At 38.3% G+C, this 288358-nt stretch overlaps 1 protein-coding gene across 1 annotated transcript; it reads right to left on the reverse strand.

Moving 5' to 3' along the window:
• Positions 1–73417: 73417 nt before the first annotated feature.
• Positions 73418–223773, reverse strand: LOC149225603 (uncharacterized). The gene is made up of 6 exons (XM_089377191.1): positions 223478–223773; positions 176267–176313; positions 128889–129412; positions 124728–124857; positions 115579–115755; positions 73418–74029 (listed from the first exon to the last, which is right to left on the reverse strand). Exons 1-6 carry the CDS (start codon positions 223647–223649, stop codon positions 73862–73864), a joined length of 1218 nt encoding a protein of 405 aa, XP_089233317.1. The 5' UTR covers positions 223650–223773; the 3' UTR covers positions 73418–73861.
• Positions 223774–288358: the final 64585 nt, after the last annotated feature.

The raw sequence follows: 288358 nt of genomic DNA on the forward strand, positions 1-288358 counted from the left end.
GATATTCTTATGTTGGTTGTTGCCACATGGAAGTTCTCTACATTTCTCTAAAATTTAATTTATTAATCTTATTTTAATTCACCTTCCTTTTCTCTTAATTAGGTTTAACTAGTTTAGGATTAATTTTTATCCTTACATTTATGTCCCTCTTTCCCCTTTTTACCTAATTAAACTACATAATCTACCTAATATTTCCAACATGGGGAGGGTAGAGTTTTTTAGATAAAATATTTTATTTCTTCCCATGATCCTCTTAACCCAAGTTTCATTCTTGATTTAATTACCTTGGTTTCTAACATCATTTACCCTTGATGTAAATTTACCTAGTTTTCATTTCTTGATTATATTTATTAATTTATTTATTTTTAATGATTCCAAGGGTGCCAAGTTTGGTCGTGCCCTTCAAGAACTTCCCTTGAAGTTCCAAGGGTGCCATGCCTAACAATTTATTTGTGATGCCAAGGGTGCCAAGTTTGGTTGTGCCCTTCAAGAACTTCCCTTGAAGTTCCAAGGGTGCCATGCCTAACAATTTATTTGTGATGCCAAGGGTGCCAAGTTGGTCGTGCCCTTCAAGAAATTCCCTTGAAGTTCCAAGGGTGCCATGCTAGTTGCCCTTCAAGCATTCAGTGGCTACGAGGGGAAAGTATAGGTGCAACAACAGAGACCACTATAATCTCTTATGTTGCCTGCTATAGTGAGACTAATGGTGTCGGGGATCAAGGAATCCGCCTTGATGCACGCCCCCCGGTAAAATCCTCATGAGCGAACCAACTTTAGGACCTGCCCTCATGACATCGTGATCTTCAAGGCGAAGGTGTTTCAACCTTTCTAGCCCAAGTCACGGTGGGAGTGCTAGTGGGTGAGATCAGGGACACTGTCCCACCCCTCCCATGCAGTTCCATCCAATTGTACAACCCCATCACCCATATGTGAGTCATTCAGCCAAGCAACTAATCTGTGCCTGCAACCATTAACATATCATCAGAATATAGATAAACATATATAGTAGGTTTCAAAATCGACTTAGAATTTCAAAGATAAAATAATATAAATTTTCATCAAACTAGGTGTCGTCAACTCGTCATGTGCGAGTGCCTCTGGTGGTTTCCTACCATAGTCAATAATAATTAGTAACAAGGTTTCTCAGTGTTAGTTATTGTCATAATAACATTATTACCATCACCTAGTCATTCACATCATTGTTCATTGTGAACCAGAACTAATGCAAGTAGGTAACATAGGGGAGACATCCATCATGGCTATCATCATCATAACATCAATGGAAGCATACATATCCATCAAAGCTATCAACATCATAATATCAAATAAATAATAAACATAACCATTTATGCCACAATCATCATAATATCAATAGAGAACATGCATAACCATTAATGCCATCTTCATCATAATATCAATAAAGATCATACATAAACATCACAACCACTAATATCACAACCAATAAATAGAATCAGGTGTCCGGATCCTCAACCTGAGGTCCTCAAATAATAAAGTGTGGGCCTTAGGGTTAAATAAATGTTAATCTCATATCATTGTTAGTCAACTAGAATGGGGCACTACAGGGACTCTAATTGTCCCATTGGACCTTAACTTGGTCCACCAACCGTCATCTAAGCTACAAAGTTCGTTGGTCTAGTATGCGAACTGGTGCGGCCATCACTGTTCCCTCATTCGAAACTTGCAAATGACCAAAGTCAATAACATGCGAAGGATCTAAAATATAATGACGCAAAACAGAAACATGAAACACATCATGCATACACACTAAAGATGGAGGTAAGGCAAGCCTATATGCCACCGACCCTTTCTTTTCTAAGATTTCAAAAGGTCCCACAAACTGTGGAGACAATTTTTCTCCCTTTCCAAATCTTATAGAGATTTTTTGGGGCCTTACTCTTAGGAACACCCTATCTCCCACTTCATAACTTCGGTCTACCCGATGAGCATCAACATAGCTCTTTTGTCGATCTTGTGCTTCTTTTAGCCTCCCCCAATCATAGTCATTTGTTCTTCCATCTCTTGCACCACTTCTGGTCCTATTAATACTCGATCCTCTAGTCGGTCCCAACTGAGAGGTGTTCTACAAGGTCTTCCGTATAAGAACTCAAATGGCGCCATCTTGATGGAACTTTGATAACTATTATTGTAAGAAAATTCCATGAGGGGTAAAAACTCCTCCCATCTCTTTTGTTGGTCCATCACATACATCTGAAGCATGTCTTTGAGGATTTGATTAGTCCTCTCTATCTGCCCATCTGTCTCAGGGTGATAAGCAGTGCTGAAGTTCAACTGGGTTCCCAAAGATTCTTGGAAACTGGTCCAAAACCTTCCTGTAAACACTGCTCCCCTATCAGATATGATCTTCCTAGGCACTCCATGCAATCTCATAATCTCATTAATAAAAACTTTGGCTATTTCTGGTGCCTTATATGTAGTCTTAACTGGTATGAAATGGGCGCTCTTGGTCAACGTGTCCACCACTACAAATATGGAATCATGTCTTCTTGAGGTCATTGGTAGTCCCACAATGAAGTCCATTGATATAACTTCCCATTTAGATTTTGGTATCTCATGGGGTTGCAATAATCCTGCTGGATGTCTGTGTTCAGCTTTTACTCGTTGACACTCTAAGCATCTTGCTACCAAGTTTACGATGTCCTTCTTCATCCCTTTCCAAAAGAAGAGTGGTTTCAGGTCCACACTCATCTTCTTAACACCAGGGTGTGCCATGTATACTGTGTGATGTGCTTCATTCAAGATTAACTGGCATATATATTCATTCGGTGGTACATATATCCTTCCCCGAAATCGTAGTAGCCCATCATTATCAAGGGAGTATTCTTCATATTTTGGGACCCCCAATTCATCCTCCCTCAAAAATTTTCTAACCTCCTGATACCAGGTGTCTTTAAATTGTAAATCAAGCAGTTTCTCCATCAAATTTGTCTTTAAGGGAATCACTGAAAATATCTGAGGTCTCCTACTTAAATCATCAACCACCCTATTTACCGTTCCTTTTATGTAAGTGATATCAAAATGATATTCGCTAATTAGCTCAGACCATTGTCTTTGTCTTTCATTTAAGTGGTCTTGAGTGAATATGTGTTATAGCCCACAATGGTCAGTCCTAAGATCAAACTTCCTTCCTAGAAGGTAGTGTCTCCAAATCTTTAGTGCATAAACAATTGTTTCCATTTCTAGATCATGGGTTGCATAGTTTTCTTCATGGGTTCTAAGTTTCCTTGATGCATAAGCTATTATTCTTCCTTCTTGCATCAACACACAACCCAACCCTTCCTTGGAGGCATCTGTGCAAACCAAAAATTCTTGTTCCATATCCGACACCTTAAAAATTGGTGCTGTCGTTAATAACACCTTTAACCTTTGGAATGCCTCTTCACATTTTTCAGTCCAAATGAATTTCTTGTTCTTTCTTTGGAGCTTGGTAATGGGGTTTGCTATCTTCAAAAACCCTTTGACAAATCTACGATAATACCCTGCCATGCCCATGAAACTTCGTATTTCATGAACATTGGTTGGTGTTGGTCATTCCATGATGGCCTCGATATTTACCGGGTCTACTGCGATACCATCCCCAGAGATAATGTGCCCAAGATAATGAATCTTGGTTTGGTAAAAGGAACACTTTGACAACTTCTCGTATAATTGGTTTTCTCTAAGACATTGTAGAACTATCCTCAAGTGTTTGTCATGCTCTTTTGGGATCTTTGAGTAGATCAAAATGTCATCGATAAAGACTTGTACTAACTTGTCTAAGTAATCCTGAAATATTTCGTTCGTCAAACTCATGAAAACACCCGGGGCATTTGTCAGTCCAAAGTGTAAAACTACAAATTCATAATGCCCAAATATTGTCTTAAAGGCTGTCTTCAGGATATCTTCTTCCTTGATACTCAACTGATGATATCTCGACCTTAGATCTATCTTTGAAAACACAGTCACCCCCCTCATTTGATCAAACAAGTCACCTATCCTTGGCAGAGGGTATTGATTTTTATTGTTACTTTACTCAACTGACGGTAGTCAATGCACAGTCACCAAGACCCATCCTTCTTTTTAACGAAAATCACAGGGGCTCCCCACGGAGATATGCTAGGTTGTATGAACCCCAAGTCCTACAGTTCCTTTAATTGGATCTGCAATTCCTTTAGCTCTAGAGCTGAAATACGATAGGGTGCCTTTGCAATAGGCTCAGTGCCTGGTTTAAGGTCGATGGTGAAATCAATTTCCCTTTTTGGGGGTACCCCGAGTAGTTCTTCGGGAAATACATCCTCAAATTCAACAAGAAATGGATGTTTATCAAGGTTTTCAAAATCACCCTTATCATTTAGAGCTAACACCGAGAACATTTGACATCCCTTTCGCCTATATTTCATTAGTTGTATGGAGGAGATGAACCTCAAGGACACCCCTTGGTTCTTTCCCCTTAATGATTTTCTTTGGCTGTCATCGTCTGTGAAATGTAGAATCTTGTCTTTGCAGTCTAGGAGTGCCTCATGTCGTTCCAACCAATCCATTCCTATAACTATGTCATAGAATCCTAAAATTGTAGAGTACAAGGATACCTTGGTCTTACATACACCCAGGTCCACCTCACAATCCTTTACCATCCTTCCTACATTTCTTTTCATACCACATGCCATTTCTACATGTCTAAATTCATATTGTGCAATTGCTTTATGTTTAATCCTTGATAATGCATTTAGAGAAATAAAGGAATCAGTAGCTCCTGGATCTATTAAAATGATAAAACTCATACCATCAATATTACCCGAGGTTTCCAACATAGTGGACTGGTGTTCGACCTGGTGATTGTTCACCACTACATGGATGCGATGAGACTTCCCCAGATCCCCCACCATAGTTGCATTCTTAGTTGAGTTGGTATTGCCTGTATTTTGAGGGAAATCCCTCTCATAGTGAGGACCTCCACAAGTATGACACCCCCTCTTACGAGCTTGGATCCTACTACCAACTGAACTGGGAGTTGGCCTGGAAATCTGCTGGAAAAATCCAGACTGTTGGGATCGGTGCTGAGGTGGTGTGACTTGGTGCTGTCACATAGGATGGTACTGTTGTGGTTGATGAGTTTGTTGAGGTACCCTGTGCAGATGCTGAGCTGGATGCCTATATGGTGTTCTTTGATTTCCTGCTAACCACTTTTGATGATTGAGCACAGGACCCCCTTGCAAATTTCTATGTTCCATACTGTTTCCACTTGGTACTCCTGATCCTATGGGCCTTGTTGACTTACTAGGTCCATTGGTCATGATCTCCTCCTCTGTAATGATTTCTTGTTGAACTGCCTCGTGTAAGGTGCGAGGCACTAAGATTCTAACCTTGGACCGAATGTTAACATTTAGTCCATACAAAAATTTGTTCACCTTGAGCTTTTTTGTGTTTAAGTGAGGGGCATAACGGAGTAATTCCATGAAACGAGCCTCATACTCTGGTAGTGAGCGACTCCCTTGCTTTAATGCATTGAATTCATTTAGTTGCCTCTCAAGGAACTCCTCTGACATGTAACGTTCTCTAATTTTTTCTTCAAATAGTTCCCAAGTTACTTCTGATATATCCATCCCCAATTGGGTTAATAATGTCTTCCACCAAAGTAGTGTGTTTCCCTTTAGCTGGAATATACCCATCTTGGCCTTCATATTTGAGGTGTAATCTCTTAGGGTAAAGCACATAGCCATGTTTTCTAACCATGCCTCTACAAATTGACCATATGTGGACCCCCAAAATGATGGAAATTTGACCTTTTCCAAATCTCGACGTACATCATTTCTTGTAGTCTTTTGAGGTGCTTCGTTTTGTATGACAGGTCCTCCATGATCTCGTTCCAAATGATTTACTAATGCCTCAGACATGTGTTGGAATGATCTCATTAAGTTCAATACTTCTCCAACTGGTCTCTGTTTCGGTGTTGTGATGTTTTCCTCATCATTGGGTGGGGAGTTAGGAGTAGGTTGTTGTGGTGGTACCATGTTGCGCCCTTTAGTTTCCCCACTTCTTCTTGTACCTCTTCTAACCATGGTTTACCAATGAATCCTGCCACAATTTAACACGTTTTTTTTCTTATAAGATAAAAATAAATAAATAAATAAAAATCAACTAAAAATCATAACCAACGTGGGTGGTTCTATAATTTATTGTTATGTTTATATACTTCTAAAGGAACAATCTATGCATTTAAAAATTCTTGATTATATAATTCGCCTATCAATTTCAAACATTCCAATAAGATTTAATCAAGGATACCATCAATCTACTCAACTAGTATGCTTAGATCACATCATGCCATGTAAAACTTAGATCAACAAACACAATTAAATTAACATTTAAAACTTAAATTAAATTTAAAACTTTTATATATAATCATTAACATTAACACATACATATATCATCACAAATTAACATATAATTTATTATGATATTAAAATGTAACATAACTTACACTCTATGAAATAAATCCAAATACTACATCCCCTATAATGATGTGTACCAAGCGAGCTATATATAAAGTATCATAGTACCTAATAACTAATATTTCACAACAGATGGGAATTTTGCAATCTATTGTATCTAACGTCGAAAAACAAACCAGAACATAATTGTGAGAGAGAATACCAAGTTCAATTTCCCTGTTGAAAATGCCCATCATTAAATTCGCGCAATCTCCCATCTGATATTTACTTTTTCAAAGGTTCTCAAAACACTATAAATGATAATGATGATATAAATACTACCAGCATGTTTACAGTTTTTATTAAATATTAAAATGCCTTTGCCCTCACTAGGTTTAGATTTCAAATCCTTTGAAGTCCGTTGGAGGAATAAAAGCTTTGCCCTTTGTTACGAATCGATTGAATTTGTGAATGCATGTACTGAGATCTGTAGGAATCTAAGTAATCATGGAAGTCGATTCGAAGGCTCATCCGTTTCTTTCGTACATTCTATCTTTGAGGCCTCTGCGACAGCCATTGATGTTGGCCTCCAAACCCTCATCTTCGAACGCCATTGAAGTGGATCTGGAAGCCAATGAGCAGCATGGCGAGGCTCTGGTTAGAGAGATGCCTAAGCTTCTGCAGCCGGAGCTCATGGCTAAAATGATCGGTGTTGTTTTCGATGTTGTGCAGACCAGATCCATTCTACAGTCCCTTGGAGATCGACCAGATCACGAGGCTGTGGACGAAGCCCGTTGACGTGTTGCAGAGATCAAGTGCAATCTTTCTAGGCGATTGGAAGAAATTGCCATGGAGGATTAGATGATTTTTATAAGAGAAAAACAATTTCTCTATGGCCTGCGGCTATCTCATAAATCTGCCAGAGAGAAAGAGCCTTCAATGAATATATTAATGTGCCACAAAATTAAAAAAAAAACTTGTGAAACCTTGAGTATGAAGCTAGAGCAACCTTGTGGCGTTTGCAGCCCTCAAAAATTTTGAGCCCAGAAAGTAGACGGCTATGAAAAATGTAGAATTTCCTCTTTCAAATTCTTTTGAAATTTGCTTGAGTCTATCTTTAGAAATTATGTTTCAAAGGGTCAATTCTTTCGCCCAGAAAATGATGGGGAAACCGACAAAGAAGAAAAATCTCATCTTCACAGCTATCCTCCAAACCCTCACGGCTATACCTTGAAACCCTTCAAGAAAATCGATTTTGTGATGGTTGAGTTAGACGACTCCCTTAACAATCCAACGTGCAAACGGAAGGAAGGAAAAAAATTACCCTAAAACCCTTAACAATCCTATAGAGATCACCTTTCTAGTTCCACTTAAAATCAAATTCAAAGTCAAAGTCAAAACCTTAATCATTCAAGAATACAAGGAGGACCCTTTGTCCACTGAATCTTCTCTGTCTTTTGATCCAAGCTGGAATCGAGGTTTTGCGAGAAACAAGAGAATTGTTTACTGTGGGACCTGCTTAACGACTTTCTCTGTTTTTGTTGCTGATTAACTGAAGATAAGAACGAAGGGAACTTGAGCCCAATATGCTTGGATGGATTACTGTAATACGTAGACTAAGATAGTGTTAGAGTCGGTCTAGTAGCCCTCCATCAGCGATCAAAGCTCTTTGCATTTGCATACGTAGGTGTCTCATCAGTGTCATTCTTTGCATTCCGTTAGGCATGCCATAACCCTGATGGAGGAGCTGGTGTCTTTCTCCCCCTCTTGGCACTGCTGGATCAACTTGTTTCAGTCATTAAAATTTGTCATGGTTACTTGTTTATTGTCTTGAGATCAAATTTTTAGGTCTAGGGTTTTGGGTCAAGTTTGTCTTCAAGGTCATGTTTCTGAAAGTCAATAGGTGCCCAGCAAGCCAGAGGGATGATTTTTAAAGTATTTTTTCCAAAGATTCTATCTTGTACAGTTAATTTTCACTTTGGATTTAAAAACCCTATTTTTAAAGCCAAAGTCATTTCTCAAAAATTTTGTAAATTTTGTAAAAATTCAAAATGATTCAAAGGACAGCATGTAACCCTGGCTCCCTTGCCAAGATCCCTTAGATGCTACCCCTGAAAAAAATTATCAAAGAAAAGCATCAAATCAGTCAATTTCAGGACAAAAGGAAACCAAAAAGTCAAGTTTATAAAGTGTCAAGGAAAAACATTATAAAGTGGGTTTGGGCATGAAATTAATTCAAATAAGGTTACAAAAGTCCCAATCTCCCTCCATCGAGCCTCATTGTGCATCTAAATCCCAAGTTTAATTGTGCATCTAAGTGATTGCAAGAGAGATTGGGCGAAATTTTTGAGCTGGACAGGCGCGCGACCCGTTGAACCAGGCGCGCGACCCGTTGAGCGCCCTCCGCCAGTGCAAAATTATAACAGGCGCGACCCGTCAGAGGCGCGCGACCCGTTGGGTGAGGCGCGCGACCCGTCAGCGCCCTCTTTGTAAAACCGCCTGCAAATTCACCAAGGAGCCACAAATCACCAAACTTCGTAAGCATTTTAATCAGCAGCTTATAAAGCAGAAACAACAGTACATTTCAGCCATTTTGCTCCTAAAACAATGTCAGAAACCGAAACCAGTTATGAGCAAAGTGATGACCATGCATCAGCTTCAGAGTTTGAGGAACAAAGGAGGCCTCACAAGGGTGGAAAGGGCGGTCATCATAAGAGAGAGGAGCCCACCTCTTTGACCAATTTGCAGGCTTGTCCAATGGCAGTATCATGTTTTCGTTATATGTCTTGTTATGAGTTTTGCGAGAGGATCTCTCAGATTCAACATCACAGGGAGTTGGCTCGCTTATTTGTTTTGCATTTGCATGATGGACATGTGAACCTTGCTGGGGTGGATTTTACATTGACACCCGAGATGATTGCTCAAGCCACAGGGATACCGAATGTCGGAGAGGTGTGGAACAAGCGCAGGATGTTGGACAGTGTTCAGTTTGAGCCTTTCATTAGACCTGCATTCATGAGACATTTGACGGGTGTATTTCCCTTCAGATTTTTGAGGAGTGAGTTTGCTCCCATGATGAGGCTTATCATGCTCTTTTTCACCTGTGAGGGCAGATTTTCACAGATATATTCGTACCATATTCGCCTATTGATGCATTTCACACGGGTACGGATGATGAACATCCCTGTTTTCATGTGCTAGAACATTGAGAGGATGGTGCCCTTGATGCAGAGGAAGAGCCCAGCACAGCAGTATAGGAGCCTCTATCATTACGGTTTGATTCAGCTTGTGGTCAGACATCAGTTGGCTCAGCAAGGCATCACATGGGAGGAGTTCATCTCTCGTGAGTTCTTTACAGCACCACCACCACATCCGGAGATTGTTCATGAGGAGGGAGGACCATCACAGCAGCATGATATCCCCGGGACTAGCCATGTCAGCTCTCCTCCGCTTGTCACTTATCAGAGAGGCCAAAGGGCCTTATTTGCAGCAGCTCGGCGAGTATTTTCTCCACACCAGGTGGAAGGGGTCTCGCCTTCTTCATCAGCTTAGCGAGTATTATCTCCACAGCAGGTGGAAGGGGCCTCGCTTTCTTCAGCAGCACAAGCAGCACAGAGGGGCAAGTAGCCCAAGATTGATGAGGGGCCATCAGGTGTTCCAGATATAGAGCTTATTGATCTTGATGTCAGTTCTCCTAGCCAAGAGTCAAAGGAGATCATTCAGCACCTTAGAGCTGAAAATGATGCATTACAGAAGAGATTAGAAGGGGCACAATGGATAATCTCATATCTAGAGCAGCGCAACAAGCAGTTGGAGGATGAGCAAACTCTTGATGAGTTATGGAGGATTCATAGTGACCGCATCTTGAATCGAAGAAGACCCGGTGATTTAGTGCCAGTTGAGCGAGAGTCTATGCTTATCTGGCTCAATGCTCATTTAGAGAGGTTGTTGGCTAAGGCCAACCAAGATAAAAAATTGCTTAGAATCATGAAGAACCATTATTGGGCACGGATGCACGTGTACAAGGCAAAGATGAAGGTGCTCCAAAGGCGGTTGGTCAAAGCACAAAAACGGAGAAAAAGGCCTGATCCTCTCCACATTTTGGCCGAGGCTTCCTTGAAGGAGCATGGCACTAAATAGTTCAGCCCCAGCACAAATTCCAAGAAATTTTGAGCATTTTGGGTGATTTTTGGTTTTTAAAGCAAAAAACAGGTTTTTCCGCTTGACGGGTCTCACCCCCCGCGCGACCCTTTCACTTGGCAACTCTATTTTCAAAAAACTCAGCATTTCTGGATTTGGCATGAGAATTTACACATGCTCACCCATTTCCAAGAGATTTTATGAAGTTTTGGGCCTCCTGAAAGTCAAAAAACAAGCAAAAAATGACTTTCTGCCACATTTTTGACACATAGAAAGCAGTCTTGGGAGATTGCAATTTTGAAGGGGCAAATGACAACCAAATTCAGAAATTCCAGTTGGGTTGGAAAGTAGACTCACAGAACTTTCCAACAAGCCTACTCTTGCCTCATTTGGACACCTGGAAGTGCCCCAAAAGTGCTCTCAAAGGCGCGCGACCCATCAGGCAAATTTCATAATTTTTCACTTACAGCTCATGGATTCGCCCAGCTATTACTAGTTTTGACTTTTGATGGGGGTTTTCACCCTCTTTGATGTAATTTATGTATTTTCATGTTGATGTGACACTTATTTACCTATTCTAGAAGATTCATTCATGAAATAGCTTGTATTTAATGAATGAATTGGTTTCCTAGCTTATAGAGGCAAGTTGTTTTGATTGCCTAGTTTTCAGTGCTTAGTTTAGAAGTGGTTGAAACAGCTCCTAGGATAGTGAGCTCGACCCCTAGAGGCAGGGAAAGATGTTAGATGATCTATATTATGTACTTTCTTGCTCATTTTCATGGTTGGACTCTTGAGGGAGAAGCTCTTATTGTATTATTCACTGTATCTCTGCAATTTTTGGCAAAGGAAGACCAGGGTTTTGCAGTCCTTTTTGGGATTCTTGTGGTCACATGTATTGATGGTGTGTTTCTCTTTGTACTTGTAAGTGTGTTATGTGAATCATTTCCTTACTTTTCCTTCTGCACATTAGGCAAATGAAGTGTTAAAGTAGAACTCATGACTGTCATGCTCTGCTTTTAATTTTGCTTAATATCAATGTTTTCGACTGTTTAAAGGGAATTCAAGGTTATTGCTTGCTCTCTTTAACTCCTCACCGGTCATTCTCATCCATCCATCTCTATTAAAGGCATCAATACTGTTTCCTACCTCGCCCCAAAGAACCCCCTGCAAAAACTGTGTCCAATCCCCGCACCTGAAATTGTCATTCCCCAATTTTCCACCAAAAACCTAAAAATCCCAAATCAAACCTCTTGATCAGGTTACTAGCCTAAAATCAGTGTTTCCCTATTGGTTATCTCGCCCATTGAAGATCTTTATTGAGATAGACCGGAGAGAGCCCTCTCCTGCCCCGTAGGGCTAGCTACGAGGCTAAGTGGTTTGATGTTGCCTTGAGGTTTACCTTTCTCAGCCTGAGGTGAAATTTCAAGCGCTAACACACTGGCGACCATACTAAGGAGAACAACTTGTTTGTTGATTTATGTGTTTGCTTCATAAGTCTTAGACGGAGCCTGAAGTTACGCCAGGTAGCCTTCGAAACACTTTTGCTTTGCATAAGCGGAAGTAGATAAATGTTGCTTCAGTCAATCTCCGTGAGCTTGTGAATACATCACTTCAATTGCACTTTACCCCAGTATATTTGTAAACTCTAAACTTTTGGATGATTAGTTAAGAGTTTTCACAGGCTGATTAGTTATTTGTTCCTTGATTTCCAAACTGGCTTCCAATTCTGGTCGTTTATTCAAATCTCATTCATGTCCAGCTATTTTTGAGTATCTTGAAGACCTTGATTTTGACGAGAGTTTTGAGTTGTCTTTGTTCAAAACTAAATCTGAAAGTGCACTTGATTCTCTAGTTCCTAACCCTGATTTCGCAGCTGCTCTTGAAATTGAAAAACACAATAAATTGATTGACAATTTCATCTTAAGATCTCTTCAGTCAGATATTCACGCTACAAATCTTGCTGAGTTCGTTGAAACTATATCTGGTCATATTGGATCTACTATCACGGCGCATGAGCAGTCCAATCCTCCTTTTATTTCTGTTTCTCCCATAATTACTTATCCCCCATCTACAGTTGGTTCGCCTTCTACATCCCATACCACTTCTCCTCCTCATACTCCTCATACTCCTCATACTACAGCTACACTCACTCCACCCGCTACTCCTAGACCCAATCTACCTAAAGCAATGGCTGCCCGGTTTGCCCCACTTGCTCTTCCCCAAAATCTTCATGATATGCCAGCCGATTATCAAAGTAAAATCCCTATGTTTGATGGCACTCCACAAAGTATTTCTGCTCAGCAACATATTGACAAAATGACCACTTTATTTGATCTATATGAGATAGATGAAGAAGATGTTACCATGCGATTGTTCGTGCAAACATTTGAAGGAGAAGTTAGAAAGTGGTTCAGAGGGTTGACAGCTAGAAGCATTCCCACCTTGGAAGCACTTCAGAACCAGTTTTTAGATCGATGGGAAATCAGAAAGGATCCGCTTCAGATTAATGCCGAATACAACAACCTCAAGCGTAATCCGGGTGAGTCCGTTCAAGATTACATAATCAGATTTAATACAGTTTACAACGCTATTCCCGATGATTTGAGACCGTCAAGAAAATCAGCACTTCTCAAGTTTCCGGATGGTTTTGATCCAGAGATGGCTTATTCATTGCGAGATAGAGATCCTCCTACCTTGGAGGATATGCAGAAAATTGCTGTCAGTGTTGAGGCAAACTTAAATGATAAAAGGGCAAGAATGAAGGCCGAAAAGCGAGTCACAATCAAAGAGGAAGCATCCACCTCAAATCAGCTTCTTCGTGATGTTGAACAGATAAAGAGGGCACTTGAAAATGTTCGTCTTGACAAGCCGGAACCGCAGATCCGTAATCCTAATTTCCGAGGTGCACAACAACAACAATATAGAATCAAGCAGCGTGAAACAAAGGCACAAGAGGCAGCAGTTCAGCAGCAAATGAAACCTCCTTTTCAGCAGAATTTTGTTAGCCAAGAATCAGAGGATGAAGGTGATACGGTGGGAGAGGAGAATCACTTCTTCACTCCTGATGATCTGCCCACTTATGTTACAGAAGAAGATGAGTTGGTAAGTCACTCCATCATCCCTCAGGATGAACATTATATCTTGTCAAATGATGCAGCACTTGAAGAAGAATCCGAAGAGTATCAAAGAGGATATTTGCATGCTTTATCAGCCCAGCAGGGTCAGCAAAGACAATTGAGAAACCGAGCTGTTCCCATAAATCCCATTCAGAAAAGGAAAGATACTTCAGCAAAGAATGATTCGGCTTCCCCACACACAACAGGAAAAGACATAGTTGGTCCTTCAACAAGTCAATCATCATCAGCAGCCAAGATAGATCAGCAATCAAATACACCAAGAGATAAAGTTGAAAAGAGAGACAATCCGGTCAAAGAAAGTGAGAAGGTTTCAGCTTTCAGTTTGGAGAATGAGATTGCAAAGTTGAAGGTGTCTATTCCCTTGACGGAAATCATGAAGAACAGCACTTACCGAGGCCAGATTTCCAAGATGCTGAATTTTGATCCAATGCTAGACACGGTAAATGTACAAGATGATCAGCCAGAGCTGATTTTTGGGCCTGCTTTAAATGGTGAGTCTCCCGAGAGTGATGTCCCTCCGTTTTATATCAGTTTGTGATTACATGAGTATGTGCTACACAATGCCATGTTTGATTCGGGAGCTTCACATAATTTGATACCCAAAGCGATTATGGAGAAGCTGGGACTTGACATCACAAGGAAGTATCATGATTTGTATTCGTTTGATTCCAGCCGGGTGAAATGTATTGGTTTGATCAAGGACTTGGTGGTGAGTCTAGATCAAATCCCAGCAAAGAATGTTTTGATGGACGTGGTGGTGGCGGATATTCCTCCGCGATTTGGCATGTTGCTTTCGAGGTCATGGGGAACCAAGCTCAAAGGTACACTTCAGCTCGATTTTTCCTATGCTACAATTCCCGTTTTTGGTCAGATGAGGAAGTTGTATCGGGAACAAAAGATGAAATACATGATCACTAGTAAGGAAAAGCCCGTCAATCATCCTGTAAATTATATACAAACAGATTTAGAATCTTTTGTTTTGTTTGCGGATAATTTCAATGAGATATATAGTCAGTTAGTTCAAGCAGAAGATATACCAGATATTACAGAGAATTTTAGAGAAGTTTTGAGAAAGGAAAGTGAAGAAAGGTCTGCTGTCATAAAGCCAACAGCTGAAACAAATGGGCAGCAAACAGAGAATGCATCAACATCGCATTTTCAGCACTTAGAAGACGATGAGGATGGTCTTTGGACCATGGATTTTGATGGTGCGGTGGGCAGCGATGGTGCTGGTATAGGTGTGTGGATTCGAAGCCCATTTTCTGTAGGAATTTTCAGGGTAAGTTCCACAGAAAGAATACCAAAAGGACACCGCTCACAACCAGATCTCAAATCAATACACCAGTATTTTTGACGTGGTTAAAACCCTCAGAGTGCAAGGAGGGAAACAGTCCACGGCCTGTCCCAACGTGGGTACTACAGGCAATTTATTAATCAAAGAATGAAAATTTACATAAGCTTCTCTCATGCACGGATTACCCGAACAATGACCCTCCATGCGCTTTAAATAGAACTCATGGACCAATCGGGTGTCAAGCCACGGATCAAGTGTCGGTAATACCGAGGTGAGAGTGAACCGTCGGATCACTACATATCGTGACCGTCGGATTGTAAGTTACAAAATGTACAACGGTAAAGAAACACACTTTACCTAACTCTAACCTAACTCTATACTAGACCAAGTTGAACTTAACTATATCCTATGTGTCGGAATATCCTAACATCCCCCCTTAAGAACAACTTGGGATAGGATTGAAGGATTTACAAATATGACACAATAGGAGAAGGAAGGAGGCACTAGAGCCTATCCCCCCTTAGTGACAACTTCCTGAACTCCAAGCATATATCGAAGTTTAGTGAACTTCGCCTCTGTGAGAGCCTTTGTGAAGATGTCTGCAACCTGATCATCTGTTGGACAATATTGCACTTCAAGAACATGGTCATGAATGAGCTTTCTGATGAAGTGCATGTGTAGTTCAATGTGTTTGCTGCGCTGATGCTGGACTGGATCTTTGCATAGCTGAATGGCACTTTGATTATCACACCAAAGTGTGGTTGGATGCTGCTGCTCAAAGCCAAACTCTGATAGGATCTGACGAAGCCACAAGGCTTCCTTACTAGCTTCCACGGCACCACGATACTCTGCTTCTGCTGACGAAAGAGAAATGGCAGCCTGTTTCTTACAAGCCCATGTAATAGGTCCTGAACCAAGAGTGAAGACATAACCGGCAGTAGACTTCCGATCATCAGGGTCACCAGCCCAATCAGAATCAGTGAAACCAACTAACAGAGGAGCTGCTTTGGCACTGTAATGAATCCCAAACTGTACTGTACCTCGAACATAACGAAGTATTCTTTTAGCTGCTTTCCAATGACTTTCACGGGGGTTTTGCATAAAACGAGCAACAAGGCCAACAACAAAGGAAAGATCAGGACGAGTATGGGTTAAATACAAGAGTTTTCCGACAAGTTGACGGTATAAGGTAGCATCAACTTCAGGAGAAGTACAAGAGACTGAAAGTTTGACTCCAGACTGAAAGGGAGAAGGGGCTGGCTTACAGTCTTCCATGTGAAAATGACGAAGAATATCACAAGCATACTTGGACTGGGAAAGGAAAATACCCTCTTGGGATTGCAAGACTTGAAGACCGAGAAAATAGTGTAAGTGTCCTAAGTCTGTCATTTCAAATTTCTTTTTAAGGCTGGACTTCACATGGTTTATAAGGTTGGGATCACTACCAGTAAGAATAAGATCATCAACATAAAGAACAAGGATGATAAGAGAGTTGCCCACTTTCTTGGTGTAGACAGTATTGTCAGAATGACACCTAGAAAAGCCAGATTCTAAAAGAAAGCTATCCATTTTGGCATACCAAGCCCGAGGAGCTTGCTTGAGGCCATAAAGGGATTTCTTAAGTCGACAAACAAGGCTGGAGTCTGTTTGTATGAAGCCAATGGGTTGTTCCATATAGATTTCTTCCTGCAAGTCCCCATGCAAGAAGGCAGATTTAACATCCATCTGATGGACTTCCCATTTTAAAGAGGCAGCAAGGGAAAGAACAAGGCGGATAGAGTTCATTTTGGCAACAGGAGAAAGGTTTCAGTGTAGTCAATGCCTTCAACCTGTGAAAAGCCCTTAGCAACAAGACGAGCTTTATGTTTATCAACTTTCCCATCTGGTCCATACTTGGTTCTGTAAACCCATTTACATCTAACAAGTTTGCGTCCCTTTGGTAGAGGAACAAGATCCCATGTATCATTTGTCATCAATGAATGATATTCTTCATTCATAGCTGCTTCCCAATGTGGATGGCCTGAAGCTTCTGCAAAAGTGTCAGGATCATGATTTACTGGAGCTTGAGCCAGTAAAGAAGAGGCTCTTTCAAACTGAGAACGTGTACGTCGCTGATCTGTAGGATCACCGGCAAGATCACCTGCTGCATCCCGAGTAGCACGGACCCATCTTGGAAGTTGAGGATCCTGAGAAGGTGGGGGAGGATTATCATCCTCGCTTTCATCATCTGAAGAAGAAATGTTTTCAAAGATAGAAGAGATAGGAAGAGGTGGCACATCCGCCGGACTAGGCTCGCAGGCCGATTTATTTTCATCAAATTTTACATCTCTTCTAATGATAACATTTTTGGACTTAAATGGAATAAGTCTATAACCTTTTACATCTTCAGAATATCCAACAAAAGTACATTTCTCACTCTTAGGTTCTAAAGCTTTATGCTTTTCATCTGGAATATGGGCCCATGCTTCACTTCCAAACACACGAAAGTGACTTACATCTGGTTTAATGGAACTCCAAGCTTCTTCTGGAGTGATATTCTCTAGAACCTTAGTAGGAGTGCGATTGATTATATAATTTGCACAATTAATTGCTTCGGCCCAAAAACTAAGACTGAGTCCTTTAGATTGCAGCATACAATTAGCCATTTCCTTTAAGGTGCGATTTTCCTTTCAGCTACACCATTTTGTTGTGGAGTGTATGGAACAGTATGTTGCATTTGAATTCCATTTTCGGTGCAAAAGTTGATGAATGTGTTTTTAACATATTCTCCACCATTATCAGTTCTTAGCTTAAGAATTTGATGTCCAGATTGTTTTTCAACAAATGCTTTGAAGGCCAAAAAAGTGGTAAATACTTCGCTCTTGAGTTTTAAGAAGTATACCCAAGTGCGTCTGGAGAAATCATCAATGAAAGTTAAGAAGTACTTGCAGCCAGAGAATGAAGCAACAGGAAGAGGACCACATAAATCACTGTGCACAAGCTGTAAAGGGGCTGAGGCGTGCCAAGAGGCACGTTTGTCAAAACTGTCCCGATGATGTTTTCCGAGTACACATCCGGAACAAACACCATCTCTGCAAGATACCATAGGAAGACCTGTCACCATATTTTCTTTACATAGATGCTGAAGGGAGCGATAGTTTAAGTGACCAAATCGCTCATGCCAAAGTTTGCTCACTTCATCATTATGAGCAACAAATACTGAGGGAAGATTGGATGACCCAAAGTTGTGAAACTTATACAACCTTTTGGAATCATCAGCAAGACCAGTAGCTAGAATCTGTTTAGGATCTTTTAGATCCTTGATTACAACATCATGAGGTGAAAATTCAACAATTTTACCTTCACCTGAATGAGTTATCTGATAGACAGATAGAAGGTTGCAGGATAAGGTTGGAACACATAATACATCATTAAACTGACCATTGTCTAGATGAACAGTTCCAGTCCCTACAACATTAAGAGATCTATCATCACCAATATATATATTTTTGGTGTTACAATCATTTAAAGAAGAAAACATGGCTTGGTTTTTGGCCATGTGACAAGAGGCTCCAGAATCAATGAGCCACTCATGAGAATGAGAAGAAGAAGAAGATACATTTAATGCATAACCAGACTGAGATGATTGACAATGACATGCAGAAAGTGCCATTCCGGAAGTTGAAGTTGAAGTAGGCTCCACATGGATGTTATGTTTCTTCATTGCGGCTTCCAAGGCTTCCATCTTCTTAAAGCATTTAGATTCTAAGTGGCCATCTCGATTACAAAAGTTACAATGTCTATCAGTCTTCTTCCATTTGTTTTTATTGGTCTTATCATTTTGCTGAAATGATCTTTCATTTTGAGGCTGAAATGGTTTAGGACCATTCTTTTGAGGATATGACTTCTTAGGATTCTTTGAATTTGGTTGCTGCTGGGCGGCTAACGCTTTCGTGGAAGAGTTTCCAAGATTAAGAAGACCAAGGTGTAAGAGTTTTTCTTGTTCTCTTATTAAGGAATCACAAAAGGAGTCAAAGGAAGGGGCTTGTAGTCTTGTCCTTGACAAATGAAAGCTTCTCTTGTAGAATGGAAAGTGGAAACAAATACAGAGTAGGCTGGTCCCAACTTAGTAAGGATGGAATAAATAAGGTTACCATCTTCTTTCTTAACTTTAACACCTTCCAAGAGATATCTAAGGTTCTTGAATTTGGACAAGAAATCTTCAATGCAAGAAAAATTATTAGGATCCAAAGTAAGCAGCTCATTTTCAAGTTGATGGGCTCTAATTTCATTTTTAATCCCAAAAACTTTAGCAAGTTTTTCTAATGCTTCATGAGGAGTCTCAAGTTCCGCAATGTGGAATCTAAGATCAGGAGAAATAGACATCCCTATCAAACCACGTGCTTGATCTTGTCTATTTTCCCATTTTGCCGCCTTGTCTTCATCTTTTGGTTTCTTCTCTTGGTCTGTGGCTATTCTGAAGAGACCTTTACTTCTAAGTAAATCTTCCATGTAGGCTACCCATTGGAAGTAGTTAGTGCTGTCAAGAATGACTTGGCATGGACTTTCCATTTTAAAAAAACTGAAGCTGAAGATGCTGAAAGTAAGTGTTCCAATGGATAGATCTCGAAAAAATAGGCGGTTTTAAAAAAAACGGCTCTGAAAAAGGCTTCCGGATGAAGAAGTTATGGCTTTTTGAAAAAAAATTGTTGAAGTTGCCGGCAAAGTGCGCGAATGTGCGGGAATGAAAAAATCCGCCCCACAAAATGGAGACTTGAACCCAAGACCTCTACTCTCTTAAAATAGCTTTGAACCAATTGATCTATACAAAAAATTTGAGAGAGAGAGAGAGAGAGAGAGAGAGAGGGGGGGGGGGGGGGGGCCTCGGTTTGCGTGCTTGCCTTGAGAAAGCTCTTTTTCCCTACAAAACACAAAACACAAAACCCAACACGAATATGCAAAGAAAAACGAACCTTGCGGCTCGAAGTTAGCTTTAGCCAAAAAACTAGAAATTTAAAAAAAAATCTCAAAGTTAGCTTTAGCCGAAAAACTAAATATTTTTCTCAATGTTTCTGATTTTCCGAGATCACACTAAGGTGCAGGGAAAAGAGCATACGCATGAGAAAAATCCTTCCTTTCTGTTTCTGATTTGCCCAGATCGCACAGAGTCGCAGGGCAAAGAGCATACGCAGAAATGAAAGGTATAGATCCGGTTAAAAAAAAAAGGCTAAATAAACTGAGACCGAAATAAGCAGAGAGAAAATAACAGTAAACTGCAAAAAAAACACTGTATACCTCCCGATCTGAAAAATGACGCAGCTAGGGCTACCGGAAACCTTTTCGCGTGAAACGAAAGGGGTTCCTCACTGGAACAGATGCTCCGAACGCAACAGAGCAGTCCTCTCGGCCCGAAAGCAGTCAGAAACAACAGATCTAGGAAACGACAGCCGCATGCAGTTCTACCGGCTTCAGATTTGGATCACCAACGGACGCGGCCCTCAAATAGCTCTGATACCATGTAGGAATTTACAGGGTAAGTTCCACAGAAAGAATACCAAAAGGACACCGCTCACAACCAGATCTCAAATCAATACACCAGTATTTTTGACGTGGTTAAAACCCTCAGAGTGCAAGGAGGGAAACAGTCCACGGCCTGTCCCAACGTGGGTACTACAGGCAATTTATTAATCAAAGAATGAAAATTTACATAAGCTTCTCTCATGCACGGATTACCCGAACAATGACCCTCCATGCGCTTTAAATAGAACTCATGGACCAATCGGGTGTCAAGCCACGGATCAAGTGTCCGTAATACCGAGGTGAGAGTGAACCGTCGGATCACTACATATCGTGACCGTCGGATTGTAAGTTACAAAATGTACAACGGTAAAGAAACACACTTTACCTAACTCTAACCTAACTCTATACTAGACCAAGTTGAACTTAACTATATCCTATGTGTCGGAATATCCTAACATTTTCAGTCCAAAACCAAGTTCCAAGTAAGGTAAGGGTATGTTCATATAAATTGGCTTTTGATTGTTCAAATAATGAGGCGGAATACGAGGCTCTTATTGCTGGTCTGAAAATCCTTCGGAAGTTGAAGGCAAAGAAGATAGCGGTATATGGCGACTCCGAGTTGGTTATAAAGCAAGTGAAAGGTGAATTTCAGGCCAAACATCCTCGTATGCGAGCATATCGGAATGTTGTCCTAGATATCTTAAAAATGTTTTCAGAACATACTTTGACATGTGTGCCTCGGATTCAAAATGGTGTTGCGGATGCATTGGCTAAGGCAGCAAGTAATCTAAAAATACCCATGAATTCTAGTAATAAGTTTGAGATATATGTGAAGCATCGTCCTACAGTTCCAGATAATCAAAGGTGTTAGCAAGTTTTCCAAGATGACGAAGAGATCAAAGATTTTCTGCAAATTGAGGGTAATTTCAAAGACATCTCCATAGACACAGAAGCTGAAGGAGTAAATCAGATGGATGTGTTGCAGCTCAAGGACAATTACATTCCTAAAGGATTAATTCCTTTGGAAGAATTGTTCGATCAAGATGATGTGGCCCGCAAACCAACTTTGAGGCCAACGGAAGAAGGTGTCGAAGATGTGAATCTCGGGACAGCCGAAAATCCAAAGATGGTGAAGCTCTCGAAAGCATTGTTGCCCAAGGTAAAGAAAGAATATATCAGATTGTTGTCTTCGTTTTCTAATGTTTTTGCATGGGACTATTCAGATTTGAAAACTTATGACACAAGTATCATTCAACATACCATTCCCATAAAGCCAAATCAAAAGCCTTTCCAACAAAAGTTGAGAAGAATTAATCCTAAGTTGCTGCCATTGATCGAGAAGGAAGTCAACAGGTTATATAAGTCTGGAATCATAGTGCCAATCCGATTTTCTGATTGGATTTCCAACTTGGTGCCCGTGAGAAAGAAGACCGGCGAGATTCGCTTGTGTATAGACTTCAGAAATCTGAATAAGGTGTCACTAAAGGACAATTATCCGCTGCCCAAAATGGATCATATATTGCAGCGGGTAGTTGGGGCATCAAGGATGTCATTGCTTGATGGTTATTCCGGGTATAATCAGATTTTGGTACATGAAGATGACCGAGACAAGACAACATTCACTACTTCATGGGGGACATTTCATTATGCCAAGATGCCGTTTGGATTGAAGAACGCAGGCGCCACATTTCAGCGGGCAATGGACATGGCCTTTGCTAATGAGAAAGATGTATTTTTGGTCGTTTATCTTGATGATTTGACTGTGTTTTCTAAATCTGATGAAGAGCATTTGTTTCATTTGACTAAGGTGTTCCAAAAGTGCAGAAAGTATGGTATCTCGTTGAATCCGAAGAAGATCCTTTTCGCTATGAGCGAAGGCAAGCTGCTGGGTCATATTATTTCTAAAGATGGCATTCGTATAGATCCTGCATGGGTGGAAGCAATTCAACAATTAGAGCAGCCCCGAAGCAAGAAGGAGATTCAGTCCTTCAATGGCAAATTGAATTTTCTGCGTCGCTTTATTCCCAATCTTGCCGAACATCTTAGAGAAATAACCAACATGCTCAAAAAGGACAGCGAGCTCAAATGGACCGAAGAGGCGGTAAAGTCTTTCAACTTGGTAAATTTAATCTTATCTTCAGCCCCAACTTTGATCAGCCCGGGTTATACACAAGATTTTATTTTATTTTCATTTGCTTCTGAGCATACGTTGGCAGCCGTGTTGATGCAAAAGAGAGATGGAGTTGAGAAGCCCATAGCTTTTTTCAGCCGTATCATAAGGGACGGAGCGCTGAATTATAATATCATTGAAAAGCAAGCATTGGCACTGGTAAAAGCTTTGAAAGATTTCCAGGTGTACATACTAAATTCTCATATTTTGGCATATGTTCCCAACGCAGCTGTTAAGGATGTCTTGGTACAAGCAGAACCGGAAGGAAGAAGGGGTAAGTGGATCGCTGCACTATTAGAGTATGATGTGGAAATTAAGCCTACAAAGTTGATCAAGGGTCAAGGTCTTGCTAAGATGATGGCTGAAACAAATCTTCATGTCCTTGACATCAATTTGATTGCTGCCTTATTCGATGAAGATGAAGAAAATTCAGCTCTATAGGTATCAGATATCTTTGTTTCCTCTCCTTGGTATGCTGATATTGTATATGTGCTTCAAAATTTGTCTTCACCCCCTGGGATGCCTAGAAACAAAGCTAGAACATTGAAGTTAAAGGCTGCCAAATTTTGTATCATCAAATCTGCACTTTATTGGAAAGACCCCGGTGGCATATTGCTGAATTGTTTAGTCGAAGAAGAAGCTAAGACAGCAGTAGAGGATTTTCATAAAGGTGACTGTGGGGGTCACTTGTTTTGGAAGACCACGGCCAATAAGATCTTAAGAGCTGGTTTCTATTGGCCTTCTTTATTTTCTGATGTATATAAAGCAGTTAAGAGTTGTCATGAATGTCAAATTTTTCAAGGAAAGCAGAAATTACAGCCGTTACCTCTCAAGCCCATTGAAATCAGCGCACCATTTCAGCAATGGGGCTTGGATTTTATTGGCGAAATCCACCCAGCATCTTCCGGGCAGCATCGATGGATCTTGACCGCCACAGATTACTTCACGAAGTGGATTGAAGCCATTCCCACCCGACAGGCCACGGATTCGGTAATTATTTCTTTTCTTGAGAATAACATATTGTCACGTTTCGGCTGTCCACACAAGTTGATTACAGACAATGCAGCAGCATTTAAATCGAAGAAAATGGTTGATTTTTGTTACAAATATAATATCAGCTTGGGGCATTCGACCGCCTACCATCCGCAAGGAAATGGGCTAGCCGAATCTTCGAACAAATCTCTAGTAAACATCATAAAGAAATTGCTGGAAATCAATAAGAAGAGCTGGCACAAAAAGTTAGTAAATGCATTATGGGCTGATCGGGTAAGTCAAAAGAAGTCAATTGGTATGTCACCCTTTGAACTGGTTTATGGGACAGATGCAGTGTTTCCTACTTCTCTTAGTATTCCGGTAGCAAAGTTGCTTCAAGAAGCTGGTGGTGAGGAGGATCCTATGCAACGGCGGATTAGTCAAATGATTCATTTACAGTAGACACGAGAGGAGGTTCTTCAAAATTCCCTTAAGTTGCAGGAGCGCATAAAGAAAATTTATGACAAAAAAGCAAAGCCGGATGATTTTTAGATAGATGATGTTGTTCTGAGATGGGATGCCCGAAATGAAGACAAAGGGAAACATGGAAAATTCGACAACTTGTGGAAAGGTCCCTACAAAATTGCAGCATACCGTGGTCCAAATGCCTTTCTTCTCAAAGAAATGAATGGTGATGATTGTCTCGGTGGGTCAGTGAATGGCCGGCTGCTCAAAAGGTATCATGCTTGAGCATTTTCTGCTCTAATCACTCTCATTGTAATTACCATTTTCCTTTCATTCTGCAGCAAGTGTGAACTGATCTTTCATCTTTAGTCTGGGGCCCGCGGTGAAGGCTATAATTCTGAAGATGTTGATTAGTTAGTGTGAGTTTTTTCCAGTTGTTTTAAATCAGTCTATTTTCTGCACAAAGTGAGTCTGTTTGTGTCAAAGTTTGCTCAAATTTCAGTCAATTGTCAAAGTCAATAAAGTTGTCCAAATTTGGGTCACAGGTGTAAATAATGACTCCATTGCCCAATGATGATAAAGCACTGGTCTGCTCTCCCAGAGGTCTAAGGTTCTTGGTACCTCCAAATAGCGGAGCTACCATCCCTATTGGAGCCAATGTTAGAGTCGGTCTAGTAGCCCTCCATCAGCGATCAAAGCTCTTTGCATTTGCATAAGTAGGTGTCTCATCAGTGTCATTCTTTGCATTCCGTTAGGCATGCCATAACCCTGATGGAGGAGCTGGTGTCTTTGTCCCCCTCTTGGCACTGCTGGATCAGCTTGTTTCAGTCATTAAACTTTGTCATGGTTACTTGTTTATTGTCTTGAGATCAAATTTTTAGGTCTAGGGTTTTGGTCAAGTTTGTCTTCAAGGTCATGTTTCTGAAAGTCAATAGGTGCCCAGCAAGCCAGAGGGATGATTTTTAAAGTATTTTTTCCAAAGATTCTATCTTGTACAGTTAATTTTCACTTTGGATTTAAAAACCCTGTTTTTAAAGCCAAAGTCATTTCTCAAAAATTTTGTAAATTTTGTAAAAATTCAAAATGATTCAAAGGACAGCATGTAACCCTGGCTCCCTTGCCAAGATCCCTCAGATGCTACCCCTGCAAAAAAATTATCAAAGAAAAGCATCAAATCAGTCAATTTCAGGACAAAAGGAAACCAAAAAGTCAAGTTTATAAAGTGTCAAGGAAAAACATTATAAAGTGGGTTTGGGCATGAAATTAATTCAAATAAGGTTATAAAAGTCCCAATCTCCCTCCATCGAGCCTCATTGTGCATCTAAATCCCAAGTTTAATTGTGCATCTAAGTGATTGCAAGAGAGATTGGGCGAAATTTGTGAGCTGGACAGGCGCGCGACCCGTCAGTGGCGCGCGACCCGTTGAACCAGGCGCGCGACCCGTCAGTGGCGCGCGACCCGTTGAGCGCCCTCCGCCAGTGCAAAATTATAACGGGCGCGACCCGTCAAAGGCGCGCGACCCGTCAGCGCCCTCTTTGTAAAACCGCCTGCAAATTCACCAAGGAGCCACAAATTGCCAAACTTCGTAAGCATTTTAATCAACAGTTTATAAAGCAGAAACAACAGTACATTTCAGCCATTTTGCTCCTAAAACAATGTCAGAAACCGAAACCAGTTATGAGCAAAGTGATGACCATGCATCAGCTTCAGAGTTTGAGGAACAGAGGAGGCCTCACAAGGGTGGAAAGGGCGGTCATCATAGGAGAGAGGAGCCCACCTCTTTGACCAATTTGCAGGCTTGTCCAATGGCAGTATCATGTTTCCGTTATATGTCTTGTTATGAGTTTTGCGAGAGGATCTCTCAGATTCAGCATCACAGGGAGTTGGCTCGCTTATTTGTTTTGCATTTGCATGATGGACATGTGAACCTTGCTGGGGTGGATTTTACATTGACACCCGAGATGATTGCTCAAGCCACAGGGATACCGAATGTTGGAGAGGTGTGGAACAAGCGCAGGATGTTGGACAGTGTTCAGTTTGAGCCTTTCATTAGACCTGCATTCATGAGACATTTGACGGGTGTATTTCCCTTCAGATTTTTGAGGAGTGAGTTTGCTCCCATGATGAGGCTTATCATGCTCTTTTTCACCTGTGAGGGCAGATTTTCACAGATATATTCGTACCATATTCGCCTATTGATGCATTTCACACGGGTACGGATGATGAACATCCCTGTTTTCATGTGCCAGAACATTGAGAGGATGGTGCCCTTGATGCAGAGGAAGAGCCCAACACAGCAGTATAGGAGCCTCTATCATTACGGTTTGATTCAGCTTGTGGTCAGACATCAGTTGGCTCAGCAGGGCATCACATGGGAGGAGTTCATCTCTCGTGAGTTCTTTACAGCACCACCACCACATCCGGAGATTGTTCATGAGGAGGGAGGACCATCACAGCAGCATGATATCCCCGGGACTAGCCATGTCAGCTCTCCTCTGCTTGTCACTTATCAGAGAGGCCAAAGGGCCTTATTTGCAGCAGCTCGGCAAGTATTTTCTCCACACCAGGTGGAAGGGGTCTCGCCTTCTTCATCAGCTCAGCGAGTGTTATCTCCACAGCAGGTGGAAGGGGCCTCGCTTTCTTTAGCAGCACAGGCAGCACAGAGGGGCAAGCAGCCCAAGATTGATGAGGGGCCATCAGGTGTTCCAGATATAGAGCTTATTGATCTTGATGTCAGTTCTCCTAGCCAAGAGTCAAAGGAGATCATTCAGCACCTTAGAGCTGAAAATGATGCATTACAGAAGAGATTAGAAGGGGCACAATGGACAATCTCATATCTAGAGCAGCGCAACAAGCAGTTGGAGGATGAGCAAACTCTTGATGAGTTATGGAGGATTCGTAGTGACCGCATCTTGAATCGAAGAAGACCCAGTGATTTAGTGCTAGTTGAGCGAGAGGCTATGCTTATCTGGCTCAATGCTCATTTAGAGAGGCTGTTGGCTAAGGCCAACCAAGATAAAAAATTGCTTAGAATCATGAAGAACCATTATTGGGCACGGATGCACGTGTACAAGGTAAAGATGAAGGTGCTCCAAAGGCGGTTGGTCAAAGTACAAAAACGGAGAAAAAGGCCTGATCCTCTCCACATTTTGGCCGAGGCTTCCTTGAAGGAGCATGGCACTAAATAGTTCAGCCCCAGCACAAATTTCAAGAAATTTTGAGCATTTTGGGTGATTTTTGGTTTTTAAAGCAAAAAACAGGTTTTTCCGCTTGACGGGTCTCACCCCCCGCGCGACCCTTTCACTTGGCAACTCTATTTTCAAAAAACTCAACATTTCTGGATTTGGCATGAAAAGTTACACATGCTCACCCATTGCCAAGAGATTTTATGAAGTTTTGGGCCTCCTGAAAGTCAAAAAACAAGCAAAAAATGACTTTCTGCCACATTTTTGACACACAGAAAGTAGTCTTGGGAGATTGCAATTTTGGAGGGGCAAATGACAACCAAATTCAGAAATTCCAGTTGGGTTGGAAAGTAGACTCATAGACCTTTACAACAAGCCTACTCTTGCTTCATTTGGACACCTAGAAGTGCCCCAAAAGTTCTCTCAAAGGCACGCGACCCGTTAGGATTTGGCGCGCGACCCATCTGGCAAATTTCATAATTTTTCACTTACAGCTCATGGATTCGCCCAGCTATTACTAGTTTTGACTTTTGATGGGGTTTTTCACCATATTTGATGTAATTTATGTATTTTCATGTTGATGTGACACTTATTTACCTATTCTAGAAGATTCATTCATGAAATAGCTTGTATTTAATGAATGAATTGGTTTCCTAGCTTATAGAGGCAAGTTGTTTTGATTGCCTAGTTTTCAGTGCTTAGTTTAGAAGTGGTTGAAACAGCTCCTAGGATAGTGAGCTCGACCCCTAGAGGCAGGGAAAGATGTTAGATGATCTATATTATGTACTTTCTTGCTCATTTTCATGGTTGGACTCTTGAGGGAGAAGCTCTTATTGTATTATTCACTGTATCTCTGCAATTTTTGGCAAAGGAAGACCAGGGTTTTGCAGTCCTTTTTGGGATTCTTGTGGTCACATGTATTGATGGTGTGTTTCTCTTTGTACTTGTAAGTGTGTTATGTGAATCATTTCCTTACTTTTCCTTCTGCACATTAGGCAAATGAAGTGTTAAAGTAGAACTCATGACTGTCATGCTCTGCTTTTAAGTTTGCTTAATATCAATGTTTTCGACTGTTTAAAGGGAATTCAAGGTTATTGCTTGCTCTCTTTAACTCCTCACCGGTCATTCTCATCCATCCATCTCTATTAAAGGCATCAATAATGTTTCCTACCTCGCCCCAAAGAACCCCCTGCAAAAACTGTGTCCAATCCCCGCACCTGAAATTGTCATTCCCCAATTTTCCACCAAAAACCTAAAAATCCCAAATCAAACCTCTTGATCAGGTTACTAGCCTAAAATCAATGTTTCCCTATTGGTTATCTCGCCCATTGAAGATCTTTATCGAGATAGACCGGAGAGAGCCCTCTCCTGCCCCGTAGGGCTAGCTACGAGGCTAAGTGGTTTGATGTTGCCTTGAGGTTTACCTTTCTCAGCCTGAGGTGAAATTTCAAGCGCTAACAGATAGGACACAAAGTGTTTATGAAATTTGATCATGAGTTGTAAGGTTAAGTTGATATATATTTTGATTCCAAGCTTGAAATGTCAAATATAATGTTTTTTTTTTCATGGAAAAATAATACGCATTACTCGGAAGTTCAAATAATCACAGAAAAATATATAAGCATACAGAAGAATGTAATTCCAAATAGACATAAGTTAAAAGAAGCAGTTTTATGGCTTTTAAATCTAAGTTTTTCTGTTTAAATTTTATTCTTACCATTTTTTTAAAGAAGTTTTGGAAGTTTAGTCAGTTTGAAAGGTTTGGAACTTGAGCCAGATCCTGCCAAACCTGGTAACAATGCCTCAAACACGAAGAAACAATTTTACCAAAATGGAGCTAGTATAATGGTTGCTGGGGTAGCAACTGCCAAACAAAATCAAGTGGAAGTGTAAACGTATTTGTGCTTTTGAACAATAAAACGATATAAAGATAAATCTAAAATCAAACGCTTTTATGTGTAAAATAAAATAAAGCATTGGAATCACTTCTCTTATCTGGTGAAGGCTATGGTTGAAGGAATGAGATATGATGAGTAAAATTTATTGTATAAACATTGGAAATGTGTTTCTTGTATCACGATGATGGTATTAGATTCAAATATTAAATTTTCTTCCTGAGTACACAATGGCAATATTGATTTGAACAACATTTCTATAAAATTTTGGAGAGCAATAATATGGATCGGTGGTGGAATCCGAGGATTTGCTTTTCACAAGTTTGGAAAACTTCTTGTTTGATTGTACTTTAAAAGCCCCAGTTTGCATCAAGTATTTTGAAATAGGTGTTTTCAGTTAGTCATGCGGTGGCTCTTTATGAATTTGGTTTTCTGGTTTGGATGGCTACGTAATACTATTTATTCACAGGGTGAAATAAGTGAATCAGTAACGGGTTCTGCTAGTTTCCCTGATTAACAACTGAAACTTAGCATTGTTTTTCCTTACAATTCAGAGTTTCTAATTTGTTTACATTTTTTTCAAAGTTAATGTGGTCTGAGTGGTTTCTTTTAACTTCTTGAATCCCTATGCCACTTCGTCAGACATTCATATTGTACTAGACTTGTTCTTATATTCAAATCAAATATATGAAATACGTTTAGGCATGCATTGGTGTTTTTAGTTTTTTTCCCGGACTTGTGTTAAACTAAAAAATATTAGTTGGATTTCTGTTTATAATTATTTGCATTTTACTCTTATAACTTTAGGGTAGAATGTAGTAGATATTTAACAAAACTAGCCATGCATGCATGGGCCCATAGATATCAAGGGTTCAACATAGCTCTGATACCAAGTGTAGGGACCAACCCGATATATATATATATATATATATATATATATATATATATATATATATATATATATTTATTTATTTATTTTATTTAAAAAAATAAAAAAATAGCATTTGGAACTCAAAATTGATTGAGCATTATATAAAACTTTTCTGAATTTCACTTCATTGAACATATCATCAAATTTACATATTATTAAATAAAACCATAATGAAGTCATACAAAAGAATATTATAACAACATAGGTATCGTTCACCAGGCGACGAGATTCAAACTTGACTTGCCATTATTTTCCCTCCCTTGTTGTCGGTCGCCTCCAAGTGTGAATGTCAACGTGCTTAGTCCGAATGCAATGACCCACCGGTTGACCTCATAGCCTACCCTTTGGGTACTCTCCTTCCCCGCGGATCCCCGAGTTGCAATTGGGTTGTACAATAGAGGAATATATTAGCTGGTAGAGGAGAGCACTCTTTGGCTCAAGAGTCCCCTCTCTGAAGTCCCTACCTCACCAAACTCACTATAGCTCGTAGTCACTACTTTGACATAGTCTCATCCATCCAACAATAGGGTAAAAAAATCCCCTTCTCTGATGGCCTGCCCGTTCTTTTATAGGAGTCCTCATAGGTGACACTTGGAATTTCATGTATAATTAATTATTTTTGTTAATCTAATAGTTTGATTTTCACCCACCCATGTGTCACTCTCTCATCAAAGGTCTCAAAAATTATTTACTTAACTTTTAATTTAAAACTAATATTTTTCCTCACCTCAACAATATTCCTATTTCTTCTCCTAGTTGTCTCTTGATCCCCCTTTTTACTCCTTAATTTGTGTTCATTACTAAATTCAATTGATAAGTCAAGATTTGATCCTCTATCTACTCCCTAATTTAACTCAAGTTATCTCTCAGATATATATTCTTATGTTGGTTGATGCCACATGGAGGTTCTCTAAATTTCTTTAAAATTTAATTTATTAATCTTATTTTAATTCATTATCCTCTTCTCTTAATTATGTTTAACTATTTTAGGATTAATATTTATCCTTACATTTATGTTCATCTTTCCCCTTTTTACCTAATTAAACTACATTATCTATCTAATATTTTCCAACATGGGAAAGGTAGAGTTTTTAAGGTAAAATAATTTATTTCTTCCTATGATCCTCTTAACCCAAGTTTTATTCTTAATTTAATTACCTCGGTTTCTAACATCATTTACCCTTGATGTGAATTTACCTGGTTTTCATATATTGATTATATTTATTTATTTATTTATTTTTAATGATTCCAAGGGTGCCAAGTTTGGTCGTGCCCTTCAAGAACTTCTCTTGAAGTTCCAAGGGTGTCACGCCTAACAATTTATTTGTGATGCCAAGGGTGCCAAGTTGGTCATGCCCTTCAAGAAAATCCCTTGAAGTTCCAAGGGTGCCACGCCACTTGCCCTTCAAGTATTCAGTGGCTACAAGGGGAAAGTATAGGTGCAATGACATTGACCACTATTATCTCTTATGTTTCCTGCTATAGTGAGACTAATGGTGTCGGAGATCAATGAATCCACCTTGATGCACACCCCCGATAAAATCCTCATGAGTGACCCAACTTTGGGACCTGCCCTCATGGCATCATGATCTTCAAGGCGAAGGTGTTTCAACCTTTCCAGCCCAAGTCACAATGAGAGTGATAGTGGGTGAGATCAAGGACACTGCCCCACCCCTCCCATGTAGTTCCATCCAATTGTACAACCCCATCGCCCATATTGAGTCATTCGGCCAAGCAAACTAATTTGTGCCTACAACCACTAACATATCATCAGAATATAGATAAACATATATAGCAGGTTTCAAAATTGACTTAGAATTTCAAAGATAAAATAATATAAATTTTCACCAAACGAGGTGTCCTCAAGTCGTCATATGCGAGTGCCTCTAGTGGTTTCCCGCCATAATCAATAATCATCAGTAACAAGGCTTCTTAGTGTTAGTCATTGTCATAATAACATCATCAACATCACCTAGTCATTCACATCATTGTTCATTGTGAACCCGAACTAATGCAACTAGGTAACATAGGAGACACATCCATCATGGCTATAATCATCATAACATCAATGGAAACATACATACCCATCAAACCTATCAACATCATAACATCAATAGAAAACATACCTATCCATCAAAGCTATCATCATAATGATATAAATAGAGAGCATACATATCCTTTACTGCTATCATCATCATAAATTCAATAGAGACCAAACATAACCATTTATGCTACAATCATCATAATATCAATAGAGAACATGCATAACCATTAATGCTACAATCATCATAATACCAATAGAGAACATGCATAACCATTAATGCTATATTCATCATAATATCAATGGATAACATACATAAACATCACAACCACTAATAATAGAGTCATGTGTCTGGATCCTCAACCTGAGGTCCTCAAAGAATAAAGTGTGGGCCTTAGGGCTAAATAAATGTTAATGTCATATCACTATCAGTCGACTAGAGCAGGGCACTACACAATTCAAATCAATATGAAGGTAGTGAAAGGAAGCGACTAGAGGATAGGTACTATACCATACACATCAATGGAAAACCTGTGAATGGATGTGTTTCTACAAGGGCAGAGGTGGAAAGGAATGCTTTTGAGAGTTGCGGAAAAAATGATGGGCAAAGGAACAATCTGGCAGAGGAGTTATACTAAGCAACAATGTCTAAACTTGGCTTTGATACCATGTTAGGCTAGGTGAAGTAACTCCCAAACTTGGATACTCTTACATTAATGATAATAGAATTATATAACATAGAAGAATGACCTTTGGGATTCATCTTCGGAGTTAGGTTCCTATTCTAACTGTTCATATTTCCCTTTATTGACATATTTACAATTTATTCACCTAATCCTTGAGGATTGGGTGTCTAACATATTGAACAACCAAAAGAATTTCAATTGTCAAAAAATGAAGATCGTGTATGTAGACTGAAGAAAATACTCTATGGACTAAAGCAAGCTCCCAAAGTTTGGTATTAAAGACTTGAAAAAACACTTACAACAAGGTTTCACAAAAGGAGATGCAAACATGAATCTTTACATCAAAACATAAAATATAAATCTGTTAATCATTGTGGTATATGTGGATGATATCAGTTTTGGAAGTAATGCTTATAGAATGAGCAAAAAAATTGCAGAATAAATGCAAAAAGAATTTGAGATGTTCATGCTTGGAGAATTATCATTCTTTCTAGGTTTGCAAATCTTTCGATCCAACAAAGACATATACATTTCTAGGAACAAATACATCAAAGAGATGTTAAAGAAATTCAGAATGGAAGATTGTATACTTGTCAGTACACCCATGATTATAGGATATAAATTAAGGAAATATGATGAATCCCCATAAGCAAATCAAACATTGCACAAGTAAAAAATTGGCAACCTACTATTGTGAAAACATCAAGGCCAAACATAATTCAAGCAATAGTAAACAAAGTTACCAACTTAATGAGAACTATACCAACTTATCAAGTTCTCGTTTTTTTAGAGGTTGCATCAAATCATGATTTTCATGCCAATTTTGAAAAGTGTTGATGCAACATCAACTTTTTTTTGGAGAAACATATTTTTGACACTTCAAATTTTCTTATGTATTAAGTTTTGACATTTTGTTTTTAAATGTTGGTGATTTTCATGCTAATCTTGAAAAGTGTTGATGCAACATCAACATTTTTTTGGGGACATATTTTTGACATTTTAATTTTTTTTATGTATTAAGTATGAACATTTTATTTTAAATGTTGATGATTTTCATGTTGATTTTGAAAAGCATTGATGCAACATCAACTTTTTTTTTGGCATATTTTTGACACTTTAAATTTTCTTATGTCTTAAGTATGCACAATTTTTTTAAATGTTGGTTATTTAACCATTTTTCAAGTTTTCTTCTTCTTCTTCTTTTCTTCCTAAGATGTTTTTTTTTTAAGTGTTTTTCAAGTTTGTGCTTTTTGTTTTTCTTTGCAATATATTTTTGTAATGTAATTTTCATTTTTTTGCAAAGTTAAAATAAAATAATTAAATTAGTATTTTAAAATTAGAATTTTTATGTATTTATGTGTCGTTAATTAATACTTCAATACACATAAAACGATTGTCACTTATATAATAATAATTTTAAACACTTGACAAAAAAATGCACATTCTCCATAATGATATAATTAAAAAATACACATTTTTGAACATTTTCCCTAAAAATGACATGTCAAATGAAATATTTTTATGGAAAAATTTGAACGGAAAAAGTTGAAAAAAAAGTAAACTTTATAAAAAATATTGTTCTTTTTTCAAAAATAATGATTCACATAAAATTTTAAATAAAAATAACAAAAAAAAGCATTTTATTTTGTTTTTTAATTCAACGGTTTTCTATTAAATCAGGATATAGATACATTGTGGGAGACTCCTCATACAAGCAAAAGTGGCCTCACTCTGACCTGATTTGTTGGCCTTTGAGTACATACAAAATAAAAATGAGATTATTTGGAGAAAACTAGTTCACTTTCTATGTATAGCCCACTAGGCATAAAATCTATAAAAAAACTGTAAAAATACTACTTCCATAATTACATTTGTTCTACATTGGGGTCATTAGCCTCAGTACCTCTTTCAGCTGGACGGTTGAAGGCATCGTGAATGTGGGACTCCATATGAGCCATTCTTGCCTCGAATCCATCCATACGAGCTTGTAGCCATTGCTAGTTCCTATGAAGGGATGCCCCACGATCGAGAATGCGCCCTGGTTATGTAAGGTGTCTGTAGAGAAACTAGCCAGGTCGACATGGTCCACTTATTGCATTTGTGTAAGCGAGTCTAATGAATGTTGGAGAAGATGAATTTGAGCCTCAATAGAGTCTAAGGGGGTTGACAGGTCCACACGTCTAGGCAGATCTCTGCAAGGGGCTATAAGCTCTCGTTTCTCCTCTTTGTTTCCTTTGCCCTGATGGCCACCTCCCTGTCATGGACAACCTCATTGATGAAGCATCATGAAGGTGTCATCAACCCAACAAGACAAGCTAAGAAGGTCTCATGCCTTGACAAACAACTCAAGCTCTACTCTGCCACCACCATCCAACCCCTGAAGGGGGGATGACAGACTGAGAACCTTCCAAATCTTCCCATTTCCACAAATAATTCGCTCTAGGGTCCTAAATGATGGGCACATTGCAAATTCTCGGTGCTCTATGGGCTTCAATGTCCGTTGTTTCAATGGGATGAGTCTCCCCTCCACCAGAGAACTAGGTAATGGTTCCGAGGAGACTATCCACAACAAACGCAATTACCCCTGCAATTCCTATACTCATCTCCTGGCTCACCAAATTTGTTGTCGTTCCCATGAACCTTATAAATATATCAAGCATCACATCAAGAAGGTTCCCCGTGCTTCTTTCAAACACCCACCTGCTATCCCCCGCTCACATTATAATCGTCGCATGTGGGGAGAGTAATACTCCTTGTCCTTTGATCGTTCTCGGGACTCACCCCGATCGGGGAAAATAAAAACAACTTTAACCAAAAAAAATAACAAAATAAAAATAATTTGTTTAAGATAATTAAAAAACTAATAAAAATTAAAAAAAACCAAATAAAAAATATTTCAAAAAAATTTAAAAACATTTAAAACAAAAATTTGAAAAAACAAATTGGAAAAAAAAAAAAATCACTATAAACCAGTTAACATAAAAATTTATTTTGATGCGGATACAGCCCAATAACTCACGACCTTGAAAATCTCAGTTGGCCTCTCGACCACCCCCACCCCTTCCAACGGCTGCCCTCGGTTAGCCAAGGTGACTGGTGGATTGGTTGCCCTCTCCCCTCTCATGGGGGAGCAAGACGATAACCCTGGGGCTCTTTCTTTTAAAAACATGGTAACCGGTCGCCCACCGGATCAAGATTCCTTCTTCACTAAGTTGGATTCTAGCACAGCCTTCCACTCTTCCAGACCAGACCCTGCAGTTAGGGCTAAGAGGCTGGAGAAAGGAAAAAACTCTGAGATTCATTCGGCCAAAGGCACCACCTCTGCTATTCCTCCAGAAAGGGAAGCTCTCATCAAAGAGGCTTAGGGGCAACAAGAAAGAATGAAACCAAGAAGTAACTGCAACCCAAAAGCCAAAAATATTTTGGAGTTCGAAATCCAAGACCCAGGGGTAGCTGTTTACAGAGATTATATGCAAGAACACACAGTAATCTGCAAATTCATGGGCATCTGGCCCACAAAAAAAGCCCTGAACTGGTGGATCCAAGACAAATGGAAACCAAAGGGGGAAATCAGACTTCAACTAGGTTCAAAGGGGTTTTTTACAGTGATTTTTGACCTCTTAGAAGATAGAGATAGGATATTTGAAGGAGGTCCCTACTTCTTTAACTCAATAGGACTGTACATGAGATTATGGAAATAAAAATTCACTCCTGAAAAAGAGGATTTTACAAGGGTCCTGGTCTATGTGCCCCTCTACTCCTTGCCAACAGACTATTGGGCTCCTTCAGTCCTCAAAGGCATTGGAGACCAACTGGGAGAATACATAAAAATGTCGGAAGGCACACGAAGTAGACACTATGTCTCCTATGCCAGAATATGTGTATATTGATGTCTCCGGAGCCCTCCCAGAAGCCATAAAACTAATTTTTAGGGATGAAGTCTGGCTCCAAAGCATAGATTATGAACACATCCCCTTCCGGTGTAGGAAGTGCCATGAGCATGGACACCTCTTCAGGGATTGTCCGCAAAACAAAATGCCTCAAAACACTGAGCAAGCCAGCAAGAAAAAGGATAGCGAGGGCTTTACCAGAGCAAACACAAGAAATAAATACAACAAGAAAAACAATACAAAGAAGGAACAACAACACATAGCCAACCAAAATCAATTTGAGGTTCTGAATAATCTGCAAGGACAGACATTACCGAGCAACCTAACAGAGGACGAGGCAAGAGAAGACAGGAAAACCACAGCAAACCAGGAACAAGAGGACAGAGGCTCGGGTCACAACAATAAGGAAGATGAGAACTCACAGGAAGACATAGAAATGGAATAGATATTGATAGAAGAAACCCCAGAGGAAAGTGCCATAGAAGAAGCACTGGAAGGAGTAGACCTCGTATCAATAGCAAAGGAATGGAAGACAAATGGACTAGCGACAATCCCAGAAGATCAACTCCAGAAAATAGAAGGAGCCTATCTCCTCCAAGAGGAACTAAATCACAGCTCAGATCATCCACCATCTAAAAGCAATGCAACCAAAGGTATCCTGGCAAACATAACAACGGGAAAGTATAGTCCAAAAGGCCCAAGCCATAAAAGGGGAAGAAAAACCACCAACCAACTTCTTCAAGAACTGGGAGCAAGACTCATCAACGAAGGAAATGTAAAGTTCCTAGCCCTAACCCCCAATATTTACCAATGAATTACATCGCATGGAATATTAGAGGACTTAATGGTTCAGGTAAGAAAGAATCATGAAAAATAGAATCCTTGTTGATAAACCTGATATCCTCCTCATTCAAGAAACTAAAATGGAGTTAGCTCACCTTCCTCTCCTAGAAAAAAATGCTTCAAAAACTACAACTACATAGCCAATTCTACCATTGGATCGACATAAGGAATATTGACCACGTGGAAAACCTCGATGTACGATCTCATCTCCTCTATTGCAACTCATCACTCCATCACCACTGTCTTGAGAATCATAGGTTCCAATGAGAGCATCTGTGTCACAAATATCTATGCCCCCACAAAGTCGTTGATCGTATCAAGATGCTTCAAAGTATTTCCAATCTGTTGGAATCCATCCATCTACCTTTTAAAATCCTTGCAGGGGACTTCAACATGATAACCAATCTCGGGGAAAAGAAGGGAGGAATAAGAAAACTTGATAGGGATTCAGAAGCCTTTCTATCCACCATAGAAAGCCTCAGTCTCATAGATATCCCTACAAGTAATGACACCTATACTTGGAATAATAGAAGAGGGGAAGAAAGACAAATAGCTTCTAGGCTAGATCAATTCCTCCTCTTAGAAGAAGTCTATCTCACCTCCTGGGAAACGAAGGCTAGAATTCTCCCTCAATATGGTTCTGATCATTGGCTGATTTCCCTGAAGCTTCATATCTCACCTGGCCCAAACAACAAACCTTTCAGATTCAAATCTTTTTGGTTGGAGCACCCAGACTTCTTGGACAAGATGAGAGAATGGTGGAGCAACTTGAGGCCAACCACCAGAAATAAGATGTACATATTTCAACAGAAATTGAAAACCATCAAAGAGGAAATCAAAAAATGGAATAGGGAAACCTTTGGCAACATAATCACCAACAAAAGGAACATGGAGCATAAAATGGAACTCCTCCAACAACAAAACATCAATGAGGGTATCACAGATCAAAGAAAACAAGAAGAGCTCAAGCTACAACAGAGTTGGGAGGAAAGGACATTACAAGAAGAGAAACTCTGGCATAAAAAATCCAGAATAAATTGGCTAAAGTGTGGGGAGAGAAACACTGCTTTCTTCCATCGAACGATGATCCAACACAAAAGGAATAACAAAATACTAGCACTAAAGAACAGAGAAGGAAACCTTATCCATTCTCATGAGGAAATGGAAGAGGAATTAAATCAGTACTTCAGAACTCTCCTCACAGAGCCAAGGAATGATTGGGTAGGGGACATTAAAAAAATCACCAACCACATTCCTTCGATCCTCACTAAGGAACACAACAAAATGCTTCTGAGAAAGGTTTCACTGCAAGAGGTGGAAGAGGTAGTCATGACTATGCCCACTGGGAAAGCGTGAGGCCTGGATGGGTTCACCATTGACTTCTATAAAGCTTGCTAGGCTATGTTAAAAAATGAGGTTCATGCCCTGGTGGAGGAATCTAGAATCCAAAAATCTGTCCTAAAAGCCCTCAATGCCACCTTTCTCACTTTAATTCCTAAAGGAGACAACACAGACTCCCTGGATAAATTTCATCCCATAGCCCTCTGCAATGTCATATATAAGATTATCTCTAAAGTTTTGGCTAACAAATTAAAAATTATCCTGCCTCTCTTGATTTCCCAACACCAAACCGACTATGTGGAAGGAAGGAAAATTATGGATAGCATAATCCTTTCCATGAATTAATCCACTCTCTCAAAGTCCAAAGAAAACCTGGTATGATGATTCAATTGGACATGTCCAAAGCTTTCAACAAAATCAGTTGGGCCTACATGAGAGAGGTCCTGGTAGCTTTTGGGTTTCACAAAGATTGTATAAAATGGATAATGATGATGATCTCAGGGGATTTTTTCTCGATTCTCCTGAATGGCTCCCCCTCTCAGCCCTTCAATCCCTCCAGAGGCATCCAACAGGGGGATCCGATCTCTCCTTTTCTTTTTGTCATAATGGAAGAAGGGCTCAGTCGATCCATCACCATTGCCTCTTCTTCCAAGGCCCTTTCTGGCCTTAAGCTTTACACCTCCGCTCCTCCCTCCACGCACCAAAAATTTGTGGATGACACTCTACTCATGGGTCTCCCTATAGCAAAAGAAGCCTTATCCTTCAAGGCCATTCTCTCTGACTTCTTTGTAGTCTCTGGCACTTCCATCAATCAAGAAAAATCCAAGTTGTTCTTCTTCAATACCCCTTCGGCTATTCAAGGAAACATTGCTAGAATCCTAGAATTTCAAAGAAGCAATCTCCCCTCTAGATACCTCGGTGTTCCCCTCACTGACAAACCCTTGGCTCGCTCTACTTGGGAAGCTTTGATAATCAAGATGCAAAAAAGGCTAGCCAATTGGACCTTCAGATCACTAAATATGGCAGGTCACCTCGTGCTAGTGAAATCGGTATTACAGGAAATTCCTCACTATTTGTATTCGGCCTTGGCTGCCCCTAAAGCGATCTCCAACACAATCAGAAATCTGCAAAGGAACTTTCTATGGAGAGGCTCAGAAAAGAAACAGAAGTGGGCTTTGGTTACTTGGGAAAAAATGTGTAAACCCAAAAAAGATGGAGGCCTTGGACTCAGGGACCCTGAGATCTTAGGAAAAGCCTTGGGAGCTAAAACTTTGTGGTATTGGATAGTTAATCCAAACTCCCCCTGGGGTACCCTATGGAAGGCAAAATATTCCCCCACCCACTCATAAGAACAAATCATTAGGCTCAATGGGAGCATAAAGGGATCAGTTATTTGGAATCAGGCGTGGGAAAATAGAGCAATCATCCACAAACACAGTTTCTAGGAGGTGGGAAATGGGGACAAGGCCCTTTTTTGGGAAGATGCCTGGCAACAAAGGCCAGACCTTGATAAGGAACAATTTAAATAGATCAAGAACGAAATGCAAAACAGGGGCAAAAGTAGGGTTAGTCATTATTGGAAACCCAACACTGGAAGTGATAGGTGGAGAGAATGGCTAGATGAGAACGAGTGGGAACCCCCAATCAACCCTCAGGTTTGGCAGGAGCTCTCGAGTGAACTCCAAAAAAGACAAATACTTTACGACACCTCAGAGGACAAGATAAGATGGGGAAAAAAACCTGGCTGGGCACTTCAATTTAAAGGAAGCTTATAGATATATTTCTCTCCATGACCATCTTCAACCAGAACAAAAATGGAAATCTTTGTGGGAAAGGAAACACTGGCAAAAAATCTCCATCTTTCTATGGCTCATAATGCATAGGAAAATTCTCACTTGGGATAATCTTAGAAAAAGGGATTCATTGGACCCTCTAGATGCAACCTATGTCAGCTAAATGAAGAAACAACAAATCATTTGATGAATGAATGCCCCTACGCGAACAAGCTCTGGAATTGGGTGTTTCTGGTCTTCATAGCCACAGATCGGGATCCCTCCTCAATTCTTAACACCATTGAAAATTGGAGATCCTCTCTCTCCCCAAACCCCCTTGTTAACAGGGCTTGGAACCTCGCTCCAGGAATCATATGTTGGGCACTTTGGAAGGAAAGAAATGCCAAAATCTTCAGAGGAACCTCTCATCAAGAGGAAATCACCCTCTCTATTGTTAAGAAAACAATTCGAGAATCCATGGCTTCCTCCATTCTGCATGGTCCCATCGAACCTCCCAGCTGTTTGGACTTGAGCATTCTAACCCTGTTAGATCTTCATCACACTCCTGCCCCCATTGCCTCCACCATCTCTAGAAATAGAGGACCTGCTGTCCCTTGGTCTCCTCCGTAGACGAGAACCCTTCAACTCAACTACGATGGTGCACTAAAAGGCTTTTGTGGGGTCTTTAGAATTGATCAGGGGGAAATTATAAGGATTTATGAGGGAAACATCAACATCTCTACCAATAATGCAGATGAACTTCTCGCTCTAGAACACGAGATCGCCATTGCAAAACATTACAATTTGAGGCCTCTGATCATAGAAGGAGATTCAACCTTGGCGATGCAGGCAAGCAGGAAACTTCAGCAGGGTATGGACGTTGCCAAGGTGTCTGACAACTGGAGACTAAATAAAATCCTACAAAGAATTAAAAACAATATAAAAAGCATGGAGGAGCTTCACTTCCAGGTTGTTAGACGAGAGGGAAACAAGCTGGCGGACAAGCTAGCAAACGAGGGCAAGATGGGTAACTACCGATTACGGTCAAGGTCTTGGTAGGACCTGGAGTACAGTGATCTCCGTCAGCAATGTGAAGTCATAAATGAAAAGGATAATAGGAAAAACGGGCATTAATTGTTCGAATATCTCCTATCGCTTCAATGATGGAGAAAGACGTTCGAAAGCCTGCAGTTTTGAGGATTATCTGCCCCGTGCCACACTCCTTTTGAAAGCAGTGCCAACCAAACCTTCTGCGGATCTGATCTCTTGCACGGATGCTGTCCTTTTTTCCTATCAGTCTTGCGAGGTACCTTCCCCACCACCTAACTCTAGTACCTCACACGATCCACCTTCATTCCCCTCTACTGATCTTCCCCCCCCTCCCGCCCCCTCGAGGATCTCCTGCCCCTAGTAATCCCCCCCCCTCACCCTCCCCTCCCCGTCATCTTCCTTGCTACGGTGCCTTGTCTTTCCTGCTCCCCCACCACTGCAAGCTCATTGTCTACCTCTTCCCCTCTCATGGCACCCACATGATGTTCCAATCCGGCCCCCAGTCAGGGGTGCGACCATGGTCGTGAATCATCGCACCGGAACACCTTAGGCCCTCCTCCCACTACTCGCGCAAAGTCTTCTGCTAGGCGCGTGGCTCTTAATTTCTCTGTCACTGTGAACCCTGAAACCCATGAAAGAATAGCGAATTTAGAGGCTCAAGCCAGAGCTCTAAGAAGAGGAGTTTCCTCGGAAGTAACAACTGACTTCGCATGGATCCCAGACCCCACTCTCTCAAGAGCAAGGGAAAATATCTATATGCGTACCATTGATCTTTGGTGGCAAATGAAGACTATCCTCGGCCTGGCTATGCAGGAGTAGGCAAAGCATTCAAAGGTGGTGGAGGACAAGATTGATAACCTTACCAACAAATTCGTGGTTTACGTGGAGTCTGTCCACCACTGCCGATTTGTCACAAGAGACTCTCCACACTACACTATTTTAAAGAAATGGGTTACTACAAAAATGCATTCCCCTGCTGACGGCTCCCCTAGTGTGAAGAAAGAAGTCGCCAGTGCTTCCTCTAGCCGCCCGACAGCAATGGCGCCACAGGAAGGCAATACCCAGGAACAACCAATTAGCCTGGAAGATGATCTGGTCATCGCCAACCCCTAATGCGCATGACAAGCTCCTTTTTGTCTCTTATCCCCTTCAAGTTCGTGGTCGCTGCAAAGAAAGCGGCAACAATTTCGGCACAGAAAATAAAGGCCTTGGGAACAAACAGTTTATGTTCATCTCAATATTCTGGTTTCTTTTTGGAGTCAACCTCAGTTTTGATTTCTGAAAGTTTTCTCGGTTCTAATTATTGTAAATCTCACAGAAAACAGAGCTTCCTTTTTGTTAAGCTTCACTATAATTCTGTCAATATGGCTGCCAGTTTGGCCAAGGTCGTTGGCTCTTGTGTTGGAGCGCAGTCTCGCACAATCCATTTATTTTAAATACCGCCACTATACAATAATACAATACATCTTTATGAGAGATTTTTCGGCGTAAATCACATGATATTTCATTTGTCGACGCGTTTCGAACCAACCAGTGTGGTTCATCGTCAGGACAAGTTGAAGAATCAGATCCAACATTGCATGTTAAATAGTCCCAACAGAACCTCCAACGGCTATAATCCTAGACCAGGCAACGACTATATTGACTAACGGCTAAATATGACTGGGGGACAGTTAGACGGACCAGGGGTATAAAAATAAGTTAATTTCATAGCTAGTTAGTTATATTATTATTAAACTAAAAGTCAAAGGGACAAATAATTATCCTAGGGGTTTTAAATATAAATAATAAATTAGTTTTAAAAGATTATTAAGTAGATAGTTAGTTATAAAAAGTATTAACTAATTAATAAAAAGACAAATATTAGAATAAGTCAAGTGTTAGAAAAAATAAGATTTTAAATATTCATATTTAATTAATTGTCACATTAACCTAGAGGTATTTAGTTGAATTTAACTAAATACCTCTAGGTTAATGTGACAATTAATTAAATATGAATATTTAAAATCTTATTTTTTCTAACACTTGACTTATTCTAATATTTGTCTTTTTATTAATTAGTTAATACTTTTTATAACTAACTATCTACTTAATAATCTTTTAAAATTAATTTATTATTTATATTTAAAACCCCTAGGATAATTATTTGTCCCTTTGACTTTTAGTTTAATAATAATATAACTAACTAGCTATGAAATTAACTTATTTTTATACCCCTGGTCCGTCTAACTGTCCCCCAGTCATATTTAGTCGTTAGTCAATATAGTCGTTGCCTGGTCTAGGATTATAGCCGTTGGAGGTTCTGCTGGGACTATTTAACATGCAATGCTGGATCTGATTCTTCAACTTGTCTTGATGATGAACCACACTGGTTGGTTCGAAACACGTCGACAAATGAAATATCATGTGATTTACGCCAAAAAATCTCTCATAAATTTGATATGGATCACAGAAGCCTCAATTCAACAATACATCTTATTTACCAAAAAGACATTAAAATTTATTTTAAAAAGATGAAACACGAAAAATAAAAATAAAAATCTAAAAAAATTAAGCAATTATAAAAACTTAAAAAAATTATAACAAAACTTTCAAAAAATTAAAAAAAAATTAAAAATGTTCTTAAAATATAAAAAAGAACACATTAGAAAAGAAAAAATAAATAAAAAAACATAATAAAAAAATAAAAATAAAAAACAAAAAACAAATTAAAAAATAAACAATAAAAAAGATATTACACAACTTTTTAGAAAATATATATATATTTTTAAAATTTTTATATGTTTGAATTTTTCACTTTATGGACTATTTTTTGTTAATTTTTTATGCTCGAATGTTTTTGTTGATTTTTTTTAAATAATTTATTTATTTAATGTTTGAATTTTTTTTATTTTATTTTGATCTTTTGGCCGTGTTTAGTTTATAAGTTTTTTTTAATGTTTTAATTAATTAATTTTATTTTATTTTTAATTTTTAATTTGATTTTTAATTTTTGTTGTTGTTGTTGTAGGGTTGTGTTGATGCTTGACTAGTAACGCGACCCTAATATGTGTCAATTTGATAATTGATTTTTAGATTTTCGTTAGAATAGATCGTGTCCACCCCCACTGTATGTCAATTTGAAGGTTGATTTTTAAGTTTCCATTGCAATGTGTCAAGTCCGTCCCCATTGTGTGTTAATTTGATGGTTTATTTTTATGTTTTCATTGTAATGTGTCAAGTTGTCTTAGACTAAGTCTTTAAAATAGCTTTCCTGGATCCAGGTGCTCGCATGAATGAGGCCACGTGCTCCCAAGAAAAATGACAGTGCTCTCCACTTGGCAACAACCATCCTCTAGGTGGTTTCAATGGCCATTAAATTCCTTAGCGATAAGGATTGTCCTCGCATGCCCATCCCTCCACTTCACCTGTCATCCCTGAGCGTATATCTCTTTGCAATATGAACTCCCTGCACTTCATTCCTTTGGTAATTTTACTCAGATCTTTGTCTCTCAGGTTGGTTAATCTCCCTTCCCCGACCTCTGCTTCTTCAGAGCTTCACTCCACGTCCTCAACTTCCTGCAACTTCGTTATGAATAATGAAAGAGGTCTGGGGCACCGAGCGAGCAGGGGGAGGGGAAGAGCCCCCTCCCCCCACTACCTTCAACAACAACATTTCTGCGACCCTGTTTGACTATGGTATCCGTCCCCATATCCCTCCCCGCTTCAGACGTCAAGTGCTTGAATCCGAGGAGGCTGAGACGAGTCGTGGCCAACCCACGCTCTGGGCTCTCCGTAACCTCCTAGCTCGCCAGCTCAAGGAAAGGGAGAAGGAAAAGTCGAGAGCCATTGGTTGGATTGCAGATTTTTCGCAAAGTTTTCAACTTATCATAACCATGCCTCCTCCTCCCTCAAAAGGTTTGCCAGAGACTTGAGTATTAACTTCCCTCCGAATGTGTCTTCCCCCCCTCCCTTGCTCCCTCGCCTTTGAATTCTCCTCCTGTAGGCTTGACCTCTCCCCCAATTATCTTAGTCCTTGCTCGTCATCCCTCTCCCATCCGCAAATATGTTGACCATGCTCCTCCTCCCATTGTGACTGTTCCCCCCTCCTCCCCTCCTTGTCCCGACCCCTACAACTGCTACATTCTCGACAAGTTGCTAGGAAAAACATGTAACACTCAGGTGCAGTGCAACTCCAGTGCGACTCTTCCACAGGTTGGCGTTAACCCTTCAAGCTCTATGGTTCATCTCAGGTCAGTCAATCTTGGCCATTTGGTTCCTTTGGTTTGGTTTGCGGGCATATGGCTTAGTGCCACTAGAATCATAGTATGGAATTTTTCTTCTTGAGAATCCTTCTCAATTTTGTAAGCATGACTTCTATCTCTAGTTTCCCCTCCCAGGGGTAGAGAATTTTTTGTGACTTCTTCTCTGGTTTCCCCGCTCAGGGGAAGAGTATTCTAATGGGCGAGAGGCACAATTCCACATGTTCTCAAGTATGTACACTTTGTATTTTCCATTGTTAATATAATGTAAATACATGTGCTTTTATATATATATATATATATATATATATATATATATATATATTTTAAAAGAGATATACTTTTAGCATTTAAAAAAAATACCCTTGGTGTAATGACTCTTTGATTTAGCTATTCATTTTAAAGGTTTTTTTAGTCATGATTTTTGTTTTTGAAATATGTCAAACATTTAAAGTTTTTACAATCATGATATTTGGTTTTAAGTCTCATGGTTGAAAAATGTTGAAATTTTAAGATTTTTGGAGTCGAGATATTTTATCTTTAATGCAATGCTTGAAAATGTCAAACTTTTAAGGTTTTCTGGAGTCATGATATTTATCTTTAATGTCATGGTTGAAAATTGTTGAAAAATTCAGGTTTTTTTGTAGTTTTGATATTTTATCTTTAACATTATCGTAAAAAACTAGTGGAATTTTAAGGTTTCTTGGAGTCATAATTTTTTTTTAATGCCTTTGCTAAAAAATATTGGAATTTTAACAAAAACAAGTTTTGATGCAACATCAACACTTTTTGATTTCGTGGTGTTTTTTCATGTTTATTGCACAAAATTTTTAGTTTTTAATGCCATTATTAAAAAAAAATTACGATTTTATATCGGGAAAAAATAAAAAAGAAGTCTTGATGTTGGTGTTGATGCGATATCAACACTTATAATTTTCGGGGTGTTTTTTCATGTTTATTGCACATTGGTTTTTGGCTAGAGTTCTCATTAAGTTGGTAACTTAGTTAGGACTGGTAGGAAGATTTCAATCTACACCAAAGGAGACAAGTGCAACAAATAAATATTTACACATCTAAATGACACATTAGCCTTTGGCTTGTGACATTCAAGAAGTAAAGACTTCACTTTAACAACATATACCAATGCAAATTGGGTAGGAAGTATTGATGACAAGAAAAGTACGAGTGGAGGAGCATTATTTCTAGGCAATTGTCTAGTATAATGATTGAGTAAGAAGCAAACTTCAATATCTCTATCCATAATAGAAGCTAAATATAGTGCAACAACAGTGTGTTTCACACAAGTTCTCTATCTGAAGCGAACATTGAAGGATATCAAGGTAGAATATGATCAACAATTTTCAATATTCTATGACAACACAAGTGCAATCAACATTTCAAATAATTTCGTTGTGTACTCAAAGATGAAACATATTCCCATCAAGTACCACTTCCTAAGAGAACAAGTGGCCAAACAAAGTGTCAAGCTAAAATACATTGCCACCAAGGAACAAGTTGCATATATTTTTACCAAATCCTTTCCAAGAGAAACATTTGAATATCTCATACAAAAGCTGAGAGTGATATCCCTCTCATCTTTTTAGTAAAACAAAGTGTAAGCCTAGGGGGAGAAGTTATAGACAGAGGAAGAATTGCATATACAAAGAGAGTTGCAGGTAGAGGGAGTACTATAATATTGTTGTAAAATTGACTAAGGGTTGCCATTAATGACAAAACGGGAGATTGTTGGAAATAGTGTTGTCATTGATGTAAACGACAAGGGGAGACCACTGATGTCCAAATAAAGATTGCATGATGGAGATTGCGCAAATATTGTTTTTGAAGCTTTGATGCTCAGTGTGAATACCCAATCTTTGAAGGCCTTTTTACTCTAAAGACCTAGGTCAAATGGGAGCATAAGATATATATGGTTGAAAAGCTTATTTCGAGACCTTTCCAAGGGTATATGACACTCCCTATAACTACATATGAATGAGGAGATGTGAGGGATTTTGTTAGGTCAGCCTAGTTAGAAAGTACAAGTCAACTCAACCATTTTTTACAAGTTGGCCCAATAAGTGAACACAAAAACACTATAAATTAAGGATAGATGAGTGCATTTGAAGAGTATCCAAGCAAGAAGATTAAGTAAAAGTGTGCAAAAGAGATCCAACGTTTGCAAGAGAAGCTAAGGAGTATTCTTCGGGCTTAAAGGTGCACAAGAGCAGTCTAAGGAGTTTTATTGGAGTGCTAAGGGTGTGCTATGAAAGACTAAGGTCTAAAATGCGGTGAAATGCACTATGGGATTGTGATGATATGAAATGCGTTGTTTAGGGGTTGTGTTGTTGTGAAGTGCACTAGTTTGGGGTTATATTTTAGGGAATGGTACTATAAGGTTTGCTATAGCATGAAGGCTAAATATGGTTGGGGTTTGAAGCTATGTGTAGGGTATGAAGCAAGGAGAGGCATTAGAGCATGGCAATTAAGGGTATGACACGACTGTGAAATGCATAAGTATGAAGCATACAAGTGAAGTCAGAGGTACTCTGTGTATGAAGACCTTACGTTGGTGCCTATACAAGTCTTGCTAAATTGGTGCTTAGCCAAGGATATTGGTGTCTCTAGTAGATTTGTGCCTAAACAATATCTTGTTGAGTTGGTGCTCAACTAAGGAGATTGGTGTCTCTAGTAGGTTGGTACTTACAAGCCTTGTAATAGGAGGCTAGTGCCTATAGACATTTATAAATATAAGCTTTTATAGTTTTCTCTTGCAAGGGTTCCTACGTTGAACTCTATGTACTATGATTTGAGTTTACATGCATTTAATGTTTTGAAGTTAATGAATGATTAATGAATGCTCATTTAAAATTAAAAATATGGATCTCATATTGATTCACCCCTCACCCCCCTTCTCAGTATAAGCATAAGTTCAACACAAGGAACCATTCCACAAGTTAAATTTAAGAATCATTACACTCTTGTTTTCCCACTAACTTGTTGGTCAAACGACCATTATCTTGGCAATTTTTCTATGATATATTGCAAATTTACAAGCTAGAATAGTAGGGACGAAGACTAGGGACACCCCTCTGAGGTCGATAAGCACCAACCCAAACATGGAGCGAGATTTTCTTAGTGACACTTAGGGCAAATTCTCCTATTTGTTCGTCATTTACTATTGACTCTCAAAGGTCATATTATTCATAAGGAGTGCAGAAATTAGTGCTATAATTCCTATAAGTCCATAGAAGAAAGATGAGCTATATGAATCAATGTAATGTACGAGTTATGTCATTTTGCATGGTCAATAATGTTGTTAAGACACCACTAAACTATATTATAACTTTTTGTTATGTTACCTATGATTTCCAAGGTTATCACTTGTGTCTACTGTGAATAGATGTTGTGGTTCATTGCATGTGTACATTCATAATTCAAATTCAATATATTCTCTCGTACACTATGGATTTTCATGCCTTAAAGCATCAAATACCTATTTCGAGTGGGAATGTGACTCATTTTCCTTCCCAAGGATGGCATTTTTTACTCATCTCTCCAAGAGCAATACATCACATTATAGTTATGACAACCATCTTATTCTTTTGAATAATGGAATTATATTTTGAGTACTTTTATGGTATTTCTATTGTATTAGGTATATTATGTTGTAATATCCATAAATGTTCTATTTGGGGCATAACACAAAGAAAGTGAGAACACCCTTAACAAATATCATCACAAAAATGAATTTGATGCCAAAGATAGAGAAATGGAATAAATGATGCTGGAGCATAGGCTCTCAAGTTTCCAACTTATCGATTAGGACCTAGGGGTCTTAGTATTTACCAAGGGAGTGGGTTCCCTAATTTTGCAACTTTTTAAATTATTAAAGAATGAGTCATAGATCTATAAGTTTGTATAAATTAGATTGATAAATTGTAATCAGATATGTCCAAATAAATCTCGAAATCTTGGGTGAGTTGGAGACATTCTAGGGATAGATCTTAGCAAGATCTTAAATCAGTTTGGTAAGATTGTAGGATCTAAGGAGATAGATTAGGATCTAAAACAAATTACATTTATTCTATATTTTGTATATAGTCATTGTAAGCCTAAGGGCATTGGGTGTGGCCAAATGAATGTAAATCCGGCCAAGAGAGAAACTGAGCCCATGAGTGATAGAGGTCTACTAGAGAACCATTACAATTCCCTGTAAATACTCAATTGGAAGTTTAATAGAATTTGGGTTGTTCTGTGTTCTGATTCTCCGCCTGCATAAATACATTGTCTATTATGTAAATTGAAAGGGTGTCCCTGTGTCTCTCGAGTGAAATTTATGTGTGGCTCAAAAATTGTGTTGAGTTCTTGCTAGACTTGGAAGGCCAAGAAAGTTCACAAGAACGAGAAATAGAAACAAGATAAGTCTCGAAACGCATGAGAGTGAAACAAGCATAACTACTACTAGGAAATAGAACCCCCGAGAGTGAGAGAGAATAAAGATCATATTCTGAAAGGAACTGGAAGGAAGATTATTTGTCAACAACGTGAGTTGCGATCAAAGTTCACTTTTGATGAGATGAAGTCATTGACAAAGGGTTGAAATCTGTTTGGTGAGGGTTGCACAGGTGAAGCAATGCCATAATCAAGACTTCAAAAACAAGATCGAAGTGGAGGAGACTATTCACATTGCTCAGTCGAATGTCGGGATGTTGGACGTTGGTTGTAGAATGAGTCAGGCTGAAGTAAGTGTGGATAAACCTAAATAAGAGGATTGCCTACATAACCATGTTTTGGTTCTCCTACGACGAAGGATGTTTGAGGCAGATCAAGCCGAGGGGTCGACCTCTTCGCATCAATACATGCCTTTGAACCTACCCATTCCAAAATGTAGTTTCTAGTGAAATGAAGGTCTAAGCAAGAACATACCATATTATGTTTTCATGAAGGGTGAAATTGTTGTTTTTCCATAGTACTGGAATCTAGGTTATGGTCTTAGAATTACTGACACTACCAATCCAATGTACCACAACAAACTAATTTGCACAACGAAATATAAGCAACAATAAATCAACACGTGCACAACATATAAATAACTTTTTACAATTTTAACAACCCAACTTCGTTATATTAACAAACTGTAATACAATTGTCTAGGGCTCCCGTACCGGAGATAATGGCCCTCGTACATCCACTGATACAAAACAACAATTGGGACTTGGTGTCAACAACTATGACAACCAAACTGTCCAAACAAAATACACTCACCTTCTGGCTGATGTAGCATGCTCTCTCAACTCCTCTTGGTCATATCCTGAACACATATGTCTAGTCCTTCAGCTTTCGATATGCAACAACACTTCTCTGCCTCTATCAATGTACCAACTCCTTTAGGTCATTGAACACAACTCCAATCTTCCCTCTAGTTGACCATTCGTCTATCAATGCATCAACACATAAGGTCTTCTTTCGAGTTGTTCACAACTCCATTTGTGAAAAAATATCAACTTCCCATTACTGCTCCTCAGCTCCTTTGGGACTTCTTTCCGACTAGCTATTCTTTAACCCTTCAAGGGCACAACCCTCAGGGACTTCCTCCCACTAATGCCTTCTTGTGTCGCCCAATGAAGACACACTTAGGGCATGGAGGGTTACCCATTTTAGCTATAGATGTCCTTCTCTTACAAGCAATCTAGGGTTGATGCAATCTACTCTCCTTGAGCTCCTTCCTTTGTCCTTCAAGGATCAGTGCTGAGCTCATAGAATTCTACCTCTCCTAGCAACTCATTAGTCTTTTAATGTCTGCACTTAGGGCTTGGGACAAGTCACTACAACCCTACTACAAACTGTTATTTTGACTGTCCCAACCTCTATCCTAAACTAGGACCTCATCCTCTAGTAAAACATAACACCAAGAGAACAAACATACCTTTACAATTTATTGTCCTTCTTTCCCTGGAGTTTTGTCCTTCTTCTACAATCTTGGCCCTTTGGTTAAGGCTAACTATAACGACTGTTATAACCCTTCTCCTCAGCCATCTATGCCAGCAAGGTCAGTGACTTCCCTTCCTTCAACAGGACAATCCTTGTGCTAGTCATAAAGACACCTCCCAACCCACTCTTATACCTTCTCGACCCTCAAGAAAGATGCTACAACAACTCGAATCCTAACAAAGTGACTCGACCTATTTTCAAGATAATACACCACAAAACCAACCCCCAAACAGGCACAAAACCATCGTCCTCCTACGCTGGCAATTTCTACACCAACTCGACCTAATCAATCAAGGAAAACAAACCCAAACAAACCTCCTTTTCCACCTTCGCTAGACCTCTTATCCCTGCCGCTACCTCAGAAGTATTATTGTGATGTTTCACACTTGGATGCTAAACAAATATCCTTGACTCCCTCTGATTTATAAGCTTCTTAGGGCAGATGATTAACTCTTTCAAGAGGGTCCTTTAACTAAACGTGACTTGAACCTTGTCGCCTTTTTACCCACATAAACACACAAAAAATTATTTCTCCATTTCTACAAGGCATCTCACGGTGCTTGAAGTTGCTCCTAGCTCCTTTTAGGATCCTCTTTCATCTGCATGTGCCAAGTCATCATTTCCATACATGAATTCACACCCACAAGCTTGGGTGCAAAGCCCACACGCTTGGGTTCTTAGCCCACAAGTCCATTTGTGGTGCCAATTCCTCCAAAACCTTCTAGCCTAGGGTTTGGAGTACCTCCTAAGCTACACATATCAACATAAACCAATTAAAACATGAGCATATGGGTGATAGCTGCTTAATGGTTGTAAATGGAGTACGACAAAATCATGATCAAAGAAAAGAACATCCATTACTAAGTGTACACAATGTTTGCGGAACACAACTCAACAACATGGTTGGATTGGTGTGTCACATGACAAACATACAATAGTATAGAAAGGTGGTCCTTTTTTATTTGGGAAATGAAGGTGTTTAATGAGAGGAAACGTTTGATATTATAAACAATTATTAAGGGTAATAATATATTTTCCGTAATCATGAAAGCTTATTGCAGCAAACTATTTATGATTTGTAAGAGGCATTCCCAATGTACAACTTAGTCTAGTTTTTACAGATAAACAGAAAATAATATCACAATATTAATGATGTTGAATATAGCGTGTAGCTAACTTAAAACCATAGTCAATTGCTTGCCTATTAAGCATCTAAGCAAATAAATGCTCAATATGGGTGGTTTTCTAGGTTACTTGTACCTCTAGCATTGGAGTGATCCCAATATGATGGAGCATTAACTATCAGTTCTAAAAGAGATGCAAGTGCTATTTCATTGATGACATGACATACCCATACCACCTACCTAAAAAACTAGCAAGCATTGTGATTCATCACCTAAGCACTTTGATTTTCACATGAACATCTTGTATTATATTTTTATGGGATTCTTGTATTGTGAAACGTTGAATTTGTGTCAAGAGGGAGATAAAATCTATGGAATATTATTTTTCTGTGAAGATGAGGTGGACCACTTGTTGAAGAAAGTGTAACTAGGTTTGGTATTTACAAATGTAATTTTGATCTTTATACTTGTCAAGAAAAGGAAACATTATTGTTGTAAATTATAAGAAAGAGTTTCTTGCTCATTCCATAGGCCTAAGAAAGTCAAAGAGTCAAATACATCTAAAGAGCTCTTCTCGAGCACAAACTTAAAATGTATACAAGCCTAGAACAACCCTCCAAGACAAGCACGAAGAAGTTTGCCTGCAAAACGATGAAGAAATCAGTTAAGTCGGTCTTGAAATATATATTTAAGAATAGTCATGTCAGCTCAGTTAAAGTGACATATCTATTCATGAACTCAAGTTAGCTTACCCATAGGACAAACAACTACATATACCCAATAGGGTATGCACAAAAGAAAAAGGACATAACTCAGATTTCTCTTCGATTCTTCGTGGGTACAACTACATGATCTTGGACTATCAAAAGACAATTACAGTAAGAATGATTTCACAATCTCAGAAGGCATCAAGCTCTTCGGATGGATGACATAAAAACAATCTGAATGACTTCATCGTAACTAAGTCTTGGTAAGCACAACAAAGTGTATTATCTCGACATACAATCTCGGTGGATACTCTGTCTCGGTGAAGGAAGAGAATAACTGTCTCGACATGTTAGAAAATTATATATTACTGAGCAATGGAACACATAAAATATTGTAGAAATATAAACAAAGAAAACACATAAAACAAGAGAGACACAGATATACGTGGTTCACCCAGTTTGGGGTACGTCCATGGAGAAACAGCCAGTCCTCATTTTATTATATTATCCAACAAACTGAAGAGATACAACCTACAACAGATTCGTTGTAACACCCTCTTCGCTCTCAATCTCCTCTCTCTTCCTCACTCAGAATACATATATAGATAGATGCAAGACAATTCCCTCATATATAGTGAGGGGTTGCCTTCTAGGGCAAAAGACCCTAAATTAAACATAACTTCTACCGTCAGATCATTCGCCTAATGAACGGCCCAGATTGACTAGAAATTACTAGACTTTTACAAGGTAATTTTACATCTATTTTTAGCTTCGGGGGCACTGCCCCCGGACCCCCCAGCTGGGGGGGATTTACCCCCCCGACCCCCACGAGGGGGACAAGCCCCCTCGTGTGGAGGGGTGTACAATCTTCCTGGGGTATACATCCAGCTGAAAACTTTGAATACCGAATATAATCAAGCTTCACACCCAACACGGCATTCTTGTGATCACAGTTTCAACGCAATTACAATCTTAGCATTACCTCTGAGTCAACGCATAACTGATATATTTTCTCTCTTTCCATAATTACAGTCTTGGATTAATTATGATCACAATGTATTCGTTATGATGTAACTTAACTATGATACTCTGTCTTGACGTAATAAACAATCACATCATACCTATAACAACGAAGATCTCAATGCATGAAGGAAACATAGCCAGAGACTTGACATATATATAACAAGGTTACACTCTGTATCAACAAGCATTCTGGATGATGGCGATCATAATTTCAGTCATGATCCTCAGGTCATAAACTTAACAAAGATCTTGATAAAGAAGAAGTAATGGCCTTGGTACTACAACAATAATGGCAATCTCAATAATGCAGTAAAGTTGACTTTAGTGTTGCAATAGTAATGATGATCTCACAGGTAGAAGAGGATTAGTGTCTTGGTCTTGGAGTGGCCTTGCAGGTCAAGGATTGTGGTCTTGATATTCGTTAATCGGAATCACTCTAAGAAGAATTTTGTGCAGGTTTTCCTCTCCAAGAGGGAGAGGTTTTGGCCCTTGCAACATGCCAACACCTCGCGTTCTTGTCTCTTTGATTTTGGTAGCTATTTGATGAACTAAGAAGATAAACTCTAATAATAACAAGTGAAGACTATGAAAAAAAGTTAAAAACACCTCACAAATAGTTATCAAGAAAAGAAGAATCTCATTAACTATAATTGCCCTATATTCTTCAACATGGTTTCAGAGCTATGGTTACAGTGAAAGAAAGGGCAGAAAAGAGACATTCTGAGGATCAAGTTTCTAACAAGGCATCAAATCAAGTTGAAGGACATCAAGATCCACGTTAAAGAAACACAGTGCTAGTCCAGTCTCAAGGCAGTCATGAGGATGTGGTGTCAATAAAAAGAATGCCACTGAAAAATTCATAAATGAGGAAAATGCCACTTCAAAGACATCACCTTGACTTAAGTCATAACACGACAACAATCTTAGAACTCTCCTCCTCTAATATACCACGATTTTGATAATGCTTCAGTCTCAGCCCACGATGATGCTCCGTCTCGACCTATGGTGATGCTACAGTCTCCACCTAACCTACCATAGTAAGCAAGGCCTCACCGATTCGATGTCATCACAGTTAGATGAAATGATCCTCTAAAGATCTTAAGTAACCAAGTAAGTATTAAAGTAAACAAGTCAAAGGTATGTATGAATCTCTAAGAGTAGCTAGTTTAATTTATATCAATTAGATAGTCCATGTGATTCATAGAAAGTTTAGATATGAAATAAATTAAATTGATCCTATATATTCTAGAAGAGATCTAACTTGAAAAATGAAGGCATATTCTCAGTACCATAGTTTTGCTTGAAAGCATATATTGCAGGCCACTATTAAGGACTTGCTAAAATATTAAGGAGTATGAAGGAAGGCATCACAAAGGTTTGTCAAAAGTCACATGTATGTCTATTATAAAGTTTTTGTTATTCTCTTTGTCAAATCCTATCTACACTACTAACGCTCATCTTGTTTAGATCTCTTGAATCATAAAATATTCTTGCTTGAGGTAATTCATCATCCAATGAATCTATCACCCTATTCATCTCTAAATTGTTTGAATGAAAAGAACCTTGAAAGGTTCTTTGGAAACCCTAACCTAAGGGCATATTAATAAGATGTCAATCACTAAACCTTATTAAGAATATTAATGATAAAAATTGCTACACTGATTGACATAAATTGATGATGTGTGAAACCCTAAACCTAATTAGGGCTATCAATGAAGAAATTCATATACTGGTTGATTTATTGATAATGTCATGATCATGGAAGCTCTAACCTATTAAGGTTGAAATCTTGAACCATTGAAGTTTTGATGGAATAAGGATTTGCTTTGACAATGAATCAAAACCCTAAGTTTTGGTTAGGTCTACAAGCAAGATCCATGCCATGAAAAGTCCCAGGAATGAAATCCTAGGTACATGTTTTTTCCTAGCTTAGTCTTGGTCAATGCATTGTCTAACTATATAATGTGTCTATACACGATGACTATATCCTAGAAATATGTGTTGATCAAATTTTCTAAAGATTATGGGATCTAGAGTTTGATATTCAAGCCCTAGTCAAAGTTTGAAAATTCTAGGATGACGAGTGAAATCTAAGGTTTGTAACTAAATCCTAGTAATGATTAAATTCACTAGTATGTGTATTCATCTGAACCTATAGATTGTGTTGATAATTTATAGATGGTAAATCTAGGGTTTACCTCAAACTCTAGTAAGAAACTCCTTATATGCTCATAATTGATTGAAAATCTATGGTTTACATCAAACCCTAGTAGAAGCAATTCATGTTGATAAAATCTAGGGTTTACCAAAAAACTCTAGTAGATAGTCTATCATATGGTTTCTCAAGTTATCTAATCATGATTGAATTGTTGATATGACTTAGGGTTTGTATCAAACCTGGTCTAGATGATTGAAGTAATTAAGAGTGTAATCTCTTGCTGATTATGAAAATTATAAATGCTTCCGCTACTATAAAGTTTTTGTTATGACCAATTCGTGCTTCTACAGAATTGGTTTGTACTTGTTGTCTAAGTGGTGCAGGTACATCATATTGGTAAAGAAGCTAGTAAAAGAAGTTGACATGATCAACATGAGATCAAGGAAGCTGCTGGAAGAAGCCTATATGACCTAAAGGTAAAATGAGGTATGTATGCTTGTATTTTATAATGTCGTATGGTTGCAAGTAACATGGATCACTACTTCTATCTTAAGAAGCATGATCAAGAGAAAAAGTATCTCCTCCTTTGAAAAGATGCAGAAAATCATAAGTCACACTATATGAAATCAAGATAATATATTCTCATATAAAGTATGAGGTGGTTGACTACGATTACAAGAACTTTGATTAGTAAACCTTGAGAATGGAATGAGAGAGGAAGGAAGAGATTGTGAACAATGCAGCCATGATGAAGGCAATCAACATCCAAAAGATCAAGAAGACTTGACTAAAAAATCTCCTAGAAAGATATGAAGATTCTGGTGGAAAAGATGTAGACCCTTGACAATGGATATCTTTGGGAGATGTGTCAACACGAATGTAGGATGCTGATACCTACAGGAAGATGTCATGATGAAGAGCCGCCTAGTAAGGTATGATTTGATTTAATGATATATTTGATTTCTTGAAAAATATCTGGATAAGTTCATGCAGGGCTACAGACAAGTACAACTAGCATTCATGTGATGAATGAAAGAAGCATGATGAGAAAAAAGTAGTCATATGATGAAGGTTCTAGATATGAAGAAGGCCACTTTCCATGAAGAAAGGAATGACATGTTGAACTAAGAACGAAAGTGATTGATGACTATTGCCCTACAAGAAAGAAGCTCAACTAACTTTCATGACATCAAGGAGAAAAGTTGATCAAGCAACTGAAGAACCCATGAAGAAGAATTTGATGATGTATAGAAGAGTCCCTAGCTAAGAGGGAGCTCTGACAGGTCTCTGATCAAGAGGGAGATTGGATTAGATCACCTCTGATTAAAAAGGAGTGAAAATTGTGTTTTTCTATTTCATGTGTCATGCACTATACCAGAACTAACAATCATAAGCCTAAGTGAAGGCCATGAATGGAAATGTAGACACATGATAGACACAACATTCTTGTCTTCATTTTAGAAGAAAGAATGGAGGATTGGGTAATCATCTGGCATCTGATACTCTTTGAAGATGTGTAGGGCATCCAAGATAAGAGTGGGAAAGAGGACTGATATTCTTTGAGGTTTGGGAACCCAAGACAAGAATAGTCCTAGAAGGTCATACTCAGTGAACATCCGGATGGGTATGAACCTTGAGAGACGATGACTAAGGTGTCTATAAGTCATTGGTCTCGCCAACATTGTGCTATGACCTTATGAGAGTTAGAGATGGTAGTCAAGTGTAGTGCCCCACTCTAGTTGACTGACAGTGATATGACATTAACATTTATTTAGCCCTAAGGTCCACACATTATTCTTTGAGGACCTCAGGTTGAGGATCCGGACACATGACTCTATTATTAGTGGTTGTGATGTTTATGTATGTTATCCATTGATATTATGATGATTGTAGCATTAATGGTTATGCATGTTCCCTATTGATATTATGATGATTGTAGCATAAATGGTTATGTTTGGTTTCTATTGAATTTATGATGATGATGGTAGTAAAGGATATGTACGCTCTCTATTGATATCATTATGATGATGGCTTTTATGGATATGTATGTTTCCATTGATGTTATGATGATGATAGCCATGATGGATGTGTCCCCTATGTTACCTACTTGCATTAGTTCTGGTTCACAATGAAGAATGATGCGAATGACTAGGTGATGTTGATGATGCTATTATAACAATGATGAACACCAATTTATGTTATTTTATCTTTGAAATTCTAAGTCAATTTTGAAACCCGCTATATATGTTTATCTGTATTATGATGATATGTCAATGGTTGCAGGCACATATTTGTTGCTTGACCGAATGACTCACATATGGATGATGGGGTTGTACAATTGGATGGAACTACATGGGAGGGGTGGGGCATTGTCCCTAATCTCACCCATTAGCACTCCCGCTGTGACTTGGCCTGGAAAGGTTGAAACACCTTTGCCTTGAAGATCACGATGTCATGAGGGCAGGTCCCAAAGTTGGGTCGCTCATGAGGACTTTACCGAGGGGTGCGCATCAAGGTAGATTCCTTGATTCCCGACACCATTAGTCTCACTATAGCAGGCAACATAAGAGATGATAGTGGTCTATGTCGTTGCACTTATACTTTCCCCTCGTAGCCATTGAATGTTTGAAGGGCAAGTGGTTTGGCACACTTAGAACTTCAAGGGAATTTCTTGAAGGGCACAACCAACTTGGCACCCTTGGCATCACAAATAAATTGTTAGGCGTGGTACCCTTGGAACTTCAAGGGAATTTCTTGAAGGGCACGACCAACTTGGCACACTTGGCATTACAAATAAATTGTTAGGCGTGACACCCTTAGAACTTCAAGGGAAGTTCTTGAAGGGCACGACCAAACTTGGCACCCTTGGAATCATTAAAAATAAATAAATTAATAAATATAATCAAGATATGAAAACCAGGTAAATTCACATCAAGGGTAAATGATATTAGAAACCGAGGCAATTAAATCAAGAATAAAACTTGGGTTAAGAGGATCATAGGAAGAAATAAAATAGTTTACCTTAAAAACTCTACCTTTCCCATGTTGGAAAATATTAGGTAGATAATGTAGTTTAATTAGGTAAAAAGGGAAAAGAGGAACATAATTGTAATGATAAATATTAATCCTAAAATAGTTAAACCTAATAAAGAGAAGATTATGGTGAATTAAAATAAATTAATAAATTAAATTTTAGAGAAATTTAGAGAACCTCCATGTGGCAACAACCAACATAAGAATATCCATCTAAGAGATAAATTGAGTTAAATTAGGGAGTAGATAGGGGATCAAATCTTGACTTATCAATTGACTTTAGTAATGAACACAAATTAAAGAGTAAAAAGGGGGATCAAGAGACAACTAGGAGGAGAAATAAGAATCTTGTTGAGGTGAGGAGAAATATTAATTTTAAATTAAAATTTAAGTAAATACTTTTGGAGACCCTTGATGAGAGAGTGACATATGGGTGGGTGAATAGTCAAACTATTGAATTAAGAAAAATAATTAATTATGCATGAAATGCCAAGTGTCACCTATGAAGACTCCTACAAAAAAAGGGGTAGGCCATGGGAGAAAAGACTTTTCTTTACCCTACGGTTGGATGGATGAGACTATGTCAGAGTAGTGACTATGAGCTATAGTGAGTTTGGTGTGGTAGAGGACTTTAGAGAGGGGACTCTTGAGCCAAAGAGTGCTCTCCTCTACCAGCTAATACATTCTGTTGTTGTATAACCCCATTACAGCTCGGGGGTTCGCAGGGAAGGAGAGTATCCAAGGAGTAGGCTGAGAGGTTAACTGGTGGGTCATTGCATTCAAATTAAGCACATCGATATTCACACTTGGAGGTGACCGACAACAAAGGAAGGCAAATAACAAGAAGTCAAGTTTGAATCTCGTCTCCTGGTGAACGGTACCTATGTTGTTATAATATTTTTTTATATGATTTCATTATGGTTTTAGTTAATAATATGTAAATTTGATGATATGTTCAATGAAGTAAAATTCAGAAAAGTTTTATATAATGTTCAATGCTTTTGAGTTCCCAATGTTATTTTCTTATGGTTGTATTTTTAGTTTGTTTTAATATATATATATATATAGGTTGGTCCCTACACTTGGTATCAGAGCCAAGTTAAACCCTTGAGACCTATGGGCCCATCCATGCATGACTAGTTTTGGTTAAATATCTACTACATTCTACCTTAAAATTGTGTATGGTGACCTTTCAAGGCTCTTAGTTGTCTGTTAGATGCAAATCTCATAGCTGTACAACAGAATTAGTCAAGCCAACACCAATATGTCTTCCATGCACAATAATTTATTATGACCAACATCCTAACTATGCTCAATTTCCAACATAACTCATTATAATTTTGTGGATAATTATAAAAAGATTTCAACACCTAAAAAAAATATCATAGGTGGTGAGGTTTATAGGGCCAGTGATAAGAACTATACCGAACTGGCATTAAATTTGAGAAACATGTTCAGGAAATGCAGAGTAAGAGGATTCCGTCAAAATAGACAGACAACCTTATAAATTCATTTATCCGACAGAATGGACTGGGCTATATGCACTTAACATGGATTTCCAATGCCGAACAAACTGTAAGTCAATGGAATTAAAACTCCCAAATATATATTAATGAAAAGCATATCACAACTTCTCCTTCAAACAATGAAAATGGGTTTATCTGTAATAAGCAGAAGAAGGTGCCCAACAGCCAGAAACTTCCTTCTGTTGTCATTCAATCCCGCGTCAATGTCAAGTTTATCGATGCTCGACATTAATTCATCTTCAATCACCCGAAAGCCTTATTTTGCGGAAGAGGGTTTAAGGTTTATCATGTGCAGAGGGTTTGAAAATAGAAATATAATGACTTCATGTAGTCAGTTCCCCTCAAAAGCTTACAGGTCTGAAGATGGAGGTGAAAAGGATTTTGTAAAAGCAACGAGAAACGTGATGATGAGGTTTAATAAGGTGATGCCAATGATATTACAACGACATTACTGCTCGTCTCCTGCGCACTGCAAAGAGATAAAGTCAGGCTCTCGTAGATTGACAACAGACGATATTGCCAATCACGGGTGGCACATGCTTGATGAAAGAGAGAGTGATTGGCGAAGCCATGCTGCGGTTGTAGCTCAATCAATTCAGCTCATTAAAAAAAATGGAAGAAGGTTATCTCCAGGCTGGAGCAGTTGAGTATTGAACTTAATAGGCCAGATTTATGGGATGATCCACATAAGGCTAGGCGACTTAGCCGTGAACATGGTTCACTAACAGGAAAAATAAAAGTTGTCAATGAAATGGAAGCTGAACTCATTAAGCACGTGGATATGATGGAGCTTGAGCATGAAGAAAATGATTCAGAATTGGAAGCAGAAACAACCAGAGACTTGCTAGATATGCAGAAGCTTGAAAAGGAGAAAGAGATTGCAATGTTGTTGTCTGCAGAGCATGATTCATGTTCTTGCTATTTAGAGATTCAAGCAAGAGCTGGGGGAACAGAGAGTATGGATTGGGCAGCTATGGTTTTGCGTATATACAAACTGTGGGCTTAGCGTTGTGGATTCAAAGTCAACTTTATAAAATAGAACCATAATTTGACACAATTTTCATGAACTAAAACGAACGCTGGAGAACAACTAAAATTCGAACGTTGGTTCGACCTCAAATTATTTCTACTTCGCTGCTCTTATTTGCTTAGATCCAAGGCCATTTTTATAACTCTGTGACGTCTATTGTAACACCACTTCCATTTAACTGCCTGTCATTATTAACTGGATGAAATTCTCGGAGATAACTACCCGCATGCATGAGTTAAGATGAGTTATTAGTTTGAGTTGTTTAAAAAATTAAATTCAGCTGTCAGTAATGTGTGTTATATGTCAATAAATATAGGATAACCATTGAATATATACCAAATGATATATCGATGCCACTCTTCAAAAAAGTACGATGCTAAAGATTATAAGTGATATCTTGCTGCATAGAACAGAAAGCGAGCCATATACAAACCACTGAAATTAGAACTGAACAAGAGTACAAATGAAAGATCTGAGCTCCAGGACATCTGAACCCCAACCAACACAAATGATATAGCGTGCCAAAAATTTTGCAAGCTTCAGGTGTATGATCGAGCCACAAAAATGACGAAAACAGAACCAATAGACATATTGTGAATCTTACAGCAATCGAACCACAGTTTAGATAAAACAACACCACATCATGTATTGGTGCCATTGAGCGAAATGCGATTTTTGTGAAGCTCTCGTGAGCTAGAAGCATAGTTTGAACTTTGTGGAATGTTGTGAAGGCATTCGAGAGCGTATAACAAAGATACACGCTAATGACTAAAGTTCTAATATATATGACTAAGTTGAAAACGTATCTAACTTTAAAGTTAATAAAATTTACAAAATTAAAAGTAATATCACATAGACTTACGCTTTGAACTAAAATCTATGGAAATAAAATAATATGACGACTATGAGATTGACCGAAATTAAAAAAAATTAAAACATGCGAGTGACGCAATCTCAGACACATTTCATGAAAATTGAGACCTGTATCTATTACTGGTCTAAATATCAGTGCCCACAGTATTACTGGTTTTCTTTGGGTTCAGTGGGGTAATCTCGAATTATTCACCATCAGAGATTGCATAGGCAATTAGGAATTTGAGAAAGCTCCATAGAGTTGGAGTTTGACATACTCGTAGCAGCACCCTAAATATTCTGAAGTATCCACTGTCATAGCCTAATGTTGTGAAGGTATTCTAGAGCATGAAACCACTGTTCCATGCAATAGTCGTGGAACCACATGTAATTGTTGTGGGTAAATTAATAATAATAATAATTTTATTTTTATGTGCAAAAAGATTTTGTTCACTGACCCAATTGTGAAGAGCCGCTAAGTTTACAAGCATATTTTTTTTTCTCCTCTGCACTAACTATATTATGATGAGAGCCTCCCTGTATAGGAAGAGAAGTTGCGTTAGTGAGGAGCTGCTTGCACTCATTAATTTTTCTTTTGTGTAATTGTCGCTGCATTGCAATGCTGAGAAACCAAATCTATGTTGAAATTTGAATATGCAGAATTCATTAACATTTGCAGACTTGCGCGCTGTGTGGAGTGCTGTAAAGCCACCGCCTTTGACTTTCTTTATGGTTGAGACTGCATTTGATCAACGACATCCAATGCAACGTTTACATAAACTGCAACATTTACATACACTGACATACGTGAGGAGCCATAAACCCATTTATAGAGTATAATGCGCACATTTTTTTTTATAGCGTTAAAAAGAATTCATGGACATCCATGAATTTTGTTTTTTCCACTAAGTGAAAGTTCACGGGACATTTGAATGAGAATAAAGTGAATTTATGAAGTTTAATCTTTATGAATTTTACATTCTCCATGAGATATTATATTAGTGAATCTTTATGAATGGGAGAGAATTAGTGGGAAATGCAGGTAGGAGAGATAATTAGTGAGGAGAAATCAAAGAATGAATATTTTTAATTGAATTTGTATTTAATTTTTAAGTTGAGGGCACAGTTTATCAAATTATATATATATATATATATACTTTGTAAAAAAACATTGGTAATAAAGTTATACTTTGTAAAAAAAAATTGGTAATAAAGTTGAAAAGGGAGGATGAGAAGAATTAATTATTTTCATTGATGATTAATTCATATTTAAGAAGAATATGGTTGTAATTGAGCGTTTGTTGCACCATGTTTATAACCTCATTTTAATAAAAATGATATTTTGTGGTGGGGGTTGAGTCTCAATTTTTGGGACATTTGGTTTTTGTCCTGGGTTGAAGCGGGACACATTGTGTTCATTTTTCACTTTCTCTCTCTAATTCTCTAATTTTCTCTTACTCTCCTCATGGCGACAAGCATTATTGTATTGCCTAAACTTGTTGGCACAAACTATTTTTATTGGATAAAATATATGCAACTTATATTCATCACCAAATATTTATGAGAACTTGTAACTGATGGATACACTATGCCTTCTCCTGATGAATTCAAAGCATTAAGTGATGATGAAAATAAATCTCTTAAGGAACTTATTAAGAAAGATAATGAAGCACTTTCACTTATAGGAAGCACTCTTGAAGAATACATATTTCCAAGAATCAATGGTGCAATATCATCTAAAGAAGCATGAGATATCTTTAAAAACACATATGAAGGTGTTGTTGTAGCTAAACTGCAAACATTAAGGAGGAATTTTGAAAATGCCCATATGCAAAGTAATGAATCCATTCTTGATTACATCACAAAAATGCAAGATCTTGTTAATCATATGAGGTCATTAGGTGAAAATGTTCCAGAAAGAAGGCTAATTGAGAAGATTTTAAGAAGTGTTCTACCTAAGTTTCAGATGGTCACTACCAATATTATGGTCTCCAAAGATTTAAAAACCATGAAAATTGATGAATTAAGTGGATTCTTGTTAACTGTTGAAAAAAAATAAACCATCTGATCAAGTAGAACATGCATTTTTGCAAAGCATAGAGGAAGAGGAAGGAGTAGGGGTCCATATCATAATCAGAATCAAAATAGAAATCGACAAAATTCACAAGGAAATACATCTCCTTCGAGAGGTAGAGGAAGGAATCCAAGTCAATTTAGAGGAAGAGGCAGAGATGGATCTCGCGGAAGAGGACAAGGAAGAGATGGAGGCAGAAATGGACGAAGAGGTGGAGAACCACAGTGTTATTATTGCAAAAATTTGGCCATCTTGAAAGAGATTGTTATGCAAAAATGCAAGATATGGAGCGAAAAGGTGCTAATATAGTTGTTGAAGAAACTAGGAATGAGAAGTTATTCATCTCAAGTTTGATGGCACATAGTGAAAAAAGTGAAGCATGCTATATTGATTCGGGATGTTCATCTCATATGACATCTCAAGAGGAGTTGTGTATTGATGCAAGAAATAAGAGTAATAACTTATGCATCAAGGAAACTTAGAACCCACAAAGAAAACTATGCAACCCATGATCTAGAAATGGCAACAATTGTTTATGCACTAAAGATTTGGAGACACTACCTTCTAGGAAGGAAGTTTGATCTTAACAGTGATCATTGTGGGCTACAACGCATACTCACTCAAGACCACTTAAATGCAAGACATAGACGATGGTCTGAGCTAATTAGTGAATATGATTTGGATATCACTTGCATAAAAGGAACGATAAATAGGGTGGCTGATGCTTTAAGTAGGAGGCCTCTGATATTTTTAGTGATTCCCTTAAAGACAAATTTGAAGGAGAAACTGCTTGATTTACAATTTAAAGACACTTGGTACCAGGGGGTTAGAAAAAGTTTGAGCGAAGATGAAATGAGGATCCCAAAATATGAAGAATGCTCCCTTGATGGACTACTACGATTTCGAAGAAGGATATATGTACCACCAAATGAATATATACACCAATTAATCTTGAATAAAGCACATCACGCAGTATACATGGCACACCCTGGTGTTAAAAAGATGAGTGTGGACTTGAAACCACTCTTCTTTTGGAAAGGGATGAAGAAGGACATCATGAACCTAGTAGCAAGATGCTTAGAGTGTCAACAACTAAACACTAAACACAGACATCTAGCATGATTATTGCAACCCCATGAGATACCAAAATCTAAATGGGAAGTTATATCAATGGACTTCATTGTGTGACTACCAATGACCTCAAGAAGACATGATTCCATATTTGTAGTGGTGGACACGTTGACCAAGAGCGTCCATTTCATACCAATTAAGACTACATATAAGGCACTAGAAATAGCCAGAGTTTTTATTGATGAACTTATGAGATTGCATGGAGTGCCTAGGAAGATCATATCTGATAGGGGAGCAGTGTTTACAAAAGATTTTGGACCAGTTTCCAAGAAGCCTTGGGAACCCAGTTGAACTTCAGCACTGCTTATCATCCTGAAACAAATGGGCAGACAGAGATGACTAATCAAATCCTCGAAGACATGCTTTAGATGTATGTGATGGACCAACAAAAGAGATGGGAGGAGTTTTTACCCCTCGTGGAATATGCTTACAATAATAGTTATCAGCGTTCCATCAAGATGGGACCATTTAAGTTCTTATACGAAAGACCTTGCAGAACACCTCTCAGTTGGGACCGACTAGAAGACCGAGTATCAATGGGATTAGAAGTGGTGCAAGAGATGGAAGAACAAATGACTATGATTAAGAGGCTAAATGAAGCACAAAAGAGCTATGTTGATACTCATCGGATAGACCGAGTTATGAAGTGGGAGATAGGGTGTTTCTGAGAGTAAGGCCCAGAAAAAAAAGAAGCTCTATAAGATTTGGAAAAGAGAAAAATTGTCTCCATGATTTGTGGGACCTTTTGAAATCTTAGAAAAGAAAGCGCTGGTGGCATATAGGCTTGCCTTACCTCCATCTTTAGCGCGTATGCATGATGTGTTTCATGTTTATGTTTTGCGTCATTATATTTCAGATCCTTCGCATGTTATTGACTTTAGTCATTTGTAGGTTTCGGACGAGGGAACAATGATGGCCGAAGCAGTTTGCACACTGGACCAGCGAACTTTGCAGCTTAGACGACAGTTAGTGGACCAGGTTAAGGTCCAGTGAGACAATTATAGTCCCATTTCAGCTACTTGGCAGGACGCTGAGGAGATGCGTCACTGTTTTCCTTACCTATTCCAAGGACTTCGAGATGAAGTCTATTATTAAGAAGGGGTGTATGTAGTGCCCCGCTCTAGTTGACTGACAGTGATATGACATTAACATTTATTTAACCCTAAGGCCCACACATTATTCTTTGAGGACCTCAGGTTGAGGATCCGGACACGACTCTATTATTAGTGGTTGCGATGTTTATGTATGTTATCCATTGATATCATGATGATTGTAGCATTAATGGTTATGCATGTTCCCTATTGATATTATGATGATTGTAGCGTAAATGGTTATGTTTAGTTTCTATTGAATTTATGATGATAATGGCAGTGAATGATATGTACGCTCTTTATTGATATCATTATGATGATAGCTTTGATGGATATGTATGTTTCCATTGATGTTATGATGATGATAACCATGATGGATGTGTCCATTATGTTACCTACTTGCATTAGTTCTGGTTCACAATGAACAATGATGCGAATGACTATGTGACATTGATGATGCTATTATAACAATGACTAACACCGAGAAACCTTGTTACTGATGATTGAGTATGGCAGGAAGCAACCAAAGGCACTCGCATATGACAAGTTGACGACATCTGGTTTGATGAAAATTTATGTTATTTTATCTTTGAAATTCTATGTCAATGTTGAAACCTGCTATATATGTTTATCTGTATTTTGATGATATGTCGGTGGTTGCAGGCACATATTTGTTGCTTGACCGAATGACTCACATATGGGTGATGGGGTTGTACAATTGGATGGAACTACATGGAAGAGGTGAGGCAGTGTCCCTAATCTCACCCACTAGCACTCCCGTTGTGACTTGGGTTGGAAAGGTTGAAACACCTTCGCCTTGAAGATCATGTCATGAAGGCAGGTCCCAAAGTTGGGTCGTTCAAGAGGATTTTACCGGGGGTGTGCATCAAGGTAGATTTATTGATCCCCGACACCATTAGTCTCACCATAGCAAGCAACATAAGAGATGATAGTGGTCTATGTCGTTGCACCTATACTTTTCCCTCATAGCCACTGAATGCTTGAAGGGCAAGTGGCGTGGCACCCTTGGAACTTTAAGGGGATTTCTTGAAGGGCACAACCAACTTGGCACCCTTGGCATCACAAATAAATTGTTAGGTGTGGCACACTTGGAACTTCAAGGGAATTTCTTGAAGGGCGCGACTAACTTGGCACCCTTGGCATCACAAATAAATTGTTACTTGTGACACCCTTGGAACTTCAAGGAAAGTTGTTGAAGGGCACGATCAAACTTTGCACCCTTGAAATCATTAAAAATAAATAAATTAATAAATATAATCAAGATATGAAAACCAAGTAAATTCACATCAAGAGTAAATGATGTTAAAAACCAAGGTAATTAAATCAAGAATAAAACTTGGGTTAAGAGGATCATAGGAAGAAATAAAATATTTTACCTTAAAAACTCTACCTTTCCCATATTGGAAAATATTAGGTACATAATGTAGTCTAATTAGGTAAAAAGGAAAAAGAAGGACATAAATGTAATGATAAATATTAATCCTAAAATAGTTAAACCTAATTAAGAGAAGATGATGGTGAATTAAAATAAAATTAATAAATTAAATTTTAGAGAAATTTAGAGAACCTCCATGTGGCAACAACCAACATAAGAATATTCATCTAAGAGATAACTTGAGTTAAATTAGGGAGTAGATAGGAGATCAAATCTTGACTTATCAATTGACTTTAGTAATGAACACAAATTAAAGAGTAAAAAGGGGATCAAGAAACAACTAGGAGGAGAAATAAGAATTTTGTTGAGGTGAGGAAAAATATTAGTTTTAAATTAAAATTTAAGTAAATAATTTTAGAGACCCTTAATGAGAGAGTGACACATGGGTGGGTGAATAATCAAACTATTGAATTATCAAAAATAATTAATTATGCATGAAATGCCAAGTGTCACCTATGAGGACTCCTATAAAAGGAGGGGTAGGCCATGGGAGAAGGGACTTTTCTTTACCCTACGGTTGGATGGATGAGACTATGTCAAAGTAGTGACTATGAATTATAGTGAGTTTGGTGTGGTAGAGGATTTTAGAGAGGGGACTCTTGAGCCAAAGAGTTCTCTCATCTACTAGCTAATACATTCTCCTGTTGTACAAACCCATTGCAGCTCAGGGGTCCGCGGTGAAAGAGAGTACCCAAGGAGTAGGCTAGGAGGTCAACCGGTGGGTCATTACATTCAGATTAAGCATGTCGACATTCACACTTAGAGGCGACCGACAACAAAGGAGGACAAATAGTGTCAAGTCAAGTTCGAATCTCGTCTCCTCATGAATGGTACCTATGTTGTTATAATATTTTTTTGTATGACTTCATTATGGTTTTAGTTAATAATATGTAAATTTGATGATATGTTCAATGAAGTGCAATTCAGAAAAGTTTTATATAATGTTCAATATTTTTGAGTTCCCAATGATATTTTCTTATGGTTCTATTTTTAGTTTGTTATATATATATATATATATATATATATAGGGTTGGTCCCTACATCAAGGCCTTTCTATAAACAATGTTGGTTACTACGATGCGATACATATGGGTTACTAATCCGATTCTTCTTATGGGTTACTAATACCAAGTACTATTATAAATACCTCCCTGGTTAAGAGGGAGTGTTGAAGAAAGTGTAACTAGATTCGGTATTTACAAATGTAATTTTGATCTTTGTACTTGTCAAGAAATAGAAACATTATCGTTGTAAATTATAAAAATGAGTTTCTTGCTCATTCCATAGGTATAGGAAGTCAAAGAGTCAAAGACATCTAAAGAGCTCTTCTTGAGCACATATGTAAAATGTATACAAGCCTAGAACAACCCTCCAAGACAAGCACAATCCTCCAAGACAAGCACGAAGAAGCCTACTTGCAAAACGATGAAGAAATCAGTTAAGTCAGTCTCAAAATATATATTGAAGAATAGTCATGTTGGTTCAATGAAAGTGACATATCTATTCATGAATTAAAGTCGGCTTACCCATAGGACAGACCACTACATATACCCAATGGGGTTTGTGCAAAAGAAAAAGGACATAACTCGGATTTCTTTAAGATTCTTTGTGGGTAGATCTACAGGATCTCGGACTATTAAAAGACAATTACAGTGAGAATGATTTCACAATCTCAGAAGGCATCAAGCTCTTCAGATGGATGACATAAAGATAATCTCAATGACTTCATCGTAACTAAGTCTCGGTAAGCACAACAAAGTGTAGTATCTCGGCATACAATCTCGGTGGATACTCTGTCTCGGTGAAGGAAGAGAATACATTGTCTCGGCATTCCTGTGATCACAGTTTCAATGCAATTACAATCTCAACATTATCTCTGAGTCAACGCATAACTGATATAGTTTCTCTCTCGACATAATTACAGTCTTGGATTACTTATGATCACAATGTATTTGTTATGATGTAACTCAACTATGATACTCTGTCTCGACGTAATAAACAGTCACAACATACCTATAACAATGAAGATCTCAATACATGAAGGAAACATAGCCAGAGACTCGGCATATATATAACAAGGTTACACTCTGTATCAACAAGCATTCTGGATAATGGTGATCATAATTTTAGTGATGATCCTTAGGTCATAATCTTAACAAACATCTCGATAAAGAAGAAGTAATGGCCTTGGTACTACAATAATGTCAATCTCAGTAATGCAGTAAAGTTGACTTCAGTGTTGCAACAGTAATGATGATCTCACAGCTAGAAGAGGATTGGTGTCTTGGTCTTCGAGTGGCCTGGTAGGTCAAGGATTGTGGTCTTGGTATTCATCAATTGGAATCACTCTAAGAAGAATTTTGTGCGGGTTTTCCTCTCTAATAGTGAGAGGTTTTGGCCCTGGCAACATGCCAACACCTCGTGTTCTTGTCTCTTTGTTTTTGGTAGCTATTTGATGAACTAAGAAGACACACTCTAATAATAACAAGTGAAGACTATGAAGAAAAGTTAAAAACACCTCACAAATAGTTATCAAGCTAAGAAGAATCTCACTAGCTATAACTACCCTAGATTTTTCAACACCACCAACACTAAATAACATGTATGTTAGAAGTTTTTAATATTGGCATCACTTTATATTTTAAGTAACTTGCTATCAATATAATATTAAATGTTATTGTTAAATATTAACCAATTATATTACTTTAATTATATAGAAATTTAAATTTAAAGTACAAAGTATCATTGTGAGCTTAATAATGAACAGTTTTATTCATTTTCCTATCCCCCTTTTTTTTTAAATACAAAAATAAATAACATATTTTCTTTCCCTCCAAAATTTATGAGTGTAAATACAATAAATTATTACAGAGATCCCCAAATAATCCTCAATATTAGCATTTGAATAAGTTTATCACCTATGAATTTCTACTACATGACCCTGTACGTTGGCCTCTCTCAATATGTAAATGAATGGCATATTGAACTTCTGTATTTAATTGTGCAAAATTTAACAAAAGAGCCTCTCCTATATGAATGCTGCATTGCACAATGGAAAATACAACAAAATGTATCGTTTGATGTTGAAATAGTGAGACTACTAGGACTGAAGACTTAGCTCAGTGCATATTACTTAAATTTTTTCTTTGGCAGGTTCATATATCATCTTTTGAAGGTGGATGTAGGACATATTTCTTACCTTTCTTTTCTTTTGGCATGTTTGTATATCATCTTTTAAAGGTGGATATTCTGACTTACTTAGGCATTGAAACAAGGCCATTGAGTGTTTTGAGTGCTTAGCAGTTCAACTTAGGCTTCAGCTATTAAACAATCTGAGTCTGCTTCTTTGTGCTAAATTCAGTCAGATCTGGTCAAACTTGCCATGGCTCAATGAGTTTGCCCAGTTCATAAGATTTTGAAACTTTGACAGTTTTGATTTCTTTTCTAGAGCTTTTCCCAAGTCTGAATCATGCTCTTACTCTTTCCCAATACCGAGTCATAACTTTCAACTACGCCTGGAGGCAGAGGAAACAATATAGACTAATAAAAATTGACAGGTAAATGCACAGCTGCAGTCTTCTACAATATAGTACCATGAATAACAAAGAATTCCTGTGTTACTCCAATGAAAATATCAACAGCCAAAAGAAGATCCAATTACTATAAGGAAATGTATATACTCTTCACAAAGTTGGCAAATCTGTCTCACCTCAGTTTATGTAGAGAGTGTAAATGAGAAATTGAAGATTCAACAATGTGGGGATACAGAATCACCATTGAAGCCTATTTTAAGTTGCCAAAAAATTGTACTGATATTGTTTCTCAGAACATTGTAATGAATAGTGTTACTAACGTGCAAGGTTTGGTAAGCGCTTGATAACAGATTAATATGATTACCCGAAAAATATAGAAATTGCTTTCCAAATTGCTAATATGGATTGAGCTGCATATATAGTCTGAGAATAAATATTTTCATTTTTTGACTTGCTTTTATGCCAAATAAATTGATGAAATGCCCTTCAAGTAGAGTACTTGCAAATGATATTTTGTATCGTGCTAATACTATAATAACACTCTACTCTGGCTGAAGTAATTAGCATCTAAATATCCAAAATGCTGATTTGGTGAGGTACTAGCCTAAAGTATGCATTATTGTCATTTCTATCGATTCTGTTGAACCATGCAGATACGCTTTATGACAACCAGTTTACACCTCTTCGTGTCAAAAGCTTCTAGATTGCTGACTATAAAATTTCCATTGTCAATTACTGCACCTTGAGGTTAGATGAAAGAAACCACTTCCCTATCAACTAAGGTTCAGTCCCAAGGGATGGATTCAGGTTGATTTCTTCCCATGTTCTTACATTCAGAAACAATTTCGAAGTCTTGAGAAGTGGTATTATACTTCCTGCTAGACACAAGAGGTCAAAGCTCTGATTCTGTATGAGTTCTAACTTCTGAAAAGTGTTTACGGCGAAACTAATAATATAAAACATAGACTTGGGTCTCAAACCAAAATAATTATTGATGATTTTACACATCCTAGGAACCATTCTACAGAAAAACAATAATATTTCTTCCCAGGATGAGAAAAGTACATGGAGGACAAAAGTGTTGGGAGTGTTTGAGCCAAGAAATGGGTCTAGCCGAATATCATAACCTTTTCACTGTTCTGGAAGTTGTTTCTTTTTGTTGGCTGTTGAATCTGAAACAAATGGTTTGACACAAAGACGTGGCTTTGCATTGACAAGTTCACCAGGAAGAACTGATATAGCAGCCACGCACGAACCATGTATTCCAGCAAGAGGTAGAACTTCAACAAGCACTGCCATCTGCAAAGTTGATGCCAACAACCCTTGGATTAATTATTAGTCAAGACTCTAGCAAACACACAAGAACATAATAGCATATATCAAGCACACCCAGTTAATAACAGTCCATAAAACAGCATGCCTCCCAGGTTTACCTCAGCTATTTCTATACTAGAGTACATAGGGAACTCTAGATGCCAATTACTTGTGCACAACTCAAATGGCATTAGAAGAAAAGAATATTGAGAGTAACTTTAATACAAAATTTCAGATCGGCTTTTCATAATAACAGCCGAACTGATTAACGTGGAATGAGTTCAAAGATATCCAGTTACCACTTTGATCATACACCCCAACCAATTAGGATGAATGAATTCATGAGAAGTCAAGGCGGCCAAGCAAAGAATACTTCAATTAGTCAGTCACAGTCTGGCTGAATTTATAAGTAAACATGCAATGGAAATGGACTTTGAAGGCTTCATATTTGGTAATCCATCACAATATTTGCATCGAGGTATATAATCCAGGGGGTCTAAATTTATAAATCACGCAAGCTTATAAACAGGCTGAAATTTAAGCTTAGCTACCACAATCAAATTTGGCACATCGTTATATCTCAAATTGAAAAAAAAAATCATCAATCAAGTACAAGGATCCAATATTATTAGGTCGTTGTTTTTCTCAGCCATGAATAACAAAATTCAAACACTTCCTTCCTCATAAAATTAGTCCTTCCTGTCTAATGGGACACCAAACATTTGAGCTGGAATACTCGTCTAGTTTTATAGGACCATAATAAACTTTCCACCTTCCCATCTTTGAACAACAGATTATTTTGCAGCCAATAAATATCGTTCTATGGAACCTTTTATAGGACATCCCGATTGGACCACTGACGAGCTATAAGTGTCAAATGACAAAATCAAGGTTGTTGAATGTTGGATACACCAAAAATAAAGAGGCAAGACTAATAAAAATGATATAGAGCAAGCTAAAAAAACATTTGTGTGCACATTGCTTAAATAAATAGAACAGAAACAGAAACAATACTTTCAAGAACAAACAGAATGACATTATGTTCTTCTTTCTTTTCTTTTGTTGTTTCGTGGAAAATCAGCGTAGGTCCACCCAAAGGGACCACCCCTCGGCCAAACTAATCAGAGCCTAACCCCAAGGGCATCGAGGAGAATTGAACCCATGACATCCCAATGGCGAGGTGCTTTAGCAACAGGACCTTGACCAATTGAGCTAACCCTTAGGGCTAATGAATTATGTTCTTGTTCAACATAACAGTTTATTTAAATTATGCATGGGTGATCAACAAAGCTGGAGGCATGGAGCACAGACACAATGATTCCTCCACTTGACATGAAAATACAGTTTTAGTTCTTCTATGCAATGGATGGGGAAACCATCGTTCACCGAATTATAATTGTGACTTTATACTAAGGACTTCATAATAACGACCTCCAACGTAACTCACAATCCATATAGTAATCACAACTCGATAAAGAATAATTTATCAATCAAATAGATTTCATGAAAAAATATAGTTAGTGACAAACTTTGTTAGTTTTTATATATACACGAATATATGAAATTTTCAAGCCCTAGTGACTAATGCCCTTATGATCTCGATCAAACAAGTAGATCGCTGAATTTAATCAATGCTGAGATTAAAGTTCAGACCATGGCATTAATCACACAATAGCTAGAAATTAAATAGAGAAAGCATAAAACAGTTCCACACATACACAGGCAATTACTCCAAATCAGTTTTTCATTCATTTGAAAAAACTTACAAGGAAGCCTACACACACTGCCCACAATAACAGCACTGCACAGACATGAAATAACACCCTGAACTGAGCTCTTACACCCTGTTGGAAAAAAACAAGAGGAGAAAATGTTGTGCTGTCTGCAGGGGAACTTCTGACATGTTCGAATGACTATATGGACCTGTCTGTATGACTATATGGAACTGTTCCATGCAACTGTGCAGAACTGTCAGACACCTGTACTAACTGCTGCCCACTGCCAAGATTCACCTCTGCCTGAATGCCCGCTCTCTTTTTCTCCTCCAGTCACTCAACTGCTCATGTGTGTTGAATGCCTCTACTTTGACATGTCTTTATACTTTTAGCTGGGAATCTATTTTAAGATTACTCATAGTCTAAGTCATGCATGAGATACACTTTTAGACTCAACTGCTAAATAACAGATTTTCACTTTTTTTTACAAAAGTGAATTACAAAATAGAATTACTTTTCAAAAAATATCTCGAACAACTTCTCACATGTTCACTGAACCTGTGCGGAAGTTTCTATCCAAGCTATATTTTTCACAAGAGCATAGACAGGAATGCACATAAGAATGAGAGAGAATAGATTAATTCATAATGGAGATATGCAGTGTTTCATTACATAGAGGAGACTAAGTAGTTATGTAACTCACGAATGGCTAATCTTTTAATGACAACATTTATTAACAAATAATTAGATCACTTTATTATAGAGTCTCTAACTAAGCATTTATTAAATATGTAAAATATGGTTATGTCCTAATTATGACCATTGTGACAACCCCTTTGGGCAAATTCCTCTCTTACATACATTGTAAATATGTCATGTATTTTGATTATAAATTAAAAGGCCTGCAACTTGGGATACGGATTCCAGAGTTTGAGGAAGGAGATTGCTTGGGATATGAAGGATGCTTGACTGTTCCATGACAGCCATTGAAGGCTGGTAGGTGTGTGATTAAATCGACTGGTTATGCCATTAATCCAGCTGAAGAAGAAGGACAAGGAGCCATGCCTGCCTTGGGTAAATCAACAAGGCAGAGAGGCAGTGATGGGCTGCATTGGCAGCAGGGAGATTTGAAGACAACCACGCAAGACAGAACCACTGTAGCCGAGAAGGAAGGGGCGACAGGAAGGTCTGCCCACGCAACCAAAAACAGTTGCAGCCATGTAATGGAGTAGACAATCACACTTAATGTGTGGGCAGGTAGACAAACATTCTCCTAGACGACACTCCACGCACGACAAGGGAGGAAAAGTTAAAACATTTGCAAAGAAAGCATTCTGACGTAGCGATGAGAGATTGTCTTGAATACAGGGAGAGAACAGCAGACAAGTCAGAGGAGTATCACTGAGAAAGCAGTAGGAAGAAAAAGGAGTCAAAAGCACCCAGGAAGAAAATGGCAGAGGTATGACTGCGCTACAGAGAAGAGAAAGCAAAACGCAGGAGGAAAGGAGCAGAATGCTCTGTGTGGCTACCAAAAGGCAATGGTGGGAGTAATCATTCGGTTGAGCATTAGGAGGTAGTAAGGATATCTCTCAAGGGAGGGCAATAGTCTCTGGATTCGTTGTAAGACTAGAGAGGGTGGAGATGGTTTCCTTAGATTCCCTTGACAGCTTGGGTGGTTGTTTGTTACTTGGATTCATGGTCAGGAGAGAGTCCCTTAGCCCCCCTCTGCTTGTTTATGGTTTTACAGTGGGTTTTGGATTCCCGAGATTGGGTGGAGCCACTGTGTGAAAGAATTGTTGAAAGTGGAGGTGATAAGCGCCTGGATTCCCTCATTCGGTGTGGGTGGAGGTGAGCCTCTGGATTTCTCTGCTTCATACTGTAATGGTGTAGACATAGTTATTATTTAAGTAGTTGAAGGGTGGAGGTGGTGGACATCTGGATTCCCTTATGAGATGTTGTCTGCGAAGTAGTCGGAGGGTGGAGGCGGTGGACCTCTGGATTTCCCTTGTGAGATATTGTCTGCAGGAAGCAGCTGGTGGGTGGAGGTGGATGGTCCTCTAGAGTCCTTGTTTCAGTTGGCAGAATTGGTTAATCCCTTAAGCTCTCATCCTCAAGCTCTAGAATTTGGATTGGGGGTGACTATTGCAAGAAAGCTTTGGCTGCATTGTGTCTATGGTTGGATGGAGAGTTGAAGTGCCAATCTCAATTGCCTGGTTCAGTTTATCAAAGATAAATGTCTGCTTACAATTCTCATGTTCTGAATGCTTTATGCTTGTTTAATGTGATGATTTATCATGGTTTGTAATGCTGAGGAATGAGGTATTCCTGTTTGAATGAATATTGTTGTTTTTAAAGGCATGGATATGGAATGGTCTAGATTCCTATGTTAAATTGAGTATAATCCTAGTCTAAATGGCTTGTATGCAAGGAATGTGTGAACCTTGTCAGTTTTTGAATCAGAACTATAGTCTGAATGCCTGAACATTGAAGAGATGGGTAAATCTCTGTAATGAATATACCCTGTTAAAAGAAATGCTAGTAGGTTTTGTTTCTAATCTGTAAGCCGGGAAGGCCAAAGGTTTTGCACAGGGTAATGTGTTGATTTTCCCTAACAAATCATAGGGAAAATGAATTCCTGTATGATGCCAAATTATGTGCAATGGATGAGGAATGGTTCATTTATGGAGGACTAATGTATCCCTGTTCACTTAGGGTTCATGCGTTGATCATATATGTTGGCACATAGCTGTTAATTGGCTAAATTAATGGCCAGGGATGTGAATCTGGCATGAAAAATGTATTGCAGGTGTTTTGAGTATCTTTATAGGACTGGGCTTATTGCTGCGTTCATTCGGGGCTTGGAATTTGGCTTAAGGTATGTGTATGGTGAGATGAGCACATCACTGTTAATTAAATATATAAATAAATTGGAAATGAATTAGCTATTTGGCCCTGATTTAAATCCTGTAAGCTCAGGAGGAAATGTTATATACGTGCGTGTGTGTGTGTGCATCTATGTGGCCAAGTTCGACCTGTGTTTAGTTTATACATATATAGACATATGGACAAGACTAGTTGGACTTTGATTAAAAGCTCAAAAGAGATAGCTTAGAGTTTATATATATATATATGAACATGCATGTACAATGGTCTTTTGGTCACGGTCAAGTCTTGAAGAAGCTCAAGAGCAATAGCCATTCAAAAGAGACAGCATAGAGTTTATATATATATGTGTGTGTGTGTGTGTGTGAACATGCATGTATAATGATGTTCTGGTCATGGTCGGGTCTTGGCGAAGCTCAGGGAGGATAGCTTGGAAGGGTTGGCTTATGCCCTTGTATGCTAAAGGCTATGCATCAGAGGTTTAGGCAAAAGCCTGTACAAGCGCATTAATAGTCACTAAGCTCGTGGGGCTAGAATCTTTGTCTGGAGTTTAGGACTTCAGAAGGAATGGCTTAACCCCTTTGATCCTGTGACAAGATGCAGTGATCAAATGCTTAGGAGAAATCTGGGCCATCAAGACTCAATGGGAAAGCGCTCATGGCTATTGGATGGACCCTAGAAGAAACTTTCTTGGAAGTTCCAAGAGGAGGCACGATCTGATCCCTTCAAGATCTATTTGCCAGGATGGTGTGGCAGTGGGGCCGGTTGGACACCCAGTATGAAGCGACGGAGAAAAACCTCAAATTCCTTGTGACATGAAAAACACACGTACAAGGGGTTGGAACTTGCAGTGGGACCCACAGTTATGTAGTGTGATGAAGGATGACATCACCCCGACGCTTAGGATCGGTGACATCACCTCGAAACCCTGGATCTCGAAGATTTCAAGTGGAGGTCATAGTAGAATGCCCAAGATTTGATTCTCGGGATAAATGGCATGTGGGCTCGTTCAATGGGGACGAGTGCCATGTGGTATGAACGCTTTAGTTTACTATTCAAGGAGGAGGCTAAGATTTAGTGCCAGAAGTATATTGCAATTTTCCATGTAGCCCGAAGGGCCGTCCCTAACTATTTTAGCAGATAACAACATTGTAACCCGCTAGGATTATATTCATGGGGTGACGTGGCCATAGAGGGCCCGCACTCGCATACAACGAATATATAATATACATTATGTCATTGTTTGGGCCATGTGAGCTGTGGAGCAGGGTTCTTGTGAGCATGGAAGGTCATGGGTGGGTCGACAACTGTCACTTGGCATGAGGTGGCGTATGACTTGAGTAGCCACATGGGAATTGTTACCGCTCAAACTAGCAGGAGTCCTAGGAGGGGATCCTATAGAGAAACTACTAGGTCAAGGGGCAACAATGGAGCGATAGCCCATTGTCACCTCCGCTAAGGCTCCCTCCTCTTTACAGACTTTCACCTATGGGAGGAGACCCGGTATGAGGAATCATGATTATGAATAGGTCAATGAAAATATGGAGGGTGATTCCCAAGGCCCATTCATAGGAGAGACTCAATAATATGGTTTTCTTGCTTAAAAAGCAAGGTGATAGGCTCTCTAGGAAAGGCTAGGAGGATTCTTGAGGCTAGGGTTTGGGAGTATATCTTGTCAAGAGGTTTCCTAGACCCGAAAATCCTTGCGGAGAATTGGTCTTTATGTGATCTTTGTGGAATTACAGTTGCAAAGCTGTAGGACCACACATGACCAAGTGGACCCAGAATTAGGTCAAGGATGTGGATTTGACTAACCAAGTAGAGGCTTGCCCTAATTATGGAAGAGAAAAGGACCAAAGGACAAATCTTCTTTCGATAATTGAATGCAACGGTCCAAATGAGGACACTAGCCAAGGAAACCTAGGGCAAGAAATGATCCTTGCGCTAGGGCTTGCTATATCTCAAGATCCCACTGTCAAAATTTCTTGAAATTTGGAGGGCCTCTAGAGAAAACCCTAGAATAGTTATGGACAAGAGATCGAACTTTCTTGATGGGTACAATGGGAGAAAAATGATGCCTGAGGTGACCTATGGAGGCTAGGCCTAGAAAGAGATGGAGACAAAGAAACTTTATCGCTTGAAAAGGATTTACCCAATCAAGGAGGCCTTCAAGCAATTTCGCATGGCATTAGGGCATGAGAGCAACTACTTGAGGTCTTTATACTTCGATATGCAATAATTTATGACTTATCGAGATGCATTCAACAACAATAATCTCTAGGGATATTCACCCATTCATACATGGCCCATGCAATGATGCAACACGACAAAAGATCAAAATTTCCACAATTTCACATAGAAAAACTGTAAATTTTAGACTTATATAGCGAAAATCCCAACAACATTTCATGTGACAAAGTAAATAACAAGAATAACCATGAAAAAGATCACTTACATGTACAAATTAGTATATCCAATCATCAGATAATACCAATAATGAAACTCCAAGATCAAGGACATAGATCCAAACATCGAAATTCATCCATGTAATCCAAACTCGTCCTCCAAAAGGGAATGCAAAATTCTCAAGTAGCTACTAAATCCCAATCCAAGTGACGATGAGAGAATGAATCACCTCTCATCCTAAGTCACCTGACACGGGGATTCGGGACACGTAGGATTCGGGATTCGTGGTGTCGGATTCGGGACACGCTGACCCCCCGGAACAGGACACGTTAGGACACGTTATATATTATTTTATTAAAAAATATATATATATAATATATATTTAAAAAAAAAAAAAAATATATATATATATATATATATATATTAAAAATTAGATATTATCATATTTCTTACACAAATTTTAATTAATGATACCAATTTATTGATTTCAAACATAGATCTTCATCTATAGCTATTAGCAGGCATAGTACATACAAAATTCAAATAAATGTCAGTGGTACTGGTCACATAAATGATAAATCTATTAAAAATTTAAATCATGACTCATAATTCATAACTGAAAGACAACTTACAACTACAAGATAGTAAGATAAACACACTGACAACTGTAGTTTTCTCATTAAGTCATCAAATCAAAATGTGTTACATAGGTAGTGTTGGTGCAATGCCAATGGCAAATAGAAATAGAAAATATAAAAAAACTACAGGTATACAAGCCTCAAGGCATCAATCAGCATTAGAACCAGCATCACTGTCCCCATCATCATGGTCCCCACTGCTCTCCTCTACATCCTCCTCCTCCCCTGTATCCATAGTCGCCTTTGCATCTGCTGGTATGGAGGCTGACCCCTCTAAGTCATCAAATCTAACAGGCTCTAGCACTGGATCATTGAGATCCATGTTGGCCAATGCCAACTCAACAATGGTGTCCAGACCCATATCATCAGGAACAGTGTTACTTGGGAGCGGGAGCGAAAGCGGGGAGCGGGAGCGAAAACGGGAGCGGGAGAGACATATTCAGAAGCTCTTGGTTTGGTGCTCTTGATTAAATACGAGTTCCATACCCTAATACATGACAAAATTCAATGGAAACATTGCAATCCCCCAATCCTAAAATCCTGAAAAACTGATAAGTCTGCTGGATTTTGAATGAAATCTAAAATTCTACTTTCTCCATATGAAATCCAATGAGGCCGGAACCACTCTCAAACATCCCGAGTCATTTCATGGTAATGTTAAAAATTTAAGTAAAAGGATGAAAATGAAGATTAAGGAGAATGTCACTTTTACTTTAAGAATTTAACATTACCATGAATAGCATATCAATACTAGGGCCTAGACTTGATTATGAAGCTGCCAAAATGCTCTACTCCTTGCTGCAACAGCACAAATCACTTACCAAATGAAAATATTAATGAGCAAACACGCCCTTTTCATACCCGCGCTGAGCTTAGCGAGTCCTGGAAACCGGACACGTGTCCTAAAATCGCGACACGCCCCTGAAAATCGCGACACGCCCTCGGACACGACGTGTCCGAAACGGACATGACGTGTCCTGTGATTTGGACACGAATCCGGACCGAATCGTGTCGGATTCGCCGGATTCGGGATTCGCAGGGGGTTTAGGACGAATCCGGTTTCCTAGCTCTCATCTATTTATACAATCTCTAATGAGTTTGATTTGCCTAATTTGACCTACTTGGGCCCCAAATAATAAAATAATGTGCAATAATAACATCCCTTGGTGACAAGCCCACCAAGATAGCTCAATAACATAAGAATAAGACTCTCAAGAGGGTAGAATGATCAATAAAATGAGTTGTTGGGCCTTTGAGGAGGCCTAATGAAGTCCAAAGTGTGCCATGATGTGAGAATGGACCTCAAACATAGTGGACAAGGGGTTGGCCCCTTGTTTTCCAAGCAAATCCCTGTGGTGCTCCCAAATGGGTGTGGGGGCACAAGGACATCCCCATGGGTTTCTAAGCGGATCGAAAATGCTTGTAAACCATCCATAAGGGCCAGGATGATGACATAAGCTCTCCCTTTGTCTCTTGCAGCATGACACATCCTCATCTGGACCCTGGAACATCTTCCAAGTGTATGGTGCAAGTGTGGAGCCGACTAGGCATGGTGAACCAAGTGCATCACCCTCATCCAAAGTGTGGAGCACAAGCAATCAATGAGTGGTGCAGGGGATCCATGAAGTACTTCCTGCTATTATGGAGGCCCATGGCTCTCAACGCTCACCCTACAAGTGCCAATGTGGCCCTCTGGAGGGCTAGAGCCTAGGACCCCATATAAGAGACCAAAGCCAAATGGAGACCCACCTGTAATTCTGAATAAGATCCAATGCATCCCCTTGCCCTCTAATACAACAAATCATTAGAATAATCAAGTAAAAGAGCTTACAAGTCATGGAATCAATGGGGCACTTCATGGTGGCATGCCCTTCCAGAGTGGGCTTTGACATGTACAAGTGTCTCCAAGCTCAATAAGGGGGTTAATCAAGGACACTATTAGGTGGTTTCAACCTTTAAAGGGGGTGACATGTTGGAGCGTATTAACTCAATTTCGATAATTAACATAATACACACCAGTGTTGTGAACATCTCGATAACATCCCTATTTTATCTCGAAATCACGATTTTTTGGCCTAGCTAATATTTGCTTATTTTTAAAGATATTTTAATGGTATCTTAACTTTGCCGATTTTTACTAATATTTTCCCGATTTTTACAATTTTTTGGTTTTCCGGACCCTTGCCGATTTTATCCCGATGCCAATGTTCGCAACATTGATACACACACACACAGTAAAAAGCCATGAACAGTTAAAAGATTTCTCTGCTTGATAATTCCTTGTGATATACTTTTACTTCTAGCTTATAGTCTTTTCTTGGTTATGTTATTATTGTGTTATTTTCATCAAGACAATTACCAATATGCACAATAAAAGACAGGTGACACAGTATATAGGCTTGTCAGCCAGGGCCAAAACCTCTCACCTCTTAAAAGGAAAACCCGATCAAAATTCTTCTTCTAGATCTTCAATTCATGAGTACCAAGACCATGACAAAGACCCTTGACTCTAGTATCCTCCCAAGAACCTTGTCAGTAACCTTGATGCTCTGTCTCTTCCCTTTCTTGACTTCTTCTTGATCTCGAGCTGCTCTCCTCGACTCCTAGAGAAACTCTGTTAATTTTAGGTATGTTTTATGCTTAGAGCAATTTATTTCAATTTTCACAGTTAGCTCAATATCTTTTCCAGATTAGCAATCACATCAGCATTAAAGAAAACTACAGATAAAACATAAACATAAGTCGTAGAAGACACGCCAAGACAAGAGGACACAAGAATATCCTGTATGGTGGACAATAAGCTCTTGTTAATGCCTCATATCTAGGGCACTCATTCTCAGTAATCCCAACCCTCACAAACTTCTCCTAAGATGGGCTAATTCGTGTCTGCAAACCGCAAGAAAGAAATGATAGGGTTCACAATCTTTATGGTAAGATCCAGCCTCTCCCACCAACCATCATCAACATTGGGTCCTTTACCTTTTTTGAAGAAACCTGATCCGTCTTTCTCCAAAAAGACCAAAGATCTTAAATAACCATGGCCCCAAGAGCAACCTTCACCTCCTTCAACCTCTTAAGAATGATGAATGAGGAAGCAAACTGAGTATCTACAATTTCAACAATAATAGATGTGTGTGTACTCATTATATATTGTGAGGGCATTGGTATAGTTTTGTACAAAATTTCGGATATGGCGTGCATCCTCAGTAAGATTGCCAACCCATGTCACATCTAAAGCAATCGATTTACGTGCTAAATTCAAGGAATGAACAATGCATGGTGTCAAAAATGCTTGTGGATATTTAGCTTCTACAATCATGCCAACAACTTTGCAAACAAGTGCATTACCTGTGATGATTTTCACACAACATTCAACACCTACATAATCAATAAATTTAACAAACAACTCACCTAGATATTGTGCATCCTTGTAATTTCCAAGAGCACCCATTGCTTTCAAGAAGACCAATCCATTTTGAGAATATACCATGAAATTGATGAGAGGATGGCTTGTTGCATCCGTCCATCCATTCAGAAACAATACTGACACCAGATGAGATCCATGATAATTTAATAAGTTGTAGAATTTTATCCGCCTCCTTCCTTGCCTTAACCAACATTGTGGTTCTAAGATTCTCTAAACTTGGAGGCACATACCTAGTTGGAACCACATTAACTAGATTTCAACACATCTCAACAAACAAAGATGATCATGCAACATTAAAAGAAATGAAGTGGAGATAGAAAAAGGATGCAATTGTAAGATCAACCTCATCTCGCTTCTCACGCAGATAAATCTTGTCCATTGCACCATAAGTTTAGGCTACCCTCTTTCTTGTTAGCTGAATTTCAACCCCTCTCCCTATTTAAAAATGTAACTAGGTCCAGTCTTCGTATTTATATTTGAGTCAAAGAATGGAAAAGAAATTTTTAATATTATTACAATGACTTGTTAAGGCATGGATTTCATGCTTGGGTCATCATTTTATAGGTCAAAGTCCCCATTGAGGACTTTTGGGTTTTATATTGAGTCATTAGAGTCATTGTCCATTTAATGAGACCCTTCTTGGGTTTTTGAATCATGTAAAAAGAATTACTATTGAGTCAAAAATGTAATTTGTCACCTCCACACCAAGTCAACCCTTGCCTGATGAAGTCGGCCTACAAGAGGACAATTCGACCCACAGTAGAGGCTTATATACAAAGAGCAGTTCGATCTATTTGGATATCAACTCAACAAGCTCGATACACATCAATGAAGTGCAGAAGGAGTGTGAAGTTCAAGGAGAAGAAGGAAGGATTACAAGTCGAAGTTTCTAGATTATCTCTCTCTATCTTTTATGCAAAGTTATTGGGCTATTTGTTGGATTTAAGTTATACTGTTGGGAAGATCAAAGTTCTAGATTTTGTTGGGTTGAAATTCCACTGCTAGGAAGGTCGAAATTATGGATTTTCCTGGGTCAAAGTGCTACTACTACAGGGTCGAAGATCTAGATCGAAGTTGCTAGAAGGAAGGGTTGACTTGGTGGTTGGGGGAAGTTTGTATCTAGGTTGAATCAATGTTGCACGAAGCGGGGACGTTTTTTGGAAGCGGGGACGCGGAAGCGTCATTTTCCAAAAATCTAGGAAGCAAAGCGTCCGCGGAAGCGTCTGCTATATATATATATATATATTGCATTTATATTCAAAACAAACATCCCAAATAGCAAATTAATTGTAGAAGACATGAAAACATGCATATTTTTGCATAAATCAAGATAGATATGGCATCCATGATTCCATTGTAGTTACTAGTATGTACAACAATCATCTATATTCTAGCTATTACAAACATACATCAAATTTTTAAGCATATTATAAAACATAAAACATAGAGCATATTATGATTTATCTAGCAAGTGAGCAACTGTCAACATTTGTCATGTCCAAAATTCAAATAATAATGTTTACAAAATATGTCACTTGGTCACCGCCAAGACAAAAAAGGTTCAAAATTCAAATTCACAAGCCTACAAGTCTAATGAGTAATCTATGACAAAAAGTAGTAGATTGTGAATATATCTACTAATCTCTCCTCCTTCCACCACGAAGAGAACGTGGCCGCGGGCCTCCACGTGGTGGCAATGAAGAAGATGGTGCCCGTGGAAGTTGTGGCATTGAAACTGATGAAGAAGAACCCCCTGTTGTTGATGTTGAACCATGGAACCTAGGAACCAAGGAACCAGATGGGGGTGGGGGTGGCATATCAACACGATCATCATCATCCTGGAATCGCTCAAAAAATTCATGCAAAAAAAAAACACTAGTTAACAAAAAAATTAAAAACATGAATTAGAGAAATGCTTTATAAGGAAAAATTGGAAAATTCATACCACAATGGACATACCTGGATAAGAGCATCCTCTAATTGCTCTAATCGCGACACTCCATCCTCCAAATTGGGCTCCTCTAGATTCTTGTCCCAAATCAACAGGTCTTTATTAGAATTTGCATCTTCACAGTAATGGGACAACAATCGCAAGTTGTAATGAACATAAACCAAGCTCTCTGCCCGGTCTAAACTCAACCTGTTCCTTTTAACACTGTGGATGAAAGAATAAGAGCTCCAACACCTCTCTGCAGAAGAAGTGTTTACCACCTGTGATAGCACCCGCAATGCCAAAGCCTGTAGAAGTGGAGTACCCCCTCCATGCATGTTCCACCACTCAAGAGAAGAAAAAGTCTCTCAATCTTTAATTACATGCATGCTCCCAAATGGACCAGTGTTAAGCGTATAGTTGCTCACCTGTCTCCGTACCAATGCAGCCTCCTCATCAGGGATTAATTTACTCAATGCAGCCATATATTTTATGTGAACCTCTTGATCTTGGTGTGGTTTTCTACTGCTTCCCCCCCCCCAGGTGGTGGTGTTGAAAGCCATGATGGATGATAGTATTTAGGTGTCAAAACATATGCTAATGCATGCAATGGAACATTTAGCATATCCCATCGGTTTTCCACCTCTACACGAATATAATTGTACAAGGTGGTATCTCTAGGCTCAACAATGTCTTTAATCTGCCCCAACATGCTATCCATTTGCTCATACACCTCCCCAATTACTGGTCGATCTGAATCTGCAAACTTGATCATGGAATAAATTGGTTTGGTGAATTGCAAAACATATTTAACCTGTGCCCAAAAGTAACTATCAAGAACAGTGTCCTTGACTGCATTAGCACCATCTACACCAGATTAGTTAAAGCTTGTCTCACCTTCACTAGCCGCCTAAAGGTGAGGTAATAACTAGCAAATCTTTTCTTTGCAATTTTAAGCAACTGCAACTTGGAGTAAGTGACATAGAAGTAGTTTACCCTTGTATGCCCTGTGATGAATTTAATGAGTTGCTTCCCTCTCCTGTAAATCTCAGTAATCCACCCACATTCTTTGTCCTTCACAATATCATGCATCAAAAGGTTCAATGTGTGAACCAGGCACCCAGACCAAAAGATGTGTGGATGAGTACGCTCAATAATTTTTCCTGTTGCCTTACAATTTGCTGCATTATCTGTGATCACTTGAACCACATTATTCGTACCAACATCTTTGATTGATTGCAATAGGAGATTTGCAATGTTTTGTGCAGATGCACTGATCAAGGAGGAGTCATGACATGTAATAAATACTGCACCACTAGAAGAAACACCAAGAAAATTTATCAAATGTTGGTTTCTAATATTTGTCCACCCATCTGATACAATGGATACCCCAGAATCTATCCACTCATTTGTAAAACGTGTCAAAGCTCTTTGAACCTTAGCTTTTTCTCTTTCTAATAACACTGTTCTAGCTTTCTCATAGTTGGGGGCCTTGTATCCTTTTGGGGCTTCATTGAGGGCCTTTACCATTTCATGCCAATAGGGAGAGCGAAGCACATTGAATGGTACACCGCAAGCACAAAGAAAACGGATTATCTTTCCATCCACATAATCCCTCCCAGCAACATTAAGGAAATCCCCTATTGTTCTTCTACCTCCAGAGCTTGCAGAAATACCATGAGGAGATGAGCAGCGACCAAATTTAGAGGTTGCACTTGATTCAGAATGAGTTTTTTGTTTCTTGTTTTTTTGTTGTGCAGCCATCTCTATTTGGATGTATTTTCTTCTTTGTTCAGTTGAAATGTTTGGGCAAACTTGTACCCCCACATGACCCTTTTTTTCATCACTGTCTAGCGCCCCACAAAGATACCTCCTCAAACAGTTATATGAACCACAATATGGTTTTCCTCCATGACAACCATGAGGGCACACAAATTTTTAAGATCCACCACCCTTTCCCCCATCAAGTTTGGTCACATAGTTCCACAAGGGTGTTGATGTAGCTTTCCCATCTTGTGTTTCAGTGTCCCCTTCAGGTTCATCCCCTTCCTCTTCAAACCCTTCCTCCTCATCATACATTGGGTGACTCATATTGGGACCATTGTCCTCTTGTGTTTCTTCCCTTCTATTCCTATTCCCCTTTGCCATCATTAAAACCAAGGGTGGAATGATACATAGAAGCCAAAAGAACACCATCTTGGAATATGGATATAGGTGGTGGACAACCTGTAAGTAAAGAAGCAAGTAGAAACAATGGGAAAGAGTAGGAGAGAGAGGAGAAAAATACAAAAAAATAAGGGAGTTTGGGGTTTGAACTTACCTCTTTAGCTCTTGTAGATGAAGTCCTCCAAGCTCTTGCTCCAAGCTCCTCCTCCTTCTCCTAGCTCCTCCTCCTTCACTCCTCCAAGCTCTCCTCTCTTCTCCTCTCCTCTCTTCTCTTCTCCAACGCTCATAAACTCAAAGTGAGAAAATGAGGAATAAATGGGGGCTTTATTCTCTTCATTCCTCACCTTAACCTCACTCTAACCTCACCCTAACCCACCCCCTTTATGCTAAGTTAACATAAATTAAAAAAAAAAAAATATATATATATATATATATATATATATATATATATAGATATATTTTGCCTTACGCGCAGCCTCTTCCGGAAGCATACGCTTCCTCCTCCGAAGCGCCACGCTTCCGAGGCCGAAAGCGTCGTACGAAGCACACTTCGGAGGCCTGGAAGCGACGCTTTCGTACCACGCTTCCAAATTTTCAAGAAGCGGCAAAAAAACAGGAAGCGGCCAAGCTTCCTAGGTGCTTCCGTACAGGACGCGCTTCAGGGCTTGGAACCGGGGGGGGGGGGGGGGGCACTTCCGTACAGGACGCGCTTCAGGGCTTGGAACCGGGGGGGGGGCTTCGTGCAACATTGGGTTGAATAGTCTTGGATTATCTCGTCTTAACTATTGAATAAAGAAGTTTGAAATTTGGGTTTTCCCTTAGATGAGGGTTTTGCCCTAGCAAAGTGCCTACATGTTGTGTCTCTTGATGTAATTGCTTGATGAAAGATAATATAATAAAAAAGTAAAAGAAGCCAACATAATTCACAAGTAATCATCAAGAAAGAGAAATCAAACCCTAATTTTGCTAGCATTGATTTCTCAACATGGTATCAGGGGTAAGGTCAAGGAAGATTGGAGATCACTCTATTGGCTTGAAAGAAAGGACTACTCCCTCTATGATAAGATACTTGAAAATGGGATTCAATATTGCAGGAAGCTGGATCAAAAGAATCATCTACAACTTGTTCAATAAGGTCAAAAGAAAATGGTTTTTGGTTGCACTCACAGGTTCACTCAATGATGACAATGCATGGATTATTGATAGTGGAGCATCAAGACACATGATAGGAGATAGCATACAACTTCACACTCTATCAAAGGAACAATCTTCTCATGCAATGGAATTGGGAAACAACAAAAGCTATTTTGTTAAAGGCCTGAGATCAACTTCTTTGAAGTTGGACACTGGAACAAAGCTACATCTCAACAATATACTCTATGTTCTAGGTTTGAAAAAGAATCTACTTTCAATTTCTTGCTTAGAAGATAAAGGTGACAAAATTGCTTTTGTAGATGAAAAAGTTTTGGCTTGGGGGAAAGACTCAAGTATTGATAAAGCAGGGTTATTGGAATACGTGAAGGAGGTTTTGATAAAGTCATAACACCATCTCCTCAAGCCCTAGTTCACATGGAAATCAATCCCATTGAACAATGGCATAGAAGATATAGATGTTTACATTATAAGGTTATTCCCTCTCTCAATAAATTCGTAAATAGCATTCCTAATATCAAAGAAGATCATGAAGGAATATGCAAGGGATGTGCCTTGGGAAAGAATACAAGGAACCCATTTACAAGCAGTGAAATAAGGTCTAAAGAAATATTGGATCTCATTCATTCATATGTGTGTGGGCCTATGTCTGAAAAATCACTTGGAGGTCACCTTATTATGTCACCTCCATTGATGATCACTCTAAAAAGACATGGCCCTATCTACACAAATCAAAGGATGAAGTATTTGAAAAATTCAAGGAATTTAGGTCTGAAGTAGAGACCTTAACCGAAAGAAGAATAAAGACTTTGAGATCTGATAATAGTGGAGAATACACTTCAAAAGAAAAAATTGCATATTGCAAAGAAGCAGGAATTAAGAAGGAGCTTATTGTTCCCTACAATCCCGAATAGAATGGAGTTGCAGAAAGGACATATAGAACACTTGAAGAATGTATACGAACATTGATTTTTGATCAAGAAATACCAAAAATTCTATGGGGAGAAGCAACTATGACCATTGTATATATACAAAATAAAAGACCTCATAGAATCCTCGATAATATGACACCCAAAGAAGCATTCATAAGAAGGAAGCCATGTGTGGACCATCTTCGAATCTTTGGATGTTCCACCTATATCCACGTTCCAAAGTGTAGTATACCTAAGGGGGATAGTATGGGGTAGAGAGGGAGGTACCCAAGGGAATAATGTAATAATGGGATGGGCCATAGTTATAAGGTAAGCCCGTGGTATTAAATATATGGTATTGAGAGAACCATGGTAATGACCCATGGTATTGTATGTATGAAGCCTATATAGAGGCTAGAGACTCCCCATTGAGAGATGTCAAAGAATATTGTATAGACAAGCATATGGCTTGTGGAGTGTTCTCCTTCCATAAGGAGTGATTTTATGGTGTTACCCTACCTTAAGGGTTTTGATCAACAAAGAAGCATTTCTATATTTTGTGTTTGTTTAAAGTTATGGGTATATTGGTATCATTTCATATATTGCAGGTCAAATATATTACATGTGATATCAAAGCACTTTCTTGGGCCAAGCGAAGATTTTTTTTTTGCAGGAACTTTTTGGAGTGGCAAGTTTGCATATCAGATTTGTAACTTCTAGTGCAAAATTTGAAGAAACAAATTGCAGATCCAGATTATTTACGAAAAAATACCCAATTTTAAATAAAAAAAATCAGTCGAATCGGAGTCCGAATGAGGGAGATATCATTGATTTAAAAATTAGTTGTGTTGCAGAATTTTTTGACGAAAATTCGTGGACGGCGGATCTCCAGTTAATTTTTGTCATTTTTGTGGGGATTTTTGATTAACTAATTGCAGATCTGAGATCCTCTTGAAAAATTACCCAATTTCAAAAAAAAAGAAACAGTCGAATCGGAGTCCAAATGAGGGAGATATCTCTGATTTAAAATCAGCTCTTTTTTCAAAAAAAATTGTGACGGCGGAATAGTTGCAACGCGAATCTGAAATTCTAGAGTGCCTAGATCGAGATTTTTATCACATGGGAAGATGCAGAATGATTGTTCCATTTCCAAAAACAGGTCATAATAAAGATTCTGAGCAATATTGACCGCACTATGGCCATTTTAAATTTTCACCAAGTAAGTAACTTTTTTCAAAACCCTCTTCACGCCTTCTCGCAAGAAATATTTTACAGGGAAAGATAATGGCCCTACTATTGAAGAATTCATAGAAAAAGAAAAGTCATTATGGCCAAAACATTGGAAAGGTTTAGTATGACTTAGTATAAAAGAAGAGATTTCCATATGGTGGAACTCACTTGATTGCAAGTAGTGGTCCAAACTTTCGGATAAAGAATTTGAAAAACTCCTTTTGAACAAATGGTCTCATGCTAGAAAACAGGGGAATGAGACATGTAAGGAGTTATTTTCTACTAGTATCTCCTTATTACAAGTTCATGGATGTATTTAGAAGGAGAAGATCATTGTGTCCATAATAAGCAAAATTTTATAAATGTTAATTTGGCAAAAAGATTGCAAATCCCAACTAAACAAATGGAGCACACACATGGTAATAATGAGTAGGTGCAAGTTTATAAAGATTTGAAGATTTCTATGGATAAGCATGTATTGCATTCTGATTTCCATGCTTCAGCTATGGCTAATGTGGATGTTGTTTTGGGATATCCTTGGATGGAATTTGTTGGTACTATCAATATTAATGTGCAAAAGAAATTCCTGAAGCTCTGGTATAAAAAGAAGAAAATTACATTACAGGATATTTCCATCAATAAACAGGTAGAGTCCAAAGAGGCTGAAGCAGAAAATGTTACGGGCACTAATATATCAGATGAGGAATCCGTGGTTGAAGTAATATTGGAAGATAGGCAACAACAGCAGGCGCCACATGTACCAGATACCAATTAGGCTCCATTAGGTGGCGAATTAAGGAAAGATACACAGTTGGTTAAAACTTCAGTATATCACCACCCACATCACCCTGCAAGAAAACAACCAACACAATGGCAACAAATTAGCCACAATGACAACAACCCCCTACATGACAAATAGAGAGGGGCAGCGATCCACCCACAACACATCAACACAAAAGAGACGCTAGGGTCAACTTCCATCTCAAGTGAGCGAGGCACCAGCTAGATCGAGGGTTCACCTTTCTCTTGGATGGCTAGATGCACGTGCATGATACTAATGGACTACTCTTTTGAGAACTTATTATTTGTGTTCTTCTTATGTTTCGGAGACGAAACATGTTTAAGGAGGGTGGAATGTAGTATACCTAGAAGGGATAGTATGGGGTACAGAAGGAGGTACCCAAGGGAATAATGTAATAATAGGATGGGCCATAGTTATAAGGTAAGCCCATGCTATTAGATACATGGTATTGTATGTACGAGGCCTATATAGAGGTTAGAGACTCCCCATTGAGAGATGCCAATGAATATTGTATGGGCAAGCATATGGCTTGTGGAGTGTTCTCCTTCCTTAAAGAGTGATTGTATGGTGCTACCCTACCTCAAAGGTTTGATTAATACAAAGAAGCATTTCTATATTTTGTGTTTGTTTACAGTTATTGGGTATATTGGTATCATTTCATATATTGCAGGTCAGATATATTAAATGTGGTATCGGAGCACTTTCTTGGACCTTGTAATGGATCTGACTCAGAAATATATGAGAATACAAATATATCCAAGAAATAACAAAATAGAAATAAATAGAAATGCTTCTTTATTGATTTTTACAATCACTCCTTAAAGAAAGAGAACACTCCACAAGCCATATGCTTGTCCATACAATATTCATTGACATCTCTCAATGGGGAGTCTTTAGCCTCTATATAGGCCTCATACATACAATACCTTGAGTCATTACCATGGTTATTTCAATACCATATATCTAATACCACGGGCTTACCTTATAACTATGGCCCATCCCATTATTACATTATTCTCTTGGGTACCTCCCTCTGTACCCCATACTATCCCCCCTAGGTATACTACACAAACAACAAACAAAAAAAGCTGGATTCGACAAGCATTAAAGGGATTTTCGTCGGCTACAGTCTTTCTTCAAAGGGATATATAATCTACGTCAAGGAAGGAAGACATATTGAAGTAAGCAGGGACATTATATTTGGTGAAAATCATGCCTACAAAAGATCTAAAGATATTCCTATTGATTTCGATGATGAAGACATACCACTATTCGAAGAAGAAGAGCATCACGACAATCCTACTACAAATCAAGAAGAAGAAGAAGGACCAAGTGAGCCTATTCAACTTGTGATCATACCCGACACAAGGAAGAGGCCAAATTGGTTAAAAGCTACTCTTGAAGATGTCGAAGGACATGGAGCTGCGAAAGGAACTTTTAGAGAAAGAAAAAGACCAAAAAGATATTATGGATATGCTACATACATGACAAAACTAATAGAAGTTGAACCAACTACATTTGAGGAAGTTGCTCATCAAGAAGTACAGAAGAAGGCTATGCAGGAAGAATATCAATCCATCATGAAGAATGGGGTTTGGGAAATCGTTCCTAGACCAAGTGACAAATTGGTTGTCACTTCTAAATGGATCTACAAGATCAAACATGTTGTTGATGGAAGCATAGACAAGTACAAAATTAGATTTTTTGCAAAGGGTTTCTCTCAAAAGGAAGGCATAGACTATGAAGAAACCTTTGCACCTATCGCAAGATATACTACTATAAGATCTTTGGTTTCGTTGGCTGCAACAATGGGATGGAATATCCATCAAATGGATGTAAATAACACATTTCTGAAGGGAACCATCGATGAAAAAGTATACATTGAACAAACTGAAAGCTTTGAAATAAATGGCAAAGACATTCATGTTTGTAGACTCAAGAAGGGCCTATATGTTTGAAACTTTGAAGCAAGCTCCTAGGGAATGGTATGCAACAATGGATGCATACATTCTAAGAATCGGGTTTGTCAAAAGTTTTGTTGATCCAAATCTCTTTATCAAGGTTGTGGATAATGAGCGAGTCATTATTCTACTATATGTGGATGATCTATTTATCACAGGTGTAGAGCAAAGGATACAGGAATGCAAGAAGACGTTGGCTGCCGAATTTGAGATGAAGGATCTGGGACTGATGCATTATTACCTAGGTCTGGAAGTATGGAAAAAACCTGGGGAGATATATCTGGGGCAAGGAAAGTATATAATTAAGTTGTTGCAGAAATTCGGTATGATGGATTCCAAGCCCATGACTACTCCCATGATCACCAATCTCAAGAAGTTGGGAAGCTCTAACTCAAGTCTCGTAGATCCTACCACCTATCGAAAGTTCATGGGTTCTCTAATGTATCTGGTAAACACTAGACCAAATATATGTTTTGTTGTGAAAATACTTCGTCAATTTCAATTGGAGCCTCGTCATGATCATTGGAAAACTGTCAAGCATATATTAAGATATCTACGTCGTATTATACGTCACTTCCTAAAGTAATAGCAAGGAAGTCAAGCTAACAGGTTTTACAGATTCTGATTGGGGTGGCAGTGAGACTAATGGAAGAAGCACTAATGGTGGATGTTTTAGTTCGGATCTGAGATGATTTCATGGATGAGTAGAAAGCAAGATCCTGTTGCTTTGAGTAGTGTTGAAGCTGAGTATGTGGCTGCATGTGAAGTAGGAAAGGAGGTTGTATGGTTGAGGAAACATCTATCAGATTGTTTGAGAAAACTCTAAGTCCTACTGTGATAAATTGTAATAATAAAGCAGCATTAAGATGTCTTAACAGCCTGTGTTCCATGCAAGGATCAAGCATATCAACAATAAGTACCACTATATTAGAAGTTTGGTACAATATGGGATCGTGAAGCTATAGTATGTCCCAACCGACGAACAGGGAACTGATGTGTTAACAAAGTCTCTTCCTAATAAGAAGTTTGAATATTTGATAAGCATGCTTGGTTTGGTTGATATCACACATCTCGTTAACGATAAGTGTTTGGAAGAGATTTGAGGAGGCATCTTCTGTGATACGAAATGCCTGGGAGGACATTTGGTCGGCATATGTGTTGATGTCTATTTCCTGAAGTAGGGAGGGTGGCGTTGGTCATAGAGCTCTGACCTTGCATTACGCACCTAGTTCCTTGGGTTGAAGGTTAGCAAGTAAGCCTAATGGTATCTAGAGAAACTGAAAGCTTTAGTCCATCTTAGTCGCACTTGGATAGATTAACCTTATTAGGAATCTAGTTTGTGGCACCATGTGTGCCTAAGTTCTTCGTAGTTCTTGTGTTTTCAGATCTTCCTTGTACTTGTATATACATGTGTAAATTATGAATACCTCCATAGTTAAGAGGGAGTGTTGAAGAATGTAACTAGGTACAGTCTTCATATTTATATTTGAGTCAAAGAATGAAAAAAAAATTATTATTATTATAATGACTTATTCAATCATGGGTTTCATGCTTGGGTCATCATCATTTTATAGGTCAGAGTCCCCATTGAGGACTTCTAGGTTTTATATTGAGTCATTGTTCATTTAATGAGACCCTTCTTCGACTTTTGAATCATGTAAAAAGAATTATTATTCAGTCAAAAATGTAATTTGTCATCTCCACACCGAGTCGACCCATGCCTGATGAAGTCAGCCTAAAAGAGGACAATTCCGACCACGGAAGAGGCTATATACACAAGAGCAATTTGATCTATTTGGACATCAACTCAACAAGTTTGATACACATCAAGGAAGTGCAGAAAAAGTGTGAAGTTCAAGGAGAAGAAGGAATGATTACAAGTCGAAGTTTCTAGGCTATTTCTCTTTATCTTTTATTCGAAGTTCTGGAATTTGTTGGGTCAAAATTTTGTTGCTAGGAAGGTCGAAATTCTGGATTCATTGGGTCGAAGTACTGCTACTACAAGGTCGAAGATCTAAATCGAAGTTGCTGGAAGGAAGGGCAGACTTGGTGGTTGGGAGAAGTCTGTGTCTAGGTTGAAGAGTCTTGGATTATCTCATCTTAACCACTGAAGGAAGAAGGTTACCATTTTATCTCCAGTGTAGTTGTCCCTTTAAAACTTTAGTTAAGATTTAAATTTTGTTAAGATCTACATGGTAAATTTTAAGTGAATCTGTGATGTGTTTAAATTTTCAATCGTCGCAAAAGAAACTCTTTAATTTCTAATTTATGAGGAATGATGTGAAGATGCATAGATGAGGTTCAAATAGTAAGTTTTTAGATTGGTGATTACTCAGTGAGGTATGCAAGCCAAAAGGCCCCTCTGGTCCACCTATGAATCCCTCAGTCGTATGTTAAGCTCTGTCATAGAACTCTTACTTGCATGCTCAGCCCTACAAACCTTAGTCACACACTCATCTTGGTTCAGCTTTGCTAATGTCCAAACACTAAACACAAGGCAACTCCAGCAAGATGTGAACACTAAATAGTGAAAATGCACAACAAGCTCAACTCCAATGGAATACCTTATGGACAAAGACAGAAAAACTAAAAAAAAACAAGTTGCACACTTTTAATAATTGATTTTCATGGGACACATGTCCTCAAATCGAAACAAGTTAGGGCAAGTTTTCGCCATGGCCGAAACATGTGTCACAATTTTAGGACACGATAAAAATCATATTTGACACATTTTATGCCATGTTTCGTGTCCAGCATGTGCAATACGAAAAATGAGACCTTGAGGGACATGTCCTGTGACTTAGGTCTCAACGAGATGAACACAACGATGTCATCCGTTTTAGGTTTTGAGGAAGTTGAAAGAGGTCAAAAAATTTAGACCCCAATTTCATAACGAGACATTGGATTTTGGGTTAGTTAAAGTAACTGCCTCTGCTACCCTTATTTGGGTCCAGGGATAGTAGGGGTTATGTTACAACCATCATATCTAACACCATACCATAATGGTCATATTGCATAAAATTGCTTGTTCTAAAACAAAAACAAAAACTTTGGATGATCAATATGTTTGCAGCATGTTATTGCAAAATCTAGCTCCTTAGTGCAAAGCCTTTCACAAGCTGCGAAGATTAGTGGAACATGAAATGTTACCACTATAACTTAAGCAACAACTTCCCTCTATTTACACAAGGGAGGCTTTCATGCCAGCTTCAAGGGCTTATAAAGAAAGAGGAAATCAAGTCTAAAAACACCTATGTAACTACTCAAAATACCACCAATGAGACATAATATTTAAGGTACAGATAAGGTAGTTAATCAATGCAAGTTTCAGAATTGAATGGATGAGGATCTAGATCAACTTAGAAGGCTTAGCAAGTCAATATATGAAGAGAGGATCCCCAAACACTGCAAAAGAAGAAAAAACTATTGGCTGTTCTAAAACTCATAAGAAAGTAAATTACAGCATGAGAACAAGTTAAGGTAGCAGCAATAAATCAGCCCATGAACAGATGATTATCAATTAAAATTGGGGCTTAACAATGGATTAAACTAGAGCTTAGTTAATTAGCTCAGTCTGAAATTCAATATACATATAACAGGCCAAAGAAACATGACATCTAGCCCTGGAAGGGCTGTTAAATAAATCAGCAAGGTAATATATGTTAACAAGACCATTTTTTATCCAAGTAAATGCATCATTATCAAAATGTCTAGCTAATCTATGGCTGAAAACTTATGTAAAGTTGTTACAAAGCCTAATTTAACCCTATAACAATAAAAAGATATAAAGTTGGTTTTATGATGGACTATTTGGGAGAAAACTAGTGCCTACTATTTTTTTGGTGGGGCATATGAGGTCAACTAAGGACACCCTTGAAGAGATGCAAGTGGATCTACAATGATCACTAGGGTTGCCCGGTACAAACCCTAGAAGATCCATCTAGTACTCCTAAGAGCTTCAAGATGAATTCAAGGGCAGATTCTCCACTAGAAATCTTCTTACAGTTTAAAAGAAAGGACCTATCCAAGAACAATATCAAGAGAGTGCACCTTCACCACTAGAAAAGTACGATTACTCTTAATGATCATTCATAAACAAATCCAACAAGCAATGTTACCAAGCAGATCTAATCTCAACCGTCAATCACTTTCGAGATTAGAGTTGTGGATTCAGTCAATGCCTCAAACTTATAAAAGGAAGGCTAGGCTAAGAGAGAGTACATATTAAGTGAGCACAAGACATTGAGAGAAGGACATCTCAATGATTAGGCAGAGAAGGACTTCCATTCAAGGGTGCCATGTTTGAGGAAGGTGCAAGGGGCAACAAGGCAGATCCAAATCAGCCAAGAAGGATTTGATCAACTAGATCTGATGCAAGTTCTTGTTGTATGTATTTTCCTTAATGGGCTATTATCCCAAGAAAGGAACCCTTGTAGGTTTTGAGTTATAATGAAGAACCGATTTGAAGGGCAGAAATATGTGTGCATGTGATTGTGTGATTGGTGTATTTAATTTGCTTCCACTGGTTATTTTGTTTATATTCAAACTCTAGCCATCTTATTATTCAGTATCTGCATAATTTGTTACGAAGTAATTAACCAGGTGCTAGAATTAGAAATTAACATGGTATTGGAGCCGAAACTTTCAAAATTGATCTTCAAATGATTTTACATAGGCTAGATTCATACAGGTGTTGCAAGGGCCAAGTTTAATCACAACTATGGGAGTCAGCTAGGAAAATTTTGGTTGTACGCGTCCATACAAGTTTTCTTATAGATGATGTGGGAGGAGGGTCGCAACTAGAATAAAATAGTCCACTGAAAGTGACACAGTTGAGACAAAGTTGAGGAATTAAAAAAATGAAAAAAACAGAGAGACAAGGTGAGTCCATGAGTGGCCAATAGAGTTGTTAGTCACCTAGATAGTCGAAAGAGTTGTCGAGATGCTACAAGTGGGAATTGTTGGCAGGAGTCAGCGACAATAGACAAAAGACCATGTATAGTTGCCAGCAGAGGGTCGAGTTGGAAGTCAAGGGAGACAGTCTGTAGGTCGATAGTGGGGTCGGAGAATGGACAAAAGGCAGACGGATCGTGGGGCGAGAAGAAGTGGCCAACAACAAAGCTAGCCACCAACAATAGGGATTGTCAACTACAACGAGTGATGTTTGGGCCGCTAGTGACCAACAATGTCATCGAAGTCGCCATAGGGTGTCAAGCCTTGCAACCAACAGGGAAAATACAGGCCTCACAAGACAATACTTAGTGGTCAACAGGTCCAACTGCCAGTTGAGTAAGCCACTAAGATGTCATTACAGGTTAAAACCACCAAAGGAAAACGTATGGTAGGCACAAGAGATAAAGGGTGCCATGTAGGTAACAGGCCAACAACCACCAGTCACCATTGTCGAATGAATGTATGCAATTTTAACATCCACCAAACTAAAAATAGCCTATGGGACCACCAGCCTCTATGATTTTTCCTTTTGCAATTCAATCCTTCTCTTATTCAAATTGATGATGAGCTATCCCATCCTTCTAACAGTCCCCTTGCTGAAAAGAAAATGCCAGGAAATTGTTGCTAACATATTGCCATAACTGTCTGTGATGTCCCTGAAAGCATCACATTTGAAAATGAAATGTTTTTCCGATTCCATTGCCCTAGAAGTGCAAAACTACACACTTGTTCTTCCCACGCTTCTTTAGGACTTTGCTACCGTCTTGTTTCACACTGAAGTTGATGCAAGTTAGTTCTTAGTTGACCAATAAGAATCTTTGATCTTCCTGGAATGTGAGCTCCAATGTTAGAATGTTAGAAATGCTAAACAACCACGGGGGCCATAGAAAGTAGCCCCTGCATAAGTGTAACAACCTGGCTGCAAAGTTGACTTCGCAAAGTGGGGATAGGACATGGTTACACCTGTCATAGGTGAGGAGAAGGTCAAGTCAGTGAAGCATGACCCTTATAAGACCCTCAAGGCTCGCACGTCTTAATGTGTCATATGTCAAAATGGTCCTAAGCATACAACCCACACCTAAGACCCTTACTCGAGTTGACTTGCATAAGAACCACCGTGACCCATTGACTCACATAAGACTCGTATCAAACTTGCACGGACACATACAAGGTTCGTCCCTAGCAACAAATTTTGATTATTATTATTATTATTATTATTATTTTGAGATCAGATGGAGGGAAAGGGAAAATGGAGGGAAGGAAATGATTTATAAGCAACTCCCTCCCTCTCATTTCTCATTCACTTGTCATTTGGCTCATTTCTAATTCTCATTCACTGAGTGTTGAGTCTTCACTGAAGGAGCTGAGTGACTGCTTTGGATAGTGAAGGAGCTCTTGCATGAGGCTTCACAGACCCAACTTCATTACAACCAAGTAGGTTTCATGAAACTTGATTGTTTGTTTCAAATTTTATTTTATTTTCATTTGAGCCTTGAGGCTTTGTGGCTAAGTTTCTCAACCACACATGGGCCCTATGTGTGGCTGAGTTTCTCAACCACACACGGGCCCTATGTGTCACTGAGAAACTTAGCCACAGGGCTTGCGGGCAGAGAAACATAAATTAAAAAATTTAGATTCTCAAAGTTTAAATTTAGAGGTAAATTTGAAATTATAATTTTATATTTTTTTCTTTCAAATACCATGCCACCAAAGGGCAGTAGAAAGCCTCGTGCTTCAGCATGGACACCTGACTCATTCCCGGTAATGACCACCATGTCAAGTGCAGTTATTGTAATGCCACAATGTATGTGAGCATTAATAGGCTAAAATACCATCTAGCTAGAATTCCTGGGAATGGTATTGTATGTTGTGATCATTTCCCTCCAAAAGTCATTGTTGAAATGGTATCTACTTTGGAAGCGATTAAAGAAAAAATTTCTAAGAGGGCAAGAAGGAAGGTTGAGGTTCCTGGGATAGGTAGTTCTCAAATTGAACCACCAAATCAAAGTGCAGGTAACTCCTCTTCAAGTGTTGTGGCAAACAAGAGTATAACCTCTATTTTCTTCCCTCGTCGTACAACTCTAAGATCTCAACCAACCTTGGAGAGTTTTAATGAAAAGAAGAGAAAGGATGAAGATATGTCAGTGATGACGTTTTGGTACCATAATAATCTTTCATTCAACTATGCAAAGCCTTATTTTTATCAACCCATGGTGGATGCACATTGCAGGTGTTGGCCCTAGATACAAAGCCCCATCTTATAATGCACTTAGGGGGAATGAACTAGATGAGGAGCTCAAGTGTGTTAAGGCACAATTGGAGAGCATTAAAATCTCATGGAAGTTTACATGTTGCATAATTATCTCTGATGGCTGGATAGATTAGAGGGGTAGAACAATAATAAATTTTGTTGTAGCTTGCCCTAAAGGAACCATGTTCCTAAGATCCATTGATGCATCTGCACATGTAAAGGATGCACATTTGATTTTTACATTGTTGGCTGATGTTGTGGAGGAAGTTGGGGTTACAAATGTTGTCGCAGTAATCACAAACAACGCAACAAATTATGTGGCAGTTGGTACGTTTCTTTCTGCCAAATATCACACCATTTTTTGGACTCTGTGCGTTGCCCATTGCATAGACTTGGTACTAGAGGACATTGGGAAGTTGGAGTCCATGCAAGATGTTGCACAAGAGTGTAAACAAATTACCAGGTATATTTATAACTATGCTTGGGTGTTGAACCTTATGAGGAAATTCACAGAGGGTGAGCTTAGTCACCCAACTATCACACAATTTGCTACAAATTTTCTTTCCCTCCAAAGCGTTTTGTATGAGTACCAAGCTTTGAAAAGAATATTTTGTAGCTAGCAATAAATATTTTGGAAAGATAGTACAAAACCAAAAGCATTGACAATGAAAGAATTTGTCCTAAGTGATAGTTTGTGGGAGAAAGTCACTAAGATTATCAACTTCACTGAGCCCTTTATGCAAGTCTTGAGATTGATAGATGGAGAGAAACCTGCAATGCGATATATTTATGAGAGCATGGTCAAGGCCAAAGAGGCCATCAAGAATTTTTGCAAGGGAGATGAATCTAAATATCTCCCTTTATGGCAAATTATTGATTCCAGGTGGGACAAGCAACTACATTCACCATTGCATGTAGCGGGAGCATATCTCAATCCGAGCTTATTCTATAATGAGGGGTCTAACATTCAAAGATTCCTGAGGTGATGAGAGGTGTCATTATATGCATTGAGAAGATGTTCCTAGATCAAGATATTCAGGACAAAATAAACATGCAACGAGATATGTACAAGAAAGCATCTGGCATGTTTGGATTGAGCGCAAGCCAACGTCTCAAGGACAAGAAAATGCCATGTAAGTGCAAATTGTGAGAACTTAGCTTGTAATTTTGCTAATTATTTTTTATATGTTTAGCGTTGCAAACTGATAATCTTTGTTGTTATTTTACAACTCATTGGTGGATAGATTGTGGCTTTGAGGCACCATAATTACAAGAATTTGACATCAAATTTATGAATCAACCCTGCATCATTTCTGCCTGTGAGCATAATTGGTCGGTATTTGAGCACATCCACAACAAAAAGAGAAAGAGGTTAGAGTAGTTGGTTTTCATTTGTTAGAAAATCAGAAAGGCTAAAAGATTTCCTTTATATTGATAATTACTTGTGATATTCTTTTGTTTCATATGCTCTTCTTTTATCTTTAGTTCATCAAGAAATTACCAAAACAATAACACAAAGATCACAGACACCAGATGTAGGCGGATAGCCCAGGCAAAACCCCTATCTAGGGGAAAATCTAGTCAACAACTCTTCCTTAATTATTTCACGAGATGATCCAAGACTCCTTGACCTCGACTCAGACTTCCTCCAACAACAAGGTCAACCCTTTCCTTCTTCTACAGATGATAACCTTCTTGTAACAACTTCAACCTAGATGCCACAACAAAACTTCGACTCTGCAAAACTTCAACCCAGAAGTAGCCCAGCGAAACTTCAAACCAACAGTAGCCCAACAAAATCCTCGACCCAGCAAATAGCCCAACAAAATCTTCAATAAGAAATTCGACTTGCCAACAAATCTCCTCCTCTTCTTGGAATTTTGCACTTATTCTGCCTCCTTCTCTTGGATATCGAACTTGTGTGAGATGTCTTTCCAAATGAATTCGAACTGCTTGTACATATACCCTTTTCGGGAGGTCGAATTATCTTCATGTAGGCCGACTTGGTGTGGAGGTGACAAATGACTTATTTTACTCAATATTAATTATTTTTACATGATTCAAAAGCCCAAGAAGGGTCTCTTTAAATGGACAATGACTCTAATGACTCAAGACAAAACCTAGAAGTCCTCAATGGGGACTTTGACCTAAAACATGATGACCCAAGCATGAAACCCATGCTTTAAAAATTCATAATAATAATAATAATAATTTCTTTTCTTTCTTTTGATAAATACATTTCATTATGACTCATATACAGTTATGAAGACCGAACCTAGTTACATTCTTCAACACTCCCTCTTAACTAGGGAGGCATTCATACATACATATACAAGTACATGGAAGATCTCAAAACACATGAACCATGGAGAGTTTAGGCACTTATGGTGCCACTGACCAAACTCTGACCAGGGAAATCTATCCGCGTGGGACTAAGATGGACTAAAGCTTTCAGCATCTCTAGGTACCATTAGGTTTACTTGCTAACCATCAACCCAGGGAATTAGGTGTGTAATGCAAGGTCAAAGCTCTATGACCAATGCCACCCTCCCTACTACTTCGAGAACTAGACATCAACACATATGTCGATCAAATGTCCTCCCAGGCATTTACACACAATGCCTTAACGCATCAAATCTCTCTAACCTCAAGCATGCTTTTTCAAAAACTTCGAGAGATTTACCTGAACAATCACAACCCCAAGTATTAACAGCGTTTCAAATGCTCATGAGTAAACACAAACCTTTGGGGTCTTCAGACATCTTGATGTTGCTTCACAATTTATAGTAGGACTTAGAGATTTCCCAAACAAGTATTGACAAAGGTTTCCTCAATCATTCAGCTTCCTTTTCTACTTCACATGCAACAACCAAATCCTTCTTTCCTTCTTTCAGCAACACCTCAATATGCATTCTCCAATTTCTTCAGGGTATCCATCATGACTATAATATGCCCTCCCTCTCAACTTGGGAGATATCCTTCCTTTTATTTTGACTCCCTTTTAACCTAGGTAGATTAACTTCTTTCTATGACTTCAAAGAATCTTTCATGGCTTCCATCCTTCTCATCATCATTCATATAACTTCCTTCACCATGCTTATCAACCAGATCAACTTTACGAAGGAACATCTTCATCATCTTGAAGATTATGTACCTGCACAACTTAGACAGCAAGTACAACCAAATACATATATAGAGACACGATCTTAACTATATTAGAATCACACAATAATGGAAGCATCAGACTTCAAACATCAAATACCAAAACTTAGTTATGTTCATAATCAGCAAGAGACACATACTTCTATACTTCAACTTCTTGCTCGGTTTAGGTTATAACCCCTAGATCACATCAGTAACTCAATCAAGATATCAATCTCATTATATCTAGGGCCTTAATATTTCTTTGAGGGATATGACATAATCTACTACAATATATTGCAAACCCTAGAAGCAATTCAAACAAGTATAGTTCTACAATGCATCCAACAACTTTAGAATTCATATGTTAGACTTCTACTAGGATTTAATGCAAACCTTAGATTCCATCTTCGAGAAACTAAGCCTTAGATGTCAACAATTAAAACTAATTACAACACAATCAAAGATATCAACTAAATGACCAACTTCTATTAGGGTTTGTTGCAAACCCTAGATTTTATCATCATCGTGGAAATAATATCATCTCATCATATCCTAGAATATCAAACTTCTATTAGGGCTTAGTTACAACCCCTAGACTTTGCACACTATAAGCATCAACAATTTGCTTAGCACATATATCAACGATTTCATAATCATGCACAAGCATATCAATATCCATTCATTAAGCCCAAGACACAAATATCAATACATTTAAAGTCAGACATATAACAATCTTGATTAGGCTAGGGTTTTGATTAGACAGACAAACATACACCTAGGGTTTCATTCCTAGGAGCTTACTCTTGATACATAAGGGTTTTACTCATAAACCCTAATTTACCAAAACCTCAAGGTCTAGGAACACTTTACCATCCAACCCTAAATGACTGGGGTTTCCATATTAAAACCTTCAAATATGGCATTACCAACAAAAACCCAAACATCGAAAGAATAGTTGTTTCTATAGACTAGGGTTTACCTATTAGCATTGACATACCCTTAGGTTAGGGTTTTATAGGGAACCTATTAGGGTTCCACAAACATAATGATTTTAATGAGGGTAGATTTGATCTAATGATTAATCTCCCAAACAAGAATCTCTATGACTCAAAGGTCCTAGACATAACAATTATTAGTAATGTAAAGCAAATTTATTAGAATGAATGCTTGTACCTTTGTCTTGAAGAGAACACAGCGTAGGATATAAGACATAACTTTGAGTTGCTTTCTAGACCAACCTTATAGGACATCAATTCCAGTGCTTTGTCTTGTGAGATTTTCTTCATAGCCCTAGAGCGTATCAGCGAGCTTTTCCTAAACAAGGAAAATATAAAAAGAAATGTTATTAGCATCTAGTGTAAACACATCTAGATAAAAAAAAGGAAAAACCAAATATGAAAGATAATGTAAGGAGTAAGATACTTATCTTTGGAAAATGGTGAGGGCTCCCTCTTTATCCAATCTCGAGGGATAACTATAACTTTAACAAAACAATTCAACAATGTTTTTCCAAAGCATGTTAAACCTATAAGTACTAAAAATCAAAGCATAAAGGAAAATAATTCAAAACTTTATAGTGGAAGGATAGGGTTCCTAAGAGTACCTAACAAATAAGTCTTTGACTTCGGATTCTTTCTTCTTGTTCTTCTTTGGCGGTCCTTCACCAACAACATTTGCATATTCCCTTTCTCTCTTCTTATTTATTGGATTCTCAAGACAATCGCTTCCATACTGACCCATCTTGTGATAATTGTAGCATTCGATTTTGGATATGTCTATCTTCCTTCTAGGCCCTTTAGACTTCTTGAAGTTTCCTTTATTCTTGTGATGAGCGGAATAGGCATTTGAAACTTTCTCCTCTTCATTCTCTTTGTTTCTCACTAATGAAATTTTGAATTCTTCTTGACTGCATGCATTCCATAGCTGTTTGAATGTAGGAGTTTCCTTCCAACTATTAACACCTAATGAAAAAGCACTCCAAGATGTTGGTAATCCTAGAAGTGTAGTGATTACAAGTTCCTTTCCAGGTAATATCTCATCGAATGTCTGGAGTTCATCTTTGATTCTAGCTATTCTCACAAAGAGGGATGCCACAGTGTCTTCCTTTGTCATCTTTATAGATCATATTTCATTCTTACGACTTGCAATTAGACCAAGATTCTTGATTGTAAATAATTTGATACATACCTTGAGCAGAATCTATGTTGGATTTATATGGGATGAGATTATTCTTTATTCCATCCACCATTAGTGTCATGGCTAATATTTTTGATTCTCTGAACTTTGTCTCTTCCGCATCACTTGACTCATTTGTAGGCTTCTTTACTTTTCCTTTGACTAGCTCCAAGACTTTATTCTTTTTGAGGATGAGGTTTATCCTCTTCTTCGATGCCCTGTAGTTGGATGCTCCTTATTTGTTTTCTCCCTTCATTGAGTTAGACATTGTACCTGAAGATGGTAGACTTGACTTCTTATATGACCCTGATTCAAACTTCTTAAAACTCCTTATTCTCCTCTTAATAGATCTTCAAGTTGCCTTTTCCTTCCTTCTTCACCTTAGCTTTAATACCATCTTAGAAAATCAGAGAGGCAGAAAGATTTTCTTCATATTGATAATTACTTGTGATATCTCATGTTTTCTTATGTTCTTCCTTTATCTTTAGTTCATCAAGCAATTACCAAAACAATAACACAAAGATCATAGACACCAGATGTAGGCAGACAATCAGGGAAAAAAACCCTATCTAAGGGAAAACATTTCTTTTATTTCTTTTGATAAATACATTTCATTATGACTCAAATAAAATTATGAAGACCGAACCTAGTCACATTCTTCAACATCATCTACTACAACCTTTGAATGCTCATAAAACAACTGTAGCCAAAGGATCTAGATCCAATTTTATTGGATCGTATTGATTTAGAGTCTGATTGGGTTGTGGAGGAGTCCCCTGATTTGAGTTGGCTTGATGAAGAGACTAAGGATCTCTCTAGTTTGCCATCTCAAATGGAAACTCCAAATACACCTGCCTCACAGTTGCTTCAGCCTTCCGATGTTGGCACTAGCTCCTCGAGGGCTTATTCTAGGCGTAGTTGTGCATGAGACTCAAGATTGTTATGAGACTATGACTTATCATTTATGACATATGTATTTCAATTTTGAACTTGCTGCCATTTTTTATTTTGATTATGAAATCATGATTCCTTTTCTTATTCACTATCTAAATGTTTTTCTTACAAAAATCGAATATGTCATGTTGTACTATCATAGCTATGAGATGATGTTATGAATTATTGCATATATTGTGGTTTTATAACTTATAAGGATTGGAAATGTCATTAGTTTCCTTTTTGTGCTTGAAATTTACCATATTTTAAGTTTTGCCAATATTTTTCAAAGCCTTATACGAGTCTTGTACAGGTCATTCCCGATTCTTATATGAGTCATTGAGTCAATAGCTAGACGAGTCTTGTACAGGTCATTCCCGATTCTTATATGAGTCATTGAGTCAATAGCTAGACGAGTCTTGTATGAGTATGAGTCATGCAACACTAGGTCGAGCAGCCGTGGGTACACTCAAACCATGGAAGAGTACCAACAAGACACTACCAAATAGCTCTTGTAGACATAGTTGAATAGTGGCCTAAAGGAAGATAGTTGTCAAGGCAAGGAGCAAGGGAATAAAAGGAAGATTCGTTGCCATGATACAACGGGCCTGCAGAAAATAGTAACTTAGTCATTGATAGCATGAAGGTTTAAAGGGTGGGTCGTAGTTGCGATAAGCAAAAAAAAAAGCAGAAAGGTGATTACATATGGGTATGTGGCATGCACAGTAGTTGCGCAAGAGTGACCTAGTTGTTGTAGTAGTGTGGTGGCAAAGCAAGGTAGGAAGGACAATACCGAATTTGCCAGTGTGATTGGCAAAGGTAATCCTTCAGAGAGAAAAAGGGAGACCATACCAATCAGGATTAATTTTGTGAGTGTTTTAAAGGACCAAAGCACGGATCCACAAGAGACCTTAGCGGTTTATAAACCAACATTTACTTTTGTGGGTGATAGGACTTAGCATTATTAGATCTAGAGATGGTAGCAACAATTCTTAGATCCGAGGACCAATTGGATGGAGCATCAAATTTCCTGCCTTGGAAGGCAAGGGTTACTTTGTTGTTGAAGGAGAATACCTTTGGAAGATTTTGTATAAGGAGATCCAATTGACAATAGATCAAGCACAATTAACGACCCATGAAAAGGAGGACATTAACGCTCAGTGTTTCGTCATGGATGTCATGAAGGATCAACTCATACCTTACTTGGCAGGGAGGAAAACAACCAGGGAGATGTTCATAGCTCTAGTGGACCTATTCCAAAACAACAACATGAACAAGAAGAAGATCTTGAGAAACAAGCTTAGATCCATCTAGATGCCAAAGTCTAATAATATTACCAATTACTTCATGAGGATCACCAAGTCACAGGATCAACTTGCAACCACTGGAGAGAAAGTGGAGGATGTAGAACTTGTGAATGTGGCACTGAATGGTTTTCCCAATTTATGGGAACCATTTGTCAAAGGAATCTGCCCCCAAGAGAAACTTACCAATTGGGAGAGGCTTTGAGAAGAGTGCATCTAGAAAGAGACTAAGGCCAACAAGCAGGAATATAAGAGAACCTAGCCTTGCTCGGTATGGCCGAGAGTCACAAAGGAAAGGGTTCCAAAGGTAATAGTGAGTGGCAACTTCTCAGACGGGTAAGAAGGAGGACTTGAGCAAGATCAAGTGCTTAAATTGCCACAAGAGTGGACCCTGTTACCCGCCACCTGTGGGCGACACCGATAGGATAAATTTTTCTCCTAGACGGTTCTAAGCCCGTAGCCAACAACCACCAGATAGCCCACTGAGCCATTATCTTTGCCACCTGATCTAGACATTATGCACCCTCGCTCATCTGTCATGATTGTATGTTTGAAGATGGATCTTCCAACCCCGAAGGTATGGCCTTCATTATGTGGCTGGGTATTTTTGCTTGCTTGGCATGGACACTTCTGGGCATGGATTAGTGGGGGGATTCGACGAAAAGGATCGGCTTGGTTTGTACTCGTCCCCTTGTCCTACTTGTTGGTTAACCTTGTATCCTAGTCTCATGGGATCTCCTTTATTGGCCACTAGCATTAGGAGCGACACTACATGGTAAATCCCAATTTTGGTTGCATAGTTCCGCTTCCCGATGCCACATACATCACTCCCCTCCGCTCATTATAACCCCTTTTCACATGTTTCCCATCCAAGTCCACATTTGTCCATCAGGTCAAGGAGTTAGCCAAGAAATATTTTGTGCATCCAACCGAAGAAGAAGAAGGATGAAGAAAGACGAATCATCTCAAGCATATCTCTCTCTCTCTCTTTGACTTCGCATGTGTGACTTTCTGGGCATCTTCTGGGTAGCAAATCGAACTTCTAAGCAGCAGGGCCAAAATTTTGGGTAGCAAGGCCGAGTCTCTGGGTAGATTCTGGGAGACCAAAATTTGGCCTAGGCAGATTAGACAAGGCCAAAGTTCCTAGGCTTGACTAGAGGGTTGTTTGACTAGGTTTGACCATCAAGATGACTAGCGGAATTAGGTGTATTTCTAGTTGAACTGAAGAATTTCTTTAAGGAAAAGGTTGTTCGTTTTCCCCCAAGTGGGTTTTCCTAGGATAAATCTTTCGTTGTCTTTGAGCATTGTGATCTTTACTATTCTTATGCATTTATGGTTGAATTTTTGCAGTGCAATTGCTTAATAATCAACTGCAATTGTTAAAAGAATATCTACATCATTAGAAGTAATTATCATTATTTCATAAATTAGTGCTTGTATCTATTGCACTTGAAAAATCAACATGGTATCAGAGCTTTGGTCAAGAAATGGACATTGAGATCACTCTTGAAGAAACTTTAGTAAAGGATCATTGTTGAAGGCCTACATCTACAATTGAATTGTCTATCTATGATCATGGGTTCTCTATGAAGTCAAATAACAAGTTGGAAGGAGCTACAAATTTCAGGGCTTGGAAAAAAAGGATTGACCTCACGCTTGCAAAGAATGATGTCTTGGATATTGTGAAAGGAAAAGTTACTAAATTGTCAGATGATGAAGGGAAAGCTAAATATGAGAAGGAAGATATCACAGCCAAAAGTATTATTGTAGATTCCATCAGAGATCATTTGATTCCATATGTCGCAAATCTTGACACTTCAAAGAAGATGTATGATGCCCTAGTTGGATTATACACCATCAACAACATTGGTCAAGCAATGAGTTTGAAGAATGAGCTTCGTGATGTTAAAATGTCAAGAAATGATACTATAGCCTCATATTTCATGAGGATCTCTCAACTAAGAGATCAACTTCAAGCAATTGATGAAATCATTTCCAATAAAGAACTTGTGACTACAACAATTAATGGTTTGCCTAACTCATGGGATTCGTTTGCATCTAGTATCTGTGGTAGGAAGGAGATTCCAAGTTTTGAAGAACTATGGATCTCATGTACTCAAGAAGAATACAAACTTATATAAAAAGGAAAGATTCAAAGATCTGAAGAAGGTGACTCTCAAGCATTTGTAGCACGTTCCAAGAATTTTGGAGGAAGAAAGAAGTTTGGCTTCCAAAGAAGAAATGAAGGTAGAAGACCTGCTCCTCAAGGAAAGAAAGATATGTCGAAGATTCAATGTTATCGTTGTCACAAATATGGTCATTTTAAAAACCAATGTCTTGAAGGATCAAATGATATGAAGAGAGGGAAAGCAACATGTTATCACAACAGATATTAATGTCAGATGAACATCTAAAGAAACCCAAGAATAAAGATTTAGGTGACAAAGATTTCTTCTATTTTTTTGCTCCTACAGGTTTTGTTGCAGATAGCAATGATTTGCTACTAGTACATAGTAGTGCCTCAAGACACATGATAAGGGATCATGACAATCTCACAAGTCTAATGGAAAAGAGACTATCACAAAACTTAGAGCTCAGAGATAAAAACAATTATGTAATCAAAGGCGTTGGGAAAACATCCATTGAGCTAGAATCAGGTGAACACATTCATCTTAGCAATATATTATATATACCGGGTTTCAAAAAGAATTTGGTTTATTTTTCATGTTTGGAAGATAAAGGACATAGAGTAGCATTTGTTGATGGAAAAGTCCTCTTATGGCCCAAGGGCTCAAGTATAGACCCCACTAGAGTAATAAGAGTTTGTGAAGGAAGATTGTATAGACTTGAAACAACCAGCTCAATCATTAGTGCATAATGACATCAATTCATGTGAACTATGTCATGGAAGATATGCTCACCTTGACTATAGAGCTTTGCCAGCTTTAATCAGATGGTTTCAGGTGTTCCAGAATTGCAGATGGAGCATGAAGGAGTATGTAAAGGTTGTGCGCTTGGAAAGAATGTTAATAAATCTTTTCCAAGTAGTGAAAGTAGGTCCAAGGAAATATTGGAACTAGTTCATTCTAATGTCCAGTAAAAAGTCTTCCCTACCTTTGTAGGAGTGGCTAAGTAGTCAACCCTATTAGGTGCTTACAACCCCCAAGGGGTGGCGGCATTTCAAAGGTCAACCTTTCTATCCATAAGTGTTAGGGCAAGTGGCAATGGAGGGGAAGGACTTCATGGCCAAGAGCCATGGTCAAAGGACCAACTAATGGATGTCGACATTTTGAGTGTATAAATGTAATGGAGGGAGCAATCATGGAGGCATTAGTTACCCTTCTTGCCTTATTTTTTCCACCCCTATGGTGCATCTTTTACTCCTTTTTTACAATTTTTTTTTTTTTCGTGCATAGCTCAAGGATCAAAGCTTGTTGTCTATGATATAGCATTTGTTTTACCCCCTAAGATGAGACAATTTCTTGCTCATCAAGGTTGGGACACGCAAGGGCTCCTTTCGATGAGATAGGGCATCAAGTGCTCCGGAACTGGGTGATGGCTAATGAATAAGGTAGAGCTCAAGCTAGGATTTTTCCCATGTGCTAAGTTATGTCCCAACCATCTTTTGCATTTTAACTTTTATTTTTCTTTCATTGTGGCCATCTTTTGCTTTTTCGTTCTTTTAGCTACACCAAACTCCAGGGCAATGTTTTCTAGCTCCATTCAAGGATATGGATAAGAGAGTGCCAAATCCCAATGAACAAATAACAATTAACCTGAAGAAAGGAGATGATAACAAAGGTGATAACATGACATGGAAAGAGTTACGTATGGTAGAGGAGAGTGGACATGCTATTTCGATCCAAGTATTTCAAGTAGTGCCCCTCCTATAACCCTAAGGCCTTAGAAGATGTCCCAATAGACTAGGGCTAATGATTAACCCCCTTCATAAGGTGAGAGAACAGGTTTACCGTCAAGATCGGTCAATCGTCCATATCACCCCTTATCCATACTAAAAGGCGTAAAAAATTAAGTAAAATCACTCTATTGCAAAATGATCAAGTAACCGACTATATTTCAAAATGATCAAAGTACATGTTGAGTGGTATCCCAACTTCATCCAAGAGGAATGCCAGATGGTGAGTGGTGCATGACTAGTGCAAATGGTGGAGGAGTTGGCATATCATCATCAACAAGTAAAGGTGTACGGTTGTTGATTGGTTGGCTATCCAAGATAGCATAAAAAAATTTCTCCTATGGAGTTACCCATTTTGGTGGGTAAAAAGAAGTTAAGAACCACTCTCAAATATCCTGAAACAATTAATGGTAATGTTAAAAATTTAAGTCAAAGTGACTCTCCTTTATCTTACCTTTTCTTAAGAAATTTATATTACTATTAATTACCAACATCATAAACTCCTAAAAGCTCTATCCCCTATCTTTGTTCTATCTTCAAGGGTAGTTGGACAAAATATCAAGGGGAAAGGGGGCACCCAAGTGTCCCCCTTCTAGGTGGTGGTGCACCTAGACACCCTTTTTTAGAGAAAATTGAAATGCATCAGCTACACTAGCGAAACGTTTCTCCACACATTTCCCTAAGTTTTCCCCAAAGGGAGGCATGGGAAAATGTTTCCCCAATTACCCTGCAGCCCCTAGAAGAAGGGCAACATCTAGGGTGCATCACTATGGAACATTGTTCATAAGTAATGAGTATGGAGTTCTGATTGGATAGTTAAAAGGCATAATACTTGCTAAGATTTTGCAAATGGGGCAGCAAGCTAAGTGCTCTTGACTATGGAGAAAACACCATAGGTAAGCGAACATGAGCCAGAGGAGTCTTTGGATGGATGACGTTGGGAAGTCCTGGTTACTAGGTGCAAAGTCCCAAAGGTGATAATTGAAACTGATTCATGTCACTGGTTTCAATCCTTCTTCACCCCCATGAGCATCACCTGATGCAATAAGAACTAAGTAGACTATTCAAACCCATAAGAAATTGGTCATTAGTTAAAGACGCCGATGGATATCAGTCATAGATAATGACTTTCAATCAGTACTTAATCCCAAAAAAATGATATCTCACAAGATCATTACTGTAACTACATTTTAGTAAAACATCACCAATATGATGTGATTATCTAAACAGTCTCTAACTGTTTGAGGGCATCTGAAAGCTATATGTTTCTACATTTTTTTTCTCTAACTCGTGTAAAGACCAATAGCTGGGGCCATCAAAAGACCCTTATCCTGATTAAGGTAACAACAAATAGATCAAATATGGACTCGGCTTGCATAAAGAAATGTCTAAACAAAGCTGGATTGAAAATAACAGCATCAACAACATCCTCTTTACAGATGTCATTACTACAGAACATAGCCAAAGCTCTAATATTCTTCACACTTATGCAGTGGGAAGCAAAAGGAAAGAGGAAAAATCTCCCATGTATATTCATAAAAAAATAAGCAAGATTTATGTTTTATTCATTGTAAGAAAACCAAAAAAATTATTATCCTCGAGCATTCAAAATATATCCACATCTTTTACAAACTTGCCTCTGGAGACCGCAAGTCTACAGCTGAATGCATCACGACTTCTTTCACTGCACCCGCCACAGCCTGAAGACATTCAATTCGACCAAGAATAGATGACTCAACCGCACCAGTCTTCCGAGAACCTGCACTGCTTACTTCATGTCCCTCCACTCCTCGCCTATTATAGCCAACTGCAAACTGGCAACATCATCAAAATTGTTAGAGATTAGTAAGTGTGGCCATTGGATATCATAAGACAGCCAGGGAGGTCATAAACACAAGCTTTAAACTGCTATATTTCAATGAAAAATGCAATCAGCCAAGCTTTGTTGTCATAATGAGAGCAATATTTATGTGGTTCAATTCATAAACTTCCCAGGTTCCATCTGCAGACCTTGAGCAAGCGAAATCAAGCACGAAAACCCTATATATGATTCTAGATTTAACACAAAACAAAGGACAAAATCCCTTGCCAAATGACATTCAAACAGAATTTTCCAATATACACAAAAACCATGCCATTCTAGTAAATTATGCACATGCTTACATGTTAGCAATGGCTTTTCATTTGCAACTCGGGTCAGATCAACTTGTGATAAACATATATGCTCTATATTGTCATTATACAGCAAAGATTTCTGTGACCTGCTTTCTTTTAAGTAAAAGATTGCTTGTTATGGACTTAAAATAGCAACTAAACTGGAATACTTCAAAAAATAAATTATAATTACTTGTCTCGTGTATCATCTTATCCTCAGCCATCCAGCATGCACTCTTGGAAATATCTCATTTTTGGTGAAAAAGGGTTTCTACACAAAGGTTTAGGGTTTACGGGTTTCTACACAAAGGTTTAGGATTTACACTGTCTGGGGAAGGTTGTTATCCTATTTAATCCACACCAGCTTTCCATACTTTTACTATGGGGTACATGTTAGGTGCCTTATTATAAAATAAAATTATAACATTACTTAATAGTTTATATTTGTTTATTGTTTATTACTAAGGCATTAGTCATGACTGTTACAAAGAGGCAACATGTAACCCTATTATTTGCCTCTCTTCGTAATCTTATCATCGTCTTCTTTCATATCCAATATTGATTATCTTATTTTCACTATGAGTGAATGACAGGGTATCTCTATTTGTTTCTAGAATTGTAATGGTGTTGTTTGGTCTTCTGTTGTTTTATCTTATTTATGGAGGAATTTTACTTTTTTCACAGACTCGTAACAGCCCAGAAAAGGCCCTTCCCCAGTTAGGAGTTATCACTAGATCTCAATTTTTAGACATGGGACATGGAGGTTGGGTGGTATTCAGGGCTCCAGAGGCATGGCACGTATTAAGTCTAAGGTTTCTCTTATAGCATCGAAGGAGCATCGCAGATACAAGCTTGAATTCAAGTGGGGATCAACCCCCCTTTGAGATGCTTTTGTTGTTGTTTCTACATCACCCCAACTTTCATGACCTTTGTGATCCATATTGATGGCGACTCATATCTTGACTTATACATAAAGATATCACACTGCTCTTTGTTGGGTGAATTTATTCTTCTTGATGACTTTAATGCTTGCACTAAGACCATATAACACCAAATCATGATCTCATTCAGGACTAACTTTGCATATGCGAGGACTTGAAGGATTTTGGATCACAAAGATATTCTATAAATGGGCAAAGACTGGTGACAGTATATTGGAGACAACCTCTTCAACTAGGTGAGTCACACACTAAGCATTCTTAATAGGCACCCATGCATCCTAGATTCCAACAATTACTTGTGATTTCCCCATATCAAAGGAGCCAATGTAGTTGATTATGTCGTCACCTCTAGGTCATTGAATGCCCATATTCAAAATTTCCATGTCTCTCATTCACTCGTTGTCATACATGCCTATTCTGATTTTATCCTTCCCAATTCCAACTCCTCCCCACCATCAAGAAGGTCTCATTTTTCTCACCATCATACTATCCATTTTGACATCTTATGTGGAACAACTTAGTAGATGCATCTACCTCAACTAATTCATCACAAATATTCCCTTCCCAATATCATTGTCAAATATGACTTTCTATTCAACAGCCCTAGGATGCTTATTTTAACTCTTTTCCCCATATCCTCGATTGCTCAAAACTGATTCGCCCACATCCTATGTACTATCTGCTTGATGAAGAATGTAATACCATAGAAAAACACCTTCACTTTTGTCTTATGCAAGATCGTTCTTCTATCCCAATTGTCTATAATAAGTATCAATATTTCTTAAGGTAAAAGAGATTTGCCTCCTTGTAACATGAGCTTCTCAACATTGTTCACCTCACCCCTAAGACCTTATGGTAGACCCTTCTTTCAAAGAAAGCCAATCCCTCAAATATTGATCATCTTAATCCAGTCTCCATGTCAAATTCCTTTAAGATGTATTTGGTTAGTGCCATGTTACCACAAAGTCTAGCAGGCCTAGTGCAAAGCCTCACTACAAAACCTAGGTCTTCTCGCAACAAGAGATCAGCCAACACTACTGTTGAAAAATGTAATTAGGTTCAATCTTCATAATTATCATTGTACTTGTATCTTTGTATTTTCCATGTAATATCAAAAGAAGAAAAAGAAATTATTATTATTATATTTATTTCATTAGTCAAGCATGTTCTCCATGCTTCTAAGGTTTATAGAGTCATAAGAATATTTGTCATGAGTCAATTTATTGTACTGGAATCAAGTCCCATTTGGACTTTTGAAAGAAAGTGAAAAAGAGTTTTATTTAAGTCAAAATAGTCAATTTTGTCTCCACAAGACCAAGTCCGCCTTGGAAGGGACGTATTCGACCTCCTGGATGTGTATATATATAGTGTAGTTCGACCTCATTGGAGGACAAGCAAGAAACTCTGATTTCTATGCCAAGAAGAGAAAGAAAACCAACGAAAAAGTCAAGAAAAAGAGTTAAAGTCAAGAGAGAGAAAGCGAAAGTCAATGAGGAAGAAGAATTTGTCACACGTGCAAAATTTTGCACTAGAATCTGCCACACAAGCCAAATTTCAAAGAGTTGCATGAGCCGAAAATGGCAGACCTATTGCAAGGGCCAAAAATCTGTTGTAGGGGCTGAAAATCAGAGTTTGACTATCGTTGACTTGGTTGGCTTTAAATTGATTGAGAAAGATTTGAAGGAGGGCTAACTTGGGTCTTGTGGACAGTCTTGGTTTTGTTTTTGGTCCTAGATTTCTCACTTTGATTTGATTCTATAAGAAGAGAAGAGTTCACTAGGTTTTCCCCCTTGTGGAGTTTTTCTCTGGATTGGAACCTATATCTTGTGTCCATTGTCTGATCTTCATGTTCATGTTTTGGTAATTGTTTGATGAAGAGAACATAATAAAATTAATAAGAACCTAATTGGTTGCCTTAGTGATTTCTGGTTAAAATTGGCAACTAGGGCCAAAGTCCACATTGGATAGCTCATTTGATGGAAATAATTATTGCATTGAATTCCTCTTTTCGAGAGGACCAAAATCGACCTAAAGATCACTAAATTTGGACAAGGAGAAATGTGTTTTTGAAGTGAAGCCCACACATGTGCAAATTATTAAGGTCAACCACATCATCATGTAGGCTCATGAAACCCAAGTGACATGTCTTTTCACCCACATTGATTCATATAAACAAAAGAGACCTCCATCCTCATTTCTCATCATCACAACTCATCATTTCTCTCTCTCCTCATCTGATTGCATTGTACAAATTGCAAGCAGCCTATCTCTCTCTCACACATGCGGATTTCAGGAGGCATCTTTCACAGTTTTGACTTCATTTGACCACCAATAATTCGACCTTGGAAGGCCACTCCATGAGGGGTTCAGTCATGCATTACAAGGTCAACCAATGTCTTCAAGAATGTCTCCACAATCTGCTTCTACAATGGTTCAGCTGATCTTTAACAATGTTTCACCAAGTTCAAGATCTCTTCATGTCTGCCTTAAACTCTCCAAGATGATTTTTCTCCAAGTCTGCTCAAAAAATAGCTCAACAACCAAATTAAAACTCTGTTATAGCTTCAGAAGGTTCATAGGAGGACCTCAAGAATAACTCCTATATAGGGTCTTCAATAATATTGCCTTTACACAACAGTTCTTTTTGGAAACTTGGCATCACACTTAAAAGACCACAGTTCTGAGCATGACTTGGACTGAGATTTTCAACTTACTGTGGTTTGGATCTGCTGCTGCTATTACAGACAATATAATGTATTCAATTCCGTGTTAATTCACCTTTCAGCCACTGTAATTTCCTTACTGTTTCTTGAGATAACTCTGACCTGCGGCTGAACTAAAAACCATTACCCTGGCTCGGTGACCAATAACAGTAGTGACACTTTATTGGGTTATTCAATCGGTCTCGACATCGCAGCTGGTTATGGACAACATTCTTTCACAGTCTCTGAACAAACAAGCTAAGCCGGAGAAATCATGGCGGGTTAAAGCTGAAAAAAAGGGCAAGAAAAAAGACAAGTACCGTGCTCAGAATGCTGAGGTACAGGCCGCCATGTCAGTGGGAGGAGTGGCCGCGGCCGTGGCCGCTGTAGCGGCTGCAACGGCGCGTTGTCAAGACAATGGGGGACAGTCGAAGACAAGCATGGCCGTGGCATCGGCTGCAGCCCTCGTTGCAGCGCAGTGCGTTGAGAAGGCAGTGTCCATGGGAGCTGATCGCCGGCAACTGGCTTCTCTTCTTACTTCTGCTGTTAATGTCAAAACCCCTGGAGATATCGTCACTTTGACAGCCGGAGCAGCCACAGGGTTCAGTCAGCACGTTGCTGTGGATCCGCGGTTCAGCGCGAGGAAAGATGGGAATCTGGTGACGTTCGAGATGTGCCGAAGCATCTTGAACACGCTCACATGGAGATTCGATGTTAAATGGGGGAAAATGGAGTTTGCAGACAAAGTGTTTGAGAAAAGTCCTGAACGAAACGCTATTGATTGGAAGGCATCGCTTTCTGGTTCTGTGAAGAATGGGAGAGTGGACGATGCACTGGAGTTGTTTTGGGCAAAGACTGAAAGAAATGTGGTCTCATGGACTACCATGAATACAGGACATGCGCAGAAGGACTGTATGGACAAGGCACTTCTGGCCGGAGGCAAGCAGCGAATCTGCTCCTCATTCTCGCCAGACTTGCTTGCAGAGGTTCCTCTTTTGACTCAGCCAGATCTGTTGGAAGAATCTCAGGAATTTCAAATCCAAGTCAAACTACTGGGAAAGACAAGGATGCATTGGGTTCGAGCAACAGATCTAGTCCAGGATCTACTGCAAAAACTGGAATGCCAGCTGGGGATCCCCTCCTCCCTCATCAGATTGTTATATAAGGGTAAGCAACTATTGAATCCCCTACCTCTCTCTTTTTACAGCATTCATAAGGACGCCTCCATCGAGGCTTCTTTTCGTTTAAGAGGTGGTTCCTTTGGGCAGACCTCCTCTGCCCCTTTTTTCTCTTACAAAGATGCAGCTAGCAAAGACGCTGCCCAACCTCAGTCTTCTTCGAAAACAGCCCATCCAAACGGGGCTCCAAAGCCTTTTTTGGTAGATAAATCAGAGGAAATTCCCTCCCTCAATTTCACTCATCCTGAGATTGAAAATCGTTTACAGATTTTCGAAGAATCGGCACTCATCTGCAGATTTAATGGGCTTTGGCCTCGCACAGCAGATCTTTACCAATGGATCCACTCCACTTGGACCAAAAAAAGCAAGATTTACTTATGTTCAAAAGGATTCTTCATTGTGGTTTTTGACTCAAATGAAGATTACCAGAAGGCCTTAATGGAAGGCCCTTGGTTCTGGGGTGCGGCTGGGCTCTTTCTCACCCCCTGGTTTCCAGATTTTGACCCTTCTACAGCAGTCATCACCAAGCTTCCCATTTGGGTCAGGCTCCCGAATCTTCCAGCTCATCTATGGCATGCATCTGTTTTCATAGCCATTGGAGAATCTTTGGGACGGTTCCTGGCTGTAGACAGCTCAAGAAAGGAAAATGGTCTTTACACCTACGGCAGACTTTGTGCAGAAATAGACATCAGTAAAGGACTACCGGATCAGATTAATCTCAAGATTGGAGATTTCCATTGGACTCAAACCTTAGATTACGAGAACACAGCCTTCAGATGCCGCCATTGCCATCAAACGGGGCACCTCCAAAATACATGTTCTCAGTTTCTCCAAAAAAAAAAAGAATCTAAATCGCAAACCCAAATCCAAGCGCTAGAATCCTTGTGAGCCTCCCCGCTCAATGTACAATCTAGATTTCTCTAGCTCGGGGGAGGAGGAAATTGAAGATGTTTTGCAGAATGATGAGGCCACAGTAGCAGATGTGAAGAATGATGTGATTCCGATGGACACTCCCTCGGGTGATCCAGCAGCATCCTCTGACCCACAGCTTTCTCAGAAACATACTCATTTCTCTTCTTCCTCAGATTCTGACAAGGAGATTCTGCCGCCAAGGCAGAATAGTCTTCAGATTGTCATGGCTCAGCCAAACTCCACTGGGTGGGTCAAAGTAAACAAGAAAAAAGGCAAAAAATGTCGTGTGGTTGGAAATGACTCCTCGGGGTAGTTCTCTAAGCCGAGTTCTTTCTTTTTGTTCTCCTTTGTCTACTTAGTCCTTTCATGGAATGTCTCTTAGCACGAGGTGGTTAGCCTTTCACCGATGGCTCCCTTGCTTTTCTGCTTCGCTTGCTTGCAAGCTTGATTGTACTATACTTTTCTTTTCTTAATAGAATTAGTCTTTATTCAGAAAAAAAAAAAAAAAAAAAAAACTCTGACCTGCGGCTTTCTCTCAAGGAATCTGCACTCTAATTACAAGGATAATCCCTTTCCAAACTCACCCTTGCCTTTCTTCTTCCTTGCCTCAGTCACTATCTCTTTTCTCTGCGAATTTCGGATGATATGGCCTTTTCTTGCTCAGAAATGGGAGAACTCGTCCTTATATTTATAGTAGTTTGTGTCTACTGAAGAGACATGTCAGTTGAAAAAGTGTGTGAGCCTACATAAGTCAGCTAGCAGACTTTTTATTTCAACATATAAAATTCAAAAATTAATTTATTCGAATTGCTTGAGAGTTACAGGGCAAGTAAGGGCTTAATGGAAAGGTCTTGAGCCCCTCTTTAAGCTGGTATAGGAGACTTTAAAGAGATAATATCCCTACAACAAAAAAATATTTTTAATGTGACTAATCTTAAGGTATGGGACAGTCAGAATTAAAAATTAATATCTCTCAAATGGCAAAGAGTTAGAAGGCAGATGGATACTTGTTGGAAAGGGCTTGACGCTCTCTTTAATCTGGTATAAAGACTTTTTAAGATGATGTCTCATAATGGTGGAAAAAATATTTTCTTCGTGACTATCTAGGAGCTTTTGAGTTTAGGGCTTTAAGTCTTGCAATTTATGAAAATAGGATTTCAATTCTTGTCTAGGGCAGCTTGCATATTAGGCCTTTCTTAGGGCATCATCAATAATACATTAATGCACAAGGACTTGCTTAGGGTTTGTTTAGGGCAGCACCATAGGCTAGAGTTTTCTTAATCAAGCATAGGACAAAGGCTAGGTCAAAATAGGGTATTTAGGGCTTGCTTCACATAGAATTTAGGGTTTGCCAAACTTAGGGTTTCCAAGTTTCTTGCAAGCTAGGGTTTCATCTTTAAATGCACTTTACGGCTAGGGTTTTAAATCAATGCTCTTAATGCATTTGGCACCAATCAATGCTCATCAATCGATTTGGGTTTAGTCAAGTAGTTAGGTTTTAGGGCCTCTTCAACAATGCCATATTGGCATCAATGACAACTTTGACCAACAGCTTGCGGGAGAAGTCCTCTTTAAGTGGTTGCTCAAAAGGCCCAACGAATATGATCTTCTTCTTAAGATTTTAACTTAGGAATTAGGAAAAGTACATTCATTAATTATTTGATTAATGTAGACTTTGGGCTAATGTTCTTCTAAGGATAAATAATTAATTATTTAAGTGACTTAGATCTAAACTCCACCGTTGATCGAAGAAAGCTAGGATTTAATCATAGCCCACACTCACTCTGGCGATTAGGGATTTGGCCTATGGAGAATTATAAAAGCAGCATAAGGGAGAGGATGAAGACACAACACAATAGAGATTCAGAGAGAGATTTTTTTGAAGAATTTGCATTAGTCATAGTGCAGATTCGGTGAGTGAGAGATTCACAGGCTCAAGAAATCAGAAAAGTGTGCTGTTGGGAGTTCAAGTGAATGCACAAAAGGGTCGAGATTCGCTTGAGGTTGAGGCCGGTGTGTGCCGTGAGCTTGGAGAGGCCGAAAGTGTCACGTTCGAATTTGTGGAGTGGTTTCATAAGTGTGGGGAGGCTAGGGTGTTGAGGCCACACTAGTAAAGGGGCCAAGTAGCTTCAGGAGGGCCGAACTAGTGAAGGACAGCCAGCAAAGTGCAGGATGAATTTCTAGGGGCCGATTTTGCCAGCTTCCAATAGCTGTATTTCGCTGTATTTTTCGACGGCCATTTTCCTTGGTAAGGGAGCACATTATTTCTCTGAAAAAATTAAATGAAGAGAGATTGGAGGGTTAAAATAATTGCTGTTCTTGTTTAATTTTTTCTGGGTTATTTTCCAAATATTTGCTTCTGCTATTTCCCGAGTTAAGTGCCAGAGAATTTTCTATTTGTAGTTTTCAGATTTTATTTACTGCAAAAAAAATCATTTACTGGGAAAAATAATTTACGAGGGCAAAATAACTGCATGAGACATTAAATCTGAAACTGGCACCTGAAAAAATAACATTGAGAAAGCATGTTATCTGTTCAAGCACTCAGAATTCAAATGTAAAGCAGCTGTAATAACAAAGTCTCTCTCTCTTACAAGCAGAAAATCCAAAATTTTAAACACAAATGCATACAATAGATTGTCAATGTCTGAAAACCTCAGAAAGCTGTACAATCAAGCATTTAATTATTTGCACAATGGGACATTCACAAATTTGCTAAACCCGGTACTCCATTCAAACACAATAATGATGGGAGAGGCAAACTTGAAAAAAGTCAGTATGTGATTTTAGAAAATTTAGAGTTCAGGCAGCAAATATTCGATTTTCCATTTCTCAGTCAAAAATAATAGAAAATATATAATTGGAATAAAGCATCATAGAGAGGCAAAGGAGAAGGAACCTTGAGAGGCTTTTCAGCTTTAAATTTTGTATCGCCAATGTGCTCCTTGACAAGTTTCAATACAACTTTGTGAAGATCATCCTCCTTCAATAGACATGTTGCTTGAACAGGGAGAATGCGATGACACCACCTGAAATGTTTCTCTCAGTAATCACACCTAAATATGAAACTCATACATTCAGAAAGTCAGCAATGTGTTTGTTCATTAACTTAGTAATTCAGTTCTTTACTATAATAAAATAAAAATACCTAAGAAATATAGACATGCATATCAACATCGATGAATTCAAATAGAGTAAACAAGAGGCATTTTCTCATCCTGACAATGTTGTGAGAGATAAGAAGTTTGTTTGACAATCAGTTGGCCTGTCACTTACATGATAACTTTAGATACCAAAAATAGCAAATCAACTAAAATAGGTGAATCAAAAAGCATGATACCAGCATATTTGCGCCTAATACAAACACTTGTATGAAGTTATGAAAGAGTAACTTTGAAGAAAAGAGGGTGGCAAATAACTACAGCAAGTGTGAAGCTCGCTCCTTGCATTTGTGAGAAGTACGATTTGGAAATTAATACAGTAATACTTTATCTGAAGTCATCTACTCCATCTTATTTCAAAATTCAGACATACTAATCGAACCAAACAGATACATGACACTACTCTTCTAACTTTGTATCTAGAAAAACACTAACCAGTCTACTGAGCAGAGTAATTAAGAGGTTGAGATGTTAGAACTTATTTCTATTGGTGTGCACTCAGTCTAGTTGGACAGTCTGCCATATGCTCTAGTGGCTTGTCACATTCCCAAGCAGTGAGAAAAATCCCTAGACAATTGAGCATCAATCTAATCTTCCTATCAATAAATTTTGTTGTTACTTCCAATCTTCATCGCATGGTACCTGTAATGATAAAGATTGTACTCAAAAACATTAACCCAAGGACAAGGATAGCTCATTCAAAAATATTACCAGAGGCAGCTGTCACACATTCTTGCCAAATCAATAACCTTCAGCATAAACATGTGATTCTTCAAATTATATTTCTTTTTACGTTGGCAAAAGTTAAAATTGAACTTTTAATTATGCTAGAATTACCAAAAACAGTCCCTGGGAATTAGACATATCAACATAAGGGGTACAATCCATGGAGTAGCATCTAAAGCAGCTCTGAAAGCTAATATATATTAATTAGATAAAGATAATCATCAAACAAGCTAAGGGAAGAATAGAATGCACTTTAAAGGGTCAACATGACAAAATAGCTGCTTACTTCTGTGCTTTCCTCCATAAAAACCAACTATGTGGGACATAGAGCTCAACATGTTCGACTCATGGGATAAGATCATCCATAATGTCTTACTACAATCAATATGCACGTGCAGGATTGCTGTACAATACCAACTCTGGACAACCAAGTGCAGGGTACAAGAGCCATTATGTCCATCATCTTTAAATGTGAAATTGACTCAAATAATAGATCACTGGAGACCACTTTTGCATTATTCATCTATGCTTCTGCAAAGAGAGCCTTTGCAAAACAACTAATGTTTCACATGACCATTTCTCCATACCCATGGTTGTTTTGAAAACATTATGCATTCCAGTGATAAATTTAGTCTCAACTATTGGTGTCAAGACGATGAGCTGCTATAATTTATCAAATATTTTTAGGATGTGCAATGAACATAAGAAAAGATAAAATAATTTTATTAATGTCCACGAAATGACCAAAATAAATAGGAAAATTGGAGTTAAAAAGGACATCCAATGTAGGTACATGGTGGAAGTGAGAGAGGAACGCCTACATTGATGCCATAAAAAATAAATAAGGATAACCATCCAAGTATCTAGCTAAAAGAAACTACAAGAGAATATGCAAGTACATCATAAATGCTAAAAAACTAAATGCAATAAAAAACAGGGGGATGTCAAGACATGTTGCAGACCAATATCAACATTGATTTAGGGTAACAAGCAAGCTTCTCATTGCAGTCAGCAATCACTATGAAAGGGTTAATCCATTGTCCGATATAGGGAGTATTTGGGGTTAGGAGGTATGGCTGGATGTCGTAGGATTGTCCCTAGCAGTGTAACTGGGTACGAAGGACTCACTAGAGTTAATGATAGTATAGGCATGGTGAACATTTAATATAAAGTGAATTGAGTCCAATAATTTTGTTATTATTAAATAACACCCACTAGGTAGTTAGCCTTGAATAAATGCAAATGGCCACATTAAAGAAGGCCCACTAACTGTTAGAAAAAGTGTACCAAGGACAAGTGTTCCTAAGGCTTGGTGTCTAGCCTAGGAAAAGGTGTCTTAACATGACCCCCTTGACTTAACTTTATGAGAAATAAAGTTAAAGTGACTTTATGAGACATAAAGTCATAAAGTGACTTTTTGAGTTAATTAATGAAAAGGGAACTTAGGGGATAAAGTGACTTATGGGTCAATGAGAGATTAAATCCCCACCCTTGATCTCAATGGCTAAGATCTAATCTTAGCCATTGGATCTTAAGGTTAGGTCTCTCTTCATTATGAGAGAACAAAAAGGAAACTCAAGGAGGAATTAGGCACCATTTTCCATGCTTTTTTCAAAAGATTTGGAGAAGAGGAGAAAAGGAGGCTGAGAGAGCTATTACAGTAGGAAAAGGGAAAAGTACAACAGGAAACAGCAAAGTACAACAGCTACAGGCATGAATTCCAAGGCAGAGGTTGAGCACGAGTTTTGAGGAGAAGGTCAGCGCATTTATTGCTACTATCTGAGCACAAAAATCAAGGGGCCTGTCAGACATTTATTGCAGGCTGTCAGGGCGTGATTTTCTGAGCAGCCTGGGCCAAAAATTGAGGGGCTGTCCAATATTAATTGCTGACAGGAGCATCGCATTTTCGAGGGTGTCAGGCTCGGACTTGTCGGGAACCAACTAGTCTGAGAGGCACAACAGAATGGCATAGCAACCTGGTAATTGACAATTTATCAACTTTAATTATTATCACAATTAGATTAAATATTTAGAGAGACCAGTGCCTTATGGGGTCAAAATTACTCATTCAATATAAATCGGATACCAAGTCACCAGATGAACAGTTGTTGCTTAGGATGCACACTATCCTTGGTTAGTTTTAAGTTAAATGCCTACCTCAGTCCTTTCTCTCGGTTGTTTTGAAACTAGTCTCAAGTGTAGGTTGTGGAGAGAAGCCCAGGGAAAGATAGCAAAGGCTATATTAAAGACACCTCCCCTAGAATTCTAACTACCCAATGCCTACGGCGCTGCAGAGATTGTGGCTCTGACGATTGCAAGGTCATCGTGTTAACCACAAGACAGGGTCTAGATTTCGCAAGCTAGATGAGAAAGGTGGTCCTAGAGTCTTGTGTTAAAAATGGCAACTAGGGCCAAACTCCACCATGGACAGCTCATATGATGGAGATGATATTTTTATTGGATTCCTCTTTTTGAGAGGTGCAAGATTGAGCTAAAGATCATTTCATTCTGAGAACTAGAAATGGAATTATGAATTTATTTCTTCTATGGACAAATTGTCAAGGTCAGCCAGAAGTCCAATGTAGGCTTGTGAAGCCCAATGGACGTGTCTCTTCACCCTCAACGTTGTGTACAAATAGAAGAGGCATTTTCCTCATCTGGACATACCTCAACACGTATCTTTCTCTCTCTTCTCTCATTAGTTCGTACAACAAGCTGGAGCATCTTCTTCCCTAGGCATTGACTTGGGTTGACTGAAATTGCAAGTCGAAAATTTCAGAATCTGTTTTGGACAAATTAAGAGACGTTGACTAGCGTTGACCAAGGGTCAAACTTACTCCTCAGACCAGAAAAAAATGCCAGGCCTATGATATGTGGAATCTTAAGAATCAATCAGACAAAGAGGCCATCCAGAAATATTCGAAACAAAAATAAGATCAGATGTAGTTTACAGGAAATGCGCTATTTACTGAAGTGAAGAACATTTCAGAACAGAGACAAGTGTCAGGCCCACAACATGTAAAATCTAAAGAACCAATCAAACAAATGAAACCATAAAGAAATATTTGAAACAAAAATAAGAAATGAGCCTAAATATATGCCTATTGAAAATAACATGCACTGTAATTATAGATCAGATATTGAGGAAGACTACTGCATTAGAAATGACTTACAATGGACGTTTTATTTCTCCTGACTCCATGGCCTGAAATATTTTTGCCAAAACTCCAACAATATCTTGAACATGGTTTCCTGGTAACGAGAAGAATATAATCCCATTTCTTGCCAACTTCACCAGGGAGAGCACAAAAGATTTTTTAGCTGGTTCATTTACATCAGCATCTCCAGAATTCAAGTGCTTCCCCTCTGGAATATGATATGTTACAAAGGAAGACTCCTCTGAAGCTTGCCCTATTTCTTGAATTGAATTTGGTTCGCCATAAGAACCTGTGGATGCAAGGCACTCAACTTCTGATTCCAAATCATCGAGTGTATCAGATGTAGGTATACAGCTTGAAAACTCTTCTTCTTTGGTCATCTTTTTATGCCTCTTGCTTGTTGCATTCTCAACCTGGTCTACGCCATGCGCTTCTGTCATTCCTCCAGAAGTTTGTTCAGTTTTGCTTCTCTTCAAAATTTGAGATGCATCAGCAGATCCCAGGTCATCTCTTGATGCACATGTAGATAAGTCAAAATACTGCACAAGTTGAAAAATATAAAGAAACAAGAAAACTGGTAAGAAGGCAAAATCACCATGTAAAAATCAAACCAGAGAGAAGGCCAATTTGTGCAGTAACATTTAGAATTCTTCACGAAAAGCTTAAATTATTTTACGAACCCTAGCAACACATAGCTATGCTCTTGAATGAAATTTAGGCAAGATGATACACTGTTCAAATTTTTAATATGATACAAAAAAAGAACGAGGAAGGAATTAAAGGCCAAAACACGCTCAATCGGGACACATTTGCAGCTCAGGAGCACTCAATGACCAACTTAACTGTCATCAAACAAAGCAGGACTTCAAAAGAAACTCAAACATGACTTGATTGTTATTATGTTTTCTACCCATTTTCTCTTATTCCTAAAATACTCATGTAGATGAATTTAAAAAATGGGAGAAGGAAATATATTGTTGTAACGTCCAAGAGTGGCAAAAACTGGACAATGGAATGGGAGTTAGAGCATGCATAACTATGGCAAGGGAGGACCATTAGTCATCTCCAACCTACGCTGAGCCTGTGTAAATAGAGGAGTCTACATGTCTTGAGTGATTCTTGTGCTCCTTAAATGGGCCTTCACTATGGATTAAGCTCATTTGACCTTAAAGCAAGGTCATCCAACGGGTGCAGGACCTCTATAAGGTTATTCACAAACTGGAAGACCTCCCCTTATGAGAAAACGACCTCCTTCTCTTTGGTCTATGAATAAAATATATAACTGATTATAACCAAGGTATGGGATAACCTTCCCTTCACCCTATATGGGAGGCTATGTCACATGGTTCGGGTTTAGGTTCGAGTCTATGACAATTAAGTTTGATTCAAGTTCGAATTTTTTAATAAGGTTCGGCTGAGGTTCGACATTAAATTTGAATATATATATATATATATATATATATATATATTAAAAATTATTACTTTCATCAATATACCTTTTTTAAAAATTAATTATCAACAATAATAGTTATATATATTTTATTAAATTTATTTTTATAAATATAACTTTTAATAATTCATAATATATATTATAAATAATAAATATATCTTTTATATATTATAACTTTTAGTAATTCAAAATTCTCAATTTGCTAACATTATTACTTTCATCAATATACATTTTTCAAAAGTTAATTATCACTAGTTATATTTATAATTATATATATTTTATTAAATTTCCTTTTATAAATATAACTTTTAATAATTCATAATATATATTATAAATATCGGGGAAGCTGGATCGGGAGAGATGATAGTAAACCTCGAAGAAAAGACTAAATTAAAGTTTGCATGGGGACTAGGCAATGCCACGAACAATCAAGCAGAAGCTATTTCTCTTTGGCAGGGACTGAATATCAGCGTCTCTAAGGGTATCAGGAACCTGATAATTATTGGTGACTCTATGATGGTAATCCAAAAATGCTTGAGGCTCGTCAAGCATGAGAACCTCCTCGAAACTGAAACCTCCCCAATCATTATAAGGATAATCTTTAAAAAAAATGAAAATGTTAAAATGTTCCACGTATTGCGTGCCAACAACCAACTGGCGGAAAGGCAAGGCAACGCCCAAGTGGTATTAGAGCAAGGCTCTTTACGAATTAACCACTCAGTTGAAATATGTCATATCCCTTGATACGGTATAAAATTATCAAACTGGTGCAGTACAGCTGGTGTACGGGTTTGCAGAACCTCAATCAGGCAATTATTATGGACAACATCCTGATGGCTTTCTGCAGTGCGTTGGGAGCAAAACAGGTGTGATAGTTGGAGTTCGTAGGCCCTGATCCGTCACAGGTCGGCTTTTTTTCCTCGCGTAGTTACTTGGAGATTTATTACAGTTCCATTTGTAGGCTGGGTTGGTACCATCGCTATTCGTTCCAGGCTTGTTTTGGCAGTGGTGGAGATGGAGGGTAGTTGTTTAGCCATGATGCAAAATCGCTTCACATTTATGGAAGAAAAGACAGGAATGAATGTCGGAATGAACCAAGCTATTATTTATAGCAGTTGGTGTTAAAATTTGGGTACCAGAGAACAAGTGGTTCCCTAAGGCTTTGATCTTTGGCCTAGGGAAAAGTGTCCAAATTTATTTGTACTTTTCTCCTAAAGTGACTTTATAAGTGGTAAAGTCAATTTAATTTAAAAGTGACTTTATAAATGGTAAAGTCAATTTAATTTAAAAGTGACTTTATAAGTGGTAAAGTTACATTCTAATTTAAAAGTGACTTTATAAGTGCTAAAGTTACATTCTAATTTAAAGGTGACTTTATTAAAGTCAATGAAGAATTAGAAAGTGAAAAAGTGACTATGGAAATAAAAGGCTAAGTGGTTCTTTATTTAAGTGGGTGAGTTAAAAAATAAAAAGTGAGAATTAAATGCACATTTATTCTCATCCCTAGATCTAAATGAATCTCAACCATTAGATCTTAGGGTAACCCAAGTGGTCATTTAGAGAGTAAAAGGAGAAGAGAAGAGGAAAAGATCATTCATTCTTTCATGAGCATTTGAGAGAAAGAGAAGAGAGAGCAAGGAGAAAATTTCTGAGCAGTGAGGAAGTGAAGGAGAGCAGCAGCATTTATTGGCACGCATCCCAAGGCAAAACTCTACAGTAGGAGAAAGGCACAAATATCGAGGAAGAGGGACAGCACAAAAATCAAGGAAGAGAGACAACAAAAAAGGGCACAAATTTCGAGGCAGATTTGGGCACGAATTTCAAGGCAACTGTACTGCTGAAATTTGTACGGTCCGTACAGTCCATACAGCAAGTTCTTGGCACATTTTTCGAGGCAATCCATACAGCAATTAATGTTGTTTTATTGATGGAAAAAAATTATGTTTTGGCTATTTGCTAATTGGCACGATTTTCTGTGTGTGGCTGTCATAATTTTGTTGTGTTTTATTTCTGCGATTTCAGCAGTTATGAAATCTCTAGATTTGTGTTTTCAGAAAATATTGTCATTTCCAAATTTTAGAATTTTTTATCATGCTTGGACTTAAAACTAAATGCATGGAGTGATAAGGAAAACAGATAACCGGAGTGGGGGTTGAAACTTCTTCAGTTGGTTGCGGATGGTTCACCATAGGATCTTGTCAGTTCAGGGAAGAATTGCCAAGAAAATGGCATCTGCTAGTAATGGAAGTGGTGGCGAGGCAGGGTTTGGTCGCAATGGGAACTTAAAGGACATGGTTGATAGCTCCTACAAGCAAGTGATAAAGGAAATAGTGAAAGAAATTAATGAAAATATGGCGGTTCTATATGCCCAATTGTCGGGTCTTGGTAAAGACATGGAATTACTCCAGAAAACCATGGAAAGTTTGAGTACAAACGTTTTGAGCCTAGGTCACAAGGTGGAAAACATCGAAGTCAAAGTCGAGACAACCACGGTCGGGGTGTTGAAAGAAGTCTTTGGATTTGGGGATGGCTCTGTCCCTCATGTTGAAGGTGTCACAGGCGCTGTAATTCGAGAATTGGAACCTGGGGTTGGTGGCATAGAAGAACTGGTCATGCCTTCGGACGAGGCCTTGGGAGAAATTGAACCTGGTAGCAGCGGGTAGCAGTTTTCTTTTCTAAGTTACATATATGTTTTGTCGATTAATAGAGTATGGTGGAGTCTTTTGGAAGGTCTATAGTATAAGCTATGTTAAAAGCTACTCGTTTTATTTAAATATATATATATATATAACATATTATAAATATAACTTTTAGTAATTCATAATTCTCCATTTGCAAACATTATTAATTTCATCAATATACATTTTTCAAAAGTTAATTAACACTAATTATAATTATCATTACATATATTTTATTAAAATCTATGTTTATAAATATAACTTTTAATAATTCATAATATATATTACAACATATTAATAATTCATAATTCTCCATTTGCTTCTATCTTAAACTACGCATATTTCCAACTTGTATGGATAGGGGTAAACAACCTCCAATGTTCCATCAACCCTTAATAACACCCTTATGATATGATATTAGATCAACCCTACTAATTTTCATAAACTTTGATTGCTAGAATAAAGGACCAATCTGACACGGGGAAAGGAAAACAGGTAAAATAACTGCACTCGAGTAATTAGGCAGGCATATCCCAAACCATTATTGTCGTTTATGGGCATTACGATTCAACTGATCTCACCATAATGAGGTGTCTACAGCTGAGAGAAAACCCATATTTATAAATGAGTGATTCAACTACGAGATTTATAAATTTATTTGAACTCACGCGCGTCACCATCCACTGAAACCTGTGTTGAATTTTAAAAAAGTTCAGAACTCAATTAGAACCTCAAGAATTAACTCCATCGGTTTGAGGGAACACTTTCCTTTCATTCAACCGGACATTTGACCATTGTATGGAAATCCAAGGAGAGAATCTGAACCAAATCAGCGTACCTAAATCGAACTTTGGTTGAACCTGAGGCGAATTTGACTTTTGTTTTGAGGTTCGCTGAACTTCGAACTTCAAGGTTCAAGTTCGGCGAACCCTGTGACATTGATGGGAGGTTAAGGTCCTTAACCTCCCTTCCCTCCCCTTTATCTCCTGTTAAGTATGTGAACAAAAGAAATAACTTATCTGAGCACAACCAAGGCAAAGGAAAACCTTCCCTTCACTCCGCTAAGGAAGATAAGGTCCTTATCTTTGCTATGTAAAGAAAAGGAATATCCTTCCCTTCCTATGCAAACTTTGGGATAACCTACACAAATCAGGTTACCCTTCCCATTCCCTTTGTTCGTATAATAAAGGATACCATGTAGATGCGTAGGATTCAAAGTGAGAAGATAGCATTGTGATTTTTTCATTTTCCTTTCTCTTGGGATAATTCTTTTCTAAAATATAACCGACAGTTGGCAAAATCCCTACCTTCATAGATTGACGAATTCATAGACAAATTGGAACATACTACAAAGAGAAAGTGGAGCATTGTATCTCTTAGATGGAAAGAACTATAATTCATCAAAATATTTATCACTCGCGGTATACAAAACTCTACTGCATTTTTAGCAAAGACAAAATATACATTTGCCAATATATACTGTTATGAATAGCTTTCCCAAGTAAGATTTAGCAGCACACTATCATTGGGAAGAATACATCCTCTAAAACTGATAGCTATAATGCTCTTTGTATCAGTTTGCTGTTAAAATTTTCTTTGAACTAGCCTTCTTAGAGATTGTAATTTTCAATGACTTCCAAGCTTCCTTTTCATAATAGCTTCAAATTTAAGGAAATTTTGTGTGTCATAAAAGCCCAAGATCCTTTATAGAGACCAAATCCACATTGGCTTAATATCCACTATTGCTTTACTCCCCTTGTCATCTTTTCCTAAGTCAATGTATGCTCCCCCACCAACCTCCCCTTGCTCAACCTCTCCTCAATATCAATGACAATGATCTGTGACTTAACCCCTGATTTGTCCATGATATTTATTTAAAGAGCATGGAGGAACATTTGTTGATGATCAAAGTGAGGCACATTCATGTAAATTATTTTATGTGTTACAAATTGCCTTTAAGTGCCATGGATTTGTTTTCCTCTGTGAGGGTTTTTAAACAAGTAAATACAAGGGTGTCTCTCATGATTTGTGTGTGAGTGGCTGTTTTATACTGTTCAACATGTGTGAATATATCATGTTTTTCTCACGTGGTTTCAGAGCACATGGAAAGCTTCATTGATTTTTTATTTAAGATCCTCGCAGCCTGCAATGACTAGAGGAGTATTGTGTAGATCTGAGTATGATTTTGTCTATTGCATAACTGTGTGTCGTAGTTGTCTTGCATACAAAGAGCAGTTCTGTTTTTGCAACTTTTTAGCATTCATGGATCTAGCGAACCCTTCCATTGAGTCCAAAACATCGTTTCCTGCTAAAAACACCTTTTGTTTTGTCCAAAAATACCTATGTTTGCCAAATATATTGTCACTTCTCTCTAGTGATTCAAAAAGGAAATGAAATAATTCTTTCCTAGAGTTTTCTTTTCTAAATTTACTGCACTATTCTTGTTTTACTGTTAAAAATTGTAGCTTGGACAGGTGTTCTAGTCTTGATAGGTGCCATTGACGATAGGGACACAGAGGAATTAATTATCTCCAAGCCCATATAATTTTTCCTAAGTTTCACCTAGAGAAAATATCTTAATTATGTAAATTCGTGATTTTTTAAATATTTCCTAAATCTAAACTTAGGGAAAGCACATAATTAATTGACATTAGTTTAGATAAGATCGATTTACCTATAGAAATTTGTAGAAAGTTTCTAAGTTGATCTTATCCATCAAATGGATCAACTTAACTTCTAATCATGGCCATTCATTTGTGAATGACAGATTGTAAAGGGAGATTGATGGGCAGCATTGGAGACAGATTAGATCACAGAGATCATTCGAGTTGGGTGAGTTTTCACTGAGACATTAAGAGGGTTTCAGCAACGGTAGTTGAAGAAAGAATTTCCGGAGTTATACTTCATCCAAGAGACTTCAAGCTATTGATTTCAAATGGAGGTTTTGCTATCAGTTTATTTTCTGCAAAAGATGGTCGAGTTAATTTTCTGGAGCAAGTGTGAGTTTGCCAAAGGTGGTGCGAGTTCTCCAGGGGGTAGTGCAAATTGCCTGGAAGACACATCGAAATTACTAGAAGCTAGATCGAGCTTCAAAAGGACACACGTGTAAGCAGTGTGATTTTGCCAGAGTCCCAGTGCGAATTGCTAGAGGCAGTGTGCATTGCAAGAAAGGGGCCAAGGGGTTATTTCCCTAGCCAAATTGATCAGCAAAGGAGAAGATAAATATTGTCAGAGCTTTGTTAGTGTGAGGCAAGCAGTTGATGTAATTTCTCAATAGCAGTTTTTATGAAGATAATAATATCAACCCTCAAACTGAAGACTGGCTTTCCCCACATTGGGGTTTTTCTAGAGACATTTGTCCAAAAATACTTGTGGTAGTTGTGTGATTGGTTTCTCGCATTTTCTGCTACAATTTTAATTTCGTGAATGGTGTTTTTCATGTTTTTATTTATTGCTTTCAGCTGAAGATTGAAATGTGCTGTGTTTTGGTTAACCAGAAAATTTCACATTTACCATGTTGTTCCAGAATATTTCATGGTTCTCTATTATTAATCCTAGTATGCCCTTTGCTTTGCACCTTGATCGATCTTAGCAAACAAGCCATAGCTTAATGGTTTTTGCCTCTTTTAGTGTTGTAGTCGCAAAGGCTCCAAGGTTCCTTTTGTTCCAGTTTGTCATATTTTCTAAAACAGACTTCAAACTTCTCTCACCCTCAATCTTCTTCTATAAGAGCAGTTAACATCCACCCAAGCTCGATGGCGTTTCTGCGGGAACCCCTTACCCAAGAATTAGGCAACAACTGGGGACTTTCAAAAGAATGGCAAATTGAAATTACTAGTTGTTCTAAGTCCAATTTGAGTGCAATTATTTTTCTCAGCTAATTTTTTGTGCTATGAGCACTAGAGTGGTCTTTTATCATCCCAGGGTTTTAGACATCCAGAAGGCATAGTCTGTAATCATCCCAGGTTTTTAGACATCCAGAAGGCATATCTTGAGCATTCAAGGACAACTTTTTGAGTGTTGTTTTTTCCTGAAAGTGCATGACTTTGCAACCACCTTTTATATGTACTGTCAATTTCGGTTCTAATGTCATCTTATTTACAGATTGTACTATGGCTAATCCAACTTAGATCATACTTACAAGTACTAATTAATTTTCTTGGAAATCTCTTATGGAAGATTTATTGGGAAGTAAGTCACTTCACTTTACAAAGTCACCTTGGTTACAAAAGTTGCCCCCATCTCATGAGGATGTCAATTGTTCATGACTTGCAGTTTCAGCATCAAGGGGTTGAACTTGACACTCTAGATGTTTCTAACAAAACAATGGAACAAGTGTGTGTAAACATAACAAGATCTGGACCCACCAACTACAAAATGAATTCACTACTTTGAATCCTAATGATTTTAATTTCCATTAAAGACTTTCTCTCAAAGTTTAAGGCTCTTGAATCTTACTTCTGGGTTGCAGCATTAACAAAGATGATGATTAGATGGTTTTCACTATTACTGTACTAGAGAGGATTTTCTTAGTCAAGGTATTACTTACAGAACACCCTCTTTTGATACAGTATGTGATTCCTTATATCAAGAAAAATAATTTCTTGCAGCATGGAGTGATCAGCATATCGGTATCGGCAAAATATGCGAGGGCCCTAAAAACATTTTTTTGGCAATATCGGAAAATATCGACAAACATAAAAAAATGCATAATATATTCATTTTTTCAGATTTTTAAACACATAAAGCAACAACGACATGAAATAAGCACATTGGCACATAAATATGAACAAAACACTGATATATATGATGTATTGGATGTCAAATAAAAATAATACATCAAAGGCGATACCAAATCATGTTGATCCCTGATAATTGTCCAATCAAGGACTCAAATGTGAATAAGCAATACAAAATAACATCACATATATAAAAGTATCTCATCATCATGAGTTATATGTAGCAAAACAAATAAAACTAGCAGCTAGCTATCTAAGATCAGTGCCGTCTCCGCCTTTTATAGGAAAACATGATGGGCTATTTGTCAGGCCTGCCCCTAGCAATAGAAGGCCCTAACCCTGCACCTAATGTCAAATAATGATTGTTGGGTATGGAGTTGTGCTCTCCTATATCTGTAGTAGATGGTGTTGACGCTAATGCTCCCACGGTCTCCTCCTCCTCATCTTCTTGTCGTTGCTCCTCCCCTGAGTCCTCCTCTTGCTGCCCATGTACTAATGGTTCCTCCTCTAACCATGTAGGTGACTCCTCCATGATGGGCACCTCAAGCTCCACCCGCGAAGTTGAAGTCGGAGATTGTAATGCACATACACTAAATCATTTATGCGTGAGAACTCCTACCTATAAGAGTGTCAAAAGAACTAATGAGTCTTGACAATTGATGGTCATTAATTACAATAAATGTAATCACTCGCTTGAAGGTTGAAGCTCAAAGTTATACTTGTTGTGCTTATTTGAGTGTATTTTCTCAAATACACTCCAATTGCACTCACATCCCGAAGAGATACAAGTTTGATTCGGGATTGAGTGCCCTTGCATCATAGCTTCGCCACCAAACGTCTCCAACAAAATAAAGAAAAAAAAGTTAAAAACTAAACATAATTAAAATTTCAAATAAAACATAATTGAATTTAAAAAATCTAAAATTATGAATTAGTAAATTGAAAATTCTAATGAGTTGCGACTTGTCACTTATGTGGCATGAAGAGTGTCCTTTCCCGAATAGCATCATCAAAGACACAATCCTAATACAACTGTATCTCGCTATTTATTTTGCTGCAAAACTCAGGATCAGGTACCATCCTATGAATACAGGTATGGAGCCCTTCCATCACCTGGCCATCAAAATCAAAGACACGTTTGTATGAAAATGTGGGGTTGAGAAAGAGTGTTGTTGCATGAATGGGTCGATGAAGCATCTCTATCCACTGATGTTATGTAAAAAATTAGTTAGTATTTAATTTTAGGTTTATTATTTAATTTTAGGTTAAATTAGACGAAAGGGCACGATCATAAGATCATGCCCTTTCCCCAAAGGGTGTCCATGGCGATATATAAGCCAAGAACCCCCAATGTAACAATCATCTTCGGTCATTTTAATCATATATATATATATATATATATATATATATATATATATATTTCTGCGTATCGAGAAGTTTCCACTTCATTGGTATCAAAGGGAACGAATCCTCTCGCTTGTGCTGGTTTCACGCATCCATCCGCTGCCAATCGTGATCTCTGCATCTGTTCATCCACCTCCCTGTCCACGCACTTCCGCCATACAAATCCTTTGCGAATACGCTAAAACTCTCCGTCCAGCCCGCACACCGCTCCCGTTGCCTACCGCCATTTCTAACCCACGATTCCCATCGTTTTCTATCAAAATCGTGCCACTCGGCCCTCTTGCCACCCGCTTCACCGCTGCGTCTGTCCGCTACACCTCCAACCCCCGTCCACATTGCTGCTCCGCTTCCGTCTGCTGCCGGCTCACACTGTGTCCCTGCAATCCGTCCGCTATCCATTCTACCGCCATCCGACTTACCATCGTATTTTGGCCACGTCCGCGGTGATATTCGTTAATTTTCTTTTGAACCGTCAAGAGTTTCCATCAGTTAACGTGATTGTTTCGGATAATTATATATAATATATATTTATATTATTAATTTATATATAACATTAATATATATATATATATATATATATATATTTTAAGCTGGCAGATAAATACACGCCCCCACAAACTCGCTCAACGTCGACAATGACAATGGCAAATTTCCAAAAAAAATTGGTTTATGCGGAGCATAAGATAAATAACAACCACGACGAGGTCAATAAAAGATTAGATGAATTCCAGATCAAGCTTGAGGGACAGGCTGACGAAATCAAAAGTCTTCAGGATACGACAAATCGAATAGAAATAAAGATGGAAAATCACCATGTCCAAACAGAAGTAGATCTCAAAGAGGCCTTAACATTGCTGAAACTTCTGTGTAAAAAGATGAATTATACAACCGCACAACTACTACAAGAAGATGAAGAAAATCAAGAGCACAACTCATCAGATTCAACGAAATCAACAGACTCTCATGAAAAAGCTGAATCCCCAAAAAAATCAGCGACACTCCACCAAGAAATGAGTAACACAACTCTTACAAACAAGCAACTCTGGGATACCTTTACCAATCAACACCCTTTTTCGCTCAACCATTAGCAACATACCAACGAAGGGCAAAAGTCGAGATGCCTAAATTCGATGGAAACGAAAAAACAATGTTGCATGGATAAATAAAGCAGAAGAATACTTTGAGATATATGACATCAATGATGATGACAAAAAGCTTAGGCACGCATCCATGAAAGTGGAAGGGGAAGCATATAATTGGTATATGAGGTGGAAAAAGACAACACACGTCATTAGCTGGAGAAAATTTAAGGATGTATTCTTTAAAAGGTTCCAAGGTGTAAAGGAAGAAGAGTTCTTTTCAAAACTCATCAAATTACGACAAAAAGGAAGTGTGGATGAATACACTCAAGAATGGGAGACCTTAGTAACACGAGTACCTGGGTTATTAGAATCTCGTCTAATTCAGTGATACGTCTCGGGACTCAAAACCCATTTACAAGTAGAACTTTAGATGCATGACATTACATCAATAGAAGTAGCAAGACGAAAAGCAAAAACAGCCGAAAAAAAATTCGAACCAATATTTTGGTCAAAAGCGGAAAAAACATATTCAAGACGAAGAATACCCCTGTATGTGGACTCAAATAATACGAGATATGTTCCACCACATCGTTGTGAAGATGAAAATCTAATGTGGAAACACAATGGATAAAAGAGGGTAAATGCAAACGTTGTGGTGAGAAGTGGGATCCCAAACATAGATGTGCTAAAGGAAAAGAACCAAAGAACCTATATAATTGTGAAGCAATCAATGATTCAAACAGTGAAGATTCTGAGATAGAAGAAATAGAAGATGCCCCAGAATTCTCACTAGAGATGACGGAAGTATTTCGCAAGTGTCAATATCATCTATGACAGGTATATCACAACCTCAGACCTTAAAGTTAAAACGACACATAAAGAAGAACAACGTAGTGGTTCTCATCGACTCTGGGAGCACACACAATTTTTAAGATGCAATCGTGGCAAGGAAACTCAATATTTTTTCATTTCCCTTACCAAACATGAAAGTGATGGTAGCTAACAGTAAGAAGATTGAAAAGGTGGGGAAATGCCATAAGGTCAAATTGCAGATTCAAGACTTTAATTCAGAGTCTCTGTTCTTCACGATACCGTTAGGAGGAGTAGATGTAGTCTTAGGTATCCAATGGCTACGAACTTTAGGTACTTATGCCGCCACCCATCAAGTACAATTTATAAAGTTCAAATGGGGAGGTCAAAAGAACAAACTACACGAATTCCAAGCACCAGAAAATCAAGTTGTATCATCATCTCAGATGATGAAGCTGAGTCGAAAAGGAGCACCCGCTTATGTAGTACAACTTCACCAATTAGAAATGTTATCTGCAAATATGACCAGTGAAGAGTCACCAGAGATACAAGATCTAGTTCGGAAGTATGAAAAAGTATTTCGAGAGGAAGGCAATGTTATGTAAAAAATTAGTTAGTATTTTACTATTTAATTTTAGGTTTATTATTTAATTTTAGGTTAAATTAGACGAAAGGGCGCGATCATAAGATCATGCCCTTTCCCCAAAAGGTGTCCATGGCAGAGGTGATTTTGAGAACATAGGGGATTTTAAGAACATACCTATTGATGGAAGAAATTAAATTTGTCTCATTGATCTTGAATCTTTGATCCACAAAAAAAATTTGGTCGGTGATGATAAAGTCGTCTCGCGATATTTTGTCAAAATATCAACAATATTTCGTAAATATCGTTGATATTTCAACAAATTATCGTGATATTTTCAAAATAGAAAATCTCGGGATATTTACCCTGCAATATATTGTTTTGGCGAAAATATCACAGTATTTCGCATATTCCGCAAAATATCAATGATATTATCAACACTGCGTTTAAAAAAACCTTAATGGCACAAAAGAAATAAGGCCTCAAACCATCCAATAAGCAACACCCTGACAATAACAAAACAACCCAAAAAGAAAAGCAACGAAGGTCCAGACTCCAAACACACTCAACCTTCACCACACCCTAATATTGATGAAGGAGCCAAGTATAAAGATTAGAACAACACCAAACATCACAAATTTAGCATCTTTGCATGACCAGCTCCAAATGCTAATAAAGGAACTATATCTAGAGATAAAAAAGTTAGCAACCATTTTAACTCTTGTGGGCAAGATGGCCATCTATAGATGCATCAGTTCAAGAAGATGGATGCCTTCAAAGTGATTATGAATAAGAACAATAGCAGGTGGGGTCTTTCTCCTCCTTTCAAAGGACATTATCTTTTTGTCTCTTCTTTCTCTTCCAAAGCATCAAATTCTCTTTCTTCAAATGAGTGAACTCTTGATTCTGGAGTATCTTATCATAACGGTAAAGATACATCCATATTTTCTGGCGTTGTTAAAATTGGCAACTAGGGCCAAACTCCATGTGGGTCATCTTATTTATGGCAGCTGATATTTTTCTTGGATCCCTCTCATCGAGAGGTGTAGGATTGATCTAAAGATCATCCGATTCTGATAAGTATTCATGGAGTTATGAATTTATTTGTGTTATAAGACAATTCGTCAAGGTCGGCCAACAACCAAATAAACCCCACATGTGCTCAACATTTTAGTATAAAAGGAGATGACTTGAGAGTCATTTCTCACACACACTTCTATCTTGATTTCTCTCCACTTGTCTTGGGTTTTAGTGGAAGAGAAATCTAGGAGTGGAAGCCCTAGACGTTGGAGGAAAGAAGACTAAGGGAGCCGCCCTAGAGGAGATGCCCTAGCCCTAGACGCAGTCAAAAGGAAGGCTCTACGCAAGTTTCTATAGCTGTCAATGGAAGCCCTAGACATTGTCAAAGGGAAGTCCCTAACATAGACCTAAAGGCTGCCCTAACGCAGACCTAAAATCTGCCCTAACGCAATCCTAAAGGCTGCCCTAAACGTTGTCCTAAAGGCATACCTAAAGCATCAAAGAAGGCAGCCCTAACCTACGCTATCTCAAGGGTATCCTAGCCATTGTTAAGATGAAGATAGACGCTGTCCTAAACACACCAATGATGCCCTAGCCGCAGGCATAAGGTGCCCTAGACGCAGGCCTAATGCGGCTGAAAGGGAGGATTGTTTGAGGAGAATTTGAGGGCTCAAACATGCCCAAGACAGCAGTATAATAAATGGGACAGCAAGATATGCTAAGGTAAATGGGACAACTGGGCTACTTGGTGCAGCAAACAGTGGGACAACAAGCACTCATAGGAACAACAACTATGATGGGACAGCAGCAAGGTATAGTATGACTGTTAGGGACAGCAGCTACAGCCATATATCTAGGCAACAGTGGCAAGGGACAGCTGCATAATAAATGGGACAGCAAGATATGCTAAGATAAATGGGACAGCTAGGCATGGTGCTTGGTGCAGCAAACAGTGGGACAGCAAGCACTCATAGGAACAGCAACTATGATGGGACAGCAGCATGTTGGGACAGCAACTATGATGGGACAGCCCAATGACATAGGACAACAATGACAATTGTGCAGCAGTGACACAAGTGGGACAGCAGCAAGCATGACTAGCATGACAAACATGGTAAGCATGGCAAGCATGGACAGCATGGATAGCAGTGGCAAGCATGGTGTTGCAAGCACATGAGACATGTTGTATGACAACATGTTTCAACAATGGTATATGGGACAGCAGTGCAGCAGTCATGAGGTACAACATTGATGATGGGTGCAGCATGATGACAATATGCAACACAATGATAGGTGAAGGAGTCACCTTGGAGAATCAATTGAAGCAGCATGTCTTAACTGATCTCATGTATCATCTTCTTAGAGACGATCTATGCTCTCATCTAGATAAGTCAAAGTGTTGACTTCTGTTGTAAATGTACTATCTCTCTCTCTCTCTCTCTCTGTTGAACTACTGAAGAACATATAAGAAGAATTGATCAAGGGTTTCCCCACATTGACTTTTGTTGTAAATGTACTATCTCTCTCTCTCTCTCTCTGTTGAACTATTGAAGAACATATAAGAAGAATTGATCAAGGGTTTCCCCACATTGGGGTTTGTCCATGGCTAACGACACATCTTGTTTCCTCTTGTCTTGGCTTGTCTTCTGCGATTTATGTTTATGTTCTATCTACAGTTTACTTTAATGCTGATGTGATTGCTAATTTGGAAAATGTATTGAGCTAACTATGAAAATTGAATAAATTTCTCTAAGCATAGAACATACCTAAAATTAACAGGCTTTAATCAATATAACACCAAATAAATATTTTCCGATGATGACAAGTCTTTAGGCATTGTACAGAACAATTTAACTAGATGATGGTTAGTTTAATAATGTCTTGAGTGTTTCAAATCTCTCTTGCAACTTTCTATCTATATATCAAATTACTCTTTCTTGTGAAGGAAAAAATCCTATTTTTTGGTTTTAGTCAATATAACACCAAATAAATATTTTCTAATGATGACAGGGCTTTAGGCATTGTACAGAACAATTTAACAGTAACTAGATGATGGTCAATTTAATAATGTCTAAGTGTTTCAAATCTCTCTTGCAACCTTCTATCTATATATCAAATCACTCTTGTGAAGGCAAAACTATGGATTTTTGCCTCACCAAATTATAATTAATAAATTAAAGGATCCTAATCATGTTGTAGCAACAACGAACAATGATATTACCAAGCTATACAAATTTGAAAACTTTAGGTCATTGTCTCTTCCTTTAATTTTTATTGTTTGTGATAATATGAGCAAACTTTGGCATGATTGGTTTGGCCATCTAAACTACCGCTCATTGCAGCAACAAGTACAATATGGCCAACATCTTCCTCTTGTTTCATCTAGAGATGGTGTTTGTTCCAAGTGTATACTCTGAAAACATCATCAAGACAATTTTGACAAATGTACCTCTCGCAACCTTACAACTCGTACAGAGTGATTTGTGTGGTATTCTTCCTTCTACCGCTTTTTCCAGGTGCAAGTATTTAATAACCTTCATTGATAAATTCTCCAAATACAACGTTTTATTTCTTGCAAAGTTTTGGCATGCTTTGGCCTTCAAGACCCTTGTAGGAAAACAATATGGACATCAAGTTCAAAAACTAAAAGCTAAGAACATACAATGAACATGAATATGTAAACAACTATTTTAACACTTTGCTGCAATCAACAAGGCATTCATATGCAATGTACAATTCCATATACGTCATAGCAAAATGGTCTTGTGTAGAGAAAGAATCACACCTTCAAGAATTGCATGCTCCAATCCAAGAAACTAAGACCTCATTTTTTGGGTAGAAGCTACCAATTGTGCCAATTACAAATTTAACTACACCCCAACTAATACTTCCAAAGATATAACAACAAAAGAACCATAAGGTAACATAACACCATATGTAAACCACTTCCACGTGTTTGGCAATGAAATATGGGCACATAACGTTGACAACAAAAGGCTAGTCCTGCAGCCTAAAAGTGAGAAGTGCATTTTTGTTGGTTATTCAAAGGATGTAAAAGGTTATCAACTTCTTGTCCCCAATGCTACAAAGGTCATTATTAGAAGAAAATTCAAGCTTAATGAAGGTCTCTTCATCAACATGCCTAATTCAATGTTTGCAATATCTCTGGCCTAAGAGCCATCATCAGCGCATGTGCCATATCCTTTTACATTTTCTTCTTCTTATCCTTTGCTTCTATTCTATATCGATTTTCTTCATTAGATGATGACAGTGAAGATGAAAATCCCATTCCACCTCCTCCAAATGAGTCTATTAAACTTAAACCTGCATAAGCTCCATAGTTTCTTTGATGAATCCATAAAACTAGCGAATGAATTGGTGATCTAGTTGGTTATCCTAACCAGCACCATACAGATTCTTTGTAGTTACAACAAGCTTCCTCTCTTTTAGCTCAAGTACCAAAGACTCTTGTTAAAAGTGACTCCAATATTATCTATCACCTCAAGAAATCCTTGCTAGGCCTCAAGTCTGCTCATTGGGTTTGGTGTAAAAAATATGGACTAAATTTTTCTTGACTCTACCTTTCATAGAAGTTACAATATCCCTAATGTCTATACCAAGTGATAAGTGACCATCTTCCTATACTCCTACTTTATGTTGATGACCTTATACTCAGTTTTAGCAGCAACAAACTTCTAAAACAAGCAAAATCCAACGTCAAAAAAAAAAAAAAAAAATTGAAATGTCAAACGCAAAACCCATCCATTATTTTCTTGGCCTCCAAATTTTGCAAATCATGAAAGTCATTTATCTTTCTAACTTAAGTATGCATATGACCTTTTTCACCGCTTTCACATCAATGATTGTAAATTAACCTCGTCTCCCTCCCACTCTTGAGTTAAGCTTATTGTCACTTACACCTCACCTAAAGTGGATGTATACATGATTAGTTGGTGACCTCTTGTATCTAATGCACAGTCAACTTAACATTTTCTTTGTTGTCAACCATGTTGCCTGATATATGCAATAACTATACGAAAGCCATTGCAATGCAACGTAGAGGATACTCGGTGTATCTAGCGTCTAGTTCAACTTGTATACAATAGAATTCAAGGGGATCTCCTAAGTTGGTTGGTTTTACAAATCCCCACTAGGTTAGCGGCTCGAGGGATAAAAATCTATTGAAAGTTATGCTTTCAACCATGCTTCTTAACCTGTCACTTGGGCTTGCAAGAAACAAACGACCTCTCTCTTTCTTCAGCAAAAGCAGAGTCTCAAGCTACTAGCAGTTCATGCAAGGCAAAATTCAAGCAAAAATATCTAACCACTCCATGATGCAATAATCAAAAAGCCATTCAACTCAGGAAGGAACCAGTTCAACATTAGCTCAACATACATATTGATCTACAAAAGCTATAGTGGAATCAACCGCAATTTTTCTCCTCCTTGCCTTAAAAAACATAAATATACATCTACACACAAATAATGTCTCATTTATTATAAGTTAGAATTTGTATTCATGGAATTACTAGGAAAAGGATCCCTATCTTTCCAACTCCAACTTCTATCCTAGGCTACTAAAGATTAAAACAGATAGATTAATTATAGGGTACTTGTCTTGTCAAGGTAGTTGCATTGGCCAAGGCTCCACTAATTTGCACCTGACTTCAGAGATGGTAAGGGATACTGAATGAACTTCATCATGTGAAATGCCATGGAAGCTACATGGAATTGGTCATGTTGACCACTGGAATGGCACCTGATGATTATATGAAGACTCCATGCCCAAGGATGTACCAAAGGACACTTGTACCATCAAATATCATCAGATTACCAAAGTTTTTAAACTCTACTTCTATTTCTCATCATCTTTTCTTGTACCTAGATTCCACACCCTGCGTGATGCTAGTAATGATGAGTTTTGAGTTTGTAATAGACCTAGGGTGTTGGGGACTCGATCAACAAGCGAGTACACCTTGGAATGTTTTTTTTACTTGGTCAAATATTCTTGTTTTTTTAGCGCGAATAATTTTCTAGGTTTTTTCACTCAAATTTACCCCAAAGTTGGGGTGACAGTTTGAAGGTTGAGCCCCTAATGCATCTTAATGTCTAGAATCGATGTATATTACCATACTAGATCACAAAAAAAAATTCATGGAATTTGGCTAGGTCTAGGTAGTCATTTTTTAATTTTTTAGGTTTTCCACAGTGCGGAAATTGCAAATAAAAATTGCAATTGAAATGTAATAAATGTTGTTTAGAGAAGTTGTATGGGGTATCACTAATAAAAATTACAGCTTTCACCCTCAACTTTCTACTATGACACACTTTGAAGGGTTAATAATGTGTTCTAGACCCTCAAAACCCATTTTTCCTATGTTTAATGGAAAATGTGGCAATTAATTAGGCTAGAATTAAATAAATAGAGAGAAATAAATTATTCCATGTGACAGAATGACATGGAAATGACTTGGAAATTATCCCAAGTCAAAAGATTGAGTCAAAGGACATGTGGATGATGATTGAGCACACTGCATCATAAATACACCATTATCTCAAAGAAATCGAATTTCCCAGAGTTAATGCAACACTTGCACATGTGGAAAAATCGAATTTCCTGGAGGAGTTAATGCACAGAGGAATATTTGACTGGATTTTTGTGGAGGATTTCATGGGAGTTTGTCTCACTTACACTCCACTTCATCTACACTCAGCACTTCAGTTTGGGATTCGAGTTTCTCTTGGAGGATCTACGTTATTCCTCATTGGGATCATCTACAGTGGTGGCATCACATGGATAGAGTTTGGTTTTGGACTTGAGTCAACTACTTGTCTTGGTTCACACTTCAGTTTACTATTGTGCCACATAGAGAATTCGATTTCTCTTGGAGGAGTTCATGGTGACACACAGGGAATTCAATTTTGCTTTGGTGGCTCTCTCATCTCCACTTAGAGTTTGGCTCTCTCTACCTTGGGATTGGCTCCAATGCCATTTGTCATGATCATTTTTCATTGAGATTTGTTCCCAACTCTCTATATAATGAGGCTATGGGCTCTCATATTGTATCATGTTATGAGCTATTAGGCTTGAGGAAACTTTGTCATTTTGTACTTGCATATTTTTCTTAATATAATCAAGACTTTGGGGCTATTTGGTTGATGTTCTCTTGGCGTTATGAGGTGATGTCCTTTCATGCTATTGCTATTGTGTTTAATTTCTTTTGCATATTGAATTGATATTAGTTTATACTTGTCATCCTGCTTGGATTGCTTGCACATATCACTGATTTAGAGTAGTATTCTAGGAATAAGCTTGTCAATTCATTTTAGGAAGAATGTTTGGTTTATCTTATTCATTATATTGCTCTAATCCTTTTGCAAACTAATACTTGCTCAAGTGTGTAGGAAAGATCCTTCGTATTGTATACAGGAATCCATCTGGAAGTGGGAGAAATCTCAATTAGATCAACTCACTATTAGAGTCAAAGTGACCCAAGACTCAGACAATTTTTCACTCCAAATCTTCCATCCAACGAAGAGCAAGAGGGACTTTTCTTATTCTATAGCTGCTTGATCATCCATTTAAATTTAAAATACATCTTTGATTCTAGCTCTTTCAAAGTTATATGTGTTATTCAAGAGTCATTTCTAAAACTAGGCAAGTATGGGGGTTCACTCCCATTACTTGAGCTAGTATTTTGTACAGTAAATTGTTTCACACTGACAATTGGTTTTGTTTTGCAACACATAGGCTTGAGCATTGGGCAGTAAGGAGCTTGAGGAGAAGCATTGGGAAGCTACACTCGTGTGTATGCAAGACCCCTTCACGCTATTCAAGGAAAGAGAGTTGCAAACTCATCTAGGTCATGGGCCTTGTAAATCTTTTTTGGAGAGTTTTTCCATCTTCAAGCTTGTTATATTTTTTGAGAGAGATTCTAGCTTTGTTAAATTCATATCTTTGTAAGGATCTCTCTCATATTGTGGGCAGCCCTCTTAAAGGCGTTTTTACCCATTTCAAACGCTAATAAGAGATTAAAAAAAAAAAAAAAAAATCTTTGAGGGAGCTTGGGATATTTCCCATGGCATCCCCCTTCCTCACTTAGAGGATGGGATTCTTATGGGTGGACTAATTTTGCTTCTAGTTTTTCTTAGTTTTTTAGCACTTAATTTCAGTTTGTGCATGCTTAAAATTAACACATTTCACTCCACATGCAATTTTTCCTAATCTTGTATTTAAATTCTCACATGCATAAGCTTCAAACTTGTAAACTTGAACAAATCTTATCTCATGTGTAAACACTTCATACTTTGGCAAGTTTTAATTGTTTCATAATTTCTTCAAGTACATGCTTCACTACTTAGTCAATTTATGTTATATGTCATGGAAATTATTGGAGCATTATCATTTATTTGAAACAATTGTAGCTTAAAACAATCTATTCCATTTTACTTGTCTATTTTCCATTTAATGGTGCAAAAACATATGAGCTCATTTACATTCTAGTCTCTCAAGTTTTGTAACTATCATATTTCTCTTTGAAGCATTTGCATGTAGAATTATTTTAATTGGGGAATTAACACAATTTGCACTTCATCTAGACATTTTAGTATAGGAAGGCCCCAAGCCTCACTAAAATTTTACCTCCAACATAAGTTGGTTGAAGTAGACATCTTAAGGACCCTCTACTCCTCTATGGACTCCTCACTGTAAGACCCAAATCTTTGGGCGAGGGTGAAGTCCGAGGATAGAAGAGTTCAATTGCAATCTTGTTGCAAAGTTAGTTAATAAAATTAACCAAGAACACTTTCCATCACATTTACTTCACTGGTCTCTTAATGTTTTGAGTTGTTACATTGCAAAGTTTATTTTCAAAAAAAAATTCAAAGCAAAAAATTGGTAATAAGTGTCTTCATTTCATGTTCAGGTCTAATTCCATATTGACATCTTGATTTTGCATTTAGCATCTCCTATTTTACTTCTTTTTTAAGTAAATTTTCTAATTGTTGAGTTTTGGCAAGATATGTTTTGATTCATGAATTGATTTTATATCTTACAAATATCTTGTGTTAACATCTTTTGTTTGCATTTCAAGGTTACTTTGCTTTCATTATTGGAAGCATTCTATCTTTACTTTGAACAAATGTATTTTTTATTTTGTTGAGCAAATTCTTTATAAGGCACTAGATTTATGGTTTCCTTATGTTAATGAATTTCATTGTTATTGCTCATATCATATTTTGTTCACAGATCATTATAAGTAATTCATTTTCACTATAACACTCTTCTAGAATCTCATATCACTTTTAACTTAACTTTTCATTAGGGACCACCCCCCTTAGCTAACCTAGGAGATAGCTTAAGACGAAGAGAGTCGGGGACAATGTGACAGCCCCTTCTCTAAATTTCCTGTCACCAACCACACCTTGTGGGGTTGAAGGCTTCTCTCACTACTCTGTAGGTAGGTGTAGTCGGCAAGAGTAACAGGTCACAAATTTTTATTCTTCTTGCCTTCTAAAAGATAAATTTACATTTACACAAATAAATTTTCATTCATTAGAAGTTAGAATTTGTGTTGATGATTCTTTATCAAAATCAAAAACATTCCAATCAAGATTACCATACATATCAAAGGTCCATTCAAATAAATACGACCATATAAACACATCTAAGATCCTACAGATACTCAATCATCATCATCTTAATATATATGAATACACACACACACACAACACATAGATACATCTCACAAAATCTTTTTAACCAATTTGTCGTGCTGAGGGGTGTCTTAATGCCACCAATGTCACCCAGGACTTGCACTTGCCCTCGTCTGCACCAAATCGAGGGGTTTTTTTAATGTCCCTATTGCCACACAATCTAGCAGGTGTCCTAGGAGGGGTGCCTAAGGGACAACTACTAGACCAAATGACAACAATGGGGCAAAGCCCCATTGTCACCTCAGTCAGTGTCTCATGCTCTTTACGAACTTTCACCGATAGGAGTCGTCTCGGTATGAGGGAAATCACTATTAATGATAGAATCAATGACTAGGTATGATGTAATTTCCAAGGCCCATTCAAAGGAGAGGCTCAAATAAAAGCTCAATGCTTCAAGAGAAGCAAAAGTATTTCCAAGAAAGACCTGCGAGGAGACCTAGACCTAGGGTTAACGATATCTAATGATGAAAAGAAGGCCTAAGGTCAAGGCTCCAAAGATGATTAGGACTACTCAAGAAGCTTTGTATGATAATTGTATATCTTTATATAAGCTTCCACTATTCTTGAGAAGCCTAGAATGGGACCACACGAGACCTAAGGTTTATAAATAATTGCAGGAGGAGATCCTCCAAGGAGCTCACTAGGTCGAGGTAGTGTAGAGAAAGGGTTTTAAATGATTTATTCCACTGAATACTATGTACAAAAACCCTTAAGAAGACCTCTGACCAAAACGTTCAAGATGATTTCCAGGAATGCAACTAGGGCTTGAGTTTTTTCATAATCCAACCATGGGAACTGCCTCAAATTTGGAGAAGAGTTAGAGGAAACACCAACGCAGTAGCCTGTTCAAGCGGTTTTGCAAAAGCTCCTCTCTAATGTAATTCGTGGCAGGCCCTAGTTGGACATATAGGGAAAGAACCAAAAAAAATTGGAAGGAGAAAAAGATAAGGGAAAAGGGGGTAATCACCAAATCTACTTAGATTGGTGACTTACCCTTGGGCTATGGAGTCTATGTGATTCAAAATATGGGCAAATTGTCTTCAAGGAGGCTAAAAAGTGATGCCCTAGCAAGCACTCTTTAACATTTACCTACTCAAGATCTATGTGTTTTCATGGAAGAAAAACAAGTTTTACTCCACTAAGAACATTCATCTACTTGTTATCAATGAGTAACATGCACAAATTTGCAATCTAACAATATTTTACAATAATATTCAATAACTAGGGCACAAAAGAAAGAGCTAGTTACAAAATTTCCACACATTAGACATTTTTCATGCAAAAATCTTCAACAAGATTACTTACAAGATATATCCAACCCAAGATCAAAAAAATGGCTCCAAGAGAGGGAAAATTTCAGATCCAAAGATATCAAAATGCATAATAGACAACTAAGAGAAAAGTGTGAAATTCCTTAAGAGAATTAGATCGAAGTGTAATTGTAATGATGATGTTTGATACAAATGAGGTCTCACTTTACTTATATGAGCCTCCAAGTGTTTGAATTAGCCTAAGATGCCCCTAAATTCACTTTAATGTGCAAAATAACAATAACTTTGGTGACAAACCCACCAAATAGCCATAAAGTGTAAGATAATCCATCCAAAATGACACCGAAATGATGTAGTAATGGTGTAGGAGGGCCCTTGGAAGGCCTAATTGAGTCCTCAAGGTGCCATGATGAAAAAGAGGGCTCCATAAATGATGGTCAAGGGAGTGGCCCCTTATCTCCAAGTAAGACATCATGTGGTTCTCTAAATTGGCTCTGGGGCACAAGTAGTGGTCTCATGGGTTTCCTAGTGTAAAATAACCCTCTAGACATCTCCAAGTGAGGGAATGGAAGATGGTGCTTTCCCTCCCATGTCTCAAGGGTGAGACAAACCTCCTCTGGGACTCGAATCAATTGCCAAACCCTGTATACAATGTTATGTCGGTTGGGGCACTGTTTGTACAAGTGCATCATCTCACATATAATGTGGGCAATGAACAAGTCGTTGAAGGTGTTGAGGCTGCCCACGACATGGGATAATGCTCAATCACATGATGGAAACCCATGGCTCTCAACGCTTCCCCTACAAGTGTCAATATGATCATCTAGTGGGTTTAGATCCTGTATAGGGAGGCCAAGCCCAAAGTGAAACCACCTACCAATGTTGTATAAGATCCAATGTGTCTCCTCACCTTCAGATACAATAATTATTAGCACAATCGAGTGAATAAGCTTGTTAATCAAGTGCAGAAGTGGGGACTTCATAGTGGGTTTCCCTTCAAGATTTGGGCCTTTGAGCATGTAATGGTGTTACCTCCCTTCGTAGGAGTAGTTAATAAACCACCATATTAGGATTTCCCAACCCCTAAAGGAAAGGACATGTCTAAGGTACATCCTTAAAGTGGTAGGTGTTGTGTGGATAATGATGAGGTCGATGGGGACACAAGGGTCTCAAGGCCAAATGACATAGGCTCGAGGGTGGTAATGATGAGGAATGTCCACACATTTGGGTGTATGGATGTAGGAGGGAGCAATCATGGTACATGAGTTAACTTGACCTTTGTTTTTCCACCCTTATTCATTTTCCTTTTATAGATTTTTCTTTATGATATAGTAGTGATTAACCCCTCAAGGTAGGGTAGTTCATCGCCCAGCAAGGTTTGGGACATACATGGGTTCCTTAATGATGCAAGTGGCATTCATAGCGGCCCTAGGAACCAAGGTGATGGCCATAATTATAAGGGGTAGACTTCATGTTTGGCTTTTTCCCACGTGCTAAATTTTATTGTCTCAACCATCTTTTGCATTTTGTGGTAGATTTCCTGTTGTATGTGGCCATATTATGCTTTTATCCTTTTTTTTAGTTGCACCAACCTCTAGGGCATTGTTCCAAGCCCGACCCAGACATGTTGACAAGGGGAGGGGGACACCAGTGTTGAAGAATCTTAGGGCATGCATATTAAGGTGATTCTTCTTTGACATTATAACAATTTGCGAACTATTTAAACAAATTATCTTAGCTTGATGTTTACTTCATTATTAGAATGTTAATGTTAGCTTCATCAAACTGCTATCAAAACCAAAAGAGACAAGAACACAAATGTTTGGCTATCTACCAAGGCCAAAACCTCTCCCTCTTGGAAAGGAAAACCCATGCGAAAAATTCTTCTTATAGAGATTACATTGACGAATACCAAGACCATGACCCTTGACACATCCTGCCTCTCCAAGACCAAGACATCAATCCTTTAGCTTGAACTGCTGCATCATTGAAGACATCTTTCTATTGCACTGCAAAGACTTAGCTTATTCATTACATCATTTAGGTCTTCACTATGATTGTTATTTATCAGATCTTCATTACCATACTCTAGCATTTCTCTTGATGTTAAGACTGTTCCTTCGTATACTTATGATACTGCTTATTACAATGACAATGATTAGGTTTATGACTTACAATGACAATGATTAGGTTTATGACATACATTAGTATTGTAATTGCCCTTGAGGTATGCGAGTTAATAGAAAAAAATATAAGTGTATGCCGAGATCCTTGTTATAGGACTTAAGACCCTTCAGCTCCATCCGGTTGATGACAGCACCTACAGGTATGTCGAGATGTTACTCATATATATACCGAGATTACCATTAGCCTTCTCTGATTTATTCATCCGAAGATATTTCCTTCAGGTCACAGGTATGTCAAGTATCACATATTTCATCATTGTGATATGTCTAGACAGATATGAATATTAATACAGAGATGCCGAGATGTAACCCTTGTCACTTCTTGCAATCTTGATCACTATTTATAACATGTCGAGGCTGCAATAGATACACAATCCTCTTCGTCCATCCGAGATCTATTTGTGTGAGATCACTATGTCATCAAATTCAAGTATGCCGAGATATTTAGCCCAGAATGTGTAACGATGTTGCGTTCTCTGAGATCAGGTCATGACTGCACCTAAAACCCTGGCCGAGGTGCAGTCAGACCTTCATGCGGATCTCTGCTCCATACCTGACCGAAGTATGATAACATACCTTCATCCAAGACCTAAAATGTGAGCCTTTCCTGTGGTGCGGATTTCCTCTATGGCCATACGGAAAATCAGAGAGGAAATTGTGAGTTTTGTGTTGTGCGTTTTACGGATACCTCAGCCACCTATTTATAGTGGTTTGCCCTCAAAACTGAGCCGAAATGTTGAGTGAACTGACGTGTCCTTATGTTGAGCCGACGTGACATTTAAATATATATTTAATTCAATTTTGAAGCTGACATGATGACCTTCTCATCGTTTTGCTTGCAGTGTTCTAGTGATGACTTTTGAGGCTTGAGCTTGGTCTTGGAGAGCTGCTCTAGGTTTGTACACATTTTACATAGGCTCACAAAGAGCTTTCATTACATGACTCTTTGACAAATAAATAAATCCTAAAGACATCAAGAAGAAGTCTTTTCACCTAGGGACAATTCTTGCTCATGAAACCCATGTAGCAAGATTACAAAAATAATTTATTTCCTTTTATTACATCAAATACAAAGATCATGTCATTATGAAGACCGAACCTAGTTACACTTACTTCAACACACCCTCTTAATTAGGGCAGTATTCATAATGGTACTTGGTCATTCTCAATCTGCAAAATTTCTTATAAGAAGAATCGGATTTGCAATCCATCTGTTATAGCATCATTTCAACCAACATTGTTTCCATTTAGCAAGGCCTTGACTAACAGCTCTATCTCTCACTTAGATCAGAGCACACAATGTTGGCGAGACCAATGACTGATAGACACGCATCATCATTGTCTCTCTTAGGGTCATACCCACCCAGTTGTTCTCTGAGTATGCCCTACTAGTTCTATTCTCATCTTGGGTTCCCAGCCCTCAAGCATATCAGTCCTCTTGCCCACTCTTGTCTTGGATTCCCTACCACATCCTCAAAGAGTGTCGGATGCCAGATGATTACACAATCCTCCATTCTTTCTTCCAAACTGAAGACAAGAATGTCGTGTCTAACTCTCCCTCTTAATCAGGGACAAGTTCCAAGTTTCTCTTTTCTCAGAAACTTGCTTGAGTTCCTTTGCTCATAGAAACTTCCCAGAGCTCCCTCTTACCCAGGGACTCTATCATCAGTGCTTTATAGGGTCTTCTAGTTGACTGATGATCCAAGACTTCGATGTCATCAATTTTCTCCATACGTAGGGTTCAGCCATCCATCTTTTTCATAATCTTTTCATAGTGTTGTTCTGTTTTATTAATCCTTCCTTTGCACATAGTTGAATCTTTTCAACTTACCTTTCTCTGTCTGGCATAGAGACAGCAAACTGTTGATTGAGTTGATCTTCTTGTTCATAAAGAATTGTCACTGTTGGTACCATTCCATGACCTCATTTTTCCTCTTGAAACACATCGTTTGCCTACCTTTTTCCTTCATACATCTCTTAGACCCCTTGAAATTGATTAGTTAACAGTATTATAGTTGTTAGATGCATTAAAATTGATTTATGAGTTTTATGTTAAAGAATTAGGGATTTTTGATAAAAAGACTACAGGAAGTTACAACATCCTGTAATTGGTTTATTGTTTGACATATGGCATGACAGCTAAGCTAAAGCAAAGGGTAGGGATGAAAAATAGAATGTACAAGCATGGACGAACACCTATCCTACAGTAGAACCAACACTCCTGAATGCGCGGTCAATGATGGTCAAAGCACAGCATGTTGGCGACAAAAGCAGCAACAGCATAGGGTTCTAAACCGATTTAGTTTTGTTCCTTTTTGAAATCGGTTCAGAATGGAAACAACTTAAAAACTATTCCATAACAAAAGCGGCAACAGCCGCATAATGAATGTACATTCGTTCCGAAATGTAAACAGTGTTAGTTTTTTAAAAGACATATGTAAACACAGTTATGTGTGGTTGGTTAGTTGTTATCTGTGTATCGTTTTGAAAAAACAGAGCTTTTGAACTTAATACCAAAACTCAGTTGCAGTCACGATTTTGTTATTGCGTTGATTCTATAGTTGCTTGAGCGCAGTCCAGTATACCTTTGAAACGCGGACGGGCCCTGCGTGAAACGGGTATACTGTCATTTTATTTTATTAGCAACTTCTGTATGCACAGTGATTAGAGTTTGGTTTATGCTTTCGTTGATTTAATTAGCAATTCGTATGAGTGAAGTTTATGATGGTGGCTTGAAGGATTCATCGCTGAGATCGTTGAACTGTATCCTGTAAGGGATCTGATCTTTCGTTATTTTTAAAAGCATCTTCATGAACCCTGTTTCTCATGTATTTGAATTTTAAGTATGCTTATGATTTTAGTATGTTTCAATCTTTCATGAATGTTAAACATTGAATGCTGAGTGTTCACTGAACAGGGGTTTCATGCACAGCATCCTCGTAAGGGGATTGAAATCTTGGTTTAAGTAATACACAGTGTTTTAAGAATAGGTAGATTAATTGAGTGACCTGAGTGTCCAGGTGATAGGGAGCATACCTCAACCTTCCGTAAAGAAGTTCTGTAACCTACCATCATGAACACTTAGTTAGGAATCCTTTATGTCTATAGATTGTAGACGCATGCCTCGAAGTTTACTTATCCTGGTCGATAATAAATATAGACTAATCTAGCACCCTAGATAGGACACTACAGTCACCTTGCTTATCAATGATGATTATCCATTCATCTTTTTCCTGGATCTCTCAATTGAGATCTCATGAAAATACTTCTCCATTCCTTGGCACATTCTGCACTTCATCTCAGAGAGTATATCCTCTTATGTCTCCTTTCTTAATTCATAGAACCTTAAGAGTTTTTTTATGACTAAAAGGGAGACCCGTTCACTGACTTCCCTTCTCTATAAGGACTCTGTCACTCCCTTTTATTCCATGCAAGATAACCCATCTATCCTATAGATCTCCTTACATTCGTGAAGTCATTTCAAAGAAAAAATGATTAATGAAATTACTTTCTTGAGATGTGAAGATGAAATCTTCATCTTGGCAGTATTGATGCTTCCATCGAACGAGATCCTTGATAGGAAGTTATCTTGATCTACAAACTGTTGATATGATTGTACTTCTGGAACCTTGTAGTATGCAGCTTCGAATTGAGGTTGCTTGTCCATCAGATAGTATGGCTTCTATAACAAGTGCTTGTCCATTCCAACTGTCCTCAAATATATAAGTTCTGAGAATCCGAGATTTCAAGACTGAATTTTTATAGAAAAGAATAGTGGCATGTTGTAGACCGAGACTGTGGAAGGCATCAAAGTTGTTGGTATGAATCCTGAAGGTTTTTATCTGTAGATCTCCAAAACCTTTGCTATTGAAGACTATCTCCTTGAATGGATAGGCACCGATCCTTGTTATTATATATTGTTGTTGTAGGCTGATCCTTTGATCCAGGGTTTGATCAAGATGTAGATCTTTGGCTTGCTTGGATGTCTTGATTCTTGAATGTCTCTTATCTGCCCTTATTTTGACTACTGAACCAATCGCTCTGATACCATGTTGAAGAATCTTAGGGCATGCATATTAAGGTGATTCTTCTTGAACATGATAACAATTTGCAAAGTATTTAAACAATTTATCTTAGCTTGATGTTTACTTCATTATTAGTATGTGAATGTTAGCTTCATCAAAATGCTATCAAAACCAAAAGAGACAAGAACACAAATGTTTGTCTATCTACCAGGGCCAAAACCCCTCCCTCTTGGAGAGGAAAACCCATGCAAAAAATTCTTCTTATAGAGATTCCATTGACTAATACCAAGACCATGACCCTTGACACATCTTGCCTCTCCAAGACCAAGACATCAATCCTTTAGCTCAAATTGTTGCATCATTGAAGACATCTTTCTGCTGCATTGCAGAGACTTGGCTTATTCATTACATCACTGAGGTCTTCACTATGATTGTTATTTATCAGATCTTCATTACCATACTCCAGCATTTCTCTTGATGCTAAGACTGTTCCTTCGTATACCTGTGATACTGCTTATTACAATGATAGTGATTAGGTTTATGACATACATCAGTACTGTAATTGCCCTAGAGGTATGCAAGTTAATAGAAACAAATATAAGTGTATGATGAGATCCTTGTTACAAGACTTAAGACCCTTCAGCTCCATCCGGTTGATGACAACACCTATAGGTATGTCGAGATGTTGCTCATAGATATACCGAGATCACCATTAGCCTTCTCTGATTTATTCATCCGAAGATATTTCCTTCAGGTCACAGGTATGTTGAGTATCACATATTTCATCATTGTGATATGTCTAGACAAATCTGAATATTAATACAGAGATGCCAAGATGTAACCCTTGTCACTTCTTCCAGTCCTGATCACTGTTTATAACATGCCAAGGCTGCAATAAATACACAATCCTCTTTGTCCATCTGAGATCTATTCGTGTTAGATCACCGCGTCATCAAATTCAGGCATGCCGAGATATTTAGCCCAGAACGTGTAACGATGATGCGTTCTCTGAGATCAGGTCATGACTGCACCTAAAACCTTGGCCGAGGTGCAGTCAGACCTTCATGCGGATCTCTGCTCCATACCTGACAGAAGTATGATAGCATACCTTCATCTGAGACCTAAAACGTGAGCCTTTCCTGTGGTGCGGATTTCCTCTATGCCCATATGAAAAATCAGAGAGGAAATTGTGAGTTATGTGTTGTGTGTTTTGCGGATACCTCAGCCACCTATTTATAGTGGTTTGCCCTCAAAACTGAGCCGAAATGTTGAGTGAACCGATGTATCCTTATGTTGAGCCGATGTGACATTTAAATATATATATATTTAATTCATTTATTGAGCTGACATGATGACCTTCTCATCATTTTGCTTGCAGTCTTCTTGTGATCACTTTTGTAGGCTTGAGCTTGGTCTTGGAGAGCTGCTCTAGGTTTGTACACATTTTACATAGGCTCACAAAGAGCTTTCATTACATGACCCTTTGACAAATAAATAAATACTAAAGACATCAAGAAGAGGTCTTTTCACCTAGGGACAATTCTTGCTCATGAAACCCATGTAGCAAGATTACAAAAATAATTTATTTCCTTTTATTACATCAAATACAAAGATCATGTCATTATGAAGACCGAACCTAGTTACACCTTCTTCAACAACCAGAGCCTTGTGGACCCAAAGAGGGAAGATGATGAAATAGGGCATGTAATGTGCGAAGGGCAGTGAAAAATGTGGAGAGAGAAAACGAGACCACACTACGAAAATCGGGGTTTCCGAAGTAGTGCCCATCCTAAAGTTGTAAGCCAGTAGGAGAGATCCCAAGAGAATAGGGTCAAGGATTAACCCCCTAATTAAGGTAAGCGAACAAAACTATAGTCAAAGCCCATCCTCCTTCCAAGTCTCCCAGTAATCCATACCCAAGTGTGCCCAAGAAAAACAAGCATAAGCATCCAATTGCATAATGAAAAGTCATACCTTTAGGATTGGATGGCCCACCTTCAAACATACGATCTCAACAGATGGGAAAAGGACATATGACTGGCTCCAAGAGCAAAGACATCTGGCACAACATTGGCCACAGTGATGTTTGTGAAGGGGTTGTTGGCTACTGGCTAAAGACAAATCTAGGAGAAAAATTCTCCTATGTGGTCACCCACTGGTGGTAGGTAACATTACCCAAGGGATCAATTGGGGCAAGGGACAAGGTAGCCTATCGATCCCTGTAGGCTATAGTCTTGGATAAAGGGGAAAACGCAACAGAGGGCAAGTTTTAAAATAGCTGGAGAAAAAAAGCCCAAAGTTGGGGTTTGTTGTGAACCCCACCCAATTAATTAAGGAGAAAAATCCCCTCTAGCAAATCAATAAATACAAGAGGGTTAGATTCATTTGAGGCAAGATTGGATTGGACTATTTGTCTTTGTTTTTCTTTGAGATTGAGGGTTTGAGGATTTTAAGGCCCCATTTCTCGTTGGACTAGTTTCAGTGGAAGTGATCCCACCTTACCTAGTTACTTTTCTTTGTTATGGCAACAAGAAGCTATATCTGAGGAAGCAATGAAGTCTTTGTGGGAAAGTATGAGGCAAATCAACCTACTTTATCTTTTATTTTTTGTTCTAGCACACAGGAAGGCGTACATCTAAAGAATAGTGAAGGTCCTTGGGTAAGAGATCTAAGACAAGTCGTCCAAAATTATCTTGGAAGTTGTCCTGACGCATAGTAACAAGTTTCCTAAGGTAGACAGAACCCTGAGGCCGAATTTGTCCTGGGACAAGATATTCGCATTCCTCTTGAAGCTAAGAGCTTATATAAGGCAAGCAGAAACTAATTTGTCGAGCAGATCAAAGAGTCCTGAGGTCAAACCCCATGTGAATTTACCCCAAGGCAAGAACGAATCACCTGTAGAAGGTTGAGGCAATTCCTAAGGTTGGACGCTACCTAATCAATCCTTGAAGTTATATGGACAGCTGGTTATAGCTTGCATCAGAATCAAAGTACCCAGAGATCCCTTTTTTATACGACTGTGCTAAATACAAAGGGGTTTTTCTGAGGCAGTATGAAGGTCTGGTCAAGAACCTATAGCTGAACTGAAATTCTCTACGGCAACCCAGGGATACAAATTAGAATTTGAAGGTTGAAGGAAGCTGAAGGTAGAAAGATTTTGTTTTAGGCAATCTGAAGTCATTCTAGACATATTTTAGCAGGGGTTTTCTTCTGTCTGTGGATTAATCTAGGGTAAATCAGACTTGATTAGATAAAATTGTATAAGGTTTATGGTCAGTTTGAATTCAGTTGCACTCTACTGGAATTGTTAAATCTGGATGTTATTGGTATTGTTGGACTATATTAAATGTTTATTGGTTGTTGAAGCAAGCATTATTGTTTAATTCCATTAATTGAGCAACTATTTCATTTTATGAATAAGAAATTCTGGTGAAATCCTAGATGTAATAAGAATCCATAGGATACAAAATTGCCCTAGGTCATTACAGTGGTATCAGAGTTGTGTGTCCTACGAACCTGAGGTATTGCGATGAAATCTAGTTCTTGGGTAAGTGACCAACACTATCTCACACCAGAGTGGTGACTTTTCCAAAGCAATCATGAAGGATTGGAAGGAATTTTGGTTTAGTCCTATCAGTGATCTTCATAAGTATCCAGCCATAAAACACATGTTTGAGGAGAAGGCGAACCTAGGTCAGTGTACATGGCTATACACTCCTGTAAATGAAAGAGATCAATCTCTTGAACTTGACGATAAGAGCATGCAACAGATGATGAACTATGGTTGTCATTGATGTCAACCCAGGCAGCACCCAGTGGAGCCCCGCCTTTAAGGACAAAAAAGACAAGGAAAACTAAGGTCTTTTTGGTCAATGTCACCTTCATTGGATTCTCCTCGTCATGCCAATTCCGACGGTATATGGCACGCCACGACAGCCCTCGCAGTTTGAGAGATATGCTTGTTCAAAGTTGAAAGCTCCAGCTTGTGGGCAAAAACCCCAAATTTGGCAATTTAGTATTAGTTGGCAGCTCATGAGGTCAAAAGGACTTCTCATTAAAAAATTAAATTAATTTTTTTACGAGGGCATTAGAATTTAAATTTGGATTTAAATTCCAAAGTGGCAAAGGGATTAAAATTTTGGCTTCATTATTAAATTTTAAATTTTGATATAAGGTTTCCCTCCTAGGGTTTCTCAAGACAGCTGCCTTAATTTATGCCCTCCAATACTATATAAAGGCACCATGTCTCACCTCTTGAGTATGCATCAAATGCTCATCTAAGCAAGTGATCTTGTTCTGAAATATTCCGTCCCTGTGGAGAAGAGTCAAATCTAACGAGAGGCAGATTTGAAAGGGTGTTTTGGTTTATGTTTTTCTTTTAAGGGTTTCGCTGGGCTATATCCATTCATCTCTGCAGTTCATTGTCACGGATCAGCAATTAGGGAAGACTGTTGATTGCTCGGTACAAGATTTCCCCCTTGGACAAAACCGAGGACTGATGGTGGCTTATCCAAGGAACATCCAATCTGAACCTTAATGCAGACTGCAAAGGACTGTCCAGCCCTCTGTTTGGGCATGTTTCTATGCACTTTGGCCCTGAGGAACAGCAAAGTTTGTGGGTTTATGGCATATAAGTGTGTGTGTGTGTGTGTGTGTGTTTTGGGCTTAAGGATATCGCTATTTGTCAAAGACTTGCAAGTGGATTCGCACTGATTGAAGGGCTTGTTCTGTCCAGAAATCATAAAACGAAGATCTAATTCATGTTGTGTTGTTCTTCTATTTTATCATGAAGGCTTGGTCTTGAAATTGCTAAGTTCTGTGCCATGGAACATAGAAAATGGAGTTGTGAAGCATAAAAAAAATACTAAACGGTTATTTGTGACAAATTCGGCACTGTGTAAGCCCTTGCCAGCAAATTTCTGAAGCAAGTTGTGAGGAACAAAACTGAAGTTATTCGCTTGGCTTTGATATAGATCTGGGAAGTTGCTTTAATAGTAAACTGCAGATTTCTTAAGGTTTCCTTGATAGCATACATACATATGCCTGTGGCCCTATTGATGTCTCTAAGCTATGTCATGATCCAAATCTGAATCTACAGATCTAAAGTTTACCTGAAGTCATCAAGCTTAAGCTACTTCTGAGCGTAAATAGTTTTGAAGATGAGGATGTAGTTGAAGCATTGAATTGCGGTATGGATTAGTCCTCGGTTAGGGCAGACTTCTCAGCAATCCGACCTTTAAATAAGGAGTTAGGCTATTCAAGCATCTTTTACAGCAATCACAAGTGAAAAATGATATTTGACTCATGGACACAGTGATTCTTGTACGCGTTGATTTATGATATGCTATACTGCTCACTGTTCTGAAATATCAATTGCACAATCCTGAGTATCCTGCAAACAAGACAGAGAACAGAGGTGAGTACAAGAAGGTTTCATTGAGGTATGATGTGTTAAAACCAAATTCATTGAAGTCTCTTTTTGTTGTGGCAACCTTCCAGAGATCTGATATCTGAACGAGAAAATCTGAAATATCAATAGCCCTCTATCTCTGAGATTCATTATAAATACGTACTGTAGCTCAATTCTGAAGGGTGAGTTCTGAGGTAGGGTTTTATGAGCAGTTTCCTGAAGTTTATCAACTAATGAAGATTGGCAAGATTCTGAAGCTAAAGACACAGATGCTATTCTAGACTATAGGAGTGGGCATTATAGGGCGTCTGCATATTAAGGAAACCATCTACAAGCAGAGGCATCAGCATATTTTGACAGCAGTAAATGAGGTAGAAAACATCTAATCTTCCAGACTTGTCAACAAAGCAGTATTTGTCTAGTAAGGGTTTTTATCTTATAGCAGTTGTCTCATCATCATACAACAGCAAGAGCTTCATCCTTATATTCTAGCAGTAAGGGCTACATTGTAATATCAACTAAATTTCTGCAGTAAAGGGTTTCTTCATTTGCAGTATGGGTTTTATTTGTAACAAGGGTTCTCTGTTAAAAATTTTGTAAGTGGGTAATGTTCTTTATCATTTTCAGGTTGGTTGAGTGGTGCTAGGAAGGTGGTTGAAGTCACCTTCAAGTTGTAGCCTGAAAACACTTCAGGGTGGCAGGGTGGTGCTAGGGCAAGTTGGAGGTTGCAAGGGTGTTGGAGCATCCTATCAGTGGCAGCTGATAAAACCAGGGCATTGGAGTGTCCTTCCAGTTGGAGCTAAAAAATTGAACACTTTTCTAAAGTACTTGGCAATGTTCCACCAAGTTTCCGGGACAAGAGAGACAGGAACAGGGAGACGCACAAGGGGAACATGTGGGAACACCCTCATATTTGAGGGAAATTCAGGGGGGACATCAGGGTAATATCTATGATTTTGCTTAGTACTAATCAAATTCTAGAATAATGAATGATAAATTTGAATCAACATATACAATATTTTACTATTTCTATTTCATTGAATAATTTATGATGTATGAATCAATTATTTCATTATTGAATTTGAATTTGAATCATATATATATATATATAAGCAAATAGTAGATATTAAAGTCAATATATATATATATATAGATATATATATATATAAGCAAATAGTAGATATTAAAGTCTGATGACTAGAATAGTAAATTGAAATTACTCAAACTCAAAAATAATAACAAGTGGCGAATCAAAGACTTGGTCTAAGCCTTAAGGTCATCAGTTTCTAGAGTCAAGACTCAAAAGTTAAAAATAAAAATGAACAATCGACAATGAACCAATGTTATCAAACCAAATAGGTGATTGAATCAGTTGACCCCAAAATTAGGCACTAGAAAAATAGAATAAAAATGAAAAATGAAAACGGACCAAAAAAAATACATAAATATCCAAATGTTGAAAAAAATACATAAACATTCATGTGCATCTATCTGAATCCAACCCATTATACACAAATATCCAAGGTTTCTCATATATATAGCAAGGATGCATACAACCAAAATAGCATTAAGTGCAATCCAGAACCAAAAATACATCAACAAAGAGGCTCTAGATAGCCTCTATAGCCCAAAAAAATCATATTACAACAACTATCTACATATCATCAAATTCTTTGCATATATTGAGATCTTCATCATCCATATCACCCTCCAAGCATTAAAATAAGATAGAACAAGCTTAACATGTCAAGTCAAGATTTTGTGTGAGTGATAGCTACAATTTTACTAGGGTCATAATAGAGGAGTTCAATAATCAATGCCACCAACATTGAGGTACATAGAGAGCTTGGTGTTCTTGATTAAATGCTAGTTTCAGACCCTCATACATGATAGAATCCACTAGAAACGTTGCAATCCCCCAACCCTGAAATCTTGAAAACTGTTAAGTCTACTGATTTTGAGTGGGATCTAAAATTCTAATTTCTCCATATGAAATCCAATGCGGTCAAAACCACTCTCAAACATCCTAAGTCAATTAATGGTAATGTTAAAAAATTAAGTAAAAGGATATTTTTACATTAAGAATTTAATATTACCATTAATTACATCACATTAGTAGGTTACCATTCATTACATAGCATTAGTAGGGCCCTAGGGTTGTTTTCAAGCAAAATTAGGGGGGGGGGGGGGTGCCTAGCCCTTTCTAAGGGAAGGGGGTGAGGGGCGCGCACAAGCACCCCTTTAGGGGAAACGCATCCCCCACAGTGGGGAAACATTTCCCCTGCATCTCCCCGAGTTTCCCCGAAAGGGCGACATGGGGAAACATTTCCCCAGGCGTCCCCCCATCCCAGGTGCATGGAAAACATGGGGTGCATGCACCCCACCATGGGGGACACGTCCTTGTGCAACATTGGTACTAGGGAGTTGGGGTTTCCTTTTCAGCGGGAGTTGAAGGCTTGAAGCATTGACGTACTTATAAAATTATTAGAGAAGTGTTCGGTGGTTTTTCACTCGGAAGGGTTTCCACCTAAAAATTTGGTGTCTACTGTCTTCTGATTTTGTGCACTAATGATTTATGGTTTTTATCTGATGCTGAAGTTAATTAATGCTCTGCAAAAGAAAAATTAACTAATTGTAAGTGAACTATTGATTCACCCCACTCTTAGTATTTCCACCAACAGAAAGCAGGTATAAGGAAATCGAATGATTTTTTGGCTTGTTGCAAGAAAAACAAATTGAGTGATATTAATGGTGAGCCCAAGACAGAAAAACAAAGTACAAGAGAAGCTGAAGTAGGGGCAAAGGCATGCCCAAATGATTGATCATGGTTATATCCTCTCAAAAGAACGATAATTCTGGTGCCATGTCCAGCCCCGTGAATTGTGATAATATAGCAGTTGATGTCAACAAAGAAAACAACACAAAAATGAAAAGGGACAGCTTCTATCAAGAATGGGAAGGAGGGCCATGTGATGGCATTTTTAGGAAATATTTAACACAAATTGTGTGCTCAGAAATAGAACTAGAGAGACCCCCATCTCTCATAACTGAAGTACAGAACAATAGTAATGAGGAAAGCAGCAACCCTGACATACACTGCAATCTTAATGTGTTTTTCTGACAAAATAGAGGAAAATTCGACATGGTATGCCTTGATGGACAGCAAGAAGATGACAACGAACTCAATTATGACAAAGGTGGAGACAAATCGCATGATTCAGACATTGCTGATGAAACCACCAATAAAGAACAAATTGTGGTTTCAATCGATGGAAATTGGAATGAGGAATTTATCCTTGACGATCCAATTCTGGAAGTTCCAGTAAAACAGACATTAAACAGTGAAATTCAAGTTGATAAAGAACGCAGTAAAAAGTATAAATTGGTTTCACACATAGTTCAGAAAGTTCCCAGATTACTTAATGATGAGAGTCCCAAATTGCATGATTTAGAAGCCACTGAAGGGTACCAAGACTCTGTAGTAAAAACGGAAGAACAAAGTAAGCAGTTTGCCAAAAATACAACGCAGGATGCTCAAGCAATTGTGTCCGCTGAGAACTACAATGACCAAACTGAAGAGGCTATCACGGGTGAAGCTCATGAAATCAAGTTAAAATTTTCAGATAATGGCCAAGAGTGGTTTGACCTTAACGAGTCGAATGACCCTCAAACAAAGGGAGATGGCAGCCAACAAAATTATGAGAATGAACATCAGGAAGGTGGAGAATTCAGAGTTTTGGAAAAGAGTTTGAGCTCGCTGGTTATGGACGATAACATTGATATTTATTCCTTGTCCAATGATCAAGACCCTCAATTCTTTTCCTGCTCTCAAGAGTTCAAGAAGTCATCATCATACAACTCAATGTCAGCCCCTGTTCAGAACTCCAGTGAATCAAGTAGGATCCAGCCTATTCATTCTACCCATTCTACTGGTGCATCATCTATCAATTTGACATGTGATGTTCAGTGGCCACCTCCAGCATTTGCATCAGCAGCACGTATGATTTACACAGGTTCCTCATCAGTTTCCATTGAACATGGGAGTTGGTCATCTGGACATCAGGATTTTCAGAATATAGCAATCAACAAATCAGTGACTAAACATCTTGCTAACGTATATGTTGAGCCAACCTCCAACGTTGATGACCACAAATGTCAATTTAAAATACATGATCCAACTGCAGGCCAGTCTAATGACACACAAGGAAAAGAGCGAAGACTCTAGGAGTAATGGAAGTATGACAGAGTTGAAATCAAATAAGCCCAGTTCAAGTGTGCTTGGTAAAACTGAATGCTTTCAAATACAGAAGTCAGGGCCACTTCACCCAAGTACTTCCATCAAAGGGATTAAAGGGTTACACCAAGAGGTAGCATCGACTTGAGGGGAGAAAGGTCTCCATTGGAACATATGGAAGTTACAGTGCCAGCTACAGGAAGTTCAGTCCATCAACCAACAAAAAGCGGAACTGCAAAATTGAAGTATACAGTTCCACAACCATTTGCTCTTGCCATTGACAAAACGGCTTCTACAATGGTGTGGCCTGTCAAGGTAGTAGCCAGTGATATGAACCAGTGTATTGGTGCAAGAGGTACCCCACCCCCTTCAGTTCCTAAAGGGGACAAGACGTCAGTGAAAATGAATACACAAACAACATGCAATCTTTTGCTCTCTGAAAATCTACATCTAGGTGACCAGAAATTGGATACACCCAAGCATACAAAACTAGAGGAAGATGCCCATTCCACCTTTTCCTCAGCTGCAAGCGCAAAATCAATCAGAGGTTCTAAGGGTAAGTCTGGCAGTGCTCCTTTTGAGGTTGTTTTCAGCTTTAGATGCAATGAGAGAGCTGAGAAGCGTAAGGAGTTTTTTTCAAAATTAAACGCAAATTTGAATGCAAAGGAAGCAGAGAAAAACCAGTTGTAAGTCCAAACAAGGGAGCTGCAAAAAGTTGAGATAAAAATGCGTAGTAAAAGTTTGGCATTCAAAGCATCTCCCATGACCTCAGTCCATCATGAAGCAGCTCCACCAAAGACTGAGCTAAATAAGATACCTCTTACCAGCCCAAAATCCCCCAAGTTAGAGTGGAGGAGCTATGCTAGTGAAGAAATTGAAAATGACCAAAAAGAAGGATGCAAGGCAAGTAAGCCATTGCCTGGGTTCAAGCAATGTCGGGAAGGGGGGGACTCTAATGTTCCCAAGGGATGAAGTAGCCTATCGACCCCTATAGGCTATAGTCTTGGATAAAGGGGAAAACCCAAAAATTCCCAATGTTTGGGCAACGGGGCAAGTTTTGGGGCAGCTGGGGCAAAAAAACCCAGAGTTGGGGTTTGTTGTGAACCCCGCTCAATTAATTAAGGAGAAAAATGCCCTCAAGGAAATCTATAAATACAAGAAGGTTAGATTCATTTGAGGCAGGATTGGATTGGATTATTTGTCCCTGTTTTTCTTTGAGCCTAAGGCTTTGAGGATTTTAAAACCCCATTTCTCCTTGGACTAGTTTCAGTGCAGGTGATCCCACCCTACCTAGTCACTTTTCTTTGTTATGAAAACAGGAAGCAATATATGATAGTGAAGTCTTTCTGGGAAAGTCTGAGGCATATCAACCTATTTTATCTTTTATTTTCTGTTCTGGCACACAGGAAGGCATACATCTGAAGAATAGTGAAGGTCTTTGGGTAAGAGATCTAAGACAAGTCATCTGAAATTATCATAGAAGTTGTCCTGAGGCATAGTAACGAGTTTCCTGAGGGTAGACGGAACCCTGAGGCAGAATTTGCCCTGAAAAAGATATTCACATTCCTCCTGAAGCTAAGAGTTGATTCTGAGGCAAGCAAAAACTAATTCGTGGAGCAGATCGAAGAGTCCTGACGTCAAACCCCATGCGAGTTTATCGGATATCCTGAAGCAATAACAAATGATTTGTAGAACGCTGAGGCAATTCCTGAGGTTGGACGTCACCTAATCAATCCTTGAAGTTATACGGACAGGTAGTTATAGCTTGCATCGGAGACGAAGTAACCAGAGATCCCTTTTTTATACCGATTGTGCTAAATATGAAGGGTTTTTCTGAGGTATCTCTCGCTGGCAAACCTGACCTTAGTGCCCTTGAACAGAGATCGACGTGATCAACTGAGGCAGTACGAAGGTCTGCGCTAGAACCTGTAGCAGAACCGAAAATCTATGTGCAAACCCAGGGATGCAAATTAGGATTCAAGAGTGCTCCTGAAGGAAGCTGAAGATAGAAAGACTTCGTTTTAGGAAGTCTGGACTCTGAAGTCGTTCTGGACAGATTTGAACAGGGGTTTTCTCCTGTCTGCAGATTAACCGAGGGTAGCTCGCACTTGATTATACAGTTGTATAAGATCTGTGGCTAGTTTGAATTCATTTGCACTCTATTGGAATTGTTAAATCTGGATGTTAACCGTACTGTTGGATTGTATTGAACATTTATTGGTTGTTGAAGCAAGCATCATTGTTTAATTCCATTAATTGAGCTGCTATTTCATTTTATGAATAAGAAATTCTGTTGAAATCCTAAATGTAATAAGAAACCCTAGGATACAAAATTGCCCTAGGTCATTACAATTGGAACGTAGGTCTCTAATTTAATACAAGCTCAATCACCTTGTTGCTTGTCACTAGACTACACTCTCATGGATAGATCATATATATTTTAATCAACTGTAATATATCTTTTACTCATTTCTTGAATTCTGCAATTGGAGTTCCCTATATAATTTCTAAGATCTATGTATATTGATGCCAAGGTTGACCTCTTTCTCCGAGTTTCACTAGACTACACTCTCATGGTTGGAGTTCCCTATATAATTTCTAAGATCTATGTATTTTGATGCCAAGGTTGACCTCTTTCTCCGAGTTTCACTAGACTACACTCTCATGGTTGGAGTTCCCTATATAATTTCTAAGATCTATGTATTTTGATGCCAAGGTTGACCTCTTTCTCCGAGTTTCACTAGACTACACTCTCATGGATAGACCACATATAGTTTTAAAAACCGGAACCGGTGACTGGACCGGTCCACCTAATAAACCAGGTTTCAAACCGGGACTGATCAGGTCTAAATGAACCAGTCTTTAAAAAAATACATGAAATAATTAGTTTTTAATAATAATAAAAACTATTTTTAAAATTTAAAAACATGATTCCAGACCAATAGAGACAAAATATGCAAGGTTTGCTCATCTATATACCATGTAAAGGTGAATATATCAAAATGGCATCGAGTGCAATACATATCAGCAACAAAATACATAATCAATGAGGCAGTACGAAGGTCTGCACCAGAACCTGCAGCAGAACCGAAAATCTCTGTGCAAACCCAGGGATGCAAATTAGGATTCGAGAGTGCTCTTGAAGGAAGCTGAAGATAGAAAGACTTTGTTTTAGGAAGTCTGGACTCTGAAGTTGCTCTGGACAGATTTGAAAAGGGGTTTTCTCCTGTCTGCAGATTAACCGAGGGTAGCTCGGACTTGATTAGATACAGTTGTATAAGATCTGTGGCTAGTTTGAATTCATTTGCACTCTATTGGAATTGTTAAATCTGGATGTTAACGGTACTGTTGGATTGTATTGAATGTTTATTGGTTGTTGAAGCAAGCATCATTGTTTAATTCCATTAATTGAGCTGCTATTTCATTTTACGAATAAGAAATTCTGTTGAAATCGTAGATGTAATAAGAAACCATAGGATACAAAATTGCCCTAGGTCATTACAATTTTGAACGTAGGTCTCTAAGTTAATACAAGCTCAATCACCTTGTTTCTTGTCACTAGACTACACTCTCATGGATAGATCATATATATTTTAATCAATTGTGATATATCTTTTACTCATTTCTTGAATTCTGTAATTGGAGTTCCCTATATAATTTCTAAGATCTATGTATTTTGATGCCAAGGTTGACCTCTTTCTCCTTCGAGTTTCACTAGACTACACTCTCATGGATAGATCATATATAGTTTTAAAAACCGGAACCGGTGACTGGACTGGTCCACCTAATAAACCAGGTTTCAAACCGGGACTGGTCAGGTCTAAATGAACCGGTCTTTAAAAAAATACATGAAATAATTAGTTTTTAATAATAATAAAAACTATTTTTAAGATTTAAAACCATGATTCCAAACCAATAGAGACAAAATATGCAAGGTTTGCTCATCTATATACCATGTAAAGGTGAATATATCAAAATGGCATCGAGTGCAATACATATCAGCAACAAAATACATAATCAATGAGGCTCTAAATGGCCTCTAGAGTCCGAAAACAATGCTCTAAGCTATGGGGTCACTGACCTACTACAAGTCTACATATTAGTGATCAACAACATGATCACTCCTCATCATGATCAAACTCATCACCACTACTAGACAAGAGATCATCAACATGAGCTACATAAATAATATGGCTCCGAGTTTGAGGACTCCTAAAACTCCTCTACAACTTTAGTAGTAGTAGCAAAAATAGACATCAAAACTACAAATCATTGATCAACATGGTCACTCATGAAACTCATCATTGATTCAACACTACTAGAAATGGGATCATCAACAAGAGATACATAAACATCATCTAGCTCAAAGTCTTCAGACTTGGATTGCTCAACCTTATAACATGATAGAAATTGAAAAGGTTTAACATGCCTAACCAATGATTTTGGTTTGAGTGAAGGGTTCATCTCCTCAACCTTATAATGTGGTAGAAAAAGATTAGCATGCCTAACCAGTGGTTTTCCTTTGAGTGAAGGGTGCATTCTTGTTAAGGCCATGGTAGAGGAGTTCAACAATCAATACCACCAACATCAACAAAGTTCAACAATCAATGCCACCAACATCAAGGTTCTTAAAGGGCTTCATGCTCTTGATCAAATGCCAATCTCATACCCTCACGCATGATAGAATCAAATGGAAACATTGCAAACCCCCAAACCATGAAATCCTGAAAACCATTAAGTCTGCTAAATTTTGAGTGAAATCTAAAATTCTAGTTTCTCCATATGAAATCCAATGAGGTCAAAACCACTCTCAAACATCTTGAGTCATTTCATGGTAATGTTAAAAATTTAAGTAAAAGTGACATTTCCTTTAATTTTAATTTTCACATTACCATTAATTGCCAACATTGCTAGGGTTGAGATGTGTTAGGACAATGAGAGGGTAGGCATGTTTTTCTTGGAGGGACTATTTTTGGAGGAAAACATCCCCAAATTTCCATCAAAACAGCTTCAAAACACACAAAAATGCATTTTGTGGGATTTATAGCTGCCCTAGCAATAAACCGGTTGGTTTATGATAAAATCGGTCGGTTTGATCATAAACCGGTTGGTTTGACCATAAATCGGTTAGAAAGACTTTGTTTTAGGAAGTCTGGACTCTGAAGTTGCTCTGGACAGATTTGAAAAGGGGTTTTCTCCTGTCTGCAGATTAACCGAGGGTAGCTCGGACTTGATTAGATACAGTTGTATAAGATCTGTGGCTAGTTTGAATTCATTTGCACTCTATTGGAATTGTTAAATCTGGATGTTAACGGTACTGTTGGATTGTATTGAATGTTTATTGGTTGTTGAAGCAAGCATCATTGTTTAATTCCATTAATTGAGCTGCTATTTCATTTTACGAATAAGAAATTCTGTTGAAATCGTAGATGTAATAAGAAACCATAGGATACAAAATTGCCCTAGGTCATTACAATTTTGAACGTAGGTCTCTAAGTTAATACAAGCTCAATCACCTTGTTTCTTGTCACTAGACTACACTCTCATGGATAGATCATATATATTTTAATCAATTGTGATATATCTTTTACTCATTTCTTGAATTCTGTAATTGGAGTTCCCTATATAATTTCTAAGATCTATGTATTTTGATGCCAAGGTTGACCTCTTTCTCCTTCGAGTTTCACTAGACTACACTCTCATGGATAGATCATATATAGTTTTAAAAACCGGAACCGGTGACTGGACTGGTCCACCTAATAAACCAGGTTTCAAACCGGGACTGGTCAGGTCTAAATGAACCGGTCTTTAAAAAAATACATGAAATAATTAGTTTTTAATAATAATAAAAACTATTTTTAAGATTTAAAACCATGATTCCAAACCAATAGAGACAAAATATGCAAGGTTTGCTCATCTATATACCATGTAAAGGTGAATATATCAAAATGGCATCGAGTGCAATACATATCAGCAACAAAATACATAATCAATGAGGCTCTAAATGGCCTCTAGAGTCCGAAAACAATGCTCTAAGCTATGGGGTCACTGACCTACTACAAGTCTACATATTAGTGATCAACAACATGATCACTCCTCATCATGATCAAACTCATCACCACTACTAGACAAGAGATCATCAACATGACCTACATAAATAATATGGCTCCGAGTTTGTGGACTCCTAAAACTCCTCTACAACTTTAGTAGTAGTAGCAAAAATAGACATCAAAACTACAAATCATTGATCAACATGGTCACTCATGAAACTCATCATTGATTCAACACTACTAGAAATGGGATCATCAACAAGAGATACATAAACATCATCTAGCTCAAAGTCTTCAGACTTGGATTGCTCAACCTTATAACATGATAGAAATTGAAAAGGTTTAACATGTCTAACCAATGATTTTGGTTTGAGTGAAGGGTTCATCTCCTCAACCTTATAATGTGGTAGAAAAAGATTAGCATGCCTAACCAGTGGTTTTCCTTTGAGTGAAGGGTGCATTCTTGTTAAGGCCATGGTAGAGGAGTTCAACAATCAATACCACCAACATCAACAAAGTTCAACAATCAATGCCACCAACATCAAGGTTCTTAAAGGGCTTCATGCTCTTGATCAAATGCCAATCTCATACCCTTACGCATGATAGAATCAAATGGAAACATTGCAAACCCCCAAACCATGAAATCCTGAAAACCATTAAGTCTGCTAAATTTTGAGTGAAATCTAAAATTCAAGTTTCTCCGTGTGAAATCCAATGAGGTCAAAACCACTCTCAAAAATCTTGAGTCATTTCATGGTAATGTTAAAAATTTAAGTAAAAGTGACATTTCCTTTAATTTTAATTTTCACATTACCATTAATTGCCAACATTGCTAGGGTTGAGATGTGTTAGGACAATGAGAGGGTAGGCATGTTTTTCTTGGAGGGACTATTTTTGGAGGAAAACATCCCCAAATTTCCATCAAAACAGCTTCAAAACACACAAAAATGCATTTTGTGGGATTTATAGCTGCCCTAGCAATAAACCGGTTGGTTTATGATAAAATCGGTCGGTTTGATCATAAACCGGTTGGTTTGACCATAAATCGGTCGGTTCCATCATATACTAGCCGGTTTGGTCCGATTTTTGTGAAATTTGGGCGAAATGGACCCTTCAACCGGGTTTTTTGGCCAGTTTGACCGGTTTCCGATTCAAGCCGACCGGTTTTTAAAACTATGATTGTAATATATCTTGTACTCATTTCTTGAATTCTGTAATTGCAGTTCCCTATATAATTTTTATCTATTTTGATGCCAAGGTTGACCTCTTTCTCATTTGAGTTTCACTGACTGGATTGTGATGCCTCTTGTAGTACAACCGAAAGTGTCACACTATCAAAGGAATTGGCTACCGCTATATGGTCAAATAGATTTTACCTATTTACAATAGTTAGCTAAAGACATATGAATTTATACAGTTGACAATAGAAACTGGTTATATGGTCCACTTCCTCCATGTGGAACTTACTTTTTGACAAAACTTATGAAATATAGAATGTCACACTTTTTAAAAAATAAAAAGCTGAATTTTAGTAAAACTAAAGAAAGATTTATATGAATTCTCTAATTCTTGAAAATGGATAAGAAAGAACTCCTAAGCAAATGTTAAAAATTTTCAATCTCTTAACATACTAATTGAAATGCACACAAACAATTCAACTAATTTGGAAGATCAAAACTTAAAAAGATAGCATGATTAAGAGATACGTGGTAGTTTTCAATAAAATGATAACATACCTTCTGAAGTATGTTGATTGCTTCTTTGGTGGCACTTTTCTCCCGCTCTAGACATACAACACATTATCCCAATGCCACATTTTACATAAGTAAAAATAAGTTACATTCCCAAATACCATTAATAGACACCCAACCCTGCATACAAATAGAGAGAGTGTGTGTCTATTTGTATGTGGGTGTGTGGGTGTGTGTGGGTGTGTGTGTGTGTGTGTGAGAGAGAGAGAGAGAGAGAGTCTGTGTGTGTGTGTGAGAGAGAGAGTCTGTGTGTGTGTAAGAGAGAGAGAGAGAGATTAAATTTCACATTGAGCTTCAAGAAAGAGTCTGTGTGTGTGAGAGAGAGAGAGTCTGTGTGTGTGAGAGAGAGAGAGAGAGAGAGATTAAATTTCACATTGAGCTTCAAGAAATTACATCTCAATTAAAAAACCATGCAATCAATAATCACATTTCCAAGCAAATCTCTTCAAAGTTGTTATTATCGTACAACAAAACTTTATATCCAGATAATGGAATCAACTCATTTTATATCTAAGTCAATGCAATGATAAAGATTCATGTATTTTAATCCCATCCGTAACTGTCTTACAATGTTTCAGTAGAAATAGAAATGGTGTGCTTCAAAGCCGTATTGATGATTATGCTATAGAGTGTCCCTCTATCAATTTGAAAGAGCAATTCGTCTTACAGGTTATAATGGAATACAAATGTTATTCTTCAAGTTTTGATGGTGATTATGCTATGTAGTGTCCCTCCATGAAATTGATAGAGCAATTTAGACTACATTATTTGACATGTTTCAATAGAAATGTGTACGAAATTAAATAGTTTACAACAATTTTCTTCTTATATCAAGATTGTATGTACAAGTTAAGCTAATCTGTCCTTTAGACAAACACATTTCCCCAACTCTATTACCGCATCTCTCTATCGATGTGAGCCACACCAAAAAATGACAATCAACCCTTACCTCCAAATTCATCTAATTAGTAATTAATGCTTTCCATTTGAGATGTCCAATAATATATGTACTTAATTGTTGCACTCTTCATGCATTAAAACAATGCAATCTAATTAGCATGGTTTATGCTTTTGAGCTCAATGGTGTAATTTATACTTTGCAGGTTATTCCCACAATCCATGCTCTGTGTAAGTTGTACCCTTTAAATATCAGTAATATTTGCTCATTATTTTCCCATTTGAAGTTAGTTGTTGTTTTGATATTTGCATGTTTTGGTTACTAGCATTGAATATGCAGAAAATGTGAGTCGTGGACCTAACAAATACAAAGCTGCTGTTTGTGAACAATTTCTACTCTAGTTGGGTGTTGGTGGCACTACAACATGTCATTAAAAATGCTCGTGGTGATTAGATTATCCCACCTAGGCAAAGGAAACCAGTTGCATTGTAATTTCTGTGATAAGTAACATCTTCTAATGATGGTGTAATGTCCCAAAGGTAAAATTTGCAGGAAATTGCTTATAAAAATAAAATTCACAATTTGAGCCATAAAAATCAACTGGCAACAAGAAAATTCGATAAAATGCACATGAAGCGAGAACTCAACCTTATTTCATTAATATAAGAGTACAAATAAAGTTGGTAATCGCTGAGAGAATGGCCACCCAAAGAAATTTGCTCCAATACCACACTGGGCCTCCAAAACTGAACCAACCAATCAATATGCTGCAACCTGTATTCACCAAGGGATAAAGCTAGGTTCTTGCCTACTCTCACTGAATCACTCGAGGGTTTCTATCCTGGGGCTACCTAGGTAGAGAATTGGATTCTCCACTCCACACCAAAGACAAATGCTCAAACCAAGATATCTTTCGAATGGTCTCCTCTTTTTTTATAGAGCTCATGGACCCCTCTAGAAGCCTTATTTAATTATTATTTTAATCACTTGGTACATTTTCCCTCTTCTAATTTTAATTAAAATACATTTTTAATTCAGGAAAATGGTAAATTGGCCACCATCCCTCCTTCGGCCACTGAAAGTTACTTCCCACCATCTCATCCTGTAGATATACTCGTTTTGGTTCCAACAAGCTATTACACTAAGGTGTTCCATCAAGTATTCCTCCTGGAATGCCACCTTAGGCATAATTAATTGAGTTAGGCCAAATAATAACCCTGTTTTTTTAAAGTTGTTGGAATGAAACGGAACGAAAGGCAAGTTGTGCAGATGATAGAATATGTCAAGCAAATGGCATCCCATCCCATAGAAACTCCTCAAAACCCCTTGAAATCCCTCCACAAGCCACTAGACCCACTAATGGAGAAAACCTGCTCCTATGACCTAGTTGCCTCTGACCCTAGAAATCCATCCTGACCACGCCATAAGGGAAACCAGAAAAAGGAACATTACAAATCCTCCCACCCCAAGAATGCTTGCCCTCAAGCAATCCATATCTGTTGACCACTTTGGCAATCCAGAGCGACTGAGAACCAATATCTGGATCCCATACAAACCACTAGGTTATACCATGCCTCTGTGCCACCCAACCATGAACAAATCCCTTAATGCCTAAATCCCAAATTAAACTTTGACTCATGTTGTCATCAACAGATCCTCTTGGATCCCAATGCCACAATGGCCAATCATCAACTCTCCTATCCCATGACTCCAACTGTGCTCTATCTTCGGTCGTAGATGTTGCTCCATCAATTGAATACCAAGTCATCACTTCTCTCCAATCCAACCCCTGACACAAACCAATGCCAATCCTACTCAGCAGATGTTGGGTTGAATGGCTGAAGAGTTGCCATCCTGCATCCCACTGCCAACTAAAACATGTAGTATCCCTAACATCTAAGGGCTCTTGTCGCACTATGTCCATGACTAAAAATATCTCTCCATTAATAAAATACCACTCATGATCTCTTGCCAATACATCTTGTGGGAAGGATGGGATGCATGGGAACCTGTATATGGAACAAGTTCACTCTGATACACTATGCTCAACTCATATAGCACCACCTAATTAATCAATAAGATCCATCTAGAAAGCTCTACCTCTCTCCCTATAATGGGCACAAGTGGCCAAACTGTGTTGCACGCCCTGTCTACGTACTCCTGGAGAGAGTTGTTGCCTGGGAGAAATATTGCAGTGTTCCACGAAGACTCCCCCCCCCAAGGGTCTAGTTTCCTAGCTCCCCCGCGCTCCGGGCACTTGGGGACGAGAAGGGGTCGTTTCCCCATGCTCCCAAAAAACAGGGTACGCAGGGGGACGTGCCAGGGGGTCGTTTCCTTGTGCTGAGGGGTCGTTTCTGAAAAGGGGGTCGTGGGGGGTCGTGAGGGGTCGTGGGGGGTTGTGGGGGGGTCGAGGGGGGACGTGGGGGGTCGAGGGGCCCGATTTTTTTAAATAAACTTTTGTTTATAATTAAAATTTAACATTAGTTTTAATACTTTAGGGTTTCAATTCGTTTTTTTATAAATTTAATTCATTATTCGCCCTGGCCCCTCACTCCATTCGCAAGACGTTCCTAGTTCCTCTGCAACAGAGAGGAATTGGTCCACATATAGCTTCATCCACTCTATCAAGAGGAACAAGCTTACCTCTAAAAGAGCGGAGAAGTTAGTTGCTGTGCACAGTGCCCTACGTCTTGAGCATAGGAAGACACCTGAGTATTTGAAGGGACCAGCAACACGATGGGATGTTGATCCAGAGGATGATGCACAGGTAGATATGGAGGAGAGACTTGATGAGAAACAGATGGGGTTGGTTAGTTTGCCACTTAGCATGTTTGAGAATGCTAGTGATTCAGATTCAGATGGTGATATGGTTGATCCTGATTTATTCATGCAGCAGCTAGATGCAGAGACTAGCGGGGCATTACCTTGAGGCTTGAGCAAAATTATGCTCGTTTATCTTTTGATATGTTGATGTTCTTATGTTATTCTGACTATAAAATTTTGACTCTTGATGTATCAGACTTAACTTTAGTCTTTTATAATTCTATGAAATTTTGACTCTTGATGTATGATGTATCAGACTTGACTTTTATAATTTTATGTCAATATTCACTGTTCAATATTCAATGTTCATAGTAGGAAGTGGAACATCAATATGGTTTAAACTTTAATCGTAATGTATGATGTATGATTATAAATTAGAATTTTAAATGTATATGATATTAGATAATGATATTCATATCACTGATCATGCTTTGCAACTTTTCAATTCAAACCCAATTGTCATAGTGGACTCACTTTATAAATTATATTTTATATTTATAAGTTTTTAAGACCCTGACGTCCCCCCCACGTTTCCTAAAAATTGGTGGGAGCTTTTGCATAGGCCGCTCCCGCGTATCCTCGCTCCCTCACCCCCTCGTCTCGGAACCTCGGTGGAACATTGGAATACTACAGCTCTGTTGGCTGCCATTGCACTTATCTGCACCTCATCAATGGGTAGGCCCAATGATGGATGCACTGCCATTTCCAAAAGATGCTCCCTCATTTGACCAGAAACTGCACGCTCCTCCAGTTTACCAACCTCCTGCAAAACTATTCTATCAGGCTTTAGCACCTCCTCACGACAAGTGTCTGCAAATACTACCACCTTGTTGGTTGTCTATATATCTGTCTACTCCTCATCAATGATTGGTCCAAAAGATGACTGCTCATCCTCCTCTATCATGGACTCAACATGAGCCTCCAACTAACTCTCCACACTGTGCATATCGTCCCCCTCAACTAGCTCATGCTCCTCTATGTGCTCTCCATGTTGAATCATTAGTCACACATCTAGCAAGTCTACTCCCTGGACAATTTGTTGCTCATCCTACACACCAGAACATAAATCTAGCCTGTTTTCCACAACTCCACATCATTGTTCATGCTCTCCAGAGGCATCCTCGAATGACCCCATCGACTCATCCAAAGAAGAATCCTCACCCTAAAAGTCAAAAAGAATCTCCTCGTGTTCTACCCCTAACATCTCCTCAATGTCACTCAAGCATGAGTGGTCAAGTGGCAAATGAAGCAAAGACCCTTCCTCCTCAGCTCATTCTTGTTGCATGATCCACTAAACTTGAGCAGCTCCTCCTGGGTCAATTGTCTCATGAACAGACAAATGTTCTACTTAACCAACCTTTCGGCTAGTTCATAAGCAGCAGGTGAGACCAATTGTTCTCTCCTCCAAATGGCCAACAATCTAGATTGCAACCTCCTGCAAATGGCATTGTAGCGTCCCATACATGCAAACAAAATGGACTACATGTGTGTTATGACTGTGTCAGAATGATGTTCCCTAATGCTAAAAAAGCATTGGAACATTTGCGGGATCAAATTGTCACACTCCAACTCAAACGTGAGGTCATAAGATCTAACCAAGGCCATGACTTCTAGAATCTCTAGCCTCTTCCCAATGGTTCCCAATGGTAGGGCCACTATTATCCAAATCCTGAAAGGTGTCCACTATCAGTATGAAGACTCTCCTTATAATGTCATCATTGTAAGGGAGTATAGATGTGGTCAACATCGTGATACTACTAAGACAAGAGGCAACTATAAGTTTGACCCCTACACAAGGGTGCTCCAAATATTTTTGTCATACTAAAGCAAGCATGGCAGGTTTTAGAGCCCAAATCAAGCTCTTTCCATCTGACTGATGCACCTTGGAGAGGAGTGAAGCAAGTTCCTCCAACTTGAGAAGAGCTTTTACTGAAACCCCATGAATCTCAAATCTGTCCGGAGTGCATAGATTTTGTATCCCAACTAATGGTCTTTTTGTGGCTGCTCTTGCTGTAGCAAAGTAACTATCCCCTTGGAAAGGGATCTGTTGATTGTTGCTGCTAGTTTATGTAGGGAGTTTATGAAGGTTTGATCCATATTTCAGTCCAATAGTGACAAGTACATGCGCTTAAACACCCACATAAAAACCACTGACCCAAACCTCTACTTAACTTGACATGGCATCAATAATCAATATAACAATCTGACATAGACCCAGACTAAGATAATACACTGTCAATACTATGACTACACCATGCACCAATCAATGTAGGGCTTCTATAGCATACCCATAAAATCATTCACCCATATAATATAAGACTACTACACCGACATGCAGACCCAATACCCCAACAACTTACTCAAAAGTTTACTGCAGCAATAATACATGAGATATTTGACAAATACAAGTATTCAACTCACAAATATTTTGTCACTGCTACAGGTATAATTTGAGCATCAAATTACACTGTCCCCTCTCTGTCATTTGCATTGGCATTGTAGACATACACTGGTTCTACACTTGGCTCTGTCTAATGCACAGCACCACTACTAGCCCATAATTCATACTTGGAGATAAACCAGAAAACACCACTATTCTATCTGAGTTTATAAAATTTCTTCACCAGTAGATATGCCAATCAGTTTTTTTTGGCACATTGCTGTAAGTGAGTTTTCACAGTGAATATTTTTTTCTTTTGGCTGTAATAATCTACCAGAATGTAATAAAATGCCTTATAACATACCCAGAAATGTAAATAGTACTGCCGTAAAGTTAAAGGCAGAGACCCCATATCATCTTGCTTTCATTCCAAATGAAATAACAGCAACACAATAAAAGGGCAGAACGTGGTATAGATATCAGCAAGGCTTACTTCAGTTTGTAGGACAGATTTCAATGTGTCTTCAACAGCACCAGGACTAGATAGTTGTTTCCCAACACTACTGTGCAAATTTGAAATTTGTCAACTATGACAGCCACCACGGAAGCACTGGTAACACGCACAGCTAGCAGAAAGGGACCTTTGGGCTCAAGACTGATAAGCACGGCCTGTTCACCTCTGTTTCTTGTATTAGCTCGTTCCACAGGAAGTTAAATGCTCAGCCAGCCACAAAAATGAGTGCATACTCCTCCAATTAACGACTCGACCTTTATTCTGCCTGTAAAATTCGATCGACCCACAACTGAATGTAAAGTTTGGTCGACTGGTAATGAAACTCGTCCCATTTTTTGGGAGGGATTTCGACCCTCTAACTTCACTGGATATATGGCCTTCTTGACAAAGAGAACTCGACTTCAATAAAGAGACTGCTCACAGCCTGAAGATGAATATCTCGATCCCTGTCCAAAAAAGAAAAGGTCTGATCCCTTATTTAATGATGCTCTTGGTCATTAGGAAGAGAACGGTCACCACAATGCTTTTAGCTTGCAACAATTCATGATTTCACCAAGCATTTCGGTCATGGCGGCTCTGCAAGTTAGTTAACTCGATCTCTGCAAACAATGTGGCATTGGGAACTGGTAAACAATCTCCCTCAGAACTCAGTCTTCAGCTGCTAAGAATGACTAGATCAGTCCTGTGCACTCGGCCTTAGCAAACGGTCCTCCAAATCATGCAAATCAACCCCCGCTGCTGAAGAATTTCACAGAGAACAGGCAATTAAAATCGGCCTTGTAAATTTAATTTACAGCCCTAATGTAATTTGGCTTGAAAATAAACTTTGGACTTGACCCCCTTTAAATAATATATTACGCCTTCAGAAACAAAGAGTCGGCCCTTTTAACAATAAATTTGGCTACCTTTTCAATAAATCTCAACTTGGATGAAATTCACAGCCCCTCTTAAATAATTGGCCTTTCTTTCTAATCGATTTGGCTTTAGCCAAAACAATACATTCGCCCCTTTTAAAGAATATTCAGCTATTGCCTCTTTCAAAAAATACTAATTGGGCCCAAAAAGAAAATGTTGATCATTTTGTCAAATAACTAATATTCATCAGACAATTTGTGAAGCATTCTGTCGAACACTTGACATGCAACCTTTCCAAATCCAATAATGCCTCCAAAAATAATGAAACCTCGATCTTCCTCTAAAGTTGATCTGCAGTAAAACCCTCAAGCTGGCCAAAAGACCAACTCTGGTACCACTATAATGTCCCAAATGTAAAATTTGCAGGTGATCTCTTATAAAAATTGTGTCATTTAACTCACTAAACAAAAATTCACAATTTGAACTATAAAAATTAACTGGCAGCAAGAAAATTCGATAAAATGCACATGCACTGAGAACTCAGCCTTATTTTATTAATATAAGAGGAATACAAATAAAGTTGGTAATGGCTGAGAGAATGGCCACCCAAAGAAATGTGCTCCAATATGTTAGTTTTTGTAGCATCAGAGATGTTCTAGTCTTGACACTTTGTGGAGAGGCTAAAACACAGGAGTTCTCCATAACCTAGAAATTGTTTCTAGAAATTTCACCTAAAAGTGTCTCAATTAAATTATTAACCTATTTTTTAATATTTCTTAAGTCTACACTTAGAAATTTTGGTTATTTAATCAATATTAATTGATTAATGTGAGAATTCTCTCAAAACTCGCACGGATCGACAAGGAAATAATCTCAACCCTTGATTAAGATTTAATCTTGGTTGTTGGAGTCCCAACTGGAGATTAAAAGTCGTTGGGTAGATGGTGAAACACACTTGTGAGACGAGAGATTGATTTCCTTGGGCAGTTCGATCCTCCAGAGAGCAATAGTAGTTGCCGGAAGAGTTTGAGCCAGAGAAAGGAAGTGAAGAGGGGCAGAGACAATGAGTCCAGAGGAATTTTTTCCAGTTCCGAAGAGTCAAAAAGAAGAGGCCAAGATTTTCTCCAGGGGGCTACGCAGAAGCAGCACAAAGCCTCAAGAGGGCAATTCTATCCAGCTAAAGAGGAGCTCGTTTTCAATTCCAGAGGCCGGAAAAGTTTTCCAAAGGGCAGGAAAGACAATTTCCCTATAAGCAGCAGGTAGGATGGCTAGATTCACAGCTAATTCAGGCAAAGCGTTTGAGGGACTGCATTAGGGTGACACAGGGCTTGCATAGAGTTGGTTATACAACTAGCTTTTTAGAGGCAATCAAGTGTCGGGATTGCTCAAGAGGGTAATTTCCCTCAGAGAATTTTTGTCAATATTTCTCTTGGATAGATTCGCCAGTTTGGTGATATTTATTGTACTCATAATTTCTCAATGCTGCTTAATAATAAAAACCCTCAATTGTTGCATAGCTTTCCCAAGTTGGGTTTTTCCAGGGACTTTTGTCCAAAAATAACTGTCATAATTTTGTGTGTGTGTGTGCCAACATTTTCTCAGTTTCTAGTCTATCTTCCGCAGTATTTTTTTTTGTGAAGATTGTAGTGTGATTTATTTGTTGTTGTCGTAGCAATAAACTGCAAAATTAATTTACAGCTAGAAGAATTAATTTCAGTTGTTGCAATAGAATTTCAGTAATGAAATTTTTACACAATATTGCACTAGGTCTCCAAAACTGAACTAACCAATCAATAAGCTGCAACCTGTGACTCCTGAGTGGATTCACCAAGGGAGAAAGCTAGGTTCTCGCCTACTCTCACCAAATCACTTGAGCGTTTCCATCCTGGGGATACCAAGGTAGAGAACTGGATTCTCCACTAAAGACAAATGCTCAAACCAAGATATCCTCAAATGGTTTCCTCCTCCTCTTTTATAGATCTCATGGACCCATCTATAAGCCTTATTTTATTATTATTTTAATCACTTGGTACTTTTTCCCTCTTTTAATTTTAATTAAAATACCTTTTTTTAATTCGGCAAAATGGTAAATCGGTCACCATCCCTCCTCTGGGCAGTGAAAGTCACTTCCCACCATCTCATCTTGTAGATCTTCTCGTTCAGGTTCCAACAAGCTATTATATTAAGGTGTTTCATCAAGTATTCCTCCCGGAATGCCACCTTCAGCGTAATTAATTGAGTTAGGCCCAAAATAACCCTGTTTTTCAAAAGTTGTTGGAATGTAATGGAACAAAAGGCAAATTGTGTGGATGATAGAATATTCCAAGTGAATGCCATCGGATCCCATAGAAACTCCTCAAAACCCCATGAAATCCCTCCAGAAGCCCGAGGCACACTGATGGAGTAAACCTGCTCCCGTGACCTAGCTGCCTCTAACCCTAGAAGTCCATCCTGAACACACCATAAGGGAAACCAGAAAAAAGAACATTATAAATGGTATATGACCAAAATCAATTTAACATCTCCTAGTCAACCATGACTAGAAACAACATAATACCAACTAATAATGAAGGGCCAGAATGCAGAAATTTTTTGGGAAGGTTTACAAGGTAAACCAAAAGATGTGTAAAATGATGATAAAACCAATAATGTCCTAACATTGAATTGATAACAGAAACTAAGGTAAAAAGTGAAACTTGTATTCTAATCCACTAATTTAGTAACATCTATATGAACAGCAATACTTATAGCAACACTTCTCAATGGCTTTTCTGGGCATGCAATGAACTATTGAAGATGATGTTGCATATTAATTCATAGTCGAAGTTATGAATTGTATATCAATGGTCTTGTATATCCATCATTTATCGAAATCACAAAAATCCAGAGCATTAAATAAAGTGTATGCATGACTTTACAAGCTATTATATGCAAAATAATCAAATCCATGAATTAACACAATTGTGTCATACTTTTAACATGATAGTATGACCTTAAGAAAGTATGAATAACCTAGCACTTGAAAGGGAAGCAGGTCAGGGCCTTGGAGCTCTACCCCTGTCCTCTGAGGCCTTTGTTGCAAATGCCTTTGGAGAATCTTCCTGACAAAGGTTATGTGGCAGAACCTTATGGGAAGTAAATACTTTCACACATAAAGCATGGAAGAATGGATCAATAATCCAAGTAACCAAGTGGGAGGTGCCTCAGTGATATATGGAAAGCATTGGTGGGTGCTTACTTCCTCATAGATAAACACTTGGCTTGACTCATTGGAGACAGGGAAAAAGTTAAAGCGTTGACATAGATTTTTGGATAGGAGGCCTTCATGTCCCAAGTTCCAACGTCCCCAAGACTTTTCCTAGATGCCCTGCACTCAAAAATATTTTCCCTGTGTAATGGTTACATTCACACAACCCACAAATAGTGGAGAAGTCAACTAGGATAGAGCTCAATGATGAAATTGTTGTTGAATGGGAAGATTACATGGGAGCTCTCAAAACAGTGTCTATCACATAGAGAGCAAAATGACTGCTTAGTTTGGGAAGCAAACAAAGAAGGTGGCACATACAGGTCAATTTGGGCAATAAATCTGAATGCCAATCTCAGTATACTTGGAAGTGGAATCTCATCTTGAAGTCCCAGGCAACCATCAAAAAAAAAAATTTCCTTTGGTTGATCCTAAACAATAAAGCTCTCACCTGGGACAACCTCCAAAAGAGTTATTAGGTTGATCCTAAACAATAAAGCTCTCACCTGGGACAACCTCCAAAAGAGTTATTAGGATGCACTGCCCTTGGTCTTTCCTCCCTCAGCTGTCAGGACCACAGACATAAAAAAATGTCTTCCTCTATCACAACCATATCTCACAACAACACATAGCATTGGATGGAAATATCATATAACTACTATCAATGCATACTATGGCAAAAATAATGCACACTAACCACTATTCACACTCAAACTTACAATAATTCGTAGAGTTCATTAATGAGACAGCTAATGAAAAAGAATATATATAACTGAACATCATTAATAACCAGAAAACAATATTAACATAATTATGTTTATGCAATCATACTAATGGATTTTATGAAAATTTCCATTCCCAGGTATAAATGTCAATAACTACTAAATTAATTGAACATAGAAACAAAGCATTCATAGTACATACCATAAGGCATTCCAAAAGTTAACAATAAATATTATAATCTTGCCGAATTACTCACTGCATTACAAAATCCATAACACAGATAAATAATAGAAGTGAATAACAAGCAATTAACAAACATCAACAATAAACACTTATCATTCTGGAATTTCCCACCAACTAACGGCAAGCAAGTGCTTTTCCAACCAATTGTAGGACTCTTGTATTTTATCCCATCAATGTTTTCCATGGCTTAAGGCAACAATTCAAAAACATTTTCCTGCCTATTAAAGATGCTTTTGAAAATCCCAAGTATAGACCAAGATCCTAAGAAAAATTTAAAGTTTTGGTCTTGTTACCCCTCTTTCAGCAGCGTTACATATATGCGCAAATTCATTATTGGGCGTCACCATTGTAAGCTCGAGGAATGCAAGTCTAAAGCCCTGTGGGATGATCTTTATGTGAGAGTGTGTCCTAGATCCCCAATGTGTGGATGGTCATGGCTGGTCATCTTAGCTTCAGTTACATGGTGTTTGGTTTTATGGGGCTACTAAAATACCCCAAGTGGGTGGTAACTCCCTAATTTGATGGACATTCTTATGTCCTACGGTGGTATGCAGGAATCTTGGAGATGGATCTATTAGGACTCATAATTTAAGTCAACACTTAATGTCTATCCTTTAAAGTTGATCACCTATTGTACTCTTCCCTTACATTATCACTTTGATCTTGGTTCACCTACCATTTTCCCCACTTGGTTATCTTATTGACTGTGTATTGCATTCCTTGGGATTGGTGTCGTCAGCTCTTCAAAAAGGCAGTCTCACATTTTCCAACAGTTTGCAATTCCCAAGGGAGTTTGTGGATCCTGAAGCACATGTTTCTAGGGGTCATTGGTCATGACTCATAATTGCTCATGTGAAGCATTGAAGCTTCTACTTCCCACGGCCCTTGGAATTTTTCAGAAATAGTGATCCAAAAGGAATATATGCTTAGTCAAAGAAGGCCATTGTTAAAATTGGCAACTAGCGCAAAACTCCATGTGGGCCATCTTATTTATGGCAGCTGATATTTTTCTTGGATCCCTCTCATCGAGAGGTGTAAGATTGATCTAAAGATCATCCGATTCTGATAAGTATTCATGGAGTTATGAATTTATTTGTGTTATAAGACAATTCGTCAAGGTCAGCCAGCAACCAAATAAACCCCACATGTGCTCAAAGTTTTAGTATAAATAGAGGTGGCCTTCAAGTCATTTCAACACACTTGGGATCTCTTCCTCTCTCTACTTGTCTTTGGGTTTTAGTAGGAGGAGAGATCCTAAGGAATAACGTTGCCCTAATCCAGAGGGCAGAAAACCGGAATAGCCGAAAAAGCCGGAACTGCCGAAAAAGTCGGAACTGCCAGAAAAGCCGAAAAAGCCGGAACTGCCGGAAAAGATGAAACTGCCGAAAAAGCAGAAAAGCCAGAACTGTCAAAAAAGCCGAAAAAGCCGAAACTGCCAGAGAAGCCAGAAAAGCCAAAACTGCTAGAAAAGCCAGAACTGTCGAAACTACCAAGAACAACCGAAAGTACCAGAACTACCGGGAACAGCCGGAACTGCCAAAACTGTTGGGAACTGCCGAAACAGCCCGAGCATCTATCTCCGAAGGAGAGCAACATGCAAGGGACATCTAACTAACATTGGGGCAGTTGTATGGTACTTAGCAGCAAATACACCAAGCATGTAATATTACAGCGAGCATGCAAGGGACAACTAGCATGCAACAACAAGCATGCTAGGGACAACAAGCATGCTAGGGACGACAAGCAAGCAAGGGACAACAAGCATGCTAGGGACGACAAGCAAGCAAGGGACAACAAGCAAGCAAGGTGCAGCCAACACATAGGTCAAGATGGCAACATGGTGCAGCGATGGCACATAATGTAGTACAGTGATGGGTATAATCATGATTAATGAAGCGTGATGAGATGCAGCATAGTGATGATGGGTGCAGCATGGTGCAGTGCGGTGAGGTGCAACATGATGACGAAATGCAGCACAACGATAGGTTAAGGAATCACCTTAGAGAATTAGTTGAAGCAACATGTCTTCAACTGATCTCATGTATCATCTTCTTAGAGATGATCTATGCTCTTATGTAGATAAGTCAAAGTGTTGACTTTTGTTGTAAACGTACTATCTCTCTCTCTCTCTCTCTGCTGAACTATTGAAGAACATATAAGAAGAATTGATCAAGGGTTTCCCCACATTGGGGTTTGTCCCTAGCTAGCGCCACATCTTGTGTCCTCTTATCTTCTGCAATTTATGTTTATGTTCTATATACAGTTTACTTTAATGCTGATGTGATTGCTAATCTGGAAAAGATATGGAGCTAACTGTGAAAATTGAAATAAATTGCTCTAAGCATAGAACATACCTAAAATTAACATGGTATCAGAGCTGAGGTGAAGACAATGCCCAAGCAAGAGTGAAAGAGCAATCACCGAAGACCGTTGGGAAAGGACAAAAGGATCAGTGGATTCCTCATCCCTCTTCAAATTCACCAAGGGTGAAGTCAAAGAAGAGAATATTATCAGAATGGCGCAACGGAATATGGCCTACCTAAAGATCACTTCATTGGAAGACCGGATCTCAAGGTGGAAGGAAAGGCAGATAACTAGTTCGGCCATTATGCGAAGGAGTGTTTGACTGGCAAGGACACATCAGTTGATGATGATAACAATCATTCCAGGGACATCTTCAATGATCAAAGGAATGACAGGTAATGCAGGTCATCAAGGAAATGGCCAACTCTTCATAGAAAGCAAGGAACCCCAGGTATGAAGAATCAAATGTTGTTTTTGATAAGATAAAGAAGCGTTATCTTGTATCGGCCCTCTCCTTCAAATTCTTTGGGAATTTGGCTTATAGATTGTAGTGCTTCAAGGCACTTCATCGAATATATGGGTGCACTCTCTAATTTGGTATAGATGGAAACAATCGTGGGATTATACTTGGAGCCGATGCCACCTATCTCGAAAAGGGTGTAGGGAATGTTAACTCTCAATTGAATAAGGGTAACTCGATTCATTTATAGAATCTCTTTTATGTACCTGATCGCAAGAAGAACCTGGTGTCCATCTCGGAAATGGAAGTCAAAGGTTTCAGGGTGGCATTCATCGATGGAAAGGTACATGTTAAAAAATATAATTTTCAAAGATGTTTTTTCTCATGGGTTTAGGGTTGGCAATTTGTATCAAGTTGCAGGATGGTCCATTGGGGATCATGTCAATTAACATATCACATCTATAACATCAGAGGTTTACCTATGGGGCCCTACCTGATGTGAGTCAAATGGTGATAGGGATATCTGAATTCAAGTAGAGCATGAAGGTATTGTAGGAATTTACAGGGTAAGTTCCTCAGAAAGAACACCAAAAGGACACCGCTCACAACCAGATCACAGATCAATACACCAGTATTTTTGACGTGGTTAAAACCCTCAAAGAGGGAAACAGTCCACGGCCTGCGCCAACGTGGCTACTACAGGCAATTTATTAATCAAAGAATGAAAATTTACATAAGCTTCTCTCATGCACGGATTACCCGAACAATGACCCTCCATGCGCTTTAAATAGAACTCATGGACCAATCGGGTGTCAAGCCACGGATCAAGTGTCGGTAATACCGAGGAGAGAGTGAACCGTCGGATCACTACATATCGTGACCGTCGGATTGTAAGTTACAAAATGTACAACGGTAAAGAAACACACTTTACCTAACTCTATACCTAACTCTATACTAGACCAAGTTGAACTTAACTATTTCCTATGTGTCGGAATATCCTAACAGGTACATGTCTGAGATGTACCAAAGGAAAATCTTATAAGGGGACCATTCCCCTCATGCAACAGGTCCACAGGTTTGGAACAACCCGAGGAATTTGAGATTCATGATCAGGAATCTCATGTATACAGGTGGAAGAAAGCCCTCTATGGCTTGAAACAAAACACCCCCAGCGTAGTATGAGAGGATTGATAGCTGTCTAATGAAGCTGAGATTCACTAGGAGTAACACTGATCCAAACCATTACCCGAAGGTTTTGGATGATAGACCTCTCATACTGACACCTTATGAGGACGACCTATTTCTAACAGGTGCAGACCCTCTCATTTACAGAAGTAAGAGGGAGTTGGATTCCGGATGTGGAATGATAAACTGCAAGCCTATGACTACCTCGAGGATCTTAACTTTCAGAAGTTATATGGTAGTGATGTCAGACCAGATTTGGGAGATGCCTCTGAGTTTCCTAAACTCATTCGCGTTGATGTTCTTGGTGAACTTCCGTCCGGACATATGTTTTGCAGTTAGCATGGTGAGCTCATATTTGGTTGAGCCTCACTGGATTGGTGTCAAGAATCTTCTGAGATATCTTCAAGGCACAATCTCTCATGGATTGAGATACACTGTTGGAAATATGAAATTGCTTGATTATTCGAATGTTGACTGGGCAGGCAGTGTGGAGGATCACTAGAGCACTTCTCAGTGCTGGTTCTCTTTGGATTCTGCTTCGATATCATGGATGAGCAGGAAGCAGAAGTCGGTTGCTATAAGCACCGCCAAAACCGAATACATAGCTATAAGTATGATCTCGTGTGAAGCTGCATGGTTTCAGAAGCTCTTAAGTGAGTTGTTTGTACACATGATGAATACCACTGTGATTCTCTGTGACAACCAGAGGGGGGATTCGATTATTGAGGAATCTCGTATTCGATGATTGCTCTAGCAGATAGACATCAGATACTGCCTTATCTGCGATATGGTAAGTCGATAAGCAAGGAGGCTCCATCGCATTGAGACTGATGTACAAGTCGTAGACATTTTGTCAAAGCCCCGGGGAAAGGTCAAATCTGTGACTTTCCCGAACGACTTGGAGTCGTTGAGAGACCTTATTATAAGGGTCCTGCATGTTGCATGCATTAAGCTCTAGGAGCTCTGCGGGGCTTGGGGTACTTACTGGAGCAACATACGACCACAGGGCGACTCACCCTCCCGTGGTGGTGCGCTATGGAACAGGATGATTAGTTCTTCTGTGGGCCGCGATGATTAGTTCTCCCATGGCAACTGTGGAACAGAATGATTAGTTCTCCTGTGGTCCGGGATGATTAGTTCTCCCGTGGCAACTGTGGAACAGGATGATTAGTTCTCCTGTGGGCCAGGATGATTTGTTCTCTGTAGCGACTATGGAACAGGATGATTAGTTCTCTTGTGGGCGAAGATGATTTGTTCTCCGTGGCGACTGTGGAACAGGATGATTAGTTCTCTTGTGGGCCAGGATGATTAGTTCTCCTTGGCATCCACTAACAGGATGATTCATTCTCCTGTGGACAGGATGATTAGTTCTCCTTTCGAGGCATCCTACCCATGTAGTCTGGGACTCATGGGAAGTAGCTCTCATCTGATCAATGAGCAGGGAAATGAGGATAGGGACCATAGTAGTACTATCGATGGACGCATCGCTATATCTACCGTACTCCCTATGCTAGGATGACCTCCATTGATCTAGGATCAGTGTGAGTGGTTTGAGACACTCTCTTGTGACATTGATCTGGGATCAATGAAACTGATATGGGATCAGTGTGAGTGGTTTGAGACACTCTCTTGTGACATTGATCTAGAATCAATGAAACTGATCTGGGAGCAGTGTGAGTGGTTTGAGACACTCTCTTGTGACATTGATCTGGGATCAGTGTGAGTGGTTTGAGACACTCTCTTGTGATATTGATCTGGGATCAATGAAACTGATCTGGGATCAGTATGAGTGGTTTGAGACACTCTCTTGTGATATTGATCTGGGATCAATAAAACTGACTTTGGGTCAGTAAGAGTGATGTGACACACTCTCTTCAGATGAAACTGACTTCGGGTTAGTACAGAATGGTATGATACATTCTCGATCAATTCTTCTTCTTCATGGTTCAGCAGAGCATTGCAGGGCACTGATGGCAGAGATAGTACAATTGGACATATGGATCAACGGATGGAGTTCTCCCTAGTTGAGAGGGAGTGTTAAAATTGGCAACTAGGGCCAAACTCCATGTGGGTCATCTTATTTATGGCAGTTGATATTTTTCTTGGATCCCTCTCATCGAGAGGTGTAGGATTGATCTAAAGATCATCCGATTCCGATAAGTATTCATGGAGTTATGAATTTATTTGCGTTATAAGACAATTTGTCAAGGTCAGCCAGCAACCAAATAAACCCCACATGTGCTCAACATTTTAGTATAAATAGAGGTGGCCTTCAAATCATTTCAACACACTTGGGATCTCTTCCTCTCTCTACTTGTCTTTGGGTTTTAGTAGGAGGAGAGATCCTAAGGAATAACGTTGCCCTGATCTAGAGGGCAGAAAGCCGGAACTGCTGGAAAAGCCGGAACTGCTGGAAAAGCCAGAACTGCCAGAAAAGCCGAAATTGCCAGAAACGCCGGAAAAGCCGAAACTGTCAAAAAGTCGGAACTGCAGTAAAAGCCAGAAATGCCGGAACTGTCGGAAAATCCGGAAAAATTGGAATTGCCAGAAAAGCCGGAAAAGTTGAAACTGCAAGAACTGCCGGAAAAAACAGAACTGCCAGAAAAGCCTAAAAGCCGAAAATGCCGAAATTGTCGAAAAAGTCGAAACTGTCAGGACTGTCGAAACTGCCAGGAACAACCGGAACTGTCGGAACTACCGGGAACAGCCGGCACTGCCAGAACTGCCGAAATAGTCGGAGCATCTATCTCCGAGGGAGAGCGGCATGCAAGGGACATCTAACTAACATTGGGGCAGTTGTATGGTACTTAGCAGCAAATACATCAAGCATGCAATGTTACGGCTAGCATGCAAGGGACAACTAGCATGCAACAACAAGTATGCTAGGGACAACAAGCAAGCAAGGTGCAGCCAACACATAGGTCAAGATGGCAACATGGTGCAGCAATGGCACATAATGTAGTACAGTGATGGGTACAATCATGATTAATGAAGTGTGATGAGATGCAGCATAGTGATGATGGGTGCAGCATGGTGTAGCGCGGTGAGGTGCAGCGTGATGACGAAATGCAGCACAACGATAGGTGAAGGAGTCATCTTGGAGAATTAGTTGAAGCAGCATGTCTTCAACTGATCTCATGTATCATCTTCTTAGAGATGATCTATGCTCTTATCTAGATAAGTCAAAGTGTTGACTTCTGTTGTAAACGTACTATCTCTCTCTCTCTCTCTCTCTCTCTCTCTCTCTCTCTGTTGAACTATTGAAGAACATATAAGAAGAATTGATCAAGGGTTTCCCCGCATTGGGGTTTGTCCCTGGCTAGCGCCACATCTTGTGTCCTCTTGTCTTCTGCAATTTATGTTTATGTTCTATCTGCAATTTACTTTAATGCTGATGTGATTGCTAATCTGGAAAAGATATGGAGCTAACTGTGAAAATTGAAATAAATTACTCTAAGCATAGAACATACCTAAAATTAATAGCCATCCTACTTGTAAGTTTTGAGGGTACATGGGATATTCTGGAGCAAGTTTTTAGGGTCATCTCTTAGTCAAATGGGGCAAGTTATCTACAATTTTTTTGCTACAAAACCAAGGTTCTACATTTCTCAAGCAATCAAGGACATTGGAAATATACACTTGGGAATTGCTTTTCTAAGCGGTTGGCCACACATGTGGGGCTAGGAGAGCTCTCCAACCAGGGTTGCGGGGGAGCGTCCCCCCTCTCACGATCCCGCTCCCATTTCATGCTCCGGGCAGGAGCAGGTCGAAAGCGCGCTCCCGGCAAAAAAAACGCTCCCTGGTTTTTCGGAAGCGTTTTCAGGAGCGTTTAGTCTTTTTTACAAAAAAAATTGCAGTAATATTCTAAATGCAATTTTTTTTCAAAGAGACAAATAAGTTTTGAGTGGGGCAGCCTAATGATCAATCCTATGGCCCTCGTATTGATATGTGATTCATGGTGATGTTAAATTCTTAAAGTAAAAGTGACAATCTCCTTGGTCTTCATTTTCATCCTTTTACTTAAATTTTTAACATTACCATGAAATCACTCGGGATGTTTGAGTGTGGTTTTGACCTCATTGGATTTCATATGGAGAAAGTAGAATTTTAGATTTCATTCAAAATCCAACAGACTTATCAGTTTTTCAAGATTTCAGGATTGGTGGGATTGCAATGTTTCCATTGGATTTTGTCATGTATTAGGGTATGGAACTCGTATTTAACCAAGAGCACCAATCCCTCTACGTACCTTGATGTTAGTGACATTGGTTGTCGAACTCCTCTATCATGACCCTCCTAAAAATGTACGCATCACTCAAATAAAATCTTGACTTGACATGCTATGTTTTTTCTATCTTATGTTAATGCTTAGACGGTGATATTAATGATAAAGATCCCTATATAGATCCAGAGGTAATGAAAAAGATACCTCTAGATATTAATGCTTAGAGGGCGATATTAATGACAAAGATCCTGATTTTCCAACAAGAATAAAAAAATTAGACATTTCTCGTGGCGGCAAGAGGCCCAAGCATTAGCAATAGATAATATATTTACTTCTCTTTTCTAGTTTCTAGAAGTTTTTATAACTATTGACTCTTTCATATTTATTATGATATTTTTTGTAAACAATATATGACAATTTAAGTTTGACGTTGGCAATTATAACTCATTAGTAATGAATTATGAATATGATGCTTTGTGAAAGTTGAAAGTTGTTTCATGTCATTTCATTTTATAACATTTCATTTCATGTCAGATATTATTTGTTGTAATGGTTACACTTAGCTTACAAGTACAACTTTGGCGATCAATGATGATAAATGTTATATACTGAATTTTGAAAGCTTGAGACCTTAAGATTGATGAATCATGAGACTCAATATGTTGTATGTTACTATGTTACTGACTTGTGGACATGGTTGATGGAGATTATAAATTCTAGATGATTGTTGTTATATGGTTCAATCTATGTTTTTTATATCTAATTCATTATTCTACATGTTTTTGTTGACATACATGCATCAAAATATAAAAATATATATATATTATATAAAATGCTCCCGAAATCACTCCCACACTGGGAGCTTCTGAAAATGTCACTCCCGCTCCCACTCCCAAGTAACCTTGTCTCCAACTAACTCAATGAAACTTTGGAACCAAGGAAAATCAAGCAGGCAAGGAAAGACAAGTCTTCAAGCAAAGAAACGGGCCAAATTGGCAAAGAAAGGGGAGAAAGCATCTATTTTAATGACGAAAGTACCAAGTCGACTAAGTCAAGGGAGACATTGGAAGGTCAAAGAGGAAGATAAGGAGTACACCAAGTCAAATCCAACTAAGAATGGACCAAGGGAGGTTTTCTTCATCAACAAATCATCTCAACTCAAGAAATCAAGCATCCAATGCAAGTCAAAGAATAATTCATGTGCAAGTTTCAACCTTCATCAAGGGAAGTCTTCGACATGTGCTAGTCATTGGGTGACATCAAGCTTATTTTGAGGAACATTGGGGGTTTTCTAAAGGACATTGTAGCTAAGAAAGGCTTCAAAAAATATACCAAGCATGTTTAAGTAATGTAATATCAAAAATTAATTTTTGACTTAGTCTCCAAGTATTTTGTGAATGTGACAAGTCACCCTTTTGGGGAGCAAAAGGAGTATAGATGTTGAGAGCCTCATCTATAAATTTAGAGCTCTCCCTCCCTAGCAAACCATGTTGCAAAAATGTGAGAATATAATGTCATAATAAGAGCTTCTTTATTACAAGCATTTTGCCTTCAATTTGTGGATTGGCTAGAAGATCAGTGACTTAGCTTGCCAATATATTTTCGGGACATATGTGGTCAAGGAGCAACACACTTTAAGAGAAATGGACTAGATTCAGGTTCAAAGACTAGGGCATACCTACGCGTGTACCCTAGAGGTTTGAACTTTGACCTAAGTGCCCTACAATCTTTAAAAATATGGGGCAAGCGAGTGAGCTCAACTTAGGGCATCTCAGAAGAGCTTGATGAAGGGTTTGTCCAAGAGGGCAATGAGATAAAAATACTAACAGCACTTTCGAAAATACTTAATAACCAATACAATGAACATTACCAAGATGGAGAAAGACCACTTACTCAAATCACCATGTATCCATTCAAGTTTTACTAACATTCATCAAGAAGAGAGAACTATCCACATCAACAAAAACTCCTCAAGATATTGCTCAACTCATCCATCCATAGCCAAAATTAGGAAAACAGAAATTTCAGACTTGCTAAGGCATTTCTCACCCAATCCAACCATGATAAAATGAAAGGAAGTGTTCCTTTATTTATAGGAAGAGAGACTCAACTTCCTCATACAAAAAAATAATATTTTCCTAAGTGAAAGCCCCCTTCACCAATTAAATAATTTAAGAAAATACAAAATAGGGGCTTCTCAAGCCACGCATAGAATCTACATCAAATCCCTCAAAGGTGATTCATCTCCATAAATGAGGGTATAGGGGGCCTTATTGCACTGCATCCAATCTCCAAAGGCCCTTCAAAGAGGGAATGTCCAGCCTCCAAGGCCCTTCAAGATTGCTTGCTCCATAACTCATGCAAACCAAACCCAAAGTATCCTTCATGTTTGGCTAATTGGACCTCCAAAATACAGCATTTGACATAGGGCTTTCATGACAAATGCTTAACCTTTAAAGCGGCCAGGTCATCAAAATGTAGGCATATGACCCTTAAAGGCAGCAAGAAGAATCAATGATGATATACCCCTTTTACAAGTCAAACGATTCAACTCAAACAAGGGTTGGCCCTGCCCCTTGTATGCATTTGAAAATGGCTCGAGATATTAATTCACGTTGGACCTCCTTTATGTATTTCAAGGTTATCTCAAAATCATTTATATAGGTTGGGCCCACTTCATTTTGAGAGGTCAGCTCAGCACAATTTATTCCAGTGTACAAAACACACACACACACACACACACTGATATGTATACATGGTTTTGCTTTACAACTTTGCCAAAAATAAGGTTGTTTCTCCACCCTAGATCTTGTCTGTGAGTTTTCCACACAGCTTTACAAGACATATTCCCTGCAACCCATAATCTTGTAGCTTCTCATACTATGATTGGTCCCTTGTTTATGTGACAGAAACAGAGGATCTTCTTGTTTAATGTTGCAGCATAATACTTCCTTGTGTAACTTTCAAAGGAGACAAGGTGTCAGCCCTAGTTTTCTTCGAGACGAAAAGGAACTTTTGTTTAGTGACTTCCTGAAAATCTGGAAAGAGCCAAGCCTTGACAGTTTCCAGTCAAATTCAACACCATAGAACCAGCTGTATGAGATCCATCCAATTCCTGGTTCATCTAATGACAAGGAATGTCCAGCCAGATATTTGATTATCGTGATAATGAACCTGAAAGTTTATCTTCCCTTTGCAATAAGGAACAGGATCAGCTTCCACCTAGATGAAACAACAATCTTTTTGACTTTGGGTCACAAAAACTGACCTTTCCAACCTCAAAAAGAGTTATCTACAAAATGGTGGGTGACAAGGCCCAAAGGTGGTAACCCATTGCAAAGGATACTACCCTAACATAACACAATAATATAATCAATATATATGTGGTGGCACTATTAACCCCCAAAGAAGGTAACTCTCTAAGATGTATGATACCCTTGTGCAACAAATAAATAAAAAACCAATATCAATATGGAGGTAGAACTGGCACAAGCATGTGGTCACCAATTTCTACAACCAAAGTTAAGGCTCATGATCATGGAGATTGAAATAATCAATAAGAGATAAAAGAAAAAAAAAAGGAAAATTATTAAAAAGTACACAGATGATCAAAGTAGGTCAAAGGTTGCCAAAGCACAGTCAAGTAATCACAGCACAAAGTGTTAGCTTTCCCTGTTACTCAGTAGAAATTCTCTCTCCATGGCACGTCCAGTAGATGCAGCCCTTAATTTTTTGTAGCAGTCTTCAGCAGAGTTGATTTCCAGCCTTAAAAGCTGTTCAACATTAATGTGTGGAGGTACAGTTAATGAAGGCATAGCAGTTAATGATAGTTTTGTGATATAGGGGCATGTATGCACCATCTTTAGCGGGCTTTTGTAATCTTTAAAAATCAGCATCATATTTAGATTTGCCTTTCTTCAGTTTGAGAACAGTTCCAGGTGCATGATTTTCCAGTTTTAGATAAAGGATAGATTCACTGCTTTTGTGGTCGTTCTACTCCCAGAAGGCACTTTCTACTTTGAGTTTTAGGCTCATGCATGACAGTCTTATACATGCAGGATAAGCACAGTATTCTAGGAACATAGGTTCAGGGAAGGTGCACCTGTGGAAGAGTCTAAAATCAGTGAGAACACTGGTCCTCTGTTAGTCTATAAAAGAGAGACAGGGTGACTTCTCTACACAGATCAAAGAGTCGCAGTTTTTGAACTTTTGCAATTATAATTTCTTCTTTTCGGAGTAAGAGAAAAGTGAGCTTACTGTTCATTTTTCAGATATATATGTTTGCAGATCTAGCATCCTTTATCTGTTCTTTTGACTGACTAAATTAGTTTCCAGATTCCTAGATTATCTTTTTATATTTAGGAGTGCAGATATGCTTTCCATGTCTTGAAGATATAACATGGTATCTGAACTTGTTATCTGAAACCTTCCAATATCGATATATTAGACGATAACTGCCTGTGAGAGGTCACTGTTGGAGGTATTGGAATTTGGGTAGCCTGGAAGGTATTTCCAAGAGGAGAAGGCTGAGTTTTGTTCATATAGGCCGAGATCTTGTAATGTCCTCTCCAAATTGATGGGCTAATGGAAGACAAAATAGCCTATCTGACCACGTTGGCTATAGTCATGGTAAAGGGGTAAAAACCCAATTTTTCCAATGTTGGGGCAACATTTTGCAAAAGTTGGGTCGGTTGGGGCAGAAAAGTCCAAAATTGGGGTTGCCCCCACAATACCGCAAATTTTCGAGCCCATAGAGAAATCTATAAATAGAGGAGACTTGAGATCAAATGAAGGCATCATTAAATTGGATCTAATACATCTGTCTTCTTGAGTTGTGACTTTGAGGGTTTTAAGACCCCTTTCTCCCTACTAATTTCAGTGGTGAAAGATTCCACGTTAGTTAGTAAATCTATTTTTATCTTTTCTATTTTGTTATGGCAAGCAGGGAAATTTATCTACCTAAAGAATAGCAAGGTTTTGTGGAAAGGCTGAGGCAAAGCATCTGAATCTCTCTTGAAGCTAGACGAGTTGTTTTGAGGCAAGAACAGAATTGAATTCCTAAAGCAGATTGAACTCTCGGAGGCTAAACTGATGCAAGTTCCTCCTGAGGAAGAAACACAAAAATCTGAGGCAGGTAGATGTATCTTCTAAAGCCAGACGAATCTGTGTTGAGGCAAGTATTGTCAAATTCTTTGAAAAACGAGTCCCTAAGGCCGAGTGAAATCATCCTGAGGCCACCCAAACTTCCTGAGCATCAAGCGAAGGGAAATTTCGGCAGAAGTCAAAACTCTCTCTGACGCTACTTGGAGGACTACTTGTGTTATGCAACAAGTTCGAGTTTCCAAGGAGATTCTATTAAAATTGGCAACTAGGGCCAAACTCCATGTGGGTCATCCTATTAATGGAAGCTGATATTTTTCTTGGATCCCTCTCATCAAGAGGTGTAAGATTGATCTAAAGATCATCCAATTCCAATAAGTATTCATGGAGATATGAATTTATTTGTGTTATGGGACAATTCATCAAGGTCGGCCAGCAACCAAATATTCCCCTCTTGTGCTCTACGTTTTAGTATAAATAGAAGAGGACTTTAAGTCATTTGACACTCACTCACTCTTGTGATCTCTCTTCATCCTGTTTTGGGTTTGATGAAGATGAGATCTAGAGGGAGTGCCCTAAGCCTACGCTGCCCTAATGAAGATCAAGCTTCAGCCATGGAGAAACATAGAGATATTAGCACGCACACGAGACATGCATATGATAGCTACATATGCATGCATCGCCTACACTGCACTGGTATATATATTAGTTAATATTAAAAAAATGTCCGTATTTAGGTAATGAATTAACTATTGAAATGAATACCTAACTTACAAGAATATAGTAGGATATATGATATACGTACCACCAACATAATACATATATATAATTCTACTATATAAAGTTAAAGGAAAGTATACATTTATATATATTAAATGGTGAATGTAATAAAGAGAATAATATATATAAAACCAAAATACTATGAAAATAATTCGATTTAAATAAAAGTGAAACCTAACATTATGATAAAGGAGATATTATATAAATAAGATTGCATGGTCAGCAAATTGGAAAGGGAGAAGGCGATGACCGACTCTACAACTTATGAACTTATCAAATTAAAATGATAAAGAAAAGGGAAGCAGTGGAGGAGTTTGGGAAGGACATAAAAGGAGGAAGGGTATTGTAGAAACGGGGGAATTCGGGAAAGGAAAACAGAGGGAGACAGAGGAGGTACTAATAAGAGGAAGATACAGAGATTAATGGAGATTGAGCAGTTGTTCCTGAGACTTTTGGGCACCGGGGCCAAAATGCTTCGAATTTGAAGTATTTTGGGGTTGGGTACTGAGACTATACCTAGCTTGGCTGAGAGGTTTTTTGGTCTTTTGGTAACGGGAGCGGGAACTGGAGCAAATCAGCAGCATCTTCCGCCAGGTAGGTACTTAACATCAGGTATGTACTCAACTGCAAATTGATAAATTCTTATATTTGGGTTAGTTATATCTTGTTAAAAATTTCATGGCTTTACAAAGCTTCAGCCATGGAGAAACTTATACACTGCCCTAATGAAGATCAAGCTTTAGCCCTGGAGAAACTTATACGTTGTCCTAATGAAGATCATGGAGAAGCCCTAGACGCAGTAAAGGAAGAAGCCTAATTGAGACCTATACGTTGTCCTAAAAGGATTCTAACCACTGTACAGAAGAGCCCTAATCCGCTGATCAAAGGAGTCTCCTTATAAGCAATCAATGAAGTTATCTAGCCACAGGTAAAGGAGATACCTAGCCGCAGTTTGATAAGAGATCTATCAGTTGTCTAAGGGAACATCTATACGCTACAAAAGAAGACCTAAAGAACCCTAGCCGCAGTACTAGGAGGAGATATCAAGCCACTGTAAAGTACAGCCTTATTCCGCAGCAAAAGAAGGGCTCTATGTTGCCCTAACCGCAGTCCTCCTAGGAGATATGATCCGTAGTCATTAAGGGTTCTATGCAGCAAGAGAAGGACTCATACACGCTGGAAAGAGGAGGTCTTAAATAGCTCTAGACACAGTCAAAAGGAAGTGTATTCAAGAGTGCCCTAGCCGCAGTCATACCATAGCCTTATGATGCACAGGGACAGCGTCAAAGGAAGGTCTAGAAGTAACTTGAATGACATGGTGAAGAGTTCCTCAAGCCGCAGTAAGGAGGCCTAAAGAGGCCCTAATCTCAGACGTGAAGATGTCCTCATCCGCTGTCACATCTAGCCATAACTACAACTATCTCACTACTGGTCAAAAGCATGAATGAGGTACGTTTGGGAGCAGCTGTCATTAGATTAGAAGTCAGAGGGCTAAGCTGCTATCTAGGGTCTAGTTTGGGTCTGCTTGAAGGAATCTGGAACTATAGCCTAGCTGCTTTGCTAGGCTGCAAGCCATAGCAAGCAGCTAAGGCTGATATGCAGCAAAGTGGATGTTGTATGTTAAGAACATCATGATGTGAGTAGTATAGCAACAAGGTATTGCAGCATGATGATGATGATATATTACAGTATGCCTTGAGTGTATGATTGGGTGTAACACAGTGACAGGTGCAACTGATGATGAAGTGCAGCATAGCAGTCATTGAGTACAGATCAGTGATGGTGCAACATTGAGTGCAGATCAGCGATGAGTACAACATTGAATGCAGATCCGTGATAAGAGCAGCTCAATGATTGGAGCAGCAAAGTGACAAGAACAGCAACATGAAGTGCAGCATGGTGAGGTGCAGCAAGTGGACAAGATGCAGCACTATGATAGGTGAAGGAGTCACCTTGGAGAATCAGTTGAAGCAGCATGTCTTCAACTGATCTCATGTAGATATAGAAAGTCAAAGTGTTGACTTCTGTTGTAAATGTACTATCTCTCTCTCTCTCTGCTGAACTATTGAAGAACATAGAAGAAGAATTGATCAAGGGTTTCCCCACATTGGGGTTTGTCCCTGGCTAGCGCCACATCTTGTGTCCTCTTGTCTTGGCTTGTCTTCTGCGATTTATGTTTATGTTCTATCTGCAGTTTACTCTAATGTTGATGTGATTGCTAATCTGAAAAAGATATTGAGCTAACTATGAAAATCCAAATAAATTGCTCTAAGCATAGAACATACCTAAAATTAACATGGTATCAGAGTTGAGGTGAAAACAAAGCCCTAGCAAGAGTGAAAGAGCAACCACCGAAGACAATTGGGAAAGGACAAAAGGATCAGTGGATTCCTCATCCCTCCTCAAATTCACCAAGTGTGAAATCGAAGCAGAGAATATTATTAGAATGGCGCAGCGGAAGTTTCTGATGGACTACCTAAAGATCACTTCAATGGAAAGTCCAGATCTAAGGGTGGAAGGAAAGGCAGATGCCTTGGTTGTAATAAGTTCGACCATTATGCGAAGGAGTGTTTGAATGGCAGGGACACATCACTTGATGATGATAACAATCATTCCAGGGACATCTTCAATGGTCAGAGGAATGACAGGTAATGCAGGTCATCAAGGAAACGGCCGACTCTTCAGAGAAAGCAAGGAACCCTAGGTATGAAGAATCAAATGTGGTTTTTGGTAAGATAAAGAAGCGTTATCTTGTATTGGCCCTCTCCTTCAGATTCTTTAGGACTCTGGCTTATTGATTGTAGTGCTTCAAGGCACTTCATCGGATAGTAGGGTGCACTCTCTAATTTGATAGAGATGGAAACAATCGTGGGATTATACTTAGAGTTGATGCCACCTATCCCGGAAAGGGTGTAGGGAATGTTACCCCTAAATTGAACAAGGGTAACTCAATTCATTTAAAGAATCTCTTTTATGTACCTGATTGCAAGAAGAACTTGGTGTCCATTTCGGCAATGGAAATCAAAGGTTACAGGGTGACATTCATCGATGGAAAGGTACGTGTTTGAAAATAGAATTTTCAAAGATGTTTTTTGAGTTCAGGGTTGTATCAAGTTGCAGGAAGTCCACTGGGGACCATGTCCATTGACACAGCACCAGACGTCTGTTTGTCAGATGGTGACAGGGATGCCTGAATTCAAAAAGAGCATGAAAGTACATTTCTGAGATGTACTGAAGGAAAATCTTATAAGGGGACCATTCCCCTCATGCAGCAGGTCCACAGGTTTGGAACAACCCGAGGAGTTTGAGATTCATGATCAGGAATCTCATATATACAGGTGGAAGAAAGCCCTATGGCTTGAAGCAAAACACCCCGAGCGTAGTATGAGAGGATTGATAGTTGTCTAATGAAGTTGAGATTCACTAGGAGTTAAACCGATCCAAACCATTACCTGAAGGTTGTGGATGATAGACCTCTCATACCAGCACCTTATGAGGACGACCTATTTCTGACAGGTGCAGACCCTCTCATTTGCAGAAGTAAGAGGGAGTTGGATTCTGGATGTGGAATGGTAAACTGCAAGCCCGTGACTACCTCGAGGATCTTAACTTTCAGAAGTTATATGGTGATGATGTCGGACCAGATTTGGGAAATGCCTCTGAGTTTCATAAACTCATTCACGTTGATGTTCTTGGTGAACTTCCGTCCGAACATATGTTTTGCAGTTAGCATGGTGAGCTCATATTTGGTTGAGCCTCACTGGATTGGTGCCAAGAATCTTCTGAGATATCTTCGGGGCACAATCTCATGGATTGAGAGATTATTCGAATGCTGACTAGGCAGGCAATGTGGAGGATCACTAGAGCACTTCTCAACGCTAGTTCTCTTTGGGTTCTGCTTCGATATCATGGATGAGCAGGAAACAAAAGTTGGTTGCTATAAGCACCGCCGAGACCGAATACATAGCTACGAGTATGATCTCGTATGAAGCTGCCTAGTTGTGGAAGCTCTTCAATGAGTTGTTTGTACACATGATGAATACCACTGTGATTCTCTGTGACAACCAGAGGGGGGATTCGATTATTGAGGAATCCCGTATTCGATGATTGCTCCAGCAGATAGACATCAGATACTGCCTTATCTGGGATATGGTAAGTCGATGAGCGAGGAGGTTCCATCGCATTGAGACTGATGTACAGGTCGCAGACATTTTGTCAAAGCCCTAGGGAAAGGTCAAATCTGTGACTTTCCCGAACGACTTGGAGTCGTTGAGAGACCCTCTTATGAGGGTCGAGTATGATGTATTGAGCTCTGGGAGCTCTAGGGGGGCGCGGGGTACTTCTTGGAGCGACATGTGACCACAGGGCGACTCACCATCCCCTGGTGGTGCACTATGTACAGGGTAAAAGGTTCAACCTTCCCCTGTGACACCCTGTGGCGACTGTGGAACAGGATGATTAGTTCTCCTGTGGGCCAGGATGATTCGTTCTCTGTGGCGACTGTGGAACAGGATGATTAGTTCTCCTGTAGGCCAGGATGATTAGTTCTCCGTGGCATCCACTGGACAGGATGATTCGTTCTCCTGTGGACAGGATGATTAGTTCTCCTGTCGAGGCATCCTACCCATGCAGTCTGGGACTCATGGGAAGTACCTCTCATCTGATCAATGAGCAGGGAAATGAGGATAGGGACCATAGTAGTACTATCGATGGACGCATCGTTGTATCTACCATACTCCCTATGCTAGGATGACCTCCATTGATCTGGGATCAATGTAACTGATCTAGGATCAATATGAGTGGTTTGAGAAACTCTCTTGTGATATTGATCTGGGATCAATAAAACTGACTTCGGGTCAATAGAGAATGGTATGAGACATTCTCGATCAATTCTTCTTCATGGTTCAACGGAGCAGAGCAGAGCAATGTAGGGCACCGATAGCAGAGATAGTACAGTTGGACATATGGATCAGCAGATGGAGTTCTCCCTAGTTGAGAGGGAGTGTTAAAATTGGCAACTAGGGCCAAACTTCATGTGGGTCATCTTATTAATGGAAGCTGATATTTTTCTTGGATCCCTCTCATCAAGAGGTGTAAGATTGATCTAAAGATCATCCGATTCCGATAAGTATTCATGGAGATATGAATTTATTTGTGTTATGGGACAATTCGTCAAGGTTGGCCAGCAACCAAATAACCCCCTCTTGTGCTCTACGTTTTAGTATAAATAGAAGAGGACTTTAAGTCATTTGACACTCACTCACTCTTGTGATCTCTCTTCACCCTGTTTTGGGTTTGATGAAGATGAGATCTAGAGGGAGTGCCCTAAGTCTACGCACCCCTAATGAAGATCAAGCATCAACCATGGAGAAACTTATACGCTACCCTAAATTATAGTCATGGAGAAGCCCTAAACGCAATAAAGGAAGGAGCCTAATTGAGACCTATACGCTGTCCTAAAAGGGTTCTAACCACTGTACAGAAGAGCCCTAATCCGCTGATCAAAGGAGTCTCATACGCAGTCAATAAAGTTATCTAGCCACAGGCAAAGGAGATACCTAGCCGCAGTTTGATAAGAGATCTATCAGCTGTCTAAGGGAACATCTATACACTACAAAAGAAGTCCTAAAGAACCCTAGCCGCAGTACTAGGAGGAGATATCAAGCCACTGTAAAGTACAACCTTATTTCGCAGCAAAAGAAGGGCTCTATGCTGCCCTAACCGCAGTCCTCCTAGGAGATATGATCCGCAATCATTAAGGGTTCTATGCAGCAAGAGAAGGACTCATACAAGCTGGAAAGAGGAGGTCTTAAATAGCTCTAGACACAGTCAAAAGGAAGTGTATTCAAGAGTGCCCTAGCCGCAACCATACCATAGCCTTATGATGCACAGGGACAGCGTCAAAGGAAGGTCTAGAAGTAACTTGAATGACATGGTGATGAGTTCCTCAAGCCGCAGTAAGTTGGTCTAAAGAGGCCCTAATCTCAGACGTGAAGATGTCCTCATCCGCTGTCACATCTAGCCATAACTACAGCTATCTCACTGCTGGTCAAAAGCATGAATGAGGTACGTTTGGGAACAGCTGTCATTAGATTAGAAGTCAGAGGGCTAAGCTGTTATCTAGGGTCTAGTTTGGGTCTGCTTGAAGGAATCTGGAACTATAGCCTAGTTGCTTTGCTAGGCTGCAAGCCATAGCAAGTAGCTAAGGCTAATATGCAGCAAAGTGGATGTTGTATGTTAAGAACATCATGATGTGAGTAGTATAGCAACGAGGTATTGCAGCATGACGATGATGATATATTACAGTATGCCTTGAGTGTATGATTGGGTGTAACACAGTGACAGGTGCAACTGATGATGAAGTGCATCATAGCAGTCATTGAGTACAGATCAGTGATGGTGCAGCATTGAGTGCAGATCAGCGATGAGTACAACATTGAATGCAGATCCATGATAAGAGCAGCTCAATGATTGAAGCAGCAAAGTGATAGGAACAACAACATGAAGTGCAGCATGGTGCAGCACGGTGAGGTGCAGCAAGTGGACAAGATGCAGCACTATGATAGGTGGAGTCACCTTGGAGAATCAGTTGAAGCAGCATGTATTCAACTGATTTCATATAGATATAGAAAGTCAAAGTGTTGACTTTTGTTGTAAATGTACTATCTCTCTCTCTCTCTCTATTGAACTATTGAAGAACATAGAAGAAGAATTGATCAAGGGTTTCCCCACATTAGGGTTTGTCGCTACCTAGCGCCACATCTTGTGTCCTCTTGTCTTGGCTTGTCTTCTGCGATTTATGTTTATGTTCTATCTGCAATTTACTTTATCGCTAATGTGATTGCTAATCTGAAAAAGATATTGATCTAACTGTGAAAATCCAAATAAATTGCTCTAAGAATAGAACATACCTAAAATTAACAGATTCGTGTTCCTGTAACAAAGTTCAAAGGGCCATCCGAGGTAACGCAAAGGAGTAATTTAGTAATGTAGTAGACCCGGGAAATTCCCTGAGGCAATCCAAGATTTGATGAATTTCTAAAGGAAGTCGAAGGTCTAAATCACCTTGGGTATTCTTTCTGGACGGAACTCACAAAAGGATTTTTTTTCCAAGTTTGTGGATTAGAATAATTCGGATTTGGTTAGGATACAATTGTTAAAGTCCGTAAAATTTGGGATTAACCTAGAATTGTTTGGATCGTATTGGAATTAGTTGAAACTGGACTACGCTGGTACTGTTGGGTTTATTACAGCACCGTATTGAATGTTTAATTATGTTGTTGAAGAGCAGTAATGTGTTTACTAAAGACTATATTATTTGAAATTTTGTGACATCTTCTGAACAAGGAAAAAAGGAATTATGTTGAAATCCTAGTCACTTAAGGAACCCTAGGGTTGGAATTTCCCTAAGATATTACAATGGTATCAAAGCAAAAGCATCATGACAGCTTGTGAGTGCATGAGCTTAGTATGCTTCCAGAAGATACGAACAACGTCATAGTAAGAAGAAAGAGGAACACCCATAATCCAACCATGGCAGATGCAGGGCAAGAAGAACAGGATCCTGGTGTCCTACTAAATGCAATACTCCAACAGCAACACCAAATGACCAACTTGTTAATGCAAGGACAGCAGCAAATGGCTCAAGTTATTGTACAAACCCTAAATAATCTTGGTAACAGTGGATTGAACACAGGTAATAGGGTTGGTATTGAAGGAAGCAACAGGCATAACCCTAGTTCCTCCATGTTGTTACTCAAACACAAAACAGGACAACCAATGGAAGGAGCCATAGGCTCTAACTTCCTCAATTTTTAAATAGTCAAAAAACAATGACCCAAGGAGTAGCAGACCCAAATGGATTGTTTGATGATTACTTTCGGGACTATGCAGCACTAAAATAGAATACTTGGGCAGCCATGACTTTCCATGAAAACAGCTACATCAAATACAGAAATAGACCCTAGAGACAGCCTATTTCTATTTTAATGTGCAAGGTAAATAAACTATCCCTCCCTTCTTATAATGGATCATCTAAATGATCAGCAAGAACTTGGGTGAAAAAATTGGACACCTACTTCAAGCCCAATCCTATGTTAGAAGCAAACGCTCTCCAATTCACCACACTACACCTAGAAGGAGAATCCTATGTTAGAAGCAAACGCTCTCCAATTCACCACACTACACCTAGAAGGAGAAGCACATGATTGGTGGTATCATGGACCAGTTACGTTGGTGCATGCAAACATCACTTCTTATGTAGACTTTACGCGAAGATTGATAGATATATTTGATCAAGAGAACCCGGATATACACTTCATGTTGATTTGGGGTACCACCGGATGTGCTCTAGCCATGAAAATTGGTGGAGAGGCTAAAGCACATGAGATCTCCAAGACCCAGAATGTTTTGGGGAAATTCCACCCGGGTAGAGAGATATTAAAATAATTAATATTTTTAATGGGTTCCTAAGTCTAAACTTAGGAAAAATAAATATTAATGGGTATTAATATAAAACTAGGTGAGAAGGTTCTAAATGACATGGATCAAGCCAAATCTAATCTTAGCCATTGATTAGGGACTTAATCTCAGCCGTTGAAGACTCAGAAGAAAAAGTAAAAGAGGAGGCTTGAGGGTCAGTTGGAGATACACCAAGATTGATCAGTCAGTTCGATTTTCTAGAGCAAGGTTTGCTAAGAGAAATCGAACAGGTGATTTGAGTTGCAGCGAGGGGAAGTGAGTGCATAGCAGAGAGGCAGAGATAGTGTCGAAAGACCAGCACAAAGGCAAAGGAGGCTACGCAGAGCCAGCAAGAGCCACGCAGAGGGCCAGAGGGATTGCGCAGAGGCTACCAAGGCCTGCGTGAGTGACGCAAAGGGCCAGAGAGCCTGCGCAGAGCATCAAAAGGCTGACGCGGAGGGTTCCAGGCTGATGCAGAGACCAGGAGGGCTAACGCAGAGGGATCCAGGCTAACACAGAGGCCAGGCAGGCTGACGCAGAGCCTCAGAGAGGCGTTGGAGAGTTTTTCGTGGAGCAGACTTGCTAAATATCTGCTTCCAAAGAGGGGTATTACTGCCAGATTGATTTCTCTGTCAGGTGAGCCAGTATGGCACCCAGTTGTACTCAAGAAAGTTGCTTATTAATCATAATTGTTGCACCGGTTTTCCCAAGTTGGGTTTTTCTGTGGATGATTGTCCAAAACTAACGGTATCCCTTGTGTGTTTGTCTATTCTTTCAGTTGATGATCTGTAGATGGTTCAGACTACATTTGTGCTTATTTTCAGTATTTATATGGTTAAATAACTTGTTAAGAAATTAAACAAGTAGATGGAATAAACCAGATAGTGCAGGAAGAATTTCTAACAGGTTAGACTTAGAAATTTCAACATGGTATCAGAGGGAGGTCACAAGTTCGATACACACCCGACTCGCGTTGGGGGGGAAGATTCTTGGACATTAGATAAACCAACGCTCCCCGTGTGTTTCGTGACATGGACTAACCGCCTCTCGTGGATCCTTATCTCTGGCGATGCGATCGTTGACTAACACCTGCGGGTTTTGGTCTAATGGCAATCATGATTCCCAACAAGTGGTATCAGAGCGTTGTCGCAAATCACAGGAGAGCTAAAGGCACCAGCAAAATCAGAAAATTTGCAGCAGAAATAGTTGTCCCGAGAGACAGAAGTTGTCCCTAAGCAGAAAGCAACAGAGGGCCTGCGTCATCAGTTCGAGCCAGAGAGAGGGCCAGCACAGAAGCAATGAGAGGCAGAAGAGGCTCATGAAGAGCCATGTCATCCTGCTCAACCAGGTAGGAGTGACGCAGTTGGCCAGAGGAGCAATTCAGCCTTACCGGGATTGCGCAGAGCTAAGTGGCTCAGTTTCTTCAGATGTTAGGGCCTAGGAGCTGTGGGCAGATTGTGGATTGTGAAGTTGGTGGGGTGTTGTTGCTGTCGAAGTAGAACAGTACCTAACAGGACAAAACCAAGGCAAAGGGAGTCGCTACCTAGGCGGATTTCTAGCCAAGGGATCCAGATCAGTGTTGTAGGGGATCAGAGAGGAGCGGTTCGACAGTTGGCAGGAGGATTTCCAGAGGGAAATCGAGCCTCAAAAGGAGTCAAGGAGAAGATTTCCAGGAGGGAAATCAAGACTCAAAGGGAGTCTAATAGAGAACTTCCAGGAAGGAAGTAGAGACTCAGAGGGAGTCGAAGAGAAGAGCAGAGATGGCAATGAACAGACTAAGGGATCAGGACAGGTTGGACGGAGCATCCAACTTTGTCATCTGGAAGGCCAGGATCCTATCTGTTCTGGATAGACATCGCATCAAGGCCTTCGCCTTGAGAACCGTGGCTATCCTAGTCGACCCAGCTGATAACGAAAGGTATGAGGATGCAATGGCCAAGGCAAAGTGCATAATCCTTGATGGGGTCAAGGATCATGTAGTTCAGCATATTGTCGAGAAGAATATGGCAAAGGAGATGTGGGATACCTTGACGACATTGTATCAAGGCACTTTCATGCAAACAAGGATGCTATTGGAGAATCAGTTGCGGTCATATCAGATGTAGAAGGGGGAGTAGATAGATCTATTCCTCAGCAGGTTGCAGAAGATTCGGGACCAACTTACTTCCATACGGACCACGCCGGATCAGGAGTTCATGGTGAGGACCGCCCTGAACGCAGTGTCCGAGGAGTGGGAGACATTCGTCCAAAGAATTTTGGGCAGGGCGAAACTTCCAGGTTGGGAAGAGATGTGAGCAGCTCTTCACCAAGAAGAGATCAGACGACTAACCAAGACAGGAAGTAGCAGCAAAGGAGGTCGAATCAAGAAAGAGGAGGAAGAGGATGCGGCTTTGGCATCTGCAGGACATCAAGGGAAGAGGAAGAAGGACATCTCCAAGATAAAGTGCTTATGTTGGGTCATTATGCAACCCAATGTCCCAAGAAGAAAAATAAGGGAGAAGCTTCTGACTCCAAGGCAACGCCGGCTAAGACGGAGAAGGAAGTAGAGACTGATGACAACTGTGCCATGAGTGCTCATGCACCTCTAGATAAGAGGTGGAGAGACATCGAGTTGTAGTCAGGAGGACTACAGAAGATGTGGGGCAGGATCCTTGAGGTACCCAAACTCTTGGATCATACTCGGCTACGGGAGCCCAGAGTGAGAGTAGTAAGATGACAGATGTCGGTAGAAGCAAGATGCGGATGCAGCGGCAGAACAATGCTAGAGTGTAGGGATCTGTAGCAGCGCAATGAGGGTTGCAATAGTGCAAGAGGCATAGAGGAGGTTGCAGCAGTGCAGAAAGGCAAAGAGGTGTTTGCAACAGTGTGAGAGGCACAGAGTTGTTGTAGCAGCGCAGAGGCAGCATAGGGAACACAGGATAACAACAAAGGGAGCTTCAGCATCAAGAGGGCTTCTAGCCTGACAAGGATGTTAGTAGTTGGGTAGATCAGTTACTTTCTTCTCAGTAACTGAGATGCAGTGCAGCAGTAGCAGTGGTAGTGCTATGGGCAACATGATGAGAGAGAGTTGCAGTGCAGATGCAGTGTTGGGAGGAAGGACCAGCAGCAGCACGAATGCAGAGGGAGCTGCAATACAAATGTAGCAGTGGCAGTGGCAGAGCCATGGGCAGCAGTACAGGAGGTAGCAGTGCAAAGGATGTTGGGCAGCAATACAGGAGGCAGCAGTGTAGAGGATGTGGGCAGCATGCCAAGCATCAACACAGGTACCGGTGTTGGATGATCAAAGTGATGTTCAGTGATAAAGCATTAGTAGAGCACATTCCTCGCTAAGAAGGAGTGTTGATTTGGGGTAGCATTGGATGTGCTCTAGCCATGAAAATTGGTGGAGAGGCTAAAGCACATGAGATCTCCGTGACCCATAAATGGTTTGGGGAAATTCCATCCGGTTAGAGAGATATTAAAATAATTAATATTTTTAATGGGTTCCTAAGTCTAAACTTAGGAAAATAAAAATATTAATGGGTATTATTATAAAACTAGGTGCGAAGGTTCTAAATGACATGGATCAAGCCAAATCTAATCTTAGTCGTTGATTAGGGACTTAATCTCGACCGTTGAAGACTCAACAAAAAAAAGTATAAGAGTGGGCTTGAGGGTCAGTTGGAGATACACCCAGATTGATCAGTCAGTTCAATTTTTTGGAGCAGGGTTTGCTGAGAGAAATCAAACAAGTGATCTGAGTTGCAACGAGGGGCAATAAGTGCATAGCAAAGAGGCAGAGATAGCGCCGAAGGACCAGCAGAGAGGCAAAGGAGGCTACGCAAAGCCAGCAGGATCCACGCAAAGGGCCAGAGGGATTGCGCAGAGGCTACCAGGACCTACGTGAGTGATGCAGAGGGCCAAAGAGCCTACACATCAGAAGGTTGACGCAGAGGCCAGGAGGGCTGATGTAGAGCCTCAAAGAGGTGTTGGAAAGTTTTTCGCGGAGCAGACTTGCCAAATATCTGCTTCCGAAGAGAGGTATTACTGCCAGATTGATTTCTTTATCAGGTGAGCCAGTTTGGCACCCAGTTGTACTCAAGAAAGTTGCTTAATAATAAAGCCCTCAAAACTGTTGCACTGGTTTTCCCAAGTTGGGTTTTTCCGAGGAAGATTGTCCAAAAATAACAGTGTCCCTTGTGTGTTTGTCTATTCTTTCAGTTGATGATCTGTAGATGGTTGAGACTGCATTTGTGTTTAGTTTCAGTATTTATATGGTTAAATAACTTGTTAAGAAATTAAACAAGTAGGTGAAATAAACCAAATAGTGCAGGAAGAATTTCTAACGGTTTAGACTTAGAAATTTCAACACTTCAGAGAGCTTGCACAACTCAAACGGGCAGGGTCACACGAAGAATACAATCACAGAATTTGAACAAACTACTGTCATGGTGACAAACATACTTCAAGAGAGACCGACAAAAGATGTACACAGACCAGCGTCAACAAAACACAGTTTTAAGGTAGGAGACTTAGTCTTTTTGAGATTGCAGCCATATAGACAATATACACTCAAGAAAAGCAGTGCAAAAAAGTTGAAGCCGAGATTTTATGGGCCTTACAAAATTCTTTGAAGGATTGGCGAAGTGGCATATGAGTTAGAACTGCCAAGAGAGAGTAGAATTCATAACATCATCCATGTATCATATCTAAAGAAGGTTGTCAGATAGCAGGCCACTACTTCTATCGAATTGCCCCAGTTGGACGAAGAAGGGAAACTAGAGTTGATTCTAGAAGCAATCATAGCAATGCAAGAAAAGAAAGTAAGGGGCAAAGTAATTTCAGAATATCTTATTAGATGGAAGAATCTACTAGAAGAAGACACCACATGGGAAGGAGAACGAGTTTTACAACATCCCAATTTGCAATTGCTTGAGGGCAAGCAATTTCAGGAAGGGGGGACTGTAATGTCCTCTCCAAATTGATGGGCTAATGGAGGACGAAATAACTTATCTAACCCCATAGGCTATAGTCTTGATAAAGGGGTAAAAACCCAATTTTTACAATGTTGGGGCAACATTGTGGAAAAGTTGGGTCAATTAGGGCAGAAAAACCCAAAATTGGGGGTTGCAACCCCTCACATTTTGGATCCCATGGAGAAATCTACAAATAGAGGAGAGTTGAGATCAAATGAAGCATCATCGAACTGGATATGATACATTTGTTTTCTTGAGTTGTGGCTCTGAAGGTTTTAAGACCCCATTTCGCCCACTAATTTCGGTGGTGAAAGATTCCACCCTAGTTAGTAAATCTATTTTTATCATTTCTATTATGTTTTGGCAAGCAGGGAAATTTACCTATATAAAGAATACCAAGGAATTGGTGGAAGGGTTGAGGCAAGGCATCTGAATCTCTCTTGAAGTTAGACGAGTTGTTCTGAGGCAAGAATAGAATTGAATTCTTGAAGCAGATCCAACTCTCTGAGGTTGAATTCTTGCGAGTTCCTCCTAAGGGAGAAACACAAAAATTAGAGGCAGGTCGAGGTATCTTCTGAAGCTAGAAGGATCTGTGTTGAGGCAAGTACTGTCATTCTTTGAAAAACGAGTCACTGACACTAAGCGAAATCATTCTCAGGCCACCCAAACTTCCTGAGAATCAAACGAAGGGAAATTTCAACGGAAATCAAAACCCTCTCTGAGGCTACTCGAGGGAATACTTTTGTTATGCAACAGGTTTGAGTTTCCAAGGAGATTCGTGCTCCTATAACAAAGTTCGAAGGGCCATTTGAGGTAATACATAGGAGTGATTTTGTATTGTAGCAAACCCACGAATTTCCCTAAAGCAATCCAAGATACTAAAGTATGATTTGAAGAATTTCTGAAGGAAGTCGAAGGTCCAAATCACCTCGGGTATTATTTCTCGACAGAACTCACCAAAATGTTTTTTCCAAGTCTGTGAATTAGAATAATTCAGATTTGGTTAGGATTCAGTTGTTTAAACTCTCTGAAATTCGGGATTAGCCTGGAATTGTTTGGATTGTAGTGGAATCGATTGAATCTAGACTATACTGGTATTGTTGGGTTTATTACAGCATTGTACTAAATGTTTTATTATGCTGTTGAAGAGAAATACTTTTTTTACAGAAGACTATATTATTTGAAATTTTGTGTCATCTTTTGAACAAAGAAAAAAGGGAATTATGTTAATTGTAAACCTAACTAGGTTTAGGTTTTGACATCTGAAGTCTGATTTATTATGCTCCCATTGTGTTGACGTATTGATAAAGTTAACTTCATGCTCCTGATAAGATTTGCAGGTACATAATCTTCAAACTGTTGAAGATGATTGCCTACCTCATACTTGTTGATAAATTGATCATAATGTTGAGCATGATGGAAGGAGGGAGCTGTAAGAACCCTGATAACATTGATGATTGAAAGATGATCTTGTTGCCATATGAAGGAATGAAGTTTTGGAAAATCAAAGTTCTTTGATAATATGATGATGCAAAAAGAAAAACCTTGTATAACTGAAAGAATAAAGTTGTTGATCTCCCTAAGTTGAGAGGGAGCTTGGATGAAGGAAAGTGTATATCCTCCATAGTTGAGAAAGTGGACATGATCTTGAAATATGAAGAATATCGAAAAGGAAAGAATAAGATCGAAGAATAGCTAAAGCATTACAGTTGATTGTTCTTAAAGTTGAAAACAAAACTTGGATATTTTGAAAAGTGTTAGGTGAGGTTGGTGCTACTGAAGAAATTGAAGAAAGAAGCTTCCATAGAGATAAGTTTGGAACTTCAGATATTGTGATGACCTGGGCAGCATCAAAATAATTGAGGACCTCAGAGGTTTGTGCTAACACACACACGCGCGCGCATTAAAAGTTTATTGCTAATTGGCGTTGTGATTTTGCAAGATCTCTCCATAAGAAGTTTGAATATTTTAGAAGCATGCTTGGACTAGTGGTTATATCCGATTTAGTTAATAGGAGAGATGAAGCATCTTAGGTTGAGTGTCTGTAAGATGATTGGGAGGTCATCTGGCCAACCTATGATGATGTCCAAATCCCGAAGAGGGAAGGTATCGTTGCTCTTGTTCAGCTCTGACCATGGATACGATACCTAAATCCTTGTGGGTTGGTATTAGAGTTGAAACCTGATGGTACTGATAGTGGCAAAAGCTTGGATAACACCTTAGTCCTAACTGATTAGATACCTTGGTCAAGTATCTAATCTTTAGCATTGTGTATGCTATAACTCTTTGTAGAACATATCATTTTCAGTTCATCCTTGTACTTATATATATATATACCTCCCTAGTTAAGAGGTAGTGTTGAAGAATGTAACTAGTATTGGCCTTCATAATTGTATTTGAGTCATAATGTAATGTATTTGTCAAAAAAAAGAGAGAAAATTTATTTACAAAAGAAAATTATTTATTAGCATGGGTTTCATGCTTTATTATTTTATTTTTAGGTCATAGCCTCCTTTGAAGACTTCTAGGGTTTGTGTTATTAGTCATAGTCCTTGTCATCATGTAATAGATTATGATTGGGCGTTGTATATCAAGAAAGAAAAATTATTTTTTATGTAAATTGAGTCAAATAAGCCTCCTCCACCAAGTTGGCCTCAACAGGAGCCTCAAACCACTATATATTGGCAGCTACTCGACCTCATTTGGGACACCAACTAAGCAAGTTTGATCTCCAAATGCAGGAGAAGGAGAGAAGAACGAAAACTTCAAGAAAAGAAGGAGAACCCCTAGATCGAAGGAGGAACCCTAGCAAAGTATTTGAAGACCTTTTTGTTGATTTTGCTTCACATGTGCAAGTTTCTGGAGTGCAAAAGGGGGTCGAAATTGTAGATCTGAAGCAGGGCCGAAGTTCTGAAGTAGTAGGACAAAAATTTTGAGCTTGATGCAATTTTGTTGCTTTTTTACCTAAGTTGACTTTTGGAGGTTGGTAAATCTTCTTGAGAGGTTGGCTTGGTGGATTGGAAGAGGTTCTCTATCTAGGTCTAAGGTCTTGGATTGTCTCATTTTGATTTGAAACTACTAGAGGAAGAGTTTGACTGAGTTTTCCCTTTCATAGGGGTTTCGCCCTGGCTAAGTGCCCATATCTGGTGTCATTGATCTTCATTCTTTTGATTCGATGATTGCTTGATCAGAAGAATATAAACGAAGAACACCAAGAAAGTTAATAAGAATACAAGAATATCACAAGTAATTGTCAACATAAGAAAATATTTCTGCCTTTCTGATTTTCTAACAACTCTATGGTGTACTTTGCTATTTGGAGCTATTTCTTTGGTCATAGAGATGTTACTTTAGAGCAATAAAGGCTTGTACATGCACTCTATCTTGTAAGTGTGCCTTGGATTTGATAAATTTTTATTCTTCTGTCTAATGTATGGAATGGTTAATATAGGGTTTATATTTGTGCTACTTATTGTTGAAAATAATTAATTGGAATCTAGATGATAGCATTGTATGCATTACTCATTAGTAAAATGTGAATGACAATCCCATAGGTGAATCTTTAAACTAGCTCTCCCAATTGATTTTGCTCACTCACAAAAGTAATAACGAGGGTTTTGAAACCTAGGGTTTCATCATTCCCCTACTTCTTGCCAAGATTTAGCATATTTTGGAATCCTATTGACTCCATCATCCCAAGGACTAGGCACATGCCTTGTCACTTTGTTGATAACCTTCAAAAAATCACCTCAAATTTGATTCTCCCTCTCTTTAACTAATTTTTGGCCCCTCAAGAATAAGTCGCTAACTAGGGCTAGGGCACGAATTGGACTAGAGTTGAGGTTGTTGGCTTGTGGAAGGATTCAACATTGGAAGGAGTGTTGGTTGCCTCAAAATCAACCACTTCTAGTGGCTAATCCATCCATTTCAAGACTAAATCATTTTCCCTAGATAGATCTTACCCTAGAAAAGCCCTATTTGCCCTAGGCTTCAACTTGGGGCTTGTTGAAGGCTTCTTGTTCCATTGGTTGCTAATATTCATTGTTTGGAAGCCTTTTCTTGGCCTTGTGATTCTAGGTTGACACATTAGGCTTGCTATTCATTAAGCCTTGGATCTTTTGTGCCTTAAATAGGCTATATTGGAGGATGTGAATTGCCTTCTCTTGCATGTTGAACCTTGTCCATAGGAAGAGTTGTCCTCTATAAGCTTGTCTTTTCATCTTGCTCCTTGGACTTAGCATATCTCTCATTGGTGACCTACCAAAGGGAAACCTCCCTAGTTGTGAAAATCCTCAAAAGAGTAGGAGGTAGTGGTTGTGCTGACAGTGAGCCACATTTAATTGTCGTCCCTTGGTCTAGTTTTTCCTTGTAAGCTTTCCCCTCCCAAGACCTGCTAGATTTTGAGGCAACAAGTACCATCCACAAAATGAGGGAAGTGCCCAAAGGTTTTCCTCATAAATAAACAAAAATGAATAAATAAAAATAAATAAATAAACCTTTGTTTATTATTGTGCTTCTAGTGATTCTGGTGATTCTCTATGGTTGTGAACTATGGGCTAGCAGTACCTCTGACATGCAGTAGAGACAAATTGAAAAAATTCATAAGCGTTTGATTACAAACAAATTTAAGATTAAAAGTGCAGTTCCTTAGATATCTTGTTAAGTGAAACAGGCACTGCTCCTATTGAAGCAATTACTATGGTGCGAGTCATAAGGTATTTTAAAAAAATGAGCAAATGGAAGAGGGTAGATGGCCTAAGGTTGTCTTTAATGATAGATTGTGCAAGAGCAAAAAAACTTGGATGCAGCAAAATAACAAACGGTTTAGTAAATGGGGTATTTGCTTGAATGCGTGTCCCATAAACAACAAAGAGATAAAAGCTTTTGTTATGGAAAAGTTCCACAAACGTACTTGGGATAAGGAGCTAGGAAGAAAGAAAAATTACTATATTGAAGTGTTTAATCCCACTCATAATCATCAACCAAAAGCATACATAGAGGCCAATATCTCTTGGAGAGCCAAAATTCTTATTGCTCAGTTAAGGACTAATTCTCATCAACTCTATTGTGAAACAGGGCGCTGGAAAAGGCCAAAGGAAGTGTGGGAGGAAAGGGTATGCATTTTTTGTTCTTCCGAAAAAGTGGAAACAGAAAAACATTTCATTTTAGAATGTGAGGCCTTCAAAGACAACAGGGAAAGTTATGCAGATATGCTGGCAGCTAGCTCTTGGGATAATCTATTTAGCGAGGGGTTTGTCAAGAAGCTGGGAGCATTTATTGTGAAGCTTCACAGAAAAAGGGCCGAATACATCAAGCAGATGAAGAAATAATCTATCCCATAGGCTACCTTTAGCCTCGTCGACGCTAAAATAATTTCTTTCTTTCTTTATTTCTTGTTATTAAATTAATACCAATGTGATTAATATAATTGATATATCATATTGTTATTCTTAATGCATGGTACATAAAGCCATCATTAATTGTTAGTCTTAATGCATGGTACATAAAGCCATCATTAATGATCACTCTGATGGTCTATTGTTCTTTAAAAGATCAATAACTAGTTAATATGGTTTTTCAATATTACATCAAACCTAAAATTCCTATTCATTTCTTGGTAGTTTTCTTTTTCCTTTCTATGTTTCAAACTTCCCCACATGATGACCCTTTTTATCAACCCATTTCCACATCTTCAATGCAATTTACATGCATGTATAAACTCATAACATGTATTCAATTTGTCAATTTTCCTAACATGGGAAGGAAATCCAAGTGATCAAACGACCTAGGGTATGAACATTGAATACTAGTAGAGAAGTTGTGGTGGGTGGTGACTAAACCACCCAATGTAAAACCCCCTATAACCCACATATGGTTCGTTGTTATTTGTAGTAGAATCAATTGCCCTTAAGGGGCTTACAGTTTTTTATGACAGTAGATCTCAGTCCGATTTTTGTGAAGGCTTAATTTTGTTTATGTTGACCTTGCTGACTAGTAGTTTAGGATTCTAAGTATGGGACTCTATCCTAATTATTTCAATGTAGAAATTTTAAGTATCAGTACATTTATGCAATTTTGAAATTTCAACTCAGCCTTAAGGTTTCTCAAATCTATTTCCTATGAACTTTCAATGTTGGAGTTGAATCTGAAATATCCATTTACAGCAGCAATATTTCACTTCTCCTCGACCAATTTTACTAACAGCATAAGCTAAAACCCTTACAGCACTCCTTCCAACCATATAACAGATCTGAAATGTCTTATTTCAACAGATGAGAACAACAGTAAATCCGCTCCCTTATGTTATGTAGGTGCTCAATCAATTAACAAATTCAACTCAAAGTTATGACAAATTAGCATGAATAACCAATGCTAGAATCTACCCAATCATGAAGATAGTGCTCTTGTCTTCCTTAAGATTTAGAAACCTCTGCAAAGTTGCATTACACCGGTACATGGCTTATAAAACAACTCTAACACTACCTCCTAGTCTACATGTCCATCCTAGGGTTTGAGTCCTCAAAACCTATGCCTTCAACTCTTCTTTCATCAAGGCAAGCACCAAGATCTCCATGGTTCCTCAAGAGTACAATAACCAAGTCTCCTTCCAAAAAAGTATCACACCAAGCTCAAGACTCATCAAGCAAGGCTATCCAGGATTTTTCCCATACATGACACAAGAGCAAGGTTGTAATATCACCAAGGCAATGGCTTTTCTTTTCCTTATCTCTCTGGAGTAGGAAACCTAGCACTAACTCCTCTTGCTTCACAACAAGAGCCACAACTACAACCAGACAAACCATCTATTGCTCTATTGTTAAGTTCTCTAGGATTTACTTGCATGCCACAAACCCTAACATCCTCGTGCATCTCACAACAGTAATCTCTCCAAGAACATCCAAGTACTCTCTCTCTTCATCCTGTCTTGTCCTAGGCTTTACATCACAAACCCTGATTCTTGCTCCTTGCAAGACTTCTCCAAGCCAATTAAATTGATTGGATAGAAAATACAATGATATTTTACGTAAGCAAAGGCTCTCTTCCCTTTGTTCCCTTAGTGCAAACTAGGTGAAGGAAGCCAACATAAACTAGGTGAAGGAGGCCAACATAAAAGATGGTCCATACATGTGACCAACAAGACACCCTCGCATGGAGCATTATAAAATACAAAGATGACAGGTGTCATACTAGTCTTTACAAGAGCCCATGGTGGTGCACTCTCCAAGAATGATCCTCTTTGGGCTTAATGCCCCTCCTCTTAGATGGTGTGTTATCTAAAAGCTATCAGTCCAACACTCCCTCTCCCATGGTGGCTTGTTGTTTAAGTGTTCAAGTGTCCTCACACAAGGTGTCCCTCCTCGAGAGATCTGTGTCCTCACACAAGGTGTCCCTCCTCGAGAGATCTGCCCGACACTCCTCAACAAGTGCCAAAGTGGTTACTATGCTCCAATCTTTCTCCTCAACGTACGTGTCCATGTCCAACCAACCAACCAACCAACGTGCGTGTCAAGTGTCCAGCATCCAAGATGTCTATCGCTATAACATAATTCCAAGCTCATTTAGGGCTACGTGTTATCCTCCAAGTGCATACACTCCTGCTCCTATGTAGTACGTTCCACTTCTGTTCAAAAGACCAACTCCCCATATTTTGTGCACAGAACAATTTAGTCATCATGCCGATTAAGATTAACAACCTTGTATATATAAGGGCATCAAGCAACCACCCAAACTGAGCCATCTATTCGTCCCTGAATCAAAACTAAGAGACTAAAAGATCGAGTGCTCTCCTGGCTAGGTGAAAACACTTTTGGTCTAAACCCCAAAAGCAACATTCTAGTGGATAACGCCCTAAGTCCATGTGCTGCAGGACGGGAACTTAATAATTCTGATTAATAGAGGTATAAAGCGCCACATTAATTTTCGACTGACAATACTTGCAGCCTGAGTGTTTTATGGGTAATTAAGAACAGAAGAGATAGTTGAGAAACCCATTGAAAGCTGTAAAAACACGAAATAATGAACAAACGGGGGCAGGAACACATACTAATGGTACATGTGATAAGAAACCCTGAATGGGAACGCTGTAGAATAGCAGAGGGCGCGTGGTAATCGAACCGAGGCATGTGGATTACAGTGGCGTGCTGTTCCCATGGCGTAAGACCTTTGCCCGCTTCCTTTAGGCGATCTTGCTCATGCTGTTCGAGATAATCATCCATTCCCTTGAAAGTTTCGTGCTCCTCTGGTCGTCGTGTTTAAACCATAAACCCTTCAATTTCAGTGCTCACTAGTCTTTACTAAACTCTGCACCCTTATATTTGAACTTATCTGTGTATAATGCTAGCGCTTCGAGAGCATTGCTTTTGTACTGGACTTACATTCCACTTTTTTAAAATAATGTTTTTTTAATTGATATTTTCGTAGTGCAACATTGTCATACAACCCCTCTTGATTTATGTTATTTAGATTTACGTTAATTTCAAATCTAATCTATTGAGTACGAAGGACAAAGAAAAATAAATTATTTCAACATCCAGGACGTTAAAGATAGCTTATGGCAGAGGTTGCTTTTTCATTTGGTTGATGTATTCGGCCTTTTTTCTGTGAAGCTTCAAAATAAATGCTCTGAGTTTCTCGACAAACCCCTCACTAAATAGATTATCCCAAGAGCTAGCTGCATATCTGCATAACTTTCCCCGTTGTCTTTGAAAGCCTCGCATTCTAAAAAGAAATGTTTTTATGTTCCCACTTTTCCGGAAAAGCAAAAAATGCATACTCTTTCCTCTCACACTTCAACTTTTCTAGTTGTCTTTGAAGGCCTCGCATTCTAAAATGAAATGTTTTTTGTTCCCACTTTTCTGGAAAAACAAAAAATGCATACTCTTTCTTCCCACACTTCTTTTGGCCTTTTCCAGTGCCATGTTTCACAATGAAGTTGATGGGAATTAGTCCTTAACTGAGCAATAAGAATTTTGGCTCTCCAAGAAATTTAATCTCTTTTATTTAAGGTTTATAATCAATTTGATCTCCTGCGAGGTTTACAAGATATTTGATCTCTGGGCGTTCCAAAATTAAAATGGATTTAAGTTGATTTAATTATTAATAATTGATAATTATAATTATTAAAAAAATTATGTTATTTTATTTGGTCAAAATGTTTTAATTAGTCATTATAATTGTTGAATTTATTTTTATTGTTCTGTAATTTGATCGACTCAAAATGTTTACATAACATAGCCTTACAACATCTCTTCCATGCTAGCTGGAGAGCGGCTTGGTGTAATCACTTTTTGCAATCATTTTGGAATTCTACAGTTGAAGACCATACTCTAACCATAAAGTTTGTGTTAATTGCGCTAAGGCCCTCTCCAACCTAGTGTGGTAGAGATGTTGCAATGTAATGTTTAACATTTTGACTAAAAAAAAAATAATGTAATGTGAACATTTTAACTAGGTCAAAATAAATACAAATATAACTAACTAAACAAACCTACAATATTAACTAAAAAAATTGCAATCGTACCATCTCATGTTGGAAGTCATCACTACTAAATAAAACTCTACCCCTCTCAACCAATCACAGCCTGAATAAATAGAAATATATATATATATATATATATATATATATATATATATATATATATATATATATATATATTTGTTCTCCAATGTGGACTTTGTAAATTATTGGTTTAATTTTGGTTAGCGCAAGATTAATTAAGGGTCAACGTATTATCGAATACATAATATCCTCTAGCGCTAAGGACAATAACTCTCAAAAACAAATAAAAAATAAAAATAACCCTGTAAACATAAAAATGGCCCATGGTATTGAGAACCCATAGTATTGAGAACACATGGTATTCATGTGGAATTATAATTATAATAATTATTATTATTATTATCATCATCTAATTTTAAGGTCACGGCCAAGCCAGACACCAATTCGGTGTATGAGACCCCTCTGTTTGTGGGACAAGGGACCCACCTCTGCGCAGTGATTTAACTGCTAAGTCTACGAAGGCATGCATACTCTACCCCCTCTGGTTTTGAACCTGTGACTTCTTAGGAGGAAACACATGCTCTGGATCTACTAAGCGTCAAGAGGGATCAAACCTCTTTTCACTCTAAAAGAGGTTTGCATATCAAGAAAATTTGATCCCTCTCAACACTTGATAGATCTGAAGTTAAGATTGATTTAGGCTAGTATATATTTTTCTATTTTTATGTATTTGTTATTGGTTGGAAAATAAAGATGTAGTAATATTTAAAAGGGGTAAAATTTATCATATTTCGTTTGTTGATTCATATAATAGTGGGTATAATGACTTCCCATATAGAGTGATAAATAAAGTTCAAGGTGAGGTAAGGTTGGTATCATCTCTTCACCTCGTTCCTTTAATAAAGAAGGGAGGCATGGCAACCGCCTCCCCTATTCCCATATGTCATAATACAAATGTTTGATTCCTCAGCATTTCCAAGTATGTACACATTAACTATTCAGGTGTAGAAATTATGGTGTAGATTTGCAACTGCTCAAGAAGTTTTAATTAAAATCACAAGAAACGAACTTACTCTATTGCTCTGTGGAAGTTAATTCACAATTTAGAACAAAAGTTTTAGATATACAATAAAAAATAAAAAATAACACACATGCACATAGTTTTTTTCTTGGGGAACGCAATCTATTAAAAACCCCAATGTTTGCTTGCATTAATCTGATGAATAGAGATGTATTACAATTGTTTTTCTCAATTGAACGCAACCTGCAAGTGAATAACCTATTTCTCTGCTCACTGAGAAGATCTGACCCAGACTTAGTCAATTTCTACCTCTACTTGAACCCCTATTTCCTTGCGTGATTCCTGAGAAATTAGGCCCCTATTATTTAGGAATTTCTCCAAAATGGATTTCGCAATTCCCAAGGTTAATCATCTTACTGCATGCAACACTTGTACACTCAAGACTAGTCTACAACTGATCTTACACTGCCTTAGAATCTCCACCACAGTTAGAGAACTCGAATTCTCTGCATGCACTTGCTATTTTGGATTGATTAATCAATTAACTGGATGATCACTGAGTTAAACTGAAGTCTCACTACACAATTGACCTTCCATTAGTTCCTCCAACAGTTAGAACTAGTTTAACTGAAAACAACTTGAAATAACTGACCTTGATTGCTATAAATTAGCAATCACACATGCTTAATTGAACTCTAACTCCCCCAACTCGAATTTATTGAGTAAATTGAGTGACACAAGCCATGTCACAATACTTAACTGCATCCAAGTTGTCTGCAGATGTGGAAATTCAAATTTTCTCAATTTAATCAAGGCAAAATCAAATTGAGAATTTCTTGTTGCATTTATCAACACTCCCTCTCGGCAAGAAATGAATTATCAACCACCCCTATCTGGCACCTATGGAACTCGAACTTCCCTCTTAAAAAAACTTTTGTCAAAATGTCAGCATATTGTTCCTCTATCGGAATGTAGTGTAGCAACATTATCTGCCTTTGCACACAGCCCCGTAAATGGTGATACCAGATATCTATATGCTTGGATTGATTGTGAAATACACGATTCTCAGAGAGCTTGATGCAGCTCTGATTATCACAGTAGATTACAGTTGAATCCATCATTTGACCAAACAGTCCTACAATTATCTTTCTCATCAGAATCGCCTCACATGTTCATTGACTTGCAGCCATGTATTATGCTTATGTCGAGCTGAGCGCCACAAATATTTGTTTCTTATTCTACCAGGAAACCGTTGTGGACCCAACACTGAAAAATCCACCTAATGTACTCTTCCGGTATAATGGACTCCCTCCCCAATTTGCATCTGTGAAGCCACACAAATTCACTCCCTTTGTCCGTTTGTACCATAGTCCAAATTAGGTAGTGTCTCTGAGGTACCGTAAAACATGCTTAGTTGTCTTCCAAAATAATTTGGTTGGCCTAACCATAGCTTGGCTCAACTAATTGATTGCATAGTGCATATTTGGTCGTGTGTTCACAAGATACATTAGTGAACCCATTAACTGTCGATAAATAGTAGCATCCACTTCCTCACTTGAAGTGGCATCCTCCTTCCTCCAGTTGGTTGCTAGAGGTGTATCCATGGGTTTACAATTCTCCATGCAAATCTTTATGATATCTCATTTTCATACTTGCCTTGAGACACAAATAGTTCCCCATCGCCTTACCATACTTTCAACTTGAGGAAGTAGTGCATGAGACCCATGTCCTTCATTTCAAATTCCCTCACAAGGTCCTCCTTGCAAGATCTGATTAGTTGCCCATCACCAGTTAAAATCAAATCATCAACATATTGTTAGTTTTTGTAGCATCAGATGTGTTCTTGCCACAAAATTTGGTGGAGAGGCCAGAATACATGTATTCTCTAAAACTCAAAAATCGTTTCTAGAAATTCCACCTAGAAATGACTTAATTAAAATAATTAATTGTTTTTTAATGTTTTCTAAGTCTAAACTTAGGAAATATGATTAATTAAAGGGAATTAATTAAGTCATGGTGAGAATATTCTATAAGAAGACATGGATTGAGTTCTAGTTAATCTAAGGCATCGATTATGTTTTAATCTTGCCCATTGATGCCTCAATGAGAGATTATAAGAAGAAATTTGATAGGGGTTGGAGAACACACTTTAGCCACCAACAATTTGAATTTACTGGCAGATCGAACTGCAGAGTAGGAACGCTGAGTTGCTAGAGAGAGAGCTAGTGAGATCGAAGCAATGAGAGATGGGCAGGGATAGTAAGGTCAGAGAAAGATTTTCCTGTTCCAGTGAGTGCATTGCAGAGAGGTAGTGAGTACCACAGAGAGGCAGTGCAAAGGCAACGCAGTGCTTCAGAGGGGAATTCATATTTTACTAGGGAGAAGCAATGATTCAGTGCCAAAATCCGAAGTGGGAGCCCGAAGGCCAGGAGAGTACATATTCCAAACAATAGTTGATTAGAGAGTGAGAGAGAAGCAGTTCCGAGTTGTGGGACGCAGTACTGCGTAGGCTAACACAGGGACTGCGCAGAAGCAGTAGATAGCAGCTCATCTTGATCCAAGGTCAGTGTCGGATCGCCAATGGGAGTGAGATTTTTCTCACTATAATTATTGTTAGTCATTTCTTTGTATGGATTACTATATTTGAGAATCCATAGTTTTGTACTCATATTTACTACTGCATAATAATAAAACCCTCAGCTGTTGCACTGGTTTTCTCGAGTTGGGTTTTCCGGGGATTTTGTCCAAAAATAATTGTGTATTTGTGTGTGTGTGCATCTATTCTTCCAGCATTATTTTTCTTCCGCAATATTTTATTTGTGAAGGCTACAGTGTATTAGTTTCGATATTTACCGTAGGATGCAGTAAATAATTTGTTCAGTTCATTTAACAAAGTGAAGAAACTTAATCAGTTGTTGCAATAGGAATCGGGGTTTTCCAAATTTTTACACATATAAGACAATAATAAGAAATTTCCCTTCTACCAAGATGTGATAGAGGTTTGCATCTGCTTCACTTTTGGTGAAGCCCAAACCAATGAGATAGTTGTCGATCCCGGTGTACCAAGCACAGGGTGCTTATTTGAGACCATACAATGCTAGCTTAAGTCTGCACACATGAGACTCTCAATCAAATGTCTCGAAACATTTTGCTTGTTCAATTCACACCTCCTCCTTAATAACCCCATTGAGAAATGTTGTTTTTATATCCATTTGGTGGAAGTTCCACCCCACCTATGTAGACAAAGCAATAATTTGATCTAATGGATGAGTACCTTGTTATAGGAGCAAATATCTCCTCATGGTCAATTCCCTCAACTTGAGAGTACCTCTTGGTCACAAATCTAGCCTTATACTTCTCTATGCTTTTGTATGTTGCCTGCTTTACCTTGAAGATCCATCTCGAACCCACTACAAATTTATATGTTGGTGTTGGGACCACTTCCCAAACATTGTTATTTACAATGGGTTCGTATTCCTCCACCATTGCATCAACCCATACATGTTGCCTTATTGCTTCCTCGAAAGAGGATGGCTCATTCTCTACAACCTCAATCATTAGAGCCATGTAGCCAGTGTATTAATCAAGTGACCTCCTCTACTTGTGCAAATTTGAAGGAGCTCCAACATTCTCGCTCGCATCCTGCACAAGTCTATCAGCTTCTCTGGTTCTTTTACTTCCTTCTCTAGATGGTTTTGCTTGAGTGGCTGTCTCCACTCTCCGCTCCTCAATTTGTGGTTGCTCCACAATTTCTTGAGGCTCCTCCTTTGGAGTTAAAAGCTCCTCTTTTGGTGGGATCTGAAGCTCCCTCTCAAGAGAGCACCGCATAGCTTTCTCCTCATCAAACTTTAGATCCCTTCACACAACTGTCATTATGAGGGAAGGTAAGTACACGCGGTAGTTGTGAGGAGTTTCTATGTAATCCACAAACACCCCCAACTCTATTGTCGGCTTAAGCTTATTCCTTGATTCTTTGGAGACATGGCAGTAAATAGAGGCTCCAAAAATCCTGAAGCACAACACATTGGGATTCCTCCCCAAGAAAACCTCTTCTGGTGTAATCATACCAAGAATTCGATGAGGACTTTGGTTCTGCAAATAGACTATTGTGTTGCATGCTTCAGCCCACAAATGCAGAGGTAAGCCTCGGTCATGCAACATTGTTCTCGCATTTCCCATAATGCTACGGTTCTTTCTCTCTACCACCCCATTCTGTTGTGGGTTGTGAGGTGTTGTCAACTCCCATCGAATGCCTTCTTTCACACATAAATTTTTGAATTCATTTGACACGTACTCAACTCCATTATTGCTCCTGAGAGCCTTCACCTTATTGACGATTTCTTTCTCAACCAATGCCTTGAATTCTATGATCTTGGAGAATGTCTCATCTTACTTCTACATGAAGGAGATTCAACACTTCCTTAAGAAGTCATCAATAAAAATAACAAAATATTTGTGTCTGGTAGTGGAGGTTGTTAAGAAAGGTCCACAGACATCATAGTGGATCCTTTTTAGGACTGCATGTGCTTTGTTGTCCTGATCATGGAATGTGGATTTTGTGTGCTTCCCCAAGGTACATCCTTTGCAGACATCCTGCTACTTAAGTGCTCCTTAAAGGAGGCTAATGGTTATTTTTTGCCTAATCTTAAAGGCACCATGATGCAAATGGCCAAGTCTTTTGTGCCAAAGTTCACCGACATTGCGGCTCTGCACTTTCTTCACCTAAGTGCTTAATGCAACCCAATCTTCCACATCTAGCTTATATAGGTTCTTCACACGAACCCCGATTCGATTCACCTGTCCCATGGCTATGTGTCTCAATAATGCTTTTCCTTTGCTGAAGATCGTAGCATAACCACAGTCTTCCAAAATTGCAACAGAGATGAGATTTTTCTTTAGGCCCAAAACGAACATGAAATCCTCGAGTTTGAGAGGGGAGCCTGACTCACTCTGAAAGGTGATTGTACCAATCTCGATCCCATTGTACCTTCCATCGTCTCCTAGCTCGATGTGCATCTGAATATTTTTCTCCTTCAGGTTACTAAAAAAATCTCTACACACTGTCATGTGGAACGAGGTACCTTAGTCCAAGTACCAAATGCTCCCCATCATTGTGTTGGCGATGAATGTAATGAGGGCAAAGTCAAGCTCGATGTGTGAAGCCAAGGCTTCACCTAGTGCTCCTCCTAAGGTCTTCTTGCTTGACTTTTTGTGTGGACACTTTTTGGCATAGTGCCTGAATTAATGACAACTGAAGCATTTAATTTTGGACGAATCTTTCTTCTTACCCCCTTGGGTGGATTCTGGTTTGGCTTGAGATTTATTCCCTTTTCCCTTCTTTCCATTTCCAACCAATGCAAAAATTTCTCCATCTTCACCCTTGGATGAAGTTCCATGTCTGTTATTCCACCTTATTTCCTCTTTACCAAATAAGACAATAAGTGTTCCCAATTCGATAGTTTCTCCATCCCATTCACCGAATCTTGGTAGCTATGCCAGCGTTTGGGAAGGACCAAAAGGGCTAGGCTTACCACGTCATCATCTAAAATAGTAACACCAACTCCTACAATCTCATCACGAACTTGTGTGGACCTGCTTAGATACTGCGGGATAGTGTCATTCTTTTGCATCTTGATATTGCGATGTTTATCCTTAAGCGCCAACTTTCTGTGGTCACTACTATTTTTGAACAGATCTGTCAGTGCTTTCCACATTGCATAAGGAGTTTCTTTCCCATGTAGATTGGTGACAACGTGGTCTCGTACTTCCTCTAGTAATATTCTCCTTGTCGTGGTTACATCTTTCTTCCACTGAGCAAGGTTTTGGGCATTAGATTCCGCTAGTTTTGCAACATCTCTCTTGATGTATTATAGCAATCCATTGTCATCAAATACCACCTCCATGCAATCCTTCCATGCAATGAAATTCGAATTGCCTTCCAAGGCAAACTCTAATCTCAGTCCATTGAAGGTCATTCCCCAACTTTGAAGAGATCCTACTACACTGAAGTTGCAAATTCGAACCTCTTGAGAAACAAATTCGAAATTCCTGCTCTAATGTGAATCCTGCTGCTATACTATGTAGAAATTATGGTGTAGATTTGCAACTGCTCATGAAGTTTTAATCAAAATCATAACACACAAACTGTTAAGTTTATGTATGTTTTATGCTTAGAGCAAATTATTTCAATTTTCAAAGTTAGCTCAATATCTTTAGCAATCACATTAGTATTAAAGGAAACTGCAGATAGAACATAAACATAAATCGCAGAAGACAAGCCAAGACAAGAGGACACAAGATGTGGCGCTAGCCAGGGACAAACCCCAATGTGGGGAAACCCTTGATCAATTCTTCTTATATGTTCTTCAATAGTTCAGCAGAGAGAGAGAGAGATGGTACATACAACAGAAGTCAATACTTCGACTAATATATTATCTCTACATGAGATCAGTTGAAGACATGCTTCTTCAACTGATTCTCCAAGGTGACCCATTCACCTATCATGTATTGCATCTCGTCCATATGCTGCACCATGTTGCACCCATCATCACAATATTGGACCTCATGTTGTTGTTGTCCTAGTGTTTACCTAGTGCCACGGCTGCACCATGTTATGCCTATGTGCTTACTGCACCAATGCTGCTTTGTGTCCTAGCTGCATCAAGTATTATACTATTGTCCCATACAACACTCTACTTGCAGTTGTCCATGCTTTACCATGTTGTTGTTGTCCATGATTCTTCATGATTGCAGTTGTCCCATGTTGCATCATGTTTTACCATGCATGCTATAATACTTCATCATTGCCATGCTGTCGCATTGTAGCACCTACGTCTAGCAATATTGATCATATGTATTGTTGCCCATTGCTATTATGATTGTGTTCAGGTTAGGGCTACCATACAGTTAGGAGATAAGTCCTTTTAGAACTGCAATTTATCTTGAAGAGCTTTCCCTCATGCCACGTTGCCCTTTGAAGGTGTTTTCCACCCTTGACACAACCTCAATTGTGTGCTCTGGCTTGCAGCCTAGCACAATAGCTAGTTGTAACACTCTGCCTTCCCAAATGATACCCAAACAACAACGTTTCTTTCCTCGTGAACTCGGGCAAGCTTACAACACTTACCTGCACTCAAACGCATACATATATAGCCTTGAATCTCTCCTCCTTGTGACTGCGGCTTCCTTGTCTTGCTCTTGTCCATGCCCACGTTGCTTCATGCTATGATAAGGTCCCTTTTGCTACGGATGAAGTCTTTCTTATGTTGCGGCTAAGGCCTTGACTCAGGGCTCCTCTTGACAACAGTTTAGGGCTTCCTCTTGACAGTGGTTTAGGGATCCCATTAGCTACGAATAAGGGCCTTCCCTTTGCTGCGGTTAGAGCTCCCTTTGCTGCGGATTAGAGCCTTCCCTTTGCTGCAGATTAGGGCTCCCTTTGTTGTGGATTAGAGCCTTCCCTTTGCTGCAGATAGAGCTCCCTTTGCTGTGGATTAGAGCCTTCCGTTCGATGCGGATTAGGGCTCCCTTTGTTGTGGATTAGAGCCTTCCCTTTGCTGCGGATTAGGGCTCCCTTTGTTGTGGATTAGAGCCTTCCCTTTGCTGCAGATTAGGGCTCCCTTTGTTGTGCATTAGAACTCCTATTGATTGCAACTAGGGATTATTAGATCTGCGGCTAGATATCCTCCAAGATTGTGGCTAGGGCTCTCCTATATGATTGTGTTTAGGGCTCTTTTAGATCAATCCTACACCTCTCGATGAGAGAGATCCAAGAAAAATATTAGCTGCCATTAATAAGTGACCCACATTGAAGGTCATTCCCCCAACTTTGAAGAGATCCTGCTACACTGAAGTTGCAAATTTGAACCTCTTGAGAAACAACTTCGAAATTCCCGCTCTAATGTGAATCCTGCTCTGATACTATGTATAATTATGGTGTAGATTTGCAACTGCTCATGAAGTTTTAATCAAAATCACAACACACGAACCTACTCTATTGCTTTGCGGAAGTTAATTCACAATTTAGAGCAAAAAATTTAGACATGCAATAAGAAATAACACACATGCACATAGTATTTTTCCCGGGGAAAGCAATCTGCTAAAAACCCCAATGCCTTCTTGCATTAATATGATGAATAGAGATGTGTTATAATTGCTTTTCTCAACTGAGCACAACTTACAAGTGAATAACCTATCTCTCTGCTCACTGAGAAGCTCTAACCCAGACTTAGTCAATTTATGCCTCTGCTTGAGCCCCTATTTCCTTGCACAATTCCTGAGAAATTAGGCCCCTATTATTTAGGAATTTCTCCAAAATGGATTGCTCAATTCCCAAGGTTAATCATATGAATGCATGTAACACCTGTACACTCAAGACTAGTCTACAACTAATGTTACATTGCCTTGGAATCTCCACCACAACTAGGGAACTCGAATTCTCTGCATGCACTAGCTATTTTGGGTTGATTAATCAGTTAACTGGATGATCACTGAGTTAGACTGAAGTCCCACTGCACAACTAACCTTCCACTAGTTCCTTCAACAATTAGAACTAGTTTAACTGAAAACAACTTGAAATAACTAACCTTGATTACTACAAATTAGCAATCACACATGATTAAATGAACTCTAACTCGTCCAACTCAGATTTATTGAGTAAACTAGGTGACACAAGCCATGTCACACAAGTTAATTGCATCCAAGTTGTCTGCTAATGTGGAAATTCGAATTTTCTCAATTTAATAAAGGCAAAATCAAATTGAGAATTTCTTGCTGCATTTTTCAACATCGAGATGGTGCACACAAGAAACTTCTAGATGGTGTGTGGATTTTTATGGATTTGGACGACGACCTTAGCAATTGGTGCTTAAAAATTAACAATTTGATCTTGACTATGCTCAATCCCTTGTTACTTATCCTTGTAAGGCTCTATGTTGCTTCCTTTTACACACTAAGGAAAGGTTAAGGTCCTCCTGGTCTGGCTTCCCCCTTAGTGGTGTTAATGCAATTCAACATTGTGACGAATCGAAGCACGAACATGGCAAGCGTCATGGTATTGGTTACCTAAATCTGCTTGGATAAGGTACTTGTTAGATATTCTAGTTGACATTTCCTCGAGGTTTACTCATCCATATTATTGGTTGCATGCTACTTCAACCCGACCCTCTCTATTTCCCGTTCGGTTTTTCGTTCTCATTATTGTCGCAAGTTTATATTTTATCGAGAATTTGCAAAGTCTTGGGGGAGTTTTTTTTGTCACTTTCCTTATTATATGGTCCTTTGGTAGTTCGTTATTTCAGATTGACTCTTTTTGTGGCATCATAGTTCTTTTCTTTCCCGATTTTTCCGACTACTCCATTGTTCAAACCTCTCACCTCTTTGGTTTGTTATCTATCCGCATTTTGTTAGTCTTGTGCCTCTTCTCTCATAGCCTCTCCTTGGTCCAACTTCCTCCCCGCTTCAACTTCCATGACGTGACACTATGCTCGTTGTTGAGGGATTTCATTAGTCGTGACAATTTGGGTAGTTTGATAATTGTTTGTGCTCAACACACTGACATTGAAGTTTTATCATCCCTGACAAACTGGGTGCCAGATATAGGGTACACCTGGAACAACAAAACCAATACTTATACACCATTGACCTATATTAGCACAGAAAATCAGTGCTTGGTAAGTTTCTCCTTGAGAGAAACAAAGTCAAGCAGGAGATTATGTTACAGTTGGACAAGATACAAATAGAACATAGTGATATAAATGAATGGTTGGCCCACATAAGAATAACTTTGGCTGGTGATAGGGAACCTTTGGACAACCCTACGGACCCAACTCCTATAGAGGTTTTTACCTTGTCTTGATATTGTTTCACTGACTTACAACCTTGCTATGCATCATATGGATGCTCTCTACTTTTTTATTTATTCAAATAGTTATGCATGTTTTGTTATTAGTTGCTTTATTATCAAGCCAATTAAGATAGTTTGTAGTCTTTTTTGGCAATCAGATTGGCCTTTCACAATGGGTAGCCAACATAGTTGCTATGAACTTTATCTTTGTATGTTGTTTTTATACTCTTTTTGGACTCGAGATCTCCTATTTTGTCTTTAGTGTGGTTTCTATAGTGGCAGACCACAATAATAAGAATCCTAGTGAAAATGTATCTCTAATTATGTGATTAATGAAAGGATTACTAAATTTGCAAAAGAAAATAAAGAAGAAGAAGATTGTAGTTATGATGACTACTATTCAAGAATATAAGCTAATTATTACATTTCAAATAATTTGTAAGAAAATATACTCTCGCTTTTATACTTAACTAATTTAAAAAATAAATAAAAAAATCTCGTATGCAGTGAATAGGAAGGCACGTGAGGAAAGGAGAAGGGACAACCAGTTTCACCCTCGCAAAGCGTCTTGAGATAACATGGCAGATCCCCCTCCATTGAATGTGATACAAATGTCACTGAATATACCTTAAGTGACTATGAGTCAGTTGCAACTGCAAACCGACGAAGTTTATTGTTTTATGTGTATGGTAATTGTGATGGGAATTGCCATTGATGGTGGTTCTCGCCCCAAGGAAATTTGTGAAGCAAAAATTAAATATGGCAATTGGTCACATGCACTTGTCACATTTTATATCTTTAACACAATGAAACAACAGACGCTCCAAAACTATCAGTGTAATACACCACTTTCATGTTATTTTGCCCATGTTAGTTTGGAGGAAGAACTAGAGCCTCCTGCCCTGGTTCCCTTTTCCCACCCTTTGCAATCCACTGCAAATTGGAGGGGTGTCACATTTTGTAAGGTATTATTTCAAAGATTTAGTAAATTCAGGGTCATTGGCGTCTTAGATTTTGCGTTGTTGAGGATCATAATTACTCTTCAAACAAAGTCAATGCCATTTTGGGCCTCTCCTAACAAGACATATCTCCTTTCTAAAGTCATAATAGTGTATATACTGCAAGGCCTCAACTAGCTTGTCCATTATTTCATTTCAATCTTGCGCAATATTTGTTTTATAAGCTCAGCCGAGAGGCTCCCCATAAACCTGTTATGGTATTTCTAGCTATATGCTTTGTTTAGACTATCTTCTTGTTTATCACCCTGAGATATTGAAAGACTCTCCATGTGCTTCTCTTTTGTTATTATGTCCTTTATCCTCGCTCTCGTCAAGATCGTTCGACTCTTTCCATCCCCACCTATCTTGTTCTTTCTCTTCCGCTCTTCACTTTGCCACGACAAAGAGCCAAATTTGCAAAGGAGAAAGGGATCATGGGGATTCTAGTAGCTCTCAAGATCATATTAGAACCCATGCCTCAACAACCTGTGACTATTAATTTACTTTGTTGGGGTGTAACAAGAAATTATGGATATGGAACAAGAGGTCATCGAGGATAGAGAGAACCTCTCATACTCAGATGTTATGGTTATGGTTTCAAAATGGGTGCGAGACTTGGAACTGCTCAGGCTCGAAAAAATCAATAACTACACACCATTGAACTCTATGGACACATTAAGAAACTCTTTGGCAAGGTATTGTTTGAGTGTAATGAGAACAAGGATGAGTTACTCCTTGGCATGGAGTAGTTGCAAATTCTCTATCAAGATATGGATGAAAGGATGGAGTGCATGGAGACTGCCATTCTTCATTGTAGGGAGCCACCTCCTCCACACAATCTTGAACAAGCAACACTTTCAAATCTACCTTTGTGGTATTCTAGGTACAACTACATCTGCCAACAACGTTTTATTTTCTTCTCCCTTTTAGTTACACGTTTCTACAAACTTTAGCTTCTATCTACTTGACTAATAAGCCTCATTTTTGTATATTTGTCAACTACTATGTATAGAAAACTAAGTTAACTATATGTTGGCCCTTAATTTTGGTCATTTTTGCCTATCCTAAACCCATCCATTTACTACCATATTCCATCCTATTTCACTTATATATGCTTAATTTTATTCTAACTTTGCATATTCAGGTAACTAAATTAAGTTTTTCAAATTTTAGATTTTTTTTTTGTAAAAACTGGGTTTTAAGAGTAAATTTGGACTGCACTAAGAATTCCCGTAATAGCTCCATTAAAGTCATATGTGTAGGACATTTGGACGAGAGCTGAGCGCATATTTGAAACGCTTAGGAACCATGGATGGATGAACACCTATTGGTTTGGTCGAATTGAGCAAACATAGGCCCGATCAACGTTGGTCAAACATGACCTGTCATTCAAAAATCCCTATTAAAAAGGGGAAGAATATTATTTTTTGGGATTTTGCCTAATTTTGTGAACCAGACTTGATGAGTTCGACCTGGATGGATGGATTAGGATAGATAAAGACTGTTAGAGCCATTGTAGCTAAGTTTGTTGATAATTTGCTTATTTAAACTGAGTTTATGAACCATTCATGTATGTAATTTGTATTCAGACTATTGGAGACTTTTTGATAATTTGAAGAATAATTTCTATTGTTCTAAGTTGATGTTCATGCTGTGGATATTTTCATAAGTTAGTTGTAGCTGAGAGTTCCTTAGGTGTACAAGGCAAGGTTGGAGGGCCCCCATACCAAGCTAAGTACACTTTGATTACATTAGCATAATTTTAATTTCAGTATTTCTTGTTTCAGATTTATGATTCAGTTATTTAGATGTGTGATGCTTTTTGTGTGATTTTGGGATGATGTTAGTTTAAAGTCAAATTTGCATATGAAAGGACAAACAAGAATTTAAGTTAAATTCTCTTTCTATCAAGTTATGAATCATAGCTAAAATCATCCTTTTTGCATTTCCTGTATTATTTCTTGAATTCCAATTTTATTTGATGCAATGGTAATGTTATTGGAGTAGAACTGTGAGAAAGGACAACCAGGACCTCCTATGTTAAGAGCCTCTTCTCTTGCTATCTACACAATACAAATCACCGCTCTTTAGTTTCTATTCTTGGGGACAATACTGTGAGGAAGGACAACCAGGACCTCCTAAGTTAGGAGCCTCTTCTCTTGCTTGCTGCATATTGAACCATAAACTTTTTAGTCTTTTAAAACTTATAATATATTTGTAACATGCCCTTCCTTTAACCTTATATTTTTGCCTTCCTAAATTGACTTCACCTGAAATCCATATATTTTGGGCATGCTTCCAAGTCTACAAACTTAGATTGACAAGTAAAACAAATGTGTTAGTTTACTTAGTAAATTGACCTTACATTTTTTGCGTCGTTGTCAGGGAAGCATATTCAAATTTAATCAAAATAGGAAGCTTAAAAAAAAAGATTTTTCATTATGGTCATTTATGCATAGACAAAGAGATGAAAAGGGTAAACACACAAAACAAGACCCCTCAATTACTAAACCACTGGTAGAAGCATGACTACCTCCATTTGAACTAACTACACCAATTGCTGGAAAACCAACTTTGGAAGGCTTAGAGGAAAAACAACGTTAAGGGCAAAGGTTAACTCTTGTTGAAAGGCAAACTTTGTTAGCTTATGAAGTGAAGAGAAAATAAAAACACATAGGAACATCTTCCATAGGAAAACAAAGAGAGACAAGAAAACCAATTGATAAACCTATTCTTGAACAAATAGATCAATCTATCTTTGAACAAATAAAACAAGTTGAATATCAATTTGTTATTGAAACACTTGAAACTTTTGGAAATAAGACTTGGGGGGGAGGGGGGTTGAATCAATATTTACAAATCAATAACTTTTTCATTTCCATAATCAGATTTATATACGCTACTTCAGAGAAGGGAACTCGCGTGTGCACACAACTGTTCTTAAGGAAACCAATGTATATCTAGTGAACGTATGATTCAGTTAATTCATCATATGTTGATCTTTTGATCAGTGCATCAGTACTTTATTAAACATTAAACGGTAACCATGTGCAGTAACAATATAATAAAACATCACACATATGCAACACACATGAACACCAAGATTTAAGGTGGAAACCCAATGTGGGTGAAAACCACCTGCTGCTGTCGTCTCTGTCTTCTTTTAATAATAAGAAAATATGTTTACAATCTTGTACTGGTGCAGACCCATACCAGTACGCAGGCTTCTACCTGCAGAAGGTTACAACCTTCTCTCATTCACCAACTTCTACTAGAAGGGAGCTACAACCCCCTAGCTCTTGTACTATCCAATATGTTTACTAGTACATAGGTGCCAGCCTACAGAAAACTCCACTCTTCCACCAAGGACCACGTTTCATGAATTTTCAAACTGGATGCTCTTGGCATATATCAAGACATATGAAGACCTTGACTTATCAGTAACCCATCAGAAGTTTAGAAACTCAAACTTCATCAACCAACATGCAGTTAATTTGAAACAATCAGATTACTGTGTTGAACCCAGAAACCTGTATCAACATTCAGAACCAACTTAAACCTCAAAAATTCATGTGTTAGACTATATACGCTACTTTAATGAAGAAAACCTGCGTGTATACGCTACTTCCTTCAGCCCAACCTGCATATACCTCAAAAGGTTCTAAATCATAAAATTTCTGAATCACAAACTGTACCAACCAGCAGTGTACTGAACATCTACTGGCAACTTACAAAACTTTACACACGCAGGCAACATAAAACACTTCTTCTCAATCAATCAAATATCAACCTCCTAATGCATTTAGATTTATATTAAAATCTAAGAAGACTTCATTGACAGACAACAGTAAAATAACAGCAGCAATAAATCAACAATACTGATTTGATAAACCAGTCATCTCTAAACATCAAGCATTTCTTTTGTATATGCTACTTGAAAGAGCAGAACCTGCATGTATACGCTCTTTTGCCGAGACGAACCTGCGTACAGATCTGCAAATATTGACTCAGAACTTTGCTGTAGTTCTAGACTTCAAACAAACCCAGATCATGATAGATAACGAATAAAACACACGTAAAACATCAGATCTAGCCTCAACCAATATCAGATCATTCAAGAATAAGTCATTCTAGGTCTCATGATCCTGATCCAATATTGAACTTTAGGTGCACATAAATATTTCAGATCTAGTCTCAAACATAACCTTGTAACATAAAATATACTTCAGATAGAAGTATTCCTTAGAATCTTATTCACTTTCACACCTGGCCTTATGATCCTCTCTTCTTTATATAGTTTTTGGCCTTTCTCAATACCATGGACTGAATCCTCTTAGGACCAATACCTTGGATCAAATACCACGGACCGAATACCTCAGACTAAATAGCTAAGGTCAATATCATGGTCCAAAGATACCTTGGACCAAATACTTCGGACCAAAACCATGGTTTTCAACATGTACACGCTTTGCCTTCTGTGGGAGTGCGTGTGTACGTTATACACTATTTCTGTTCTTAGTACCTGCGTGTATACGTGCTTGGACTAAGTGAACCTGCGTATATCTCTTAAACTGCTCATACATCATCTTCTTCCTGCAACTTCTTTATTCTGATTAATAGACCTTAGTTCCATCTTCTTGATCCTTTGTACCACTGCCCTGTTGCCTCTGAATATTCTTGTTAGCCTCTTATCAAAACTGAGTTGACCTATAGAGTTTCCATCAAGGACAATACTTATATCATAATGCCAACAGAAACTACTGAAAAAGATATGACAGAATAAGGGAAAAGATCTAATATCCTCACTTCAGAACAAAGGTTACAATACGAAAAGCAACAAAAAGAATGGTAAAGAAGAGAAGAAGAAGATGCAAGAAGAGAAGCAGAAAGGAAAAGAGAAGAAGATGCCAAAAGAGAATAGGATCATAAGAGAAGACAAGATGTAGAAATAGAAAATGATGAAGAAGCCACTTTTGGATTTTCAATTGTAGATACTAGAGAAATTCTAGGAGAAGAGGTAAAAAAGAAGGATATTCACCTTCATTTTTACCAAATTTATATGGAATGTCTTATGAAGATTCTGATTCATTCATGTTTGAATTTGATATCTTATGTTGTCTAGAACTTATGGTTTTACTGATGATACACATAAGCTTCGTCTTTTTCCTGTTACTCTTAAAGCAGCTACATTAAATGGTTTATGGGATTACGAGAACACTCTATTACTTCTTGGGAAGAAATGAAGAATTTTTTTCTTAAGAAATATCTAGCCTATTGTAGGCCTAGAGATTCAAAAGAAGATATTTTTAGAATGTCTCAACAAGACTATGAGAGTTTAGAAGAATATTTGGAACGATTTCTTTACAACCTACAAAAATCCTAACAACATTCTCTAAATCTTGATACCATTAGAACATTTTATCTTAAAGGAATACGAGATGAGTATCTTGATATTCTCAATGTGATTGGTAAAGGGGATATTTCATACTTACCATTCGATGAAATTGCTGAATTATGTCAAAAGTACTCTAGAGGTAGAGCCAAAATAGGAAAAAGAGATAACTTCTAGAGCTTCTAAATCAGCAACAGGAGGAGTAACAAGAGCAAAAATACGGAGTTTGTTAGAAAATTTTAAAACAGATCTTTTGAGAACCTTAGGAACACAAGTTGATGTATTAAAAGTAAAGAAGAAACAACAACAAGAAGAAAAAATAATGTTAATCTTTTGTCCTACGTGTAGGAAGAAGCATCTTTTACGAGAATGTCCTTTGGATAATAAACATGTTTGTGGACTTTGTACAGAAAATCATGTTACAGATGATTGTCCAACATTAAAAGAGTTGCAAGCAGGTCAATTAGAAGAAACTCAAGGATTTTATTATATGGCGCCAAGAAGACCATCGCAACCACGTTTTGCAGGTACATCTCAATAGTTTCCTCAACAAATTCCCCAGAATTTTCAGTATAAAAATTCATGGAAGACTCCTATGCCGTGGCAGGTTTGGCCTCCTCAGCAGGACCAAAACCAACCTTCACAAAGTTGGCGAGGATATGCTTATGGAGCTCAACCTCCCCAACAATTTTACCCTCAACAATATCAATCCTATCCCCAATAGTCATATCAACAGCCATATCCTCAACAATCATTTCCATATCAACAATTCCAACAATCCCCTCAATCAAATCCATTCACACAATAATCAATGCCTACACTAACTCAACCTCAGCAGCTTCAACTGCCTTCTAACCAACCACCACCCAGACCAACTCAATTACCAACTCAGCTAGTAGCAAATCCAAGTAACAGAGTGGAGAGGCCAACCTATAATGTGGAAGAAACAACATTATTTCCTACATATTCTATTCTTCTTATTCAAGATATCCACTTGAGGTCAGGAAAAGTTCTACAAAAAGATTCTCCACCAATCATAGAAGAACAAATTGAAGAAGGAGAACAATATGAAAAGTCTAATCCAAGGAATCAAATTCAGAAAAGAAAAACTATTATGACTCAAACACCACCTTTCCCAGAAAGGTTAGTTGATCAAAAAACTTCAATTTCTCTTCCTGAATTTGATATCATAGATGAATTAAAAAATTCTTATGTCAAAATTCCTTTGTTGCAAGCTATCAAAGATATTCCAATTTATACAAAAACAATAAAAGAATTATACATTAAGAAAACTGGTAGAAAGAAAAGAGATCCACTCACAATCCAGGTCATTGGCAAACTAGCTAATATCATGTCTTCAAAAACAACAATTGAAAAATATATTGATCGAGGGATACCTATGGTTACCATTTCAATCAATAAATTTTCAGTGCCTAAGACTTTAATTGATATAGGAGTTGTTATAGATGTCATGACAATAGAAACTACGAAGTATTTAAAACTGCCAAATATCCGACCTACTACTACAATTTTAGAACTAGCAGATATATCTAAAGTTGTACCAGAAGGAATACTTGAAGACATCATTGTTTCTTTGGAGTCATGGGAATATCTTGTAGACTTTCTAATCTTGCAACCAAAAACTAATCTAAGAGGCCATCCTTAATTCTCGGCAGGCCATGGTTAGCCACAGTAGATGCCTTCATTGGATGCAAATCAGGAAGCATGATCATAGCACATGGAGATGAAAGGAAACACATCACACTCTATCCTCCTACTCAATCACCTTCTTTACTATCATGGCCTGATGATCAACAAGAAGAAACTCTACCTATTTTAAGTATTAATAAAGCCTTTAATTTTAGAGAAGAAGAAGAAAATGAGGATTTAATAGACCTTTTTATCTCAAAACCTAATATTTATGAAAAATAAAAACAGTTTCTAAAGATAATTTATAAAATTCCATTTATGGCTTATTATCCTTGAAGATTTATCTAAATATCCTTGTTTTTTTTGCAGATTCTATGGAATCAATCTGCCTCTTTCTCTCCGTAACCATCTCATACTCGTCGAGCTATGTTTATACCTGAAAGGATAATCCATGGATAAGTAAATCGTGAATCGAGATTGTATTTTCATATAAAATTGAATAAAAACAGGCGGTCCATTTTGATTAAATCACAATCGTTTTAACAATCGGGAAGTTATAATAAAAAAGGGGAGCATTTTAATGTAATAACCAAAATCCAAATCGCAATCGCTTGAGAATCGGGGGCAAAACCTAAAATAATTGCAATCGCTTGGAACAGGATTGAACTACAATCACAATCATATCTAAAACAGAGAGTACTCTAATCAAAATCCAAAGGGGGCCTTCTGAAATCATATCACAATCACTTTTAGACCGGGAGGGCATGAATTAGAGTCATATCTCGAGGAGGGAGAATCCCTATCAAAATAGATGAAAATTTGAATCATATCAATGGAATTAATGAACAAAGGCGAAAATGGTGCGTGACCCTTGGATCTTGCGATTGTGATATCACAATTGCAACAACAGAGCGGTTGGGTACCAACAATCCCGAAAGACTTGCGATTTGCGATCTGCAGGATGACATAAGGGATGACGTCACTATGACATTGCAGATCCAAGTGGAAAGGTGACATGTAGGTGACATCACTAGTTGACGTGGATTTGATGTCACTGCTGGCGTCAGATCACAATCGCATTTGTTATGGGCTGGGAGGCATGACCCTTTGTAACTATAGATGCGATATTGATTTAACTGTATTTTATAATCACGGTGGGTCTGGAAGGATGGGAGGGGAGTGCTTAACCTTTCGCTTTTGCAATTGCGCGAATGCAGAGAATTTATGAACTGGAGTGTATAACCCATCGGGTCTGGCTGATGACAATCGCTAAAGGAAGGGGCCACGAGACTTGTTTCAATAGTCCTTACATATGCGATATTTTATATAGCGGATTTACATCCGTGTTTCAATCCGGGTGATCGCAATTCTCATTGCAATGAGCCATGGGGGAAAAGGCCTATGTATGTTTCAGACGCGATTTTTTATGTTTTTCAATTAATAATGTCATCGGGTCCATTTCTTATTACAATTATATTTTGTATAGGTCGTGGGTTTTATTGTATGGTTTTAACTTTTGGAAATGATTTCGATAACCAAGGTTTAATACTTGGGTTTTAATTAAAATGCCTAAGTATTAAACTTTGGTTATGGGGTTTTATTAACAGTTTTTGTGTTGATTTTCTATTTTATTTTTTTAAGAAATAAAATCAAAGGCTTTTTAAAACTAAAGTATTTAAAAAATGTTTTATTAACAAAAAGATAAGGGTCCCTATTTTAATATAATAAATTTCAAAGGAAATTTATAATATATTAAAATGGGGTTGTTGAACAATACAACAAGTTGATAAACTCTCAGTTGTCAAACTTAAATTTTACTGGTTGTTTTAGTTTTCCATCACTCATGTTTTATTTGTTCCTTTATGTTCATGTGGAAAAATTTATGCATGTAGACCTTAACATAATGGATGTTCATAAGAGGAAACATTCAGTAGTAAACTAGACTGATACTGTGAGAAGGCTCCCAAATTATGAAGGTCTTAAATATTTCATTGCCTCCTTCATGTCAATCATTTATTCCATCATAAACAGTTTTTTGCCACTGTGTCTCTTACCAAAAGCTCAATCCTTCTTACAACTTAGAAATGATATCAAAGTTGGAGATTGGTTTCAATTCGAAGATCATGTTGAGATTATATTGTATGGAGTAGATGTTTCCCCTTACAGGCTTCCTTCTTTTTTACCAATGAGATTGTTTGCTCTAGAATTCATTAGACAAAGTCTGAATGTGTATCATATTAATTTTCTACCAGTAAAGAAAGGTCATTTATTCAAGCTGCCCAAGATTGTTGGGCCTTTAATTATCAATATTAGACAGGCTATGGAAGACGTTGAGATAATACTTCGGGATATACAACTCCAGCAAGGAGTAAAATGGCCTTATGACGCTCGCCATATCATTTCAAACAGAAGGGTAGAGAATTATTTTGCTCCCTACACCCATGATTCCAGACCAGAGATTGAAAAATTGGCCAATATGAAACAGGAAGGGGAATGGAGATTGAAACTCCCCACCCTATTTTTTTTTTAACTGAAACGAGTATTTTTATTTATGAATGGCTAAAGCCGGAGCAAGAATTACAATTCACTCTCATTGCTTTTCTCTGCTTTTTCTAGTCCTCCTAGCTCTTTTAGGGAATGATTGCCATTTTCAGTGCCCCTGCATTTATGCTGATCATACTTTTTTCAAGAGTGCATCCTGCATTAGCTAACCTGTCTGCTTCAGTGTTTAAATCTCTGAGGATATGGAAGAGCTGTGCTGATGAGAATTCCTTCATGAATCTGTTTACTCTTGCTAGCTGCTTGTTTAGGACTGGATCTTTGAGGCCTTTCTTATTTATTAGAGACCTTATCAGCAGTTCTGAATCTCCAAAAACTATAATTTCATTTGCATTTCCTTTTCTGGCCAGTTGACAAGCTTTTAATAGACTGAGTGCTTCCGCTTGATTGTTGGTTTTTAGCCCAAGTCCCCAACTGAATTCCTCTTTTCTGCCATTCTGAAAGTAGATGACTCCCCCTGCTCCTGACCTGCCTGGATTTCCTTTCGAAGCCCCATCGAAGAATATTGTGCATTTACCTTGTGACTTCCACCAATTCTGAAAGTTGTCCGAGTTGTCTCTAAACTGCCAGTTTTCCTTGTGGATTGGGCGGATGATGGCTGGTGTAATTGGCATGGGTGAAAAGCCTTCCAGCCAAGCCTTTTCTTCATTTCTGAGGGTGCTATCTTTGACACTAGTTTGTCTCAGAGTTTCTAAAAGAAGATCCTTGGCCTGCCTTGCTACAGCTTCTGCATTGATGTCTTTTTGGTTGAAGACAGATTCATTCCTGGAAAGCCACAACTTCCAACATACATATTTCGGTGCAGCAATCCACAACTTGTGCCAAAGAGATTTTTCGTTGATGCTGTGAGGGTACCGAGTTTTCCAAGACAGAAACAATTCTGTGATCTGGCAGCGTGATGGGGGTCTCACATTCAGCCCTGTCAAGAAACTGTTCCACACTTTCTGTGCGTACTCACAGTCAATAAACAAATGGGCTGAGGTTTCTGGAGCGTTCTTGCAGAGGGCACAACGATGCGGGCCTGCAATGTTTCTTTTACACAGATTGTCTCCGGTCAAGATTTTATTGTGGAATAAGGTCCAACTGAAGAAGTTGATCTTGGGGATGCTGAAATTTTCCCAAATCTGTTTCCAAACTGATTCCGGGTGCTGTGACTCCTTTTTTCCTTGCATTTGAAAGTAGCCTTGTTTGACCGTGTACTCTCCTGTTTTTCCCCATCCCCATTAATCTTCCTCTTCCTTATGCACTGGTGTAAAATCTGTTATTGCCTCTAACAGAATTTTTGACTGTTCTTTTAAGTGGGTTGGGATGATTGGCAATGACCAACGCTGCCAGTTGCCATTGAAGTCCCACTCTGCTATATCCTCAATTTTCCTTACTCCTTTAGAGATTAACCAAGCTCTCAACTCTGCGATTTCGTTGATGGTTGAGAGAGGGGAGTGGTTCATAATTCGATCTTTCCATAGAAGCGAATTTTTGCCATTTCCTGGGATTTTGTATAAATGATTTCTGAAGAAATCGATCCCTCTACAACAAAGCCTCCAGGCCTGCGTTCCTCTTGGGGATTGCGCTGGAATGAATGTTGAGATTGATTGCTTTTGTAAATATTTGAGGTTCAGCAACTGACTGGTTGGGTGCGATGGCTCTGTGATTAATTGCCACAGGAGTTTGCAGCCCAATGCCAGATTTGCATGTTGGGGATCGCGGATTTGAAGTCCGCCTTCTGCTATTGGGCGCTTCACTGTTTCCCATTTGATGAGGTGGAAGCGATCTCTGTTTCCTTTCCCTCCGTTCCAGAGAAAGTTTCGAATGATGCTGGTTATTTGATCGGTGATTTGTTTTGGAGCCAACAACAGCGAGGCTTGGTATGTAGGCAGGGCGGAGAGCACGGATCGGATGAGGGTGAGTTTGCCTCCAGTGGTGAGCCATACTCCGCCCCACGCTGTTATCTTTTTTTTATATTTGGATATCACCTCTTCCCACAATTGATTTCGATTAGAGCCCCTCGTCAATGGTAAGCCGAGATATTTAATTTTTTCCCACAGAGCATATCCTTTGAACCCCAGTACGTTGGCAATTCTGTCTGTAGCGTGCTGATCGATGTTCCAACTGTATACTGCGCTTTTCCTTTCGCTGACTAGTGCACCGGTGATGTTGCAGTACTGTTGAAGAATGGTTTTAAAAGCACTTGCAATTCTCATGGATGCGCCCCCCAGCAGAATTGAATCATCAGCGAATAGCGCATGATTCACCGGGGCTATGCCTTGAACAATCCTTATCCCAGGAATGGTTCCAACTTGTTTCTCTTGAGTTAGCTTACGGCTTAGAACATCTGCCATCAAGATGTAGAGAAAGGGCGAAAGAGGGCAGCCCTGCCTCAATCCCCTGGTTGCTTGAAAAAATTCAGTTGGTCTGCCATTCACCATTGGGGCGATCCAAACGTTTTCTGTACAAGCCTTGATGAGGTTTATGAAGTCCTGTTTAAAGCCAAAAGCTGCTAGAACCCTGAACAAAAAGGAGCGATTAACACGATCAAAGGCATTGCACATATCCAATTTAATAATCATACCTTGTTCTTTCCGAGTTAGACTGGAATGGAGAGCTTCTTGGATCTGGATGACATTGTCCAGAATTTGTCTGCCTTTTACGAATCCTCCTTGTGCCTGAGAGATGAGCTTTGGGAGAAGAGGCTTGATTCTGTTGGCCAGCAGCTTGGCCACAATCTTATAAGATGCATTACAGAGGGAAATCGGCCTATATCTGTCAAAGGTTCTTGGGTTTGTTTCCTTGGGAATTAAGGCGAGGAAGGTAGAGTTTATTCCTCCGCCTACTTTTGCCTTCCTCAGGATTCCTCTTATCATTCTGAATAGGTCGTTTTTGATGATTTCCCAACAAATTCTGTAGAAGTGAACTGAGAACCCATCGGGTCCTGGAGCTTTATCCGGTTCCATGGACCAAACTACATTGGTTATCTCCTCTTCCGTGACTGGGCTCAACAGAGAGTCGTTGTCCTCCTCATTGACTAGGTTTGGGATGGTTGTGAGGAACTCCTCTGCGTCCTCCTCATTTCCATTTCTTTCCGCACTTAAAAGATTCTGAAAGTGAGTGACCGCTGCTTCTTTGATTTGTGAAAATCCATTATACACCTGTCCGGTTGTGCTAGTTATCTCTGCTATGTGATTGCGGGAAACTCGTGCCCTGCACTGTCTATGAAAGTATTTGGTGTTCCTATCTCCAGATTTGAGCCACAAACTTCTGGACTTTAGGCGCCAGTATTCTTCTTCAATTTTGAAACAATTGTATGCGTTCCTTTGGGCAGTTTTTTCAATGACTAAATCTGTGGGAGAGGGATCTTTCTCCTCCATTTCGAATTGGACTCTTTCCAACTGAAGAACTACTTCCTTCCTTTGGCTAGTTGGGGTTTGCATTGATTTTTTTATCCAGTCTTTCAAAGCTTTTTTTGTATTTTTTATTTTTTGTTCCCACACATAACTTGGGGATCCGTGGACAGCTATTCTCCAGGCCGTTTGAACTGTTTCGTAGAATCCGTCTTTGCCTGCCCAGAGAGGGCTGAAGCGGAAAGGAAGAGGGCCGAGATCTTCTTCTTTTTTTATACATAGTAGAATTGGCTTGTGGTCCGATGTAAGCTTGGGGAGGATCTTGGAAAAAACCATTCTGTTATCCAGCATTAATGTACTACTGATAAGAAACCTATCCAGCCTAGCTGAGATTTGATTTTCTCCTGTTCTATTATTGGACCAGGTGTATTTGCCTTTTATAGGTTTGAAATCAACTAAGTCCCACTGTAAAATCAGATTGCCCACAGTGTTGATGAAGGGGTCCCTAGAATAAATCCCTCCTCTTTTTTCTTTGGGATCTAGGATGATATTCAGATCACCTCCAATGACTATGTTTGTTGGGTTGATCTGTTCTATATAGTCTGTTAGTGTCCTCCAACACTCTCTCTTTTCTTCGTAATGGATAGGAACATACAAGTTAAAAAGAGCTAAGGAGAGATTGCTTACGGTATGGCGCAGATCTGTGTGGATCCAATGCTGGGTCTCTGTGGATCGTTCCAAAGTGAATGAGTTTTTTGACCAGAACGTGCCTATTCCACCGGCCGAACCCCTTGCACTGACAGTCTTTCCTGAGTCATATTTCCATTTCAACGTGCTGGTGTTTAGAAGGGCTTCCCCTTCTATCTTAGTCTCCTGGAGCATTAGGATGTCTGCGGTTTCCATCTTCAGTAAGTCTTTGATAGCCTCTGCCTTATTGGGATTACCCAGCCCCCTACAGTTCCAGGAGATCAACTGCATCATTTACCGCTTGATAAGGGGGGGCCTCCTGGCTTGGACGCCCTTGGTCTTGTATTTCTCCCGATGGTCATTTCTATGGTGGCTTGACTGCCTAGGGTTTTCTGCCTTTCTGATTCTTCTTCCCTGGTTTCCCTGTTTGTTCTTCTACCCACTTTTTTTAGTGGCCTTTCAAGTATCTCTTCGTCAGATGAGCCCGCGTATTCTTGGTTCTTCTTCTTTTGTTTTATTATGTCTGCATAAGAAGGAGAAGGAGTGTTGCTGGGATTCGGATTTGGAGTATTACCTGGCTCTTGTATATCTTCATTGTTCTTCTGAGGTGGTTCTTCCGGTTCGGCCTCTGGCAGATCTTCCGGTGGAGTGAGGGATTCGAAGGGGTTTTTGTCTCCAGCACTGCTTTCAGCTTCTCTGCTTCCACTGTTTTGATTATTTGTGTCTTCATGCCCTGATTTGTTCACTGTCTCTTTTGCTTTGTTTTTATTGTTCTGCCTGCTGCTCGCTGTTCTCTTTGCTTGCTTCCATTGATCACCTTTTTCTTTTTCTGCTGTTTCCTCTATTTTTTTTTTGCAATACCTTACAAAGTGCCCGTATTCGTGGCAATGTCGACATTTAAAAGGCAACTGTTCATAGTCTAATTCTTGAATGTGCGACCAGTCTGCCACTGTTAGTTTGATGGCTTCGGGGAGCCCGACCTCTAGATCAACTTCCACACAGATGCGGGCACAAGAAAACTGGTCCTTTCTCGGAGCCTGATCTATATATCTGCCTAGGGCATTGCCAATGGATTTCAGCGAACTCTGACTCCAACAATGAAGAGGGAGATGTGGGAGGCGCACCCAAACTGGAACCGCTGTGGGAACATCTTGAGCAGGATCAAAATCCGGATGCCATTTGTTCAAGTATAACCCTCATGGCCCCATAAAATAAGGTCCGTTTCTGAAGATCAAGCTTCGATCTTCTTCGCTATCAAACACGAATACGAAAATCCCTTTGCCTACAAAATGACTTTTTATACCTTCCTTGACCAGCGGAATCCAATTTCGATTGACCCATTCATCTACTGCCTTCGGGGATGGCCATAGCCCTGTGAACTGGCCAATAAGACCCCTTTCAGCTAGATTTAACGTTGTTCTGCATGCTTCTTCTGCCGGAAGAGACACCGAGGGGATGCTGTCCAGCTTTTTCACAAACTTTTGTTGCGAGAGCGAGATCGGTCGCTTTTCAGATGCAGCAACCAGGGCTCGGAAGGCATCTAGGTCTGAAGGCATGGGCTCACCTTCTTTCGCCATTCGGAAAGAGCTGGGATCAGGGCAGAAGCCCCATGCATCTAATCTGGTCAATCCCAACAATTTGATTCAGAACAGATCCTGATCCGCTGTCCCGATCTGTCCAGCAAACGCACTGGCCGCGCCCAGATCAGCAGGGGCCGAATCCGTCAGGAGGTCACGGAGCGCGCGCAGAGAAAAAAGTTAAAACCTGAAATAGCATTCTAAGTTAGAATATTATCCAAACTCCCCACCCTATTGAAAAAGGCTTGAAGATGGAATTTGAAGAGATAAATGATTTAGATGAGGAAACAAGACACATCTTTAAGAAGCTGAAATTGCATGAAAAAGAGGAGGATTCTGAGCCTCTTGTTGGAAGTTCATATATTGTATCTAGTTTTCAATTGAAATTGTGAGAAGTGACATGCACACCTTCTTCCCCTGTCCGAGAACAATCCTCACAAATATTTGTTTCAGTTCTAAAAGAGATGTATATCCAAATCGAAGAGAATAAAAATAAAATAAAATAAAATGTTGTGTCCGAGCTAGAAGCTCATTCAAATTTTGAGTATCATACCAGATTATTGTCAGCCATGGATTTAGAAAGACGTCAACTTAAATTATCTTTGTCTCGCCCATCTACTTTAACTTTTTCTTCATCGGCAGGTTTCAAGACCACAAATCTAATTGTGGATGCAAGGGAGATTCCATTGCCTAATAAAATCAACTTTCACAGGAAAACCAGATAATTGATTTACATTGATTTAAGTAAAGCATCCCTAGATGTGGCCCAAGTGGAGAAATAAAATGAGTTATTGATGAGAGAGTTGCTGGAAAGAAACAATGAAGTGTCCGCCTTAAAATAAATGAATCTTAACTTACAACAGAAGTTGGATACTCATGTCTGCACCGTCCTAGTATAACCAGATTCAAAGGATATAGCTGACAAATTGACCAAAGTTATGATAGAATTGAAAATTTTAGAAGATGCAAAAGAACTTGGAGGACACACAGGAACTCTTGAAGATTTAATAAAAATGGTTGACTATGGAAAATGATAATGCATTAAAATATCAAAAGGATTATCAGACATCTTGCAATGAAATTAAGGAATTGAGGGAAAAAGTAAAAGGCAATATGTCACTTATACAGGCCAGAGAAATAATATGGAATGGTATTATTCAGTAAGTGAAAGCTATTTGAGAAATCATGTTGATAATGGAAAAACAAAAATGATTGTCAGGGGCATGTCTCGTAAAGAGAAAAACCAACAACATGCTCAACTTGCAAAGAAGATGATCAAATTTCTTAATTCCAAGTCTTCTCAAGAATTAAGCAATATGAAAGTGGAAGGCAGAACAAAACTAGTACTGGAGATCAATAAGATGGTGTAGAAAAACTTGTACAGAAAAACAACAAAGGCTAAACTTGGTGAAATTAGAGAATTTGTTCTGAAGTTTAATACAAATTTTGATAAGAGATTGAGGGCAGTATTTCCCTCCTGCTGGGACCAACAGGGAAATTTGCTTTCCCAAGAAACCTATGAAACTTTGTTGGTGGAAGCTAAAAGAAAAATTGACTCCTCTCATGAGAAAACAATAGTTCTCAAAGGGGCAACCATTGTCAATTGTCTTCACAGGGACTTTAAGCTACTTTGGTTGGTTAAAACCCTTTTTACAAAAAAATCCATCTTATAGTGGAATCACTAATTCAGAATGGCCCATCCAAGGTTCATTAAATGTCAAAGTTCAGATGTCCTTGTATGGAAGAAATGCATAGCATGGATGTCTCCAAAAGTAGCAGCAACAGAAGTTGGATCTTCAACAAGCGAGCATGCACATGGATCACAAGTCATCCAGTGAAAGATAGCCACCTGGATTTATTTTATCAAATTTTGAAATAGTGTTTTTGTAATAATTACACAATTTTGGTTCTCAATTTTGTAAAAGTTCAAGTCCTTAAAAGGACCGAATAGGACTAAAGTAGTTTAGCAGTTTTGTGATAGTTAACACTTTTTTATAACTAACACCATTATAAGACAACTATAAAAGAAACCTGAGAGAACCATTTGCGGTTACGATTTTTTACTTCAGAAGGCAATAATTTTTTGTGTAATTTTTTCATCATTTCTTGGAAAATAATAAAACTTTTCAAGGTGATTCCAAGTAGCCTTTTGAAACTGATATGCATTCTTGTTCTTTGTAAATCATTTACTATGTTTATTCTACGGAAACGAGTAATGAAGTTGTTGGTTGTTTTTGTCATACAAATTTACTGAAGTTATAGTACCTGTAATCTTAAACTAAATAGCCTTAACATGCGCTCCTCTTTTCTGCAAGTTCATTTCTTAGTCTTTCACATTTTCCTTTAGTTTAGGACTTTTCATTTTTTCTTTCTATAATTTCGTTACAACTACGAATCAGTTTCATTCTTAGTGAGGCCATCTTGAGAAGTGTCTTCACCCAAGACAATTTCTTTAACATTACTTGTAGACAAGTCTTATGATTGTCATAATGTGACAACAAGTTAAATATGTTGTTTTTTTAAATAGATGTCCTAGGCATTGACCTATGCTCAGCCAGGGGTTGTCTCTAGCATTACAACACCTACATTCAATAACGACAGAAAATCTACAGCCTTATTCATGTTCAACCATGTAATCTCTAGATTCGGTGTCCCTCAAGCCATTGTCACTGACCATGGCACCCATGTTCGAAAATTTATGATGTTGGACCTAGCTACCAAGTTTGGTTTATGCCATGATAACTCAACTCCTTATTATCCCCAAACCAATGGCTAAGTAGAAGTTTTGAAAAAAAAAATTACTACCATGCTTCAATGGATGATAGGTATTCATAAAAAGAATTCACATCTTATGATTTTTTTCAACATTATGGGCATATCGCACCTCAACAAAAATAACTATCAGTTTTACACCTTTTCAGCTTGTATATAGTTTGGAAGTTAGGTTACCATTTTAATGTGAAATTCCATCCTTAAAACTATTTATCGAATTACTTCCTGCTACTTCTACAAAGGAAGAACATTTTCTATGTTTAGCACATTTAGATGAGACTCATCGAGATGCCACTCTGGCTAACGAGGCCCATAAAAAACGTATTAAAGCACATTTTGAAAAAAATGTTAATCCTCAAATGTTTATTGAAGGTGACTTGGTCTTGCTATATTATCAAGAGTATGGCCCTTACATACTATGTGGCATGGCAAATTCAATCCTATGTGGCATGACCCTTACATCATAAAACATGTACTTGAAAAAGGTGCCTATGAGTTGGTGGATTATGATGGAATCCCTTTATCTGATCCCAGAAATGGACTTTATCTCAAAAAGTAATATGCATAGGTTTTCTCCATTAGTACTTTATACAATTTTGTACTATATTTTTTGGTTTGTTGCAATTTTTCTTTTTGTGAACAGTTTATAATTCTGCTTCTTATCTTGTGTTATACTTGCTTTGTAGATGTCAACATTCTCTTTACCTTATGTTGGCTTTGTTGATGGTGCTAGATGTAGTACTCATAATCTTTCTTTTGCTGCATGGGCAATTTATATGCCTACAGATGAGTTAGTGAGTCTACATGGTATATGTTTAGGTCTTACAACTAATAACATTGTGAAATATAGTGCAGTAATTGAAATATTATTTGATGTTGTTGCTTTTTGTATTTGTTGTTTGGTTGTTAGACTAGATTCTAAACTCATAGTATTGCAACTAGGGAATGTTTATTCTATGAGTCCATCAATTTTAAGATTTTTTTAAAGATTTTGTCTCTTAGAAAGAGATTTTGATTACATAGAATATCAACACATTCCAAGAAGTCTAAATACATTAATAGATTCATTGGAAAACTATGTATTAGATATACATTTACGTAGTTTGTAAGAACCACAACATGCATACATTGTACAAATATAAATAACTCAATATAAATAGTCTCCATAGATATTTTTTCATAAGAGTTTTAAACAACAAAAAGTGTTCAAGACCCATAAGATTTCCAACCTTTATTATGTTGATTGTACCAAAACAATATCTAACCTAAATGCCTAAGTCCTAGGCATGATGCTCATAGTAACACACCACAACACTGCCTACACACTGAAGCAATTGACATATCCATGCATGCACTCCCACTATAGGTATTTAATAGTAATCCCCAACTAAATCTAATCGTCAACTTGTGAGTCTAGAATGCCCTGGGTAATCCCATTGTAGTGACCAATCCAGGGGTCTAGATTAGACTAAATTTAATGTCAACCAAGGTAAGTAAACTTAGAGGCACGTGTCTAAAATTTATAGACCTAAAAGGATCTCATCTACCTAGATAAGTGTCTACTGTGACAGGCTACAACACTCTTTTACAAGAGATTGGAATATGTTTCCTTTCACAATTTAAACACCTATATCCTCTAATTTAATTAGCTGTTCTAAAACAGAGTGTTACTAGTCTGAGTCTTCAATCCTCTTACAAGGATATAGTTCACAAAAACTCTTTCCAACTAACACACTAAGCATTCATGAAAACCAAAAACTCTTTTAAGCATACTAAAACTCAAACTCATGAAAACGGACTCCATAGAGATACTTTGAAATTCACCGTTCAATTAAAACTTTTACAAGATCTTGTTCAATAATTTAGCAATTGAAATTTCAAGCTATCACCATGAATCATACAATAACACTCGCAAGAACTTCTAATCAAATTAATTAATTCACAAGCAAAGAAATGGCATCAAACGCTATTCAGATCTGAAGTCTAAATGCTATGAAAGTAGGGCCCGTCCACGCGTTGATGGTACACTTAGAAAACTTCAGATGATGAAACCGTTAACACATAAAACACTGGAATGATGAAACGCTGCCTGTGATTAAAGTCTGGAAATCAATTACATGCAAGAACAGAGTTCTGGGATACGCAGTCTTAAGCCTGCTCAAATCTATTATCCTTCATTCACTAACATTCCTTAAGGTTTACAATCAAATGTACATACATTATCATGCAGATGTTTCTGCTTTTACAGTCAAAAAGGCATTTTTTTTTTTTTTTTTTTTAATCTTAACTGATTTCTAAAACAAAACGAAATCAGTTTAGGTAACTTTGGCTTTTTGCTGCTTTTATGACCAAAAAGGCTGGGTTTGACCAGCATTGACCATGTATCCAGGAGCTCCAGATGCGATGCTGAATAGATCTTTCACCATGTATGTACATCCATGATCACGTCCCTATCCTCTGTTTTGATTTTCCTACCATGCCACGTGTCACAAAATAAACCAATTACAGGAAGTCATGACATCCCGTAATTTTGTTGAAAATTTCCAATTTTTAACATAAAAATCCATAAATTAAATTTAATGTAAAATAAACATTATAATGCTTCATTAATCAATTTCAATGGACCATGAGGGGTTTATGGGAGAAAATGATAGATAAATGATGGATTTTTAGAAGAAAAGAATGGCAATAAAATAGTACCAACATCTCCCCCAAACTCAATGATTTAGCATGTCCTCATGCTAATCCTGATGTGCTCCCTTTATATTCTATTCCTGCTTGTGCCTTTGCCGCTTGTAGCAAGACATCTATACTCTTCTAAACTTGGGAATTCTTTTGAACTTGGAACTCATGTTTCAGATTCTTATATTTTTCTTTGAGAGATTTTTTCTGAGTGTACCATTTTGTTGCCCATTTGCACGTTTCACTTTGATCAGTCTTAAGTTCTTTGATTTGCTTCTTCAGTTTCTCATTTTTTTGCTGAATCTTCTTGCTCTGAGCTCTCAACATTTCATTTTCCTTCTTTATGACCTTCTCCAACATGTTTGTTTCCATCAATTCCTCTTTTAGCTCTTCAATTTGTTTATCTAACCTTCTTTGTTTCTTGTTTGTAGGTACTGGCTCTTTCCTTTCTTCCTTGTTACTCTCGATTTCCATTTTTGCTTCCTGTTCTGGCTGTGAATTAGTATTGCTTTCAATGTCCATTGGTGCATTTGCATTTGACTCTGGTTGATCATCTTGTGTTTGGTTCTTTTGTATTCTCCTTGATCTTCTCGTATAAGTAGTGAAGATTTTGTCTTGTTCAATTTTCTTTGCAGTTTCTTGCCTCATCCTTATTGTCCTTACACCACTGCTGGGTTGAGGAACATTGCTTGACTTACGCTCAGGGATTTCTTCATCAATATCAAGCATAAACTCTGTGCGTTCTTGCTGCTATTCTTGTTCATCTTCTTTAATTTGATTGGCAATTAAAAATTCTTTCCATGTTTTTCCTCTCCTCTGCAACTCAAATTCAATTAGAATTTTGATCAACCCAAAATGACACAAACTCTTATCTTCATTACCTTTTCGTTTTTGAATGGTCTTCGACATTTTAGTCAAACTCTGTAAGAGGAAGTAGGGCAAACTGATGGTGCATTGACCTTTTAAGTGCAACAGAAGTTTGATGTGATATAGGTATACTATACTGTAACGTCCTTCACATGTAATTTTTTTTTGAATAATGTATACCATTTCGTCCCAAGGGTGAATTAGCCAACTTCTGGGAACACCCTTTTTCCAATTGACAGAGGAAACCCTTGACCTAGACATAAACTGAGTCCATGATTTCTCCCTAAATTGTTTGGTTTTGAAATACTTTTCCCCTTCTGGACTGATTCCCAATGTTTGTGCTATGGTATCCTCTGAAATTCTAAAAGAGAAGTTTCCTATTAATGCTTTCTCTCCATTGAATGTGAATGCAAACTGCTTTGTCACTTCTTCATTGTTTCCATTGAATTTCTCTAGAAAAGATAACCAGTGTTTTTCCCTTAAAATCGTGACACAGTCATCATGATATTGTGAACTATCAAATGTTTCAGGCTCTGCTCTATTGGTCATTTTAAAAAAATCTCTGTTCTAACCCTTTTGTTTATGCTTAACAATTCAATCAGGGTTTTTTCAATGTGTTACCTCTTTTCCTGCGTTCCACTTAGCCGACCTGGTAACGCCCTCGATTCTCAGGGTTTCCTTCTTTAATTGCTTGGGCGGCGGTAGAAACTCGTGGTAAGCCTATTTGCTATGCTCTCCCTTTGTAGCGCCTGCTGTCTCGACCCTCTTTAAAAACTCAGAGTTTGAACACTCACATGGTAACACACTTTATGAGCTAAGAGTTTTATAAAGTGAAAACTTAACAGCCGACCTTCACCCAATTGCTATAATGATAATGCAGAGTTGAAGGCGCATTCACATCATAAAGACAGAGGAGCGGTACTGATTTGCATAGGTACAATCATGAGAACACCATATACATATAAAGAGTGCTGTAGTGATGATAACGGATATATGTTTCATGAGCCGACTTGGGTCAAAAGACTGTTTTATAACTCCCACATTCAAAATGAACGAAATCATTTAACACTTGTCTTTCCAATGATTTACCACTTGTCTTTCCAATGGAATGACTTATCCACTACGTGTTGGTACTTGGCCGATTGAAAAATGATGGATCGATGACAAGGTTTGAAGAGTGGTGTAGGAAAAGGTTTGAAAATCGTAGTAGGAATATGGCAATAGGCTAAAGTGTGATGGGAAATGATAGCAGAGTGATAGCAGAGTTGAGTAGTTAGGAATGTTACAAGGGTGATGGGTATAGGGGTTTTTGAAATTGATAACAAGCAATCATAATCATCATTTTTAACACTAAAATAATTCAAGAATTTTAAATGTTAAAAATAAAAATTTCACCAATACATTACACTTGTTGGTTGACAATGGTTGATTTGGCGTGCACAGGTAGGACTGATCTTCACTGTCCAAATATGACTAGTCTTCACTGTCCAAAACAGGTCCCTTTGAAATGAAATTGAATATAACAGGTCCCTTTGAAATGAAATTGAATATAACAGGTCCCTTTAAAATCTGAAGAACACTGAAGAACTATGTTTGTGCAGCTTCTTTTATCCTTGTTGTTGATGTAACCTTGATGATAAGCAACCTTTGAAAACTTTGTTGAAGTAGCCTGATGTATCTTGAATGCAGTCTTTAACAGGTCCCTCTGATATTTGTTGAACAGGTCCCTCTAATATTGGTACTGGTAACATAGTCTTCTGAACAGGTCCCACTGCATATTGCTTGAACAGGTCCCTCTGATTAGAACAAAAAACAAAAACAACTCTTTTATTGAAATACTGAAGTACTGAAACAAATTCCTTGAAGATATAAAAATGAGGAGATGAGATAGGGAAAACAAAATGCTGATTCTTCTCCCCCACTAATGCTTTGACTTGTCCTCAAGTCATTATTGAATGGATGAAAAACAGGAAACAAGTAGAATAAGGAATTCTTACCAGCCAAATGATTGGTTTTCTAGTAAGAATTTTGGGTTAGAGTGTGCCAGGGTCTGGTTTTCACATCTAAACCGTTATTGGTTTTTTTTTTTTTTTTTAAATGAATTTGAATGAACTAAGGTAGAGATATCACAGCTGAAGGCTGCAATATCTCCACCTCCCTTTGCTGAGATACAGTGTGAATAAAATCCTCCTTGCTGATGGGCTTATGATAGAGTTTCAACCGATGACCATTGACAAGAAAGGTGTTGCCTTCTCCATCAATGGTAGTAATCTTGATTGATCCATTTTCATATACTTGAACTATTTCATATGGGCCCATCCAATTTGTGGTAAATTTGGCTTTATGATCTCTGAATTTAGAGTCAAAGAGTAGAGCCCAGTCTCCTTCTTTGAACTGTTTCTTTTTAATGTGTGCATCATGCCACTGCTTCCTTTGTTTCTGCATTAGGATTGCTGTCTCTTCTGCTTGCTGCCTCATTTCATCTAACTGGTTCAATTGCCGAATTCTCTCTTTTTGTGCTTCATTCAGATCAATTCCTAAATCTGCAGCCATCTTATAAGTATGAATTTGAAATTCAATAGGAAGCAATACCTCTTTTCCATACACCAACTGATATGGTGTAAATCCTGTAGTGTTTTTCCGCGTGATTCTGTAAGCCCAGAGTGCATCTTTGAGCTTCTCTTCCCAATTCTATTGTTCATTGCTACGGTGTTAGTGATAATTCCTTCCAATGTTTTATTGGTAGATTCCACCTGGCCATTGGCCTGTGGATGGTAAGGTGTACTTTTCCTGTGCTTGATTTTATATTTTTCTATGATGTCTTTGACCAGCTTTGAGGTAAACTGAGTACCTTGATCCGTCACTATCTCCCTTGGTACTCCATACCTTACAAAAATTTCTTCAAAAAGGAAGTTTACCACTGTTTTTTCAGTTGCCCGGACTAGTTCTTTGGCTTCAGCCCATTTTGTCACGTAATCAGTACATACTAGGATGTACTTTTTACCTTTTGAAGTTGGATTGATGGGTCCTATAAAATCTAGAGCCCATTTTTCAAATGGATCTAAATTTACTTGAGGCTGAAGTGGCATTTCATCTGTAGCTGTTGGTCTGCCCATTCTTGGACAGCTATCACAACTTTTCACATACTTCTTGAAATCCTTAAAAATAGATGGCCAATAGTATCCAAGACTGAGAATCTTGAATGCTGTTCTTTTGGCTGCAAAATTCCCACCACACGGTTCATCATGGCAAGACTTTAAAATACCAATTATTTCATCATTTCTTACACATTGTCTAATAATCATATCATAACCGGTGTAAAATAAATCTCCATTAACCCATGAATATCTAGCACTTTGTTGATCAACCTCTTCTTTTCCTTTGGAGTAAAATATGGAGGTGTTTTTCCTGTTGACAAATAGTTGGCTAAGTCAGCATACCAATGATTCACTATTGAAATTGCAAATAAATTTTCATCTGGAAAAGAATCTTCAACCGGAACACCTCACCTGAATTTTGCAGTCTAGAAAGAAAATCTGCCACCTGATTCTCCTTAGTTGGTCTATCTAACACTGTAATATTAAATTCCTGTAATAATAACAACCATCTGGTAACTCTGGCATTAGTGATTGGTTTATTCATTAAATACTTAATGGCAGAGTGATCAATATGTACAAAAACCTCATAACCAGTGATATAATGTCAGAATTTATTCACAGCATGTATGATGGCAAGCATTTCTTTTTCAGTGACTGTGTAGTTTAATTCTGCAGGTGTTAGATTTTTGCTAATGAAATAGATGGCATATTTGAAAGACTCTTATTTTTGGCCTAATGAGGCACCTACTACAGTATCAGATGCATCTGTAAAGATGTGAAATGGTAGGGTCCAGTTAGGGCCTTTTAAGACTGGTGTGGTTGATAACTTTTCTTTGAGTGTTTCAAAAGCTTGTTGATAATTCTCATTCCAGTTGAAAGGTGTATCTTTTGCTAGAAGCTTAAACAGAGGTGAAGCTATTTTACTAAAATGTTCAATAAACCTTCTGTAATAGCTTGCATACCCAAGAAAACTTCTTATCTCTTTTTGAGTCTTTGGAATTGGCAAATTGACAATGATCTGGATTTTTGATGGATCAACTTTAATGCCTTGAGAAGAAATATAGTGACCTAATACTATCCCTTCATTTAACATCATAAAACACTTTTCATTGCTCAGGGACAGATTAGCTTCAATACATCTCTTCAAAACTTTTTCAAGATTTTCTAATGAATGCTCGAATGAATTACCATACACTGAAAAATTGTCCATATAAACTTCAACACATTCATGAACTAAATCAGCAAAAATAGCTATTACAACTCTCTGAAATGTAGCTGGAACATTGCAAAGTCAAAATGGTAAAACATTATAGGCATAAGTGCCCCAGGGACAAGTAAAAGTGGTTTTTTCCTGGTCCTCTAAGGCTATCCTGATCTGGTTATAGCCACTGAAACCATCAAGAAAAGAGAATGATGATTTCCCAGCTAATGTATCTAGCACTTGGTCAATAAATGGTAGTGGGAAATAATCTTTGAGGGTTGCTTTGTTCAATTGTCTGTAATCAACACAAATTCTCCACTTGCCATTTTTCTTGGGCACTACTACCAATGGGGATACCCACTGACTGTCAGAGATAGGATAAATAAAATTGACTTTCAATAGTTTTTGTAATTCATCTCTAACAATATCCTGAAGTATGGGATTCATTCTTCTCTGCGGTTGCCTCATTGGTTTGATATTACTATCCGTGTAAATATGGTGAGTACATGTTTCAGGGTGAATTCCGTGCATATCGGTGTAATCCCAAGCAAATGCTTTCTGATATTTTCTCAATAATTGAATCAATTTTTCCTCCTGAGATGAGTCTAGGTGAGTGCTAATATTCAAAGTTTTTCCTGGACTAATCTCTATGGTCTTGCTCTGTGTGTTTGTGATAGATTGAATGGGGAAAATGTTCTGAAATGTTGTTTGCAAAGAATGAATGGTACATGTTTCTTGAAAATTCTGTGCCAAAAGTTCATCTGCAGCATGGTATTGGTCATTTCTTAATTCTTCAGAAATATCAGGTTGAGAAAGGAACAATTCTACCAAATCATCATTATTATGTTCTTGAAAATCATAGATTTGATTGATGTTGAAAACAAATTGAACTTCTTCCTTATCATTGTATTTATTAGCAAGCCATAAATTGTGTGCTACTGCTGGTGATTGTGCTGATGGGTAAAGAGTGAGTTGTTTCCTTTCAGTTCCTCATGAGATAATCATATTACCCGATCTGCATCCTATGAATGCATCAGCAGTTGCTAACCATGGTCTACCAAGGATGATGGGGTGTCCTAAATTAGACTTTGGCTGAAGAACTAAAAAGTCCACTGGATACTCCCAAGAGTCCAATGAAACAATTATGTCCTCCAAAATCCCTTTAGGAATCACTTTAGACCTATCAGCTAGTTCTAGAACAATTGTTGTGTGCTGCAATGTCTTCATTATTTCAAGAGTCATCACATTTATTGCGGCCCCAAGGTCAATTAAGGTGTTTGGAATATGTATGTTGTTAATGATTGTAGTGACTCTGGGAATACCAGGATCAACATACTTTTCCATTGAAATGGTGTTTGTCATAAGGCTAGCTAAATGTCCAATAACATGAATAGTTTGTGGATCAATTCTTTTCCTAGTAGGCTTCTTGAGGCATAGTTCTTTGATTGCTTTAGTATATATGGGAATGTCTTTTATGGCTTGCAATAGTGGAATTTTTATATAGACATTCTTTAGCTCATCTAAAACATCAAACTGTGGTATAGACATGGGAAGTTTTGCTTGGACCAATCGTTCTGGAAAAGGTGGTGGATGCAACGGTTGCATTTGTTTATTTTTGATGTCATCATTTTGTTTCTTTTGAGTTGGAGTTTCATTTTCATTTTCTTCGTTTTCTTCTCTCTTTTTTTTCAGCTATTGGAGGTTCTTTTTGAAGTACCTTACCAGACCTCAAATTGATATTTTGTAAAGGTAATGTGGGATATGATGGTCCCTCATGTACATCGTAAGCTGGTCTCTCTGCTCTGTTATTTGGATTTGGTACAGGCTGAGCAGGAATCTGAGTGGGTCTAGGAGGTTGTTGGTTAGATGGGAGTTGTAAGTGAGGTGGATCTATTGGTGGGGGAGCAGGCAATGCTTGTTGAGTGTTTTGGGGTTGATAAACAACTTGTTGCTGAGGATATTGCTGATATGTTTGAGGATATTGCAAATGTGGCTGATGATACTATTGATATGGCTGAGAATACCGTTGGTATGGTTGAGGATATGGTTGATATTGTTGAGAGTACTGTTGAAATGGTCTCCATTGTTGCTATGGGTAATTTTTGTGTTGCCATGGCATGGGCACATTCCAAGAATTTTGAGCATACATCTGATCTTGTGCAGGAAATTACAAATTTTGGTTTGGAAACATACCTGGAGGGGGAGGTCTAGGTTGCCACGGTCTCTTAGCGCCCATGAAATACACATTCTCCATATCTGTGTTAGCTGCTTCCACATTACAATTCTGCAAAATCTTGACTTTAGAGCAATGAAATATATCATGATTTTCAGTACAAAAGGCGCAAACTTGAATGTTTTCTAATGGGCAGTCTTTCAAGGCATGTTTCTTCCGGCATTTTGGACAAAAGACAGCCATTAATTGATCTTCCTCTTCTTGTCTTTTCTTGGCTTTTAGAGTGTCAATTTGAGTTCCTAAGGTACTTAATAGATCTGTTTTGAATTCTTCTAACAGGTTTCCTATTTCAGCCCTTGTGACACTTGCTGAAGCAGATTTTGTGGCTTTAGATGATAGAGCTCTTTTTCCATATCTAGCTTTGCTCCTTGAATACTTTTCACATAAATCAGCAATTTCTTCGAAAGGTAAAGTGGAAATATCACCTTTGCCCATCAAATTAAGATCATCTAAGTATTCCTCTCGAATGCCCTTCAAAAATATTGTTCGAATTAGATCAAGAGACATGGTCCTATGTTTTGATTTTTGCAAATTGTAAACAAATCGTTCCAAATACTACTCTAAAATTTTCATCCTCTTGTTGATTCATCCTAAAGATATCATCTTTAGAATCTTTCGATCTGCAATAAGGTTGGTTTCGCTTTAGGAATATTCTTCTCATGCCATCCCAATCATTTATTGCATGTTCACCAAGTCCCATGAACCATCTTAATGCTGATGCTTTTAATGTTGTTGGGAAGAGTCTAAGCCTATGGGCATCATCTGTGTAACCATATGTTCGACATACTATGTCAAATTCAAACAAGAATGAATCTGGATCTTCTGAAGCCATGCCATAAAAGTTTGGTAACACAGATGGAGGTATGTTTTTCATTTTTATTTCCTCATCTTCTCCTGGTTCTTGAATAGGAAATTTAAAGGTTGATTCTTCCTCCTCTCTTCGACCTTGATTTTGTGGTCCTCTTGCTGATCCATCTCCTTCCTCAGCCATTTTGATAGATTCCTCTATTGATTTAATTCCTTGTTCAGTGTCACTTGTTTCAAAGAGAAGTTGTTCTAGTGATTTTTCTCCTTCTTGAGATTTTTCAAAATCAGTAGGTTCAAGGAGAGATTGTTGAGTTATTATGCTACTTTCTCTTTTTATAGAGGATTCAGGGAGATGTTTCTTCTGTGATTCGTGTGCCAATAGAATTTGTCTCTCAATGAGTGTGAGTCTTTGCCCTGATTTATGTTTATCCTCTAATTTTTGTATGGTGACTTTCTCAGCTGGTGTTGTGTGTTCAATTTTTTCTAAAGGGTCTGCTCCTGGTGGTAGGTTAGTTTTGGGATGGGGGGTTTTTATGAATCTACCTTTATCATCTCTAGATCTAGACATAAGCAAACATGACTTCTAAAATGATGAATTAAAATTAAATCTATGTTTTTGTTTGTTTTTGTTTTTTTGTTTTTTTTTTTAGAAATCCTCTAGCTGCGCCTCCCCGACAACGGAGCCAAAATGTAGTGACCAATCCAGGGGTCTAGATTAGACTAAATTTAATGTCAACCAAGGTAAGTAAACTTAGAGGCATGTATCTAAAATTTATAGACCTAAAAGGATCTCATCTACCTAGATAAGTGTCTACTGTGACATGCTACAACACTCTTTTACAAGAGATTGGAATATGTTTTCTTTCACAATTTAAACACCTATATCCTCTAATTTAATTAGCTGTTCTAAAACAGAGTGTTACTAGTCTGAGTCTTCAATCCACTTACAAGGATATAGTTCACAAAAACTCTTTCCAGCTAACACACTAAGCATTCATGAAAACCAAAAACTCTTTTAAGCATACTAAAACTCAAACTCATGAAAACAGAGTCCATAGAGATACTTTGAAATTCACTGTTCAATTAAACCTTTTACAAGATCTTGTTCAATAATTTAGCAATTGAATTTTCAAGCTATCACCATGAATCATACAATAACACTCGCAAGAACTTCTAATCGAATTAATTAATTCACAAGAAAAGAAATGGCATCAAACGCTATTCAGATCTGAAGTCTAAATGCTATGAAAATGAAATGAAAGTATACCAGTCTCCATGTAGGGCCCGTCCACGCGTTGATGGTACACTTAGAAAACTTCAGATGATGAAACCGTTAACAAATAAAACACTGGAATGATGAAACGCTGCCTGTGATTAAAGTCTGGAAATTAATTACATGCAAGAACAAAGTTCTGGGATACACAGTCTTAAGCCTGCTCAAATCTATTATCCTTCGTTCACTAACATTCTTAAGGTTTACAATCAAATGTACATACATTATCACGTAGATGTTTCTGCTTTTACAGTAAAAAATGAATTTTTTGTTTTTTTCTTTTCTAATCTTAACTGATTTCTAAAACAAAACGAAATCAGTTTAGGTAACTTTGACTTTTTGCTGCTTTTATGACCAAAAAGGCCGGGTTTGACCAGCATTGACCATGTATCCAGGAGCTCCAGATGCGATGCTGAATAGATCTTTCACCATGTATGTACATCCGTGATCACGTCCCTATCCTCTGTTTTGATTTTCCTGCCATGCCATGTGTCACAACATAAACCAATTACAGGAAGTCATGACATCCCGTAATTTTGTTGAAAATTTCCAATTTTTAACATAAAAATCCATAAATTAAATTTAATGTAAAATAACAATTATAATGCTTCATTAATCAATTTCAATGGACCATGAGGGGTTTATGGGAGAAAATGATAGATAAATGATGGATTTTTAGAAGACAAGAATGGCAATAAAATAGTACCAACACCCATCTAGGTTTCACTCAGTCTCCTCAAGTGCCTTGGTTGCCTTAGGGTTATGTGCACCAATATCAACCTATTGTTGGCCCCACCTTTGAGTAGGGGGAATCGTTGATGGCTGTAGTGGTCCAATATCTACATGATAATTTAATGGTTAGTCTTGACACGAAACAAAAATCCATAAAAGTCAAATATTTTGAAAAAAATAAAAAGAAATATTTTTACCTAACTGGTCCCACCGCATTCCTTCAAGGAGTATTAGGTTTGTATCTCCTCTAAAATCGACCCTTGCATATGGGTAATCCTCAATCATAATAATTTGTTTCTAAATCAATATGAAGAAATTATGAATGAAGGACATCATTTGGTCGCCACCATGACATGCCATCAAGTGAACCCATCTCCTCATTTGAGGCTCTCTCATTCCATGAACATCCACTGTCGCCCTCTGAGAAAGAAATAGTGGTACCTCTCCAGGGAAAACGATACCAAGATTGAGCCATAACCAAACTGTTTCAATCGACCCATTTTTCAATTGTTAAGTTGTTCCTTCAAATTAATTAGGAGCCCCTTGCACCAATTGAACACTGTAGGCTCCATACAATCAATGGAATACTACATTTGGGCCTTAGTGGCCAAGTGTGGAGTTGTGCTCCCAGTAACACGGGTAATAGAGAATAGAAAGGGTCTTCAGTGGAAGATATATGATATCCTTAATCTCAATCTTCCCATTGTGGGTCTTTTGTGATCCCCAGACACAATATTCAGTAACATAATCATGAGTGGGTTCACCACCACCCCTATGGTCAGATAGTAAAACCCTGGCCCCTCTTTGTGACAATCTAGTCAAGAAATAAATAACTTCCACCTCGATGGTAAGAGTGTGGGAGCCATTCTCAAAATTTCATTATTTACATTCCATGCTCTCACCAAGTACTTTAGGATTTATGATTGAGCTTTAATGTTAGGGATCATGAAATATTTTGTTTGCCCACATTATCAGAGTGCCAACATGGTGTTGGCATCATTCACCGTAATAAAATTTTGATCTTCATTCTCTCCATCTCCATTTAAACATCTTGATGGATCAAAAGCCTATTAAAAGCAAAGGAAGAAATCTTAGATTATAAACATTTAAAATTTCTAAGGTATTTTCTTCAGAAACTTAAATGTTTTCATGTATTTTACACCCATCACGACCATTTTTTGAAACGGTGTGATGTTGTCACATCATTTCCCGTAGGACCTATGACTATCTAGGATCATCGTGACCCTGAAAGGAATCCCTGTGATGGCATTAGGATGAAATATACAACCTTTAAGAAGCTTAAATCCTAAAATTTCACCATTAAAAATGAAAAATAAAACCATAGAAATGAAGAGAATGGATAGGACTGTTACCTAGAATAAATAACGTCTGAAATCATCCACCAGTTTGCCTAGAATCATCTCCTAAAGATCAAGGGTGAAATGGGGTTTTTTGGCTCTACAATTGGTAAAAACTCAAATGGTAAAAATGAATTCACTTTTCATCCTTTTATAGAGGTAAAAGTCATTTTTTATTAATATTATTGCCATTTTTTCCTATTTGTCAATAATTAATCCTTTTTTATACATTTGTTTGGGAAAATATGATGATTTTTGACCTGGATGTGCAGATAATAGGATAAAATTTTGAAATATGGTAATTCGACATTAGTATAATTTTATCACTTTTTTGGGCTCATTAAAACTGTACAAAAATGAACCTCATGAATTTCTCCTTAATCCCTTTTCAGACTCTCTAAACATGAAAAGATAGGCGTTGAACTTGTTCTTTCACACTCTAAAAATATTTGAAAGAACTTCTACCTAGTATAAGTTTAATCCTTTTCCAAATTGAGTATACTAATTATGAAGAGGGAACACTTTAGTCAATCATGACTAAAAGAGTTCTCCCTTGTATTTTTTACCCTTTTTCATCCTCGGGATACTAAATTTACAAAAAAGAACTTTATGGAGTTTCCTTTTTATTTCTTTTTTCAAACTCTCTAAATGTGAGAAAGAAGTTGATTTATCCTTTCATTGGAATTTGATGCAAACCCGCCTTTCCGGACCTCTACAATCCTCTTTGTAAATTAGGGTCATGCCTAAACGACAATGTCCCTATTATTAAAACTCCTGGTGGTCGACCATTTTAATTACAACCACATATATAGTCTCCATGGTATCCCACCTTAACCAATACATAGTCAATTCCATGACATCTCATCCAATGGAGATCGACGGACAAGGGAATAGGTTTACAATTACAGTCGAGTAGGAGTTTTTGGAAGGGCTCGCTCAAGCCTCCATCTAGTATCTTCTTTGGCCCACTTCACCTATCTCGAAGCAATGAAAAAAAAATGCTTGTGAACACTACCAGGTAAACCCTCTAGGTGGGACCCACGGTTAAGATTATGGGTTGCTCACAAAGCCCACTCGCTAGAAAGGAAGGTTGCTAAGAACCGCCAGGGTGGAAACCTTTGGTCGAGCCCCACTTGCTCACAACATACCAACACATTGAATAAGCAATTTAACAAGGCCACCATGGTATAGTCTCCGGGTGGACCCCATAATGGAAGGTTTTGGCCCATTCAATTAAGCCCGACCTCTGTCAGCTAACGAGTTGTCAAGTGATGGTTTCTGATAACAAAAATGATTAAGTCTTGTGTGCAGCCTCATGACCCTGCAAACCTCCTAACTCTCCTACACAGACCTCCTGCAATCGCTCTATCAAATATATGTGTGTGTATGTGTGTGTTTGTGTATTACCTCTCAACCATATTAATCTCTGGAATCACTCTTCTAAAATAAATATGCATAGGATTCTACAAGAATTTAACGTATGTATTATATAATTAGATATTGCAGAAGGAGTGGTTAAAGGAAAATAAAAACTCTCATTCTCCACACCCGTGCTGCCTCCTTTCATAGGAAACCTTTTTTATCAATTTTTGCCAAAAAGTTGTTATAATAATACTTTTCTTTCAGATCCACAAAAGTAGGATCTAACTAGCAAGAAAATAGAAAAGAAATCCACTCAGGTAGCTTTCAATCCTCTTGATGATTTTCAAGCTACATTTGGCTAATATGCCATTTATTGAAACACACCTCACTATTCACTCAACAAACTTAGATTTTCTAGAAATTACATGGAGAAATAAAATTTTGCATGATGCTCCTGCACCATACACCTAGAATTCATTTTTTTCACGAACTCTTGTCCATGAGGTACCCTTCTGCTGCTTTTCTATAGCAATGCAGTAGATACCCAAAGTTTCTTCTTCGGGTACTTTCCCCATTTAAGAAATCCTTTCATCCATTCCTTCTAACGTGGTCCCACTGGCTATAGTTGAACTTTCCTCCTTTTAACTTGATATGGTACATGATTTTCCTGAACTTGTTTCTCCTTAATTGGAACAATCATTCTTTTCACTATCCAAGCAATTAGAACCCACATAATTGCAAGGATTAATTGGAACCATTCATTTAGGATTTGTTGTCTCATGTTGGCTTCTTGCTCAAGGTACCCTATTACTTTTCCATTTGAAACATTGTTCCTAAACCTTTCCTTCTAATTGTTCTTTAGAATTATGAACGGTTGCTCATTACTTTGAATCTCCTTTGTCATAACCATTTCTTTTGCTGAAAGGATTGTTGGCTCTACACTTTTTGTTAGCACCTGTCCATTAAGCATTTCACCTTCAAAATTAAATGAACCCTGGTTTATTGAAGCCAAATTAATCACCCTCAAATATTTTGTTGCAGTCTTTGTTTTATCTGGTTTCTCCTGCTTCCCATTCTCTATATCCCTGGTTACCAATTATTTCTCACTCATTAACGATATGCTCAGATCTACTATCTCCCTGGTCCCTTCAATTTTTATAGGCAGTAACATGTGTTTTTTTCCTTCTTTTTCAAAGGCTTAGGTGTTCATTTGACCATAATAAATCACTCTCATGTCATATTGCCAAGGTCTTTCTTACAAGACGTGACAAATATTCATTTGTAAGAAAGAAATCTCTGTGTTTTCCAATCTAAAACTCCAATTGGAATTTCTCATTACCAATACTTATTGACCTTTTGTAACCATGAAACATTGTATGGTATATGATGTGGCATTCTATCCAACTGCAATTTCTCCACCATTTTTATGGAAACCAATTGTCAGTACTCCCATTGTCAATGATTAATTTGAAGCATTTAACTTTTTCTTTGTAGGTTGTCCTGAACAAGCTTCTCCTCTGCACAAATGCATCGACATACAACACTTGCTTCAACAATAAGGCTTCTCCCTCTTCTAGCAAGTTAACACATTTTTCCACTACCTTTGGAGGTTCAGGTTTAGGTTCATTTTTCCACTACCCTTGGTGTTCATATGGTTGTTTATGTTTATGTTCTATCTGATTCTTAACTACTCATACTTACTATTTAATTGATGAATAATGGAATAATAATGCACTGGTCAATGTTGTACACATGATCAATAAGTTATCTAGATATATGTAGGTTTATGGAGTAACAATCGTGTACATACACTAGTTTCGTTTACAACAATCACGTATAATAATCAGAATAAGGAATTGAAATTGAAAGTGTGTAAAATATTGATTCATGGAAACCAAATTGTTAGTACTCCCATTGTCAATAATTAATTTGAAGCATTTACCTTTTGCTTTGCAGGTTGTCCTAAACAAGCTTCTCCTCTGCACAAATCCATTGACATCCAACACTTGCTTCAGCAATAAGGCTTCTCCCTCTTCTAGCAAGTTAACACATTTTTCCACTACCTTTGGAGGTTCAAGTTTAGGTTCGTTTTTCCACTACATTTGGTGTTCATATGGTTGTGTATGTTTATGTTCTATCTTATTCTTAACTACTCATACTTACTATTTAATTGATGAATAATGGAATAATAATGCACTGATCAATGTTGTATAAATGATCAGATAAGTTATCTAGATATATGTAGGTTTATGTAGTAACAGTCATGTACATACACTAGTTTCGTTTACAACAATCACGTATAATAATCAGAATAAGAAATTGAAATTGAAAGTGTATAAAATATTGATTCACCCCATCCCCCTCTTAGTGTTTTTCCTAACAATTGGTATTAGAGAAGGTCCTTCAGAAGAAGCTTGATTGCTTGAAGGAAGATTCATCAAGATGAGAAATCAAGAGGGAGTAGCATCTATCAGGCCACCATTGTTTAATGGAACCAACTTGGTTTTCTAGAAAGTCAGAACAAGAGCTTATCTACAGTCACTTGGAGTTGATGTTTGGGAAATCGTTGAAGGAGGCTATCAATATCCATCCTCCATTCCTACAGATGAAGCAAAAAAGAAAAAATATGAGACCAATGAAATGTTGCCAACACTCTATTGGGAAGCTTGGAAAAATCAGAATTTGTGAAGGTTATGTAGTTGAATACAACAAAGGCTATATGGGACAAGATCATCCAAAGTTATGAAGGTGACACTAAGGTAAAGAGTGCCAAACTTCAAACATTTAGAATTCAATATGAAACTCTCAGAATGCATAGTGATGAAAGTATTGCAAGTTTATTTCTTAGGGTAGATGAGATTGTTAATTCAATGAGAAATCTTGGTGATGATTAAAAGATTCAATTCTTGTTGAGAAAATCCCAAGATCTCTAACCCCAAAATTCGATTTGAAAGTACCTACCATTGAAGAAATTCAAGAATTGAAGAACCTTACTGTTGAATAGATTCATGGGATCTTAATAGCTTATGAGATGCGAAAAGGGGGTCCCTTAGATATCAGAGAAGCAACATTCAAAATTACTTCTAAAGGAAAATAAAATGAGGAGTTTAAGGAATCAAGTTACGTATCAGTTGAAGAAGAGGCAAAATTCGTAAAGAAACTCCAAGTAGGAACTGGTAGATTTGAAGATAAGCTTCCTTTCAAATGTTTTTCATGTGGAAGGGTTGGTCATTATGATGCTAAATGCCCTTATAAAGAAAAAATGAAAAAGGGAAGAATTCATCAAAAGTAAATTTTAGAGGAAGGCTTGAAAACAAGAAAATTTTCTACACACACAAAGATAATGATGGTCTTTCAAATGGTGAAAAAGGTGAGTCTGATCAAGAATATTAATTACTTATGGAATTTGCAGATAAATGTATTGATGAGTCCGATGATGTTTTTATGGATGCCCTAGAAGAAAAGGATAATCTCATTGAAGAAATAACTCAACTTAAAATTCATCTAGAAGAAGCTAAATTAGCAGAAGAGGCATTGAAGAAACAAATTCTAGAAAGGGAGAGGCATAATGAAAAGTTAGAACTAGAAATAGTAAGTCTAAGAAAGGAACTTGAGAAAACAAAAGGTCTAAACCTTAGATTTGCTAAAGGATCTGAGACCCTAGAAGAAATCATCAAAGTACAACGCTCTCCTCTAATAAAAACAAGCCTTGGATACAATGGAGAATCATCAAAGACTGTAAAATCTTCTGAAATTGGTATATAAAGTTATCTCAATGCAGTAAAGGGAAGCAGTTAAAAAAATTATAGCTCTCAGCAAAGGAAATAGGGATCAAATGTCTCTCAGGTAAACCATCCTTACCACACTCAAAAGGGAAACTACATAAAAATGTACTATACTCCCAGAAATTTCTACTTCAATGGTCAATGCTTCACTTGTCATAATTTTGGTCATAAGGCTGCTCAATGTGTCACTTATAAAACTATCATGACTAGAGAAGAAAGAAAACAAAAGAATGAGATTGGATTAAAGAAATACTCTTACAATACTTTCTCACCTCTCCAAGATGAAACAAAATGTTCCTTTTGCAATAACTTTGGGCAAAAAAGATTGAATGCAGAAGCAAAATGAGACCAACTCTTCAGAATGAACAAAATACAATAACATCTAAGGTATGGAAAAAGAAAACCATAGAATCTGAAAATTGTGGTTTAGCTTTATATGCAAGAGATCAAGAAAATCTATGGTACATTGACAGTGGATGCTCAAAGCATATGACAGGTGATAAAGATAAGTTTATGTCCTTTAATGAAATAAAGAAAGAAAAGAACGTAACCTTTGGAAATAACTCACCTGCTGTTATTAAAGGGAAAGGAACTATTTTGCTAAAGGATAAGGTTAAAGACAAAAATGTTTTGTTTGCTGATGGATTAAGATGTAACTTGTTGAGTGTTAGTCAAATGTATGACCAAGGACATGAGGTTATTTTCAGATCGAAGAATTGTGTGGTACAAAATCTTGATACATGTAAGATCATAATAAAGGGAACAAGAACTCCAGGTAATGTCTACGTCTTGGAAGGTAGCTAAGGGCATTATTACTTGATCAAATCAAAAGAAAGTTGGCTTTGGCACAGAAGATTGGGACATCTAAGCTTCAATCAATTACACAAGTCAAGTAGAATGGGAGCAGTACGTGACTTTCCTAACATCTCTTTGCCATAAAACAACTTATGAAAATCATGTCAATTTGGTAAGCAAACCAAAGTTCAATTTAATGCTAAAGAATGTAATTCAAATAAGCCACTTGAACTTATGCATACTAATTTGTGTGGTCCTATGAGAAAGAAGTCTCATATTATTCATTGATGATTTTGATGGGCCTCCAAATTAGACATAAATTAAATCCCATCTAACCATCCTTCAACACATTAAACCTATCTTTTTTGCATTAGATGACATATTTTTAACTTTAATATGTTCATTAGGAAGGTTTAGAGATAATTTCATATTTGTGCCTAATATTATTTATTTTTGTAGAATATTATGAGAATATTGGAGAGATTGTGAAGATTTGGAGGAGGAGATAATCTAGGGACTTTCTCCCTGCTACATGAGGATAAAAATTGGATAATAAATGAAAAAAATATAATGAAATCATTAACAAATTTTGGAGCTCCAGTGATTGAGAAAATCTAGGAATGTGTTCCCTATCATTTAACGCAAATTCCTAGTGTTGGTAACTATATCCACTATTTGAGGGATTTTGGAGAGAAAAGATTCCTCCTTTAAAGGAGAATGCATCCTCATAATTTTTTATAAGTACCAATTCGAATTTTCCTCTAGAGGCATGTATTTCTTAGTCTTCTTGTGGAGATATATATATATATATATATATATATATATATAGCAACTCTACTTTCATTTCTAGCATGGATGTACTTGGATTGATTCAAATAATGAAGTTGGTGTCATTTTTAACTTATAAAGTTTGGTCTCCTTCATATGAATCCGAGTATACTTGGGCTTGGCCACCCTAGGATCCTCATAACCCTTTTGTATAATTTTTTCTTCTTCTTTTCACTTCTTATTCACATGCATCTCTTATTCTTATTTTTTATTTTATTTCTGCATTCAGTATTGATGCTTCTTTTGTTGTAGGATTCGTTTAAATGATTGAAGTAAGTTATTTTGTAGGTTATTTACAAAGTAAAAATCATGATTAATCCTTATAACAACTTTGAAAAGTCATCTTCATCATTGAGTTACTTGGGTTGGTTTACTAGTTCACAAATCTAGAATTTCTGGAAGTCCCTTGTAACAAATTAGTAGTAATTTTCTGATATTTTTTAGAACATGTTAATGAACTTCATTTGATTTGATTCCACTTGTATTAGGTCATAACAAAATTCAAGTTAATAAAAAATTTCACCCCATTTCATTTTCACTTGATTAGGTTAGGAATTTGATAGGTTAACTAGCTCACTAGTTCTTGAATTTCTAGTTTTTAGAGTAGTAATTTTCTGCTATTTTTTAGCACATGTTAACATGGGTATTTTGGAGTGATTCCACTTGGAATGGAGTCCTAAGACATCCTACTTAATAAATAAATAAAATCCATCCCATTTGAGTTTTATTTACTTGGGAATTTAGCAATATTCTCGCTCATGTAGCATTACAGGCCTCCTGTAGCAATCGTCTGTAGCAAACCTGTAGCATCACTTTCCTTCACTAGTTTTCATCCCCACTACAAATTTGACTTAGTATAGATGAATAATTACCCCTAGGCTCTAAATCCATGATTAAGGAGACCTAAGGACTACTCTAGACCCCCCTTCCTCCATTGCAAGTACAAAACAACAAATAGAGTTAGGAAGCAATTTTCACATTTGAAACTCTTCAATGCAAGTGAAGTAGAGAGTTTACGAATTTCCTAGCTATGTTTTGTAGATTAAATTTCTTATTTCAAAGTAATTTTCAATAATATTAATGATTTACATTTTGCAAGTAGAATAATTGATTTGATTTGTTTGCAATTAGAGTACCATGGTTTATTTCTACAACTAGTTTAGGTTAGATTCCATGACATTCACTTCATTAGATCAACGAAAGGACACATTGCATCTTGCACATACAGTGCCGACACCTCTTAATTTTGTACAAACCCTGGGTTGATAATTTAAGTTGGTAGCCTTAGGAGTTGCAAAATTCTTGTTGTAATACTGGGGCTCATCATATTTTACTAGTATGTGTTGGATTAGCTTATTGAAACATAAAGATGAAGCATTTGATAAATTTAAAGTTTTCAAAGATTTATTAGAAAATGAGTTAGATTTAAAAAACAAATGTCTTAGATCTTATAGAGGAGGAAAGTTTATATTAGATGTTTTTTCCCGACATTTGTGAACAACATGGTATTAAGAGGAAGTTTTCTATAGCTAAAACTCCTCAACAAAACAGAGTGGCAGAAAGAATGAATAGAAAAATCCAACAAATGGCATGTGCCATGCTTGATGTGTCTGGAGTGCCTCATACCTTCGAGGGGGAAGCATCACATACAACCATGAAAATCCTCAAGAAAGCCCATACTCGGATAAATAGTGATAAAACTCTTTATGAACTATGGTTTGGTATGCCTCCAACTGTCAAACATTTTAGAGTTTTTGGAAGCAAATGTTAAATAAATAATAATGATGATAAGCTTGGAATGTTTGAATCTAGAGCTGATGAAGAAATTCTCCTTGGATACTCCTCTAGAAGCAAAGGATATAAATGCTACAATAAAATATTTCAAAAGATCGTTGAACACATTGATGTTGTAATTGATGAAGCATCCGCAGGTACTAAAAGGGAAGCACTTGCAGATGATGAACTTGTTTATACAACAAGCTAAAAGGTTGAAGGAGAGGGAATTAATGAAACACCAGAAGAAGGAATCAAAAGCACAGAAGCATAAAAAAATACTTTGTCAAGGTATGTTTAGAAAAATCATCCGAAATCTCAAATTCTAGGTGAAAAGGGGGATCGAGTATAAAATAGAATAACTCTTGTTGGAACTTCCAGTTACCTAGCCTTACTATCCACAATTGAACCTCAAAATGTAAACCAAGCAAGAAAAGATGAATGTTGGGTTAAGGCAATGGATGAAGAACTTGATCAAATATAAAAGAACCATACATGGGAGTTAGTACCAAGACCACATGATAAAATTATTATTGGGACAAACAGGGTGTTCAAAAAAAAACTAAATGAAAATGGAGAAGTGATTAGAAACAATGCAAGACTTGTTTGCAAAGGCTATGCTCAACAAGAAGGAACATAATTTGAAGAAACATTTTCACCTGTAGCTAGACTTGAAGCCATAAGAATGTTTCTTGCACTTTCAAGCTTCATAACTTCAAAGTATTTCAAATGGATGTTAAATGTTCATTTTAAAATGGGGATCTAGAAGAAGAAGTTTATATTGAACAACCTGAAGGATTTATTCTATGAATTGATAAAAATCTTGTTTGCAAGCTTAAGAAGGCTTTGTATGGATTAAAACAAGCTCCTCATGCATGGTATTCTCGTATTGACAAGTATCTTCAACAATAAGGTTTCAAAAATGGGTTAGTAGAAAGCAACCTATGTATAAAATTTGATATAGATAAACTTTTAATAGTTGTTGTTTATGTAGATGACATCATATTTGGAAGTAATGTATAAATTGAGTCAAGAATTTGCTCCAGTTATGCAACAAAAATTTGAGATGTCTCTACTTGGTGAACTAACATACTTTCTTGCTCTTCAAGTTCAGAAAACAAAGAATGGTATCTTTCTCTCACAAACCAAGTACCTCAAGCAGATTTTGAAGAAATATGGAATGGAGGACTACAAGCGTGTATGCACACCAATGTTAACATGATGCAATCTTAGTTCACATGATGATTCTCCTTCAGTAAATAAACCAGAATACATATCTATGATCAGAATCTTGCTCTACCTTACAGGAACGAGATCAGTTATTATGCATGTAGTTGGGATTGTGGACAATTTCAAGCAAATCCTAAAGAAACTCATCTCCCTATAGCCAAGAGGATATACAAGTATTTACAAGGAACTCAAGATTTTGGTCTATGGTATCCCAAAGATGCAGATTTTTCACTTCATGCTTACACAGATGCAAATTGGGCAGGTAATATTGATGATTGAAAGAGTACTAGTGGAGGACCATTTTATTTGGAACCTCTCTTGGTATCATGGTTCAGAAAAAAACAAAGCTCCATTGATTTATCTACTGCTGAGGCAGAATATGTTGTTGTTGCATCATGTTATACTAAACTTCTATGGATGATGCAAACATTGCAATACATTCAAATCACTTGTCCTCAACCTATACCTATTTTATGTGATAATACTAGTGCCATAAGTATTTTGAAATTTTTTGCCATGTAATAAAAAACCAAACATATTCCAAACACATATCACTTTATGAGAGAGTAGGTGCTTGAACAAAAGGTCAAATTGGAATATGCCCCTTCAAAGGAACAAGTTGCAGATATATTTACAAAGCAACTTCCACGGGATTCCTTTGAATATCTCAAACAGTAACTAGGAGTGGTCTTTGCCTTATCACTTTGTTAATTATTCTAACAGATCTTTCATGTTCAGGGGGAGCTGATACTATAAATTATTACAGTTTACTTTCAGTATGCATATCTCATGAAGGACAGTCACGTATATATGCAAGTTCGGTTATAGATAGTAGCATATGTTTCTTTATGATGAAGAAATAGTGGGATAGTCTTAGGGAGAGATTCTAGCATATTTCAGTGATTTGTTCTTTGGCCCTCTGGTTCTAGTATTGATTGGTTACAGTCATTTGATATTCAGATGCTACTTAGAAGTGATATTGGATTATGATGGTTATGGGTTGTTTCTGTTGTTTTGACTTTACTAATTGATGAGTTGGACATGATTAGTCCTGACAACGATTAGTTGGGACAGGTCTAGGGAGAGTATTTTCTATATTTCTAGGAGTGCATTGTTGGCATTATGATTTCCTGAGAATTCCTTATTACAAAATGATGCTTATGATTGGTGATGTTGTTGATGACACATTTGTTGCTGAATTTTTGGATGATGACTATATGTTGCTTAAGAAGCTGAATATATTATGTTTCTTTATGATGATGCCCTTAGTTCTCCTATATGTTGGTGATACATGACGATGATGTAGGATCCTATATGGTATATGATGGTTGTTGAAGATTCTCATGGTCTTCCTTTGGTATTGGTCATAAATGTCATATTTTTCTCTTGATGTAAAGGTCATGTAAATAACCATGATGTAGTCATTGTAATACTTAGTCATGTTTGGACTATTAGGGTCAAATCAATTATATATGTAATCCCATTATTTTTGGCATTTGATGTAATGGTGATTCAAATATGTAACCCCATTGTGTTAGGTGATTAATGTAAGCATGAGTCCTTGATGATAGGAAAGGTCATATTTGGTTGAGTCATAGAGTCATGTACTTCCTTGAAGATCTTCTAGAAGATTTAGCATATGCTCAAGGGGAGCATGGTCAATGTTCATATTCAGTAGATCAATGGTCCTCTTTAGGAAGGGGGCAAGAAGTCTTCATTCAACATTGATCATCCCTTTTCCCTTGATGTCAAAGGGGGAGAGTAGCTTGGTGTTTGGAGAAGAATGCTTGGAGAGAAGCTTGGTATGTCTACAGATGTGTTTACATGTATCTACAAGTAGTGGTGACCAAACGCCAAAGTGGTTTCCATCAAATCCAAAGGGGGTGATTGTTGGCATTATGACTAATGTGTTGTCCTTAATGAAAACCTACTTGATAAAAATGTCAACATGATGATTATGCAGATGCTACAAGCGAGATAAAAAAGGGCATATTAGTTCAGAGACAGAGGAATGATAAAGGCAAAGTTCGGAAGGTATATGTGGGTCATGTGAATAAAGGCCGCGTACATACGTGGGTACGGTGAAGAAAAGTCACGTACAATTTCCGCACCATGGTATTGTCAATACCAAGGGTCTTTACCATGGTATTGGCCCATAGTAAATGCGCAACAATGGATATTTGATCCCGTCAAAGAATACCATTGGCATTAGTAGGGGATTGGCCTAAGGTATTGGCTAAGGCCTAAGCTATATAAGGAGATGGAGATCAAAGTGTTGAGTGTGCAATTTTTGTATTTTCTATGAATGATTTGATTTGAAACAGGTGCGCACCAAGGAGAAAGGAAAAGACAGATAAAAAAAACAAAAAAATATGAAGTATGGTATCATATGTACTTTGATTTTCTTGTTGAAAATATCTAGCTATGATAGATTTGTGGTGTTAATGATACTCTGACATGAATATGAGACAGTAAGGGTTGCAAAGTATATTATGTGGTTGCAGTGAAAGCATGACTCAGTGATTTCAAATCTATACATTGGTTTGCCTCTGCAAGATCACGTACATACGTAAATCTCATTTTGACTTCTTGCGTATATATTCTGCAATATGGAAAGATCTGTACGCTAGTGTCAAATGTGAAAAGTCGTACATACGTGGAAGTGCCTTATAAGGGTCACATACACCAACTAGGGTTTTGTAGTATGAACTGATGATAATGGTTGATCTGTTTTGTTGTGTTTTTTGTTGTCTGTCGATGAAGTCTCTCTTACAATAATCTGTGTTTGACAGTATTGATTGGGATGAATTGATTATGAATTAGAAGTTGAATAAGTGATGATGCTACTATGTGATAATCTATATTTGGTTCAATGATTTATGTTGGCTTCAGTATCTGTTTGGGTGATTGATTTAGTGGTACAATGATTCATATTCAGTTATCAATATTTTGAGATATGTATGTGGGTATTCTTTAGGAGAAGCAAGTACATACATAGATAAAGTTGCATTGGTTACATTATAATATTTGATGATCCAGTATTTCAGTAGTTGATTTCAGAATTGTTGAGAGTGGATCCAGTTTGAAACATTCTAAAAAGTGATCCACAAAGAGCTAAGGATATTAGTCTTCACAAAGGGGGTTGTAGCTCCCTTCGAGTAGGGGATGGAAAACGAGAGAAGGTTGTAGCCTTCTACAGGTAGGATCCTACATACTGGTTAAAGTTTTCGCCAATACAATATTGTAAGAAGATTATTTTTAATGAAAGAAGACAGAGACGATAGCAACAATGGTTTTTTCCCACATTGGGTTTCCACCTAAAAAACCTTGGTGTTCATATGGTTGTGTGTGTTTATGTTCTATTTGATTCTTAACTACTCATACTTACTATTTAATTGATGAATAATGGAATAATAATGCACTTATCAATGTTGTACAAATGATTAGATAATTTATCTAGATATATGCGGGTTTATGTAGAAATAATCATGTACATTGGCTAGTTTCCTTTATAATAGTCACGTATAATAATCAGAATAAGAAATTAAAATTGAAAGTGTGTAAAACACTGATTCACCCCCCCTCAATATTTTTCCTAACACTCCCTTTTGTTGTTGTGCTTTTGTTCCAAAACTTCTTGTTCTCATCCTCTGACTCTGCTTCGTTGACAATTTCTCCTCGGCCTTCAATGCAACCTGATTTGCTTTGTCAATAGACCTCAATGGAATTAAGCTTAATTCATCTTGAATAACAAATTGAAACCAATTGATGTCCCTGGAAAATCTCTCAGGTGTATCTTTTATGTCTTGATCTATTGTTCACTTTGTAAAATTCCTCTGTATCCTCCCTAACATTCATTGTATTTTGCTTAATATTTTGCATCTTCCTAAATAAAATTAACTGATAATATTTGGGAAGGAAATTGCCTTTCAATTTAGCAGTCATCTAGCTCCAACTCTTGATCTTTGGTTTGTTCTTCATGGCCCTTTCTTCCTGCACTTTGTCCCACCATAAAGCCACATGTCCTCTCAACATTGTGACAACAAACTTGACTTGTTTGTCTTATGGTATATTTGCATATTCAAAATGCTTGTTCAAAGCATTTATCTAGTCCACCAATTCTTCTAGATCCAAACTTCCATTGTATTTAGGTACTTCTACCTTTGACCTGAAAACTAGACCGAAAACTAACTTTATAGATATGACCTCTAGGGGTTCTACAACTATTTCTTCTTCCCCCTCTTGGAGTTCTTCCTCCTCACTTGTATCACCTATATGATCATGATGTTTGGTAGCTTCCATGGCTTCCAACCTTTGCTAAAGAGTTATCGCCTCTTCTCTCAACTCTGCATTCGCAACTAGTTGGCCTCTTCCTCAACCTCTACCTCTTCCAACTCTAATTACCATCCTTGACAGAATTGATCAAAAATAGAGAAAACTTACCAATGTTTAATTTTTTCTTTTCCTAGAGCTTGTCGCACTTTGATACCACCTGATGCAAACCTACATTTCCAAACCTCTATGACCCTCTTTGTAACTTAAGTTCATACCTACGTGGCACTGTCCCTATTATTAAAACTTTTGGTGGTCGGTCATTTTAATTAAAACCACGTATATAGTCTCCATGGTATCCCACCTTAACCAATACACAGTCGACTCCATGTCAACCCTTTAAATGGAGGTCAACGTGAAGGGGAACAAATTTAAAATTACTGTCGGGTAGGAGTTTCGGGGGGGGCCCTACTCAATCCTCTGTCTAATATCTCCTCCAGCTCGCTTTAACTATACCAGTGCAATGAGAAAAAAATATTTTGAAGGTCGCCGGTGTAAACCCTCTAGGTGGGACCCACGATTAATGTTTTGTTCTGCTCACAAATCCCACAAACTGGAAAGGAAGGTTACCAAGAACCTTCGAGGTGGAAACCTCTAGGCAAGACCCACTCGCTCACAACATCCTAACACATCAAATAAGCAAGTTAATAAGGTCATCGAGGTATAGCCTCTTAATGGACCCCATAATGGAAGGTTCTGGCCTGTTCACTTAAGTGAGGCCTCTATCAGCTAACGAGTTGTCAAGTGATGGTTTTTGAAATCAACAAAAAATATTAAGTCCTATGCATGGCCTCACGACCATGCAAACCTCATAACGCTCTTGCATGGCCCACTTGTAATCACTCTTTCAAATATATATATATATATATATATATATATATATATATATACCTCTCGACCCTACTATTAAAAAATATCTAGACTCGCTCTTCTAAAATAAATATGCATAAGATTGTACAAGCATTTAACATATGCATTATATACTTAGAGATTGCAAAAGGATTGGTTAAAGAAAAATAAACACTCTCATTCTCCACACCTACATTGCCTCCTTTTGTAGGCAACCTTTTTTATTAAATTTGCCAAAAAATTGTTCCAACAATATTTTGTTTTAGATAAAAAAAAGTAGGATCTAACTAGAAAGAAAATAGAAAAGAAATCCACTCAAGTAGCTTTCAATCCTTCGGATGATTTTCAATCTACATTTGGATAATAATCCATTTATTGAAACACACCTCACTATTCACTCAACAAACTTAGAATTTCTAGATATTACATGGAAAATAAAGTTTTGTGTGATGCTCCTACATCAGGCTCGTAAAACGTAAACAATGTAGGACTCGTCCATTATGATAATACCAAACCACTCATTCCTAGGGTTTGTTAAAAATACTCTGAAGGATGAGCTTATATCTCAAGAATATGTTGTCCTCCACAAGTTTGAGTAAAAATAAAGAGGTACTTAATGGTGGGGGTAATTGAGAAAGAGATGTGTAAATTTTGTATTTGAAAAGGCAGTAAGTCCCTCTTGAAAATGACACTCGGTCACTTTTTCGTTTCAGGGTTGGGAAATCCATTTGCCTGTATATTGTTCATACCTCATTGAAAGTCTTCATATTGGTTGTTGGAATAAGGAATTTTTGTGGGGGGTGGGGGGGTGGGGGGTTGAATCAGTAATTAAGAAACTCTTTTCGTTTTCTTATTATGCTTTTAGTCCCTTCTTATATTATGTAACTTTTGAGAGTAGTGAGCCAATAATATTTCAGACACACATGTTCAAACAACAATCACATGAGCAACACACATTTGACACAATGTTTTTCACGTGGAAACCCAAAGCGAAAAAACCACAAATTTTGTTGTTTGTTTATGATGTAAATTATTAATTACATTTGTTTGTTTGTGAGCACCCACTCACAGGAGGCACCAACCCCCTTTGGTTAGCAAGCACCAACTTGCCTAGAGGCACCAACCTCTTTAGTATGCAGGCACCAACCTGCCCTTGCCACTATTATACTATTTCATACAATTTTCAAACTGAAAACAAAGGCTTACAATAATACAAGTAAAATACCAACCATGGTTACTTGCATATTTGACTTCTGCACTCTGCCTTCTGTGCTCTCTTACAACAGATCTCCTCTTTCTTCCCACAACAACACTTTCTCTGTGCTATGTGTTCACTGTCAAGGGATCTTCATTGACTACTCCTCAGCACTACCCTTGCAACTCTCCACCCAATCCTCACGTTGCTCTTGTTGTTGTATTACACTGTGCCTACTCAGGTGCTTTAGCCTCTCTTCTACGATGCACACTCTCACAGCCATGCACACTCACACATATGATCACTTCCCCATCTTTTCCATTGTTGGTGATGGTTTTGTTCCACTGAGCCATAGTGCACACTGGAGTCTCTCTGCGATGTCCTGCATCTGCTAATTTGTACTTAGGCATGGCTTCACTTGCTCCTCTTGTGTCTCTTGATAGTTTCTTGTCACAATGCCCAAAAATAGAGACTGTCCTCTCAGTTCTTCATAGTCTGCCTGCACAGAGTTCCTATACTGAGAAATATATTCTCAGATGACCTGCACAGTCCTCCAAGAGTCCCATGCTTATTTATCATTTCGCAGGTCTTGACAGTCCGCAAAGGTGAGCGTTTTTTTTCTTATCTACCATAACCATTTGTGTAGGCGAAGCAGTCGATTGCTTCCTTCAAGCACTAAAATTCATCTATGCTGCCAATCTTGTCCTTGGCTTCTTGTTACAGAGTCATCTGCAGGTGAGCGAAATTAAGAAACTCTTTTCATTTTCTTATTGTCCTTTTAGTCCTTTCTTATATTATTTAACTTGTGAGAGAATTCATTCACAAATATAGTGAGCTAGTAATATTTCAAACACACATGTTAAAAAAACAATCACATGAGCATCACACATTTGACACATTTTTTTTCACGTGGAAACCTAGAGCAAAAAAACCACAAATTTTGTTGTTTGTTTATGATGTAAATCAAGCACCCACTTAATTAAATATGTTTGTTTGTGAGAACCCACTCACAGGAGGCACCGCCCACCTTTGGTTAGCAAGCACCAACTTGCCTAGAGGCACCAACCTCTTTAGTATGCAGGCACCAACCTGCCCTTGCCACTGTTCTACTATTTCATATAATTTTCAAACTGAAAATAAAAGCATACAATAATACAAGTAAAATACCAACAATTGCTACTTGTATATTCGACTTCCGCACTCTGCCTTTTGTGCTCTCTTGCAACAATCTCCTCTTTCTTCCCACAACAACACTTTCTTTGTTCTCTTCCTTCACTGTCAAGGGTCCTTCATTGACTTCTCCTCAACACTACCCTTGAAACTCTCCATCCAATCCTAATGTTTCTCTTGATGTTGTATTACACTGTCTTCTCAAGTGCTTCAGCCTCTCTGCTATGATGCACACCCGCACAACCCTACACACTCACACATATGCTCACTTCCCCATCTTTTCCATTGGTGGTGATGGTTTTGTTCCATTGAGCCATAGTGCACACGGGAGTCTCTCTGCGATGTCCTGTATCTGCCAGTCTGTACTTAGGGATGGCTTCACTTTCTCCTCTTGTGTCTCCTGATAGTTTCTTATCACAACACCCAAAAACAAAGATTTTCCTCTTAGTTCTTCATAGTCTACCTACACAGAGTTCTTGTACTGAGAAAAAAAAATTCTCAAATGACCTACAGACTCCTCCAAGAGTCCCATGCTTATTTGTCGTTTCATAGGTCTTGACAGTCCTGTAGGAATTTACAGGGTAAGTTCCTCAGACAGAACACCAAAGGAGACCGCTCATAAATAGATCACAATTCAATACACTAGTATTGTTGACATGGTTAAAACCCTCAAAGAGGGAAACAGTCCACGGCCTGAACCAATGCGGCCACTTCAGGCATTTATTAATAAAAGAATGAAAATTTACATAAGCTTCTCTCATGAACGGTTACCCTACAAATGACCCTCCGTTCTCTTTAAATAGAGATCATGGACCAATCGAGTCTTAAGCCACGGTTCAGTGTTAGTAATACCGAGGAGAGAATGAACCGTCGGATCACTACATATCATGACCATCGGATTGTAGGTTACAAAATTACATAGTAAAGAAACACACTTTACCTAACTCTACACTAGACCAAGTTATACTTAACTATTTCCTATGTGTCGGAATATCCTAACATCCCCCCTTAAGAACAACTTGGGATAGGATTGAAGGATGTACAAATATGACACAATAGGAGAAGGAAGGAGGCATTAGAGCCTATCCCCCCTTAGTGACAACTTCCTGAACTCCAACCATAAATCGAAGTTTAGTAAACTTCGCCTCTATGAGAGCCTTTGTAAAGATGTCTGCAACTTGATCATTTGTTGAACAATATTGCACTTCAAGAACATGGTCATGAATGAGCTTTCTGATGAAGTGCATGTGTAGTTCAATGTGTTTGTTGCGCTGATGTTGGACTGGATCTTTGCATAGTTGAATGGCACTTTGATTATCACACCAAAGTGTAGTTGGATGCTGCTGCTGAAAGCCAAACTCTGGCAGGATCTGACGAAGCCACAGGGCTTCCTTACTAGCTTCTACAACACGACGATACTCTACTTTTGCTGAAGAAAGAGAAATGGAACTTTGTTTCTTGCAAGCCCATGTAATAGGTCCTGAACCAAGAGTGAACACATAACCTACAGTAGACTTCCGATCATCAGGGTCACCAACCCAATCAGAATCAGTGAAACCAACCAATAGAGGAGATGCTTCTGCACTGTAATGAATCCCAAACTGAACTATACCTCGAACATAACGAAGTATTCTTTTAGCTACTTTCCAATGACTTTCATGTGGGTTTTGCATAAACCAAGCAATAAGGCCAACAACAAAGGAAAGGTGAGGACAAGTATGGGTTAGATACAAAAGTTTTCCTACAAGTTGACGGTATAAGGTAGCATCAACTTCAGGGGAAGTACAAGTGACTCAAATTTTGGCTCCAGATTAAAAGGGAGAAGGGGTTGGCTTACAGTCTTCCATATGAAAATGGCGTAGAAGATCACATGCATACTTGGACTAGGAAACGAAAATACCTTCCTTGGATTGCAAGACTTGAAGACCAAGAAAATAATGCAAGTGTCTTAAGTCTGTCATTTCAAACTTCTTTTTAAGGCTAGACTTCACATGGTTTATAAGGTTGGGATCACTACCAGT

Source organism: Pinus tabuliformis, chromosome J, assembly GCF_031772625.1.
Source record: "Pinus tabuliformis cultivar Carrire ecotype Pingquan chromosome J, CPIR1, whole genome shotgun sequence".
Classification (NCBI taxonomy): Eukaryota; Viridiplantae; Streptophyta; class Pinopsida; order Pinales; family Pinaceae; genus Pinus; species Pinus tabuliformis.

What these genes read in the sequence shown, in the direction of transcription:
- LOC149225603 (XM_089377191.1), bottom strand. Translation starts at nt 223,649, where the DNA reads ATGGATGATTATCTCGAACAGCATGAGCAAGATCGCCTAAAGGAAGCG. An exon ending in TCTTATCACATGTACCATTA is followed by an intron (nt 176,314 to 223,477) that starts GTATGTGTTCCT and finishes TTGTATGTCTAG; the next exon opens with AGCGGGAGAAAAGTGCCACC. An exon ending in GGAGAAATAAAACGTCCATT is followed by an intron (nt 124,858 to 128,888) that starts GTAAGTCATTTC and finishes GAAACATTTCAG; the next exon opens with GTGGTGTCATCGCATTCTCC.